The sequence below is a fragment of the Dipteris shenzhenensis genome, chromosome 4, assembly GCF_047967505.1.
Source record: "Dipteris shenzhenensis isolate YYH24624 ecotype China chromosome 4, Dip_SZ_1.0, whole genome shotgun sequence".
In the NCBI taxonomy this organism is placed as follows: Eukaryota; Viridiplantae; Streptophyta; class Polypodiopsida; order Gleicheniales; family Dipteridaceae; genus Dipteris; species Dipteris shenzhenensis.
In genome coordinates, this window is record NC_141599.1 from 55,398,066 (window position 1) to 55,665,736 (window position 267,671).

The following is a 267,671-nucleotide window of genomic DNA, read 5'->3' on the forward strand; positions in this document are numbered from 1 at the left end:
AGTCTTGGCACAATAGAGACAACAAGGGGAAGCATAGGAACTAAGGGGACCATGTAGTACATAAATGAAATCAATTAGTAAGAGGAGGTGCCAACAAGAACTCAGGCTAAGAAAGGAAATTTGAGGCTGAAAGGGAGTTGTGCCAATCGTGAAGAGAAGAAGTCGTAGATTGTAATGAGCTACAAGCAGTTTATAAGAATTAAAATCTTTGAAAGCATTAAGAGAGACATGCAAAACACAAGAGGAGGGACGAGGTGACCAAGAGAAATGTGTAAACCGATGCCAACATAAAGCACAGACTAGAAGTGAAGGTAGGGTAAGGATGATAGGAAACAAATGTGGAATGCAATCAACGTAGGAAATAAAGTGTAGGATGGAGTGTGTGGATTCAAGGATACCAACCAACAAACTACAAGGGCAAGGGAAGGGGATGGAAACCAAACAAACTGCAAGCTAATGTTTGGAGATGGAGCATGGAAGGTTGCAGGAGAGACAAACAACTCTAGAGCGACAAATAAGAACCAATGGAAGGCAAGCGTTGAGTGTACACAGGAGGGTGCAAATGAAAAACATGAAAGGTGACATGCTGAAGAAAACCTGAGACAGAAGGCGAGCCATAAGGAGTATTTCTATAAGAAAAAAGGGCGAAGGAGCTGTAGAGCAAAGGAGCAAGCATGGAAGAGTGAGGAGATAAGGGAGTGGTAACTCAGAGGTGGGAGAATGTGAATCTAGAAGATGTAAGGGTAGGAGAAAGTTAGAAGTAGGAAGCAGACAAGGTGAATGCATTTAAAACAAGCCCATAAAGGCCTTACATGAAGGATGGTCATGGGTATCAAAGAAATGGCGGAACAAGGATTAGTTTCACAGGTGAATTATAGGGGGTTTAGTCATTTAGGTTAATACTAGGGGGTTATTTTCTAAGAAGTTATATATTAAAAAGAAAAGAAACCATGGTACATTTAAATGTGAAAAGTGTCATATTATATATAGTAGTAAATAAATAAATAATAGTAATTAAATAAATAACAAGAGGGGAAATATAAAATTATTATAGTGTGGGCAAAAAACTGGGGGCCATGAACACTTTGCAAAGGGGAAATGGCTTTAGTAACATTTAAAAAACCTAGTAGTTGGTTTTGAATTTGGTTTGTAAGGAGATAATGGTATTGGTACCATTCTCCCATTGTTGATTCAAAATTTTGGATTTAGAAGGGAGGAATACTACAAGTGCCACTCTCCCCATTGCAATGGGGAGAATGGCAATAGTATCATCCTCCACTTGCATAAATCCATGATTTTGGCATTATTATAGGAGAACTAGCACTATTGCAATTATCCTCTTTTACATTGAAGCCAAAGCCATGATTATGGCATTGCATTAGGAGGACTTCCACTAACTCCTATTGCAATGCCTCCTCAATGTGCAAGTTGAGATTATGGCTCCTCAATGCAAAATGAGATGATGTCCACAATGCATTGAGGAGTCTTAACACTTGAAGTGGCACTCAATACATAATGTGTGAGGAAAGAGTTCTCCATGAGATGTTAGTGTAAGTGCTTGAAATAGAAAAAGCCAGCTCTCAAAACAAAACCTTCATGATAGTCTCAAGAGCTCTAGGAACATTGTAGAGGACCCATTCTCTAAATTACTTTTTTAGCTAGAAAGGTCCTCCACAATCCACCAAGGTTTCTTGAAGTACTCTCTCTCTCTCTCTCTCTCTCTCTCTCTCTCTCTCTCTCTCTCTTTATCTACTTATAACAAGAAGGGCCTTGTAGCCTCAAATCCAAGGGTTGGACCATTGACCATTGAAATTTAAACAACACTCAAATCTTGGATGCCTTTTCTACAGTGTTAAAGACTTTAAAGGAAGAAACTGGCAAGAGTACTAAGAGATCAAAGAAACTCAAGAGAATTGAAGAAAAAGGCAAAGAGAGGGCTGAGGAGAAAGAGTCAAGTTCACTATCCAGCATTAGAATGGCTAAAGAGAAGCAGTTAGACACAATTGGAATGGACAAAGATATAATTGGGGATACAAGCACTATTGGGGACAAGCCAAATGTGTCTGGAATAGAAGAAGTAATAGTGCCACAAGATTTGAAGAATATTGATTATAAAGAAATTCAAAAGAAAATTGAAAAATTTGAGAAGAAGGACACTACCTTGTCGAGATTTATGGATTATGCAGAGTACTTCCCATTTGGACTTGATTTCAAGGAGTCGATTTCGGTTGTGAATTGCCATAAAGCACCAAGTCAATATGAGTATAGAACCTTGACTCTTTCCTATGTAAATGAATTTGTCCATAAATTTTGCACTATGTCAAAACACCCAACAACATGTGCATATCTCATGCCATTCCACATGCACTCAAACACTCCAATGTGCAAGGATGAGGTACAAAAGGAAAGATTGCTAGAATATAATTATTGGATTCTTGCTAGTCAGCACTCAATACTTGTAGCAAAATCTTTCATAGAAAGTGAACCATAAGGAGAAGTGTTTGCTGCAAGGAAGAGCTTCTATACAAGGAGGAAGTTGCAGATTGTTGTCAATGCTCTGGTCAGTGTGAACTACAAGGTATCATCGATGGCTAACATGGAGTCTCAAACAGTCGTAAAGAGCCAGCCATACATTGATATCTTGTAGCATTTGAGGTCCCAATGTACTACGTTTGGGCAACCAAATAATGTAGCCCTAGGACTTGTGAAAGGTCATGCAGATTGCCAAAACTGGGATGTAAGTATTCCTACTTTTTTATTGCTATATTTGTTCATGAAATTTTCAAATATATTTTTCATTTCAAGTTTCAAGTTTGTTTCCTCACTTATTTTTGAGAATGGATCTAGTGCCATTCTTCAAAAAAGAGAGGGTCACACTAGTGCCATTCTTACTCTACTCTCTTGCAGGAATAACACAAGGGTCATTTTTCATATAGTGAAGCATGAGAATGGCACTAGTGTCACTTTCTCTTAAGTGAGAATAATCAAAATGTCATCAATTTTGAAAGAATGTTAACCTTTCTATGGATGTTGGACTCGGTCTCATCTATTATATGTGATGATTATTATTTTATTTTCAAATTTTTGTGTCAATGTGCCAACTTCGCTACCAAGGACACCCATATGGTGACCTATGAGGATGGCATATATCAAAAATGGATACACATTTTGAGATCAGTGCAGGAGAGAGGTCATCAACCAACCATAACATATATGAGACACTTCTTGGGATTGGATGATGACAGTGATCCAAGAGGAGATAGAGTCGGGTGATAGTGTACTCATCAAGTCCAAGCAAGACAACAAGGATGTTATCGACATGGCTCAAAGGGCACTAGGAATGAAAGCACTAGAAAGGAGCTTATGAAAGTATTCACCTCACGACATCCAAATCCCTCCTTTGGGACATGGGATAACTTTGCAGGGTATTCTGGTATTACTTCCGCTGCTTTTCAAAGATTTTGTGGAATTTGTGAGACATGCATGGCTAAAGGAACGCTATAGGTTGGCAAACCAATGATTGAATTCCCACTAGCTACAATTAGCTATGTTGAATGGTTAATAGAAGCAAGAAATGATGACAATGTCAAGTCAAAAAAGTTTATTCTATGGGTGGACGGTCTCTCTTATCAATATGGAAATGGAAGGTAACGAGTTTTTATCACGACACTTTCTAGATGGCCTTGCTATTAGCTTGTGTGTGCTTGGCACTACACAAGGGTTTGCAAAAAACATTGATTGGAATAAAGCTACATTTGGGAAGTAAATTAAAGGTGTAATGCGGTCCACACTATCTCCATCACAGTTTGTTCTTTTATCATTTTTGAATATGACAGAGATGGTCAATCTCAAGAATGCCATTGATGAGTGTTCAATTTTTAGTCAAAGATGTGTTTGTTTCATTCACATAGAAGATGAGGCGCTCATGCGTTTGTGACTGAAATAGTTGGCATTTTGACATTCTTGAGCTCAGATGGTGGATATGCCAGATATGATCACCTCTTGCAATTTGCCAAGCCCTAGATAATGGCACTAGTGCCATGGCAAAAAACACTCTCCATGTGGTGATAGGAGATAGTACTTTGTATAGTTCTCTATGTTAGAATTGATATTCTCCTTTACCTCATAGGGAGAATGGCACTAGTCCCATTCCCCATATACTTAGAGGGAGAATGCCACAACAATTATATTGTAAATAATGAATGAATTTCTTGGAATTATACTCCATAGGAATTATTGATGCATGGAAGGAGAGGGGGACAAATACCACAAAAGAAAACATAACACTAGAAATGTGTATGTTGGTGGAAGTGGTATCATGAGAGAGTGACTTTGAGGTCAATAAGGATGTTGGAATGAATGATCCAAGGAAGAAGATGGAGATAATACACAAGAGAATATGCCACTAGAAATGGGGGCAACTGCAAGCAACTTCATTTCCAATATATTTTTGTAAGTGGTGTCAAGGGCTAGTGAGTCTCAGGTCAAATCAGATCTTGGTGATGTTGGAATCAGTGATGCTCAAAGAAAGCGGAGACAAATACTACACAAGAAAAAATGCCATCAGAATTGTGAACAACTACAAGCAACTTGCACTTTTGGAAGTGGTGTCAAGAGCTAGCGACTCTAAGGTAAAATTGGATCTTGGTGATGTGCCAAACATAACTAAACATAGAGCACAAGGGAGCTTGGAGGAGTCAAGGTGTAGCAACTTTGTGTGTAGTTCAGATGTAATCCATCCAACTCCATTGCCCGGGGATAAGCCAAGGATGACTATGATATTGGACTTGAATGGCTTACTATTAACCCATTGCTTGTTCAAGTCTTCAATACACATGTCTATTATGTATGGCCACAATAGTTATATGGTTTTTTGACCTGGGTGCATTGAATTTCTAAGGATTCTACAACAAAAATGTAATGTAGGTATTTGGTCAACATCAATGGAGCATAATGTCATTGAAATGGTAGAAAATCTTCAAATATATGCAAAGGAAAACCTCCCTTTCTTGGTGATATGGACTCAGTAGAGCAGGGATGCTACTCTTATAGTAAGAGAAGGATAAATAGGCTCGACAAGGTTGGTGTTGAGGCTATGTTCAAACCCTTAGCAAAAATATTGAAGGTGTTTGGATGTGATGTTAGGAGGGCAATACTTATTGATGACTCTCCATACAACTCTTGTATCAATCCTCCATCAAATTTCATATTTCCTCTTACATTGAATGTGCAAGACAATGAAGATAACATTCTACTACGAGAGTTAATGCCTCAGAGGCCAATTATGTGCACATCGTGATTGAGAGTAATCAGTATGGACAATTACTAATGGTGGAGGTCCATAAATATTTCAATCTCATCCAGGAAGTTCTTGAAGAGTGGAGTGATCAAAATTATAAATGGTCAATAATGGAATACAATACAGTAAATTTTCCTCCAGCAAACTAACTAAGGGTGAGGGTTAGATGTAATAAGAGAGAATTAGAGGAGGGCGCATCCCATATGCCAAGTCGCAGTGGTGGTGAATTCTTGCCTCAACTTAACATGTCACAAATAAATATGTTGAGGACTACTCCACCCATTGATAGTATGAGTGCTATGCAAGCTTCTCATATGGCTATAGAACTAGGGTACAAAGGTCACTATATCAAGAAGCACATTGCTAAGGCCTTTATAAAGAGACTTCTAAATGCATACTTTCCATGAAGGTACATATGCCAAATTTTCCTTTGATTTTGTCTCAAGTTACTGTAATGTTTAATGGGCTAATTGGGTTGTTGTTTACCATGCAGACAAATATACTTTAAAATCTTGTCTGAGTATGTACATACCAGGACGTGATTCACTTGGAACACCAAAGTTTCCTATCCCCATCAAGGAATTCTTTTGGATTTAAAATGTGTATTTTGAGGTGCATGAGTTAGATTCTATTACAAGTGCTCGCCACAGCTTATTTGTGCATGATTCCATTAAGAGAGGGACTACTATTCTCCATTATGGAGGTGACAAATATGCGTATTGAGATTGGAAAGAATTGTATGAAGTTAAACCAAGGCTAAAGAAGTACTCTATACCCAAGAGGACCCTTATGTTTCTATGGAGGATATGGTGTACATTGTTGGTGATGTTCGGCATGGCAATGTGGCTGAGTTTATCAAAACAGTTGCAGAAATACAAATTCAAAGCCAAATGTTTGTTATCTATTTCCCCTTTGGTCCATGTCCATAAGGAGAGAAAATGTTGCAGAATATGGACACATTTGTGTTGAAACCATAGATGATACATGCGAAAGAGAGGAGCTACTTGTGAGCTATGATTTTTTATAAATGATATTTACTCATTTGAACATTCAATACTAGCCAATCCATTTTTTTCTTACCAGTTGTGGACTTTGGGTCTTAAATGTTATATATGATATTTGTTTAGATAATGTGACAACATAGTTAAGGCAATGCTACATATTTCATGTTAACACTTTGTGAATTGCACTGGTGACATGACAGTCTTCTCTGGATTATAATGTCAAAAAATTTTAAAAGATGTTTGAATTTATGATTTCTAGTTGTACATCCACAAACCCTTAAGTTTTCAACACATCACTTTTTTTATAAAAAAACCTTAATGAGAAAATCGACTCTTAAAATAAAGAAATTTAGTCTTGACATCTGGAAGTGCAGTGCATATTAAATGCTTTGTCATTGCCTCATGTTGTTGTATCTACTATAATCTTGCATACTTCCACTTAGTCCAGGACTTCTTGGGATATGGACACCAATGAGGGTGATGACATGATGGAAGATTCACATGGATTGGTATGGTTAAGGTAAGAGATACTAAGGTGTTTATGAACAACACCAAGGTTCATGAGATGATTCTCACTCCTTAAATTCCATTGGCAAGGTGTTTGTAGACTATGTCCCTAGTACCATTCTCCTTGGCATAGAATTATGGAGGAATGATAGTGGTTTAATTCTTCCCATTAAGTATATACTTTGACACAATGTATCTTTATTACAACATGGTGGGATGGATGAATCATTCACATTGACCACTGAATTAGGGGCGGCTAATATTATAGGTGTATTTTTGTTTAGTAGCTAAATGCTAACTTGGTTTATTTAATAATATATTTGTTGACATTTATAAATATATAAGTCCCAGGTAGTGGTCAGCTCCAGTGACACCACAGCTATTGGTCGACTTGCTGGAAATGGCATCTTACCTTGGGTGAATAAACTATCTTTTTTGTCACTTTATTCTTTTTGTAATAAGTGAGACTTATTTCAGCTATGTATTAGTGCATAAGATCGATATTATTTTTCTTATAAATTCATTCCCGATTCAAGTTTTTTGTTAGAACTCCAAGTTCGCAGCCAGCTATGTTTTTGGGGGATATATGCGCTTATCGTATTGTTCCTCGACGAGTTGCAGGCACCTACGGATCACAAAGGATCTTTGTGTGCTTCTTGGGATACGAAGAGCGTGTACGATGGCATGCATTTTTTCGTGGGCAAAATGGAGATTACATCTATCAGTTTTTACATCTTGTTCGTGCTCCCGTTTGCATGATTTATCTTAAGATGCAATTATCAAGGGAGAACAAAGTTAATATTTCATGATTTTGTGAATGATAATGTAGCTGCTTTCGCCTATTTCTCTAGTTTTTCATGGAGAAAGGCTACAATTTATCAAAATACTACCAAGCTAGGAATTGGGATTTTCCCATTTATCTAATACGGTCTTAACAGCAAAAGAACACCGCATGGTCAACTGGCATTGCTTATTTTTCTTCGTCTTTTTGCTTTGGTTGTTTGCACGTGTAATCGTCACCTCCTATACTTGGTGTAGCAAATCTTCTTTTAATAACACAAACTAGTGGAAAGCCCATGGCAAGCCATGGAGCTTCTTCAAACCCATGATCCCTAGAAGTAAAAATATTAAAAGCCTATTTAGGAAGTCACCATACACTCTTTTTTGTTCTATATTGCAACGATCGTATATGTAAATAATGATGTGATCAAGATGTGATCAGTTTTGATGATAAATGACTCATTTTTGTTGAAGATATCACACTGAATATTTTGTTGTGCCATGAAATGTTTCTAGACATATTTCAACTTGCTCTACAGGAAACTATACAATTCTTAGGGTATGCTGATGAGAACGTCCTTCAGATTGCAGACATAAAATAGTCATAGAAAACATGTTCCAATGCAATGCATCACTAAATGGGAGCAATAAATTATCTCTGACGGTCATTGGCACACACTTGTAATAGATTGCCTCAACTAGCCTGGGCGGATATTCTTCCTTCTAATGTTGAACTAAATCGGGCCGTAGGCTTCCACGCATTTGTCCTGCAAACAATGCTAAGAAAGGTCATTTGAACATGGATAAATGAATGCATATTTCTAGTATTGAAACGTCTGAACTCATTTGAAACCCCTCCGTGAGATTAGAATTGCAAACCACCTTTACTTGAACGTATATTTCTAGTTGTGAAATGTCTGATTAATTCATCAAAAATCCCTCTATAAGATCAGCATTGCAAACCACCTTCACCATACTATTTTGCAAGACGTTGTGGTCCTTGAGCACAATCCTAGGAAATCGACTCAGCATCAAGAAGCAAGTCGATGCTGGTTGAGGCACTCCTAGGCTGGCTAAAGCAATTGTCTTTTGCATCTAAGAACATTTCCAGCAATCGACTCAGCATCAGGAAGCAATTTAGATTTACATAGACAAAGCTAAGGCATCTTCCGCAAAATTAACATTGCAAAATATTCGTCCCAATCATCGCAAGTCAGAAAGAAATGGTCTCTACCCTCTGTCTTGTTCCATCTTCAGTGGCAAGACTACAGCTTAGTACTCTAGGATAGGAGGATTTCTAGCCTAGGATGTGCCTTATTTGCCTGCAATGATGATTGTACCCAGAAGGGCTCCAACTGCCATGTGCACATCAACCTAATCCAATGCTTCAGTGGCGAGGGATGCTGATCCAAAGATTTGCTTCTATGTTTCTTGTAGCGCATGCCACTTACATTGACGTGACCACATGTAGCATTTTGTGAATATCGAAAGAAATAAGATTGTTTCTTAGATCACGGGAGAGATGCGTTGCTGTGGATGAAAGGCTTCAATCTAGTGGTCAATAAGGAGAGACATCCATCAGGTGATAGATGCAAACACAAAAGAAGAGTTTGGGTGGGGGATGCTAAGGGGAGACACATGTACGTTTGATGCATTCTACCTAGAGAATGCATTTTTGTTCGCAACTCTAACCACCCATCCACTCAACGCTTTGATTCTAATAGTAGCTAACTACCAATGGTTCATATTTTACAATTAAAATCCAACTATCCACCACTCTCCAATCGTCATCCCAAACCTCTCGTTAATAGAGAATAGAGAAACTAGGTTGCAGTAGGCAGCCTTTCCATCATGGCTCTAACTCCAAATTGGACCTGAATCCTCACTATTATCCAATTGGAGTCTAATAGGAAGGTCGTGAGATTGTCCAACAATTACACAATCAAGTGATGGCAAGAAAATATGTAATTATCTCCCTCCTTATATAATAGATTTGTGGGAAGAATGAATAAAAAAGTATGTTTTTGGGTCAAATTTAGAAGTAGTGTTTTAGTCCTTTAGATCAATCTAAAGTCAAGGGCCTAAAATCTCGTTTCACACCCTTGGATCTTCATAAAGATCAATGACTATGATCACGACACATGGCTTAATAAGGGCTTAGAAAAGGAAAAATCCCTTCTAGGCTGCCTACTGTAAAGAGATGCTTTTGACGTTTACATGAGGTTGAGATAGGCATGTGCTTGTTTCACATGGTATAATCACTTCTTCTCGCTGCTATGTAGCTCCAATCTACATCTATGGTACTCCTTTGTTGAAGCTATGTGCTCATCCTTTTGGAAGAATGTAAAAGCGATCAACTGCTTCCACACGTTTGTTGAAATTCGATAGCCTTACTCTTGGAAGATTATGACAAAAATCTTCAGCTTACGCTTGGAGTGATCAAATGCAAACTTTAGGTGTATACGGCAATCCTTGTACCATATCTTGGTTTCCCTTTTGAATCTACCCTATTTTGAAAACCTTATAATATTCCGTAACCTGTATAACAACTGCCCTAAGGATAATTTCCATCCTACTTCTTTTGTCGTTCATGAAAGGTGGGGAAGTATGAGTGAGTTGGACATGAATGGGGTCCAATTCATGGACCCTGCCTCCCTCAACAACGGACTTGCATAATGGCGACAATCCCATTCAGAGGGTTCACGTTCAAGTTGAATAACTACTTAGCAGACCATGTCAATGAACTTTGGGATTATTTCCTTTTGGAGTTTGTTATTGGCTTGGTCGAGGGCTCCACCATGAGCGATGACGAAGGAATTCTCCGAGAGCACTATTCTCCTTCCAAGAAGAACCATTCTCCAATTGGAATGGAGCAAATGTTCAAACTTCATTCCACATTGACTGTTGGAGTGGAGAAGATTCTTCAGTGTCAGGCAAGAGCAACCAAGGTAATTGAAAATTATTGACCTTGAGGCATATGAGGATCCGTTGGATTCAAGCGGCCGAGGAGCATGAGAAAAAGGTCCTATGAGATCAAGCTACCCATTTCAAAAATTCTAGTTCAAGAGCTAGAACCAGCATCATCCTTGAAGTGAGAAGTGTAACTCTGCTAGACTCCTCCAATGAAGGAATCATATTGCCCACATGTGGAATCTCTCAAATATACTGATTAGTTGGCCTCCCTAAGCAATGTAGAGCTATTGAAGTTCTTGGTTGGCTCTCTACTTCCCATGAAGAATAATTGAGGGAGCAGGTTTGAGGAGGGATCGAGGGATGGCATTGAGGGTGAGGGAGAGACCAAACCTCTTATGCTCAATTGGAACAACCATGAAGGATTTCCACGATGATGCTTTCTGGTGAATCGATTCTTGCAAAGAAGGTTAAGGAAAGGGGCCTCTGTTGGACACTAGAAATCTTGAATCACCCACAGAGTGAGCAATAGAGATTCGACCCGACATTGTATATCCTAGATATTTGGAAGGTGCTTCTTTCAAAGCATAAGCTAGAATAGAGGACTTGAAGGACTTGAAGCATAGTTGGAGCTAGACGACTTGAAGCTCAGCCTGCTAGCTAGGGAGGTGGCTCTGCCAGGGATGATTTAATTTTTTTGACATGGTCTAATATCGAAAGTGAGAGAGGGAGAGAGAGAGAGAGAGGAGTACACACGATATATCTACCTATACACTAAGTGTATTGAACATGAAACATGAAGATATACATGTCAGAACACCTTAGGGTTAGGGTTAGGGTTTGCCCCTATGCCCTATGTAGATGGTGCAATTTACACCATCCTCAACACCCCCTCTTAAATTGCACTAGGTAAGTAGGGGTGCATGTACAAGACTTGTTTGTGGATTTTGTTTGGTGCATATGATAGCATCCAAAATTGAAAAGAAATTAGAGTAGTATGTACGTATGTGAGCATAGTGACTACATAGTGAAAGCATGTACAATGAGTACAACTTATGTGGTCCTATACATAATGTGCATTGCCTCCTCTCAAGTTGGGGGTCATCCTTCACCTTTGGGAATAAAACCCTAAAGATAGGCCAAAGGGACGAGGAAGGAAAGCTAAAAAGTAAGTTGCCCACCTAGATCAAAGATTGGTCGATCAAAAGATGACTGCATGAAGAACAATGTGTATGGTTGCATGCTGAACATGTCATAAGTCATCATGGACTGTGCAGCTGCTCTGAAGAAGGGGCATCTGGATGTGAGGCTAGTTGATGTAGCTATGGAAAAACAATCCTATAGGTTGTGACATACAAGGGTGTCACCAACCCAAAAGAACTGACAACAATGTGTGAGGTATGCTGCAATTAAATAATATCTGTCGAATGATGCGGGGTCGAAGAAGACCCCATAGGCAATGTGGACAGAGTGATCCAGGGACTGAAAATATGGGATTGAAGGTGCAAGTGTGATACACTATTGTGCTAATGAAGAATAGGCCCATAAAAAGGTCCCTGGAATATGGACAAAACCACAATAAGTCTTCTCTTAGGAGCACGATGACATCTTGGACAAAGAAGAGAGGTAATCCTTCTTTGAGTCAATTTCTTTCCCACTGGAAAAATACCAACAATGCATCTCTCTCTTTCACTCTCTCTCTCTCTCTCTCACACACACACACACACACACACACACAGGGGGGGAGAGAGAGAGAGAGAGAGAGAGAGAGAGAGAGAGAGAGAGAGAGAGAGAGAGAGAGAGAGAGAGAGAAAGAGAGCATGTGTGTCTGTGTATCCCGCCAATCACATACCTACAAACGGCTAGAAACAATCCAAGTGTCCACCCATAACTTTAGTTTGGGTCAAGATGCTACCCGATTTCTTGGGAAATTTTTAAAAACCAAATGGCATAGGGGTTAAGTATTTATAAACCAAGCGTCGAGGTTCTTTATGTTGATAATGACGCTTAAGAATTCCTTATGTAGGAATGTTATAAAACATTTATGAACTTTTGTGGTTAAAGACATTTTGTCTAATCAACTTTTTCAATTGTAGAAAGACACTAAAGAATGGGCATAACTTGTATATTACAAATGATTGAGTCTGTTACTATTGGCCCAAATGTACTAGCACACTTTGTAATTCAAGTGCTATTATTTTTTTGAATTTATTTGTAATAGCTACACCGTTTTCATTGTGAGTGACAATGATAATCGCACTTCTTGCAAAAATCTCACCTTCTTTATCAAATGACATGGAAATGGTGGTAATCCAAAGGGGACTCCATTCATCATAATGTTTGCACTTGGCAAAGACCCCTATTGAAGAAGGGCATCACAAAAGTACATTGGAAAAAGGTTGGTGAATGAAAAATTATAAACAATGCTTATATCAAAGTTTTGGCCTACTATTTTAGCATTCACTTTGACTACTTTTGCTCAATCAACTAAGTCAATAAAAACTATCCATGTACCTTTAGCAAAAGGAGCTAAAAGGTTCACGTCATGCATCATCTCCCACACTTTATGGTCACAAGCTCGTAGCTCTACTTCTAAAACACTAGGACGAAAGAAAGTACTATTATTGTTCCTTGGTGTGACAGAAGCGATCAAGGTAAGATAAGAAAAGATGCTTTCTTGAATCTCCTCAAAGAGTTCGTCTAAATCATAAAAGCTAATGTTGAGTTATTGTAGACTTGAAAGTTATTGTAGCTTTGCATAATGATTATGGACTTTTCTACAAACTCCAAGAGTGCCCTATCATCTTCGTCCCTCTTTTTTCCAAAGCCTATTCTAGTTGTTTTATAATAGATAGAGTTTCCTTTTTTTTTTCCTTGCCCAAAACTAGAATTCTACACCAGTCATTAATAGAGTTGCATGACCAATAACTTATTCAGGTGTTCATGGTACTCGTAGAAGTTGAGGGCGATAATGGCTTCATACTCATTCCAAGAATGGTCATCACGGCTTGGCATGCTAAAGACCTAATGGATCTTCATATCCCAGGTCCTTCGGATCTTCATGCCACGTGGAAAACTAGAAAACCAAGCAACACCATTAGTTGTAAGATCTATCCTACCTACAAGTACTTTGTGCATTTCTCCCAAGTGTTAAGGGTATATTCAACAACTATGCATCCAGCCTCACTATTCATACTAGCCTTTGAAAAATTAGACCCACAATGTGGTGTCGATTCTGGTACATATAGAGGTAAATTTGACAAACCTCATATAAGTCATGACCTCATAATAAAGAGGATCTACCAGAAAAACATTTCCCAATCTAACATCATTACAACAAAAACTTAGATGTCATGCTCCTACATTTTTAACAAAACCTGATGTTACAAAGGTATTAGAGCTCGATAATTCTTCAAAGCATTTTATAAAAATTGCTAACATGTTCTAAAAATTTACAAAGTTTGGGAAGGTGACCACTAAAATGCCCCTAGGTCCTTTTCACCTCCCTATGTTATAACATCCTTAACATCAAACTACGAAATGATCATAGAAATATATGAGCTCACTTGCATCCATCCCAGTAGTACAGAATCATGTTAGAACATGCAGAGTTGTAACTTGGGACTACAGGCTTCAAAACTCATGTATGAGCGTCATCTTTCCCTCTAACTTTGCCTAAATTGGTCTTAAAAGATAAAATTCTAAGGTCTAGAATTAGTATGACTTTGGCATTGTTGTTTTAAAGGGTATAAATAAAGAACTTTTGAAGTATATTCACCTTTATAAAGCCAAAAAAAATCATGCTTTTCTTTTTCTTATTAGGAAAACAAGTATTTTAATGTATCCCTATGCTTAGCTTATTCAACAATAAAGGTAGAGAAAACTTTTTCTTAATTAAGGGTAAGTATCCTCCTACTCATACTCTCAAGTGCAATACCCATACTCTCAAGTGCAGTCAAGGGAATAAGCTTTTCCAACAAGGGCTTTCTCTCCTTTTTCCTTTTTCCCAAAAAATTACTATTGAGTCCATCAAAATCAATCCACATAAAAGGCTGCACAATGCATATTTACGTACAAAAATCTCCTAAATTATGGAGAAAAAAAATCGCATAGAAAGAAAACTGCAAATCTGCGTGAACATAACATTAAGTACTGAAGTCGCCTTTTTTATTCATTAATAAATAATTTCTATGATAATACATCGGGAAGCAAGCAGGAATCACGTACTTGATCTGTCAACAGTCCATGAGAGAACGATGGACTTACAATTCCCATATCGCCTAACACTTTTGGGATAGCCTTGGCTACAAATTAAGAACTCCATAGTTGTAACTCTGATATTGGACATTTCGTACCAATGCAAAATTTTTGAAGCTGCACTGGATCCCCTTTCACTTCCTTTCAATGTGATATACAATGATAATTTATATTGAGAGCATGTTGAAAACAATAGGTGTGTAAATATGGGAAAATTACAATGGCTTTTGTGAACACCTATGGAGATCCTACATATACATGTCTTACAAAAGACACTCAGAGAAAGGAAGATATTATGCAATAATTACAAGATAATATGTAATCTCCGCAGCTCAGCCTGAAATACGGGGCTGGCACTTAGTGTCCGGTGAGCAAGGTTCCGTATATCTTCTCGTGAACACTCTCTAGAGATGCGAACGAGCTCCCATAAAGCACCACCAGCAACCAGATCTTTTGCATTGACATCTAACAAAAGAACCAGGATCGAGGGCTTAGAAGGAGCATTCAACGAGAACTTTGAGACACATATCTGTCAGACACAGTTTTCAAACAAAAGCCACCCTGTGGTGTTGCATTTCTGTTGTTTCCCACTGAAGTTTCCAATGGCTTAAGCCCATCCAGTAACAAGGTTCTCGTCAAAGTACAAAGATCATTTCCGAGTCATGAAGTACCTTGCTGTGCCAAGTGACAAAGTGCCAACTCTATGTGCCGTCTGATGGGTGATGCTTCATTGCTAGCATTCGCAACGATCCATGGCAGGGCACCATCGTCTACGAGTAGTGATCGCCCAGCCTTTACCCCTGTATTCCGAATCAAACCGTTCAGAAACATGGCCCCTCACATAGACCTTTCTAAACTAGAGAGAAACACAGCCCCTCACATAGGTGACTGACTAGAGAGAGGCCTGTATTTTAAAGGGAAAAAAAAAGACCATGCAGGTTATAAAACAAGTCTATAAGAAGTCTAACAACAATCACCCACCTTGTGCAGCACCTCGAGATTCGCACTTAGCAAAATTTGCTATCCCACGGGCAACTTGAGCAAGGACATCTGGATGCCTGGATCTAACCATGCCCAGGAGAGCCTTAATACCACCTTCATCCCTCAACCTTTTCTGCAACTTATCTGAAATAAGAATACAAGCGTTGCAATCAACGATTGTATCTGCTCAAACCTTTAAATAGAAATTCAGGTTCAGCAAACTAAATTTGTATATACCATTGCCACAAAGGTTTGCTATTGCGCCAGCTACCATGCGCAGGGTCTGTGGATCCTCTGCATCATCTGCCGTACTTGACAATAACACAATACCTCCTTGCGACATGATTAGCTCTTGATTTGTCTCTGCGGCAGTTCCAATTTCCCAAATAAGATACGTCTAATTGCATTTTTTGACATGCATTTTACCTCAGAAGTTTCATTCCAATGTGCATGACCAGAGTAGAGTATCTGCTATCCCTGGCAGACGAATACACCCATTGGAAGAAATGAAGCCCAAGTTTCTCAAATAAGAAGCTTCTAGAGAGTGACAAGCAGCACATGACCCTAAATTATCCGGAGTTATAGCCATTCAAAAGCATCTAAGACTTTAAGTCTATACACACCAATTACCATCCACCGACACGACGGGCAATGAGGAAAAATCGTGTACCACATAGGGGTTAAAGTCCTTTTATGTAGACTTTCATATAAGCCCCCCCGGTAAGGAGCCACTTTCATATAAGGTCCCCCGGTAAGGAGCTTGCTTGAGAACATGGAGGAAAGCATGAACATTTACATTAAAAGCAGGTTCACAAAATGGTTGCTATATGTAGTCCTTAGGCTTTTTCCTTTGATGGAGATTCTTTGGACCTGCACCACCAATTGTTACCATTATTTGTTCTTGATGCTGCAGGTTTACAAATGTAATGCACTGAATCAAGCTTGGTAGACATTGCTACGTACAGCAGGTGCACCCAAAAAGTCAATATGTCTAGCACTTTGGGGCTTGTACAGCAGGTGCACCCAAAAAGTCAATATGTCTAGCACTTTCGGGCTTTTCTTGGGTGACATCCCATGGATCTTTATATCTTGTCGTTGTCATTGTCTGGATTGTTTTTATGCCACAAGTTCCCAGAGTGATTGCAGTGGAACCCATGCCAGAAAGAAAAGCGAAGAGGGGCTTGAGTTCACCTTACATCACGCAAGTTAAGATAGATGCAATGTGCAAGAACGATTACAAGAAAGAACCTTGTTGATAAGATTACATTGTTGCTTAAAAGGACAGATTAAAGATTTAGGAAAGTCTTCAATTACAGATACGTGAATAAGAAAAGATCAGCTGTCATATAGGGGCATGCAAAAGTAGTTCATAATTTTGATAAATAGGAAGATGCATTCGATGAAATTCAAAGCATGTAGCAACTTCTCATAATCTCAGGGATTATAAAAACATCCTTGATCTACAAAATATATAGGACTCGACTTTATAGTAGGCGTGCTGGTAAAGTTTTTACAAATAACGATATCCAGGCAAAAGAGTGATTTATAATGACTTGAATCCTTTTCCAAAAACAATAGCATGTTTTCCAAGGATGATGTAACAAACGTGCACGAGATTCAATGTAGACAATGGAAACCAGACCATGTGGACCAGAATCACTTCTTTTAACGTCCTATTAGGAACAAGCTGTAGCTATGTAATGTTGTTATTTTGAGCCTAGCCAGTGTACGGAAGCTTCTGTTTATACATTGAGAGTTAAAAGGCTAAGAAATGTTGAGTTTTATGGTGTCAATTTTCCTCCGCTGCATTAGAAACGGCTAGTGGCAAATGACTCCCCATTTTGCCAGAACTAAATGCCAAATAAGAGAGAGGGCTGGGCATAGACGGGAAGGCAAGTTCTTCCTTTCTGTTTTCTTTTTCTCATTTCCCCTCCCAGGTCGGGGTTGGGGGGGGAGGGGGGGGGGGAGGATGATTTGGAAAAGGAAATTGTATGAATTATGAATTCCCCCTCAACTATCCAAAAAATTGAACAGATCAACCTAGTGACAATTAGGAACAAGCTGTAGCTATGTAATGTTGAGTTATTTTGAGCCTAGCCAGTGTACGGAAGCTTCTGTTTGTACATTGAGAGTTAAAAGGCTAAGAAATGTTGAGTTTTATGGTGTCAATTTTCCTCCGCTGCATTAGAAACGGCTAGTGGCAAATGACTCCCCATTTTGCCAGAACTAAATGCCAAATAAGACAGAGGGCTGGGCATAGACGGGAAGGCAAGTTCTTTCTTTCTGTTTTCTTTTTCTCATTTTCCCTCCCAGGTCGGGGTGGGGGGGGGGAAGGATGATTTGGAAAAGGAAATTGTATGAATTATGAATCCCCCCTCAACTATCCAAAAAATTGAACAGATCAACCTAGTGACAAAACCGATTTTACTTGCTACAAGGAAAAACTCTGTACCATTCATGGCTAAATTGGCTATTGCACCAGCTGCTACACGGCGGATTGTCTCATCTTCTGAATGTTGTAAGAGCAATAGCAGTGAGCTAAGCCCTCCTGCCTCCACAATCTTCTCTTGGTTTGCCTCTGATCATTAAAAAGACAAAAGATCAATTATAAAACAACAGCTTGAAGCAAGCAACTCAGTCAGGATGGTCCGCTTAGAATTTCCAGCAATGCCAATGTATTGTCTCTCCCCGGAAAGCTATTTTTTTAATTTTAAGATGCATGAATCTTGCAAATGGGAATCATGCTGAGAACATCAATTCGGAGATACAATATAAATAATCGTGCCAAGGTCATGATAAAATCAATTCTTTCTGATGTGTGTTGGTAACAAACCTCCAGGGCTTCGGCAGAAGTTCTAGGTTTTTTGCAGAATTACTCAAAAATAAGATAGCAGCAGCTTGCAAACCTATCTTTTGTTTCATGTATAGGAAAATTCCTCTTTTTATATCAAACCCTTTGATGAGGTTAGCACTCGAAATAGATAGATGAGGTCCGATAGTCTACTAAGGTGGAAAATCTAATGGGTCTTTTGCACATGTGAGCAATCCATTTCTATCCAGTATTGATGTGTACATACCCTCGGCTGCAAGGTTCGCTATCACTTTTACAGCATGAACACGAACTTCAACATCCTCTGATTCTAATAAAGACAGGATTTTTTGTAGTCCCACTGCAATAGAGAAAGCTAAGGTTAGGACGCTTTCTGCAACAAAGATTGAATATTTGCAATTCTAAAGGAGATTACTTGGCCCTTCCTTGTTCAAAGAGCTTTCCAATGGTTGATCTTTGACCGTTGATACCATCACTACTTTGATTTGTCCTTTGTGTACTCATGGGACTCTCTGATCCAAAAGAGCTGCTTCCAGAACTCGATTTTTCAGGGGTCTTCTTGGTCTACAACATACCAAATTAAAAAGTAAACATTCAGGTAATCTTTCAACATCAAATCGGCCAAGCTTAAGATTTCCCTAAATTAAAAGAAAAAATCAAAATTAAATATCATACCTCATCAGCTTCAAAGCTGAGCTGTGATAGCTGGTTCTTTAAGTGTTTATTTTCTTCTTCCAATTTCCCCCTTTGCTTTGTCTCTTCTTCCAATTTCTTGCTGAGTGTCAGCAGCTCTGGGCTCTGTTTAGCCTTGCCAGACCACGTTAAAGTTAGAACTAAGGTTTCAAACCATAATTATTCCGCTGAATTTTCCTTGATTTCCATACGTGGAAGGATATATATTTCATGTTCTACCTCCAAAATCCCATTCTTATTTGCAGAATAGTTGGAGCACAATGCCTTGAGTTCCCTTTCAGCTTGCACTCTCAAGTGATTCTCATCCTCCAGCTTCAGTTTCAACTCCAATATTTCATCATCTAGTTGCTTCTTAGAAGGATTAATTGCCTGCAAGGATTCATGCAAATTGTTGACAACTTTGAAAACTATACTGAAGTTGTGACATTGCAACCTGGATCAAGCATGACTACAAATTGCTTGGCCCGAAAAGTGAATCTATGACTCGTTAAATATTTAGTAAAATTTGACTTCAAAATCGTGGCCTCAAGGTTAAAAAATAAATAGATACGATACTTGTTGCCTAACTTATGACCATGTTGGGGAAGCATTTTTTCAGTTGTGGCTTACATCCTTATGAAGCGTAGTAATGGGATTTTGACACTTTACATTTCAACCACTTGAGAGTTATGAAAGTGAAACTAGAATGTAGACTTTTGGTTGTTCCTCGTAATAGAAAACATCTGTAGTAACTTCTTTTTGAAAATAGATCTAGGATGAGTTTCATGAACATGATGTGCAAATTAGCTCTAATATATGCTTTGCAAACAAATTGCTAGTACCTCATAAATCTCATTAATATGTGCTATAGGAAGCTGCATCGAAGGCAAAGAGTCACACCCATTGGTTGCAAAATGAGGTTGCCAACTCAGACTTTGTAGGCTTTTACAGCTTCTTATTCCAACTCTACTGTGGCTGGTGCGTAGAGTAGGCCATTGAATTCAGCTATGTATTGAAGTATATACTACGTTTTTTTGCTCTGCCAAGTTACCCTCAAGTTCAGACTTGTCAGGCATGGAGAAGACAAGTAGGATTCATTGGCCGCACCCCTTATCAACTTTTGGCCTAAGGTCACAAGGCTCTCATTTTTCAGAGTTTCATCCCATGGGGTATGCTTGGGTCCAGGGTGATGCTCTTCTGAATTTGCTTTGGCAGGAATTTGGCAGATTCTTTTCAATGCTCTAAAGTGAGGGCAAGCTGTTAACAGGCTTGAGTTGTGAGACAAGTACTTTGAATTCGAGCTATTGTTTGAGGCTAGGGAAATTTCCAACCCCCGGACTTGTCATGTGCTTGCTAGCTATAGCCTATATAGTAACAAAATTAAAAGTACCCAAGCATACCAAAGCATTGTGCAATAGGGTCTAAAACCCTAGAGCAACCTTGCAGCAAGAGAGCTTCCAGAATGTCAGCAATTTTTTCCATAGGCCGGTTCTAGCCCTTTTGAACTGTAAGCAGATTGCTTCTCACCAGCCCTCTTACTTTTTCTGATTTCTTTTCGTAAATCTAACCTTGCTTATGAGCTCTGTGTGTGTGTGCGCGCGCGTGCTAGAAGACTTGTTGGTTTGTGTTGTGATGTTGTTGTGTGTTCGATCCTCGGATCAACTTCGGATGAGTCATTATTGGCTCCTTGGAATTGTTTCCACGAAGCCAGTAGTCGCCAGCCACCCTAATCTCATCGTCAACAACCACCCCCCCCCCCCCCCCCTTGCCAGTTTCTTCAAACAGCAAATTAACCCTAACCCCGAGTTGGGCTAAACCCCCAACCCAACCCGGGGGTTAGGTTCAGCTCAGGGGTTCTATAGACAACCAATTATGGACTGGCCTACCCTCTCCTCCAAGTCCCCCTCAACTCCTTCAACCTCCATCAGGACTCGGTACTCTACAATTGCAGCCATGACACCCTCTCCGTATGCACGCAATTACCAATGAGAAGGCTCAAAACGAACCATCCTTGGGCAACAGGATCAGATTTTTTATCTGGAGCATGCAGTGAGAGAGATACGATTGGAACTGGCAGAAGTCAAGGCTCAACTTCACATTCTGGAAGGGCCTGGTAAGCAAGAGATTGTAAAATATTGGAAGCATTCCAGCCCTACCCCACAGCTCGTCTATACAGTCAAAGATCTGGTTCACATTGAAGTACAAACTGCTAAGAAGGAAGTGATTGTGGAAGTGGACACCAAAGCAAGCAAGTCTGATATTCAAGCAGAGATTAAAGAACACGAAGCTAGATGTGATAATGCGCTGCAGGTTAGAATAGGGGGACTCCCAGAAGATTGGTACAAAGAGGAGGACACATATAGTGAAATATTGACAAACATCAAAGCAGGCTTGCCCAACATTGAATGGACGGATGATAATGAGCAGGATGATGACGACTCTAGGCCAGCTACTATTACGCGCTACTATTACGCACTATAAAGGTCATGCAATCCTTACATTGAAGTCAAAAGACATGCAGATCAAGCTTCTTGACAATCTTACAAGCTAAAGGGTACCAAAGTATGGATAGTTGAGGAGCTTACACAAGCTCAACTCAAGAATAAGGCAACTGAATTAGCTAAAGTCAGGGCTGCAAGAAAGGATGGACAATGGGCGGTTTACTGTGAAGGCGTAGCCCTATCAGAGAGTTTAAATCAAAACCAAAAGACGGGCTACTCAGAGAGTTTAAATCAAAACCAAAAGACTCTCAGTCTTAAATTGATGTATGGTTACGTAGGTACTCTAAATAAATTGTGGTTGCTTTTGCACTCCTTGGGAGCTGCCATGTCTTACTGTCACAACCGAAAAACATTTCATGCAATCACATGACCGAAAGAATAGCTAAGGCTACCTTACATCCTCAGGAATCCTTACTCCCATCAAGAGTCCTGTCCTCTAATGGAGAAGATAAACTTTTCCCGTTATCCTCATGGGAGGGATCTCCCATAAAGAAGCACCCCGAAAGCTTGTCTTATGTTCCAACTCATAAACCCACCCAAGCTACACGGTTGCAGATGACATCATCCTCATAATAAACATTGAAGCTAGAGACTAGACAATAGAGATGCAAACTCCTTCACCCCGTCCCAATGTTGAAGACCAAATGTCAGGGCCATGCCAAAGAAAGCATCCACACTTGCAAATATCAGCCATAAAAACATATATTCCTAAATCATAAGTAATCCATTAGGCTATCAACCAAAAGCCACTGTCAATCCTATCGAAAAATCAACACTCGAGGTTATTGCCTCACACAGCTGTGAAATCCATGCACATTTGAGCTCACCATGGTTTAATTGACCAAAAGGGAGGGAGTAGTGAACAAAACCTTCCTTGAATTTGAGGCTTTTGTAAATACCTTCGATATAATGGACTTTTAGGGGTGTGCTAAAGGCATGTTACATCCGTGTGGCGGTGTGCTAAAGGCATGTTACCTTGACTTGAGTGCGTGCACGCCTCATCCTTCTTTATTGGAGTTCTAAAGATTCCTAAGCATTACAATGATGAATTGTACTTTGGAAAAATGATTTCCAATTTGATAAGTCTGGCATGTAACCTTTATGTCAAAGTAATCATCAAACTCATCCACGTTGTGATTCACCTATTGTCCATAGCCTTGTTGACAAAGGGCTTTTTATGCTAAACTCAAGTATTTTATCCAAAATGAGGTGGACATGAATATTGATATGATCTATTGTAAGAACAATAACAAGTTCTTTGCTCAACTTTCCAACAGCTTCTACCAGTCTTTCATATAAGTTAGCTCTTTTGAAGGAAAACATATTCTACTTGAATGGACTGGTGCAGAAAAACAAGGATGTATCATTTAACTTGAGTTTTTGAAGGGATTCTACTTGAATGTGATTGGTGCATTTGGAGGCAGAACCACAAGGATGTATCCTTTTACTTGAGTTATTGAAGGGATTCTGACTTTTATCCATTAACAACTTCCATTTACAAGCTGATGTGTGTGTGTGTGTGTGTGTGTGTGTGTCTCAACTTGTTTATGAGGTTATGCATGAAGGGTTTGAAGACACCCGCAAAGGTTGGAAAGATCCACTTCCCACCACTGGCATTATGGTGGAAGTGGATGATATATTTGATCCAGTTAAGGAGTATGTAAAGCATGCCATTATAATTTTCTTCCCAGGACGGATGCCTGCTACAGCAGATGTTGGGAATTGGTTGACTCGAACCTTGGGTGGTTCTTATGTCAAAAAAGTTTATTATGCAGCGAGGGGCTTTTTTGAGATCATCATGGCTGATGAGGAGCACCGTCAGGTTTTGCTGGAGCACTCTCCTCTCTTCTATGGCTAGCAGATTGTCCTGCCCTAGTCTCCCACCCAGGATTATCAAGCATTGATTCGGCATCGTTGCCCTGTTTGGGTAGAAGTTGTGGATTTTCCTCAATGCTTGTCTTCTCTTCTACCTAAAATTGCAGCTTCCCTCGGTAAGGTGGTATGTCTACCGCAACCCAATGGAAATTCAAATCGCTTCTGCATTTTGTGGGATACAGATCATCCCACTCCAGCTTCATATTCGGTTACTGTGAATAATGTTTCCATGGGGAGTGCCTTTTACAAGCTCAAGTGGGGGCTGTTTGCAGGTGCTTGCTTTGAATGCAAGCAATTTGGGAACATGGCTTCACAATGCCCTTCCCGAGCTCCACGGATGCTAGTGCAAGCTGAAATGGTTCAGCCTTTCAATAAGAATGCAAATGCCTCTTCTGTGGTAAAAACAAAGGGGTCAAACAGTTTTTCTTTGTTCAAGACAAAGGCAAAGCCCCGGCTGTCTCAAATGGTAATGCTTCTTTTCTTGTGCCTTTGTCCTCTCCACCTCACGGGAAGGGGGAAATTTTTTTGACTGATGGATGGCAAACTCCTCGCAAAGTGATCTTCCCCAGGCGACCTTTGCCTTCTCGGACTTGGAGTGGTGCATCCTCTCATGGGAAAATACCTGCTGAAAACTTTGGTGTTGGCTTGACCTGGGCTGCTATGACTGCAAATCGGACCTTGTTTCCTGAAGAAGAAGTTGCTGCACTTTTGTCCTCTCCTCAGGCTGATGCTTCATCCCAAGGCAGAGGCTCGGACATTGAGGTGGAAATGCAGATGTAGACAGCCCGTTAGTTGCTGTACATACCTGTCCCATAACTGTAGATATGCTTGATCATCTGAAGTGTGTTACTCTCAATGTACAAGGAATGTGTGGTAAGTATATCAGGCAATTGCAGCCTGATATAGTTGCTTTGCAAGAGCATAATCAGCATATGTATGCTGGTCAGATAGGCCAATTTGCGGGTTATGATATCTTCTATGCTGGAGAGCAGTCCTTTTCTGGTGTGGCTTTTTTGGTAAAGCACGACCTTCAACCTGTTGTGGCTCTCAATGATCACCATGGTAGAGGGATTATTGTTCAATGCCTTGTTCAAGGGAAAATTTTTGAATTTGCATCGGTTTATGCTCCCCAATCTTCTCGTGATAGAGCTTTGATCTGGGTTGCCATGCATACTTATCCATGGCGACAACATGCCTTCATTTGTGGTGACTTTAATAATGCCCCTCAATCGGGTCACAACACCTCAAGCCACACTCATATGTTGGCTTTTGAAACACACGCATGGTTTGATTTTTTGATTTAGTTGCGCCTGGTTGATCTTTGAAAGGAATTACAACCCATGCTTCCGAGCTATACCTTTCAGCATAATGCTCAATCTTCTTATCGAGCACACTTGGACAGATGGTATCAGATTGATCCACAGCATTGTGATGCCTTTAGTTGTCAAATTTGGGTTGATCATGCTTTCACACATTCTGATCATGCTCCTCTTTGGTTGAGGCTTTCCTTACATAAACTTCCCACTGACAGATTGCCTTGCCGAAGGCTTTTGCTGATTAATAATGGTTATCTAGAGCATGCTGACTTTAAAGCCTTGGTCTCTGATGCTATTCAACCTCTCTCTCGTCAGATACACATTGGTTTGGATTATGCTTGGCAGGCTTTTGTTGCTCGGATGCAAGTAGTTATTCGAGATTATGGCAAATCCTATATGCAAGCCAGAAGGGAGACTGTAGCACATGCCAAATTTACTTGTCAGAGTTTGACTGAGCTTGCTCATCTTCACCCTTTGTCTTCAGAGGAAAGCATGCTCTTATGTCAGGCTCAATTCTCTCTTCAATCCAACGATAGCAAAAAGCTTGCTAAATGGGAAACTCGATCCAGACAACGGGCATTTTTGGATAAAGGCTGCTCTTCCAAACAATTTTTTAAGAGTTTACACTACAAAAGACAGGCTGCCAATATCTGTCGGACCCGGATGCCTGATGGCTAATGGTCAACATCTCGTTCAGAGCTTGCTGATTTATGTGTGCAGCACTTCTCCACTCATTTTGGGCATGTGGACACTCTTTCTCCTCAGGTTGTGTCTGCACGTCAGCTTCTTTTACAGCATATTCATCCAATTCTGTCTAATGCTTAGGCTTTGGAACTTGAACATCCCTTCACTGAAAGGGAATTGTCTAATGCACTGAGATCCTATGGCAGATGGAAATCTCCACGATGGGATGGTCTCACTATTGAATTTTTTCTTGCATTCTGGGATCTTCTTAAATTCACCTTGCTGCAAATGGTAAATAGAGCATGGCAAAATCAGCAAATGCCTGTGTCATGGAAAAAGAGTCTTCTCAAGCTGATTCTAAAAAAGCAGCTATGTGATTCACTTGGTGATTGGAGGCCAATCACGCTCATGCCACTCATTTACAAGATTGTTGCCAAAATGGTGGTTGATCGGATTAAAGGTTATTTGCATGATGGGTTGCATCCCTCCCAATATGGCTTTGTTCCACGTTGCCATATCACAGATAACATTGCCAATGTTTATATTGGGATTGAATATGCCAAATACACGCAGCAAGATGTTCTACTCTTGCAGGTAGATATTGCAAAAGCCTTTGATACAGTTCAATGGGATTTCATCTCGCAAACTATGCGAGCTTTAGGGTTTGGACAAAAAATGCAGCAGGTTATTTACTGGCTTTACAGAGATAGCAATGCAGCTTGCATTCTTTCTGGGGATATCTCTAATGAGTGGACTCTTCATTGTTCAGTCAGCCAGGGATGCCCTCTCAGTGCTTTACTGTATGCCATTGCTACTCATCCTATGCTGCAATATATTGATCATCTTGTGGCTACAGGATCACTTCATGGCTTGGAATTGGATGCTAATCGCAGCATGGTTGCTCAAGCTTATGCTGATTATTCTTTCTTTATCCCGAAGAATACGCCCCATGATCTTGGTGCCTTAATGCAGGCCCTCTCTGTTGGAATCGGAGTCCTAGTGTGTGTGGTCCTAGAGTCCTAGGAGTGTCCTATAGTTGTGTGAGTGTGAAGAGTCTTGAGGCCACTTGTGCCACCTCATGTGGTAGATGTGATTTCTCACCTAGATTATAGGATCTAGATTCTCTTGTGTGTGACCTCATCTATGAGGTGTCTGTGTGGGAAGATAAGGCTTGCCTAGCCTATAAAAGAGGCTATGTACTTGATGTGAAGATATCTATCAATCCACATCAGTTCGTGCCTCAGCTCGTCTCCAATCATGTGTCTCTCACCTTCTCCCCATTTTCAACAGTTGGTATCAGAGCCATGCTGAAGCATCCTGCCCATCCTTCGCTGCCACACCTGCGCCACTCTCCTGAAAAGCATCCTGCCCATCCTTTGCTGCCACACCTGCGCCACTCTCCTGCCATGTCTCCACTTTGCTGCGCCACTCTTCTACCGCCTCTGTTCGCCCTTCTACTAGCCCACGCTGCTGCTCCCGCTTCTGCTCTACACTGTGCCATTCTGTCCGCTATCTCCTCCGCTAACTCCTCTGCTTACTACCTTTAGCCTCCCTCGCAACTGCTTCCTTGCTCAACGTTGATGTTGCCTCCACGGAGGATCGAACTCCGGACCTTCAGTTTACACTACCTCCTACGTTGACTGGTGAGCTGTTGGCTGAGAAGATGCCCACAATTGCTTAAGAGCCAACAGCACTGCTGCATGAAGGAGCTGATCTACGTCGACATGTGCTACGTTTACGCACGCTGGACTGTTGCGCCGTACAAACTGGCCTACTGTCCGTACAGCCGGCCCTGAAATGTGTGCTATCTTCTGCAAACAGTCCGTCTGAGATATTCTGCCTACTCTCATGCTCATGCTCACACTTTTCCAGCTCCTTTCTGAGCCCAAAACCCTAAATTGCGATTTTGAATATTTTTGCCCCTTTTTGGGTGAATTTGTTGGGGCTTTTATGGTCTGAAGCTTCCCTAGTATTGCTAGAACACTATGCTCTAGGAAATTTTGAAAAGCCCCAATTTTCTGCAAACCCTAATTTTGCAGCAATCCTAACCCTAAAATTTAGGGCTTTTTTGTTCTGTGTCTTCCTTTGGCATAATTGAAGCTCCTACCATGTAAAATTTGGGCCTTTTTTGAAATCTGAGTAACCATTGTAAGGGATTTAGACACTGGCTGTAATAACAGCTAAGACCTTCCCACCAATGGATAGCATAAAAAACTCCTCGTTCATCGAGAAATTCTCAGGGAGCAAGTTCCCAACTTGGCAGACAAAACTCTGGCTTCTTCTTATGTGAGAAGGCATATGGAATATCACCAATGGCAAGGAGCCAAAACCCCAAGGTGATGATGCTAGAATCAATTGGTGGGAGAACCAAAATGATAAAGCAATGGCTATCATTGGCCTAGCTTTAGCTGACAACCTTATCCACCATGTGGATTTTGATAAGACAACAAACAACGTTTGGGAAAAGTTAGAGAATTTGTTTGGAAATAAGATCAATAATTCCAAAGTATTTCTCAAACAAAAACTCTTCAAGCTCAAGATGAAGGAAACTGAAACCCTCAATGAACACTTAAGCAATCTTGGGTCAATTCTCCAACAATTATCTGCCATCCGAGCCATTGTTGAAGATGATGATCAAGTTGCTGTACTTCTCTCCAGTATTGAAGACATTTCCAAGTACAATGAGATCCTTGCTGTCCGAAGAGTCAGCCGTAATATGAGCTTTAAGGATATGGTAGCTCATCTCATTGATGAGGACCGTAGGCTTACAGAGAAAGCAGAATCTTCCTTCGAATCTGGCAAAGCATTCTTTCTCAAGAATAAGCCCAAGAAGAACGGAAAACCTCTTAAATGTAATTACTGTCAGAAACTTGGCCATCCAGAGGATCGTTGCTTCAAGAAAATGGCAAAGGTACAAGCCAAAGAACATGCCAATCTGGTTGCGGAGCAAAGCGAGGACGAAGACGATGAAGCTACACCTTTTGGACCTGAGGAACAAGCATGCACTGCTGCTATTTATGGTCTATCCCTCCATGAGGTGATAGATGAAGAGTGGGCTTTCTAGAGTCATGTGTGTTAGGTACTCTCCCTTGGGTAGTCCCCCTAAAATGATGTAATAATTTGTCATTTTGTGTGCCTTGTCCTATAAAAGGCTCCACTTATTTCCATGTACCCAGTTAGGAGACAGGGGGGTTGTTGTGTCTTTCCTTTATCAGGCCTGGCCGAGTTCCAGGATGTTGGTGTACTCCCTAGACCTATGAGTTGGTCATGCATCCATGCTCAGATTTGAGTCTCTGATCACGTTGACACCTAAGCCATGAGAGTGCTTGGTTCAACCTCTGAATTATGCTCAGCTGTTAGCCTCTGAGATTGCCTGGGATGCACAGTCTGGATGATGTCATAATTTCTCACCCTAGCTCCAAAGGGGGGTTTGTTGGAATCGGAGTCCTAGTGTGTGTGGTCCTAGAGTCCTAGGAGTGTCCTATAGTTGTGTGAGTGTGAAGAGTCTTGAGGCCACTTGTGCCACCTCATGTGGTAGATGTGATTCCTCACCTAGATTATAGGATCTAGATTCTCTTGTGTGTGACCTCATCTATGAGGTGTCTGTGTGGGAAGATAAGGCTTGCCCAGCCTATAAAAGAGGCTATGTACTTGCTGTGAAGATATCTATCAATCCACATCAGCTCGTGCCTCAGCTTGTCTCCAATCATGTGTCTCTCACCTTCTCCCCATTTTCAACACTCTCTGTTTATAATTTGGCAGCTGGTCTTCATGTTAGTTTTCAAAAGTCTAAGCTGCTCCCTTTGCATTTCAAAGACTAGCATAGTCTATTATGGCCCGGGGATATCATTCCACCCACTCAATTCGAAAAAAGATTGAGTATTGGAAAACTGGCAACCTGGCCTTTGCACGTTCGTCTTCGAAAAAAGATTGAGTATTGGAAGCTAGGAACTTGGCCTTTGCACCTTCGTCTTCGAATAGTGCAGTCCATCCTTGTGGTATATATTCAATTTTACTTGCCATTGATCATGTTCACTGAGGCAGATCTTACATCTTTCATGTCTGTCTTTATGGAAATATTTTGGCGATGCAAACATAGCAGAAGAAGTCTCAGGCTGCTTTCGATGCATCACATTTGTTCTCCCAAGATGCATGGTGGATTGAACATCACGGATATTCATGTGCATATTCTTTCCCACAGGGGGAAAATGTTGCTGCAATTTCTGCAAGGTGATCAGCCTTGGGCTCTTATGATTAGGACTCTGGTCACTCATATTAATATTTCTGCCTTTGTTCATTGGCAACTCGATCACTGGGATTTTTTTTTTGGGTTGCACTGATGGCACTTTGCTTGGCTGCCCTTTTGTCTCCCGCTTGCTTCTTGATTGGAAGCATGTTCTTTCTCATCTGGAATGGAATGGACGGCAATCTTTGCTTGGGAATTCTTTGAGAGCTGAAAGCATTCACTGGTCGAAAGTCTTTCAGCCTCCCTTGGCTTTAGAGGAACCTTGACGTTCCTACTTTGTCTCGTTTAAAGGCATCACCTCGGTTGCTGATGTTATAGATGATGCTGGTACTGTGCTCCCCTTTTCTCTAGCAGCCACTACATATGGATTGGGCTCTCATTATTGTCCTTTGTGGCGACAAATTACTTCTATGCTTTCGCCTTTTGTTCCTTTGGAACTCCAAGACCGGCTGGAAGATTGGACTTTGACTTCTCCAGGGTCCTATTCTCATCCTTTGAGGCTATCTCAAATCACTATACCTGCATTGTATAAAATCCATTTGCCTCAACCTTGGGTTTCAGAGAGACGTGATTCTGTTTGGCGAATGCATCACCTAGCCAAGTGGTGGAGGAAAAGATTACAACAACTTTGGACCTATAAAGTACCGCTTCGGCAACAGTTTTTCTTTTGGCGAGTTCTTTTGGGAGTGTTTCCATCTGAACAGCTATTAGCTCATCGACACATTGCTCCTGCACTTTGCCACAAATGTTCTGTTTCTTCGGAGACTGTGCCTCACTTGTTTTGGCATTGTCCGTGGTCTCGTGAGTTTTTTTATCTGCTTCGGCAGCGCCTGCGAGCGAGATTTCCATCTGTTCCGTTTGGGAAGTTCTTCTGGCTATTTCGGTTTCATCCATCCAAACCGGAGTTTCATCTTTTCTTCATTTGGGTTCACTACTAGGCACTATGGACTTTATGGACATATAGGAATTGTAAAGTCTTTGGTGATCCTACTTTCTCTCTATTTGGCTTTTTTAGGTGTTCTCTGTAGCAATCTTTCTTTGATTGCTTGCAGACTCGCTGCATAGATCATGAGGTCTTTTTGGCATATACTGAAATTTTCAGTTGATGTAATTGTAGCATCTTATTTTGAGGTTACTACTCATATAATATAATCAATCAAAGATTTCACCCAAAAAAAAGTGTGTGTGTGTGTGTGTCTGTGTGTGTGTGTGTGTGTGTGTGTGTGAGAGAGAGAGAGAGAGAGAGAGAGAAGGTAGATATCACTAAGGCATTTGACACTGTACAATGGGATTTTATCTCTCAAACCAAATGCAATTTATTGGCTTTATTCTGGCTCTACTTCCCAGTGCATTCTCGGACGTCATCTATCTCGGTCATGGACACTGGGTAGATCAGTCAGACAGGGCCGCCCCCTTAGTGCTCTTTTCTATGCCATTGCGACTCATCCCCTCCTGATGTATCTTGATCATCTTACAAGCACAGGATAGATGACTGGTCTTAAAATCCCTGGTGCTGCATCTTTTTTGGCACAGGCATATGCTGATGATTCCTTCTTTATGCCACAGAACTCTCCTCGGGAAGTCCGCATGCTTATGACCACATTATCATTGTATGGATTAGCAGCGGGATTGCATATCAACTTTGACAAATCCAAATTGCTTCCCCTGAAACAATGTGATTGGCATTCTATTCTCTGGCCTGGTCAGATAGTGCATTCCAAAGATGTAGTCAGGCATTTGGGATATCCTATAGGATGGCATATCACCAGGAAGCAGCAGCTAAAATGGATCTTCCAAAGACTTCAACATAAATTGGAATATTGGAAAATTTCTACTTGGCCACTTCATGTCAGGCTCAGAATAGTACAGTCTATTGTAATGTCTTATGTTCAGTTCTTCTTGCCTTTACTACATTGGTCCTCTAGAGATATCTCAGCCTTTATGTCTCAAGCTATGGAGCTGTTATGGAAGACAAAAACTGCTGTGAAAGCATTGAGACTGCTGAAGATGGAAATGGTGTGCTCCCCTAGGATGCATGGAGGACTTAATGTTCTAAATATCAGATATCATGTACTTGCAAGGAAGGCGACTATGCTCCATACCTTTTTCCGTCAAAAACAGCCATGGACTTGTATGATAGCATCCATGTGTGTCAACATGAGGACAAATGCTTATGGCCATTGGACTACTGATCATTGGGAGGTTGTCATTGGGAGATTTGTAGGGAAGATTCCTGGATGCCCTTTCTCTATTGCTCTGATACTGGACTGGAAACAAGTGCTTTCTATAGTCAAATGGGCTCCTGATAATCATTCGGGGACAAACTCAATGAGAAAGAAAGTATTCATTGGAGTGCCATCTTTGACATTCCACTTGCTTTACAGGAACCGGTTCGGGCATATAATCTCATGAAATTGGGAATTAGATACATCAATGACGTGGTAGATGATCATGGCCATGTCTTATCTTTTCCTCAGGCCACTGCCTCTTATGCATCGGGAATGCATCACAGATTGATATGGAAGAAAATTGCTGATCTCTTGCATCAATTTCTACCTATTCCCCCTGTGGCTGACACAGACAGGCTTATGGATTGGCAATTGTACCCCTCTGCAACATGCTCTCGTCCTATCCCTCTGCCTGTTTTGACCTCCATCAAAGTCTACAAGCTTCTTCAGCCTACCCCTTGGATTCATCAATATGCTAATACTCTGTGGCATATCAAGCAGCCCCTTTCATGGTGGCGGAAGAATCTCCGACTATTATGGAGGTGTAAAATGCCTTTGAAACAAAGACTTTTTCTTTGGAGATGCATGACCGGCACATTGTCAGTGGAAATCAAACTTGCCAAACGTCACAACAGCTATTATTTGGAGATTTATCAGAGACCTGGACACTTAAATGTTCAGTTCGGCAAGGTTTCCCTCTCAATGCTATTTTGTATGCTATAGCCACGCATCCAATGCTTCAATATATTGATCATTTGGTGGCGACAAATAATATATATTACATTGGGTCAGGCTTATGCAGATGATTCTTTCTTCATGCCAAAAAACACTCCAAGGGATCTTTCTTCACTAATGTAGGCTCTTTCTTTGTATGGACTGGCTGCTGGCCTACACATTAATTTTCAGAAATCCCGTTTGTTGCCATTGCATACCCAAGATTGGCAAAGGATGCTATGGCCGGGGGAAATTGTTCCACCGACTCTATTGATTCGTCATCTTGGATATCCTTTAGGTTGGAGCATTACTCGCCGTCAACTAATTAACTAGGTTCTTGCTAAATTGAAGAAAAAACTGGAATATTGGAAATTGGCTACTTGGCCGCTGCATGTCTGACTTCGCATTGTTCAGTCTATTTTGGTGGCTTATATTCAATTTTATCTGCCATTGATTTTTTTCACTAAGAAGAATTTGTCTTCCTTCATGTCCACCATTATGAAAATTTTATGGCGGTCAAAGCCTGGGAAGAAAAGCTTGCGGATTCTTCCAGTACAGAGATTGTGCTCGCCCAAATTACATGGAGGGTTGAATATTCTTAATATACATGTACATTTTAGCTCATAAAGGCAAAATGATGCCTCGATTTCTTCAAGATGATTAGCCTTGGGCTGCTATGATGCATTCCTTACTGGTTCACATCACCACTCCTGCATTTGGTTTTTGGCAAGCCACGCAATGGGATTTTCTTTTGGGCTGCATTGAAGGAAAAATTAAAGGTTGCCCTATGGTTTCTCATATGTTTTTTGATTGGAAGCATATTCTTTCACACCTGGCATGGAATGGAAGAGACTCTTTACAGGTAACTCTTTGCGAGTTAAGAGCATCCATTAGTCACGGGCTTTCTCTACTCCCTTGGCTTTACAGGAGCCTTGACGCTCTTATTTTCTTAATTTAAAAGGGATTTCAGTTGTTGCAGATATTATCAATGATGATGGCATTCTTCTATCTTTCCCTTTGACTGGTGCAAAATATGGTTTGGGCATGCACCATCGTACAGTATGGCAGGTCATTTCTCTAATGGTTTAGCCATTTCAGCCAGTACCGCCATTAGAGCTTCGAGACAGGCTTCAGGATTGGACTCTTCTTCCTTTATATTCATATATTCGTCCTTTGAAGTTGTCTCTAAGTTTTGTTATCACCACCTTGGGTGTCACACAGAGCTAATTAGATTTGGGCATTGCACCGTCCACTCAAATAGTCCACTCAAATACTGAAGAAAGAGATTAGAGCAAATTTGGCACTCTAAGCTTCATGCCAACAGGTTTTTTTATGGCGTATTCTGTTGGGGGTTGTACCGTCAGGACATCTTTTATCTTGCAGACGTATTGCTCCTGCTATCTATCATCGGTGTTTAGCTCCCCATAAATCTCTATCTCATATCTTTTGGAATTGCTCTGCGACACAGAATTTCTTGGGTATCCTTCGCGACAGATTGAGATTGAGATTCTCTCAGGTTGTCTTTGGTAAGCATTTCTGGTTGTTTGGGATATATCCCAAACGGCCAGATTTTGATACGTTCTTTACTTGGGTTCGCTACTGGGCACTCTGGACTCTCTGGAAAGCTAGGAAGCACAGAGTCTTTGGTGATCCAGTTTTTTCTACTTTTGTCTTTTTCCGTCGTTCCTTGCAACAATCGCTCTTCGATTGTTTGCAAACTCACTGCATAGATCAGGATGTATATTTGTCCTATACGGACATTTTCGCTTGATGTACTATTTCTGCTTCCCAGTTTTCTTCTGGCTAGCTATCTTGTAATATAAAGCAATCAAAGATTTCACTTTAGAGAGAGAGAGAGAGAGAGAGAGACTTTGGACCTCTAGCCATCCCTAGCCAGCCGGTTTTCTGTTCCACAGCCCGTGTGTGTGCTTCTTCTGGCCGTACATGCTACGTACAACCTGTTGTAGCCCCCATCAACCTTTGTGTGCCATCCGTACACCCCCATACGACATCTGTACGGTGTCAGTACCAACTCTGTACTACCCCCATTTACTTTCTGTGCAGGCTCCGTTCTGCTCTCCGTACAGCCATACGACGAACGTACCTAATTGTACCGCTTTCACACATACGTACGACTACTGTAGCGTCTTGCTCCATTTTTGCCCCTACTATGCCTATTTTTCTGTACACATTGTACGAATTTCGTATAGCTTCAGTACGGCCTTTTGTTATGCTCTTTGTTGTTGCTCTTCGTCGAACAACATGCTTTCTGTAGGTTGTCTATACAAGGGACTTCTCTACAGTGACATACGATTTCAAAGCCCTGCACCTGCTCTATTGAGATTTCTGAACATGCTAGTCATCTGCTCTCTTGTTGACTTTCTTTTAACCCTGTGTGGGTTTGTACGAGATGGGTACGTATGAATATGACAAAACATTTTAGAAAGAAAGATCGGGACCCACAAAAAGCAAAAGCAGGTTGAGGGTCAGGATGACCCAGTTCATGATTCGTTTGAAGCCAAGTTGGTTTATGATATCATGCATGAAGGCTTTGAGGACACTCGTAAAGCCTAGAAAGATTCAGTCCCTCCACTTGGAATTATTATTATTTTTTAAAGAAAGAGACTTCTATTAAGTAAGAGAAAAAACCCGCGAGAGCAAGCTCAAAGCGAAATACATCATGAAACCATGAGTCTCAGAGAAGAAAGGAGAATCCTTCCATTTCCTGAAGAAAGAAGCCCTCCTAGCTGAGGCTGCACGGGAGTCTCCCTGCATACTCGTCCATACGGCCATCAAAGTATGTATGGTGTCTGTCCAGATTGTCTGTCCAGATACTAGCCAATGTGTGCGAGGGATGAACATGAGTTTCCTCCAATGCCTCTGTGCATCTGGCTCTCCAGATATGCCTGGCTGCTATGCTCACCAGTATCTCCCAAGAGGTATCCACAGAGGTATGTACAGCTCAGCTGCAAAAGGAAGGTATGGTACCACATCCAAAGAACAACACTCAACCTGATGACGTCGAATCGAAATGGCCCGCGAAGAGTCATGTCTCATAAAAGACCTGAGGCCCAGTAAGAGAGAGCCAAGCCACTGAGCCCCATGTCATAAAGAATGGGGAGTGCACAAAGTGACTGAAAATCCTGGCTACCCCCATCCAAGTCATCCTCGCCTGTATGCAATCCCATAAGCAATGCTGAATCCACTTGGAATTATGGTTGAGGTGGATGGCATAGTTGATCCCGTGTCAGATTATGCAAAGCATATGTTGTCATCATTTTTTTCCCAGGTTGTATGTATGTTGCTGCAGATGTGGAAAATTGATTGACTAGGACACTTGGTGTTTCCTTTGTTCGCAAGGTCCATTAAGCAACCAAGGGCTTTTTTGAGGTTATTATGACAAATGAGGAGCATAAGCAAATGCTTTTGGAGCACTCTCCTCTCTTTTATGGACAGCAAATGGTACATGTTCTTCCCTGGTCACCGACCAAGGATTACCAAGCCCTCATCAGACACCCTCATCAGACACCGTTGTCTGGTTTTGGTAGAAGTGGTGGATTTTCCACAGTGTTTGGCTTCTCTTTTTCCCAAAATTGCAGCCTCTTTGGGCAAAGTGGTTTGTCCTCCGAGACTAAATGGAAATTCCATAACAACTCAGGAGCAGGAAGAGCCACTCTAAGAGAGATGCAAAGGTACACAGCAAGAATGCTGTGCCATCAGAGCTGGGGGAAAAGCAGCAAATACAGGCACTAGAAGAGGTACCTCTATGGAGAGATGTAGAGATATGCAGCGAGAATGCAGTAGTACAGAAGATAAGACCGCTTAGAAGCTTCATAAAATTTTATTTTCCTCTTGTCCAGCTTGTGACATTGGGATCTATGGTGCGCTATAAGAGTTGTGGCCATACGCACAACATAACAACTGTGATTTCTTAGCGATTACCTCTCCTTCTGCTCCTCTAATTGTTTTATGGTTTGAAAAGCATTGCAAGTATGACTTGCTGTAATTTTCATAGCAGTTCTTTTATTGTTTACAAAAGAAGGAAAAGAGAAGGGGAAAAGTATAAGGGAAGCATTAGAGAGGCATTCCCCATTCACCAGGACAGCAGCGGGTGAAACTATATAAGAGGTGATCTTAGTAATGTATAAGATAGAAAACCGGACAGAATTTGTCTTTTTTTGTGCACGGCTAGGAGCCAGGGGTTTTGACCTCAGCTGCTGTTGTGGATGTGTTGCCAGAAAAGAAAAGTCTGAAAGGAGCAGTAAACCAGTAAAATACAGGATCCAATTCAGCCCTACAACACTTTGCACTCAGATCAGAGACGACTTGATAGCTTCCAGGTACCATCAAGTGTCAGATGAAGATTCCAGACATCAGGATCAATACAAATTTTAACCTTTTTGTAGGCGTTCAGATTAGGCAGGCTGTGATCTTATGATCTGCATCTAACTGATTGGACATGCTAAAAGTTGGATCTTATATTGCTTCGATCTTTTCTGGATTTGGGCTTGTCATTCGTCTTTTGTATAAGCCATCGTTTACTAACTTCTCCAGGTTGAGGTACTACACATCACAGACCAGTTCTGCATTTTGTCCCCTACCCACCATCCCCTCAATAAAGCAAAATGAATTCTCATCACATATACAATTCTTGCTATATTCAGTTGCAAAAATTTTGGGAAAGAAAGAGAGCTACAACATCTGACCTTACAAACCTGCACCGTGATTATTAGCACCTATGTCTTGGTTTAACCTTTTTTTTGCAATCAACAAATTTAAGTTTTAGTTCTTTTGGGAGTTTTACAATGGAAGAACAATGTGCATACAGAACCACATCTGCCAGGTTGCACAACTGATTGCACATGAGTTGTTCTCACTCACAACAGCCTGCAGAGCCAGTACTGTACACCAACCTCTTTCTGATGCTGCATGCATTGAATTGTAGCTTTGAGTTCTTTTTCCATTTTTTGCCTTTCTCTTCTTTCAACTTCTAGTTTCTGCATAGCCTCCACATGCTCCTTCTGATGCCTGGCCCTCTCAGCAGCCAAATTCTGTTACTAGCAGTACAACACAGGTCGTTATTTTCTGAGAAGTCTTTAAATACATAATCTTCCAAAACCATTTCCAAAAGATGTTGTGAGAATCCTTGCTCCACAAATAGAATGCATCTTCTACTGGCCCTATTGCCTGAATGCATATATGTTAGCAAGATGCGAGTTCCCCATTGGATTGTTTTATTCCTCTATGAACACAGTAAAAAAACAAAACAAAACTGGGTAAGGCGGAGCGGCAACCACACAGACCCTACTGGATTAAATGAATTCATCAACATGATGCCAGTTCCCCTATTTCTGTTGTCAAGGAAACATAACTTCAAGTTTTTCGCTGAGCAGAGTGAACATGCTGTATAACATTGAGGTGGCCCACCTCTAGAGCAATTGCAAGATTGTTTTCAGCTTCACAAACATAAGTTCGTGCTTCTTCAAGCCTCCTTTGTAGTTTCTCCTCTGCATCTAGCAATATTTTCTCTTGTCTCTCATTCTCTGCTACGAGTCTGTCTAGCTCCATCTCCAAGCGTCGACAGAGGCTTTTGTAATCAAACTCTTCTTTTAGTTTGATCATGTTTTCAACCTTCATTGCCTGCAGTCCATATGAGGGGAAATAAAAGCTGCTTACAGGAAGTCCACTGAGCACAGGATGCATCACATACCAGTTCTCAAACGTCTCTCATGCCTCATGAAGCAATATACAACATTCATCAATTATACATAATGCTTTGACCTTTTGGATCTAAAGTTCAATAACTACTGCTCTCTACGATTAACATCTATAGATTGCAGCTCATGATATTAGAAATCTTTACCAACTCTGTGTGTGTGTGTGTGTGTGTGTGTGTGTGTTTTGTGCAAGTGCACGTTGGTGTCCATACATGGGCAGATGCACACATGCCTGTTATTGCATACAGCTCATACACAACTAGTTTCCTTGATCTGTCATGCTTACTTTGTTTTTCCAGCACTGAACTAATGAGCTGCTAAAACATATTTTTTTCAGCCTGCTTTTGCACACATCTCCTTCCACACTGATCCATAGCCTCAGCCTCAACTTCCAATTGCTGTTGGTGATCATCTTGCCAGATTTTTTATTTGGATTTGATCTTGCAATTACACACTTGGCTCCCTGCCCCTCCCTCAGCTCTTTTAGCCTCTCTCTCCCTCCTCCTGCCCTCCCCTCCCTCCTCCTTGCTGCTTTCACAGCTTTCTAGGCTGCTTCGCAACCCTGTTCTCCCTCTCCCTCAGGCTCCTCTCCCACACCCCACCCTTCCCCCTCCTTCCCCTCATCCTCTCCTACCCCCTCCTCCCGTTTTTTGCTTCTCTGCCCCCTCCTGGCTACCTTGGGCAGCCCTCCCTAGCTATGTGCAGTCTCCTAGTACTGCCACACAGCTCACCTCCCTCTTAGCTGCATTTCGCAGCTTTAGGCTGCCTCACAGCCCCTTGTGCTGCCACTAAGCTCACTCTTCCCTCCTTACTGCATTTCGCAGCAATCTAGGCTGCCTTGCAGCTCCTCCCTTCCCCTTTGCTGCATTACAGGCTACTAGGCAGCTTGTGCTCCAGGTTTTTTCCAGATGGCCTTCGATTATCCAAAGGCTGCGAGCACTGCGCTGAAAGCTAATCCTTTAGCACTCGGTTCCAGGAGGATCTTCCTTACTCCCTTCACCTTGGGGTTTGATACGGTAGAGGAGAACAAGCGGGTCACTAGCTTCCATCAGAGCATTCATCCCCCTCGGGTCGCCCAGTTGCTTCTTCACGATCTGCAGATCAAGAGGACACTTCTCATTCCCAGACCTTGCATAGGTCCCTACTGTTGATATTCCAGCCATAGGTAGGGTACCAAGTCCCACGAGCATGGTCACGCAGTGTTCGTGATGACCCAGCTCCAGTTTTGGATGAAGCCGTTGTTGCAAGTCATTTTATCCTCTCCCAGCCTCTCCTCCTTCCAAGTAGCCCCTTCCCTCTTGTGTTCCAGAGTCCCCCTTCATTGATTGAGGGAGGGGTTCGGTCTTTGCTTCCTCTCCATTGGCACATTCAAGGATTCTTGGCACTCCAATGCCTTATCTGTGGATCAGAGGAAGTCTTTCTCTCCTATGGCTGATCTTGGAGAGACTGAGTTTGGACATTCTAAAGCTGCAGTTTTGGGCATTATCCTAGGCCTTGGGTTAGGAAACCTAAAAGCATGAATGACTAAGAGAAAAGAATGCCAACTAATGAAACAAGCTAAGGTTCAAAAGAAGATCATACTCCCAAACATCCCCCTCAAATACAAGTATGGCCATTTTCCCAAGGCCTCTCCACAACCCATCATATGTGGGATAACTACTCTCTGCCAATCATGGCAACCTTCTACTTCATCCCCAATGTAGGACTCTCCTACTCCATTCTCCACAAGGCCTGGACAGAGGAGGTTCGATATGCATTGCACCAGGTGTTCCACCTCGGATCATTTTCCTAAAGTCATGGCTGCTATCTCTGACCCTCATACTAGCTAGTTTGCATTTGATCTTTCTCTTTCAACACAATTTGTCCCGGCATATGTTGTTCCTTTTTCGGTTCCATGCTATTTAGCTTTGCATAGCTGTCTCTATTTCCTTCTCCATTTCAAGCATTTTCTGATGCATTTCCTTCATCTTTCCTTTTATCTGCCTTGCTTCTTGCATTAGTACTGAATTTTCAATCTGTGATTGTCTCATAGCATCGTATATTTGCCTCTTTTATGACCTGTAGAACTTCGTATACAGTGACATAACACTGCCAGGGGTTTTATTAGGGGTAAACAACATTCTCTGGGGGGGAACATTATCCCTTTCTGCCCTCGCCTACAATTCAGATATGAATGTAGCTTTTGTCAGATGTTTATTTTCCTTCAATCAACTCTGCTTCAGATTTAACAGTAGATGTGGCATCTCCCGAAGTGTTTTGTCTGCATCTGAAATCTGAAATTTTGTATCTGAAAATTGACTGCATATGAAATCTGAGTTTTTGCATCTGTCCCATTAATGATCTATACGTTGATCTAGCTCTGTTGCATTTGTATCTAATTTGAAATCTGAGTTTTTTGCATCTGTCCCATTAATGATTCATACAGTGATCTAACTCTGTTGCATTTGTGTCTAATTTGATTCCAGGTCCTGATTTTGAAGCCAATGATACCTGTCATGTGTGTTAGAAATGCTCAGATCCTGCCACGTGTCGTCACCGGAGTGAATCGGGTGCGAGGGTCCCACTGCCCGCCCCATAGCCATGCATAGTTGTCTCACTCCCCAAAAGTCCTGGAAGGGATATGATGAGGAGGTTCACTCAAATATATATCATCCAGGTGGTTTTTGACATTCCAGAGACTGTGAGCGCTGTGCTCAAATCCATCCCTTTGCACTTGGGCTCCAGGAGGATTTTCTTGGGACACTTCACACTCGGATAGAGGATGAGAGCGAAGTCACTTCTCTCTTGATCAGATCCGCCGGGCTTCCTTGGGTGTATCATCGGCTCCTTGCCTTGATTGGAGCTTCCTTCAGAGTGGTCACAGAGATCCCCCCTCCCTGGTTTATCCTCTTCAACAGCAGCAGCAGCAGCAGAGGCAATCAACTTAGATGGGGTTCCCAGCGTTAGGATTGTCATTGACGACCCTAATATATCCAATGAATATATCATGCTCTAGTGCCCGAAGGTTCTTTCTTTCAACAGTCAAGATCACAAGCTGACAGGATCAATGCAGAAATTGTAGGACCTATGGGCATTTTGCCAAGGATTGCCTAAGAAAGAAGAAGAGGCTCTAAAGCCTTTTGGTACAGCTCCTCGTCCTCGACAGAGTGCTTCTCGCATCGCCTTCAATTTCGACACGTGCCACATGCATGACCAGCACCCGTGGTCTCCCATTGGGTTTCCGGTTAGTGTCCGTGCTCCTCCACACCTGCAGGCGATCGGGGCTTCGGACATTCCAGTTCTGGTTGCAACTAGTGACTTCTTCATCCTCTTCAGTTTTTGCGACCATACCCTTACCTGAGGCTATCCCTTACCTAAGGCTATCCCCTGCTTAGCTCAGCACATGACTATCCTTACCTGAGGCTATCCCTTACCTAAGGCTATCCCCTGCTTAGCTCAGCACATGACTGCTCCAGGTGCTGTCCCGAGTACAGCTTCTCCCATTGATCCGGTTGCAGCTCTCCCCGTGGACCCAATTGCAGCTACCGTCTCCCCAGATTTGTATGCATGGGCTTTTATGTACCCCGACACCAAGCCTGCTCATTAGGAACTCTTTTTCAGCCTTGGCTGACATAGCGGACTATCCTGACGAAGATTTTGTACCCTCCACCTTAAGTGAGGCACTGCTTGGTATCCCTTTTGATAGGGTGTATTTCTCCTCAGGTGGACGAGTTGTTTTACCCCTGGATTTTCCTCCACTTTCTTCTCTCCCTCACTCTTTGAGCAGGAGGCTTACCCCTTGGAGGGGTTTGTTTCCACAAACTCATGCTCCCAGGCCCAACTTGCTACTTGCAAATGTCGAGGGTCGTCCTCAGTCCCAATATTGAGGTACCGCCAATCCCGTGCCTGATCCACCTGGGGAATACTTGTGGATGTGGGGTGGCTGGTTGCTCATTCCCCCAACTCTACATATGCGGGAGTGTCTTCGAAGGCGGAGTCCCCGCTCACTTCCCTCAACCAGGATGGAGGAAAGGATGCTGATGTGATCTCAGGAACTGGTTGAGATGTAGAAGGGGCATTAGTAGAGGACTTCTATTTACCCTTTTGTGCCTGCTTGAGCATCCCACGGCATGGTAAGCCTTTCACTTCATACGTGGTTCCGAGAACATCCTCTGTCTTATTGAGCTCTGCTTTAGAAAGGTATAGGTCAAGCAAGGTAAGGTCCCTAACATCTTCTTCTTCAGGTGCAAGGTGTGTCTGCCTGCTATTCGAGAAAGCCTTGACTCTAGTGTGTATGTGAACTATTCCCCTTAGGTGCTCTCCTTGCTCTTGGTTGTGGCTATGTCCAACATCATGCCTGAAAGCGCTCTGTGTCCTTGGAGGAGGTAGTGGCCACACCATTGATCTCTGGTCAACACTAGTCATGTTGTTGTCAGGCTCGGCTTCTCGATCAAACTAATCTGAATAATCATCCACCCAACAAGTACTCTCCAGGTCATCTGCGTCACTGTCACTGATCTCCATTGTACTATTAGTATCATGATCTTGCTCATCTGCAGTGGTTGTGAAATGGCCTCCTTGATGATAGGTGCTTGCCATGTTGTGTGTCAACATTGGACCTAGCTCTTGAGGGTTGGCGTTGCATATATCGTGTGTCAACCTTTGACCTTCCTACTCATCGGCTCTAGCGGTGATGGTGACTCAGCATCAACCTCCCCTATAGTTGCGCGAACCATCTGTTGATACATGTAAGGATTGTTGCAAAGACCAAAGGGCATTGTGTGATAGGCGAGCTCACATAGACCAGGGGTCGAAGATGGATCAGGGCTTGTTGCTTGCTGATCCCTCTCACTTGGAGGCTGGTCATCATGATCTGGAGAATTGAGATCCACCATGTTAACACACAAAGAGCCCAAGGCACCCATCCAATCCAAGATAACAGCTTCATGCTCATCTGGGTCAGCATGATCCAACAAGTAGGTCAAGCTTTCAAAACCCTCCACCATTTGTGCTTCCTCTCCTCCATCTTGGTCATCTACAATGGGCCAGTCCCTAAGAGCCCAATGCTCCTCTTCCATTCCAACTTGCTCTTCAAAATCCTCTTCACCTAGTTCGATGGGTCGATGCCGTGCTTTTCCCGTAACCATATCTATTTCAAGGGATGTGGATCCTTAGGGCAACCAAACTTCATCTATGGATCAATCTTGAATGGCCTTTGCTGACCGCAACCATGGTCGACCAAGAAGTAAAGGGTAGGTTTGTTCATCCTCGATCATGTCCAAAACACTTAAGTTGGACAAGAATGTCACACCACCAATCTTCATATCAACACCCTTGATTGCCCCCATAGGCTTCACTCTGCGTTGATCAGCCGTGTGGACTTGGAAAGAGACGTCATTGATCAACTTCAAACCCAGTCGTTGTAGTGTACCTTTGGGCATGATCTTCACGGCTGCACCCCCATCCAACAAGACATCCTTCAGCTCCACGCCATTAATATCCACAGTGAGCCTAGGACTTTGTTCACATGTTAGAGCGGCATAAGCCGAGTAGTGATCTCCGTCCTCAACCGGTCCAGTCTCTAGTGCAGGCCCGCGTTGAACAGGTCCCTTGTGTCGACCCCCTGGCATGTGGTTCAGGAATCTGGTCATTGATTTGTGGAGACAACAAACAAAGTTGACGTAGGGTAATGTTGGGCCTGAATTCCATCAAGTCTTGGATCAAGGAGTAGGGCTGGGTAGTTGCCTTTTGTAACCCCATTCTCCTAAATTATGTCCAAGGGTCAAAGCTCACGTGAGGTGGAGAGTCACCATGTCTCAAATGTCCAGCCCGTGACTCATGTAATGTTTCTTCTATCACCTACTTCCCTTTGCTTGTTCCATACCATGTCTCAATGGCCCTCTTTCTTGGAGAATATTGGAAGGCCTTGTTTGCTCCTCCGTACCCTTGTTATGTCCTAGGGTTGTCACCTCCTTTGCAAACTGCACTATTCTGAACTTTCGGGAAGGAAACTCAAGTGTGCTTCCCTCCTCCTCGGAACTACTAGTTTGAAGATCATTGATGACGCTCTTGACCACCGCCTGATACCTTGAAGGCATAGATTGGTCGCCTGAAGGTCTGCCACTTTTGGAGCTATTGACGGGCCTTGATGGGTGTGAGGACTTTGGTGGTTTTTCTGATCGACTTACAAGAGAGGACGAGGGAGATGTATTCGGACGAGGGAGATGTATTCCTTGGCCCATTGTCTATCCCGGAGGGAGGAGATGACCTTAACCTAGAAGGAGGGGGTGACTTCGGAGGGGATGCATTGCCAGGGACGGAGTTGATACTAGTCAGTGATGAGGCCGGTGGTGTTGAGACAAAGTCATGCATACCATCGCCATCCTTTGTTTGTGACCTTGTCACCACTCCCAACACTGCACCAATCAAATGGGGTGTGTCGCCCTCCCCCCCCACTACCACATCAACCGTGTTGACTTCGGATGCTAGTTCACTTCTGGTATTGGGACAGTCTCTACTGTAGTGATCATTTGTGTTGCACTGTGTGCAAGAGGGTCCTCCAAACGGCTGTGAACAATCATCTTGGTAGTGCCCATACTCTCCGCATTGATAACACATGATAGGTCTTCTAAGGTTGGTCCCTCTACCAACGCCTCCCCGGCCTCCTCGAAAACCAGACCGTCGACCTCGTTGATAGTATGGTCCATACCCACCTCCGAGAGTAGGTGGTTGGTACGGTGCATAATAGGGCTGAGGATAAATGTATGGTGCCCCAACCGGATTGGGTGCAGGGGCTTGAAGCAAAGGGGGATTAGGAAGCAATGGGGGTGGAATGATAGGAGGGGAAGGTGGCTGAGATGCTTTTCCAGGAGCAGGAGGTACAAGTGCTGTGGGCTAGAAGCTACAAGTGTAGCTATGTTGATTGCAACCACTAGGGATTCCCTTGAAGAATACTCTGGTAGAAGCTTCCTTAACCCTTTTAGATACCTACACTCGGAAGCATCATGTCCATGGATTTCACAAAATATACAAAAGAAGGTAGAAGTAGGTACCTTGCGCTTAGAGGGACACTCCCACTGACCATGGCCAGAACCCTTGCATTCTGTACATCAAAGACCACTTCTAATCTGAGCCTCATAGGATGATTATCCATCCACCCTTGTTTTGTCTTTCAGACCTTCTTTGATTTCTTCTAATTCCTTCTTGAGTTGCTGCCATGCCGATGATCCCTCCTCTCTCAAAGGCTGGGTGGTCGAAGTCGGCGATGAGGCAAAACTTAACTGTGACCGTTCCATCTTCACTGCCTCCCTCAAGAAATCTTGTAGTGAGGCAAGTGGAGGAGACTCGAATGAAGGCTACAAAATTGACTTGTCAAAATGGAATACACAATTGCATGGTGATGACAAGGGTCAAACGATTGACCTACTTAAACTCAAGATGAGCATTTAGGACAAAGAATGAATTAATAATGCATTTGCATGTAGGATAATGAAGTAATAAATGCATTTGCATGTAGGATCATACACTAGAAATAAAATCAAGAATTGATCACATGCACAATTATTACCTTGGAAATGTACACAATGGTATCGTACAGAGATGTTGGGAAAGTTGGGCTTGAAAAACATCCATGGTGCCAAGAGTCTTGAAGTTGGAGTACTAGAGATGGTTAAGTCATTCTCTTAGGTTGGGTTGATGAGCCAAGGTAGTACTTGGGCTCTTCCCAAGCAAGAGGGTGCCATATATGGCCATAGGTGGTGGATATGTAAGTGCTTAGTAAGGTTTGGTGACCTTAGAGAGATCTCAAGTAATTGGTAAGTCATGGACGCATGACTATGGACGGATCCACAATTAGACTTCGTGGTCTAGAATGAGTACTCAAGCAAGATCTGGTGATCTTGATCTTGTAAGTTAGGCCTATTTTGTAAGTTTTGGGTCTGATCAACCTAAAACTAATGGTTCCAAACTGGTCACTTGGAACTTGGACCAATGCAAGCATATGAGAGAGATAGATTAGGAAATGGTATCTTATTGGAAAAGAAAAGTAGAACAGAAATGGATTCCTACTAACCTTAATGGTGAGAGCCCACATGCGTCATGGATGTAGAAACTAGACTCGACGGAGCGGGGTTATGCATAATAGACGAAATAGTAGCTTGATCACTGGACGTCAAGTCCGGTGCTGAAGGAGGCACTACTCCATTGAAGTGGCTGTTGATGAAGACATCGTTGCAAGAGGAGAAGAGGTGCTGTCTTGACCTTGAAGAGCTCCTGAGAAGCCCTCGTCCTTTGTACTTTCCTCCTTCACCTGCTCTCCGCTTTGTACTTCCTCTTCTCGAGAGTCCCAATCTGACCACTAGGGATCTTGTTGGTCTAGATCGATGAAAGTTTCAATGAAGTTACTTTGTGCTCGCCCTGAGGACTTCGCAAACTTCCGTCTCACATAATGCTTTTTGTATCGAGTCTGGTCGGCAGGAAGTCTTCTCTCAACTCTCTTCAAGTACCTCCTAGTTCTCTCACTAGCTCCTTCAAGGGTATCAGAACTACTCGACATAAGAACTCTCCCCTCTAGGACCCTCAAATGCCACTTCACTCTTGCTACTCAACACCAGCAATGTCCCATCATGATCGCCATAAACTATTTGTGGGGGAGGTTGTTTGGAGGTGTTATCGGAGGCCTAAGGCCACTGATGTGAGGAGCGTGAAGTGGGCGATGCATAGACCTATGACACAACTCTATGTCGACTACACTACACTACGTGATGCGTGAACCTATGACACAACACTAGTCGAAGGTGCTATGGAGTGTTGAGTACTGGAACAAGAAGAGTGCTGAGTGTGGAGTGCGGGAACAGGAAGAACAAACCCAAAAATGAGATAGGAAGGAATAACACTAATGACAGATGACGGAGAAAGCAGTAGACAAGAGCATAGCACAAGCAAGAATGAAGGGATCCTCATACACCAGTCTCTCTGAAGCAGAGATCAGAGATCACTCATCCACGGTAGCAATACACCATAACATTGCAACATGTCGTACCTCTAGCCTCTCTCCTTCTCACTCTCAAACCACGTATAATGCTGAATGAATCCCCATCCCCCTCTTCACCCTCACCTTTCGGATGGGGAATCCCCTCCCTCTCTCCTATTGGTTGTCCCCTCATCGTTAGCCATCCCACAGCTCAGTCTCTTCATGTCTCCAGCAACGGCCAACATGTGCCGAGTCGGTGTATTACAAGCTTCCTTCTACTACAGATCACGGGAGCAGCACCACAGAATATCCTCCCAGCCAACCTTGCTAAAGCGTGAGAGCTCACAGAGAAATCGAAATCCAACAATTCACGTGAAGGTACATTCTCCTTCTCTCACTAACTCCAACAAGCCCCATCTCCCTAGATGGATCTAGAGGCCACATGTCATCATCATAGGGCCTTTCCTAATGCATCTTTTCACCCCTCTCTTGGGATACATTTGATTCCCTTTGCTCCTAGGCACATTGCTTGCATTAGGTCCTTAGCCTTAGATCCACCTAGTCTGGTGCTATCAGCCCTCACCTAGGACCTTGAGATTAATTCCCTCCCGATCATTTACATGAAGCGCAAACAGATATATTACAAACATAGATCCTTTAAGGGAAATGTCGACTAATTCTTCCGAGGTCATGCTACCTCGGCTAGAGCGTAACATTCCTTCCCTCTTGAGACATCAGCGTCCTTGATGATAAAGTCTGGGAATACTCTTCACAACTGGTATACGGATTCCCAGGTAGCTTCTGATAGAGGCTAACCATGCCATGCAACCAACACCATGGGTATCTTCCGATTTCGCACTTGCATATTGTTCCTCCGTCCAGGATTCTTGTTGGTTTGCGCCTTGCATTATCCTCTATCTCCTGAAACAAAACCACACCTTCCATTAGTGAGTCACCAGTATGCAAAAATTTCTTTAAACGAGAAACATGAAAAATGGGTGCACCTTGCAACCCTGTGGCAATTCTAATTTATAGGCTACCTTGCCTATTCTCTTTAGAATTAACCACGGCCCACAGTATCGAGGTGATAACTTAGTACACTCTCCTGAAGTTAACGACTTCGAGTGCGAAGGAACTCTGAGAAAAACTTTTTCTCCTTCCTTAAACTCTCTTATAGACCGGTTTTCATCCACATACGCCTTGGCTCTATCCATAGCCTGGCGGATATTAGCTCTCGCAAGTACTAGCATCTCCCGCATCTGAACCACAAAGTTCGCGGCACTAGGCACTCTCTGAGGTATTCCAACTGTAGTTGGATTTGCTGGTCTATAACCATAATTCAATTCAAACGGACTAAACTCCGTAGAGGAATGTTTTCTATCATTGTAGGCAAACTCTAACAATGGCAACCACTTGTCCCACGTATGTTGCCTCAATGATACATATGCCCTCAGCATATCCTCTAAAATCTGGTTGACTCTCTCCGTTTGACCATCCGTTTCAAGATGATCCCCACTACTCATTCCCAACTCATTTCTTAGTGTCTCAAATACCGTTGTCCAAAAATGACCGGTAAATCTGACATCTCTGTCTGACACTATGGATCTAGGCAATCCATGCAGACGAAATATATGTCTAATAAACAAATCCGCCACTTGTGGGGCACTAACAGACTCTCTAGTCGGAATGAAGTGAGCCATCTTGGTTAGACGATCAACCACCACAAGGATAGAATCATATCCACCTTGTGTCGTAGGCAGCCCCACAATAAAGTCCATGGAAATGCTCTCCCACTTAGTGGTATCTCCAAGGGCTGTAAAAGTCCGGGTGGCTTCACCCGCTCGGCCTTGCTTACCTGACACGAAAAACACCGTGTCACATATTCATGAATATGCTTTTTTATCTTTGGTCAAAAGAAATCCCGCTTCACAAGATCATATGTCTTCTCGACTCCTGGATGTCCCGCACATGGGCTATTATGGCACTGTCGAATGACTCTCTGCCTGAGATCTCATTCTGACTAGGTACTACAACCTTGTCATTTCTTTTCAGCATACCATCCCTTATGGTATATCTTGCATATGTTTGGCCTTTTCTGGATGCCAGGTCATCCTTTTCTTCCCTGGGTCTAAACACATGAGCTTCAGGCCATAAGCTCTGGACAAACTCGTCCACCTTTTTAGTTTCTCTAATCTCGGTCATTAGAGCACTCTCTAATACCGTAAAACTCATATTGTGCATAATGCAAGACAACCCATCAGCAACCTTATTATCCTTCCCTCTTCGGTACCGAATCGTCAAATAAAACTCCTGCATGAGCTCTGCCCACCTAGCTTGGCGGCCCCTCAAGTCAGGTTGTTTACAAAAATGTTTCAGAGTATCATGATCTACATCCACATAAAACTCTGAACCATACAAATAATGCCTCCATGTTTTCAAAGCATGGATAACAGCATACAACTCCAATTCATGAGTTGGCCAATTCCTTTGAGAGGGAGAAAGCTTCTTGCTTTCAAAGGCTACTGGCCTTCCCTCTTGAAGGAGAACTGCTCCTACCGCAATGCCACTTGCATCGGTTTCCAGGAATAACGGTTTCTGGGGATCAACTATTTTTAACACTGGTCCTGTGACCACAGCTTGTTTCATGGTGTTAAAACTTTCTTGTTGATTCTATCCCCATGTAAAAGTTACTTATCTGAGGTCAGATCAGTCAATGGCGATACTATTTCGGAATATCCTTTGATATGCCTTCGATAAAATTGGACAAATCCCAAGAATGATCGCAAAAAGCGGTCAGACTCTGAGGGATTGGCCAAGTCAATATTACAGCCACTTTCTTTGGATCCATTTCTATCCCCTCTGGAGTAATTATGAATCCTAAATATTCAAGCCTAACCACACAAAAATTTAATTTTTATTTACAAAAAGACTCGCTTTCCTCAAAGTACTGAATACTATTCTTAAGTGTTCACGTCGCACGATGCTCAGTAATACTTTTACTGAACACTAGAATATCGTCAATAAAATGTACTACAAACTTTTCGATATACGGACGTAGTAAATCGTTCATAAGCATGACGAATGTAGCTGGAGCATTGGTAACTCCGAAGGGCATTACCAAAAACTCATAATGACCAAACCTGCTTCTGAAAGCGGTTTTATGCACATCCTCGGCTCTAATCCGGATCTGATGGTAGCCACACTTAAGATCTATCTTGCTAAAAATCACGGCTCCATGTAATGCATCTAGCAAATCATCAATCGGAGCCATCGGATACCCATGCTTAACAGTGATATTATTCAATGCTCTGTAATCTATACAGAGGCGAAACGTATCATCCTTTTTCTTCTATTATATCATTGGTGAAGAAAAAGGTAAGAAACTTGGTTGAATCTGTCCCAACTTGAGGTATTCTTCCAATTGTCTACGCACCTCCGTCTCTTCAGTAAAACTCATTCTATAGGGAGGTCTATTTACAGGTTCTACCCCCGAAATAAGTTCAATCTTATGATGAACATTCTACTCTGGAGGTAACCCATAAGGTAACTCATCCCTAAACATTCAGAGAACTCCTCTGCTATAAGATTAGCCAGCTTGGCCATCTCACCACTTTGCGCAACATCAGTGCTAGCCGAAGAATCATTAACCGGCTCTATCGATGCTGTACAAAGAAATAAAAACTCTTCTTGAGCTTTTCGGATTTCCATTACGGAAACCAACGGTCCCCGAGATACATCTTTCTCACCTCATAAGACATAAAGCACATCATTCATCTTGAATTGATATACGTGCTTTTTCCAATCAATGGCTGGATTCTTCCTAGAATGCCATGCCATACCCAGGGCTATATCTGCATAAACAAGCTTAGTCATTTCAAAATCAAGCTTCTCAGCATAGTCCTGAATACGAAGCTCCAACTGGGTAACCCTTTGGTCCCATACTTCAGTTGAACTTCCATCTGCCATCCTGACTGTATACGCATAGTCAGATGGGCTAGTCTTTAACTTCAGCCTCTTCATGAGCTTGGAGTTAATTACATTGTGAGTTGACACCGAGTCAAACACAATGACATCATGATTGGCCACTTGCCCTTTCATCTTAATTAACTTCGTATCATTAAAGGCTGTATACCCCATTGCTGCGGGCCTAGATAGGATGTTATCAGGTGCACCCGTTACTAGCTTAGCAATAGACACACATAACAAACAAGGTACTGACCTCTGAGAAGATCCTGCTAGCTAAATCTGCATCTGTTCCGCTCTTGGACTTCCCTCCATTTCCACGTCGCATTCTGAGACTACCATCTCAGCCATCCGACGATCCTTATTTCGTGGACAATCCTTCCACTGATGAGGCTAAAGGCAACCAAAACACAAGCCTTCTCTCCTCGCTTTTTCTCTTTGCTCTGGGTTTAAGGGAGACTTAGACCAAGCCCGTGCTGCCATTGGTGTTACTTTCCTCTTCACTCCAATGGTGGTACTTGATTTAGGAGTTTCAGCTGGTTTCGCCTGCTTGGCTTGACCACTCGGCTGAGAACCACTCCCTTTACTAATCCACTTCTTCGTAAACCCAGATTTCTTCTCGTACCCATACTGGGCTCCAACCTACGCAAACCCACTTGGCCAGCTGCCCTCGGCATCTTCATAGTTTAGGGCTATGCCTATTGCATCATCCAACGTGTTCGCATACTTAGCTCGAACTTCCATTTTAATCCGATCATTCAATCCAAATATGAAATCTTTCACTTGGATTGATTGAGGTAGGGGTTCATCAATCTTCATTACGCTCTCTCGAAACTTATCAGTGTATTCTGCCACTGACAAATTTCTCTGACGAAGGTTTCTATATTGATCCCAAGCTCGGGATGCTTCGTCAGGAGGTAAGTGTAGGCCATCTTTTGGTGGTTCTAGTGATGCCCTATAGGCCATGGTATGTGCCTTGTAGGCATAAGTGTAGGTACTTATAGTGTTAGTGCCTTCTGTGCCACATAGGACACTTAGTCCTATGTGACACATAGGACACTTAGTCCTATGTGACACCTAGGATACTTAGTCCTAGGCCTAGATACAAGTACTTTGTACTTGTGTTTAGGAACCTTATCTAAATCTTTTGACGTGACTTCTACATCGACTTCGTCCAATACCTGCACTCTCTCTCTCTCTCTTCGTTTCGTACCTACAGTGGTATCAGAGCAGGTTTTGCTTCTAGCTCTCAAGCTCTCCTCAGCCCCCAATCACTAGTACCTTCAGTGCTGTACCGTACTGCCACAATCCATACGTGAGCAGACCTGCATCACCCGTACCTTTTGCGTCATCGCCGTACATCTGTACTCTTCGCCGTACTCTGCAGTCGTACATTGCGCAGTACCTTCCGTACTCTGCGTCATCACTTACCTTCAGTGGTAGTTCGCCGTACGTACGGTGAGCAGTTCGCCGTACGCCATACCTACAGTGCGCCGTCGTACTGTACCGTACGTGAGAAGACCTACATCGTACTCATACTCTACGCAGTACATCCGCCATCGTACTGTACCGTACGTGAGCATACCTGCGACCGTACGCTGTGCTGTACTCCATCCGTACGTCGTACTGTACCGTACGCCATTTCGTACCTTCGCTGTACAAGGTCCTTGGTCTCACTGCAGTCATCTACAGATTTGAGGCTTTTGCAAGACATTGCAAAATTTGGGGCTTTCACACATTTGCCCTCTTTTTGGCCTATTTGCCCTAAATAAATTTGGGGCTTTTGCCAAATTTGCTGTTTTTGCATCAGATTGCAGTACATTGGGTCAGATTGCAGGAGATTCACTTACATTTGCAGGACATTGAGTCAGATTTGCATAGATTGGGTCACATTTGCAAAATTTCAGCAAAATTTGGGGCTTTTCTGAATTTGCCCTCTTTTTGGCCTATTTGTCCTCAATATTTGCTGTTTTTGCAGTGAACATTGCCTGTCACAGTCACATTTGGGTCAAATCTGCATTTGCCCTTTGATTTGGGTCATAGATTTGCAGATATTTGCTGTCATTTTTGGGACAGCCAGCTTTTTTGCAGTGATAGCCTTGAGGCTTTTGGGTTTTCAGGTCTTTTACAGGTTATCACAGTTGCTATGGCTGGGAACAATCAAGATTTATTTGGAGTTGTTCGTGAAGATGATAAGTTGGATGGCACCAACTATCCGATGTGGTCTTATCTCATGAAACATATTCTTGTTGCAAAGCATTTGTGGAATATTGTTTCTGGGGCTGATCTGAGGCCAGCCAATGCGATAGTGGTTGGTTCTACTGCTGCACCTTCTGCAGGTGGTACTCCTTCTGATGCCTCTTCCTCTAGCACTCCTGCTGCTACTCTTCCAACTCAAGAACAGTCAAGATGGGATGCCAGAGATGCAAATGCACATTCCTTCATTGCTTTATCATGCAAGAGAATCATTATTCCACACATCCGGTTCTGCAAGACAGCAAAGGATGCTTGGGATAAATTGGCTTCTCTATATCAGATTCGCAATGAAGCTCGTGTTGCATATTTGAGAAGGCAATTACAGGAAGTGAATATGAATGAAGGTGAGCCAATGGATGCATATTTGACAAAGGTCAAGGACCTCATGGAACAGCTTGCCAACATTGATGAGGTGGTGCCAAATTCACAGCTTGTCAGCACTACATTGAATGGACTACCAGATACATATCAAGGATTTGCTACAGCCCTTCGATTAGTGGCCATGGGTAATCCAGACCACTATTCTTTTGATCAGCTAGTTACTTTGCTTTTGCAGGAAGAGCAAAGTAGAGCTAACAGACAAGCCATTATTCCTGATCATGCATTTGCTTCACAGCAAACAGGAAGAGGCAAGGCTTCCAAGCCTATGGGCAAGCCAAAATCTACGCATAGCAGCTGCAATTCCTCTACGCATAGCAGCTGCAATTCCTCCCATGCATCTAAAAATACAGCAGATAAAGGAAAAAAGAAAAGATGCAACTATTGTCGCAAGCCTGGACATGACATTTCAGAATGCAGGAAGCGCATTGCTTCGGAGAAAAAGAAAGCAGGATTGACAGTTAATGCCTCACATGCCATTGAATCCCATGAGCCAGCAGATGCTTCACATGCACATGCTCTTCAGGATGATTGGGCATGGGCTGTCCATTGCTCATTTGATCCCTCCAAAGCTGATGCACTCTTTACTGCTAATGATGCTCAGTCCTGGTACTTTGATAGTGGTGCTTCCAAGCATGTCACATCTTGCAGACAGTTGTTTCATTCTCTAACTAATGCACCTCGAGGGGGGACTGTTACATGTGCCAATAATGCTTCATATGCTGTAAGAGGAGTTGGAGATGTGCAGCTCACATCCATTTCCAGCCATCCTGTCACTCTGACAAATGTTCTTTTTGTGCCTGGCATTGAAGTCAACTTGATTTCAATTTCAGCAATTGCTACTTCAGGTTTCAGAGTAATTTTTGATGGCTACAAATGCCTAGTATATGATCTTCGTGATGACAATGCCATAGTTCTCCTGGCACTTTTCAAAAAGGGCTTTATCACCTTGATCATCATTCAGCTGCACTTTCTATTGAAGCATTGGCCATTTCAGATTCACAGCTTGCTGAAACTCATCTTTGGCATGAGAGAATGGGCCATCTCAATTATAGAGCTCTTGCAAAGCTACATTCACAGCAAATGGCAAATGATGTACCTCAGACTCACACAGTTACTAAACATGTGTGTGAAGGTTGTCTTTTGGGTAAGATGCATCGATTTCCTTTTCAAAAGAATTGTCTAAAACTCTCACAAAGGAAATTGCAGCTAGTACACAGTGATGTCTGTGGCCCAATGAGGACAAATGCCATGGGAGGATACAAGTATTTCATGACTCTCATTGATGATTTCACAAGGTATTGCTGGGTATATCCTTCAAAGGCCAAATCTGAAGTTTTCTTATGCTTTCACAGATGGCTGAATATGGTTGAGAATGAATCAGGATGCAAGCTTGTCACCCTCAACACAGGGGGGGTGAGTATATGTCAAAGGAGTTTGATGCATTTCTATCCTCACGGGGCATTATTCACTCATGCACTACTCCTTACACTCCTCAGCAGAATCCTGTTTCTGAAAGGAAAAACAGGTCCACAAAGGAGATGGCCAGATGCATGCTTAAGGCCAAGTCTTTGCCCAATAAATTTTGGCTTGATGCAGTAATGTGTGCCAACTATGTGCTGAATAGATCACCTACACGGGCATTAAAGACTATTACACCTTATGAAGCATGGAAAGGCAGGAAGCCTTCACTTTCACACATGAAAGTTTTTGGGTCTCTTGCATATGTTCATGTACCATCTCAGCTGAGACATAAGCTTGATGACAAGGCAATCAAATGCATATTTCATTGGTTACAGCCAGGAGAGCAGAGGGTATCGGTTATATCAACCAAATACTGGGAAGATTATTGTCAGTAGAGATGTGATCTTTGCTGAACATTCAGCTTCTCCTCTTGTGACTGCAAAGCAAAGCCAGATATTGACATGTTTGATGCCTTTGAATCTTGGTTACCTCTACCATCATCAGAAGAGGATTTTGAGCAGCAACATGCGCCTCCTGCAGGCCCTCCACAAAGCAATAATCAGCCTCAACCTCATGCTGATTTGCAGGTTTCTCTTCCGGCACAAAATGATCCCATTACTCATGATGCAGTCATTGAAGAAAGAGCTGTTAATAGACAGCAAAGGCAAGTTCCCAGATGGCTTCTGAATACATTGAGGGACAGCAAACAAGATCAGCCTTTTGCTGCCCGGACAAGATCAGGAAATAGACAGCATGGTCACTTTCTTGAGTTTGCACTCCTTGCTACAGCTTGCAATGAAGAGCCTTTGTGCCATAAAGATGCTTTTGACAGCAAAGAGTGGATTGATGCAATGAAAGCTGAGTTACAATCTATTGCCAAAAATGACACTTGGGAATTAGTAGATCTCCCACCTGGCAAGCATGCCATTGGAACGCGGTGGGTTTACAAATTAAAAAGGAAATCTGATGGCAGCATAGATCGATACAAAGCCCGTCTTGTTGCAAAAGGGTATGCCCAACAACAAGGCATTGACTTTGAGGAGACATTTGCTCCCACATCCAGGATTACTACCATTCGATGTGTCATTGCCATTGCAGCCCATCATCATTGGCAAGTGCACAACTTGACATCAAGACTGCTTTTCTTCATGGGGATTTGCAGGAAGAAGTCTATGTTACACAACCTCCTGGATTTGAGGTTGTTAATTCTGAAAATAAGGTATGCCGGCTTAGAAAAGCTCTTTACGGTTTGAAGCAGGCACCCAGGGTATGGTATGCCAAAATTCATGCACACTTACTATCCCTTGGTTTTCAGAATAGTCCCACAGAACCCACTCTTTATTTCCGTGCTTTATTTCCGTGGGAGTGGATCTGATTTTTTAGTGCTGATTTTATATGTGGATGATATGCTCATCACGGGCCCAGATACTCAGCAAATTGCAGCTTTCAAGGCTGATTTGCAGCAGATTTTTGATATGTCAGACATGGGACAGCTCCATTATTATTTGGACATTAAGTGTGCTCATGTTGAGGGGGGTATCATGATATCTCAGTCCAAGTATATTGGACAACTCCTTGATTGTTTTCAGTTTGAGGATTGCAAGCCAATCTCTACTCCAGTGGACCCTGGCTTCAAATTCTCAGCTCATGATGGGAGCGCACCATGTGATATCACTCTTTATCAGCACGCTGTTGGATGCCTTATTTAGTTATGTCACACCAGACCTGACTTGCAGTATGCAGTATCTCAGCTCAGCAGATTCATGCACATGCCCAGTTCACAGCATTGGCAGGCAGTGAAGAGAGTCTTCAGATATCTCAGAGGCACTCAGGATTTAGCCCTCTTCTATGGTGATCAGGGTTCACTTACCATGCATGCTTACACGGATAGTGACTGGGCAGGATGTTCCGACACCAGAGTGTCACATACTGGCAATTGTTTTTTGCTTGGCAATTCATGTATTTCTTGGCTCAGCAAGAAGCAACCGACAGTTGCCACGTCTAGTTGTGAGGCTGAGTACAGGGCAGCCTTCACCGCTACAGTAGAGTGTGTTTGGCTTCGACAATTACTTACAGATCTTGGTATTTGCCAGACATCCTCCACTATTGTCTACACTGACAGCCAGAGTGCTTTGGCCATTGCGCGTAACCCAGTGTTTCATGCACGTACCAAGCATATTGAGTTCACTATCATTATGTTCGGGAGCGGTTGTCAGCAGGAGACATAGAGTTGTCCTATCTTCCCACAGAGGACAACATCGCAGATATGTTTACAAAGGCACTTACTCATCCCAAGTTCGAAGTCTTCCGATAGGCTTTACACTTGGTTCCCTTTGTTACATGATCTGACATTCCTTGTACATTCATAGGTGGCTATATCCTTTTGGATGAACATGTGCCACCTTGACCAGAAACTACCAAGTATTCTGAGACGTTTCCAGAGTACTTCAGCCCATCCCATGGAGGGGGGTTTGTAGGCCATCTTTTGGTGGTTCTAGTGATGCCCTATAGGCCATGGTATGTGCCTTGTAGGCATAAGTGTAGGCACTTATAGTGTTAGTGCCTTCTATGCCACATAGGACACTTAGTCCTATGTGACACCTAGGACACTTAGTCCTAGGCCTAGATACAAGTACTTTGTACTTGTGTTTAGGAACTGCATTTGCCTGTAACTGTTGCGCTAATAACTGCTGCAAGGCATCCTCAAGTAATGCAATCCTGCCAAATAAGGTGTGAACTACTGGGCGCGACACCTGCTGAGTCGGCCGGACTCCTGACTCTACAGGGTCCATTCTGGAAGCTCCTTCTTCTGCTTCCATTCAGGTCAATGGGTGTTTTGATTTTTTTATTTTTTATTTTTTTTTAAACACCGCTAGAACACTGTACATACAAACTGACAAAATTCAGGGTACTCGCACTCTGACACAATTCCCTACACTAGGGAATACCTGCAATCCCAGATTCACCCTAACTAGGCATTTGACACAAGCATATATCACAATATACCCCAAACCACTTTCCCTATACTAGGGAAATTCCTGCATCAAACTAACTTTATCACAAAGGCGTATGCACAAGCATAATCTCCCAGATTGCCCACAGGAATTTGAAGAAGTCAAAAAAAATCCCAAGTCTGCTATGTACCCTGCTATGGCATCGAACCTTCATGCAGACTAAACATTCACGAGAACCACTTCACACAAGCGGAGCATCAACAAAAACTAAGGTCGGGGAAGAAAAAAAAGACAGAATTGACGAATGTCAAAGAAAGCTCCCTAGTTGATCGCTCCTGCTACACGATTTGATACCCCTGGAGTCCTCACGTAGTGTAGATGTCCCGAAGCCTGCAGCCTCCACGTAACTCCCTGATAGCAGACGATACGACCTTTTGCTTCTTTTGCCAAAGCGTTGCTCTTTGTTTGGAGTCTGTCTCAGCCTATGGCTATCTATGTGATCGGGAAAAAAATTTTGCGTGGCTTAAAACTTGTTGCAGGAGCATAAGTTCCCGTAGGCAGGTGACGGAAGGCGCCGTCGATCCATTTCTGCAGATCAGTCACGACGCTGCCCGTACTAGCCGCCACGTATTCCCAGCTAATTCACAACGAAACGATAGGCTCTATTCCTTCCAAAAGGATCGCACATCATCCAGACTGAAGACACCCACGTCGTTCAACCCCCTGCGCTCCTGCGACAGCTTGTAAGCCTAGAACTTGGCTGTATCGTCAGTCTATCGCCTATTTTCGCAGGCTCCCAGATCCTCTGTAATCTCTGCCTACGCGTTGCCCCTCCACGTATCGCATCGAAGGCCTCCCCATAATACGAGCCACTGTTAAGCCCATGACCAATCACCTAACACACAGCAAATCCTGATAGCCAGTGCGGGAGGACCACCGAATATCAATTCGTCACTCTTTGACACGATCGCTTCAGATTACGCTGCTTTCTGCCAGCTCGTTCTCTTCCAACACAATCCCCTCGTTCAACTTGTAGGCTCTGATACCAAATATTACAAGCTTCCTACTACTACAGATCACGCGAGCAGCACCACAGAATATCCTCCCAGCCAACCTTGCTCAAGCGTGAGAGCTCACAAAGAAATCGAAATCCAACAATTCACGTGAAGGTACATTCTCCTTTTCTCACCAACTCCAACAAGCCCCATCTCCCTAGATGGATCTAGATGCCACATGTCATTTCCTAATGCATCTTTTCACCCCTCTCTTGGGATACATTTGATTCCCTTTGCCCCTAGGCACATTGCTTGCATTAGGCCCTTAGCCTTAGATCCACCTAGTTTGGTGCTATCAGCCCTCACCTAGGACCTTGACATTAATTCCCTCCCAATCATTTACATGAAGCACAAACAGATATATTACAAACATAGATCATTTAAGAGAAATGTCGACTGATTCTTCCGAGGTCATGCTACCTCGGCTAGAGCGTAACACGGTGCATTGTAACTACTCCATGTGCACTGCCTGCAACCACCCTGTATCTGACAAGGCACCGTCGGATGAAACATCTATGCCACCTATGAGTCAGGTCTGCAGAGGTTGGTGTTGGAAAAGAGCAAGCTGAGCAAAATGGAGACAAGAAGATGGACACAAATGAAGAACTGTCTCTAAGAATGAAGAGAAATGAGGGCCATATGTAGGCTACCTCTACATACATACTGACATCATAGATGACCTCATACCAAAGGCCACCAAGCTCCTAGAATCTCTCCCCTATCCTCTAAAAGCATCTAGCTCCACCTAACACACCTAACTGTCCCTCTAGCACACACATAGGATCACAAGTGTGCCTATGGAGAGGCAGGACATTGACAAACCCCAACAAACCCCCCCTCAAGGGACTGCCTCAAGCTATGTCAAGGATACAGCTAGCGCAAGGTGTCACATGCCATCTCATGGTGGTCATGGATCTATCAATGGCTAGGATCTCAAGCTAGCAAGGGTTCCCATGGGTGTAAGGTATACAGAGTGGGGAACACAACCCCCCCCAATGGTTATCTCCCTTGCATGTACAAACAAAATGTCTGCAAGAGGTACCAAGGGGACAACACATACTCACATGGTCTACATCATAGGTGACCAGAGGTGAGGACAAAGAACTCACAGTTTATTACAATCATTTTGGAGGACTGTTTAGGCAGAGTACCTTCACAACTAGGGGAGATATAAGTGGAGCTCAAAAAACATACTCATCATCTCCTGGATGATGTGGGCTTGACAAGAAGCCTCTTCTTGTAGCAAAGCAAAATATCCATGTCAAGGCAAGGTCTTACCACATGGGCAGCTTTACTAGCAAGCCAAGCTAATATGATGAGAGTTTTGAGAAGCTGAAGATCATGGTTTAGATTGCTGTCGTCTCCAAAGATCGAGTCCTTTCCATCTTCCCTCTTGGCATACGACAGTCCTAATCTCGACTTCCCTTCCGTAAGTATACGCACTCCCAAATTCGTATCAGGACCAGAGAAGCCACCCATCACCGGTGCTAGCGGTGGTCCTATCAGCAACCCGTCTGCCCCAAACTGAGGGCCTCCTCTAGCATAATCGAATAACGCAGCTCCACTGCCTCCCACTTTTTTTTAACATCACTGGGTCCGATCCGTCGTCGGCAGCCTAGTAGAAAAGGAATGCCTCAAATGTGTCATAGTAGTCGTCCGTACTTCTGTAACCCTCTGGATTAAAGGCTCCAAACCTGACTCCCTTCTCAATGATGCCCACGATCACGCAAGGACCCTTAAAGTCACATTTCTCGTGAAATGTTGCGGCACTGAAGCCATCGACAGACGCCTTGTAGCAGCATTTCAATTCTCGACCGGCTAAGAAAGTGTCTGCTAGGAGAGCATCGGGAAATGGAACAGCGATGTCGAGGTAGGGAGAAGCTTAAGGGAGTTGGTCTTGTGGTTGTTGCTGCTGCTTTTTCCCGAAGAGGCCTCCGAAAGGCAAGGAGGAGGAGGAGGAAGAGGAGGGGGGAGACGCCATAGCTGAGGGTCGCGAGGCATGATGAGCAAAAGACGATGCAAAGAGTGAGAGTGAGCAACGGGAGAGAGGAGAAGATGATCATGAGGTGGTGGGATCGGGCTCAAGGAGGCTGGTACTGCTCTGATACCATGTTGGAAAAGAGCAAGCTGAGCAAAATGGAGACAAGAAGATGGATACAAATGAAGAACTGTCTCTAAGAATGAAGAGAAATGACGGCCATATGTAGGCTACCTCTACATCCATACTGACATCATAGATGACCTCATACCAAAGGCCACCAAGCTCCTAGAATCTCTCCCCTATCCTCTAGAAGCATCTAGCTCCACCTAACACACCTAACTGCCCCTCTAGCACACACATAGGATCACAAGTGTGCCTTAAGGCAGGACATTGACAAACCCCAATAGTTGGCAAAGCGTGACTATGCGACATGAAGACCCTTGACGCATGATCATGTGCTTGGGTGATACCTACTCTTTTGCATGCCAAGCCATGTGCCTGTGTATGCATCTGCTACAACATTTGCACCATGTCCCAAGGCCTTCTTGCAGGCCTTAGCCTACCTACACACCTCTCCATGAAGGCGCCATTCACCGTGGTCATATTGCTTTGCTGTTGCTAGTTAGATTAGCCTCTTCTAGGATAGATCTATGCCATAAGGGCTTGCCATCTGCTCTCTCCACTAGCTCCATATAATGTAGCCATCTTGTCTACCTCTAGATCTCTAACTATGTCCCTAGAAGTGCTCTCTACATGACAATCTTGCTACTGTTGATGTGGTATAGCCCCTTGTTCACTCTTTTCTTTAATTGATCCCTGCTCCCATGGTAGCCATGATGCTACCAATGTGGCCATCTCCCAAAACCCAAGTTCACCCCCCCCATGCTCTCCTCATATGGGGGTTACAAATGGGGAGGTGACCTCTTAATTTCCAACACTGCCCACGTGGCAACAAATGTGGTGTCCATGTGGTAGCCTTATGTGTTGCCAATGTGGCTACCCACATAGCTCAAAGTTTAGAAGAAGCCCACAACTTGAAGCTATAGTGGGCCAATTCTTTTATGGAGCAGATGTACCCTTAGACACGCCGGTGACGATTGGCTGCTCGCTTCTTCTTTTCCTAGCTTTCGTAGGGGGCTTCCTTCACCTTCTTATAGGCTGCATCCAAAATTTCCACGTACCGATCTACTTCAAAGATCTTTTCTTTCAAGTGCAAAATGGGAGGCACCTTTCTTTCACCCTCTATTATTTCAAAGGGTGATTTCCCTGTTGGGATAAGTATGGTCAAGGGCTTGCTCTATGGTGCATGTGTGCATCTAGGGGAGTCACGTGTGTGTGTGTGTGTGTGTGTGTGTGTGTGTGTGTGTGCTCAGGAGAGCGTCGATCGTGAGGGTCTGAGTGCTTGCTGATCAGCGTCGTCCGTCATTGTTTGGCGCCCGTCTTTTTGTCCGTACCATCGTACGGCCGTCGTACAGTTCCCGTACGGCTTTTGCATCAGGTTACCTTACCATCGCGGCTCCATTCAACCCTGCACGACAGTTCTTACCTGCAGTCTTCCTTCCCAAAGTCCATACAGTCCGTCCGTACTTTTCCCGTTTAATCATTCCATACAGTCGTTAACTCTTTCGTACAGACTGTCTATTGTCCCGTACAGCCTGTCAGTGATCCCGTACAGCTTGTCTCCTTTCCTGCAATCTCTCAACCTGTCCGTACAGTTTCTGTCAGTTTCTTCGTTGCGTCCGTACAGTGCTTCATCCCAGCGTCCGTACAGCCTGCCAGCCTTTCTTTGTGCCCTGTCCGATTCTCCCTGTTTGATATCTGTTCAATCCCTTAGCCTCCATGGCAGAAGCAAACAAGTACTATGTCAAGAGAGCCCTCTCTCCTGAACCCAAAAGACAATTAAGGGAAGCCTCTTCCCCCATAGCTCCTTCTTCTGAAGATGCTTCCTATGTGTTTGATATGCTGAATGATGATTTTCAACAAAGCAGAAGGGAATGGATTCAACCTGCTCCGGAACTCACTTACAAAATGAAGCTGCCATCTCTTGTGCAACCTTTGAAGAAACTGCAGTTATCATCTTTTTCCCAGGCAAAATTCCCTCTGCTAATGATGTGGGACAATGGGTGAATTCTCTCCTAGGTGGATGCTTTGTAGAAGGAGTCTATTTCGCCTCCCGAGGATTTTATGAAGTTCATCTTTTGGATGCTTTGACAAAACAAAAGATGCTGGAAATGTCCCCTTTATTTTTTGGTCGCCAGATGGTGCATATCATGCCCTGGTCCCCCAATAAGGACTATCAGAACCTCATCAAGCATCATTGCCCTGTATGGGTTGAAGTGGTTGATTTTCCAGATTATATGAGAACAGAGCTTCCAGGTTTAGCTATGACATTGGGACAAGTGATATGTCCCCCTCGTCCAACAGGTAATAAAAATCGTTTTTGCATCTTATGGGATACTGATAGACCGACCCCTTCTTCTATTGCAGTTGAGATTGAGGGTGTTAATTTGGGCAAGAAATATTTCACCTTAAAATGGGGCATTTTTGCTGGAGCTTGTTTTTCTTGTCACAAATTTGGGCATCTTGCTTCGGAGTGTCCTTCTATCCTTCATCCACCTCCTCCAGCTGCTATTCCTCTGCCATCTAATAAAGGAGGTCAGAAGACATATGTGGAAAAGATTGAAGCTAAAGGAGCAAAGCCTTCAGTTCATACAGGGAGCCAGGCCAATTCAGCTCAAAATAAGGATAAAGGCAAAAGCAAGTTAGGAGAAAATATTTCATCATCTCATGAGGGATGGCAGACTGCAAAGAAGACGGTGCCTCTCAAACAAAGACCTCTCCAATCTCGTAATTGGGATGCCTCTGCTCCTTCTCCAGGACAATCTTCTACCTCTTCAAGCAGCCCCATCTCAAAGGCTTGGGTCAATGCAGTCAAGAAGGGTCTTCCCCTTTGTGAAGAAGATGATATTATCAGGGAATTGGAAGCTGAGGGTCAGCAAGACCCTGTGGCAATGGCAGAGGCTTGAGGCCTCCCGCTCTTTTGGAGGACCGATCATTCTCTTGTATATATTTTCATGCGTGCTTCTCTTAAATGTTTTTCCTATAATATACAGGGCCTCTACAACCAGAATAAATGGAGGCTTCTCTGGCATTATATAAATACAACTCATCCGGATGTTGTATGTCTCCAAGAGCATAATCAGCATCTTTTTGCTGGACAGCATGGGTTTTTTTCAGGATATGATATATTCTATTCAGGATCGGAACAATTCTCTGGGCTGTGCATTTTAGCCAGACATGATCTGCAACCCTTGATAGCATATAATGATCTAGGTGGACGATGGATGATTATCCAATGTATGATCAATGGAGAGATTTTTGAAATAGGATCTTTGTATGCCTCTCAAAATTCAGCTTCCAGAGCTCAAATGTGGAACTCCATAAAGCAATATCCTTGGTCCTCTAATGCTCTACTTTGTGGTGATTTCAACAATTCTCCTCACTGACCACGCATAAATCACATATGCTGCCCTCTGAAATCCAGCAATGGGAACACATGACATCATCACTTCGATTTGCAAATTTATGGACAGCAACTCATCCTTCAGTTATGGGATTTACATATCATCATAATGCTTTTACAGATTATTGGGCCAGGCTTGATAGATTTTATCTCATTCATGCTCAGCAATATGATGAATATACATGTCAGATGTGGACTGATTATTCACAACAATTATCTGATCACACTCCACTTTGGCTCACCCTTTCTTTTGGTATGCCTCTGGATGACTTGCAGCTCTCTTCAGTCAGAAATTTACAGGTTAATCAATTCTATCTTTCTCACGAAAAATTTCAGCATATGATCAGACTGGCTTGCAGGCCATTGCTATTCCATGCTCAGGAGGATCTGGAATTTGCTTGGATCTCTTTCATACATCGTATTCTAAATGTCATCAAGGAATATGGAAGATGGTACTTGGCAGAAACCAGACAGCATATCCAGTGGTGGGCAAAATCATACAAGCAGTATCTTGTACAGATTAGTCATCAAAGATCTCTATCTGATTCTGAGCAGCAATTATTATCTTGTGCTTCCTCTATAATTGATGCCAATGACAAACGCAAGCTGTCTAAATGGCAGATTAGGGCCAGAGTTAAACCTATGCTAGATAAGGGCTGTTCCTCTAAATCTTTTTTCCGGAACTTACATGCACACAGACAAAGCCAATCTATCATGAGGGTAAGGAAATCAGATGGTCTCTGGACCCAGTCTCTCTCTCAGCTTGAAAAACAATGTCTGGATCATTTTCAGCTCCTTTATTCTCAGCCATCTTCTTCTGCACCTTAGGTCGCATTGGCTCGTAACAGATTTACTGAGCTTGTTTCTCCCATTGTCTCCCCGCAAAAAGCCTCAATGCTGGAAATGTCTTTTTCAGATGATGAATTGGATGAAGCCCTTAAGCATTTGGGTAAACATAAATCCCTTGGCTGGGATGGTCTGACGGTTGAATTTTTCGAAGCCTTTTGGCCAGAAATGAAGGGTCCAATTCTGCAGTTTATTAATGCAGCATGGCAGCACCAACATCTTCCCTCAGCTTGGAAGCATGGTCTGGTTAAGCTTGTGCCCAAAAAGATTCTTTGTGAGACTAGGGATGACTGGAGACCAATTACTTTGATGCCGGTGATATACAAACTGATTGCCAAAATGTTGATACATCGGATAAAGGATATCCTTCATGATGGACTTCATCCCAGGCAATATGGTTTTGTTCCAAGACGGCACATACATGACAATATCACTAACACTCTTATCGCAATGGAATATGCTAAATATTCAGATCAAGATGTGTTGGTCATGCAGGTGGATGTGGCGAAGGCGTTTGATACAGTACAGTGGGATTATGTCTCTCAAATCATGCAAAAACTTGGTTTTGGGCCAAAGCTATCTAATGTCATATATTGGCTTTATTCAAATTCTACTGCACAATGCTTTATAGGGAAACATTTGTCTGAGTCTTGGACTCTCGAACGTTCGGTTCGACAAGGATGTCCTCTCAGTGCCTTGCTTTATGCCATCGCTTCACATCCTTTGCTTCTTTATATGGATCACATGGTTGATACTGGACAGCTAGAGGGGCTTCAGATTTCTGGTTCACGACCCTTCATAGCGCAGGCCTATGCAGATGATTCATTCTTCATGCTAAAGAACAGTCCATTGGAGATTCGCCTCTTGATGGATACCCTTTCAGATTTTGGGTTGGCAGCTGGTCTTAAAATTAATTTTCAGAGATCAAAACTCTTGCCTCTCAAGCTTTGTGATTGGCATGCTATTCTGTGGCCAGGCCAGATTATTCAACCGGAAAATATAGTAAGACATTTGGGTTATCCTATTGGCTGGAAAATCAGTAATAAGCAACAAATGTTGTGGGTGTTCAACAAAATTCAGGACAAATTACAATATTGGAAGATTTCCACATGGCCTCTGCATGTACGGCTTCGAATTGTCCAGTCTATTGTTCTAGCAGCTTATGTCCAGTTCTACCTTCCTCTATTACATTGGTCATCTCGAGATCTCTCATCTTTTATGTCTCAAGCCATGGAGATTTTTTGGAAAACCAAGCTTCATAAAAAAGCTTTACGGTTGCTCAAAATGGACTTGCTTTGCTCACCCAGAATGCATGGTGGTTTGAATATAATAAACATCAAATATCATGTGTTGGCAAGAAAGATCACTATGCTCAAAACATTCTTTCAACAAGAGCAGCCTTGGTCTATTATGCTAGCAATTTTGTGTGGTCAGATGCGCACACATGCTTATGAACATTGGATAGTAGATCCATCGGAAGTAGTACTTGGAAAATTTCAAGGTAAAATCCCTGGTTGTCCATTTTCTAATTCCTTGATTCAGGATTGGAAGCAAGTACTCTCTCACATCAAATGGTCTCCTCATCCTGCTTCTCTAGCATCATCACTCAGATTGGAGAGTATTCATTGGAGTGCTGTGTTTTCCTCTCCCCTTGCTGTTCAACAACCCATCAGAGCTTACAATCTTATGAAAATGGGTATCCGGTTCATTGATGACGTTGTAGATATGCAAGGAAATATTCTCCTTTTTCCAGCAGCATGTAGACAATACAACCTGGCAATGCATCATAGACCTATTTGGAAAGCTATTGCTGATCTCCTACTTCCTCTGGTTCCGATTCCGACATTGAATGGCAGTGACAGGCTTCAAGATTGGCACCTTCAGTCTTCAAGTCCAAGCATTTCTTCTAAGCCTTTGCAGTCATTGACATCTATACAGGCTTATAGATTAATATTACCTCCTCCTTGGATTGCCCATCATGCTAATTCTTTATGGCATCTGAACAAATCATTAGCCTGGTGGAAAGGAAGATTGCAAATGATATGGAAGTTGAAAATGCCATTGAAGCAAAGACTATTCCTATGGAGATGTATTGTTGGTATTCTCCCAGTGGGAGTGAAATTGGCTAAACGACGAATAGCTTCACCTCTCTGTCCAAGATGTCACCTTGCATCGGAGAGTATTCCGCATTTATTGTGGTTTTGTTCATATTCCAGAGACCTTCTAGATAGAATCTCCTGTTTTTTATCTCTCAGATTTCCAGCACACAGGTTCTACAGGTTTCTGGATGTATGGCAAACTATCAGCTTCTTTGTCACAGTATTCTCTCTTCTTCCACTGGATCAGATACTGGGCCTTATGGACCCTCTGGCTGCAGCGCATCCAAGCATATCTGAATTCTCCTCTTCAGCATCCTTATGAGTTTTTCAGAGCCTCATTAAGGCAGTCTTTATATGATGCCTTACATGAGGAAGATTTGGATGTTTCTTGTATTCAACTTTTCTTTTACTGTTTCTGATGGATAGGGCTGTAGCTCTATTTTGAGCACGGCCTGGATGTAAATGAATGTTTTATAATATAAGTATCTTGGTTTTACAAAAAAAAAAAGTGTGTGTGTGTGTGTGTGTGTGTGTGTGTGTGTGTAAGCCAAAGGACATGCCCAGGAATTCTCAAAGTGACCTCTCTCATTTGATGCATACTCTGAATGATTTTGGCATAGCTGCTGGACTGCATATTAACTTTTAGAAATCGAATCTTCTAGCATTGAAAGAAGCTGATTGGCATGCACTTCTCTGGCCAGGCCACATCCTCCCTTCCCATACTCTTGTGAGGCATCGAGGGTATCCCATTGGCTGGAATATTATCCCTCAACAACAGCTCAAATGGGTGCTTCAAAAGATCAACAAGCAGCTGGAATACTGGCATTTGTCCACTTGGCCTCTACATGTTCGACTTCGGATAGTACAGTCTATCATTATGGCATACGTGCAATTTTATTTGCCTTGGACTATTTGGACACAAAGATTGCATTCTAGGATGGTACAACAGTTTCCTCAGGCATATGCTTTCTTCAGAATGTCCCTCAAGCAATCTTTATATGATAGTTATGCTGCGAGGGACTTGGATGCTACTAGCCTTGAAGTGTTTTCTGACTGTTTTTGAGTTCTTCCATTAAGCTCTCTGTTGGAGTCTAATGTCATGTACATTGATCTCATGTTAATAATATAGTTACTGGTTTCACAAAAAAAAAAAAGTGTAAGCCAAAGGCCCCCACATTGGAGGTTCCTTTGATTTAGGCCAGTCCCACTGATGTAGGGGCTGATTGCCACTAATATAGGGGAGGTTCCTACACCATCCTCTCTTTCTATAAAATGGAGGATATTCCTTCATTCTAATACATGGATTTTGCCTCACTTGAGCTCTTTGTGCCATGATGCATCTCTTCTATCCCACACTCTTCTACATTCCCTATGGAAGAATGCACTATATTGTCGTAGGCAAACTCAACTAGTGGCAAAAACAATTCCCATTTTGTTTGTTGGTCTGAAACATAGCATTTCAGAAGATCCAAGGCAGTGGAATTTGCTTTTCTGATTGTGGGTAAAAAGAGGATTCAAATTCAGCGTAGTGCCCATGTTCTCAAAGAGACCTCTCCAGAAAAAGGCTGGTCATACGGGAGTCTCGATCACTGACAATGGATTGAGGCATCCCGTGATGTTTGAAATATGAGACATGAATAGTCTCGCCGTTTGATCTGATATAACTTTCTTCCAAACCGGAATAAAGTGGGCCTATTTGCTGAATCTACAAATTATGATCCAAATACCATCATGACCGTCTGACGGTCTACAAGGTAGATAAAAAATAAAGTCCATGGCAATGCTTTGCCAGGGTCCACCTAGAATAGGCAATGGTTGTAGTAATCCAGCCGGCTTTTGCCCGTCATATATCACCTTTTGACAAGTGATGCATGTCTTCACATATGCATCAACATCTTTCCTCAAAGTTGGCTAGTAGAAGAACTGCTCCACGCCTTTGACTGTGGCTTCAATGCCTCTATGTCCTGCATATGGTGGGACATGACTCTGCATCAAAACCTCTGCTTTGTGACACAAAGTCTACCATGCATCATCAAGAATCCATCCTTAAGCATATAGTGCTCATGTCTTTGGCCCTTAGCCAACTGATCATAAATCCTTGCAAAGTCATCATCATTGGCATACTAATCCTTCATGGCATCAAGTTTACTGTGGTGTGCAATTGTGACAGCTGAAACTTGCAGTTTCTTTGACACTACATCGTTGACGACTTGACATCCTGGAAAGTGCATCTACAACAACACTTTTCTTGCTAGGCACAAGCACAATCTGAAAATGAAACATTGAAAGGAACTTTGCCCACCACATGTGTTTTATGACAGCTTTCTCTAAGTGAGAAAGTACCTCAAGGATTGATGATTTGTCTGCACATAAAAATCAGCACTAAAAGGTAGAAAGAGCATGTATGACAGCTGCCATCTCTTTCTCATAGATCCCAAAATTCATTTCAGCATCACCAAGCACCCTGGTCTCATATGCAACCACTCTCCCGTCCTGCATAAGCCCTCCTATGATGTTCCCACCGGCATCACATTGGACAGCAAAGGGCTCGCATGGAGGTAATACCTAGGGTAGGGAGTCAGAAAAGCAATCTTTACATTGAAAGAGAAAATCTGTCCGCTCTTTTTCCAGCTTAGAAAAATTAGAGCTTTCTTCAGGTGGTTGTTTGTCCTAGGCAAAAATTTAATACACTGAAAGATGCTTTTTCATTACATTAGAAATGGCCGAGGCCGATACAACCGGGATAGACTCCCCTTTGAGTTTTGCATCCAATACATGGGTTTTCCTTGGTGAGTCAAGGTCAGTGTTTTGTTTCAGGCATCCAAAAGACCCCCCTTCTTGTGCTGCCAAGGTATACCCAGCATCCATTTAGTGGCATAATAAATCAGTCCGTACAACAGCAATGATTGCTTCGAGATGCGTGACAGATTAGCCGTACAGCCAATTAATACGTGAATCGCCTCGATTTGCGTGCCAAACTTCATGGGAGAGCAAGCTAGAGAAATTCCGTATGTAATCACATTAGAGAGCATTCCCGCGTCATCCTTGAGTATTGAGCAGCTTTCTCGCAAGTCAAGCCATCTTGGACGCCACTTTGAACGCAAGAGTGTTCCCCCGTGTCTGGATCTTTCCTCCTTGGTTCACGCTCAGGTATACCGGGTGTACTCTTTGCTACCTCCTGATCAGCCGGTATAGCCTCCTCCCAAGATTTGCAATGCAGGGTGGCGAGGAGTCTTCTCCAATTCTTCACTGGTTAACCAGAAAACTGGCTGAGAGGGAGTGAGATTCAAGGGAAGCCTACAATCACGCTTAACATCGGGGTTTGTCCCGATGTTAACGGAGCTACTTCGAGCTCCAACTTCCAAGGCAAGATTTAAGGCTAGTTGCATGGGAACAAGTCGAGATACACGTTCCATTGAAATATGGAGACGTTTTCCCAAGCGTGGGAATGCGCTCTTACAAGCTCCAAGGTGCAATCAAAGTCCAAAGATAGAGAGAGAAAATGAACACCTGGAACCACATGCACACTTCGGGCTGCCACGTGGCTCATTAACGCGTGTTACCCTCCTACCAATGGCACACTTTGGTTTCCCTTCGGACCAACTTTATGGGCCCTCTAAACCTTGCCTTGCCCCTAGCATTTGGGCCTAGTGGGTGCACCTAGGAATTAGTCGGTGCACCTTAGGGATTTTTAGTGTCCGAGGGTTTATTTGTAGAACAAAAATCACGTCCCCGTGACACCATGTTTGTCCAAACGTTCTCTAAAGTATTGACCCAAGGGACTTGCAAACAATTGAGAAGGCTTTGTCACTTGGATGGGTAGGGAGCAAGTCATGTCCCCCTTGTTGTCTTGCTGATGATGGTTTGAGGGGCTCCAAGGATGAGAGGAGGGACCACTCATGAAGCATGTGCATGCCCTAGCCAAGTGGCCCATCTGTCTACAACATAGGCAATGCGCTAGTAGACCTGTAACCTCAATCTGTTGCTTGAAGACACCTCCCACTAAGGTCTCTAGAAGTACCTCCTCTAGTAGGGTATCCACGTTGTCTACAATCAACCACATCTTTGAGAATTCATTGTTTCTTAGGCTATTGTGGTCAATGTCTTGATTGCTATGCCGAAACAAACCCTAATAGAAGACAAGATAGACATGTACCCCTTGGAGAGGCCTAGGAAGTGCAATGTGATGGGCTAATCTAGTAGGTGATGCGTCATCTCCAAATCATCCAATGTTAAACCCTAGTTAGTGCCACGGGATGACGAAGACCAAATGTGATCCAAGATAAATTGGGCCTTGCTCCACGGTCCACCAAGGCTTGAGTGGTGTCCAAGGAGCTACGCTAGATTAGAAAGGGTTGAGTGGTGTCCAAGGAGCTAGGACAAGAATCCAATCTCAAACCTCTTGTCATGGGGCGGTAAGGCTGACGATGCAACCCGTGATTGCTCAATCCCGAAGCAAAAGGATAGCTTTCTACAATTGTTATTTGTCCTCTTGGGAAAAGAAATTTTGATTCCTTGGGGTGTCTCTCTCTAGACCAAAAATGTCACATTCTAAAGCTGAATTCCTTTGGTCAAACAAGAAATGCCTCTTGCTAGACCAAGAAGAGGCAAAAGGAGGAAGTAGACATGGAAAGACAAGGGGGAAGGGGAAAGGATGGTGAAATAAGGGAAAAGAAGAGGCGACAGGGGCGCTCAAATAGACAACCCAAAGGAGTTAACTTTTTCATTTTATTTTTTTACTTTTAAATTTTAATAAAGAATTTTCTTGTAGCTCATAGATTTTCTACTTCATCCAATACGAGTTCACCCTGTACTAGCAGCTCCATCGGGTAATTTCTTAATCTAGTGGGAGCTTTCCAAAAAAATGGCTTAGTGGCCACATCCCAAGGAGGGCTAAGTGCTAGCTGCGAGGCTGGCAATAGGAGCAAGGGCGGCCGTGAGAAAGAGCTAAGGGAAGGGGCAGCGAGGGAGGCGTAGTCGCAGATGCAGTAATGGGAGCTCTTGATGTGGTGTCAAGGCCTAGAGGCAGAGTGTAAGGGGTAAGCTGGCCCTATGTGAGATGAACTGCAAGCAAGGCAATTGGATGACCTTGCTACAGTCCTAGGTACACTGGAAACAATAATTTTCCCTCAAAAGAGTGCCTAAGGCTTCTTGACATAATTCATACATATCTAGATGAACAAGGCTTGTCTACATTTGATGAACGATCATAGGCAATATAAATCCTTACTACAGCAGACATGAGTGATCAGTAGACTTCCAAGCTCATAGTTTCTTATTAAATTTTCACCAGCCACCACTATTTGTTTTAACACCCAACCTCAAGCACATCTTGGGCATAGTTCTAACCAAACAATTGTTTGAATCAAAAGTTCAAGCATGTACGTATATTCATCTTGAGAGTATATATGGGGATCCAATGCATCAAATATGATCCTTCTTTGCCCAGCCAACCTTCGTACTTGGTCAGAGTAGTCAAAGGACTACACACGTAGGAATCCATCAAGCTTGTTGACAATCAGAGAGAGAATCAGCGCTTCGCCCCACTAGTCCTCCCCAAAATTTGTGTGAGATTTGGATCTATTCAAGAGACTCACGGGTGAATATATCATTTTTCATAGAGGCACCATTAGAGGCTTCACAAGCCCCCGTCCCCCCTTCCCTTCACCTCAATGACATCGGATTGATGTCTTGTTCTCTACACACTAATGGGGATAATTATTCATACTTGTCTCATGCATGGTGTATTGCATAGAGATGTAGTTTAGTTGTTTCCTTTTTTGTTGTACTAGTCCCCCATGCTTCATCACATGGTTTTTGTCTCATAGACCATTTTGGCTTCCAATAATGTTTACTAACTATTGAGTTGAAATGTGAATTTTGAAGAGCCTACATTGAGGTGACATGTTGAAGAGTTTACATGACATACATATTAGGAATTTGAATTGGAAGTATAAATATACCCACATCTAAAAATTAATAAAACATTAAGCAATCATTGGAAATGAGTGCCATGCTTGTGTAATTCACATTAGTGCCTTGCAAAACAATGTTTATTAGTAGCCTTGCAAAACAAAACACCGCAAAACAATGTTTAATAGTAGCCTTTAAAAAAATGGAGTTACTTACTCGTTGACCAAACATTATAGTGCTTGATGTTTCTCCGCGATGCCTTGATGAGGGTCCTATTGTTATCACCAAAGATGTCCTTGCGGAGCCTGCAAACCCAAAAAAATGGCATCAAGAGAATTGTGCACAACTAGACATAGATTATATATCACCCAAGCAAAAAGGCTAGCTTTTTTCATGAGAGATACTTAGAAGACAAAACACAACTCAAATGCCACTAACCAAAAGGATGAATCAATTTAATTTTTCCCTGCTTCCATGACCATCTCTCAATTAAACCATAGTCACAAAAGAGTTTCATTGCATCAACAGCATTTGTAATTGTTTCTAAGCATCAAAATATGAGCTTGTCTTTTTGTTTGTTTTTCTATTTGCCTTTCTTTGGTATGTGCATCTATGGATTGAGGTTTATAAGGCATCATGCTTTCACGATCAATTTAAAGGAGAGTCGAACTCTCTATTTGCTTCTACTATCTAGACATTCATATTTAGCATTAACATCTTTCTTGTGTCAAAACTTGACATCATTATCACTTGCCATGGACAATTATTTGACGCTTCAAGCTTTCTTTTATCGATATTGCATAAGTTATAACTTGTATGTTCTAACTATTTGCTTAGTTGTATCCACTTTATTATCATGTATATTGCATAATGTAGCTTGTAAATTGTGACTATCTAGTATCAGCTATATTGTAATGTATTTATCAAGCCTTGTGCTCCAATTCCAACTTGCAAGCCATACCTCTTTACGCTTCCAACTCTATTTTACCATACTCTGTGTGTGTGTGTGTGTGCGTGCGCGCGCGCACGCCTAACCAGGGAGAGGTGCATATGCACATTATGTGACATACAAGAAGTTGACACGGAGGAGCACTTCATCTTCAGTGTCCTATTTACTATGAGATCCGGGGGCGTTTCTACTGCCTCTTCAGAGATAGCTCTGGGGTTTTGTCCCGATTCCTCTCCTATCCAGACTAGAGATGCTTGGATGCTTTCATTCATGAGGCAGTCAGGCACCGCGAGAGGCTACTTCGATCATGGAGACAGAAGCAGACTTTTTCCATGGCAGATCCCTCTCAGAGCTCTATCATGGAGTTCTTCTAGCCATATCACATGGATTCCCACAATATGAGGCCTCGACATGAGTGTGACCCAAAGCTAGTGACCCGGCAGCTCAAACAGAGGGTTGAAGCGCAGATTACACTTGGGGATATCCCCTCTCTGAGCCGGAGCCGGGCCGATAGGGGTTACTATAGCCCTTGCTAGGCACAGAGCTATGACTAGGACAGGTCATAGGGTCACAACCGTGAGCAGCCGACAGCGCTCTATCGCCAATTTCATGCCTCCATTGCCTCATCCACCCTAATGTCCTGATGATGATGATGATGATGATGATGATTATGTAGTCGACCACTGACATGACTATGTTGTACTTAGTACTATCATTTTGCATTTTTTGCATTCTGCATTGGTGTGGATGGTCGTTTAGTAGCTCCACCCTCACAACTTGTTTGTACCAAGATTTTCACAGTCTCATAGACCCATCGATCTTCCGAAGACATTAATAAACTTTCTTTCTTTTTTTTCTCTCTCTTATTAGATGAGAACAAGAGCTGAGCTACTACCAGAAGATCATTTGAACTGTTATGGCAATCTACAAGAGGATTTAGGTAGAGTCCGTACAGGAGTTGGATGGACAGAGGAGATCATGAGCACTATTGAGGTCAACAAGGGTGCCTGCTATATCATCGACCATAACCAGCTCGAGACATTTATGGAGACACTTGGAGGAATTCAATCCTCTGTTGCTAACTCCTTGATTCAAATCTTGTTATACATAGATGACGTGGTGCTATTATCTTCTTCTACAGAGGGCCTCCAGAGACACCTAGATGCGCTACAAGTGTTCTATGAGTCGCATGATTTGAGGGTCAACCTTGGTAAGACTAAGGTCATGGTCTTCACAACACATCCTCAGCACCTATGTGTAGGGAGAGATTCACTTTTGATGGATCACCAGTCTATATTGTTTCATCAAACACTTATTTAAGTTCTCTTCTCTGGCCCTATTTTCACAATGAGACAGGTGATGCAGCCTGTCTTAGCAAGGGATATGCTTAGTTAGCTCGGCAAGAGAGACAATGCCTCCACTCACACTTTCAGGACCCTCAGACTAAGGCTCTCCTTTTCGCCTCCTCCTTGGTCTAGCTGGCAAGCATGTACGACAGCCCTTGTTGGGAACTAGGGTAGAGCGACTCCAGGTGCCCATGTTATCACGGTCCACCGATGATACGCAATAAGCCATCATTTCCCCATCAGATCATGTGCCCAAAAAAAATCTCTGTGATCATATGTCAGATTGGAGGCCTATTACTTTGATGCCTGTAGTTTGCAAACTCATTGCCAAAATGATTGTGTATAGGCTTCATGGGATACTGAATGGGTGATGATTCCTTCTTTATGCCATAGAACTCTCCTCGGGAAGTCAGCATGCTTATGACCACATTATCATTGTATGGATTAGCAGCGGGATTGCATGTCAACTTTGACAAATCCAAATTGCTTCCCCTGAAACAATGTGACTGGCATTCTATTCTCTGGCCTGGTCAGATAGTGCATTCCAAAGATGTAGTCAGGCATTTGGGATATCCTATAGGATGGCATATCACCAGGAAGCAGCAGCTAAAATGGATCTTCCAAAGACTTCAACATAAATTGGAATATTGGAAAATTTCTACTTGGCCACTTCATGTCAGGCTCAGAATAGTACAGTCTATTGTAATGTCTTATGTTCAGTTCTTTTTGCCTTTGCTACATTGGTCCTCCAGAGATATCTCAGCTTTTATGTCTCAAGCTATGGAGCTGTTACGTACGGTCACCATCCCTGTGCAGATCTGCGTGCAGGCTCGTACTGTCTCCCTAATCTCCGTCTTTTTTCGTACAACGCAGAAATAGCCTAGCCTTTCCGTACAGATTTCGTCAGCCTCTCCGTACAGCCTAGTCTCCTTGTCAGCTTCCGTACAGCCCAGCCCTTCGTCAGCTTCCATACGCCCAGCCTCTACTGTACCAATTTCGTTCAGTTTCTCCTCGTCTTCGTCAGTTTCTCTATACAGCCCAGCCTACGTACAAATTTCCTTTAGTATTTCTGTGCAATCCATCATCGTCCGTACAACCCCGTTGGTGGTCCGTACAGCATAACCTGCTCAATCCCTTTCGTACTTCATCCTCGAGCTCCTATTCTTACCAAGTCATGGCAGAGTATTCATATGAAAAAACATTTCAAAAGGAGCGTTCGGCTCCCTGCAAGAAACAAAAGCAGGTTGAGGGTCAGCATGACCCGATGCATGACACGATTGAGGCTCAACTAGTATATGATGTAATGCATGAAGGATTTGCAGATATGAGAAAAGAGTGGAAGACTCGGTTCCTTCAGTTGGCCTCATGGTTGAGGTCGATGAAATTGTGGATCCAGTCAGAGAATATGCCAAGAATGCAGTCATATTATTCTTTCTAGGCCGGATGCCACCTGCTGCAGAAATAGGCAACTGGCTGACACGCACATTGGCTGGCTCTTTTGTTCGTAAAGTACATTATGCAGCCAGGGGCTTTTTTGAGGTTATCATGGTGGATGAGATCCACAGACAAATGCTTTTGGAACATTCACCTCTCTTTTTTGGGCAGCAAATGGTGCATGTCTTGCCATGGTCTCCCACAATGGACTTTCAGGCTTTAATCCGACACAGATGCCCAGTCTGGGTTGAAGTTGTTGATTTTCCCCAATGCATGGCCTCACTTTTGCCTAAAATTGCAGCCTCTTTAGGTAAAGTGGTCTGCCCACCACGGCCAAATGGTAATTCAAACAAATTTTGCATTCTCTGGGATACTGATAATCCCACACCGGACTCTTACTCAGTCACGGTGAATAATGTGAACATGGGGAGTGCATTTTATAAACTCAAATGGGGTTTATTTGCAGGGGCCTGTTTTGAATGCAAAAAGTTTGGACACATGGCTTCACAGTGTCCACTGAACCAACATAAAATGCATCATGTCACCTTGCCAGTCCACATGCCCACTAAAGATGCTCCTACTCCAGTTGCTAACAAAAATAAAAGCAGTAGACAGCATTCTCGGAGTCAGGATAAAGGCAAAGATTCAGTAGCTACCAATGTGAATCTTACTTTACATTCACCTCCTGCTACTCAATCCTTGTCCAAAGGAAAGCAACCTTCAACTGATGGCTGGCAGAGCCCAAGAAAGGTTATTTCTGCTCGAAGAATTCCACCCCCCCGCACTTGGAATGGTGCCTCTTCTAGCGGAAACACCCAGAGATCAATACAGGAATTGGAATTACATGGGCTGCAGTAACAGCCAGCAGAACACTCTTCCCTGAAGAAGAGGTTGCTGCTTTGCTGTCCACTTCTCAGGCGACTACTTCTTCTCAGGGGCGAGACCTCGACCCTGAGATAGAAATGCAAGGTTGACCTCATACATTTTGCTGCTGTACATAGTTGTTACATTACTATAAATATCTGTATATATGACTGCTCACATCACCTCTTTTACACTCAATGTCCAGGGCATGTGTGACAGTAGGAAATGGAAATCTATGTGGCTGTACATCAACAGATTTCAGCCTGACATAGTAGCATTACAAGAGCACAACCAACATATTTATGCAGGCAAGACAGGACACTACTGTGGGTATGACATTTTCTATGCTGGGGAGCACTCTTTCTCAGGGGTTGTCCTTCTGATCAAACATGAGCTTCAACCAGTCATTGCATTAAATGACAACAAAGGCAGATGGCTTGTTCTCCAATGCATTATAAGAGGAGAGGGGTTTGAATTTGCTTCAGTTTATGCACCTCAGTCATCCCGAGACAGAACTGTAATTTGGGATGCTATGCAACAATACCCGTGGAGATCTCATGCCTACATATGTGGGGATTTCAATAATGCTCCACAACAGGGAGACAACACTTCCAACCATGATCATATGTTATCTCCTCAAAGGCATGCCTGGTCTCAACTACTTTTGCATTTGGATCTAGTTGACCTCTGGAAGGAATTGCAGCCTCTGTCACCGGGCTACACTTTTCAACATAATGCTCTTTCCGCTTATAAGGCACGATTGGATCGTTGGTACAGTGTTGCTCCACAACAAAATGGGGATTTCGCATGCAAAATGTGGATTGACTATGCCTTTGTGCATTCAGACCATGCACCACTATGGCTGCGGTTGCCTTTTCATAAGATGCCAGATGATAGATTGCCACAAAGGCGACATCTAATCATCAACAACAGTTATTTGCAACATGCTGAATTCAAGGCAATGGTTACTGAAGCAGCTCATTGTCTTTCATCTAACAACCATTTTCATGTTGATGATGCCTGGGCTTCTTTTATTTCTAAAATGCAAATGGTGATTAGAGCTTATGGCAAGTCTTACATGAAGACTCTGAGGGAAACCATTGCTCAGGCCAAGTCTACTTGTCAAGACCTCACTGAACTCAGTCATCATCGTTCGTTGTCCATGCATGAGCAAACCACATTATGTCAGGCCAGACATTGTCTTAAACTAAATGATCACAAGAAACTGGCAAAATGGGAGACTAGAGCAAGACAAAGAGCCTTCACAGATAAAGGTTGCCCTTCCAAAGAATTTTTCAAGAGTTTGCATCAGAGGAGAATCAAAACAGAAATTTGCAGAGTGCTTATGCCTGATGGATCATGGACTACTTCACGGTCACAGCTTGCCTCCTTTTGTGTGCATCACTTCTCTCAGCAATTTGGCTCTATAGCTCCTCCCTCGCAACAGGTTTTGCTTGCACGAAATTTACTATTGCAAAGTGTTTCTCCAATCATTTCCCCTACTCAAGCTTTGGAATTGGAGGAACCCTTTACTGAGAGGGAACTGTCAGATGCCATCAAATCCTGTGGCAAATGGAAATCCCCTGGATGGGATGGCTTGACCGTCGAGTTTTTTCTCGCATACTGGCCTCTTTTGAAGCATCCATTACTATCTATGGTGAATGCTGCATGGCAACATCAGAAAATACCAGACACATGGAAGAGAAGTCTTGTTAAACTCCTTCCTAAAAAACAAATTTGTGAGTCTTTGGCAGACTGGAGACCTATCACTCTTATGCCCGTAATTTACAAAGTCACTACCAAAATGATTGTTGCTCGGCTAAAGGGGTTTTTACATGATGGGTTGCATCCTGCGCAATATGGCTTTGTCCCGCGTAGGCATATCACCGATAACATTGCTAATGCCTACATTGGAATTGAATATGCCAAATACACACAGCAGGATGTTTTGTTATTGCAAGTTGATATTGCCAAAGCTTTTGATACAGTTCAGTGGGATTTTATTTCATCGACTATGCAGGCTTTGGGTTTTGGCACAAAAATGCAGCAACTCATCAATTGGCTATATCAAGATAGTGAAGCTGCCTGCATACTTTCAGGAGATATTTCTCCATCCTGGACTCTTGCTTGCTCTGTCAGACAAGGATGTCCACTGAGTGCTTTACTTTTTGCCATAGCCACTCATCCACTGCTTCAATATCTGGATCACCTCTTGGACACTTACCAGCTGCACGGTTTGGAGATCCTTGGCAGTCGCAGCATGATTGCTCAAGCATATGCTGATGATTCATTCTTTACTCCAAAAAATACTCGGGCTGATCTGTCCATGATCATGCATGCTCTTTCTACATATGGATTGGCTGCTGGCCTTCGGGTAAATTTTCAAAAATCAAAATTGTTGCCTTTACATGCACAGGACTGGCACAACCTTTTGTGGCCTGGGGAAATTGTCCCTGCTTCTCAATTCATTCGACATCTTGGTTATCCTTTAGGCTGGGGACTCACCCGTTCACAACAAACTGATTGGGTGCTAGTAAAGTTGAGGGCAAAACTTGAATATTGGAAGCTTGCAACTTAGCCATTACATGTTCGTCTGCGAATTACACAATCCATTTTGATAGCTACATACAATTTTATCTGCCTCTTACTATGTTCACTAAGGCAGATTTGGTTTCATTTATGTCAGCTATCATGGAAATTTTCTGGCGTTCAAAACATGGCAAGAAAAGTCTCAGATTACTCTCCATGCATCGTCTCTGTTCTCCAAAGATGCACGGGGGTCTGAACATTCTCAATATTCAAATGCATTTACTTGCTCACAGGGGAAAAATGATGATGCAGTTTCTACAAGGAGATCAGCCTTGGGCTTTTATGATTCGCTCTCTCTTATTACATCTTCATACATCTGCTTTTGGGAATTGGCAGCCTACTCAGTGGGAATTTTTATTTGGCTCTATCCAAGGCAAGATCAGAGGATGCCCTTTTATCTCTTCTCTGCTTCTTGATTGGAAACACATTCTTTCCCACTTGGAATGGAAAGGCAGGGACTCTCTCTCGGGCAACTCTTTAAGGGAAGAGAATCTCTTTTGGTCTAAAGTATTCCACCCACCTTTGGCCATACAAGAACCCCGACGTTCATATTTTCTCTCCTTCAAAGGCATTTCATCTGTGGCGGATGTACTTCAAGATGATGGCACAATTCTATCTTTTTCTTTGGCTGCTCGCAAATATGGCTTGGGAGCTCATTATCGTCCTTTAGCAATGCTCCAACCGTACTTGCCGGTACCTCATTTAGAAATTCAGCATCGGCTTGAGGATTGGATTTTACGCTCTCCTTCCTCATATGTCCGTCCTTTGAAGCTTTCACATATCACAGTGTCATCATTGTATAGAGTGTTATTACCTCCACCTTGGATTTCCGACAGAGCAAATACTGTTTGGCATATGGATCGTCCAATGAAGTGGTGGAGAAAAAGGCTGTGTCTCCTTTGGCATTACAAAGTCCCTCTTCGACAACAGCTTTTCCTATGGCGAGTTCTCCTTGGCATTTTTCCATCAGGACAGTTACTCGCACACAGACATATTGCTTCAGCTGTTTGTCACAGATGCTCGCACTCTACTAAATCAGTGCTCCACATCTTTTGGTCCTGTCTAAATACTTTTGATCTCATTGCTCTCATCAGACAGAGGCTTTGACAGCGATTTCCTACTGTTACTTTTGGCAGATTTTTCTGGTTGTTTGGATTTCATCCCCAGAGACAGGGTTTTGATTTATTTTTTGTATGGGTGCGATATTGGACCCTATGGACTTTATGGATGGATAGAAATCATAGAGTCTTTGGTGATCCACTATTTTCATCCTTCCTTTTTTTCAAACGATCTCTGCAACAATCATTCTACGATTGTTTTCAGACTCGTTTGATTGATCAGGATGTGTATACAGCCTATACTGAGATCTTTTCTTCAGTAGTAGCTACTTCGCTTTTTGAAGCAGCTATGAATGTAATTATTCTATAGAAATAAAGATTTCTTCTCATTAAAAAAAAAGTGTGTGTTTGGGTTTCTCTTTGCTTTTGATTTCCTGTTGAGGCTCTCTGTTTTTTTTTTTGAGACCCTCATGTAAATTTTGCTGATAATATAATCATGGATTTACCCAAAAAAAAAAAAAAAAGTGTGTGTGTGTGTGTTTGGGTTTGCTATTGGGCACTCTAGACTTTATGGACAGATAGGAACTGTTAAGTCTTTAGTGATCCTATATTTTCTTTGTTTGGCTTTTTAAAGTGTTCTCTGCAACAATCCTTCTTTGATTTCTTGCAAACATTCTGCATAGATCATGATGTATATCTAGCATACACTGAGATTTTCAGCTGATGTAATTTTGGCTGCCTCGTTTTGAGGTATCTACTCTTGTAATATAATCAAGCAAAAGTTTTCACTATTTAAAGTGTTCTCTGCAACAATCCTTCTTTGATCTCTTGCAAACATTCTGCATAGATCATGATGTATATCTAGCATACACTGAGATTTTCAGCTGATGTAATTTTGGCTGCCTCATTTTGAGGTATCTACTCTTGTAATATAATCAAGCAAAAGTTTTCACTATTTAAAAAAAGCGTGTGTATACAAGGTTCTACTTCGGCAACAGCTTTTTTTATGGTGAGTGCTTCTGGGAATTTTTCCATCTGGACAATTGTTGGCCCGTAGGCACATTGCTCCTGTTTTATGCCATCGGTGTCTGAGTTCTAAGAAAACTGTGCCTCATTTATTCTGGCATTGCCCGTCTTCTCGGCAGTTTTTGGATTCTCTTCAACACACGCTACGAGTAAGATTCCTGACTATTCTCTTCGAAAAATTTTTCTGGCTCTTTGGTTTTCATCCACACCGATCGGAGTTTCATCTTTTCTTTATTTGGGCTCGCTATTGGGGACTTTGGACTTTATGAACAGACCGCAATTGTAAAATCTTTAGTGATCCCAATTTTTCTTTGTTTGGTTTCTTTAAGCGTTCATTGCAACAATCTTTCTTTGATTGCTCGCCAGATAGATTAGGATGTATATTTGGCTTGTACTGAGATATCCAGTTGAGGTATTTTCTAGCACCTCTTTTCTAAGTTGACTATTCTTGTAATATAATCAATCAAAGCTTTCACTTTTAAAAAAAAAGTGTGTGTGTGCTGCAAATATTTGTCGGGTCTGGACGCCTCATGGTTCTTGGTCTTCATCTCGCTCTGACCTTGCTGATTTTTGTGTGCAACACTCCTTCACCTGAGATTTTGTCTGCATGTCAGCTTCTTTTACAGCATGTCCATCCAATTCTTTCTCAAGCTCAAGCTTTGGAGCTGGAACTTCCCTTCACTGAAAGGGAATTGTCAGATGCAATTAAATCCTGTGGTAGATGGAAATCTTCAGGATGGGATGGCCTCACTGTTGAATTCTTTCTTGCTTTCTTGGATAGTCTCAAAACCCCCTCTGCTGCAAATGCCCCTCTGCTGCAAATGCCCCTCTCATAAAAAAAGGAATTAGTAAAGCTCCTTCCTAAGAAGCAAATTTCTGATTTTATCATTGATTGGAAACCAATCACGCTCATGCCAGTCATTTACAAGATCATAGCTAAAATGCTTGTTGACTGTATCAAAGGCTATTTACATGATGGGCTGCTTCCTTCCGTAGTTTGGTTCGTCAGGGCTGCCTCCTTAGTGCCTTATCGCAGCATGGTTGCTCAGGCCTATGCTGATGATTCTTTCTTTACTCCAAGGAATACTCAGACTGATCTTTCTGCTTTGATGCAAGCCCTTTTAGTTTATGGTTTGGCAGCTGGCCTTCATGTTAACTTTCAAAAGTCTAAGCTGCTCCCATTGCATTTTAAAGACTAGCACAGTCTCTTATGGCCAAGGGCGATCATCCCACCCATTCAGTTAGTTCGACACTTTGCGGAGGAGCGAGAGTGGTTGTGGAGGAGCTATGCAACCTGTACGAGAGAGAAAAGAAAGAAAGAAAGAAATTTTATTAGAGTCTTCGGAAGACCGATGGGTCTATGAGACTGAAAGAAAACCTGATACAAATCACAGGGTGGAGCTACTGAAATGAGCATCATCACCCGTGCTGAACCCTAAGTCTGATCATACATAATCAAATACATCTGGATGTAACAATGAAAAGAAAAGAAAAGGACTGGAGTGGGGCGGAATCCTCCGTATGTCATGTCGCCCTCGCTGGTGCATAGCCGGTGATGGGACGCTGGCACTCGTCAAGGTGTGCCGTGCGTCTCGGTCTCCTGGACGAGGCTCGACACAAGACCAGAGCCACCGTGACTCCCATGGGACGTATCCCGGGTCTAAACAATGAGGGGAGGTCCCCCAGAGTGATCTGTGTCCCCCCTTGATGTCTCGTGTGTCGTGCTACAGTCGTCAGGTCGGGGTCTTTGTCACGTCTGTGGCTAAAGACTAGACGATCAATGTCACTCGATGGGAAGAACTCTGTGATCCTACTTTGAGAGGTGTTTGATGATGTGGGCAAGCCTCGTCGCCTGAGTAAGTACTCTTTGTGTCGGACCCCCTCGTGAATGAAGGCCACTGGGCATCTCTAATCTGGGTAGGCGAGGAATCTGGAAAGGAGCCCGGAGCCGTCTCTGAAGAGGCAGTGGTAGCGACCTCAGATCTCGTAGTACACTGGGCACCTGAAAATAAAATGCTCCTCCAACTCAACCTCCTGACAGTCGCACAATATGCATAAGCGATGCTCCCTAGGAATCCCCTCTGCTCTGCCGCTCTCTATGCGGAGGCGGTGTGATGATATCTGAAACTGTCCAATGGAGATCCGTAGTGAGTGAGGCATATGAGGCTCAGTCTACCCCGGTGGTGTGATGAATCCCTCCTCCGAAATACGAAGACAGTAATCTTTGTAGAAACTCAGCTTCACTGGGAGCTCCCTCTGCTGCCAACCTCATGGAGAAATCGAGAGCCAACCATGGCAACCTCTGTCTCCCTGATGTGCAGTCCCCATATGATCTAACCCGGTGTAGATATGTAATGGTCTGAAAGGCTGCATCTAGCTGGAGTAGAGAAACACCAAACTTGGCCTTAATGATGTGATGTGGTACAGACAGTTTCCCCCGGATCATTTGTGAGAGCATGAGGATCTGCAGGCGTTTCACCCGTGTCCACTCTATCTCTGACATGTTAGGCCCCCAACAAGGGCTGCCATACATACCGGCTGGTCGGACCAAGGAGTCAAAGAGAAGAGCCTTGGTCCGAGGGTCCTGGCAGTGGGCGTGAAAGCATTGTCTCTCTAGCCGAGCCAGTGAGGCGTATCCCCTGCTCAATCTGGCCTGCATCGCTAGTCTCATCATGAAGATCGGGCCGGAGAAGATGACCCCTAAGTAAGTGTATGAGGATACGATCTCAATTGGTGACCCACCGAAAGTAAAAGTAACTTGCTTCCATTGCATGTTTGCTTGAGAGGTGTTAAAGATCATGACCTTGGTCTTGCCAAGGTTGACCTCCAAATCATGGGATAAACAAAAAGCCTGCAGTGCATCTAGGTGTCGCTGGAGCCCCTCGGGTGTGGATGACAAGAGTGCCACGTCATCTGCATAAAGAAGAATCTTGATGATGATCCTGGCAAGTGAGCAACCGGTCCCTCCGAACGCCCCCATGAAAGTCTCAGGCTCATCGATGTAGAGGCAAAACAGGGTGGGTGATAAGGGGCAACCCTGTTTGACTCCTATGGTACTCAAGATCTCATCTGTCTAACCTGCGCTTGTCCAAACTCGGCGTGAGACTCTCTCATACAGTGCCATGACTGCCCAGATGATCTCTTGATCAAATCCCAATGTCTGTAGGTGTGTCATGAGACGAGCTCGAGGTACTGTGTCAAAGGCTTTGCGAAAATCCACAAAGCAACAATACTCTCCTTCCGTGATCTGGGGCCTCCTCAATGACACTCCTGAGTGTGAGTATGTGATCCATAGTCCCATGGTCTCGCCTGAAACCGGCCTGACCCTCTGCTCTGAGCCCTCTCATCTTTGCGAACAGGCTGACCGATGCATCCAATACAGCTGCATAGATCTTGGACATCACATGTCCAATCATGATGGTCCTGTAGTTATTTGGGTCCATGGGATCCCCTGCCTTGTGGATGGGGGTGATGGTGTTGAGTGTCCAGGTGCGGAGGAAGCCAAGGCAAACAGCGTCATTGATAGCTTTGCTAGGATCGGGGCTAACGTGTCGATCCCATATGCGATAAACTCAGTGCATAGTCCCTCATGATCCTTTGCTCGGCCATTGTGCAGTTTCAATGTCGCGTCCTTGACTCCCCCTCTGGTGAACAACGTGCAAGTGGTGGGGCGAGGTGTGTATAGGAGATTTGGAGTGGGCTGGTGTGGGACATCATAAAGATGGTGTGCATATGTGTGCCAGACTCTCGTGTCGGTGAGGGGTGATGGGGACCTACGCTCAAGGAATCTCCGCCAAAAATCCTTAGAGTTGCTGCTATACAAGATGTGCAGCAGCTCCTCATTTCGACGAAGAAATGCCTGCTTCTTCCGACGTACGAGACGTCGGTACTTGCATACCGTGTCTGGTGTGTTTGAGAGGTGACATCTGGTTTCAAATCGGAGCTGTCGGCGACGTGTGGTGTGGGGAAAGATTTGGAGGACAGCCTCGTGGAGTGTGCGACTAATCAGGGCAGCATGGTTCTCTATGAGTGGTATGTGATCGATGTAGATTAGGAGTCTGTTTAGGCATCCAGAGTAGGCCGGTGAGAGGCTGTGATCGAAGTGTATGTCATGGTAGGTGTCGTGCTTCCTATGTGGTGTGTGTGGTGTGGCTAAGCGTGGGGTGGCGATAGTGAAGAATAGGTATGTGTGATCAGCTCCTGGAGGGAGTGGTGCTTTGGAGGGAGTGGTGCTACAGTGAAGTCGGTGATACATGAAGTGAAGGTAGGGGATCCCATGATGTAATCTACTACACTAGTGCCTCCCCCGTGTGGGGAGCAAGTAAAACCACATGAGGAGGGCCATAGGTCGAGCCCGTTGTAGATGATGAGATCATGCATCCTACCCAGATCAAGGAGCGCGTGTCCATATGGTGTAACAGACCCCGTGTCGGTTCGATGAGGTCCTGGTCATACCTGCTCCGTCTAGGTCCATGTCTGGTAGCATGATAGAGCAACCTACCATCTCGGACCACGGCCCATTTCCCCTCCTTGTGGGCAACATCTCACTGTTGCAGAAGAACTCGTCGCTCCTCAATCTATAGTGATGTCAAATCCTCGTCCATGGACAGGGTGGGATGCTCTCATAGAGAGGCTTGGTGTCGGAGTGTCGCTAGTCGAGCATGTGAATCTCTGAAGCGAATGACTAGGGGCTGCTCTCGCTCGGGATCTCTCCCAACATGCCATGCTCCCTCTATGCCATGGTCGGGGACTCCCATGGTGGTGCTCACAAAGGTGATCGCCTCCTCCATGGGCGTCGTAGTGGTGCTAGTGCTGTCTCGCGCGATCCCTCGTACCCGGAATGTTACACGCACACTCACTGGCATATGCACGCTTTTGCACATTCAGGAAGACCTAATCAATTTTTAGGGATGATTGAGTCTTAGTTTCCCTATTAAATCCCACAAATAAGCATATGGTTAGTCCCCACCTAATCGACACATCACGTGCACTCACACGATTTTGCATAGGCACATAATAGATTGCATCAATAATAGTATCACACATTTTCAATCCATACTCTCAAAGCATGCAATGAATTCACAAGCAGGACAAGAAGCTATGCCAAAACTCAAGATGAATTGGCAAAAGAGTCTGTAGCCTCAGCAAAACGAGACCCCCGCCAAACATCACAGCCGTCTCCTAAATGTAAAAATATTACACTTGCATACTCGGTGAACACTACCCCCAAATATGTGTAAGACTGCACTATCTCCACTGGCTCCTCACGGTATGTGAACCTATGGCAACGGGACATTGCTCGTGAGGTGTTGAAGATCATAACCTTGATTTTCCCAGCGTTAACTGTCAATCCTCAACCTTGGTTTCTTTCCATCTCATTCTGAGCTTTTTTTTTTCTCCTCATGCCTACAGCTCGGGTTTCTTTCATACTAAATAGAATTCTTTTTCATGGAAAAAAAAAAGTCTCTCTCTGCAGAACATCTCCAGAGCCTCTAGATGTTTTTGCAATCCCTCTACTGAGGATGATATGAGGACTATGTCATCTGCGTACAACATATCTGCACCATCAGGTTAGCCAGAAGTGAACCCTCTCCACCTAGGGATCTCGTTGATATAGAGCCCGAAAAGAGTCGGTGAGAGGAGGCAGCCTTGTTTCCCTCCGATAGTGCTCTCAACCTAGTCTGATAGGTCTCCTGGGGCACGTACCTTCTCTTTGGCGAACTCATATAGACTCATGACCGCCCAAATCATGATCTCTGGGAGTTGCAACTCCTGTAACCTCCTGATCAGGCGAGAACGTGGGATAGTATCAAATGCCTTATGGAAGTCTACGAAGCAAGTGTAGACTTTCTGATGCCTTGACTTTGCCTCCTCAATAATAGCACTCAAGGTCAAAATGTGGTCCAAGATGGAGTGTTGTCTCCGTAAACCTTCTTGCCCAAGAGCCCATTGCCCATGACCCTCTGTGTGGCTGCTGATCTCCCTCACTAGCCATATATCTTAGCCAGAGTGTGGCCAATGATAAGAGTGCGGTAGTTCCCACTGTCCATGGGATCACCTGCCTTGTGTATCTGTACTATGGTGGTGGTGCTCCAGGTAGTTGGGAAGCCATGGCATACGGCATGGTTGAACAGCTGTGCTAGGATCGGGGTCAAGATCTCCTGTCCATGTGCAAAGTGCTCAGTACGTAGTCCATCATGATCTGGTGATCTCCGGTTATGAAGCTGGAGAAGGGCAGCCCTTACATTCTACGAGACTTTATAATTGCGGTCTGTCCATAAGTCCAAAGTGCCCAATAACGAGCCCAAACAAAGAAAAGATGAAACTCCGGTTGTTGTGGATGAAAACCAAAGAGCTAGAAAAATTTCCCAAAGAGAAGAGCCGGGAATGTCGTTCGTAGCCTCTGTCGAAGAGAATCCAGAAACTGTCAAGAAGACGGGCAATGCCAGAATAAATGAGGCACAGTCTCCTGAGAAATGAGACACCAATGACATAGAGCAGGAGCAATGTGCCTACGGGCCAACAACTGTCCAGATGGAAAAGCACTTGCCATAAAAAAACCTGCCGAAGCGGAACCTTGTATGCCCAAAGTTGCCGTAGTCTTTTTCTCCACCACTTAACTGGCCGATGCATTCGCCAAATAGAATTACCCCTTTCTAAAACCCAGGCTTGAGCAAAAGGATTTTGTATAATGCAGGCAGAGTGATCTGAGATAGCCTCAAAGGACGAGAGGAGGACCCAAGGGAAGTCAAAGTCCAATCCTCTAATTGATTTTGGAGTTCCAAAGGGAGAATCGGAACCATAGGGGAAAGCATACAAGCGATTTGCTGCCACAATGTACGATAATGAGAACCCAAACCATACTGTGTGGTTGCCAGAGAAAAGGGAAGCATAGAGCCATCATCATGAATAACATCACCAACAGTATTGATCCCTTTAAAAGAAATAAAGTAGGCACGGCGAGGTTCCTGTAAAGCAAACGGAGGCTGGAAAACTTTTGACCAGTGAATGCTTTCAGCCTGCAAAGAGTTACCCATCAGAGATTGTTGACCATGCCATTCAAGGTGAGACAGAATATGCTTCTAGTCAAGAAGCAAGTTCGAGACCATAGGTAAGCCATGCAAAGTGCCATCAATGCACCCAAACAAGAAATCCCAATGAGTGGGTTGCCAATGACCAAAAGCAGGAGTACTAATATGTGTGACCAGAGATTGAATCATGAGAACCTAAGGCTGATCATCTTTCAGTAATTGTAGCAACATTTTCCCCCTGTGAGCTAGGATGTGCACTTGGATTAGTCATTGCCCTAGGCGGGGGCAGAAGCAAGCTCCAAAGTGACAGGGGGCATTTCATGTTTCACTTCTTCTCCAGATCACGTCACTATTACAGCTTTGGGCCTTTCCCTTTCAGTTTGTTTCATTTCGCAGCTCTCTCTTCAAGTCACATTTCAAAGCACAACTCCATTGCAGTTTGCAGGTCCTTTTTTTTGCTGAGTTAGGGCTGACCCCCCTGCCTTGCTCAGGGGTTACATAGCTAAGGGGGGAGCTACGATACAGTTTAGGCCACCACGGATAGAAACCCACCACCTTGACTCCAGCAACAAAGATGACTCCCAAGAAACTCTTCTACTCTACCATCACTTCAGCCTCAACACTCTTCCCCTATGCCTTGACCTGCCACAGGTTTCAGAGCAAGCTTGACCCACATGAGCAAATCTATTCTTGTAGCGAAAATTCAAAGATGCAAAGCCCCAAGTTGCCTCTCTGGAGTGGAATCCTTAGACACGATGAATAACAAGGGAAAACAGGAAGTATATATCGTGAAGGTATAGCACTCATCAAAGAGTTTAAATATAAACTAAAAGACTCGCAGTATTCAAGTGGTGTATGGCTGATTAAGTTTTTCTGATTATTGTACAGGTACTCTAAATAACGGAGTTGTTTTTAACACTCCCTAGGAGCTGCCATGTGCCCTCCCTAAGGAGATGTATTGATTAGGGTTTTGGTTGTCCCATAGAACTATTCGTCGCTCTTCCCTGTACAGGGTTACTTCCATGGACATTAATAGAGACTCTCTCTCTCTCTCTCTCTCTCTCTCTCTCTCTCTAGGAACACGCGGCCTATGGAACCCAAAAGAAGTTGAAGATCATGTTTTGGAATTGTAGAGGTTTCCCTTGGCATAAAGGGGCTGGATTGAATGAAGTTATGCATGATGCAGACATTATTTTTCTCGCAGAGACTTGGGAAAGGGACATATGCAGAATTCCTAAAATTAATGGATACGTGGTGCACTCCATCTGGCAAAAGCAAGTTGGCCTACGAGGGCAAGGAGGGGTAGCATGCATATACAAGGAGCATATACAAGACATGATTTCCATAGCCAAAGATGACATCCACAAACGCTTCATATGGATCATGGTAAAAGGAATGCACTCACCACTTTACATTGCAGGGTGCTACATTCCTCATAGAGAATCTCCCTTCTACCAAAGACATGAGGTTGACCCAACCTAGCCACTTGGAGACCTGTGCTTGGATATAGCTATGTTCAACAAAAAAGGAAATGTTTTGCTCATTGGTGATTTCAATGCACGGATAGGAGATCTACAGTTTCACTATCCCACTCAGCAAGAATACATCAAGGAACATGAGATAGACATTGACCCCATTTGGTGTAGATGCTCGAAGGATAAGGAAGTGAATGCACATGGTAGGGCATTGGAGCAATTGATGAATGGAATGCACATGTTGGTGGTGAATGGCACAGCCCTTTTCCCAAAATCAAATACCCCTACTTGTTTCCCTGCCAGTGGAGGGGCTAGTGTGATCGACTATGCATTGATTGGTTTGGAAGCTTGCCATCTCATTCACAATTTCTCACTTGGCTCAAAGTCCCCTGATTCAGATCACACACCACTATATGTGGAGCTTAATATATTACTTGCCAAGGCAACTTTAGAAGAGCGCAAAACAGTTGAAGGCAACTATCATATAAATGAGGCAAAGAAGGTGGAGTACGCTGAAACTCTAGAGACGTGTCTGCTGGGAAAACAGAAAATTGGGTGGACAGAATTGAAAAATGCTATTCTCACTACAGCCAAGTCAGTTTTGGGGTACAAAAAGAGCAATAAAGAATGCAAGAAAGGGCTACCATACAATGTTTGGTTTGATGCTGAGTGCAAGGCAGCTAGGAATGCACTAAAGGGGATCCCAATGGGGGATGAGAAAAGAGCAGCTGAGAAACAGCTCCATGCACTTACACGTAAAAAAAGACGTGCACTATTGTGAACAAGGAATGGACTGATGCAATTGATTTTATCAAGCATCCTAGAAGAGCATGGAAAGGAATTAAACAAAGGTCAAATGACATTATGGGAGATTTTACAGAAACACAGATGCTGGAATATGCTCAACAGCTCTACACACATCCCAAGGCTCGGCCCATGGTGAGCATACCTGTCAGCAGTAATACTCAGGGTCTTTTCTCATTGAAAGATGTACAAGATGGCCTCAAGAAAATGGTAAATGGAAAGGCAGCAAACACTCTACACCTAGTGGCTGAACTCATTAAGTGGACCAATGAGCACACGCAAAGGCACATAGCAATGGCACTAAATCAGGCTTTGATGCATGGTTTCCCAACAGAATGGCAAGAGAATTGGATCAAACCAATCTACAAAGGGGGTGACCGCAATCAATTAACAAATTACAGAACAATTATGGTATGTTCCACTCTAGCCAAACTATATAGCACAATAGTAGAGGCAAAATTGAGTGCTTGGGCAGAGAAAGAAAATAAAAGAGCAATGGGACAAGCTGGTTTCAGACCAAAACACTGTACAGTGGATCACCTAGTCACTCTTCGAGTTTTGATGGAGGAAAGCCGCCTCAAGGGGAAGCCACTCTTCTGTTGTTTCATTGACTTTAAGAAGGCATTTGATACAGTGCCTAGGGATGTGCTATGGGAGAGAATGGAATGCATAGGGGTGCCCGAGGAAATAAGGTTTGCTGTCTTTAGACTTTATGAGAAAGTAAAATGTCAACTAAAATGTAAGGATGGGATGTCACAAGAGTTCTATAGTAATATGGGGGTAAAACAGGGATGTCCGCTCTCACCCACTTTGTTCGGCCTATGCATTGATAGACTTGAGGAGTTGGTGAATGAAGAAGCATGTAAAGATGAGTTATACAGCCCTCATCTAGCAGGTCTCGTGATTTGGTTGCTTCTTTACGCAGATGATGTGGTTGTTTTCACTGATAGTGAAAGTAAGATGCAAAAAATGATGGATATCTTCAGCATATTTTGTGCAGAGAGTGGGATGGCTATTAATGTCAACAAAACTAAACTCATGATAGTCAAGACTATACAGCCAAGCAGCCCCCTCCAAATCTTATATAAAGGACAACCCATTGAGACAGTGCACTCATTCAAATACTTGGGTATTGAAATCCCCGCCAATAATAGATGGAACAGCTGTGTGCAACGGAGACTTAATGCAGGATGGGCAAAATACTTCCAATTTGAAAATGAGTGCAACAATAGCAATACGAGAAGGTGGCAAGTACGAAATATGATCTTTGGGGCATATGTGATACAGACAGTACTCTACGGAGTAGAGGTATGGGGTGGGAGTATATCTCCATCAACGTGGAATGAGATAGAGAAAATGCAAAAGTCTTTCATCAGGAGGCACCTGGGCATCAAGGCTACTACACCATACTCTTTGTTACTCCTAGAGACAGGATGTATACCCATAGAGCTACATGCTCTGAAGAGAGTACTCAGATACATCACAAAGGTCAAGTGCATGGATAATGAAAGGCTACCAAAGAGAGCATGGAATGAAAGTCAGAAGCTTCAAAAGACAAACAAGGGCAAGATTTTGACATCCGGATGGGCACAGGACCTAAAAAAATGGTTCAAGAAGTGGGAAGTAGAAGAGTATTTAAACTACTCTTCAGAGGAGATTGATGAAGAGGCTTTTCATTATGACCTGCTGAATGCACTACACAGGAAATGGCAAACAGCAGAAAACAAAGATAAATTTGAGTACTATCGCACATATATCAACCCCGAATATTGGTCAATTTATACAGGAAGGGAGACAACAACGCAGAAGTACATATGTACACCTATAGCAGTGCATAAACGGAGGGCTTTAGCCTCACTTCGCACCCGATCACACCAGCTGCAAATAGAAACAGGGGGATGGAAAAAGATGCCAAGGGAGAGTAGAATATGCCAACTATGTGATCAAGGTATGGTTGAAACAGAAGAACACATGGTAATGATATGCCCTCACTATGCACACATTAGGGAAGAGTTCAATCACCTCCTTGAGGGACATAACAAACTGGCTGATTTGCTGCATAAAGGGTCACCTTCAGCTTTAGGAACATTTGTGTATAAGCTCTTCAAGCATAGGAATCCACCTGAATCCTAGAAGGTGGTTTCTCTTTCCACCCTCCCATCTTCGGGAGGAGCTTTCATGTACTTGTGATATTGTATTGCCCAGGTCCCATAGGCCGGTTTTGGTCTTCAGAGGACGATAATATATTCTTCTTCTTCTTCTTCTTCTTCTCTCTCCCCCCCCCCCCCCAACTCGCCTTAGGTCCCATCTCAACCCCTGTTTACTCAGCTCCTGCCTCAGCCCCCTCTACTAGCCACCTAGCTCTCGCTGCCTCAACTCGCCTCAGCTTCCACTTGCTCATCGTCGCGTTCTAGCCCCCCATCATTGCCAAGAGTCAAGTCGGCAGTTCCTAGGTCATGGGTATAGCTCTAGGCCGCAGTTTGACTTCGGATAAACTTGGCACACCAATTCAACCCCCCAAGTTGTTCGAACAAAAGCTCTTGCTCCAGTCTTTGGTTGTTCGATCAGAAGCTCCAGCTCTAGAGGTTAATAGGTCACACCAACAATCAACTGAACCCCTAGCCCAGGCCGGGAGTTAGTCTTAGCGAGGGGGTACACTTAGTTTTGGAAACATGGAGCAGCCAGGCTCCTCGAAATCACCCTCTGCTCCCTCCCCCTTGTAACTCTAGCCAAAAAAACTCCCTACTCTACAGTTGCAGCCTTGACACATTCTCCTTATGCGAAGACATACCAATGAGGAGGTCTTAACTGAACCATCGTTGGCCAACGATAACATATTTTCTATCCACAGCAAAGGTGTGACAGTAAAAGTTGTAGCTGCTGCAACTGTGACAGTCCAAGTCTAGGTTCTTGAAGGGCTGTTCTTGAAGGGCCTGGTAAGCAAGCTCAAATAGATTAGGTAATGCAGACTTGCAAAGCTTCCCCTCCTACCACTTAACTAGTCTCTACAATCAAGCACACTCAAGTGCAAACAATCAAGAAGGAAGCGACTATAGATATGGATGCAAAAGTAAATGAAACTGATATTCAAGATGAGATTGAGGAATATGAAGGTAGGTGCAGCAATGCATTGAAGATAGAAATAGTTCCTGAAGGCTGAAACATAGCGGAGGACACATATAGTGAGACTTCAGCACACATCAAAGCAGTCACTCCTAACACTGAATGGCCAAAAGATGAAGACAAAGACAAGAAAGATACTACAACTAATATTCGACACTCTAAAGGAATGCTATAATTACATTTGGCACATGGGATCTATGAATCAATCTTCTTCGCGAATCTGGTAAGCTGAAAGGGATCAAGATATGGATAGCCAAGGAGCTTAGCTCAAGTCAAACAAAAGGCAACAGAATTAGTCAAAGTCCACGCTTCTAGGAAGAATGGAAAATGCGCAGTATACCGTAAGGGTGTAGCCCTCATTAGAGTTTAAATCCAAACCAAAAGACCCTTAATCTTACAATGAATGTATGTTTTCACTTTTAGACTACAATGTAGATACCTTAGTTGCTCCTTTGCACTCCTTGGGAGCTGCTCTGTGCCCTCCCCAAGCAGCTGTATTACTAGTTTTTTGGCTACCTAGGAACATATTGGTCTCCCGCGGACATTCAAAAATTACATGGCAGCAAACCCCAAAGAAGGAAGGCATGATGGGAGAACATGATACGATTTGTCAAAAGCCTATACAAAAGAGACGGAGAAGAGAAGAAGATAAATCACAAAATATACAATCAAAGCAACAGATGGAATCATAACAGAGTAAGACACAGAAAAGGCCTAAAAAAGCTTGCTAATGGAAAGGTCCCTGAATGGCTGGTAGCAGAAATTTTGAAATTGGGAGGCAAAAAAACAAAGAAAATGCTTACTAGGCTTATGAATATGGCGTTAGAAAAAGGTCTCCCACCAGATTGGCACCATAGTAGGATTGTACCGATGCATAAGGGGGGAGATAGCAAGATGGCGAAGAATTAGCAGACAATCCTGGTGAGCAGACTGATGGCAAAGCTATATGGCACTATTCTTGAGCCAAAAATCAGCACATGGGCGGAGGAACAAGGAGTCATAGCACCATCCCAAGCATGGTTTCATCCCAAACACTCAATAGTGATCATATGGTGGCCACAAGGGCTGCAATTGAAGTGGCCAAGCATAAGAAAGAGGTTGTCTAATGTTGCTTTGTAGACTTCAAGAAAGCTTTCGATACAGCCCCACATAAGAAATTATGGGAAACACTCGAAAAGCTCAAAGTCCCTCAAGAACTCAGAGAAGCCACATACCGACTCTATGAGAAAGTTTTAGCAGAGCTAGGGAAACCACTAATAGATGGATCATGCCCCACAGGAAAAGCTGTAATAAGCAGTGACATAGGGGTTGAGCAAGGGGCTGCCCCCTCTCACCAACCTTTTTTAGTCTCTTTATCAATGATTTGGAAGGATGGATGAGAATACACAGCAAGGAAGGTGTTCAGATTGCAGGCTTTTCTTTGCTAATGCTTATCTACATAGACGATGTGGTATTCTTTGCAAATAGCAAGGAGAATTTGCAAGCACATTTGGATGCATTAAGAGAGTTCTACAAACAATCAAGAATGTAGGTCAACATAGATATGACAAAGGTATTGGTAATCGGAACACGTGATAGGCAAGTAGATGTCACCTTGGAAGGGGAGAGCCCCTGGAAACAGTCAACAAATATAAATATCTAGGATTAAATTTCACCGTCAACTATAAGTGGAATGCATGCATAAAAAAGGAGGATTCTAGGGGGTTTGAAAGCCTTATATATCTTTAAAACAAATGCAGGAAGACTCATCTGTGGAATTGGGAGATGAGAAAGTTTTTGTACCTCATGCTTGTACAGATAGTAATACTCTACGGATGCCCAACTTGGGCACCAGGGCTCTTCAGGATGTATTGGGAAAGGATAGAAACTCTACACAAACACCCATCCTACTAGCTGAAACAGGAATGATACCTCTAGAAGGGGACGCACTATGTCAATTCATGGCTTGCCTCAACAACGTTGAGAAGATGGATGCCAGTAGTATACCACAGAAGGCAATGGAAGCTACACAAGTCAAAGGTGGTACAAAGAGGAAATGAAGTGGATGGAACCATGGGGTACAGCAGCTGCTAATATACTAGAAGATGCATGTGAAATCAGAGAAATAATGATGGAAACAATGATACAGAAGCTATGGCAAGATGCAGTTCTACAAACAGGGAATCAAGTCAATGGACAGCTATCGAATGCAAAAATACCTCAGGAAAGACATCTCAATATTTAAAAGACATTTGGTTTGCAAAATCGGAACTAGTTCGCATGATCTTCAGGTGGAGAGAGGGAGGTGGGCAAGACCCTGGACCCTCAAAGAGGAAAGGACCTGTAAAATCTGCCCCACAGGAGACGTAGAAAATGAGTAGCATGTACTCCTAAGATATAGAGACTACGCTCACATCAAGGAAAGATATAGATTTGAAAAAGCTGTTGGTGCAGCCATCCAATCATGGAGACCTTACCGCAAAATTACTGTCAGCAAGCAGCATCTCGTGTGAGACAATCGGTAGCCAGCAAGCAATCTCCAAATACATGAAAGGCATTGTGTATGGTCCAAGTGGCAGGTAGCTTCAGCCTGTAAGCTACATCATTAATGCGTTCAAAAACCTGAAAAGGACCATAATACCTCATCTTCAGCTTTGTGTACACTTTGGTCTTGCCTTTCATTTTCTTGAGTCATGCTTTCTGAAAATGCAGCAGCACCCAATCGCCCTCTTTCAAGAGTAACTCATGGCGATGCTTATCTGCTGCCCGTTTGTGCTTCTCATGGATTTTCTGGAGGGCTGTTTTCACCTTCTGGTAAGCAACATGGAAACTTTGCACAAATCTGTCCGCACAAAAAACCTTCTCTTTTGTATGCAGAATGGGAGGTACCTTCCGTTCTCCTGCCACAATTTCAAAGAGGGATTTGTCAAGTTGTCTCTCGCCGTTGGCGAGGGACGTGGTCTCCATGTTTTGTGTATCCGATGAGCCACAGCAAGAGTGACACCTTGGCTCGGATGGTCTCCTCTTAGGAGAGCTGAGATAGGCTGGACCCATCGTGCATGCTCTGGTCATCCTCTGCATTGTGTATGGTCTCTATGTCTCTTGCTTTGCCACTCGGCAGCCACTCGGTGTCGTCTCTTCTCGTGATCCACTTTTCTCTCATATCATCTATCTCCTCCTCCTCTACTCCACTATGTCCTAGGGCTGACTCAACTTGTGACATGCCGTTGTGCTCGATCTATCTAGACCCCACGTGGCATTGTCTCCTCATGCTATCTGGTTTGTCTCAATTGGGTCTCTCAAAGTCGCCACATCTCAATTACGTAGAGACCAACCCAGACCTCGTCATGAAAGTGGACCAAGCCCATCTTGAAGACAATGGTATCGTCCACAGGTCCACAGGAGACTGGGCAAGTGCATAGTGAAATGCTTATATGTCTCCACCTGCTCCACTGTGCATAACCTCCAGATCCGTTGCTCTCTAAATGTGCTTGCAGCTCTCTCTGTCTCAACACTTGGAGACTTGAATCTACCCAATGGCTATCCTCAATGCATGTGAGACTCGTCTATGCCTCCTAATACTGGGGCCTGATAATCACTCCATCCTCTTATACTCTCAAGGGGTGATCGTGATGGAATTGGACCTCTTGGTCCCCACCCCCAAGTCCGTGACGTATAGAGTTGGTGTAAATTCAGCCGTATGACATGATTGATGTCATCTCGTGGAAGCAGAGGGGATGGGGCATCCAAGCTATCTTGGAAGGGGAGTCGGTCAATCTAAATATCCTGACCTACAAACCATCTGGATATGCCTGCATACCATGACGTGCTAACCTCTCCTCAGCTAGTAGTTTGGATGACTCTAATACCAACCTCGATAGTCTCCCACTAGGCAAAACCCAAACCCTATGAAGATATGGCACTGTCTGGAATATGGCATTAATCTAGAGTGGTGTCATAACAAATTCTGTTAGTAATATCTGGTGAGGAATAGAGGGCTTACTCCAAATCATCTTGGACTCCCTGATCACCTATAGACTTTCAAATCTCCGCCAATCAATCACCAAGAGATCACTGCCCAAGAAGGGTGCTTCATACATGGTTGTCGGCCTCACCAGTGTATCAAACAGCAATCCCTTCGTCCAAGGGTCCAAGGAGTGTACCTGAAAGCACTCTAATCGTGCTAAATATCCCTACCCTCATGTAAGCCATGCCCGGGCTGCATGAATAGAAATGGTCCCATGAAGAGGAGATAAGTATATGACTGCACAATCTCCATCGGCTCTTCTCACTAAGTGAAGTTGCGCTGATGAGGTACTACTTGTGAGATCTTGGAAATCATAACCTTGGTCTTGTCAAGGTTGACTGTCAAGTCTCTCTCCCTACAAACCACCTCTCGGGCCTTTAGATGTCTCTGTAGCCCTACTCCTAAGGAGGATAAGAGAACTATGTCATCTACATACAAAAGTATCTGTATATCAAGTCAGCAAGCAACCATCCCTCACCTCCTAGGCGATTAATGAAAGTCGTGGTCCCATGAGTATAGAGCACAAATAGTGTCAATGAGAGGTGGCACCCCTACTTCACTCCAATCGTGCTCTCAATCCAATCTGATAGGCCTCCAAAGATGCATACTCTCCCTGTGATTGACTCATACAGACTCATCATCCCCCAAATCATGTCTCTTAGGATCTAGATCTCTTGAAGTCACCTAATCATGTGGGATCGTGGGACTGTGTCAAATGCCTTCTAAAAGTCTATAGTGGGGTCTCCTCCTCGAAAGGAACGGACCACCTCATCCATCCTATGGGAGAGGAAAGCACAGCTCTTATGGCATGTCAGGCGGCATGAGATCCATTGTGCCTTGGGTTTCGTTAGGCGCCCCAAAGTCCGCTCACGTATGAAGTGAGATCTCATCTCTCAGCACTCATTGTCAAACCATGGGTTCTAGGGCATCTTCCCAGTTAAGGAGTATGATGTGGATCGAGTCATGAAAATGTGAGAGAGCAAGACCAAGAGCTTATCCAGCTACAAAGATTGGACTTCATTCCACACCATACCACACACCACACAGATTGGCACTCATTGTCAAACCATCTTCATCCCGTACTCCATACAGTCGATCCTCATTGTCTCGTTTCATCGCGTGCTTAGCGACACCCTTACATATCTTGCTTCCATTACATAGAGATACTCTAACATCCCCTCTCAACGCCAACATGTGGTGCACATGATGAGCCGTCCATGCATCTTCAATTATTACAACAATACATTGCATGTCAGTGGAGCACATGTGTTCACACAAAGCCAAAAATTTAATGCTTACATTCTTCTCTTGCCTCTTAGAGACGGATCTGGTGGCAGCATCTTGAACCACTGATACAAGAGTGTCTAAGGCATGGGCGACGTTTGCATCATCTCCAAGGAGGATCAGCAGCTCATGAGCCAAGTGGCTCATTTAGTAAAAGTGTATCTGGACAAGGGTGGGGCCTGGAGGATCCCGTCCTATGGCTGACATGGTAGTCGAAACATTGAACGACAGATAGGAGTGGTCAGTGCTGAGTGGGCAAGGAGGGACCGTAAGGTCATGTACTCACAACTTAAAGGCTAGGGAGCCCATCAAGTAGTCCGTTGTGCTCGTCCCCCCTCCATATGGAAAGCGAGTCCTCCGGATAACGGCCATCTCTAGATACCCTTATATATGATCAAGTCATGTATTGCTTCCATCTCCAATAAGTGTCGCCCGTACCTTCACCTCTTGAGCATCCTCCAAGTGTCTCACTATCCCAAGCTAACTGGGTCTCTCTCTTATACACTAAGGTGATCTGATCCAAAGTCAAGTTAGCCCACTTGTACGCTCCTCGAAAGCGCATTGGGATTACCTAAGAGGAGAATCTACCCCCCTACCTAGAGAGCTCTGTGATATCATCATATATCATCTCATAAGCACTGTGACCCTTTATGGTGACTTCATGTGAATAGGATGATGTATCAAGGAGAAGTAGTAGATTGCAATGAAAATCGGACGTGTCAAGCCACTGAACATGTATCCACACATGTCGTGCGTGCTCCTCCTTCCGGATCACATAAATATGTCGACTCAGATGTTGAAACAAACTACCATGCCTCTGGAGCCTCATATCATGTTGTCTCCCCTCATCTTCTTCCTATGAGCCAACTCCCATATGCATCCTATCAATGTGGGTAGTCCTCTCCCAAACTCTCATGTGCCTCAGTGTCGAAGATCATATCTCTATCAATGTAGGTCTCTAAGAAACCCCTTAAAGTTGACCAAAGTGTCATGCTCAATCTATACTTTGTCCACATCCCGTAGGCCTGACACACCATAATATGCTGTCCATCTCCACCTCTTCATTTTCTTCCCTTTCTGATCTCTCTCAAATAATCACCTTTCCGTCTCTATAGGCAGCCCATTTCTCCTTGTCTTGCGAACTCATCACCCGTTTTGCTGCAAGAGTGTGAGATCATCATCCAAACATGTCCTAGTGCCCTTCAAAAATGGAGAGAGAGAGAGAGAGAGAGAGGGACCCCGATGTTATCTTAAAATTTCTGAGAAAACTTCTTAAGAAGAACTTATCCAGCAAGGAAGAGACGAAGTAATGTCTGTGTCCAGTATTCAGCTTTCAGCAGCTGCAGAACATTCTCGCATTGAGTCTTAGTGTATCACTTTATATGGATATCGAACAAGCTCCAAAAATGTAAGCAAAGATCTCAACAAAGGAATGATGGATCTGCCCACATAAATAAAGAATGAAAGTCCAAACCTTCCAAAGATTCACATAACCTAGTGTACCACTTCATGTGATATTGAAAAGCTTATGACAAGCAAGGTCAAGATGCAAGTAAAGGAAATACAGATCTAGCCACATAAATAAAGGATGAAAATCACAACCTCCAAAAGAATCACGAAGAAGCCTTGTAAGCTTTGAGTCTCTGATAGGCACATGAGAGCTTCCCTCTGCCAGAGCATTAATGCATTTTCCAAGTGCAGTGAGTGAAAGATTTATTGATTTAGCTTCTTCAAGAGCATGTCCCTCACTACCTGCAATAATAAAAACAAAGCATCTTAATCCTTAACAATCTCCCTCACTATCTGTAATAATGCAAACAAAGCTTCCTTAAACATTATTTTGGAAATCAGACAGATCACATGAGATTCAAATCTCATTCAGGCAATCTGAATGAATCAAATTTATTGTGCATGCACTTCTGTTGAAAGGGGTGTGAAAGCAAAGCTACAGTTGTTTATAAGGGTCGCCTTTGCTGCCATTGTGTCTGAAATCCGACATACCAGATTTATCCAGCCGTTCAGATCCAGCAAGATCAACCACTACCAGCTTGCTCTTTCTGACTGTAGGAGCACAGAGCCCTTTCGCCATATGTACACTGGTTCCACTTTCATCCAAAACAATCAAATCTCTTTCTGGCTTTCCCTTCACATGTTTCTTGACAGTTACCTATATCATATATAGTGTATCACAACAAACCAAATCATATATATCATGCAAAAAAAGTTATATAGCTGAAGCCTGAATGATAAACAAATTGCAGGTTCATTTTCAAGTGCGAGGGGATAAATTTTCCCACCACAAAGCAAAGGAAAACACTATCCAACTGCCCATTTTAGTTTCTTGAGGAATATTTGTGATCACTCGATGCAAAAACAATATTCACATGTTTCATGTACTTGAATGCGCATAATTCTGATAATTCTTACCATTAATATCGCATGGCTGCGAGAAGACTCTGTGTTTAGCTTTGTATTTGCTGCAAACCGATTAGCCTCCCCTGTTCGAAGCAGTTCTACAAAACTTATTTGGTCTCGGATTTGGACGATAGTAGCTCCTGGTACAGACACATCCCCCGTCTTTGGATCTTCAACAATTGGAATGTTATCTTTACCTGGTGCAAGGAGATCTTGCACAGTCTCCATGTATAACTGATCAAGGATCAAGTGAGCCACAACACAATATCACTGTCTTAGTCATGTAGGCGCATTCCATTATGTTTATCAAAACACATAGATGCAAAGACATACAAATGTACACACATGTACAGACCTATGTATGTATGTATATAATATACATACTTTTTTTTTTTTGGTAAATCCATGATTATATTATCAGAAAAGTTTACATGAGGGTCTCAAAAAAAAAAAACAGAGAGCCTCAACAGGAAATCAAAAGCAAAGAGAAACTATTATATATGTATATATAATATATTATATATACATATATACATATGTATATTATATATGTATATATGTATATTATATATGTATACATATAATATACATATATACATATATACATATATATGTATATATGTATATAATATACATATATACATATATAATATACATATGTATATATGTATATAATATACATATATACATATGTATATTATATACATACATATGTATATAATATACATATGTATGTATATTATATACATACATATGTATATATGTATGTATATAATATACATACATATATGCATATAAGTATACATGTATATTTGTGTGTCTATTGATGTATATACATATATAAGATTTACATAAGGATACACATCCGTACATGTACTTACATATATATGTATGCATGTATCTATGTATATTACATACATACATACATAAAAGTATATGTATGTATGTAATGTATCTATTGATGTATATATATACATACATAAATACGAGCATACATATATGTATGTATATATGCAAATATATATGTTTTTTTTTTTTTTTTTTTGGGGGGGGGGGGGGGGGGGGTATATGTATGCACATATATATGTCTTGTGATGGATGTTATTGCTCCCCTCTGGACACAATGTCACATTGACGCTGATTATGCCTGAACAGCTTTTGCTACCCATATGCAACTTGTTATTTGAGATTATGGCAGAAATTTCATGCATGCTCTGAGAGAAGATGTTGCTAAAGCCAAAGTTACCCGTCAAGAATTAACAGAAATTAGTCATTTTCGGGAATTAACCTAGGATGAGGCTGCTTCCTTCTGTGAGGCCACACACTTTCTTCGCTGTAATGACCACAAGAAGGTAAGAGGCAATCTGCCATTCAAGCATGTGGGAAATGGAAAAGCTTGGGAGGGATGATTTCATGGTGGAGTTTTATTTGCAGTATTGGGATTCTCTTTCCCCTGCATTATTTTTTATTGTTAATCATGCGTGGGACACTCAGCAGATGCCAGCCAGCTAGAAGAAAGGCTTGGTGAAATCATTCCCCAAAAAGCATTTATCTGATTTTTTTCCAGATTGGAGACCCATTACTCTTATGTATGTCATCTATAAGCTAGTTACTTAGATGATTGTCGCTCAACTCAAAGGCTTTTTGCATGATGGGTTGCATCCAAATCAATATGGTTTTATTCCCCGTAGACATATTACGGACAATCTTGCAAATGCCTATGTGGAGGATCGCTATTGGGCAATTCCGGGTCTCCTTGCATCAACTCCTCATCGAGGGTGGTCAAGCTGAGGGAGTACCTAGGGAGAGGTGCATATGCACCTTGTGTGATCTACAGGACATCAAGTCGGAGGAGCATTTCATTTTTAGATGCCCAATGTACTATGAGATCCAAGGGTGGTTCTTCTATCTCTTCAAAGAAAGCTCTGGGATGCTGTCTCGCTTTCTCTCTTTTTCGGACTAAAGATGTTTGGCCCCTTACATTCATGAGACAGTCAGACACGAAGAGCCCTTACTTAGATCACAGAGATAGGGATGGGGCACACTAGCAGACTCTTCTCGAAGCATGATCAATGAGTTGCTCCAACTCACGGCCTCCTATCATTCAAGATCCTCCATACTGTAATCACTTGATCTATCAATTATTCTCTGGTGCACAGGATAGACATCTCCCCCTAACCTGGTTGTCTTATCACAGTGAGGCTGATATGTTCCCACTCCCCACAATTCCAGCATTGGACATTGCTGATATATCCTCGTCCTCTCCCTGCACCAGCTAAACTTCTTTCTCCTCCATCCATAGCTTCTCTCCTGTTATTCTGACCTCTGCCTCTTCCTGCAGTCTCCATCCAATTTAGGCCGAGTGACTTCATCAACTCTACAGCATCATGCAAGTCCTTCTTCAAGGAGTCATCCTGCATAGGAACAGACACTGGCTCTTCCTCTACATAAGCCTTTATTATTTCTGGACTTCCAATTAGATTCTTAGGCTCTTCTTGCATCCCAAGGTGCCTCAATCTCGACTTTCCATTCCTTCTCCCTGGCCACTCTAACAGCATCTTCAAAACTATCCAGATTCTTCAGCTCCACCTTCAAACACAGTGAAGGCTGAATTCAGGCCTGAAATGAAGCGGTCTCTCAAAATCATTTGAGGAGACACCTCCGGCACAAGAGCTTCACACCAGAGACTCTATAATCTCCCAAACTGAATCAGGTACTGGTCAACCTCCTGCTCCTCCTCCTGTCTCACTTTGCACAGCTCTTTCCAAACTTCATTCAGGCTGCTGGATTGTGTAAACCGTGCAAGAAAGGCTGCTCTCACCACTGTATACTCCATATTTTGTTGCTGAGGATGAGCAATCTTGAAGGTAGACACTTGAGTCTACAGCCATGCTTTTGCATCTCCCTGCAAGCAATAATTCATGATCTGAAACAAAATCATGCCCTATCTTTCATAAGTGCTCTAAATTCCATCTTTTCCAAGAACCTCACTGCATTCTCATATGGCAGTCCCTAAAACTCTGGAAAGTCCTGTGCCGTCTCTCAGCTCTTCAACACTACAACTGACTGCACAGCTTCACACTTGTAAACTGAAGTGCATAGTCCTCCGTGGAGGCACCAAAACGAGGATGGACAAAAGCAGTAGAGCCTCAACCACCTTCACAACCACCCTCATCCACATTTAAATCAAGTGAACAACACCCTCCTATCATTCAAGATCCTCTAGACTAGCAATGCTCCAACTAAGTCCTTCAACTCCCACACAAGCAATCGTCCCTCTTCTCGATTCACGGAGCTCCCGTTGCATGTGGTCAGTGCGCAGTAGCCCCGCTCTCCTAATTCAAGAACTCCCTGCAGAGAGCCATCGTCCCTCCCTGCATAGTAAAAGATACTTTCTTCGTTTACTCCTTGTCGCTCCCAAGCCTTTTGAACCTTCAAGCAATTGCCCCCTCCCTGAGCTCATGTACTTTCATCTCCCCCACATAGTAGCGTTGTTCATCCTTTTTCCATTAGCTCACGGCTTGAGCAATAGTCCACCTCCCCATCTCGAACTGAGAAGCTCCCCAAAACTCATTGACCACCTCGTGAAGATACCGCCTCCGATCAAGCTGCTCTCCCCTTCAGCAGAGCTGCAGCCTCTCTATCGTCCACCAACTCCAACACTCCATAATAGAGACCCTCATCAAATCGAGCTACGCCCCCCCTTGCTCATGGAGCTTCCCCGTGCCCATCTTTCCACCACGAGCTCATGTCCTCCCTGCGTTCCAGCCCACGATCTTCTTCCCCAGCTCACTGTTGCGCCCCCACATCCCAAGCTCTCCCTCTGTCCTCCCTTCACCACAAGCGTGATTCCCTTCTATATCAGAAGCTCCCTCCTCTCCATCGATCCTTCCAGCAATCACCTTCACGTAGCATGCCAGCTCATCGACAAGAAGCATCCTTTCTTTCCTTACGTAGCATGCATGCATGCTTTTCTTAATACAAGCCACGTCATGCTTTCCTTTTTTGCCACTCTACCACTCTCCTTTCAACCTTAGACCAAAGTCATCAATCCCCAACCTTAGACTCAAAGCACACCCTTTCACATAACCTTCCAGCAGAGCCTTTATTGCTTGACTGCCACATATAACCGCACGTCCATGAAGCCCATAGACCATGACATGGATGCACACACAACTTGCAACAAATCGAAAATTACTCATGGCAAGATAAACACAAGACACAGGACGGCGATGAAAAGCATGTCATCCCACACCAATTGCTCTGGAGTGTCTGATGCACCCACACTACTTTTCATCATCTCCCAGAAGTCCCTGTATAAGTATCTACCATCTATACATCAGTGTAGAGTCTTTTATGAGATTGTCCATAACTCAAAGCCATCACCCATGAGCTATGTACATAGCTATGCACCTACCCATCAGCATGCAACAAGTGAAAAACATTTTTAACATTTTTATCCACACAATGGTTGGATCTACTCTAGCTCTATACGTCAAGCGGGGGGGAGACCACGAGTTTCCCACCAAGATCCAGCTCTATCGCAACCACTTTCTGAGAGTATCAAGGGATGAGATGATTATCATGCCCAATACCTGGAGGACAGACAAGAGTCACATACAATGAGGGTTGCCATAAGACAAATGCGGGTCTCATCCCATCAACTAAGGTGTGAAGCAGGGAGAGCCACAGGTACACGTAGAGAACAACATGTCTATAGATTATGCACATGTTATCTCTCCCCAGGCAGAAGACCCTCATGGGGGAGTAAGGTTTGGAGGGCTAACATTGTCTAGAGTCCTATTGGTCAACACGATGTAGCCACAAGAGAACCATTGGCTGCATGCCTTGGTCCAATCGGTTGGTTCAGCCTGCCATTTATTGGGTGAAACAGTTACGTGGCCCATCCCGACGGTGGAAAGCTCCTACGAAATAGGGTGGAAGGCGGTTGTGTTTCTTTTCTTTGAGGCCACGGGCCTGGTGTGTGTGATCTTTACAGAGGTTTGGAGGGCTAACATTGTCTAGAGTCCTATTGGTCAGCACGACGTAGCCACAAGAGAACCATTGGCTGCATGCCTTGGTCCAATTGGTTAGTTCAGCCTGCCATTTGTCGCATGCATGGGCTAAATAGTTATGTGGCGCATCCGGACGGTGGAAAGCTCCTACGAAATAGGGTGGAAGGCGGTTGTGTGTCTTCTCTTTGAGGCCATGGACCTGGTGTTTGTGATCTCCACACAGGTGGGGGTAGACAGTATGAGCATCATCACAAAAATTTGGGCCCTACCTCAGTGGAGATTACTGAGACTGGCACTAGAGTTATCCCGACGCTTGGCAGACAGAGGCTTTGATACAGCATGGTATGCGCGGGTGTCCACATGGTTTGATAGCCACGATATCCAGATGGATAGGCTCCCCCCCTTTCAGCACAGCATGGATGCACCACCGGAGCTCCTTCCACATGATGAGATTAACCGTATCATACAGTTAGACCTTCTCCATCTTCACACATATTGGGCTTTGGGGGGGGGGGGATCAGGAGTTCCCCACCAAGACCCAATTCTATCATGACCACTTTCTGAGGATATCGGAGCATGGTCTCATCATCAAGCCCCAGTACCTCGAGGATATGAGAGTCTCACACGCCTTGTGGATTGCTATCGAACAGATACGAGTCTCGTCCCACCAGCTGCGGATTGAGGCTGGGAGAGTGGCAAGCATACCTAGAGAGCAGCAGGTCTGCACACTATGCACGATGGGGGAGGTTGAGACAGAGGAGCATTTTCTATGTGTTTGTCTAGCGTACTCTGAGATCCGAGGGCAATACCACTGTCTCTTTCAAGAGGGGCTCGGATTCGGACCACTCACTTGACTGATACATTTCCCCGACCAGGTTTGCATTGGGCTCTACCTGATTGAGAAGAGACACTGAGATTCCCTTGTGCGGCAGGCCAGGGATCAGCTACAGTTGATGCCTCAGGACACTGAGCTAGACCGAGCACAGATACACGTCACTGATTTTTACACATCCGAGCCAACACCAGATGAGATCGAGGGGGAGGAGTTCGAGGAGACGAGAGCATTATGGATCAGCAGTGAGGCCCGTCACCACGATGTGGTTGGACGAGAGACACGGAGCCCACACACAACACGTGGGATGACTAGAGCACGCATGATTGAGGTTCGACCTATCTCAGCTCTCCTTAGAGGCGACCACCGGCGGAGACGAGGCCTTACTCTCGATGTAGCCCATCGGATACAGAGATCCAGAAGAGCACACCCCCCACCACTGCGGGAGACAGCCTGACGAATACATGAGCTCTTTGCATCACATCAGTGGACCATCAAGGAGCCCGGTTATATAAAGCCTCCACATGTACTTGGAGTTCTTGTTGTTAGCAGTTGATTGCTCCTTTTTTTCCTACTATATTTTGTACTGGCTTTTTACATTTTTAGCACTTAGTACTCAGCAAGGGCCTTAGTGAGCCCTTTGCTTCAGCCCACAGTGGCTTGTATGGGTTACATATATCTTGTATCTTGTCTCATACACCCGCAAGGTCTCGCGAAGACGTTAATACACGTCTCTCTCTCTCTCTCTCTCTCTCTCTCTCTCTCTCTCTCTCTCTATCTTGTGCAGAGAGTGGACTCATGGTAAATGCCACCAAAACTAAAATGATGATAGTAAAAACAAAGCAGCCTGCAAACACCCCAAGTATTATGTTCAATGAGCAGGAAATTGAGAGGGTAAACACATTCAAATACTTGGGAATAGATGTGCCAGCAAATCATAGATGGAATGATTGTGTCCATAGAAGGATAGATGCTGGGTGGGGAAAGTATTATCATTTTGAAAATGACTGCAGAAATAGTGACACTAAGAGATGGAGCATCAAACGGATTCTATTTGATGCATATGTGGTGCAAACAGTGCTATATGCAGTAGAAGTATGGGGAGGAAGCATCTCAGCATCAAAATGGAATGATATTGAAAAAATACAGAAATCATTTCTAAGACGGCATCTAGGAGTCAAAATTACTACACCGTACTCAATCATGCTTATTGAGACTGGTACAAGGTCCATTGAACTGAGAGCACTACGAAGGGTTTTCAAATATGTGAAGAAGGTCAAGAACATGGGGTGGCAGAGATTACCAATGAAAGCATGGGAAGCAAGTAAAAGGCCTCAAAAGACAAACAAAAGCAAGATGTTATCATCTGGTTGGTGGCAAGACATTCAAAGATGGTTCCAAAGATGGAGAGTAACATCCTACCTTGAGATGTCATCCGGGGAAATGGATGAGAAGGCATTTCATAAAGCTTTGTTGGGAATATTGCAACAAAAATGGCAATCAGCTGAGAAAAGGGCTAAGTATGAGTACTATTGTACACATATCAATCCCATCTATTGGGACACCTACTCCAAGGAGGAAGATAATGCACAAAAGTACATAACTATACCCATACCTGCAAATGCAAGAAGAAGTATTGCACTCATCCGCACCCGATCACACACTTTGGAGGTAGAGAAAGGTGCTTGGGGAGATGTCTCAAGGGAACAAAGATTTTGCAAGTTATGTGACCAAGAACAAGTAGAGACAGAGGCACATGTCCTCCTTACATGCCCACGATATGCATGCATAAGGAGGGACTTTAACAACATTACAAAGGAACACGACACCCTCGCAAGCTTGCTTTCACATACCCATATAGCCACTCTGGGCAATTTTATTGCCAAGATTCTTCAATATCGGGAATGTTGTATTACTCAATGTATTTCAGAATAGTTGTTTTCCTACCCCTTCCATAAAAGAAGGGAGACACTTGTATTGTGATTTTCATGGGTCCCATGGGTCGGTTTCTCGGCCCCCAGAGGACGGTAATACATTCTTCTTCTTCTTCTTCTCTCTCTCTCTCGTTGTAGCTTCTCCCGTCACCCATCGTGACCCCCCCTCTCCCATCGCCGCATAGCCTCTCCATCTCCCACCTATAGCAATTGCTTGTAGCATCACCGCCAACAACCAACAACACCAGCAACAGCGCTAACCACCACCATCGCCACCAAAAGCACAGACAACCTCCTTGTTTCTAGGTCACATGCAACAGCACAAGCCCTAATAGCACTGCCACAGGGATCACACAACTAAACGAAGTTCGTAGCAGGGTTTAGGTTAGCTAACTCCAAGGTTTGGGCTGAACCCTAACCCAACCCTGGGGTTTAGTCATAGCCGGGGGTGCCAAAAATACATGCAGGCCACTATGGATGGGGATGCCAAGACCTTTATCCCGACTCCAACCAAAGCTTCATATTCCTCCATCACAGCCCTCCCTTCGCCCCACCCTTACATGTTTGCAAAGATGCCTTTCCCGTATGCAAAGATTTATCTATAGGATAAGAGAATGGCGAGCATGATAGACCCACAAGAGCATATTTATTATTTACAGCAAGAAATCCATGAGCTCAAGCTCAGACTTGCAGCTCTAAAGAGGAAAACAAATGCTTGGGAAGGACAAGGAAGGCAGGAAATCATTCACAAAGTATTACACATACACATTACGGCAGCACCCATACCACAACTGGTGACTACAGTCCAGGATTTGGTTACAACTCAGCTCCGGTCAATGAGACAGGAAATTACAGCAACATTGGACACTAAAATCAACACATCGGATGTACATGGAGGAGTACAAGAGCAGGAAAAGAGAGTGGTTAATACAAGATTCATACGCATAGGGGTGATACCAGAGGGCTGGTTTGAAGGAAGTTAAAAGTAAAAGTTGGAAAATATCATGAAAAGAATCCCACAAATAGAGTGGGAAGCTGAAGATGTAATAGCTGTGATCCAAGATGGGACACAAGCCAAAGTATGCTTCCAGGACAAGATAAAAAGAAGCAAGATTCTCAAGCAAACTAATAAGTTGAAAGGTACTAAAATATAGATAGCGGAGGAGCTCACCCCAACTCAGCTCAAACTAAATGGACCAATGTCTATTCCACGTGGGTAGCTCTAAGAGACCATCTAATTCGCAGGCTTAGATTTTGAAGATCGACATTGTAGACTCGAGACCATCTAATTTGCAGGATCAGATTTTCAAGATCTACATTCCAGCTTAAAATGTCCTTGAAATGGAAATTGAAGGATGCTCGAAAGGAAGGAAAATGGGCTGTTTACAAGGATGGAAAAGCTCTAATCAGAGATTCAAATCCAAACCTAAAAACTCTTAGTCTTAAACTGATGTTATTCAGGCCACCTTTAAGATAGTATTTGAATGTAGCTATGCTATCATAATTCGGGCTGAGCTGCAATAGGCACTCCCTCGATTCTTTTCTGGGTTTTTCCAGATGATGTAAGTCTTTTTGACATTTTGTACTTTGTCCCATATGCCCGCGAGGTCTCTTGCGGACGTTAATCTCTCTCTCTCTCTCTCTCTCTCTCTTGATGGATTGCAAGCGGAGTATGTAATCCATGGGATTGATGCCTTAGATTTTGTTCTTTCCCATCTCTTCAATGAGTCTGTTTGTACAGGCCTACCACAGTCCTGGTTAGGCAATACCATAGTACCTATCCACAAGTCGGGGGACCCTATGGAGCCGTCGAATTACAGGACTATCATGATCGGCCACGTTATGGCCAAGATCTTTGCATCAGTTTTGGAAAGCCGTATAAATGACCATGCCGAGACGACAGGACTCAGAGCCAGAGGGCAGGCTGGATTCCGTAGGGATCATTCGACACTTGACCACATCCTCACACTTAGGGCACTGGTGGAGGAGGCGAAGTCACGAAGGCAATGGCTTTATTGTTGCTTCGTGGACTTCAGGAAGGCATTTGACACAGTTCCGCGATTCAGATTGTTTCAGAGGATTCGCCAGATGGGCTTTAGTGGAGAGATACAGTGGGCTATCATGGCTTTGTATGAGAGGGTTACTGGTCGGGCTCGGACACGTGAGGGGCTCTCAGAGGAGGTATGGAGCACGATTGGGGTGAAGCAGGGCTGCCCGCTCTCTCCCACTCTCTTTGGATTATACATTGATGAGCTAGAGATGTTTGTACAGATGACAGATGGTGTGGGCTCTACTCTCTCAGGATCCTCCATTCCTATCCTCCTATATGCGGACGATGTGGTTCTCATTTCCTCTACTGCTCAGGGCCTTCAGGCACATATTGAGGCACTCCACAGGTTTTGCCATGACAGGGGGTTGACCGTAAACCTTGGCAAGACCAAGGTTATGGTTTTCAACACCTCTGATCGTATTTACAGCATGGATGAGTTTCACTTCACTTATGACGGACAGCCCATTGAGCTTGTTAGAGAGTACACTTATTTGGGGGCAGTTTTCAGGGGACCGGTCTTCACCATGACATATGCAGCACGAGATAGGATTAGTAAAGGGTATGCTTCGTTGGCTCATCTTGAGCGTCAGTGTTTTCAGTCCCACTTTCAGCATCCCGATACGAAATCCTTGCTTTTTGATACATTGGTGAGACCAGCTGCGATGTATGCAGCTCCTTTCTGGGCAGGAGACCTCGGCGCTGCAGATTGGAGACGAGTAGAGAGGTTACAGATCATCATGTTCTCTCGGCTCATTAGGGCCAAGGCTACAGTTCCGCACGAGATCATACTAGCAGAGTTTGGAGCTACTCCCCTTGCATTGGATGCAGCGTTTCAGTCGGTCATGTATCTGCACAGGGTCAGGGAGTTTGGAGACTCAGCAGCAGGCAGAGCTCGGTTGCCATGGCTAGCACTTGCATCTTCTATGGAGTTGGCACGATCAGGGACCCGATACTGCTGGTACTTCAGACTCACTAGGTGGCTCACATCCCTTGGACTAGACATGGATAGACTGCCTCCGTTCCGATACAGCATAGATGCCCCTCATCTTGAGTTGACTCGCCACGAGCTTAGCCAGGTCACGAGAGCAGACTTGCTGCAGCTTCATACGTATCGCACTTGGGTTTATCCCACGCAGCTTCCGGTGAAGATGGCCACATATCGTGACCACTTCCTTCGGATCTCAGAGGATGGATTTGTCATCCCACCAGGCTATACAGGTACCCACATGTCCCACTCACTGAGGATTGCCCTCGGCCAGCTTAGAGTCTCTTCGCATCAGCTCGAGATAGAGGCTGGTAGGATGCGACGCATGGAGGATGGACGGCGACCAGGCCGAGAGACCAGGATCTGCCCTTGTTGCACCATGGGAGAGGTGGAGTCAGAGGAGCACTTCATTTGCAGATGCCCGCTATATTATGAGATCAGAGGTAGATTCCACTGTCTCTTCACGGATGGCTTTGGACCTCTCTCACGAGTGATGGACTATGAGGATCAGCATTGCCTAGCCCTTTATGTCAGGGAGGCCACTATGCTTCGGCGAGACTACCTCAGAGAGCACAGACCGGAGCGTGATAGAGCCCAGCCTCATAGAGCTCAGACACACGCCATACCAGAGGACAGAGACCAGGAGGAGCACGAGGACGGCAGAGCCCACACAGATCACATGCCTCCACCATGTGGATGTACATATGAGATGGTTTGTAGACGCCGCAGGATCTTGTTACATAGGGGACGTACTCGCCGCTTCATCTCCAGACGATCCAGGATGATGGCAGCATTTCAGAGGAGACTTACTCATGGAGATCTCGCCCCACCAGCCGCTCACCTCACCTTTGCCCAGATTTGTACTCTCATAGCAGGAGGCAGAGTCGATGGACAGGATTTCCAGTATTATTTTGGTTCTCAGACTCATTGACACCTGGACTTGTATCTTTGCATTGGCATATTGTGCTCATCCCCCCCATTTTGCATCCGGGGGCGGTTTCCGTGCATCTAGTTTACTCTGTATTTAGGCTCAGATTTGACATTATGTGCTTTCACTAGCATTATATTGCGTAGCACTTAGATGATATTCGACGATGCCTCTTCTTTGGGGCACGTTGATTTTGTGCTATCTTGTATGCAGAGTTCTTGATGTCCCATGGGCCCATTTTGGCCTCTAGTGGACAATAATACACTTTCTTTCTTTCTTTCTTTCTCTCTCATCTTCATCCACTGTTATTTCACGAGCAATGAGGAGGATGCCGATCGTAAGGCTGTCAAGAGCAAGGCCTAGTACCAGGACAATGGGTTGAGCCTGTGACTAAAAGTGAGTATAGATATTGGGTTCCAAGTCCTTGGTGTAGGCCTAAAAGAGGCTACAAGAGAGAATCTTAGAATGGGTATTCCGAGAGGCATGCATCCTTGAAAGTACAACATATCCAAACCCAAGGAAAGACTAATGGGATTGAGGGAGCTGAAAGTCGCTACATGGTGTTGTAAATTGAAGGTTTTTTGACACAGCTTGTCACAATTATCACAACTGTTACATTCATCAGCTTGGAAAAACTAGTGCAAATCGTCAAGCTCTCCTCTATCTCATACAATCGTGTCTAGCTAGAGGAGTCCACATTTGATGCATCTAAGATATTAGCAACAGCTATTCATCAATGAGATGGAGGACAACAGGGGCGTCGAGCCAGTAGCAACGGATCACGGGAATTCTCTAGAGCCACGCAAACCCATAGGATACTAGTGCTGGAAGATGCACACTCACTTCTAGCATTGCAAGCATTGTTTTGTACTTTCTCTCATAGACCATTCTGGTCTCCTGAAATTTCCTTCCTTATTTATTTCTTCCTTCCTCCTCTCTCCATCAATGTCTATATCTGTTTTCAGCCAATTTATGTGCCTTTCTATCTACCTATAACTACACGTGTGTACGCTTCTATGTGTAGTTACATATAAATATCGACCTATGTTATGATACATATGCGCCTGCACAGACAGCCTTTTTTTTTGTGGTGAAATCTATTTGCACTTATATTACAAGAAACAGTTCCCAAGAAAGGGACAGCCAGCTATAATCTCAAAAGATCTCATTATATGACAAGAAAAAAAGATAATCAAGATCCCGCGTATGCCGTAAAGATGTCTTGAAGACATGATATTTCGCCAAGGTGGGATCACCAAAGACCCTATGGCTGTGGCCTTTCTAATAGTGAACCCAATGAAAAGAGATCGTATCTTTGCTTTATAGAATGAACACCAAATATCCAGAGTAGCTTGCCAAAATAGGCACTACGGCAACAAGCCTAAAGGTGTTGCTGTAGCAGAAATGAGATTTTGGGCAACGCCAAAATAAATAAGGCATACATTTCACGAGGACAAACATGTATGACAAGTGGTAGGGGCAATGTATCGACGTGCCAAAATCTGCTCAAGTGGGAGAACTCCAAGTACGCCAAAAGAAAAAAGGGTGCCAAAGTGGAAGTTTGCAAACCAAAATTTGCTACAACCTTTTCCACCACTAGCAAGACGTACGTGTCATAGACCAAATGCGATTTGCATGAAGTTAAACCCAAGGAGGAGGCAACAAAACCTTATATAATGATTCAATCGGGATGCAACATCATCAGGGGCAAATAAAACTGTATGTAGGCAACTACGATTGATAGAACTATGCAAAGACAAACATGTAGTGGCCAAGTAGCCAACTTCCAGGGTTCTAATTTCTTCTTTACCTTGTCAAGCACCTAACCCATTTGCTGCTGGCGACAAATGACTATCCACCCCAAAGAGTAACCAAGGTGAAGCACAAGATACATGGGTGAAAAAATATCTTACGGCCATAAAATATGATGCCAACCTTTCATATGGAGAGGAAGAAGCTTGGACTTTTAAAATTTTACATGTAAAACGGCTCCCAAGCCATTTAGAGATAAAGCGTGCATAAGGCATGAAAGATCCCTTTCAGTGTTCTGGGGCATGAAGAAGGCATACACTTGCGTAATCAGCGGCCTTCTTACTTGAATCTCCAATCCATGTAAAGCACCTGTAGCTACTAAATGATCGATATATCAAAGCATAGAATAAGTAGCTATTTCATAAAATAAAGCATTGAGAAGGCAGCCTTGGTGTACGGAGCAAGAAAGAGTCCATGCATCAATATATCACCCACCAGAATATCCGCACCTTTACTGTCTTGATATAACCAATAATGACAAGCTGCATTTTTTTCCCAAATCCCAAAGAGCACATAGTCTGCGACATGAAATTCCATCGTACGATATCAACAGCTCTAACAATATCCACTTGCAATAAAAGAACATCATGTTTAGTGTATTTTGCATATTCAATCCCCACATAGGCATTGAAATGTTCCTTGGGGAATAATTTAATCTAGCCTTTCTTCCAACTAGCTGGCATTTGTTGAGTCTCCAAGGCATGATTAACCATAACAAAAGTGCAGGTGAAATAGTGCAAAAAGAACTCCACTGTAAGACCACCCCAACCCGGGAATTTCTCTTTGCCACATGATCTGATGGCATCTCTCAATTCTCGATCCTCGAAAGGAAATTCAAGTTGCATAGCCTATTGAGGGGACTGAATTGGATTGACATGTTGCAGAAGCTTCTGCCGTGTGGACATTACAGCATGTGACGGAAAAGCAACAGCCCCAAAATGTTTTAGCACAGTGAGCAACACATGCGGTAGCAAGTTGTGCCCGTGAATTGGTCCAGTTACCATCCCCAACTTTAACCCGGCAAACATAATGCCGTTTGCATCTTATAATACAAGCCTTTTAAAAAATCCTTGGAGGAGCAGCCCTTACCAATAAATGCCATCTACCTGGCACTGGTTCCTGCTTCTCAACCTTTCTACAGTCATTACATTGAAGGAAATGTCTAGCCTGACAGAGGCAAGCAGTCTCAGCATGAGATAATTATAGGAGTTGACTGATTTCCATCAAGTCTTGATAGGTGCTTTTAGCTTTGGCAACATCTTCCCTAAGAGTATGCATGTAATGCTTGCCATACTCACGAGTTGCATGCTGCATACAGGTGACAAAGGCAATCCATGCAAAGTCAATATCTATGCAACAGTGTGCCCAAATAGAAGCAATAACATCATACACCTCATCTTTGTATGCCTCAATCGGAATAGAATAGGTTACTGCCCCATTTGTGAGCCACCATATGAGGAGTGCATTGGATGGGTGGACCATAGGTTGATAGGTTTAAGCATGGGGCTGCCACCTGGGCAGCACATGAGTTGCTATGTGGACAGCAAGAGAGAAAGGACAGGTACCTAGCAGAGGAGATCCACCATGGATTACGCAGAGCACGCATAGATCTATCCTTTGGACAGAGAGTCTACATACACTCAGTGTAGCATGTGGGCTCAAAGGTCTAGAGGTGCCAAGGATATAATAGGAGAACCTTTTTTGATATTGTATCTTGTCCAATTTGTGGACGGACGGAAAAGTATATGAGAGTTGCTTCTATATTGTCTTTGAGCACAGTCTATTTGCTAGTCTACACACACATGTATGGTTGTGAAGTACACACACTTGATGAAGCTTGATTCCATAGCGAAACACTTCCGTGTGTAATTCTTGCGCTAATCTATCAATCTTCCACCTACGGGATACCCTCTGGTGGGATTTCATTTTTTAACATGGTATCAAAGCCCTGACTAAAGTTCTCGCGAAGTGGAGCTTGAAGGCAAGGGCCTTGCTAAAGGACGACCTTGATTCATTGTTCGGAGGAATTAGCCTCGATGTCTGAAGAATTGTACCCAAGCGGGAGGCTCAGGTTCAATAAGCGCCTGAAGGGTTATACCCAGGGTGGGAGGTTCAGGTTCAGACAGGTGTACGACACTCTTTACCTCTTTTAGTTCATTATCATGGCCAATAGATACCAGATTCCAAATTTTGGTGAGACAAGCACACTCGACGGGACCAATTATCCATTGTGGAAAATAAAGGTTCTGAGCCAATTGGTGTTGAGGGAGTCATGGTGGGGGATTACAACAGGGACAGAGCTGTTGCCTCAGGCTACTCTAGCCAGCAACTTCGATGGCAGATGCGGTGCTTCCACAAATACAGATGGTGAACTCCTCTTTCGAGGCCTGGATGACATTGAGGGATACGTATGAGCTCGACAATGAGGTAAGAATCTTGGGCCTCGAGACAAATCTGTTTGGCATGAGGATGGATAAAGGGGAACTAATACAAGAACACATCACCAAGATGAAGGTGGTGTGGGACCAGCTGGCGGCAGTTGGTCAAAGGACGAGCTCGACCAGGATGGCAAGGCTGTTGTTGGGAATGCTGGCAAATGCTCCCCCGGAGCTATAGTAGTTTTGTAACTACGATGACTGAATGGCCTAGGGCGGCGCCGATGACTTTCAAGGAGCTGGTTCCATTGCTACTAAAGGAAGATTGGGAAAACAAGTACGATGGTACGGATAAGGATGACAAGGCCCTAACAGCTCATGATAGGAGCAAAGGCAAGGAGAAGGGTAAGCTTGGTAAAGGAAAGCCCAAATCTGATACGGAGCGGACTCTTCAGATGAAGAGCTCTTCAGATGAAGAGAACAAGAACAAGAGAAAGAAAGAGAGGAAGTGCTTCTATTGTGATGCACCAGGACATTTTGTGACAGATTGCAAAAAGAAGAAGGTTGATCAGAAGAAGAAGGGTGCCAGCTCGGAGTCAGAGGAGTCAGTTTAGGTGACGTTCTTGGTGGCAACTCCGAAAGCCGTTGAGATTACATATGTGGACCCCGATGTGACTGTCAGAATCACCTATCATGAGGGGGACAACTCGAGGATACTGGTACCTGGAGAGCTCAAGTTCAAAGGCGAGTTCGTGACTGAAGGTGGTGGTGCCATCAGGTGTTGCCAAAGATGGACCTGGGTACCAGACTGGTGTGCGAAATGGAACCGGACCTAGCAGAGCAGGAGCCACTAGTTGAATAGCCAAGAGAAGACTATCACGATGCCAACGTGTTCCAGAGGGCTACGATACGGGAGCTACTGGAGCATCTTCATCGATGGATTGGGATCGGGCAAATGTGGGTCGATGAGAGGGGGTGTTGGAATAGAATAGGTCACCTCCTCACTTGCCCCCATAGGAGGAGTGCATCAGGGGGGTGGACCATAGGTTGATAGATTTAGGCATGGGGCTGCCACATGGGCAGCACATGACCTGCCATGTTGGCAGCAGAGAGAAAGGACAGGTACTTGGCAGAGGAGATCCCCACCATGGAGGGAAGATCTAGATCCAAATGCTGTCCACACATGGTAAGGACAGAAATGCATAGGTCAGCAAATGTTTTGGGCCCTAGGTGTTACACTCTAGCCGAGGTAGCATGACCTCGGAAGAATCAGTCGACATTTCCCTTAAAGGATCTATCTTTGTAATATATGTGTTTGCGCTTCATGTAAATGATCGGGAGGGATTTAATGTCAAGGTCCTAGGTGAGGGCTGATAGCACCAGACTAGGTAGATCTAAGGCCAAGGGCCTAGTGCAATGATTGTGCCTAGGGGCAAAGGAATTAATGCATCCCAAGAGAGGGGTGGAATGTTACATTAGCAAGGCCCTATATGGATGACATGTGGCATCTAGATCTATCTAGGGAATTGGGGCTTGCTGAGGCTAGAGAGAGAAGAGAAGGGAATTATTCACGTTGATTTTAACTAACGAAGATCACTGTCTACTCGTTAGCCTTAGCGAGATATGGCTGGGAGGTGATTAATGGTGCTACTCCCGTGATCGAAGTAGAGAGCAAGTCGAGAGAGTGCTTTTACATTTGGTATCAGAGCCTGTGGAGAGATCAAGGGATACGTGACGAAGAAAGGTCGTGTTCATGGGCTTGGTGGCTGGTCGTCCAACGATGGTCTACGCAAGCTAGATAGGGAATAAGAAGACCTTCACGTGAACGATAGAGAGCTGGATCATCGAACGATCTGAGAAGGATTGACTGGGTGATGCTGCGACGTGACGAACGGAGGCTTGCTGACAGAGGCTTCTGAATTGTGGCGGACAGCGGGTCTGGAGCCTGGATGGAACGGCTAGTAATCAGTGACGTCCACGAATTAGGGAACGAAGGATTGGTGGCGCTCTCGCAGCTACAACGAAATCCGACAGAAGTGTGCTAGTCGTTCAACGGTAGCCTACGCAAACGGGTCGTCGAACGTAGGAGCGGTGACATGTGCAGGCGTTGAAGCGGTTGTTGGAGCGAAAGGTTCCTCGATGGTCTTTCGACGTCGGGATTCTGTGGGTGAGTAGATCAATAGAAAGCCCAGGGGAAGGAGTGGAACGGAGTGCAGCAGTTTGTGAGCGGGGGACCAATTGGTCCGACTAATTCAACGAACAAATTGGTCGAACGGCGTGGCAGAACAGGCTAGTGGCCCGTAGCCTGTACATCAACTGTAACTGAAGACTGATTGCAGGAGTACGACAGGTTGTTGACTGGAATTGCATGGAACAAAAGGGGAGTGTAGCTGTTCGTTAACGACCAGGGAGCTCTCTTCGACCTCCATTATTTTCGTGTTGTTTTTTTTTCCTTCTCGATTTAGTAGGGTGATGCGCTACTTCCATAGATAGGATAATGTGAATGATCAGCATGCATGAGGCTTCAATGTTATAGCAAGGACAGATTATGTCTGTGCATATGGCTGTGTGCTTCATTCGGAGTCAGTTTGCAGGAAATTCCCTAGTATAGGGAAAAGCGCCATCTGAGATATATGCCTGTGTTAAATGCCTGATTGGTGTGAATGTGGATTGCAGGGATTCCCTAGTATAGGGATTTGTGTCAGACTGTTAGTACACTGAACTGTGTCAGCTTGTAAATACAGTTTTCCAGTGGTGTTTTTATTTTATTTATTTATTTTTTTTTAACAAACAAACAAACAAAACAAAACACCCATTGAACAGAATGGAAGCAGAAGAAGGGGCTTCCAGGAGGGACCCTGGTGAATCAGGAGTCCGGCCGACCCAGCAGGGATCGCGCCCAGTAGCTCATACTTTAGCTGGCAGGATTGCATTGCTGGAGGATGCCTTGCAACAGTTGTTAGCGCAGCAATCACAGGCCAATGCAGGGCAGTCCGAACTTAGGAGAGTGATACAGAGTATGTCTACCAGACCTTCTCGAGAAGAGAAGGGAAAGGCTTCAATGGAACTGGAGTCTAGTGTCCATACGGTCGAGCCTAGGAAGGCTAAAGTGCCAAATATTCGGAAAAGTATTCTGGTCGGATGAATGACCGTAGCTCCGATGTCATTGAGACCTGGTTACACAAATGGGACGAGGCGTTCGCCATTTGTGAAATCAGAAATGACATCAAGAAGATCTGCGAGGCCACCCACATGTTTAGTGAGGCAGCGGATCGGTGGTGGATTAAACAACAAAAAGATGGTATAGCATCCACTACCTGGGAGGGGTTTAAAAGAGAGTTCAGGAAACACTTCTTACCTCCTGACGAAGCATCCCGAGCTTGGGATCAATATAGGAACCTTCGTCAGAGAAATTTATCAATGGCAAAATACACTGATAAGTTTCGAGAGAGTGTAATGAAGGTTGACGAACCCCTGCCTCAATCAATCCAAATGAAAGATTTCATATTTGGATTGAATGATCGAATAAAAATGGAAGTTCGGGCTAAGTACGTGAACACGTTAGATGATGCAATAGCTATAGCCCTAAACTACGAGGATGCCAAGGGCAGCAAGCCAAGTGGGTTTGCACAGGTCGGAACCCAGTATGGGTATCCAAAAAAATCTGGGTTTAAGAAGAAGTGGGCCAGTAGAGGGAGTGGTTCGCAGCCGAGTGGTCAAGCCAAGCAGGCGAGACCGGCTGAAACTCCTAAACCAAGTAAGAGGAAAGTAACCCCAATGGCAGCCCGGGCTTGGTCTAAGTCTCCCTTGAACCCAGAACAAAGGGAAAAAGCAAGGAGAGAAGGCTTATGTATTGGTTGCCTTCAACCTCACTAGTGGAAGGATTGTCCACGTAACAAGATCGTTGGATGGCTGAGATGGTGATCTCAGAGTACGACGTGGAGATGCAGGGAAGTCCCAGAGCGGAAGAGATGCAGATTCAGCTAGCAGGATCTTCTTAGAGGTTAGTACCTTGTTTGTTATGTATGTCTGTTGCTAAGTTAGTGACGAGTGCACCTGATAACATCCTATCTAAGCCCGCAACAACGGGGGCATACAGCCTTTAATGATACGGAGTTAATTAAAATGAAAGGGCAAGTGGCCAATCCCTCAGGGACCGTTGGTTTCCGTGATGGAAATCCGAAAAGCTCAAGTAGAGTTTTTATTCCTTTGCACAGCCTCGGTAGAGCCGGTTGATGATTCTTCGGCTAACACTGATGTTGCGCAAAGTGATGACATGACCAAGCTGGCTAATCTTATAACAGAGGAGTTCTCTGAATGTTTTAGGGATGAACTACCTTATGGGTTACCTCCAGAGCGAAAAGTTCAACATAAGATTGAACTGATCCTGGGGGCAGAACCTGTAAATAGACCTCCCTATAGAATGAGTTTTACTAAAGAGGCGGAGGTGCATAGACAACTGGAAGAATACCTCAAGTTGGGGCAGATTCAACCAAGTTTCTCACCTTTTGCTTCGCCATTTGCTTCGCCAGTGATATTAAAGAAGAAAAAGGATGATACGTTTCGCCTCTGTATAGATTACAGAGCATTGAATAATATCACTGTTAAGCACAGGTATCTGATGGCTCGGATTGATGATTTGCTAGATGCATTACATGGAGCCGTGAAGATTGATCTTAAATGTGGCTACCATCAAATCCGGATTAGAGCCGAGGATGTGCATAAAACCGCTTTCAGAAGCAGGTTTGGTCATTATGAGTTTTTAGTAATGCCCTTCGGACTTACCAATGCTCCAGCGACCTTCGTCATGCTTATGAACGATTTACTACGTCCGTATATCGGAAAGTTCGTAGTACATTTTATTGATGATATCCTGATATTCAGTAAAAGTATTACTGAGCATCGTGAACACTTAAGAGTAGTGTTTAGTACTTTGAGGAAAGCCAGTCTTTATGTAAATAAAAAGAAAACTATACTGTGTATGGTTAGGCTTGAATACCTAGGGTTCATAATTACTCCACAGGGGGTAGAAATGGATCCGAAGAAAGTGGCTGCGATACTAACTTGGCCAATCCCTCAGAGTCTGACCGCGTTGCGATCATTCTTGGGATTTGTCCAATTTTATAGAAGGCATATCAAAGGATATTCCGAAATAGTATCGCCATTGACTGATCTGACCTCAGATAAAGTACCTCATCGAGGACGCTGATGTCTGAAGAGGGAAGGATTGTTACACTCTAGGCGAGGTAGCATGACCTCGGAAGAATCAGTCGACATTTCCCTTAAAGGATCTATCTTTGTAATATATGTGTTTGCGCTTCATGTAAATGATCGAGAGGGATTTAATGTCAAGGTCCTAGGTGAGGGCTGATAGCACCAGACTAGGTAGATCTAAGGCCAAGGGCCTAGTGCAATGATTGTGCCTAGGGGCAAAGGAATTCATGCATCCCAAGAGAGGGGTGGAATGTTACATTAGCAAGGCCCTATATGGATGACATGTGGCATCTAGATCTATCTAGGGAATTGGGGCTTGCTGAGGCTAGAGAGAGAAGAGAAGGGAATTATTCACGTTGATTTTAACTAACGAAGATCACTGTCTGCTCGTTAGCCTTAGCGAGATATGGCTGGGAGGTGATTAATGGTGCTACTCCCGTGATCGAAGTAGAGAGCAAGTAGAGAGAGTGCTTTTACACTAGGGGCATGGAAATGAAGCAGGTTTATAGGCAGGCCTGCCTGGGCCAGTGGCAGCCAGCCATGTGGACAGGCAGGGCCAGCAAAAGCCCTGCAAATGAGACCCCAAAAAGGTTTTGTAGGTTGCAGCAGGGAATCGGTCTGTTTGGGTCGGCTACCACAGGTCCTGGAGCAGTCGGCTATTTTGTGAGAGCCTTGTGCCCCATAAAAGGGAGGCCTTTGGGCCACATAACATATCACTTGGAGCAGCCTTCAGAAAGCAGCAAGGAGCAGCAGACCAGCGATCTTTTGGGCCTACACAGGAAGACCAACGTAGGCTGGAGAGCTGCAGACTAAGCTCAGAGAAGGTGCCCACCTAGGCTGGCTTTCCGGACAGCAAGGTGGAAGAGATCCTTTGGATAGAGAGCCTACATATGCTCAGTGGAGCACGTGAGCTCAGAGGTCTAGAGGTGCCATGCACGTACTAGGAGAACCATTTCTGGTATTGTTATCTTGTCCAGTTTGTGGACGGAAGGAAATATGTAAGAGTTGCTTCTATAATGTCTTTGAGCACAGTCTATGTGCTAGTCTGCACACACATGAATGGTTGTGAAGTACACACACTTCATGAAGCTTGATTCCATATTGAAACACTTCCACGTGTAATTCTTGGGATAATCTATCAATCTTCCGCTTGCGGGATACCCTCTGTTGGGATTTTGTATTCTAGCAGCTTGATGCTACAGATAACTATTATTTATAATAAGCACCCTTTTATTTGGTAATCTGTCATTCTGCATATCATAAAACGACAGTTGCAACCATAGAGGAGCATGACCTGAATGCAGGAAAGCGTAATCAGCCTACATATTACAAGTGAATACACCATATTCACGTGCATTTAGCATATACCAGCACTCCAATCGGGCTTGATATGCAGACTGCACATTATGTTGAAAAGTATAGCCAGGAAGCAAAGGCCGTGTCTCTTTCCAGAGGTCAGCAAGACCAAACTAGAGGAGAGTTAAGTCCATTGCCTTCGCTCACACGTAAGCATATGCATATGACTGGATGTATTATCTCTTGGCTGCGGCGCATTATTGAAATCCCCACAAAGAAAAGCATTTTGCCTCCAAGAAAACTTGCAGCATAGCCTATCAAATTGATACTCTACTATGTAATGATTAGAAGCATAGACTCAGGCAAACTCAAAAATCTCACCTTGCATAAGACATTGCATAACAATCAAATGACCTTCCCAGTCATTAGAAGCCACAATATGCTGAAGGGCATGTTTCACAAGAACAACCAATCTAGAAAGAGAGTGTCACCTGCATAGAAAATGTCATAGCCCACAAAATGCTCTATCCGGCCTGCATAACCATGCTGATTATGCTCTTGTAAGGCTAGTACACCAGGCTGCAATCTCTTGAGATATGTCCATACTATTTTCTATTTGAGCAAGTCACATAACTGCTGTACATTGTAGGTCAAACATTTTATTTGTTGCAGCATATTTACGTATTTACAGACATATACTACTGTATCACACCAAAAAGTGAATCAAGGCTGTATGTCAATCTCATGATCCAAGTCATGATCCTGAGGGCTAGGCAACTATGAAGAAACTTGGTCTTCTGGGAACAGAGTATGACTCGTAGTCACCACAGCCCAAGTAATGCCCATGCCAAAATTATCAGCAGGGACATGCCTATTGGAGGATGCACACATCCATGTACGAGGTGGAAGAGGCCTCCTAAAAAAAACGCCTCAAACTGAACTATGAAACTCACTCCGAGAACTATGAGCATTGAGGCAGGGAAAGCCTATAAACTCAGAGATTTGAAGCGGTAAAAAGCCCGTAAAAAACAGCAATGCATAACAGCAAGATGAGAGATGGGAGAAAAGTGTAATCAGGGCCCTGGATTATGAACAAGAAGGTGGAAAACCCTAAAGCAGGGAAGCTGTATAAGGCAACGAAAATGAGACACTGAGGGCAAAGGAAAGAGCACACAAAACTGAGCAGAGCTTGCAGCAAACACAGCCCAAACATATCAAGGGCTGCAGAAAATCTGATGACAATGCAAAAGTCAGCACCCTTTCTATATTCATTTTCTTAAATTGTACCTTTACAGAAGTAAATCCATGAGCAATAATTAATAGTACTACAATGTGTCCTATACTTAAGGACTACATAAGGGTATGCACACCAGTAAAAGACTAAGCCTAAAGCAAGACAATTGTATTTCACTTGGGCCTGATGAGAACTGTTGTTAAGGCATTCCACCTGCAAGTATGAAACAGTGACGGAATCATGCTCTGGAGTGATGTCGGCTAGGATGTCCTCCATAGCTCGCACCATTATTCCCCGATCAGAGGTGTCTTCATCGCCTAATCGTCCAAGTGTAAACGTTTTACCCGTTCCAGTCTGCCCATAAGCCATCACCGTTCCATTGTACCCGCCCAAAACACTCTGCAAAACATTGTGAAGAAAGCATTGACATGTTAACATCGGAGAACTGTTCCAAACTAACAGAGTATATCATCCTATTGTGCCTTAGATGACTTGAAACATAGCTACAATCAAATATATGGTACAAAATGCTTGCAGTTAGCCAATGTTTGCATGCAGATTGATTAAAAATACATGATCCCTAAATATTTGGGACAAAGAGAGAAAATTTCCAGCTACTTCTATTATATCATATACATGTCAACCAATGTGAAGCTTACGGCAAACATCAATAGTCCTACATTGATCTGCCTCTTTGCAGATCCACCACTCCAAGTTGCCTATTATGCATGCATCGAGGAGGATTATACTGACTATTCTTAGTTCAAGACTGCAAGGAAGCTTGGAGGCCGTTTAATAAATACCGGCCACCCACACCCATTACTAATCCCGATTCTTGGCACACATATGCTCATGCCCTCTATAAAACATCCCCAACCAGCCACTCCTTCCACACGCACCCATCCCTCAACCTTCCACGTCTACTTTCTTCACCGCAGCCATGGTATCAACAGCTACTCCAAAACGGTCGAGTATCTCATCCTTAGGGTTTACGAGCTCAGCACCTTACACATAGCACCTCTTCGTACACATGTTTAACAGTGTCTTATGTGAGGGTTTCCCACCGAAAACACCACTTTCCCTATCCTGAAAGTAGGTGACCCCATGGAGCTGGGCAGCTACCATAGTATCATGATTGGTCACACTATGGCCAAGCTGTTTGGGTCTGTATTGGATGCAGAGTTGAACCTTTTGGCCGAAACATGAGGATGCAGAGCCTATGGTCAGGCTGGTTTCAGGAGGGGCTTCTCCACACATTAGACTACATCGTCATCCCACGATCCATCATTGAGAAGGGGAAGGCCGGCCGGGAAGATTTATTGTCGCTTTGTGGATTTCCACAAAGCCTTCGACACCATACCCCAAGCATGCCTTCTCCAAAGACTCTTATGACATGGACCCACTTGGAGTATCACGATTCATTACATTGTACGAGTCTCTAAGTATGAGCACCCAAAGGTTTATCCCATGACATATCCAGCACCATTGGGGTGAAGCAAGGCTGCTCCCTTGCACACGCACTCTTTGGCCTCTACATCAATGCGCTCTTGGACTTCATCGACAGGATAGGTGGGATTGCTGCCCCGTTAACCCGCACACTGATTCCAATCGTGTTATACACTACTCATATTGTGCCTATTTCAGATTCTCCCGAGGGGTTGCAGCGACATCTAGAGACCCTTCAAACAATCTGTGATCAGAGGGATCTCACTGTGAACCTCGACAAGACCAAGGTCATGATATTTAACACTTCCCATAGTTGGTTCAGTTCCTTTGCAGCTCACATATCGTGATGCAGATATCAGAGCCTACACATACATTGGCCTCGTCTTTTCGGGACCGAAGTTCACCAAGCAGCCAAGGCTAGATTGACCCGGATGAAGCATTGGCTGTTCAAGACCCTTGCGACACCAGTGGCACTGATGTATGGGGCTTCTTTCTAGACACCCAATCTTTTTGAGGCCGGATGGAGGAGAATAGAGTGGTCTCACATGCCATTATCCAGGCAGAGACTGCTGCCCCCCTAATGGTTATCAATGCCCAGTTCAAGACAGTTAGCATACCTTCACCGCATCCAGATGATGGGTCCACAGGAGGTACCCAATAGTCTTCACAACAGCTAGGTGGCACAAAGATGCAGCACTATAGGGAGCACTTCTTGGTACCCAAGAGCACGGCTACATCAGGAGGCCTGTTTACATGCCATGAGATGAGCAATTGGCTAGATTAGGATCTCCTCCCATCAGCTTGAGATTGATAATGGCCAAGTAGCCCATGTCAACAAAGAGGAGCGGATATGCAGACTATGCCATGCAGAGGTTGAGCCTTAGGAGCACTACATTTGCAGATGCCCAGAATCTTATGATATCTGAGGGAGGTTCCTCTACCTCTTCTCTTCAGAATTGATTTTGGACCCCTTTCTCAAGTCATTGGTTACCCACATCAGATATGCCTCAGGCTCTTTCTGATGGAGATCCACCGACATAGAGCGAGGCTCCTCCAAGTGCCCACACCCCCCTACCCTCATCATGACAACCGACTGTTACTACCTTCTTCCAGATGCAGAGGTCCAGCACAGCATTCCCTATTCAACCACCCCAAGGGCTCATAGATGCATCTGCTAGGCAAGCTAAAGCTGAGATATCAGGGACCATACCAGATTGTCGAGGATTTGAAACAGAGAGCATTATGAATTGCGGACTTACACGGCACCATATTTCCAACACCAGTTAACAAAATTCTACATGAAGCCTTTTATAGGATTACGAGAGCCCACAGCCCAATCGGAGGATCCGGACTCAAGGACAGTATTCGAATATTATACGGTGGTGGCGGAGGCTCATATTGAGTTGATTGATAGTCTACACGTGCATCACTTCGAAGAGATGGTTTAAAATATAGACGTCTAATTCCAGTATTCATTTTGGTAGCATCCTTCTCCTTGAGATCAGTTGTAGTGTGTGGGAGGTCCCCAAACCAGCTGGGCCATGGATACAACCAATGGATTAGCAGCAGATCCTTAGATTACTTTCCCAGGATTCTAACAATCTTTGATTTAACAGTCCTTAAATTTTATCTTAACCTGGAAGGAGCCCTTCAAAAAGTAATATTTTCATTGTAATTTTGTTTTGCCACTTAACAATTGCTGCAAAGCTGATAACAACCTCGAGTACAGGCTTTGCCACAATTTCATAAACACGCTTTTGAGAAGAGAAGTCTGTCAGAATTTCATCAAATTGATATGTCTCACAATCCCAGTTGTTCTTGCGCAGCTTCAACCTTTTCAACTGTCAGCAAAGAAGAAAACAATGAGAAAATATCAGTAACTAGAAATGACACATCAATTCAGCATTTTGTGGTTTATCTTGGCACACATACTCAAATTACTTATGACTCCAATTCCAAAGTATTATGAAAGCTACTCAGAAAGAGTTCAAACGTGCTTCAGCTATACCAATGTGAAAATTTGAGATCCAAAGAGCATACAGCTCAGGTTGCATTCTTATAAAATTTGAAATAGTAAATATCCAAGTCTTGCACGTATCCACCGACCAATGGGAAGCAAGACAAACAATGTTCGTCCATGACATTCTTTGCCTAATCATTAAAACATACGATTTCTACAGAAATCTGACATAGAATCCAAAATGGGCAAAGTTGATAAGAATCAAAATAACATTGCTCATAACAAGTATTACACTATACATGTTGATTATGCTGAAGTACAATCTCAGGAACATGATTATTCCTTCTATGATAGCGGTTGGTCAACCTGCCTGCTAGCACAAATAAATATGGTTACTGGGGATTTATACTTTCCGCTTGCCATGAAACGAGGTCCTGATCTCACCAAGCTCCTGCAGTTGCTCTTCCCCTTGTCCTGCCGCATCCTCTCCCTATCATCTTGCTTCTCCACCTATCCCTCTGGCTTGCATTCATCGTCTCCATTCCCATTTGATTAGCCCAAACATGGGCTGTTCTTGGGCACCCACAGCCATGCTCAGCAGTAGGCTGTCTTCCTTGCCATCAGCAAACCCTCCCTCCCATAGGTCTCTCCTCTCCATCTGCTTGTGTCTGCTTCTTCCACCTCAAGGTACAGCAGCCCACATTGGGCTGCTGCTACTTGTCAATCCCCCCCCCCCTCTCTCTGTCTTCAACCCCACCCCTGCTGCCTCACCATCTGATTGCCACCTCTCTAATTGTCTCCCTCCTTGCTCTACCGTGTTGCCTCGCCTGCCTTGCAGCTTCTCATTTGTAACCTCCCCCGACTCTAGCAACCCACGTTTGTGCTGGGTGTTCCCCTCAATTGCACACTCACATCCACATAGGCACCCATACATGTTTACACACTCGTATGCATGCACCTTTTCAATCCTCTCCTCACGCACACATTCCCACAAATAAACCCAAAATGACGTGCGCACACTCCCCTAGCTCCCTCTGCCACTCTGCTTAGCCTCTAGCCCCACTGCTCAGCTTCTCCTTGTCACCCCAACTCAGTAAACAGCCCCTCAGCTCATCATCCTTGTCACTCCACTCAACTCCCAGCTCCTCTGCTAAGAAGCCCTCTACCACCCCGCTCAGCCTGCCACCCTTTTGCTCCTTCACCCCCAGCCCCTCTGCTTAGCCTCACCACCCCTAGCCTCCCCACCCCTACTGTTGCCACCCTCAGCCTCCCTAGCTCAGCCCCTTTCTTCAAGAAAGAGAAGAAAACACAAGGCAAGGCAAACAGGCACCATAAGAAAGAGAAAAAAGAGAAGGAGAAATTTCTTCTCCTCACTGATAGTACGAAGAAGAAATTCAACAATAGAGTGACCTGAAGCGGGAATCAGACTCATAATACCACCCTGTGCAAGAATGGCACTACATTAGCCCCCCTTGGAGGTGCTGCATCACAACCCCAAATACTAATTTGATCCTCCAGTCTAGGTGCTCCATCGTGTTGAATAAAACTCGAAGACTATTTGCATAAAATAATAGAAAACAACTTAGAAAGTAGGAACTGTAGTACAAGAATGTAGTTGGAAGTTGACATAGAAACTTCTACTGGTCTATATTGCAGATAAGGACTGAGACAAAGGCTACGTGACTAGCCCTTTGCCTTCTCCTCCTCAACAAAGAACTCCCATGGGACCTCCTACACGTCCAACACTTGCCACATAATCTGCTCGCCCTACACCGACTGCCCCTTGATGGGTAGCAATTAGAGTTGTTGCTCCTCCTCCACGTGCAGATCAAGAAGGGACACTTCTCTTGCCTCGAACCCTACACCTATCAAGGCTACTGATATCCTTCTTTTGAATGCAGCCAGTGATGCCCATGTGTCTAATCATGTCGTAACTAGCAGTGCCCCAGGCCCAGCCTTGGATGAGGCCATTGATGCAGCTCCTTCAAATCCTCTCCTAGGTCCTTGTCCTCAATTCAAGAAGCCCTCTTCCCCTTTAGCTATTCCATCTCCCTTCGTTGACCGAGGGAAGGGTGTGGCTCCGATTCTTCTTCGTGATGCAGACAGGGATCTTAGGCACTCCGAAACTCTTCTTGGCCAAAAGAAACTCCTCTCCTCTGGCTGATCTTGGAGAGATGGAGTTTGTACCCTCTACCTTTTGAGACGCAGTTCTTGGTATCTAGATTGGGGATTTTTGGAGGGTGGGTCTCCTCTTTGTACAGATCAGCCCATACTCATGTGCAGTCACGTGCTTATCAGAGGAGAAAGGGTAGAGAAGTTTGAGATCTCTAGATCAATTCGCCAAGGATGTATCTATTTTGTGGCTGAAGCAATGAGCATATTTTACATTATTGCGCTGAAACTCCACCTCAGACAAGACGAGGAGCTTATGGCTAGTGGGCTGGCTGATCATCTTTATTTTTGATGCCTTTTCACAGAGCCTCAATTCTTTTAGGGAAGCCTTGGGTTTATTTTTTTATGCAGCAGGTACAGACATCAATTGGATTAAATCCAATGGCTTTTGGAGTTAGTGACAAGAATGCAGGATCATTTCGGGTTTATTCGGATATAGAGGGGTGTTTCTTTCAGATACTTGGGCTGCCAGTTCTTTCCTTCGCGACAAGTTGCACCGGTGTTGGCTTATCAAAAGAAAACTTTTTTTTGGGAGCTCAGCCAAAATTGACCTTGCTTCTAGGGTATTGGTGGTCAATCAAGCCTTGCTAGCCACGAGATTACTCTTGTTGGTGCCATTCTAGGGATTTTATCTCTTAGCTCAAAATGCCCATAAGGAAGTTTCTTACGGTCAATAATGCCATCAAGTTCAGCTCAGCCTAAGACGTTGGAGGCCCACCAAACTCCTCATTGGGGAAGTTTTCAGTTTTCTGCTGACTTGCAGAAATCCTTCTGGACGTGACTCTCGAAATCCCTCAGGAATAGAAAATTCACTCTTTTTTTTTTTCTTTCTATTCATGAAGGGATTGCAGTGAACCAATGCTTGGGGCAGATTCTACTTGTATTCATTGTCTTTCTACTGAGAAGACCATTTAGCATTGTTTATAGGATTGCAGATAGGCAATGATCATCTAGAAGAAGATTGTGGGGTTATTGAGTAACTTTATGTATTATTCTTTCTTCATGACCCGGGGCTCAGTAGCTTGGCTTTCTCTTTCAAGGCCTCAAGTGTTCAATGAGAGACATCACTCTTCTTGGGTGATTTCAATTCGACGTCATTTGGTCAAGCCTTGCTCTCTAGATGTTGTTCCTAGCTCCCCTTATAGACTTGCACATGCCTCTATGGATACTTATGGGAAATTCTAGTGAGCATATCAGTGTGGCATATTTGGAGATCCAAATGCACAGAGGCACTCACGTCCACCCTGCACCCACATTGACCAGTACTGGACAAATACTGTACACACCTTGGTGGCCATTTGGGGGAGCATGTAGAGGCCTTCTCAACAGCCTCTATCATGAGGACTGTCTTTCTTAGGGAATAGAGTGGCTTCCATTTTTTCTAGGGGGGTTTCCATTTTCCGAGCAAAAACCCCCGAGCAACGAGCGGACAAAATGTGGGAGGGGTCAAAATATATAGGCTCAAGTAATTTTTGGGGAGCACAAAATTTCAAATTATTTCAAGGAATATGTAAGTAAACATGAAATATTGATGAACAGAGATAGATATAAATATACCTTTATATAATATGCATATATAATGTCCAAATGGCGACTTATTTTATGACTTTTATATATCCTTTCTTTTCCTTTCACCATTGGTTGAATCATGAAATTTTGAGCAAATATCCTCTTTAAAGCTCCTCAGGATGAGCTAAGAAAAATATATAGTGTTTTTTTTAATGACCTTCTCAGTGTATTCTACTAGAGGAATATGGTTTGAAGAGCTTGCCCCAACACTATTCCGCAGGCGGAATACCCTTGGAGAGCCTACAAAGAATGGGTCATAACTTTTGCTCCTTATCTTAGATTGAGGAGCTGTAAAAAGGAAAAATATTCGAAATTTCATGATCCATGCAATGGTAGGCTTAAAATTTTTAATTCTTATAGGTATAGAATATATAAATTGAAAATTTCAAGATGTATATGAGAGTTACAACTTTTTCCTAATTCATATTATGATAGGAAGGAGTTCAGTAGGGACCACATTTCCTTAAAAGTACTTAGATTTGGAGAATTGGGAATATTTTGAAAATACCTCCCTTGCCTTCTCATATTTGATAACGTATTAGAGATTAATTTATGATCGATAATAATGGCTTCAATTATGAGATTTTCAATATCCTTTTCCTACTCATCCAAGGAATATGGTATACATTGTTACATGAGAGCTTCTCAATATTTCAAATATGGGATTGCTAAAGCTAAGGGAAACCCTTTTAAATCGATTGAATTACCATAATCCTCAAAAGAGAGTATGGTAGTGAGGGATTTATAGGAGTTTCTAAAGTGTTCACTATTTGTTCATATACAGATGATGTTCTCTAAAATGAGGGTTATAATGATAAATAAGTATGTATATGGTTCCATAAATGAGAAATTAAGAAAGAATTTTATATTCCTTTGAGAAATATACTAGCATGGTTGGTGTCAAACATTATCGCTCGGACTTTTCTGCTCATAGGTTTTTGCTCGGAAAATGTGCATATCCGTTTTTCTAGGAGTCCTTGTAGGGTTGAGGTGCAACTTTTGGCCTCAACCATGAATTTTCTCTAGCTCTTTTACAGGAGCTTAATTATGCCCTATTGGAGTGTTTGTTTTCTTATGTCTTACGATGTATTCCTCCCTTGAGATTTGCTCTTGGAGTTTCTTTCATACTTAATAGAAGTATTTTCTTTGGGGGGGAAAAACATGCAGCCCTAGAGTTACACAATGGTCGAGCCAAAGATCAAGTCCATTGGAGTGCAAAGCCTGATCCGGATGAGCAGACGACTTTAATATTAAAAAATTAGTATCGATTCACCTCGGGTTTCTTCTATTGTTTGTGCTTTATTTTGGTGTTAATTCAAAAACAAAGGCATGGTTATTTCAGAGAGAGCTTTGTGTTTAATTCAGATTGTGAGTATAAAGTCAAGTTACATTCTTTAAACACCAAAGGGGTACCAAAGGTAGCCAGAATCTGATCAATGGTCGTCAAAAAGCTTGAGAATAGTCTATGAGGATATCGAATAGTGTCAATCTCTTAAAGTTTGTAAGGAGTCGACAGTTTTGAGAGACTTTGGTAGCTCATGGAGTCGACCCAAATTACAACAGGCACGATTTTCTCTCCTGGCAACTGTTAGCCCGGTCATTCTCTATGGAGAAGTATCACCTTCTTTCATCTTAAGATTGAAAAGCTTTTGTTTGAGAAAGACTTTCGAATTGTTGATCTTATTTCCAAACAGATTTTCAAGCTTTCCCACACTTCACCTGTTGTCTTGTCAAAATCCATGTGTGGATTAAATTGTCAGTAAGTGCAAGGCCTTATCATTTTGGTTTTCCCAAGTCAACACTTTTAGGGTATTTCCTTCTGGCTTTTCTTCCTTGCCCTTTACAATGCTCTGAATCCCTAGTCTGGATTTTGTCTGCCAGGTTGGAACGCGTATTCCCAAATACTTTCGACCAACAGATTAATCTTTAGTGCATCCAGATAAAATAAAGTACGGAAGGAAATGGAATACAAAGATCAGCCAGTCAATGACTGAGTACAAAAGAAATCCTCAGAAACAGAGGGCAGACCCAAAGAATGTCTGCATAAGAGCACAACGACCTAGTTGGTGCCGTCTTGGAGTCATTTTTGGAGTCAATTCAGCAACCATGAACAGCAGGAGCACCCACCAATATTGACCTCGGCATAAAATGGCAATAGTAGCACATGTAGTGATCAAGGGCAGGAATCACCAAAGAATGAGGATGACTCCTTTAAAGAAAAACGACAGCGGAGCACAACTCACAGCAGTACAGAAGAAGGGAAAAAGTGACAGCAGGTTTAGTTTGACGGCATCTTTGCAAGCTTAGTGGCTCCTGCAAAACAAACCGGTCAATAGGAGATTGAAGTCGTTAACTGCTACATTCCTTGCCTTCTGCTCGATTCGCCCAGTTAATCCAGCATGTCCTTAACATCTATGCAGCAATTTTCAACACCTGTCAAATTGGAAAGAACTGTGTGTAGGTGCTTGGGATGAGAAGGTGCTGTAACAAGGGAGTTTGGTCGATGGCATATTCTGCAGGAATATAGCAATTGAAGCAGAAAATAGAACCTCTCTCAAAAGCATGGCTTGAACTTGAGGACACACCTTAAGAGAGAGGCAAAATCAGAAACATAGGAATTCTCATGGTGGCGACATTCTCAGGATAGATAGGCACTGATCCTGTCGTTCCTTTCAACGATGGTGAAACTCAGACGACAGCAAGCCTTTATGTACACGATACCAAGCAGATACCTCCACTCATATGGCGACCATTCTTCAAAACAGGGTTGAGATGTAGGTTTTGTGTGCTGGAGCAAGTGGCCATGGGGCAGCAGAACAATTACATTTTCTTTTTCTGCTTGTAAGCGACTTCATAAAGGAAGGCTACAACAGCAGCCTAGAGATGAAAATCCATTGCCTTTCCCGATGTATGATAGGAACGCCCTGAACAAAGCAGTGTCTGGACTCCAGCACATCGAACTGAAAGGTATGGTGATTTGTGAAAAAGGGATGACCAATGCTTCAGCACTGACCGATGGCGAAAAGAAACGTGGGCAGGGAGATTTGATGTGGAAACAACTTCTGCCAGTCGGTGAAACAAAAGAAAGAACTCCAAGAAATTGGGGCAGCGTTGAGTAAGGACGGCTTGAAATGAAGCGGTGCTTCCTTCACATTTTGGTGGTGAAGAAATAAGAAACTAATCCTAATAATGAAAGCAATGGAGTTTCAATGCTTCCTCCATTCTTTGCTCTGATACCATGTCAAAATCCATGGTGAGACTGAAAGAAAGGCAATCATTCCATGATGGAGACAACAGATGGAGGCAAACACCAATGTGCTAGCCTCAACATTGAAGTACAATGAGTGGTCTCCTTTTCTAGGCAAGGGATGTCTTCTATTCCACACACCTAGTAGGAGTCTGGTTAAGTTTGTGTTCATCAGTCGCCAGGGATTGCTCGCAAAGCTCGCTTGCAAAGGGTGATTACACGATTTCCCATCGTGCTCCTTCGACCACCATTCAGTCAAGAAAGGTAGGGAAGGGGTCTTTTTTCGAGAGCTACGTGAGCTCGCCTGAAACCGCCCAGTGGGCAGGGAATGCCCGGTCATTTGTTGGCCAGATCCCCTGGCAGTTGGCTTCGAGCCCTTGAAACTCTTTACCTTACTAAGGTGTCATGGCGGTGCGGTGTTCTGGTAGCTACAATGTCAGTGGAGGGAATCTCCCGACATCATACGTAATGTGACACAACAAATCAAATCTAGATAAGGTTCTCCTACCACACAAGTGGCCTAAGGACTGCACACCCACACAATGAGGGACCCTCACTCAAGCACACTGCACTCTCACACATGTCAAGACTCTGATTTCCAACACTCCAACCTTCCAGGAGATTTGGGACAAGAGTATTGTGCCTCACTATCCCTCAGAGGGGCTCATACATCTCATCATCAAAAGGAGGGATCGGACTGCCATTTCCCAGCAGGAGAGGGGCATGACCATTAGATACCTTGGATGCCATGCCTACCCAACAGCACACTCTAAAGGAGGAAGCCACTCTTGTTTTTTATTTTTTTGCTTTGCTTTTTTTGTTTTTTTGGAACATGAAAGGGGGAGTAACACAAAAGTGAACTTCTATTAAGTATGACCAAATACATGAAACAAGAAGAATACTATGAAAAAAATCCTCTAATAAAACCTTGCATTCCACCCAAGAGACAGCCCCGCCTTTGTCTGAGTTTCTGCTTCATTTTCTCCTTCACCCTGTCAAACCTCTGCCTCAACAAGACACCCAAGCCAAGAGGAGCGCCAAGGTATCTGATGATCTCCCCTTTCCTTACCCATTAAACTGGTATATCCTCCTCCCAATCAAACTGGGGACCAGAATCCACCCATATAGCAAAAGTCTTCGCCCAACTGCACTGCGAACCTGAAACACCACAGAGCAATTGCGTAATTTGCATCAAGGCATCGACATACTCTTTCCGCTCTTGCAAGATGGTCACCATGTCATCTGCAAATAGCTGTAAGCATAACTGCTTCCCCAAAGGCAGCACCATCCCTTTCCGACTCCCAATCTCACAAGCTCTCTTAACAAAGCAAATAAGAGCGGTGCCAAGGGGCAGCCCTGTCTCACAGACCGTTTCAGGTCATATCTCCCAACCACCCCTCCATTCATACATAGAATAGCAGAGGCATTACCCAGCAAAGACTCTACCATCCTGCAAAATGCATCACCAAAACCCAACCGACTCAACACAGCCAGCATAAAATCCCATCTTACTCCATCATACACCTTGTCTTGGACGGCAAGCTTGGCTTTTGTAGTTTGCATTGGAGGGGTATCTACATGCTGTTACTCACAGGTAATGGTCTGCTTTGATGCCCTAGACTTCTTGGTGGACCAAATGGACCATTCCAATTTAGCTTTTCCAATTTAGCTTAGAAGCTAAATTGGAATGCTGTCAAATCTGTTTTCTTTTATATATATCACTTTCCATGGCTCAGCCCTGAGGTGCCCATCCAAGAGCATATGATATGGAGGCTAGAGGTGAGTTGTCGCACAAGATAGGAGTAAATTATTATGAGGGGAATCAGACCATTAGTTAGAGTTTAAGGGAAGGGTGGGGAAAGTAGAGGGGGTCCCATTTAAAAGAAAAGGGGGCTTAAAGAGCCTAAATTATGGCAAAAAAAGTTCTTCATACAAAATTGCATCAAACTGATGAAAGACAAATCCTACACGGATTTACAAGGTAAATCAAAGGGTGCCATTAAGGTCAAAAAATTCATGCAAGCACAAATTATGGGCGAAATCAAGATTTTGTGTGTGTGTGTGTGTGTGTGTGTGTGTGTGTGTGTGTGTGTGTGTGTTAGGGGATAACCCATGACACAAAGGGGGTTATTTATACTAAAAAGGCCATTAAGGGCTTCTAGATTACATAAATACTTAAAATGAGGTTGAAAAACTTATGTACACCAAACATTAGAATCAGTCAAGTGGACAAAGAGTAATGTGTGATTATGTGTGTGTGTGTGTGTGTGAGAGATCAGCAATTCTCTTCCATATCAACCTGTGGTGCATTCCCAATGCATAAATGGCAGAGGCCTGAGGAAAAGATAAAATATGGCCATTATCATCTACCACGTCATTGATGTATCTGATTCCCAATTTCATGAGATTATATGCCCTAACCGGTTCCTGTAAAGCAAGTGGAGTGTCAAAGATGGCACTCCAATGAATACTTTCTTTCCGCATTGAGTTTGTCCCCGAATGATTATCAGGAGTCCATTTGACTTTAGAAAGCACTTGTTTCCAGTCCAGTATCAGAGCAGTAGAGAAAGGGCATCTAGGAATCTTCCCTACAAATCTCCCAATGACAACCTCCCAATGATCAGTAGTCCAATGGCCATAAGCATTTGTCCTCATGTTGACACACATGGATGCTATCATACAAGTCCATGGCTGTTTTTGACAGAAAAAGGTATTGAGCATAGTCGCCTTCCTTGCAAGTACATGATATCTGATATTTAGAACATTAAGTCCTCCATGCATCTTAGGGGAGCACACCATTTCCATCTTCAGCAATCTCAATGCTTTCACAGCAGTTTTTGTCTTCCATAACAGCTCCATCGCTTGAGACATAAAAGCTGAGATATCTCTAGAGGACCAATGAGATAGCTCCTTCAGAGACTGTCCTTCATCTACTTTGGCAATGTTAGTCTACTCGGAACCTCCTAGGGAAAATTTCAGATCATCTTCGCCTCCGTTTCCCGAGTCACATATTTGGGAAACTTTTTTGGTTATTTGGCAGATTTAGGACGTCTTTATCTCAATACTCACTCTTTTTCTCATGGGTGAGATATTGGGCTCTTTGGACAATTTGGGAAGAACATAATTTGGCATATTTGGGCCGTCAGTTTCAAAAGTCATATGAATCCTTTAGAGCCTCATTGCGGCAATCTTTATATGATGCCTGCCATGAGGGTGATATACATGCATCTTGCATTGAGCTTTTCTTTTTATGCTTCTGATCTGTGGAATACTCTCCATCTTGGAGACTTTCCCTCTTGTAAAGTTTTGATATTATAAATACACAGCACTGGATATACTAAAAAAAAAAGTGTGTGTGTGTGTGTGGACCCTATGGACCCTATGGACTTTATGGATGGACAGAAATCATAGAGTCTTTGGTGATCCACTATTTTCATCTTTTCTTTTTTTCAAACGATCTCTGCAACAATCATTCTATGATTGTCTTCAGACTCGTTTGATTGATCAAGATGTATATACAGCTTATACTGAGATCTTCAGTTGAGTAGTAGCTACTTCGTTTTTTGAAGTAACTATGAATGTAATTATTCTACAGCAATAAAAGATTTCTTCCCACAAAAAAAAGTGTGTGTGTGTGTGGTCGTATGGCCAAGGGGGTATAGGTGTGTGTACACTAGGAGCATTTTATATAGTGGTAATGTGTGTGTGTGTGTGTGTGTGTTTATATTATATATTAATGTATTCATAACACACACACACATCTCTCTCTCTCTCTCTCTCTCTCTCTCTCCCACACACACACAAACACATCTCTCTCTCTCTCTCTCTCTCTCTCTCTCTCTCTCTCTCTCATGCCATTACCAGCATCTAAGGCACATGAGCATCCATCTATTCATGCCTCGCCCATGGCTTCGGGCCTGTTTTAAGTTTCTTCTAATTGTCTACATAAAGCCAGGCTAGCAAACATTCGGGACCTGTGACTTCTCTTCAGCACAGATTTATTGGCATTGCCACTTGGGAGAGATTCAGTCAAAGGAGCACTTTACTTCTAGATGTTTGACATGTTTTGCACTCAGAGGTCAGAGGTACCATTTATATTCTTTTTTTACGTGAAAAAGACTTCTCGTAAGTATGAAAGTAATGGCCAAGAGCAAAGTACTCAGGGTGCAAACACATCATGTATAGCATGAAAAAAAAGGATGAAGTCCCACTCCAAATATGTAAAACATAAGCAAAACCTGAAAGAAACCAAGATTGTGGCTGAAAACACTCTAGTGAGAGACTCGGAGAAGAAGTGACTTCTCTCCACTCTCTAAGCCGATGCAGACCTTGAAATCCCTCGCATCTTAGACCAAATGACGCCCCCGTGTGTACAATATATGTCCAGATGCAGACCATGGTAATGAGCCGGTTGGACCTGTGTGTCATCTATAGCCTTCATTCATTTGGACCTGCGTGCCATCTATAGCCTCGTACATCAAGATCTCCATATGTGCCAGTAGTGATACTAGCAATAATCTCCATATGTGCCAGGCCGTGATACTAGCAATAATCTCCCAATTCATGTCCCACCGATGCGGATGGAGATCTATACTGAGAGTCAAGAGCACTGTCAAGTCGACACAACTCTATAAGAAGTCATTGGACTGTAAAATCCCAAGAGGAAAGCCAACTCTCACAGAAAACTTGAGGCCCTTTAAAGAGAGCCAAGCCACTGTGCACCAAGTAATGTACAAAGTGAAGGAAGAGAACCTGCCCCAACTACAACGAAGCACCAAGGGCAAGAAACGTCAGCTCCAAAAGTTTCCTCCCTTGATTTACTAGAATTTTTCAATGAATGAAGCTAGAAGAAAAGACTGACTTTCTTGTTCTTGAGAGATTTCCAAAGCCTTCTCCAAAAAGACCTCTACAAGTCTAGAATGATGTGGAAGCTCTCCCAATGATGAGTCTAAAAGGTCTCCATCCTTTGACTCTAATCTGAAATTTCATGATATTACTAACAATAAAGTCAAAGAAAGGGAGTCTCTTTTGGAGTGATTACCTACATCAATCCATTCTCATTCAGGGTCCCATGGCAGAAACTTAATGGGAAAACCCCCAACAAACCGTAGCCTTTTAGAGTGATTACCTACATCAATCCATTCTCATGCAGTCTCCCATGGCAGAAACTTAATGGGAAAACCCCCAACAAGCCATTGCCTCTAGATACCAAGGGGAATGTCCTTTGAACGGTGGTCAATGTAACACCTAGTAGCATAAAACCATTGCTCCACATGATCCACTACTTTGATTGGGTCAAGGTGTGCACTCAAAATAACATCCTCGTCAAAAGATCTTACCAATTTGTCCTCGGATTGCATTGTGAACACCATGGTGTCCCCAGCTATGTCCACATGAGGCCCATGACCTGCAATGGAATACCTATACTAGGAAAAACCCATCCACATAATGTGTCTATGCTATCCCCAACATCTAGTGACCCATTCCAAAGCAATAATCGCATCTATATGAGCCGTTCTTTTGAGACGACTAACCAAATGATTTCTTTGTTCTTCAAGGTCCTTAAAGCTTTCTAGGCTCCCACAAAAGAGGCACAGCCTCCCTCCCATTTGGATCACTGCATATAACCCGAGGCACCCAAAGGTCTACCAAGGTCATCCAAGACCAACTCATTACTCGTCCTGCAAAACCATGAGAATCCTCCTCAAAGAACCCTTCAAGCTGCACCAAGCTTGTTATGTCAATTGTAATCGTGGAATCCTTAGGATCGGTTACGGTAAGGTCGAGAACCATGAAATCTCGCAAATGCTTGTACTAGTGGGGTTTAGAGGGCTTGGGTCTAAGTTCATCCTAGTGTTAGGCATTAGGAAAGAGGTGCGCACATAAGGAGCCCATGAGAGGGATTGATAGAAAGGTCCCTTGTGGGCACAAAGAGGCGATGATGGGTTCAAAATGGTTCTAGAGGGATCTAGCATGTTAGAGGTTCCTAGGGAGATTACTAAATGTGATGGAGACCACATCAAATTTGATGGAGACCACATCGGACAGCTAGCTCTCAATAGATTTTGCTGTAGTTTGTGGTTCATCTTTTGACTTGGATTGTACAAAGCTATTGTTATGTCAAGACTCAACTGTACATTGGGAAGGTCACCTCCCCATCTATAAGCCCCCATATGAGGAGAGCGTGGGGGAGGGAGACCTAGGGCAGGATGTGCCCAAGAGAAAAGAAAGAGAGGGGGCTGCCACATGGGCAGAACTTCACATCAAAGAAGAGAGAGCCATGGGACCCAGGAGGCAAAGACTGTGGGCAGATGTGTGCCCTACAGCAGGTGGCAGGGCAGCACAAGAGCCTGGCAGAGGCACAAAACATGGCGGCTGTCTACAAGCAGGGACACAAGCAGTACAGCAGCATGGCGGATCCATGGGCAAGGATACGACCTGCAAGAAGGTCCTTAAGGTGGCCTGGCAGCAGCACAGGAGTTGCAGGGAGGGACGGGCTCCAGTGGGCAGCACCCTGCCCTTATATAGGGCCAGGAAACTGGTGGGCCACATAGGCCAGCCCACAGCCCCATCCATAGAGGGGAGTGGGAGGGGACTGGCACACAAAGCAAGGGGGGCTGGGCCCCCACTTCAAGGCAAGGAGCCCACAGCCCTAGAGATGTGCCCACAGCCCAATAAACAGGGGCCTGTGGGGTCGGTTTTATGGCAGACTGGTCGGCCATATTGGGGCAGGCCAGTCGGTCACTTCAAGGGGCCCTTTGGGCCTATAAAAGGAGGCATCCAGCCCCATTCTTCACATCCAGCAGGTCAGCCAGCCATCAGAGGAGCAGATAGGAGCAGCTGACCCTCATCCTTTGGCCTACAACCAGGAGGTAAAGGAGTGCTGGAGGTGCTGCTGCAGACTTAGCTCACAAGGCTGAACCCTAGGCTGCCTAGCAGGGTAGCAGGGTGCTGAGATCTGGACAGAGAGTCTACATACGCTCGAGGTGGAGCACGCGGGCTCAAGTCTAGAGATAGGAGGAGGACCTTGTGGTAAGATCAGAGGACCACACCATTGGTGGGACTCTGGATCTATCTCTTTTGTATTGTGTCCATAGCTTTGGACGGAAATATATTATTTTGGTGTCTTCTATACTTTGTTGGTTCATTGTCTATTGATGAGTCTGCACATCTATGCTATGCACATAAGTTTAAGAAGTTTGTGATTCCACACCCCACACACACTGTGTGAGCTCTTCGACTATTCTATCAGTCTTCCGCTGATTTCTAACATGGTATCAAAGCCCAAGTAGGAGGCTCACAGGTGTGAAAGCCTGAAGGCATGGACCTTGCTGAAGGACGATCCTGATTCAGAAGCTCTTGGGAATCGACTTCCATGACTGGAGGACAGTGCACTTGCGAGATGGAGGGTGACTCACGTTCAGTCAGGTGCGTTTAGAGTTATGGACTACTAAAGGTTGAGTTTGTTCGACTTTGCTGTTGTGTGGTTTAGCAGCAGAGATGTCGATTTCTTCATCCTCTTCAGCCCCTGCTCTCCCTTCCTCCTCCCCTAGATTTCTTTCTTTCACCATCCCTAACTTTGGAGAGTCTAGGAAACTGGATGGGTCAAATGACTTGATCTAGAAGGTGAAGATCCGGAGTCATTTAGTGGCTCGGAAGCTATGGAAATTGACAATGGGAGTGGAGGCGAAGCCGGAGGATATGGTGAACAAGGAGGGAAAGATACTCATGCCAGTAGACGGAGAGGAGCTTGAATCTTGGGAAGACAAAGATGACCATGCCCTTGCATTGATCATAGGGACTACGGCAGACTCTAAGCTTCCTCACATCCAGATGGCCGAGATGTCAGTAGAGGCGTGGGTCATTTTGAAGGATCTGTAGAGACAGACAACACATCCCGGATCTTGCTTCTTTAGCATCAGCTCTGCAACCTTGATATCGATGAGGGAGATTCGGTACATGACCACTTGATGGAAATCAAGGTGGTGAGGGATCAACTAGCATCAGTTGGTCAGAAGGTGGACTTGTGCCATTTGGCCTTGATGGTATTGAGAAGGCTACCTCAGAGTTTCAAAAGCTCTGTAACGACTGTGATAGCAGGACAGAGGACCAAACCTCTGACTTTTGAGAAGTTAGGTCCATTACTGCTACATGAAGAAGCTAGGGAGAAGCTCTACAACAACGACAAACATGACAAGGCATTGCTGGCGAAGGATTATGCTGGCAAAGGGAAGGGCAAGCCTAACGATGGCAAGTCAAAGAAGGATGACTCTGATGACGAGGACACTTCCAAGAGGAAGCAGAAGAAGTGCTTCTATTGTGACACGCCAGGACATTTTGTGAAGGATTGCAGAAAGAAGGCGACGGATCATAAAAACAAAAGGAAGGAATTCGACACAAAAGCCAAAGCTAACGTGGTAATCAAAGAGCTGTTCTTGGTGACATCTCCATGTGTTATTAAGGATAGATATGCCGACCTAGAGAAACCACAGTGATGATGTCTGACATTCAGATGTGGGTTGACGAGGAGTCAGATGTCTCTGTGAAGGTGAAGGATTACCCACTGACAGCCACTTTTCCTTCTGCACATGCTGCCATAACTGCGCCTCTGCCAGGCCCTCTCCCAGTTCCGTGTAGAGCCATACGCTGCTGATGTCATCGCGCCCTGCCAGGTCAGATCTAGGGCTTGCTGTCCCCGCCTTCTGCTCCTTCCGGTTCCGTCCTTTCCAGCTTTCTTCTCTTGTGAGGTGCTGCCCATGTGGCAGCCCCCTCTCTCTTTCTTCTCTGGGCATCTTCTACCCTAGGTCTCCCTCCCCCACGCTCTCCTCATTTGGGGGCTTACGGATGGGGAGGTGACCTTTCCAACACCCCCTCTCACCGACACATCTCAGCCCAATGCCAACACGTCGATGAAGATGCTCCAGTAACTTCCTGGTCGTAGTCCTCTGGAACCTTTCGGTGTCGAAATCTTTTCTTGGCTTTTCATCCAGTGGCTCCTGCTCCACCAGGTCCGGTTCCGCTTCCGCTTCCGCACATCATCCTGGTACACAGGTCCATCTTTGGTAGCACCTCCTGGTAGCACCTCCTGGCACCACCTCCTTTAGTCACGTTCCCGCCTCTGAACTCGAGCAATCCAGCCGTCACGATCTTCCAGTCGTCCCCCTCATAATGAGTGAACAACCTGGAGTCTTCCAGGCACCATGCTCTGAGGGTCTGTTTCAACCCGTCCTTCCTTTGGCAAGGTCTGCAACCAATGAATATTTCCAGATAACCTAGACCATAAACTCTCGCTGAGTTCTCAAGCAGGTACTCCTCTGGCTTCAGTATTCTTTGTCCATCACCTTCTAGCAATCTGCGTCCAAGATTTGAAGAAGCACCAATACTTCCCCTTCTGCCTTCGAAGAAGGCCAATTCCTTCCAATCTCCTATCACCTGAGACATATGAAGAGCAAAGTCTCTCCACCACAGCATGCTATAAAGGCTCAAATGCAGAATATCAAATACATACCAGACTGTTGTACTGCCTGAATGTTCGCTCTGAAAGCAAACTCTCATTAAGGCACCCACCAAGCGCTTGTGTAATCCTGTACTGTCCCCTTCTGAACTCCAGCATCCATCTGACCATGAGACCCCAGGGCCTTCCATGGAATCCACCCTCGTGTCAGTGTCAACATCCACATACCTGGAAGGTACCAAGTGCTCCATGTTGTCCTTCACCTTCACAAAGGCATCTGACTCCTCGTCGACCCACATCTCTATGTCAGACATCCTTACTGTGATTTCTGGATCAACATATCTGACCTCGGTAACACTCAATGATGTCACCAGGAACAACTCTTCGATTACCACATTTGCTTTGGTCTTTCCCTCTGAATCTGAGTCAGACTCCTGTTTGTTTTTCTGATCCGCCTTTTTCTATCTGCAGTCCTTTGCAAAATGTCCGAGCGTATCACAATAGAAACACTTCTTCTTGTGCTTCCTCTTCGAAGTCCCCTCATCGTCAGATTCGTTTTTATTGGACTTGCCACTGTTAGGCTTGCCCTTTCCTTTGCCAGCATCGCCTTGTCGTCTTTGTCCTCGTCGTAGAGCTTCTCCCGAGCTTTCTCCTGTAGCAGTAATGGACACAACTCCTCAAACGTTAGAGGTTTGGTCCTCTGTCCTGCTGTCACAGCCGTAACAAAGCTTTTGAAACTCCGAGGCAATCTCCTCAGTACCATCAAGGCCAGATGGCATGAGTCTGTCTTGTGACCAATTGTTGCCAGCTAATCCCGCACCACCTTGACCTTCGTCAAATGGCTATGTACCGTATCTCCTTCTTCCATATCAAGATTGTAGAGTTGATGCTGAAGAAGCAAGATCCGGGAGGTATTGTCTATCTCGTACAGATCTTTCAGGGTGGCCCACGCCTCTACTGACGTCTCGGCCAGTTGGATATGTGAAAGAACAGAGTCCGCCGTAGTCCCTATGATTATTGCCAAGGCATGGGCATCTCTTTCTTCCCAGGCTTCAAGCTCCTCTCTGTCTACTGCCATGAGTACCTCCCCTTTACTGTCCACCATGTCCTCCGGCTTCGACTCCTCTCCCGTGGTCAGCTTCCACAACTTCCGAGCCACTAAATGACTCCGGATCTTCACTTTCCAAATCGGGTAATTAGTCCTGTCCAGGTTCCCAGACTCTCCAAAATTAGGGATAGTGAAAGAGAGAAAACTAGGGGAGGAGGAAGGGAAAGCAGGGGCTGAAGAGGCTGTAGAGGTCGACATCTCTGCTGTATATACCACACAGCAAAGTCAACCAAACTCAAATTCAGTAAACCAGAACTCTGAACGCACCTGACTGAACCTGAGTCACCCTCCTTCTCGCAAGGGCACAATCCTCCAGTCGTGGAAGTCGATTCCCTAGAGCTTCTGAATCAGGGTCGTCCTTCAGCAAGGTACCTGCCTTCAAGCTCCCACACCTGTGAGCCTCCTACTTGGGCTCTGATACCATGTTAGAAAATACCCAACAGAGGGTACACGTAGCGGAAGACTTATAGTAATGCCCAGGAGCTCACACAGTGGCGGTGTGGGTGTGGAATCACAGACTTCTTTACTTATGTGCATACAATAGGTGTGCAAACTCATCAATAGACAATGAACCAACCAGATAGAGAAACCACCAAAATATATATTTCCGTCCACAACTATGGACATAATACAAAAGAGACAGATCCAGAGTCCCACCAATGGTGTGGTCCTCTGATCTCACCACAAAGTCCTTCTCCTATCTGCTGGCTATCTCTAGACTTGAGTCCGCGTGCTCCACCTCGAGCTTCTGTAGACTTTCCGTCCAGATCCCTTCCACCTTGCTGTCTTTGCACCAGCCTAGGTGGGCAGCACTCTTTGCTAAGTCTGCAGCTCCTATGTGCTCCCTTTACCTCCAGTGATGAGGCCTAAGGCAAGCTCCCTGCTGCTCCTTTCTGCTGGTACTTGTGCTGCTCCAAGTGATGATTGAGTGAGGCTCAATGGCCTCTTTATATAGGCCCCAAGGGGGCTGGTAAAAAAACCGACCAGCCTGTTACAGACTGGCCGACCAGTCTGTGGCTGGTCCAGCCCTAAAAGGGCACACCCCCCAAGGCTTTTGGCCCACACTTTCAGGGTCCTTTGGCCCTCCATTCAAGGCAGATATCCAGCCTATAAATGGCCTGCCTCCTGCCCACTGACAGCCACTTTTCCTTCTGCACATGCTGCCATACTGCGCCTCTGCCAGGCCCTCTCCCAGTTCCATGCAGAGCCGTACGCTGCTGATGTCATCGTGCCCTGCCAGGTCAGATCTAGGGCTTGCTGTCCCCGCCTTCTACTCCTTCCACAGGTTCCGTCCTTTGCAGCTTTCTTCTCTTGTGAGGTGCTGCCCATGTGGCAGCCCCCTCTCTCTTTCTTCTCTGGGCATCTTCTACCCTAGGTCTCCCTCCCCCACGCTCTCCTCATTTGGGGGCTTACAGATGGGGAGGTGACCTTTCCAACACACGAGCCATCCTTCTTTCTTAAGAGGATAAGTGCTCCCCAAGATGATTTACTTGGGCAAATATAGCCCATATTCAGATAATCTTGTAGCTGTGAAGCTAACTCATCCTCCTCAAGCTAGCTCATCCTATAAGGTGGAATACTAATAGGTTGAGCCCCAGGTACTAAATCTATGCAATTCTACTGCCCGTTCTAGAGGTAAACCTTCTAGCAGTTGAGCAGGAAATACATCCATGAAATTATCCAACAACATTCTCAATTCATGGTGTTCAAACACGCTTGAATCATTTTTGTTATTAACAGAGACAACAAATGAAGAAAGTAGAATCAAAACACACTGATACACATCATAATGAGAAGTCTTTATTATATTTCGAAGCTGCATCGTAGATACAATAGGTCCCTGAGAAGAGGAAATATTATCACATTGAATACAAAATTGGGTGTCGCGATGATCTGCTACCCGTTCTGGAGGTAAACCTTCTGGCAGTTGAGCAGGGAATACATCCATGAAATCATCCAACAACCTTCTCAATTAACGGTGTTCAAACACGCTTAAATCATTTTTGTTATTAACAGAGACAACAAATGAAGAAAGCGGAATCAAAACACACTGATACACATCATAATGAGAAGTATTTATTAATATTCCGAAGCTGCATCATAGATACAATAGGTCCCTGAGAAGAGGGAATATTATCACATTGAATACAAAATTGGGTGTCCTTATCCAAAAAAGAGAGTGTATGCTCTTTCCTCCAATCTTTCCTCCAATCCGAATATCGTGGGATTTAAACCACTCTATTCCAATTAACAAGTACATGTTCCAAGTGCATGCCTGTCATCGAAACTTGGTTAGCTCCCTTAGCTTTGGTACCTTGTCCCGCATGGAGCTTCGGTCCCGGTGCTTACATCTGGTTCTTGTGCTTAGGACAATCATTCCGAGTGTGGCCCCGCTCATTGCATATGAAGCAACGTCCTTCTTTCTTTAACTTCAAGGTGCGTAGGAAACGGGCACGACCATTCTTCGTCTGAGTCGAATTCTTCTTGGAGGCATTGTACCAGTTGTAGACTGGAACTTCCTCTTGTTCTTCCCACTCGTGTCGGCAATAGTGGTTCCCTTTGTGCTGGCCATGGTATCATCATAGATGCGCGCATAGTTCATGGCCTCTTGCAAAGTGGTACACTTGTTATTCTTGATCTGTAGCTTGTACGAGTTAGGCAAACAATCCACAAAGAAACCGAACAAGGTAACTAGATCCATCTTTGTAGCTCTGGTCTACAAATCACGAAACCTTTGAAGATAAACCTCAAAAGTCAAATTCAGCTTGGACATATCGAGTGCCTTGAGCTTGCCTGCGATATAATAATCTTCCTCCTTCTTCAGAAACTCTTTCCTGAAGACCTCTTCGAATTCTATCCATGTTGCAAGCTTGGGTCGAAGTTCCTTCCACCACAATTAAGCCTTCCCTGACATATACCCTGTTGCAAGCTGCATTTTCTTTCCATCTGGGTAAGGGTCAAACTGGAAGTGTACTTGCCACTTGTGCAACCAAGTGTCAACCACCTCCTTGGTTCGGGATTTCTAATCTCCGAGATAAGGATCTGGAGTGATATTCGGATCTAACACTGAAGCCAAAGCATCCACATGCGTGAGCGCTTGAATAGTGCTAGTCAAAAGTGACAGTGAAGTCTGAATCCCTTGGAGTTGCTGTGTCAACCCCGTTTGATTCGCATTAACGCGCTCAAACTTTTCATCGAGAGTAGTGGTGAATTCACTGCAATCTTCGTAATCAGATCATCGTAGAGCTTTGGTCATCATCTGCTTGATAATTCATATCTTGGTCTCCCATCACAAGCCTAGGGTCTGCGGAATCAGCCATGACTGAAATCTGATCTGATAAAGAAGGTAGACTAGAGAAGAGAAGCAATCAAGTGGGTTCGGAGCTAGGAGGCAGGAACGAAGTCAGAGCTGGCCAGATAGGAGATGACGAAAGAAGGTAAAGGCTGGTCTATGAAGAAAGTAGGCTGGTACGAGCTGACAATCAACTCGGATCTCTTGACCCGGAACTCCTGCTCTTGGTTGTGCCGTACGGACGTCTGCAGCAGGGCGTACTATGTAACTGGCTCTCGAACTTGATGGCGTAGAGTAGCTTGGAGCATGCGCACTCCACAAGCTGGAGTAGGAGATGAAATGGCCGAGTTTATAGGTGGGTAAATGAGCTTTTAGGAAAGCCCTGCTTTTCAAAATCCCACCCTTTAAACTGTTGGAAAGGTCACCTCCCCATCTGTAAGCCCCCAAATGAGGAGTGCGTGGGGGAGGGAGACCTAGGGCAGGATATGCCCAAGAGAGAAGAAAGAGAGGGGGCTGCCACATGGGCAGCACCTCACAGGATTGGAACCTGCAGATGGTGTCAGCATGGCGAGGGTAGTGGGCAGGTGAACGGCCTGCAACAGACCCTGATGATGGCGCAGTACAGGCGGGTCAGGACAGCAGGAAGTACAGGAGTACGGCGCAGGACATGTGGCTGGAAAGAGGGCCTGGCAGAGGCACAGATATGGCAGGATGTGCAGGCCCAGATATGCAGCAGGAAATGTGGCTGTCAGTGGGCAGGAGGCAGGCCTTATATAGGCTGGATACCTGCCTTGAATGGAGGGCCAAAGGACCCTGGAAGTTTGGGCCAAAAGCCCTGGGGAGTGTGCCCTTTTAGGGCTGGACCAGCCACAGACTGGTCGGCCAGTCTGGTCGGCCAGTCTGTAGCAGGCTGGTCGGTATTTTGCCAGCCCCCTTGGGGCCTATATAAAGAGGCCATTGGGCCTCATTCAATCATCACTTGGTGCAGCAGTTCAGGGAGCAGAAGGAGCAGCAGATCAGCCACTTGTGGGTCTCTATCCAGAAGGTGACAAGAGAGCTGTAGAGCTGCAGACCTAGCTCAGAGTGCTGCCCACCTAGGCTGGTGCAAAGACAGCAAGGTGGAAGGGATCTGGACGGAAAGTCTACAGAAGCTCCAGGTGGAGCATGCGGGCTCGAGTCTAGAGATAGCCGGCAGATAGGAGAAGGACCTTGTGGTTAGATCAGAGGACCACACCATTGGTGGGACTCTAGATCTATCTCTTTTATATTGTGTCCATAGTTTTGGACGGAAATATATATTTTGGTGGTTTCTCTATCTGGTTGGTTCATTGTCTATTGATGAGTCTGCACATCTATTTTATACACATTAAGTAAAGAAGTTTGTAATTCCACACCCCACATCCACACTGTGTGAGCTCCAGGGCATTACTATAAGTCTTCCGCTGCGTGTACGTTTAACATGGTATCAGAGCCCAAGTAGGAGGCTCACAAGTGTGGGAGCCTGAAGGCAAGGACCTTGCTGAAGGACGACCCTGATTCAGAAGCTCTAAGGAATCGACTTCCACGACTGGAGGATTGTGCCCTTGCGAGGAGGAGGGTGACTCAGGTTCAGTCAGGTGCGTTCAGAGTTCTGGTTTACTGAAATCGAGTTTGGTTGACTTTGCTGTGTGGTATAAACAGCAGAGATGTCGACCTCTACAGCCTCTTCAGACCCTGCTTTCCCTTCCTCCTCCTCCTGTTTTCTCTCTTTCACTATCCCTAACTTTGGAGAGTCTGGGAACCTGGACGGGACTAATTACCCGATCTGGAAAGTGAAGATCCAGAGTCATTTAGTATCTCGGAAGTTGTGGAAGCTGACCACGGGAGAGGAGTCGAAGCCGGAGGACATGGTGGACAGTAAAGGGGAGGTACTCATGGCAGTAGACAGAGAGGAGCTTGAAGCTTGGGAAGAAAGAGATGCCCATGCCCTGGCAATAATCATAGGGACTACGGCGGACTCCGTTCTTCCGCATATCCAGCTGGCCGAAATGTCAGTAGAGGCGTGGGCCACCCTGAAGGATCTGTACGAGACAAACAATACCTCCCGGATTGTGCTTCTTCAGCATCAACTCTACAATCTTGATATGGAAGAAGGAGATACGGTACATAGCCATTTGACGAAGGTCAAGGTGGTGAGGGATCAGCTGGCAGCAATTGGTCAGAAGACAGACTCATGCCATTTGGCCTTGATGGTACTGAGGAGACTGCCTCGGAGTTTCAAGAGCTTTGTTACGGCTGTGACAGCAGGACAGAGGACCAAACCTCTGACGTTTGAGGAGTTGTGTCCATTACTGCTACAGGAGGAAGCTCGGGAGAAGCTCTACAACGAGGATAAAGATGACAAGGCGATGCTGGTGAAGGATTCTACTGGCAAAGGAAAGGGCAAGCCTAACAGTGGCAAGTCCAATAAAGACGACTCTGACGACAAGGGGACTTCAAAGAGAAAGCACAAGAAGAAGTGTTTCTATTGTGATACGCCCGGACATTTTGCAAAGGACTGCAGAAAGAAAAAGGCGGATCTGAAAAACAACAAGGAGTCTGACTCAGATTCAGAGGGAAAGGCCAAAGAAAATGTGGTAATCGAAGAGTTGTTCCTGGTGACATCACCGAGTGTTACCGAGGTCAGATATGTTGATCCAGAAATCACAGTGAGGATGTCTGACAGAGAGATGTGGTAGAAGGTGATGGACAAAGAATACTGAAGGCAGAAGAGTACTTGCTTGAGAACTCAGCGCGAGTTCATGGTCCAGGTTATCTGGAAATATTCATTGGTTGCAGACCTTGCCAAAGGAAGGACAGGTTGAAACAGACCCTCAGAGCATGGTGCCTGGAAGACTCCAGGTTGTTCACTCATTATGAGGGGGACGACTGGAAGATCATGACGGCTGGATTGCTCGAGTTCGGAGGCGAGAACGTGACTGAAGGAGGTGGTACCAGGAGGTGGTAGGCGATAGAGGGCAGCCTTGCTTCACTCCCATATTGCTCTCAAATACATCAGACATACCTTGTGTTTGTTTGAGTCGGCATAATACCTTTTCATAGATGAGAGAGAGAGAGAGAGGTGGAAAGGCTGAGCGGGTGAGGGGGGGTTGAGGCGGAGAGGCTGAGTGGGTGAGGGGCGGCTAAGGTCCACCGACCAACACAAAACTTCAGAGAGAGAGAGAGAGTAAGAAGGGTGAATTCGTTGCAAGATGTGAAGGGCTGAGAGAGAGAGAGAGGTGTAGTTAGGAGGAGGTAGTGAGGTCCGGGTAGAGAAGTGCTAAGGGAGTCGTGATGAGAGCGTAGAGATGAGGTGAACCAAGAGGATTCCACGTACGGTTGGCTACTCAAGGAACGCGTTGGCATAGAAGAGGAGTGCAGGAAGGTGCGCAACAGGCTGGGGCCAGATCGCGATCTGGGCTGGGTGCTTTCCGGGGGGGCTTGGAGGCTAAGAACTTTCCGGGGGGGCCTGGAGGCTTCAAAAAGTACCATCCTCTCCAAGTTTATGTTAGAAAATACCCAACAGAGGGTATACGCAGCAGAAGACTTATAGTAATGCCATCTTTGATACCTTGTTCAGAATATGCATTGACCAACTGGAGGAACTCATCAATGAATTTGCAGTAGAGAAAGGGTTGCAAGGACCGCAATTGGGGCTTTGGACAGTGCTATTGTTGTTATACACAGATGATGTCGTTCTTTTTGCATACGATCCGGAATCTATGCACAAACTTTTACAAGTGCTTAAGACTTTTTGTAGGGAAAGAGGGCTGCAAGTAAATGTCAGAAAAACAAAGATGATGGAAGTCTGTACCAATCAGCCAGAACATCCCCCTGAGATCACCTTTGATGGACAGATCATTGAGAATGTCAGCACCTTCAAATACTTAGGGGTTGATATCCCGGCAGATCACAGATGGTGGCAATGTATAAATAGAAGGATGGACACTGGTTGGGGGAAGTACTACCAGCTTGAGAATGATTGCAGGCACACCGACACTAGGAACTGGAAAATTCGAAATGTATTGTTTGATGCATATGTAGTGCAGACAGTATTATATGGAGTGGAAGTATGGGGAGGCAACATTTCAGCCTCTACATGGAATGATATTGAGAAAGTGCGAAAAGCTTTCTTAAGGAGACACCTTGGTGTCAAACCCACTACTCCATACTCAATACTTCTGTTGGAAACGGGAAGGAGACCGATTGAATTTCATGCATTGATCAGAGTTATGCAATACCTAATAGAGGTGCAGCAAATGCAACCTGATAGGCTACCTCATAAAGCATGGAATGCCAGCACAAAGCTTCAAAAGAACTACAAAAGTAAGGTCATCTGCACAGGATGGGCAACCGACATAAGAAAATGGTTCAGCAGATGGAAAGTGGAAGCATATTTGACCATGCTGCCTGAAAAGGTCAACATGCAAGAGTTTCAATTGCCTTTACTGAGCACTTTGCAGAATCACTGGTTGACAAGTGAAAAGACAGTAAAGCTGGAATATTACCAAGACAACATAAATCCCACATGGTGGTCTACATACATGTCCAAAGAGACTCATGCTCAATCTTATATTAGCACACCTATCCCCCTTCTATATCGCAGAAACATCGCCAGGTTCCGTACCAGATCTCATACATTTGCCATTGAGCAGGGAGCTTGGATACACCAGCCCAGACATGCTAGAGTCTGTACCCTTTGTGACATGCAGACAGTTGAGACAGAGGCACATGTAGCTCTACACTGCCCCCGATATGCACATATCAGGGAGGACTACTAGCAGATACTGGGGGACTCCGCTCAGTTGACATCACTTCCCCTCACTGCCTCTCCGGCAGCATTGGGATCTTCTGTCACTCGTCTTTTTACCTGTCGTCAGGAACTCATAGACTCCTGACCCCTCTCCTTGAGGAGACTCTTTTTACATTGTATCGAGACGGGTCCCATGGGTCATTTTTTGGCCCCCCGAGGACGCTAATAAATTCTACTTCTCTCTCTCTCTCTCTCTCTCTCTCTCTCTCTCTCTCTCTCTCTCTCTCTCTCTCTCCCGCTCCGTACCGTACACCCGCTCAGCCTCTCCGCACCGTATCGTACACCCGCTCAGCCTCTCCGTACCGTACAGCCGCTCCCGTACAGCTCTTCGTACCGTACAACCGCTCCCGTACAGTTTGTATGTTTCTTCATCGTACCTCTCCCCATACCACAGCCTGGAGCCGTACGTCCGTACCTCCCCCATCAACAGCTATCCGTACCTCTCGTCCGTACCTAGTCGTAGTCCTCCCGTCCGTTCAACCATTAGTACCAGCCCATACAGTCTGTCAGTAGTAGCAACATGTACCTCTCCCTTTGTACCCGTTAGAAGCAACCAAACTAACCCTAACCCCGAGTTGGGCTAAACCCCCGACCCAACCCGGAGGTTAGGTTAAGCTAGGGGGTTCAACAGACAGCCAATTATGGATTGGCCTACCCTCTCCTCCAAGTCCCCTCAACTCCCTCAACTCCTTCAACATCCATCAGGACTCGGTACTATACAGTTGTAGCCATGACACCCTCTCCATATGCACGGACAAGAAGGCTCGAAACGACCCATCCTCGAGCAACAAGATCAGATTTTTTATCTGCAACAGGCAGTGAGAGAGCTACGATTGGAACTGGCAGAAGTCAAGGCCCGACTTCACATTTTGGAAGGGCCTGGTAAGCAGGCAGTAATTAATGAGGCTGTAAAATCTTGTAAGGATTCCCCCCCTACCCCGCAGCTAGTCTCTATAGTCAAAGCTCTTGTTCACACTGAAGTACAAACTGCTAAGAAGGAAGTGATTGTGGAAGTGGACAACAAAGCAAGTAAGTCTAATATTCAAGCAGAGATTAAAAAACACGAAGCTAGATGTGATAATGCGCTGAAGATTAGAATAGGGGGACTACCAGAAGATTGGTACAAAGAGGACACATATAGTGAAATATTGACAAAGATCAAAGCAAGCTTGCCCAACATTGATTGGGTGGATGATGATGAGCAGGATGATGACGACTCCAGGCCAGCTTCTATTTTGCACTATAAAGGTCATGCAATCCTTACACTGAAGTCAAAAGATATGCGGATCAAGCTTCTTCGACAATCTTACAAGTTGAAGGGCACCAAAGTATGGATAGCAGAGGAGCTTACACAAGCTCAACTCAAGATTAAGGCAACTGAATTAGCTAAAGTCAGGGCTGCCAGAAAGGATGGAAAATGGGCAGTTTACCGTGAAGGTGTAGCACTAATCAGAGAGTTTAAATCAAAACTAAAAGACTCTCAGTCTTAAACTGATGAATGGCTGTTTACTCTTCCAGAGTATCATGTAGGTACTCTAAATAATATGGGTTGCTTTTTACACTCCTTGGGAGCTGCCATGTGTCTGTTAGAAAACAGAAGGAAAGAATCACTCTAGCCTCCAGCCAAGACCTCTCCCACTCTAGCAACACTCAACTCAGATAACTGATCACAGATACAATACTCACTCAGAGAAAACTTAGGCAGAGAGAGAATATATTCATCCACCGGATGGTGGGCAGAAAACTGGCTCCAGGAGAGCAATACAAAACTCAGCCAAGTGCTGAGACAAACTGCAGAAATTCTCTCTGTCAGAAGATGCCAAGTCTGAGTGCACAGCACAGCCCAAATCAGAGGCTTTCTGTCTTGCACTGGATGACTGAAATGAAGGGAAGTGAGGGCCTTTTATAGGCACTGCCCAGGCCTGTTGGTCTGACCGACCAGCAGGGTCGGTTCCCTGACTGGGGACCGACCAGGTCAGTCAGTAAAACCGACCAGGGTCGGCCCTGGTCGGTGGCCCTGGTTGGACCGACTGGTCCTGCAACAGGGCCCTATAAAAGGGCGCCCTGTGCAGCCAGTCCTTTGCCTCTAGGTAGGCGTGGAGCCCCCCCAAAATGCTGCTGTTTGCTGAGTCTCTCTTTTCCCATCCCATCTTACCCTCACTGCCCCTTGTCCCCACAAAACGGGGGCTCACAGGTGGGAACAGTGAGTCTCTAACAGTGTCCTCCCTAAAGCAAATGTACTAGAGGGTTTCTTGCTGTCCCATAGACCTTTTGGTCTCTAGTGGACGTTAATAGACTTTCTTTCTTTCTCTCCTTCCTTCTTTCCCAATCCAGAACCACTACCCTTAAAGGATGAACCAGGTGACACTTGCAGAGCATGAACATGAATTTCGAAATTGAGGCATACCTGGAGAAAATCACATCTAGAATTACTTGTAACAAAGATTCCTACCTCAGGAGTTGGCTCTAATTCCAACTGACACGTCCCCAGCACTCCTGAAACCTCTGATCTGCAAGCAAACACAAGAACACACCAACGTGAGGAATTTGAGCAAGCTGCTCACCACCCAACCATGACATCTATGGGATGCGATCCCAAATCCGGAGATGTCCCCTCCGAGCCACGAACTGAGCTACTGGTACAAACTCCCAACCAGATCCTAACCAGCCTGGTGTCCCATACCACCAAGTGGCGCCTAGAGGACTGGGATCTGCTGCTAGGCCTTGGGCTACACTAAGATACAGGCGCGCATCCGCGACTCAATCCAGGATCAGACCTAGCACCTGGGAACGAGACTTGCCCCCATCGGCTCTTCTGAGAACTAAACCTCTAGGCCCCTTTTATAGACTCGGGCCCAATGCGCCAAAAATAGCAAAGATCTATAACTAGTTCGTACCCTTGCCACTCGACCTGAGAATCAAGCCTACCTAGCCCTAAGCCCCCCCAGGCTACCTGAGCTAGTCTTGTGTATCCCAATACACGTCAGATACCAATCCGTGCACATGATAGAGGGGCTGCAATGGGCAGCACCCTGCCCTTATATAGGGCCAGGAAACTGGTGGACCACATAGGCCAGCCCACAGCCCCATGCATAGAGGGGAGTGGGAGGGGGCTGGCACACAAAGCAAGGGGGGCTGTGTTAAGCCAGGCGATCTCCAATTCTCCAGGACCAGATAAACAGGTACAAACACCACTGGTGCCTCTCCAAATCCTGTCAAAGAAACCCCGAATCGGAGGCAAAAACCACAACCAAAGACATGTCAAAAGCCCCGGTGCAGAGGAGAAACAAAATAAAAAATTATTTAAAAAATGTTTTTTTTCTGGTCTGACCAGATCTGGCCGACCAGATTGACCTGGTCGGTCAAATCTGACCAGGTCCGTCAACCTGCTGGTTGACCGACTTAAAGCCCCTTCCTATTTAAAGGGGGGGGGGCTAGGTATTCAGACACAATCTCTCCTCCAGCTCCAGAGGTTCCTGCACACCCTGAGCCACTTCTGCCTCCTGGCTGCCTCCTCTGCTGCCTCAACTTCTGCCTCCTGGCTGCCTCCTCTGCTGTCCTCTTTTCTGCTCCAGATTTGCCCTCTTTTCTCCCCAGATCTGCCCCTCCTTTCTGCTCAGATCTGTCCTCCTTTCTGCTCCAGATCTGTCCCCTTTTTTCAGCTCCAGATCTGCCCTCTTTTCTGCTCCAGAACAGCCTTCCTTTCTGCTTCAGTTCTGCTCTCCTTTCTGCATCAGATCAGCTCCAATTTCTGCTCCAGATCTGCCTTCGTTTAGCTTCAGATCTGTCCCAACTTCTCCTCCAAGATCTGCCCTCAACTTCTGCTCCAGATCTACCTCCAACTTTCGCTCCAGATTCTGTTCTTTCTATTCCAAATCTGCAGCAACCCCTGCATCAGTTTGCTGTCTCAGATTTGGTTCAGTTCCAACTTGTGGAGCTAGTGCAGAAGTCCACTACAGTTGTCAGGACTGAAGTTTGTCTCCTCCAGAGCTTCTCTCATATCTTCACTTGTACTAAGTTCCGTTTGTGATATATATATCTTCTTCAGCCATTGATTGTCTTCAGTATTGTTTTATTTGTCTCCAAGTATTTTCTTTATATGGTATCAGAGCCAGGTGTGCCAATCGACACCTGAGCCTTGATCTGGAAAGCTTGGAAGATAAATCATCACCTGAAGATGTCTTCTCCCTCTTCTCCGAAGCGATCTCAGCCTGAATCAACCTCTATTCAACCATCACCTTCGACATATGTCGAGAGAGAGTCTGCTAGGATTGAAGGTGATGAATACCTCTCCAAACTCTTTTAAAGAATTTGCTGAATTCCAGAAATGGAAGGAACTTGAAGCAGGTACCCGCACACCTCGTGCCTCTACCTCTCCACGGTTCTCTCCAATACGTCAACAAGGACCTCTATTCAACTCAGAAGAAGCTGAGCAACATCTCAAGTTCGGTGCCAACGAAGAACAAGTATCCCCTGACGAAAGAGGACAGGCCGGCATGAGAACATTGGATTATTCGACAGTGCCTATTCCACAAGAATCAGTGCAAGGTATGATGCCCTATTCCCTTAGTGCAACTCCTTCTGTTATGCAAGGCATAGGAACAAGTAATCACGAGGACACAGATCCATACATGCATGTGAACACTCGCAGACGAGAAAGGAGAAATGCGTCTGACAATGAGTGAGCTTGGGTTCATTAAAATACTGACTGAGAATAGAGACTGAGTAAGCAAGATCAGGACGAGTGTGAAGGAGCCAGAGGAGTTTGCCAACAACCTGGCGATAGAGATGTTCATCAAAGGGAGGAGACTCCAAGTCTTTTGAGAGCTTTACGGTGGGATCTAAGGGAGTGGCAGCCAGCTTAGGTTCATGAGGAATGATTTGATCAAGGAGTTGAAGAGCATATTTCTGTTGAGAAACAAAAGTACCACCAGAATGTTGTACAACTTCCATGCCTAAGAAATAGGAGAGCCGACCAAGATCAGTCATTTCAAAAGTGATGCTGAGTTGAGTTTTAATGTACTGAAGTGTAGTGGGAGTGGAGCCTAAAAGCAAAAGATCATCGACATAGAGTAAAATAAAGCAGACCCCCTCTGACGAATGATGGATATATAAATTTGGATCAAAGGGAGTAGAATGAAAACCATTAGTTTTGAGGAAGGTGTCTATCCGGTGGAACCATGATCGAGGTGCTTGTTTGAGACCATAAAGAGCTTTGCGGAGACGGAAAACCTTATTTTCATGGCCATTGCTCTCGCAGGCAATCCCACGATCCTCTACGTCGACAACAAAAGTGCCATTGCTCTCGCAGGCAATCCCATTTTTTCCAACCGCACCAAACATGTCGGTGTTCACTTTCATTTTACTCGCGAGCAAGTGGAATTAGGTACTATTCGGTTGATCTATGTTCCAGCTGCCGATAATCATGCTGATATTCTTACCAAGCCGGTTAATCGCCCTACTCTTGAGCATCTTTGCCCACGGTTGGGGATTGGTTTACCTCCTCCTCTTTAACAGTTTTTTTCTCTTTGTGTACTTAAGGAAGTGAACAAATCCCCTGCGAGGGCACTCCTTCAAGTCTTTCTTTTTTGTACCATCATCTGGGCATTTAGTGAAGATGAAAACCTACTCTGTAGGCATCTCCATCTAAATGAAAACCCCCCCCACAAAAAAAAAAAAAAAAAAAAAAAGCTGATGAAGATGATAGATCACTCATGGAACACCTCTTTGCTTCTCCTGTCTGCATTGGACATTGAGAGGGGGTGTTAAGCCAGGCAATCTCCAATTCTCCAGGACCTGATAAACAGGTACAAACACCACTGGTGCCTCTCCAAATCCTGTCAAAGAAACCCCGAATCGGAGGCAAAAACCACAACCAAAGACATGTCAAAAGCCCCGGTGCACAGGAGAAACAAAATAAAAATTATTTAAAAAATGTTTTTTTTCTGGTCTGACCAGATCTGGCCGACCAGATTGACCTGGTCGGTCAAATCTGACCAGGTCCGTCAACCTGCTGGTTGACCGACTTAAAGCCCCTTCCTATTTAAAGGGGGGGGGGCTAGGTATTCAGACACAATCTCTCCTCCAGCTCCAGAGGTTCCTGCACACCCTGAGCCACTTCTGCCTCCTGGCTGCCTCCTCTGCTGCCTCAACTTCTGCCTCCTGGCTGCCTCCTCTGCTGTCCTCTTTTCTGCTCCAGATTTGCCCTCTTTTCTCCCCAGATCTGCCCCTCCTTTCTGCTCAGATCTGTCCTCCTTTCTGCTCCAGATCTGTCCCCTTTTTTCAGCTCCAGATCTGCCCTCTTTTCTGCTCCAGAACAGCCTTCCTTTCTGCTTCAGTTCTGCTCTCCTTTCTGCATCAGATCAGCTCCAATTTCTGCTCCAGATCTGCCTTCGTTTAGCTTCAGATCTGTCCCAACTTCTCCTCCAAGATCTGCCCTCAACTTCTGCTCCAGATCTACCTCCAACTTTCGCTCCAGATTCTGTTCTTTCTATTCCAAATCTGCAGCAACCCCTGCATCAATTTGCTGTCTCAGATTTGGTTCAGTTCCAACTTGTGGAGCTAGTGCAGAAGTCCACTACAGTTGTCAGGACTGAAGTTTGTTTCCTCCAGAGCTTCTCTCATATCTTCACTTGTACTAAGTTCCGTTTGTGATATATATATCTTCTTCAGCCATTGATTGTCTTCAGTATTGTTTTATTTGTCTCCAAGTATTTTCTTTATAGGCTGGGCCCCCACTTCAAAGCAAGGAGCACACAACCCTAGAAATGTGCCCACAGCCCAATAAATAGGGGCCTGTGGGGTCACTTTTATGGCAGACTGACTGGTCAGCCATATTAGGGCAGGCCATTCGGTCACTTCAAGGGGCCCTTTGGGCCTATAAAAGGAGGCATCTAGCCTCATTCTTCACATCCAGCAGGTCAGCCATCAGAGGAGCAGATAGGAGCAGCTTACCCTCATCCTTTGGCCTACAACCAGGAGGTAAAGGAGTGCTGGAGTTGCTGCTGCAGACTTAGCTCACAAGGCTGAACCCTAGGCTGCCTAGCAGGGTAGCAAGGTGCTGAGATCTGGATAGAGAGTGTACATACGCTCGAGGTGGAGCATGCAGGCTCAAGTCTAGAGATAGCCGGCAGATAGGAGAAGGGCCTTGTGGTAAGATCAGAGGACCACACCATTGGTGGGACTCTGGATCTATCTCTTTTGTATTGTGTCCATAGCTTTGGACGAAAATATATTATTTTGGTGTCTTCTATATCCGGATGGTTCATTGTCTATTGAAGAGTTTGCACATCTATGCTATGCACATAAGTTTAAGAAGTTTGTGATTCCACACCCACACATACTATGTGACCTCCTAGGCTATTCTATCAGTCTTCCGTTGTGCGTACCCTCTGTTGTCTGATTTCTAACACTGTGATTGTGGAATCCAAAGGATCAGTTATGGTAAGGTGGGGAATCATGAAGTCTCTCACTAGTGCTTGCATATGGAGTGGGTTCAAAATGATTCTAGAGGGATCTAGCCTGTGAGAGGTTCTTAGGGAGATTAGTTGACCACACCGGACAGCTAGCTCTCAATAGAGTCTGTGGCTTGGTGGAAAAAGTTTGTGGTTCATCTTTTGACGTGGATTGTAACATTGGTGTCAAAGCTACATGAACAATTGTTTTTCTACTTATTAAGTTGTTTGATTCATGGTGAGAGAAGAAAGAAAGACGTTGGTTCTAGTGTACACTGCTGGCTCGCTACCCCACATATTTCAGCCTTCTATTCCTGTCTGCGGGTTTGAAGGCTGATTGGTCTTTCCCATAAGCTCCACGCTTTCAATCAAGGACTGCTCCAGGTGGTGGTTGGAGATTTTTTTTCAACCCTTTTATAACACCACAGCTATAACTCATGCAGGAGATTGAATAGGAGAAGAATTCAAAAAGAGGCACCCAAAACGAGATCTATATGGGAAAGAGAAGGAAGGGGAAGGGGAAGGGGAAGGGGAAAGGGAAGAACACACAGGAAAAACTATCGTTGGGGCTCTACTTCATATTCCAAGGAGTGGTTTTCTTTGCACTCTGCCAGGCAAGAGGGAAAGGAGAAACAGCAGGCAATGGATTCCAGGCATCACAACAACAGAACAGTAGCTCACTGTGCCATCTCATTCAGTGACCCTTGTTGCTCTTCCTCCTTACCTCTGTTATCTCGCGACCCTCGCTGCAAACTGAAATTGTATGACCGAGGTAGCATGCACTGGTGACTAAGACGGCAGGCATTGGTATCCTCAGCAAATTAATTTTTTGTCTACTTCCTTTATCTCCCCAAACCTTGCATAATGGCAATGCAGCGTCTGCTTTCTAGTTGGGTTGCCGTGGGCAAAATCACGCAGCAACTCAACTCGCTAAACTACAACATATACACAAAGGAGTCAGTAAGAGAAGAACAAAAGCCAAGTCATTCCAAAGTTCAAAACTTTGGAATGAAGCCACCTCACTAATGCTTTTATACCCCCCTTTCTCTCTTTTGTAAAAAGCATGTAATTCCTAACTTTTTCAACCTCTTCAGCTTTAAAGAAAAGCATCATTACGAGGGAGATCAAGATTGAGAGGACCAAATATCAAGATTCAGCAAATTGATATTGGAAAGTGGGATCGAAAAGGAGTTTATATACCAAGAGGAGACACAATCAACTCCAAATTGAACTCCAAGGCCTCGAACAAATGACTAGTAAGTGGATTTCGCATTGTACTTTCTTAGTTAAAGCTTTTTGCTTTATTGTTTCTGGAAAAAACTCATTCCATGAAGAGTCCAAAGCGAGAAAGGTGAATCATTGAACATGAAGAGAGGGCACCGAAAGGAAAAGTGGTTGTTGAAGAGGATACACACGGGGGATCTATGGATTTGGAGGAAGTACACCATGGCAAATATGGAATTCCTTACTCGGAAGTCACAAAATTAGAAAATCAAACTCTTAATATAGTAACCCTATTGGCGTCCATTAATGATTCATTAAAAACTTTTACTGAAGCCAAGATTCTCAATCTGTAACTCCCTTTGGAAAATTGCCAACTCCTCCACGTCAAATTGAGGCATCTACCTCTCGACTTAGAGAAACCTCAAATATTTTAAAGACCCAAAGCCACCAATTTACAATGGGGAAGAAAAAGAAAGAAACAAGGACACTATCAATACGTTTTTGCCAAAATGGCAAGATTTCCATTGACTTACGAATAGTCCTCCTGAAAATCAAGTCATGGAAGCCAATCTTTCCCTTGCCAACAAAGCATATAAATTGGTAGATGAGCCTTAGAGAGACTCATAAAATTCCAAAGTATTGGGTAGAGTTTGAACAAGCTCTCTAAAAGAATTTTTACTTGAAAACAAGCTTGAACAGGCATCGGTAGCTTGGTGAAATAAAGAGTCTCCTAGAGTTATGGACAGATTATCTAGAAGCAAGTTTAACCAACAAAGAACATCTTCAGCATCTACAACTTTTGTGCACATTTTCTTTTTCAAATTAAGGTCTTGCTTTTTAGATTTCATCCCAAAAATATCAAAATTTCTTATGGATGTTGTTTTTCAACCTATCAAGGTTTTAGGTCATGTGCAGCAGCATTTCTTGGCTTCAGGATGGTATCTAGACCCTAACCCAGATCACATTCCTTTTGAGCACGTGGAGGATTAGGCTCTATGGAGGTATCCCTGTAAAGTATTTGCAATGGGATCCCAGGGAACGGGAGTGGATTGATGCAAGATCCCGAGAGAAGAGCCACCCCTTGTTTCATTACATGTCGGTAATGCCAGGAGATTTCAGCTCAGCCAGAGAGATTGGAAGCCCTCAGAGCTCCTCATGGGGAGAATTTTCAGATTTCTGTTGATTTGCAGAAATCTTTTTTGGTAGACACTCTAGAAATCCCTCAGGAATAGAAAAATCACTCTTTTCTATTGGCTTTCTATTCATGGAGGGATTGCCACAAACCAGTGGAGGCCCAAGTTAGGGGCACGCTCTACTTATCCTCGTTGCCCTTCTGCTAAGGAGTCTATTCACCATTTTCTTTGGGATTGCAGACAAGCGAGGATGATCTCGAAGAGGATTGCTAATCTTTTGAACACCTTTGTACCTTCTCCCTTCTTCATGGCCAGGGGTTCCGTGACTTGGATTTTCTCTTTTAGGGCCCCAAGTCTTCTATGAGAAGCACGACTGTTCTTGGACTTTTTCAGTTTGACAATACTTAGTTGAGTCAGGCTCTTAGATGTTGTTCAGAGCTTGCCTTATAGACCTACACATGCTGCGGTGGATACCTGGTGGGAGATTATGGCGAACATTTTAGCACATCTAGAGATCCAAATGCACAAAGGATTTGGATTTCCTAGATCCACCCCTTACACACATTTCGACAAATATCGTGCATACTTTGATGGCCACTTGGGTGAGCATGCAGGGTCTTCCGGGGAGGCTTTTGCTAGGAGGACAGTTTTCCTCCAGGGGTTGAGTGGCTCCGCATTTTTCTCGAAATCCATTGTAGGGTTGAGGTGGCACTTTCAGCCTCAACCTGGGTTTTTTTCTAGATTGATCTGATGAGCACGTTTTAGTCCACTTTGAATGTTTTCTTCTTGTGCTTTGCATGATGTATTTCAGCCTTGAGCTTTGCTCTTGCGGTCTCTTTCATACTTGATAGAAGTCTTTTCACTGGAAAATAAACAAACTTGTGAAACAAGCTTTCTGATTCTTGACTTCAAATCTATTTTAGTCTAGAGTGTAGTAAAATCACATGTTTCAAGCGAGTTGGAGCGAGTTGGAGCACACTTCTCTTCTAGACTCTCAAAGGAGTTTAAAACTTTATGACCAATCATTCAAAATCCAACTTAAATCTACTCGGACATCAGCCTCTCTCAATAAGTTTGAAGTCTCTAGAGTTCATGGACAGTTGGTAATATGGCCTTGAAGGAATAACTTAACCACTTTGAGACATCAATTAGAGAAGTCTTACAAGCCATTGCAATGAATCTAGGTTTCTTAGGATTTTTATGAAACCTCCAAGCTGCACAGAGATAAGGAAGACTTGGGTTGCAAATGAACCCAAAAGACTCACAAAAGTTTTGATGTTTCAAAATCAAATCTTTTGAGATAGGACAACTAGCATACATCTTTGCTGTAGAGTTAACCTTTCCCAGTAGAGATTGCAAAATAAAACTTTTTAAAGGTGAAGACAAAATTAAGAAATCACAAATTTCACTTGAATTTACACAATGGTATCTCATCCTCTGAAGAGATAGAGCTACGGCTATCAAAGATGCGAACCAAAGTAGCTTCTCTTAATTTTGAAGCAATTAGATTCAAAACTGTAGATTTTTGATGTGATAAGAGATATTGAATCCCTAGAGATTCTTCTACTTGGATAGCGAAGTTATATTGCGAAGTGTGGTAGCCTTGTTTTCTATCTTTTGAAGACTCAATTCCCCATTTTTCTATATAACGTCTAGTGAACACTCTAAGGCATTCTCCTGGTCAGTTTCCACTTCCAGCACATCTGCTTGCAATGCTGTGCAGACCTGCAAATTTAGGGCTTCATTCTGTGCCTATAGGTGTTTGAAACAAAAGAAAAAAATCAGTGGCCTCCAGCTATCACCTTGGCTCTCCCTCATAGTTTACCTGAAATTACTAACAGCAAATAGTACCTAGCAGTTTTTTTTTTTTGGGCAAACGTTTGCAAATTTGGCAACATTTTGGCACCCCAAGGATTTTTGGGGAAAAATATGGCTCCAAATTTATAAAATATCACCAGACATTCGACTAAAATATGAATTTATAGCTTTTTTTGACAAGAAGTTGCCAAAAACTGACCTTCAGTGCATTATACGAGGCACGAGTATATGGAAAATAGTGTAAACCATCATGATACTTCCTCCAAAATGCATACGGGTCTCATCAAATGTTTTGACACTTTTCCAAGGAGGGGCCTTGAAAAAAATACACTGAGACCTAGTTGTCTACTTGTTTCTATGCTATGCCAAACCAACGCACACATCCTGTCTAAACACATCTGAGATGCTTTCTAATATGTTGCTCCGTGGAATTTATATCAAGATGATAATTATGCACATGGTTTCTAACCACTAACTCAAAATGATGCAGATTGGAAATTATGTACTAGTTTTCACACAACAGAGCGTCCATATATACAAAAGCCTTTGTATTTTGGGTCTTGCAAAAGCTTCAGCGATGACTCAGCCATGCTGAAGGATAGCATTTGGGGAATATTCTTTGCCTCAGCATTTGTATGGAACAGGTGCGCACCTTGCCTCCAGCTTCACATTATGCCAAGCATGGTATGACAGCTTTGGTGATCGCTCACACAAATCATGATCTGATCCTGCTTTTAAGAAACTCAATAATGACAAACATAAACTCCCATTATTGAAGCCTCCTTGTACCATCAACTAATTGATAGTCCAATGTTTGTTTTGTCACAGAATGAGTCGAGTGAAATCCTTTTGCCCTCATTTATAAACTCTAAATGGAAAACCAAGCTACAAGCTAATCAAATATTAAAAGTTTTACAATCAAACCTCATAAAGCATAAGGTTGTCATATTCGCTCTATGGAATATAACAGTATTGCGCTCAGCATCGGATACATTCCAAAATACGCACAAATATACAATACCAGACAAAGAAAGGATGATGAAGATGCATTGGCATGCGTGGCTGCTTGCATGTAGGGCATGGGGACGAGAGAGAGAGAGAGAGAGAGAGAGAGGTGGAAAGGGGACGTGTGCAGCCATGTATGCATATAGTAGAGAGGGTGAAGACCTCTGGTTGTAGTTCCACACAATCCGCAAAGTCAGCATCTGCGATCAGTTCTTCTGCATTTCTAGGCCGCAACCTCACAGCTACTCGTACTCTGCCTGACACTGCCCACAAGCACCAGGGAATGTGAATACCAGGTTAGCCTTATACTTTTTATTTTCAGAATCAATACAAAAGGAAGGCAAATATCTGTCAGACCTGATGTACTAAGCAAATATTTCATGGAGAAACTGCTATCAACCACAAAACCTTGTGTTACCAGTTCCGTACTTCCTTCCATACGTTTTGGAAAAATAAAACGCAGCCTTCGGATACTACTTTTCTAGCAATGTCTACAAGCACTTGAAATATCCGTCTTCTAGTGGCAACACACATTGTCGTAGCAGTCATAATGACACGCGATCGATTTGGATAGAATCTGCAGCTTGATTGGGCTCAACGTAAGTGTTTCACTTGTGCAAGATGACTGGCAAATCAAAAAGGAATTTTGAACGTAAATAAAACGGCAGAGAGGTCCCATACAAGCTCTTCGAGTAGCAGATTGAGATTGGAAGTTGAATCAGAATTCAACATTTAGAATGCTTCTACACTTGTAGAAGTACAATGCATTCACCGCAATTCGCAGGCAATAGCAGAACGGACAATATAACTGAGCAATTTTCCAGATTCAAAACATGATCACGTTTTGGAAGAGGCTACGGCCGTGCCAACCGCAATACGCGGGAGCAAGAATATGAGCAGATCTGTTCCTTCTAGGCGACGCAAGACCAATGCGCAAAAACCAAAAGGTCTGAAGCAACCGCCACCGGGTTAAAATTTTCTTGCAAAGAACAAATTGGCCTTCTGTCACGGAGTTTTATTTTCAGAACTATGTGAGATGCTGTATATCAAAATAGAGCACCAACCTCCAGAATCATTCTTCGTATTTTTTAGCGAACCTATGCTGTGGCGCCTCCCCGTAGCCGCGGGGTGCGATGGAGAAGCGGACTTTGGACGCGCAGGAGCTGAGGGAGGGGGAGAAGGGACTGGGGACTTGGTGGAGTTAACGGAAAGTGGCCTGTCCATCCTTGGCATTGCGCGAGAGGCCATGCTAGAACCATTTCTGTAACCTGTTGGAGCCATCCTTTAGCAGAATCCTCAGAAGAACCTAATCGCAATGTGTAGCAAGCGCCGGCCCCGTCGTGTCGACGTAGAGGGACGATCCGAGGAAGCCATCGAAAAGATCTCCGCTACAAGCGGATTGACCAGGACAACAAGGTCTAAATGGTGTTGAGGCTCGGAAGAGCAGAGGCAAATGCTCAAGGCTCTGCGATAAAATCAATCACCTCGAGATGTACAGCTTCTTGCATTGATTGCATTGGTGGAGAAGGAGATTTCAGAACTGTATGCCGCTATCCCATCGCATGCTCCGCATGTAGATGGAGTGGAACGTCTGCAGCGAGGTGGCGTTAGACGAGTTGAAAGCATTGCAATTACGATGATGGGCAGGCGATGAGGAGGAGGAGCAAGGGGGAGTGAGGCTTGCTCTCTTCTGCGGACACACTCACTCACTCGACACAGAACAGAGTAGTTGTTCAAGACAAAGAAAATTATTAGTATATAAATTATTATTTAATTATTTTAATTCCACTCTCCACGTGTCACACTCCAATTGCTCCTTTCTCTGACCGGGTCCACTCGATCCACGTTGATTGCCACGTCCCCCGTGCCGGCCGCTTTTTATTTACGCCGGCTTACTAATTATAAGCTTGATTTCCTTCCCTCTCTAAACAACCGTTTTTTGTTTCCCTATATATATTTGGCTGCCCTCCAAGCCTCCCCTTTTCACTTCTTGATTATTTCGGTTTCTCGTTGGGGGCATCTCTCTCTCCCAATCATCCTCCCGCGCCCGTGCTCCCCTCTTTCCATCCACCATAATCTAATGACCATTCCACAACAAATCTTGCACCTTATTTCCAACTTCCAGCCCCGAGGAGTGTCGGAGGATTGAGCATGCAACATTTGAACCGATATGCAAAAAACCAAAGGAAATTTCCTCCAGGCATACAATTAGATTTCCTATGTTCATAATAATATTCCATTGCATCTCTTTCAATGTTAAAACATCACCTATGCTCGAATATGCATGCACCTCTCAAGAATGATCTTTGATGAATGTTGTTGTAGACATTCGAAAGCCATAGGGAATCTTCAAGGGGGCGTTAGTCAATAGCAAAGGGTTCACTGGTTATAGTCAAAACAAGGTCCACTCTTGCTAAATATTTTATTGCCTTTTGCAGTTAATGTAAAATACATACACAATACACGCATCGCCTTATACGAGACTTAATGAGGGCTAGAGGAAGTAGTATATTATTTTATGGGTAAATTCCATAAATGAAACATTCTCAAGATTCTTCAAGCGGAGTCCTTTTTACAATAACACTAAATGTAGCAACTCATGAATATCACATTTATACTGGCTAATGAGCTTAGACAATGCTAAAAAGGCTTTAGTTGCCACCGATAACTTGCTAAAAAATGTTCATAGCACATCTCTTCAACATGTGTGGTTCTACTACTAAGCGTTGAGGCATACAATAATGAGAATTTCAAGGGTACAAATGTTGACCTCTTCCATTCCAAGGTTAGGATATGCAATCTTCACTATTAAAGCAAATGTAATTAACCTAATTGAGAAATAAGTAAGATAGTAGGCGTACAATATGTATTCCTTTAACCAACATTTTTGCCTAAGCACAAATGAAGAAAAAGTTTCATAAAATGTCACTTGATCTAATGTAATAGTTAATTCATGGAGATCCAAGATTGAGATTTAAGATTGAGCAAATGCCATGCCTATCAAGTTATGAAAAATGTGGTCTCATGCAAACTTAATTGCAAGTAAATAATAGTATGTATGGTATAATTTAAAGAAGGTCAAAGGTAAAGAAGCATATCATGTCTAATAAACGTTGTCTACTTTGTCACGTGCATCGTTGATGTGTTTATATCATTGTACATTATTTCAGAAATAATCACATCCCACAAAGCTTTAAAAATACATATACCATTTTCTCACACAAAAGTCATATGTACGGTCTTGCATTCAAGTCCCATTCTCAACACATTCTTTTAGATTACATCTTGTCACTTATCATACCTAAAGATGGGTACATTGACTCAAATAAGACATGAAAAAGTGTACCAAAGGGTGAAAAGCCCTAATATTGATAAGGGAGCAACTCTCATGGACAAAAACATTTCAACCATAGTACTTGGAAGCAACGTTAAAGTGTCTTCCAAACATTGTCTACTTTGTCATGTGCATCGTTGATGTGTTTATCTCATTGTACATTATTTCTAAAATAATCACATCCCACAAATCAAAGCTTAAAAAATACATATACCATTTTCTCACAAAAGTCATATGTACAGTCTTGCATTCAAGTCCCATTCTCAACACATTCTTTTATATTACAATATCATCCCTAAAGATGGGTACATTGACTCAAAGAAGACATGAAAAAGTGTACCAAAGGGTGAAAAGCCCTAATATTGATAAGGGAGCAACTCTCATGGACAAAAACATTTCAACCATAGTACTTGGAAGCAATGTTAAAGACCAAGAACCTAACCTTTTGGCAACTAACTTTATAATGCACATGGGGAAAAGAGAGCCCATGCTACCAATAAAAGGCAATCCTGTGGACAAACGTCACATTCCATGTCTGTTTTATTGCATAATTATGTAAGTTGAATACTAAGGGTGCATAAGGCCTTATAACATCATGGTAATTCTTGAATCCTTTAACTTTGCTAGCCTTCCTGTGTGATTCTATTCTATGCACTTGTTAGTCCTTTCATTTGAGCGTAACTCAAAGGGCGCATGTAAGTGTGTTGGGTGCATGGGCATGGGCAACAACATGGATGTTCATGTCATCCTTGCGCATATGCTCATTCAATGCTCAAAAGTACTAGTAAGAGCCAAATTGCCAATTGGGACAAAAATCAATGGCCAAATATATTTAAACCCATGAGACAATAAATGAAACTATATATACATATGACATTTCCAAGTTTGGAATTACAATCAACACATTCCCAAAGCACTCCATGGCACCAAATTTGAAAATGAAAGGGTTGTACTCAACAATGGGTATGCAACTCATGAGGTATATTACTTAGTCAACTATTTAAGCCATCCACATTAGAAGTAAAGGCAATAGAATGAACCTATAACAAAGTAGAGCAGTACACATTTTAAGGCTAGTAGCATATGATATAGCTGCACATTACTCATTACTACAAAAGACTAACACCCACTAACTTCTACACAAAAAAACTTAAACATGCTTTTATAGCTACATCATAGGCCATAAGGGTATGCAACCCAGGAATAAGTCACTAATGGGGTTTGAAGCACTATCAAAATGTCACTAAGATAAGCAAATCATCATTGCTAAACCTACCCCACCATTATTTCTACTTAGCACAAAGCAAGCCTTGTAGTAAGTAGTTATAAAGGGACAAAAGTAACATTAGCAGCACCACATCAACAATCTTGGCATTTGAAATCAAATTAGAAAGAATACATATATTCCGTGATCATGGATACCAATCTCTTTGGTAATCAAAGTTTGTCTTAGACAATGCACAATTGATTAGATATAATATCATGTACAAGATATAAACTAATATTAATCATGCAAACTTGGAAGTTTATATAATTCTCACTAGCATGTAACATGCCAAATAATTTTTCAAAAAGAAAAACTTATAATGACATGCAAAATTCTCCAAATTATTGACTTCTTTTCCATTGCCAAAAGAAAATAGTACAGATAAACCATTTAGCTATCAAACTATCGCATAGCAAGAAATTGTAAAAATCTAGCCAAAATGTCCCTAATAGCTAAAATTACCTTCAAATTCTCATATCAAGTATTATCACAATTTTGAACCGTGTCTCCACATCATCGAAAATACTTATTCATATCGAAGGGCCCCCAACAACTTCAACCAAAGAGGCCGTCACGAATTAATACCCTTATAATAGCCAAAACTTAGAAGGTTGCCTACATGTCTCAAAGATGGGTCTGCACACTCTCCAAGTTATACTTAAAATATGTCAATTACCTAGTAGCATCACACCATATGAGACTAGTATTGTCTAACACTCTATTAATCTCAATATCAAATCTAAGCACATGGAGTCAAAGTAACAACAATCTTTTTTTTTCAAAAAATAATAACCCACTGGTCTTTAGATTATAAGCGCTTACAGGCTACTCAAATTTTCACTCATTTACACAATTGTTCCAATAACACAACTAATTTATGGAACTACTCAACCACCCAAAGTAACAACTTTTCTATAAATAAATAATATCACACTAGTCATTAAGACTTGTCAGTGGTTATAGGCTACTAGAACTTTCACTCATTTACACAAACTAAACAATTAATGTATAGGATCAATCAAGCATGCTCAATCTTAACAAAAGAGAAATTAGTGTGGTACAATGAGCAAATAGGGATGAAACAATGAGAATTGAAATGACAAAGAAGTCATTATGGGCAAAGTGATGGGCCACAACATGAGAAGTTCCCAAATATAAGAGACTATAACATGGAGCTTGATTTTTGTTTGAGAAACTATTAAATCCTCTTAAAGAGAATGCAGATCCAATTGGTTATCAAAAACCCATCTAAAATTTTGAGTACTTGAAGGACCACAAATATATGTAGTTGAAGGACCACAAATATATGAAAAGTCTCTATGCAAAATGCAAAATAAGTTGAGATTACCTACTGATCACATAATCATATCCCAAAGGACGGAACCCTCTAGATGTTATCTAACTATGTCATAATAAGCATACTTGAGCCCTCAAACCCTCATGCCCAAAGACCACACAAAGCCAAAATAGCAATTAGGAAACATTAAAAAAACTATTTCGATTTTGGTTAATATTGTTATGGCTAGCAAATCAAATTCCAAGCCTACTCACCAAAAATTTATATCTCTGTTTTTTTATTGTTTCCTAGAGGATTTACCACCTGAATTACCATGTTCTAGACTTGAAGATCATAGGATAGAAATCCTACCGAGTAATACTCCACCTTGCCAAGACACTATACAGAGTCAATCAAATAGAACAAACAAATATTCAAAGACAAGTGGAGGAATTAATAGAAAGAGGATTGATAAGACTTTGTAGCTCACCTTATGGAGCACTTGTCTTGTTGGTGAAAAAGAATAGAACTTATCGAATGAGTATTGATTATCATGCAGTAGACAAGATTACTGTGAAAAACAAGTATCAAATCCCTAAAGTTGATGACCTTTTAGATAAACTGAGAGGACCCAAGGTCTTTAGTAAAAACCATCTTAAACCCGATTATCATCAAGTTCATATGGTAGAAGAGGACATATACAAGATTGCCTTTCAAGCTCAAATTGGGCATTGCGAATTCTTAGTTATGCCTTTTGGGCTAACTAATGCTCCAGCTACTTTTAGTAGAATGATGTATTGGATCTTCCTTAAACACCAAGGTTGTGAAGTGATATTTTTTAATGATATTTTGCTATTTAGTAAAGACATCAAGGAACACACTTAATGTTTAGACTTAGTTCTTACACTCATAAAAGAAAATCAATTATTTATAAATCCTTAGAAGAGTAGTTTCTTTGAAGATCAAATAGAGTATTTAGGTCATGTAGTATCAACAAATGAAATTCGAGTAGACCCACAAAAGGTCAAATGTAACCTCATGACATACATGAGTTAAGATCATTCTTAGGATTATGCAACTTTTATATAAAGCTTCTCAAGGATTTTGCATTTATTACACATCCCTTGATAGAACTTCTTAGAAAAGATAAACATTTTCATTGGAGCAAGCGATAAGATAAATCCTTTACAGCTTTGAAAGAAGCTCTTACAAAAGTTCATGTATTGCAACTACACAATTTTTATAAACCATTCTTCATAGTTGTGATAGATGCTAGTGGTTATGGAATTGGAGTATTTTTAGCTTATGAGAGCCGCAAGTTAAAACCAACAAAATGTAATTATAGTACATATGATAAAATACTGATGGCCACCATTGTTTATGCCTTAAGGATATGGAAACATTATCTAGTGGGATCTGACTTTCTCATCAAGACAGGTCAACAAAGTATAAAACACTTGTTGACCCAGCCATTGATATCCGATAGACACATCAAGTAGGCATCATTTATACAAAGTTTTTAGCCCATGAGTTCAATATCATCCCGACAAAGAAAATGTAGTTGTTGATGCTCTCAAACTAAAACCAAGTATTAATCACATTATTACTGATATACAAATTCAGCCTTTCGAAGGTATGAAGAACTCTTATTAAGGACATCCAAGATTCTCTGATATATGGACCAAAGTTGAGAATAAAAATTGGAATCCTATGTCAGAATACTCCTACAATGATGGATACCTCTTTTATCAAAAGAAATTATGCACCACTCAAACCTTTAGACAAATTGTGATGGAAGAAATGCACCAACCACCATATATGGGGCACAGGGGAGTGATTGCCACTTTCCAATTGATAGTGAGGGAATTTTATTGGCATAATATAAGGACACATGTGGCAAAGTTCATTGTAGAATGCATCACTTATCAGAAGATAAAAATGTTATAAAGGAAAGACTTCTGGATTGCTAATGCATTGCCTATTCCTATGCAATCCTAGAAACAAATATCCATGGACTTCATAACAATTATGCCTACACTTGCGAGTCGAAATGATATGATATGGACTATGGTGGACCAATTTAGTAAGCAAGCCTAGTTTTATCCCATGTAAGAAGACTTTAATAGCCCAACAAGTTGCATATATATTTATCAAGCACAGCTTTGTCCATCATGACTTGCTAAAAATCATAGTGTCTGACTGAGATTCTAAGTTTTGCAGTAATTTTTGCACTATTTCATAATCGAGGCACTAAGTTAGACGTCTCCTTAGCTTTTCATCCGGAATGAAATGGACAAACTAAAGTCACAATTAGTACTATTTTAGACATTTTAAAAGATTATGTGGGAAGTCAATATAAGACTTGGGACAAGTATATTCATCTCCCATAGTTTGCCTATAATAAACACCTCATTTAGCAACTGGAAGAGCACACTTTGAAATAATATATGGGAAAGTCCTACCTATACCTATCACTCGATTGACCCATAGAGTTGAAGCAATTGATAAATTTACTCATTCTTATTAAGATATTCTCAAGGAGGTAAAAGAAGCAAATACACTTGCTCAAGAGAAGTACACCAGACAAGTCGATAAGAAGAGAAAGCATATCATTTTTAAAGAAGGTGATTACATTCTTTTGCAACTTGAGAAAGAAGATTAAAAAGTGTTGAAAAATGGCTAGTTATTAAAATGGCTCCACATTTGTATGGACCATTGAAAGTCAAGAAAATCAATGATCTTGCATATAGGCTTCAAGTACTTGATCATTGGAAAATCCATAATGCCTTTCATATTAGCCTCTTGAAGCCATTCAAGGGACCTCTACCTACACATCCAGCTTATGAAGAGGGGCCCCATTGATTGTTGATGAAGAAGAAATACTTGAACCTGAATGCATTGTTGATCAGATTCAGCAAATCACAACCTAAAAAGGGAATTTTTATGTCAATTATTTGCTCAAGTCCAAAAACCATCATAGAGATGATGCTCAATGGATGCTTGAGGGATTCTTTCAAGATTTTCCAGACCTCATCAGTTCCCATAATTAAACACGCAACTGAGGTCAATTGAAATCCAAGTAAGAGGGATGTTACAAAATTCTATTTCTAATATTTCTTGCTATGGATATTATTTTATTTTAATCATATTGACTATGGCAAAGTATTCCATAAGAATGCACTCGACGCGGTGGGGTCCCAACAATGCTTTGCATGGTTTACTTGAGGATGGCTAACCAAACTATGTTTTGCCATGCTAGATAGTTGGTATTGTGGGTGATTCCATGTTAATATTGATATCTCTAATGTTATTGGTGTTATATTTGATTATTATACTTTGAGTGCAATTATATTTGGATTGATTGATTTGGTAGTTCATTCAATTGATTGTTAAACACTAATGTAATTGGTGGCTTGAGTACACGTGATGAATTGACGATGAGGTTTTAGAGTTAGTGCGAGGGTATCAAGATTAAGCTATCACATGGTGCATATCATATGGCCATGGGCTAATTTTGTATCTCATTGATATTGTAAAACCTTGGACAATATTTTTGGTAGAAGACATAAACCATTTTTGGATAAAGTAAGCGCAAAGTGGCTTTGTAAAAGTAAGGGGTGTAAATCATTTTGGATAAAGTGAGCCCAAAGTAGTTTGTAAAAAGACAATCAAAGCAATCCCTTACTTTTGAAAAAGAGGGATAATTTTTTGCTCCTTGTTCTTTTCATGAAATATTATAAATACTCTAAATGAGGAAGCATAAGCCACTCATCTAGGGGGGAAGATTATACCCAGTTAGTTGTCATTGTATCTTTGTTCTTTGGTTATTTTATTCAATTTATCAAGTGGTGTTTTATAAATGGTGAAATGAATACATATATCTTAGGGAAAAATATAATCAATGGTGGAATAGATCAATAGTTCTATGAAATTGTGATGAAAACTCATGATCCTTTGTTGCAAGTTATGCATATAAATATAATATATGTATGCCTAGAATGATAGGACTCAGTAGATCATAATGTTGTTGAGAATTACGAATACAACCATCAAATGAGTGATAATTGATTGTAGGTTTAGATTGAACATGATTCATGGTAACATTTTGAAGTTCACATAATATGATTAAATGTTGAGTTCTAGTTGCCCATGTCTCGAGGCTTATGTTTCTAAATGTGAGATTGTGCTAGGCAACAAGAATAGATGTTCAGTGAACATACTTGTGCTAGCATTTTATGCACCCTTTATTTACTTGTGAAGGGAGATATGTTAATGATAGGGGTTCCTAGGGGTGGCAATTTGAGATGTACAATGAAAAGCGGGATGCAAAGATGGATGTGAGTACCTAAGATAAATGGATCTCCAAGAAGTTATTGGTGAAGGAAGTGAACATCCCACAACCTAGTAAATTGGACACTGGTTTCCAACCAAGCACCACCATAGGGGTGACAAGGTAACGGATAGTGGTTCCCGACCAAGTGCCACCATAGGGGTGAAAAGAACTTTAGCTCTGGCAATGGGTTTAGTAAAATCCCTCTATTACTCATGAACCATAAATGAAGGTATGAAGAAAAGGCTTTTGTTTTGGGAGTTTCAACCGTATGAGTAAAAGTCCTCATCCTCTTTTATTCATGAACAAGGAGAGAATGTAAGAAGACAATGCTCATGAACAAGAAGAGAGGGCTTATGTTTTGGGAGTTTTCAACCACATCTATGGGAATGTTGTCCAAAGAATAAGGACAGATGCATGGCTAGATGGTAACCTCATGGTAAAGATGGAAGTCCATCTTGTTATGCACATATATTTAGATGGAAGATGGAAAATGGAAGTCCATCTTGCTATGCATATATATTTGATTTGGAAGATGGAAGTCCAAGAAAAGTGTGGGACAAAAGGGTCACATAATGTGAACTCTAGACTAGTGGAAGCACCTTTATTGATTTAATAATGTGTTATATGTTCTTTGAGGTGAAAATAAATTTCCTCAGGTTCATTGAATTTCAACTATGGAACTTTGGAAATTTGTAGATGAGGTTTTAATTCTTTGTACTATGTCAGTAGAGTCATTTGAGGATACATCCTCTAGCTCTTTGGCTACCCAAGATCTGAAGATGGCCTTATCTATTTATCAAATCTCTATGGAGTTTTTGATTGTTTGAAGGATGGGTTACCTTATGGATTATGCCTAGAACGAGATGTTCATCACAAATTTGAACTTATCCCGAGGATAGAATGTCAAAGAGCATTTTGGACCAATTTCTTTTTGAATTGTCCCCACCTCTTCCTCTCATTTTTAAAAAACAAGGGAACATGTATTTGTCAAAGAAAATGCATTTGTCAAAAGATTCAGTCTCATATAACATCCTATTATTGTTTTTTGTTTCAACTATTGAGTGATTTGGTGCAAATAAGAGTAGACTAGATACCACATTTCAATTTTCACAATTCACTCAATGCTTTGAAACTAGTTAAGCTTTTGACATCAACATATTCAGCATTTGAAGATCTTTTCAACGGGATAGAACAACCCACAAAGAGATGACCACATTTGGTTCACTATTTTCTTCATCTATAATGAAATGAAATTCGTTCCTTGCAATTCACATTCAATCATTGTAGAGACATTGCATAATTCTATGATAGGATCATTGTAGAGACATTGCATAATTCTATGATAGGATCATTGTAGAGACATTGCATAATTCTATGATAGGATCATTACATAATTCTATGAAATGAAATTCCTTCCTTGCAGTTCACATTCAATCATTATAGAGACATTGCATAATTCTATGATAGGAGCATGCAATTGCTGTTACGCATAGGGTTGAAAGGAAAGGATCATGAGGGTCGAGGGAGTCATTGGTGGGGTTTAAATAAAATAAAATAAATTAAACAAGCCAACTTTTATTATATAGAGAGAGCAGGGGGAGGTCAGACCCCAACAAACACGTCCAAAAATTGGCCCATAGAGGGGTAGAGCCCTAGGCCTATGCTCCAAGAGTAGGTAGGAGACACCAGACAGAGGTCAACTGATCAAACTCACACTATAGAACCCACCTTAACCAAACTTTGGCTCACCACAAGTGATAGCATCTAAATTGACCATGATCATGGTGGGAAAGGTCACTCAGGTAAGATTTCCCTAACCCCATGATTTGTGACTCTGTGTAACCTATAGTCGATTTCTCTTCAAACACTGTTTGATTACAAACTAACTAGATGGCGTAACACACAACCCCCCGAATCATCAGCCAACATGCAATAACACTCAAAGAGCAACCAGAGGAATCTCCCAGCAAGATGAGCTTCTAGTTAGGCCCGATAGTAAACCTTGACATCAAGCCTGAGTCCCAGATTTCCTTCTCAATTCTAATCCAAACACCTTTAGCGAATGTGCATTTCCACATTAGATGGTGCAAATACTCAAAATATTTCCCACACAATGGACAGATTGGATTTACCATAAACTTTTTAGCCTAACACGGAGCCATTGATGCAATATCTTCTACAAGATAAAGGAGAATTTTTGAACCAGACAACCCCTCTAGATCTAATTCAGCCTCTTATCCCAATAGTTATGCAATCCCCAGTTTCTATTGAGATCCATCGACACCCTCAAATCCTCAATCAGGCATCTATAAATTATTTTCACATATTTTTTTTCCAGTTGAGAATTACACAAGTACTAGTGAAGCATTCTTCTCCCCATAGCCAGGATGCAGTTGGAAGGCCAAACTTCTGCGCACATACTCAATAACCTATGTAAAAGAGTAGTCTTCTCCACAATAAGAAGGGATTGGCAACATCAAAGTTGATGTCTCCCATATGCATCCAGCCACCCTTGTGCGGATCCCATATCTACTGCCAAGTTCTGAGCCCCTTTCTAAACATGCTCCGAGCACAAGATATGTTCAACCAAGCCAAGGATTGGCCGTTGCACTTGACAATTTTACTCCACCATATGCTCACCCAATCTTGCATCTCCCATTAGACCACCCAGGCCTTTCCAGGAGCATTTGCTGATAACCAATTTCTAGGCATTATCAAGATCATGAATCAACTCACTATGATTGTAAAGTCATAAAAGATTCTCTCATACCAAGACAATGCTTTCCATACACCAACTTTATGGCTTGAACCATTCTCAAGAAACCAATGGGGTACCTTAGCCCATGACAACCCTACACTAAAAAACTTGGGGAGCCATTTGCTTTAGCGATATGTTTTTGAGCAAGGCATCGGGAATGCCCCAGCCCACCTTTCAGCTTAGGGAGCTTGAGAGCACCCCAGGGGACATAATGCACTCATTTTCTCCTCCATCTTCCACCCAAAGAAAGGCACAGAGACATCTCTCAACCTGAATCCAGTGATTTCAATAAAAAAGGCACATTATGACTACTATGTCATCATTGAAGATAAAATATGCTTAATTACAAGAGCCCTAGCATTCCATCCAAGGCATAGGCCATGCCAGGCTTTGATCTTAGATTTGATTCTCTCCCTGAACCATTTAAACCTTTGATTCTGAGTCATCCCCAAACCCAGCGGGGCTCAAGATATTTGATTACCTCCCCTCGAGGGATCGACTTTATTGGCATTGTAGAAACCCCATCAGGCATGTCCTTAGAGGACGTCCTTATGGCAAAGGACTTTTGCCAACTAGATATGGATACAAATGACCTGCAAAAGTAGGACATAATCTCCATCAACCTGTTAATACAATCGGCATTCTCTTTATAGAATGAGAGCTAGTCGTCAACAAACATTTGAATACTAAGATGACTACCAGAGGGGAGCAGCACACCCTCCATTTGACCAGTGATTATTGGCAATTTCAATTTATGAATATTGGAATTGGGGACAATGCAAACAAGAGTGAGACAATTGGACATGAAACACCAAACTATCCCCTCATTGAGACACAATGTGTAGAGGCATTACCAAACAATGTCATGATTTTTTTAACAAAGGCATCATCGAAACCGAGCTTAAGCATGATTGCTTCAATAAAATCCTAACGTATCCTTCACATGCCTTATCAAGATCGATCCCAAACAATATACTCCAGTGGTTCATAGCACACTCGTAGTATCCTGATTGTTTGGAGCACCGATACTACTCAGTCGATCTTGGAAATTTTAAGCAATATGCCAGTACTCTGTAACAATCTCTTCATCAAGCCCTTGCACCCTATCCATAGTATCCTGCTACCTCTTACTCTTCAAGGCTAGGAAGAAGGGGCAATCACCCATCTTTAGCCATGATTGCCTGTTGTAAACCATGGCTAAAAACCCTGGCTTACTCAACCCATTCCAAATCACGAGCCTGCAATTCATGATCTAGCTCAAAAAACAGAGTTGAGACAATAGAGTCATGAGGGGAACACAAGACAATGGCCCTTAAGGAGTCTTTAACAACAATTAAGTCTTTGAAAATCCATTCTTGGCCCAAGCCTTACCTACCTGGACCACCGCCCTAATAGAGGCATCCCAATGATCACAAGGATCATCATAAAGGCATCTAGTTTGCACCCAAGTAGCTTGATCCATCTGCATGATGCTTTGGCTGTGAGGAACTTGTTGTTAAGCTTGAAAGGGATGTCATACGACCTGCCTGAAGCCTAGGAATGCTAAAAAACTAGAGAAATGCCCCTTCATAGGGGCACACATCCACCATCCTTCTCCTGAAGCATATAGCTTGTCCAGCTTGCCAACTCTAAAATCCATGCCCTTCCTCTTATTGGACCATGAAAAACCCATGAGGCTAGGTCCACGTAGTCCAATAGACAAATTATAGGCTTAACTCCTTCCAAGCCTCCATTTCCTGGCTCGATTCGGTGTAGGAACAATTAGAATGGTCCTCAAGCACCTCAGTAAAATTCCAGTCCCCCCCCATTAGCCGGTTATCTCCACGGACACTTGATTTCAGAGAATGCCAATAGTTGAATCGATCCCCCGGCAAATTGGGAGCATAAAAACTCAGCACATTGAAAAAAAAACCCTCTGGCTGAACCGTGGCAGCTATATACCCAACCATCATTGTGACGAAATATTTCCTTACCTCCCAAAGAAGCTTTATCAAGAATTGCACAGCCACCCTTACCTTTGACAGGGAAATTTATTGAGGCATCATAACCTAACTTCTTCACACCGAACCAAAAAGAATCCTTCTCCCCACATTTCAATTCTTGAATCAAACTTATATGTGCATTAATCTTTCTCAGGACAGAAATACAAGCATGCTGCACTGCAACAACCACGAACATTCCATGAAAGCACAAACACTGACCTGACACTCTCTCGCTTTGGCTCACAACTCCGATTGTTGATTGGCTAGGACCTTATAGGTACCATGACCCGTAGCTCTAGCCGCATCCTTGAGCTTCTTCGAAAACGAACGAGTGGCTGGGGAACCTGCAGCGCTTTCTTTTTGGCCTGAGAGTCTTCCAACAATCGTTTCTTATGATACGCTTTCGGCATGTCTTCCTCCACCAACTCCACCGTGCTACTAAAAGTAGCTCTAGCTTTGCCCAATGCACTCTTACCCTTTTGATCACATCACGAAGGACAGTTGGGTCGAAACAAGAGTGCCCGAGAGATCCGCAGACTCCATTGTGGTCGTCGCAAGCTTGGACTTACCTTTACACACAACCACCTTCTACACCACAAGGTCTTTCATAGCCTCTTGTATCTGAGGCATAACTTGATGCTCCCCCCTCTCCTACATGTTAGTCGGCTGACCTAGAGGCGCTTTAGGGGCTTCAGCAAGGGCGGACCTCTCCTTTTCTCTCTTGGCCAAACCGCTCCTCTCCTGGGGTTAATGGTTAAGAAGAAAAGCTATGCTATTTTATTTTGGCATGCAGCTTCATCTGAAAAATGTGTGAGCACGAAAAGCAAAGTTCGAGCGTGCCTCCTAGAGGGAGGAGGGCGATCGCGAAAGATCTGTCTCGATAGCGAAAGTCGGGGTAAAAAGGAAATGAGACATGGTTACTATTAACGTTGAAACTCGAGGCGGACGCAAGAAAGTTCAGGCAATATCCGGGCCCCGCTCAACAGTGGGGACGTCCCTCTTTGCACAACTGCAACACGCCGAAGACGACAACAATGGTGACTTTTCAGTAAAAGGCATCTGGGGCCGGGGCGACGTTGGATTCCATAGCGGTTCGAGTTCGCGAACGAGGCCCCCGAAACAGGGCGCAACCTCACAGCCCCCTAAATTCCTTGCACATTCATTGTGTCGTAACCTCCTCCCGCTCGCTCCGATGATCCATCAATCAGCATCTCAACTGCACGCGACGTAACAACGGCAAAGGGCAACCAAGATGAACCAGAACACATCTCAGTGCACCAGAGTCGATCCCAGGCAAGACGTTAATATGCCTGGAGGTTGCCCTCTCAATCACTGTCCAGCCGTTTTCGCCGTGTTCCTCTTCCATGGATTCTGTAATATACTTTATAGAATGTACGTCCAACTTCCTACATCTTTTTCTAGTTCTTTTAAAAGGCTGCACACTAGAGAGGTGCCTCGTTGGATGCTAAGAGCCAGTGCACACGGGGCGAAAAATGCTCAATCTGTGCGCAGTTGGTGCGAGGTTGAATTTGGAGTCTAATTGCCCGCGTGACCCAATATTGACGAACGTTAACCTGTTTGTACCTTGCAGTCTGTGTTGAACGGCAGAGTCAACTCTGAAGTGGCCATTCTTCATTGGCTGGGCAGAGAAAGGAAAAGCATTGAATGCGATTGGAAGGCCTCCCGAGGGGAAATGGCGCACCAGAGACCGTCCTAAATCGAGGTGCGAATTCGAGCATTGGTGTCGCACAGGAGTCGCATAGCCAAAAATTAATTCAAGCGCGTGAAACAATTGAAGGGCAGCCAGCCGTGCTCCTTTGGGAACGTGTGCACTGGCTCTAAGAGTCCCGTCTTCCGCTAGCCCAGCAAAAAATGCCCACGCAAAGGTTTTCTATGGCAGTGGCTGGGAGATGTTCCCATGAATGCACCACTAAGCTGAATGCTCACTCACTTGACAATTCTGACAGTGCAGGAGGAAAGATTGGCGTTTGGATTGGCATGATATAAGGTAGCACCGAAATGTCCGAGGAGAATGCAAAAAAACCCGTCTCCAACGGGGTGGTGCACTGCTACCTTGTGGCATGGCGATTTTGGTGAGAACAAGGTGGACTTTGAAGATTTCGGGCAGTTTTGGGTATTCCTGACGTAGGAATGCGCTCTAAGGCTTAGCAAATAGTGCCACTGGTTGTGTGAAATTTTGTTCCCACATTTGAATGTCGTTCAGTCAATGTGCCTCCAGTGTGTGCTCAAATTCGCACCTCGATTTTGGATTGCAGATTTGAGCACCAAAGCACGATTTCTCTTTTATCCAATAGTAGCTTGCCATCTGTCTCTGACCTTAGGTTCCAAAGCTTCCAATGTTCCTCCAACACTCAAGCTGTTCTGCCCAGCCAATAAGAAATGGGCATGGAGAACTCGGTGCCTGAGACAGAGCTCTATTGCAGGTCATCAAATGGCCAACAAAGCTCCAGTGATGGTTTTGTGATGCATTACATGCTTAGCCTTTTTGTTCACATGACAATGCAATTCAGGCTTCAAGGTCGCACCAGTTGCCCACTTTTGACGTCGTGTGCACAGGCTCTTGATGCGCACACGCACATGCACGCATGCATGCAAGAGTGGCACTAATGGTGAGTTGCATGAAAAAACGAGACAAAAAGCACGTTTGATTGTGCAAAATTGGCACCTCACTTTTGGAGGTTGCATTTTTTAGCACCAGCACTGGAATTCAGCTCTAGCCAAAATCAAGAGTTGGCATGTGGCGCTTAGAGTGGTTTCAAGAGCCTTCAATGCACCCAGAGAAGTATAGAGCTCGATGGGTAAACCAATAAAAAATAGCCAGCTCTCACGTGAAGAGCTCCCTCTGCAAATAGTCAGCGATGTAATAATAAATGCTTGAAGCTCTTTTAGCTATTGCAGCGTGTGAACAAAATCAGCATACGGCACTAGTTGCACAGAGTCTAAGATGAGGCTCTCTTTGAAATCTACTTATGAAAAGGAGGTGGAAAGGCATATTTGTGTGCTTAAATGAAAGCTTTTGCCTTAAACAAGGACTCCATGACATCTTTCTAACTCAAAACATCTCCCAATTCCAAGTGGCAATACTTTGCCTTTCTTCCTATTCTCTCTCATGGTTATGGTGATCTTAATTCTTTCACTATATCGAGCATAAAGCCGCTATGCATTGTGCACCGTACACTAGTTTCCAATGTGGTAAGAGCCAACACGCACACACTCCTTGTAACACGTATTCAATCTCACTTTGGTTGCCCTTCATTTTGACATTATATGTACATAGGAATGGCCTTCCCCAAGTCACGTTTTTAAAATATACAATCCTACATTAGGTCTTTTATTAAAGGTAGATAGCCCTTGAGAAAAAATATATAATCCTACATGTAGGTCTTATTAAAAGCTAAATAGACCTTGAACGCCTTAGGGGTGTAAGGATGGCTTCCATAGTTACAAGTAGAGTTCACTCTAAGAAAGAGCTTGTATTGAAGGAGTCCACATATGACTTGCCAACTTTTCACTGGTGGGTTTGGAAATGAAGCATTAAAGATATTTTGAGCACTATCGAAAAATCAGACTTTTTACCACCAATGGCACTCCACAGTCGCACAAAACTATAAATATTAAGTAGTCTCACTTTGTTGGCCCCTTATCCTCTAGCTTAATGAAAATGAGAACCCAAGATATGTCATACCTCTACAAGATGTCACTCTCCAAGGCTTAGCATGAATTAAGTGCATGCACAAATGATCTTAGTCACGATATCTTCTTTTCAATGGAAATCATGTCCATGTTTTTCAAAGCTTAAGAATTGCAAAGTGCACGCCTCATTGATAAACATGGCATGTAATATTCCTTGACTTCCTAATGGCAAGGTCACTATATATATTATTTTTGATACACCCAGGGTCTATGTTATAAAAGTTGACATGTTGAAAAGCATATGGTAAAACTCAATTAGTCATAAAAATTTGCGCCTCAAAGTGACATAACTACTGGGGAAGCATGATTGCCTTCTGATTTGATCCAACGTTAAGCCTAGTAAAAGCAACTATTGTGACATCAACTTCAACCCAATACCAAATGCTTTTGAAAAGCCCTGCATAGTCTGAATCTGTGTACCCAAGTACACGCATGTCTCCTTTACCAAAGCAGATGCACATCTCCTTATGTATTTTAACAGTAGAGTGCAACAAAGATAAGCAATCTATATATTGGTGCTTATTTTGTTATTTCATTTAGCATCTCAAAGAGCCTTTCAAAAGAAGACACAAGGAGGTACTTGTGTCTCAAGAACAACTACTCCAATCCTTCATTGTTCTGTGTATTTGTTCACACTCTCTATCCCCTCCAAGTTGGCTCCTGCATTAATTGTCTTCCATGGCATCTCTTTTGGTCCTGACTGGGGGCTCCAAACTTTGAGTTGTTGTAGGCCAATAGAGTTTAAGGTAACATTACAGTTATTGGCTTGCTCGCATCCAAGTGATCTTTTAACCACTCATTCCAATACCCAAATATCATTGGATACTTCTCATCCATGATATCGTAAAACTCTGTAAGTACTAAAGCACTTACCTGCACTAGCATGTGACTTTGCCTGGAGGAAAGCAACAATCTTTGGCTGAAGGACCTTATCACTTTTCATTTCCTAGCACCTGTCCTTCATTGTTTTGATGCTCATTAATTTGGATCCTAATAGAATCAGTTTTCTCTCTAGGATTTCATGCTGCAAATCTGAGATCATAGAGTCTTCCATGCCCAACAAATAGTGGAACATCATTGGCCCCAATCTTTTAGTGCCCTTTGATTGAGTAATGTATCCCAATTTAGCGAACATGAGGACCTGTGTTGTGCTCATCTCTTAGGCTAAAACCTCAGCCTTTTGATTAGGCAAATTTCCCTTAATGTATCTGTGCATGATATCCATCCATCCTTGAAAGAGTTCATCCGAATAGATAATTATGTGGACATCTCCCTAGCTGAAGCTCTCCCCCAACTTCTTCACAACAACATTGATATAGTATGACACACTGATCTCAAGATAGGTTTTAAAACCGAGCTTATATAAATAAGTTCATGCAAAAAAAAAAAACATTGAATGACACTTTTTTTCAAGATTGATTTTAAAATTGAGCTTGTATCAACAACAAAAAATTACACCATGAACAATAAATTCAAAATAATCACAAAGCAAAATTCAAAAAAGAATAATCAAAGAAATGCTTACATCCCATCCTGTTCATGATATGTGTCCCCTACCGGCTTCGACTTTAGGCTCCTCTGGTCTCCCAAAAGCAACCCACTAACTCCAAAGATGCTTCAGCTGCATTGCGGAAGGCAAATCCTTCATGACGTTGATGGGATTTCTTGTGAGGCCAATAAATATTTTTTACAAAATGAAAATTCCATGTAAATCACGTATAGGAGCACCAATGCATGGGTTTGAATAGCCATGATTATCGTATAGATGGTGGACAAGTGTTGCTAAAACAAGCTATGAGAAAGCACGATGGATTGGTGCATGTGATTTGAAGGGTGGCTTTAAGAGAAGGGCGAGCATAGGTGGAAGCTAAAAGACAACTACTTGCTCATTATAGTGAGCACTTTGTATCTTGTGAAATATTTGCATGTTGTGTTGTAGAGCATAGATAGTTTTTCTCAAGGGTTGTTAAGAAGCTTTGATGTACTGGCTACGTATGGTTCAATGACAGTTGTCTCCCAAGCTGTAGGGAAGTTTTCACTTTGACACTCGGGGGCAATCTTATGAATCCATGATTATATATTGTTTAGTGATTATTGTAATTTTTAAAGTGGTTATTATATAGCATTGGCATTTGTTGGTTCATGGTGTTCACATTAGTGGTTGCTCAAGGTGTTGTCAGAGTGTCATCTCTTTTGATCTTATATGAATGTGACATGAACTAGTGGCTATAATTGCATTGGTTTAGTTTGCTCTAGTGTCTCATGACGTTTTTGGTGCCTCCATGGAGGATTGTGGTCTCTGGATAGACGTTCACTTTACAAGGCTAAGCTTGTTGGTTTGGTTTGTGGCAATTCATGAGAACCATGGCCCAAGATTTCCTCCTATTTCATGGAACACCAGAAAAGGATGTTGAGAAATTTATGGAGTAGCTGGAGATCACATGTTTGATTAAGAACCATTAGGATCCCACTTTCACGTTGCAAATTCTCACTTATTGAGGGCCTCTTCGGATGAAAATTCAATTTAAGCCAGTAGCAACTTTTCAGGAAGAACAATTGAGTTGGAAAAAGGAAAGTATGGAAGATGGCTCGGATGGAGTAGTTGGGAATGTTGAGATATCAAGCTCTATCCCCGACATATCTCCTGGATGACTATCATTTATGTCACCGTCTATGTTAGTTGTACTAGTGGTGTAGTTAGACTACCACGTATGTTTTGGTTTGGGTTCACATATGAACCACGTATTCTAGGTTTTGACATATAGGGTATTTCCCTCTTCTATTGTATTGTTGTTGTGTGCAAAAGTGAAGAAAGGCTTCACCCTCCAACCTTGTGTCCTCTCTCTTTTGTGTGTTGTGAAGAAAGCTGAACTTGAGTCTCCTATCTCTCTCCCTCTTTCTTTACATGGTATCAGAGCCTTGTTCGTGGTAAGGAGCTCAAGAAAGAAAGCCAAGTTTGTGGTGTCCTGGTAAGAGGACCAGTGTTGCTTTCCTACTTCGAGTTTGGGAGCAAATCTTTGCAGGTAGCACAGCCAGAAGTGCAGGAGTGCACTGCTTCAGATTGAGAGGCCCTTCGCGGTGCGGCGAGAGCGCAGTATATGCCGCGGGAGAAGGGCGAAGCCCTCGGCGACTATATTTTTTTGATTTGAGGCCGTTTCGGGGCCCGTTTTGAGGGCGGAAGTTCTTCGCAGGCACTCAGAAAAAGGCCCTGTTTTTGCTGTGCGACCACTGCGCGCGGCCAGTCGGTGGAAAGGTGCCACAGAAACTGCGTCGTATGCCTGTGTGCAGAGATATTGGGAGTTGCAGATACATGCCTGTTGCCTGTTGATGCAAAATCGTCACTAGGAAGTGACTGTGTGGTGAAATACCACTTTCGTCAGTGTTGCAGATCTGCCCCTGTGAGGCTCTTTGCAGAAGTTTTGCTATTTGCCCTTCTGAGGCATTTGCTGTGTTTACAGGTTGCTATTGCAATTCGTGATTTGTAAAATGTCTGAGAATCTGTCTACCATTGTCAGTGAGAAGCTAGACAAGAACAACTTCCAAGCATGGAAGTTCAGGATGACAAACTTCTTTATGGGAAAGGGAGTTTGGGATTACATCAGTGGTGAAACTGCAGAACCAGTTTTGGGTGCTGCTCCCACTCCTGCTGAATTGAAGGCCTTTAAAGAATGGCATGAAAAAGCCAGAAAATGCCTGTATTGGCTGTCCGTTAGCATTTCAGATTCTATGATTGTGCATATACAGGATCTAGAGACGCCTAAGGAGGCATGGGATACATTGGTGAAGCTGTATAGCACAAATACCAAAGCACGAAAGATGCAGCTAAAGCAGGAGTTGCACAATGTGCAAAGGAAAAATCTGAATATAAATGAGTATTCCTTGAAGGTGAAAGGCCTTGCAGATTCTCTTGCCTCCATTGGAGCACCTGTTGATGATGAGGACTTAGTGTCCGTGACCTTGAATGGTCTTGGGAAAGATTATGCACAGTTTCGGACATCCATTGGAGTCCGTGAAACATTTCCTGATTTTCAGGAACTTATTGCTCTCTTGCTGAGTGAAGAGCAAAGGAATGGTGGTTCAGCCACCTCAGCTTCTCAAGAGACTGCTTTCTACTCAAATACAGGTAGAGGCAGGGGTAGAGGAAGAGGCCGTTTTGGTGGCCGTGCAGGAAATCAGAACCAGCAGCAACAACAGGAAAACCAGTCCTATGGAGGAGGACGTGGTAGTTCTAGAGGCAGGGGGAGCCAAAGAGGCCGTGGTTCATGGCAAAGGAACCAGCAAGTAAATAGCAGCACAGAATGCTATTATTGTGGAAAGCCTGGACACAAGGAGAATACATGCTATAAAAAACAGAATGACATCAAAAGTGGGAAGTTGCAGCAAAGCAACTATGCATCATCAAGTGGGCATGGTGACGACAGAAATGAGCACCTTTTTGTGATGCAGCATATGGTTAACTCCATGTCAGGAGATGCTGCAGCTTGCAATGATGTTTGGTATGTTGATTCAGGTGCCTCTAATCACATGACCAGTCATGGTGAGTGGTTTCATGATGTTAGAAATTTGGATAAGCCAGGTTATGTTGAAACAGGTGATGATACTGCACACCCAATTACGCAGGTTGGTAAAGTGCCATTGGCTATGCAGGATGGCAAAACAAAGTACTTGACAGATGTACTTCATGTTCCAAAAATCACTAAGAACCTGGTTTCAGTTGGCCAAATGGTTGAGCAAGGTCTGCAGGTTAGATTTAATCCTGATGGATGCTTCGTTGAAGACCTGAAAAATAAATGCCGCTTGGTTGCGAAAGGCAACAAAAATGGAAGAATGTTCACCTTGGATGTTGATATGCCTGAGGTGAAAGCTGCTATGTTTGCGCATGGGAGAGGTGTCATTGCAGATATTGAGATATGGCACAAGCGCATTGGGCATGTGAATATACAAAGGCTGAAATCTATGCAAACGAAAAACATTGTTGCAGGTTTGCCTAAATTCAGAGTTGAGGGAATGCAAAAGGTATGTGAAGCATGCCAAATGGGTAAGCAGGCCAGACATGCATTTCCCAAAAATGCTAAGGTGAGCAAAAGACCTTTGGAAGTGATCCATTCAGATGTTTGGACAACCAAAGCTGCTTCTATTGGTGGATGCCATTATTATGTGACGTTTATTGATGACTACACTAGGAAGGTGTGGATTTATTTTATGAAGCACAAAAGTGAAGTGTTCAGCCACTTCAAGGCTTTTAAGGCCATGGTTGAAAAAGAGAAAGGTGTGCATATTAAAGTGCTAAGATCTGATGGAGGGGGAGAGTACTTTTCAGAAGAATTTTGTGAATATCTGAAAGAACAGGGAATTCAAAGGAAGTACTCATGCAGGTCTACCCCTCAGCAGAATGGGGTTGCAGAAAGGAAGAACAGGCATATTGCAGAAGTAGGACGGGCGATCCTAAATGAGAAAAACATGCCTGATTATTTTTGGGCTGAAGCAGTAGCAACTGCTGTTTATATTATGAACAGAACCCCCACTGCAGCTGTCCATGGCATGACGCCTGAAGAAATGTATACAGGCCAAAAACCAGATATTTCTCACTTGAAGGTATTTGGTTGCATAGCTTATGTTCATGTTCCTGATGAGAAGAGAACAAAGCTGGATCCAAAGGCAGAAAAATGCATCTTTATTGGATATGCTCAGCACCAGAAAGGGTATCGCTGTTATAACCCTTCCACCCGCAAAATGCAAGTGAGCAGAGATGTTGTTTTTGATGAAATGAGCAGCTGGTATGCACCAACTGTTATGGTAGGAGATGCAGATGCAGGAAATGGGAATGCTACAATAAATGCAGAGAGCAGCAATCTCAAGCCTTGAGTGGACCCAGAGAGTCCTCTACTAGTGGATCTAATGCATGGACAGGGAGATTGAGATCTAGTGAATCGTCACATGGTAGCCCTGATAGTGTTGTGCAGGTATCACATAAGGGAAAAGAAAAAGTGGACCATGCTCCAGTGTTTGATGTGTCTGCTGGTAGCTCTCATGTTGATGGAGAGTCAAGCGGCTCTGAAATGAGCCTTGATGAGGAACTTGGGATTCCTTCTGTTGTTACACCTGGTGCAAGGAAAAGTAGGCATGATTTAAAGACTCCTGCAACTGATCCAGTTGTACGGAGGTCCACTCGTATTAAGTATCCAGTTGACAGGCTGAGATATGATGGGTATACAGCACATCACTATGCTTATATGGTCAAGGTTCTAGAGGAGCCAGAGCCCACATGTTTTGAGGATGCAGTAGGGCATAAAAATTGGGAAGCAGCTATGGATGAAGAGATGGCTGCCTTGGATGCAAACCACACTTGGGATTTGATGCCTTTGCCTCATGATAAGAAGGCTATTGGCTGCAAGTGGGTTTACAAAGTAAAGCACAATGCTGATGGGTCTGTTAGCAGGTACAAGGCAAGACTGGTTGCCAAAGGTTTTGCACAGACATATGGAATTGACTATGAGGAAACTTTCAGCCCAGTTGCAAGGATGGCAACCGTGAGAGCAGTAATTGCTATGGCTGCTGCAAAGGGATGGTCTTTGCATCAGATGGATGTGAAAAATGCCTTCTTGCATGGTGACTTGCAGGAAGCGGTTTATATGATGCAGCCAGAAGGTTATGAGGATAATGCACACCCCGATTTTGTATGCAGGTTGCGCAAAGCCTTGTATGGCTTAAAACAGGCGCCGAGGGCATGGTCAGACAAGATAGGGCAATATCTTGTCACTATTGGATTTCAGATTTCCAATTCAGATTTTTCACTTTATGTGAAAAGGACAAACAGAGGGATTGTGCTTATAGTCATCTATGTTGATGACTTGATTATTACAGGTGATAGTGATGCAGACATTAATGAAGTGAAGCTGCTGTTGAAGCAGAAATTTGAGATGAAGGATTTGGGAGAGCTGCGTTACTTCTTGGGCATTGAGGTTATTAGATCCCCGAGTGGGATATGGCTGTTGCAAAGGCAATACGGTTTGGACATGCTGTCCAAATATGGGATGACAGGCTGTAAGCCTATTTCTGTTCCATTGGAGCAGAATGTGAAGCTCAATGCAGAAACAGGTGAGCTTCTTGAAGATATTACTATGTACAGGTGCATAGTAGGTAGCTTGATTTACATGACTATAACCAGACCAGATTTGAGCTATGCTGTGGGGCTGGTGAGTCAGTTTATGCAGGCACCGAGGAAGCCACATTTGGATGCGGCTAGGCGCATACTGCGGTATGTGAAGTCCACATTGCATTATGGACTGTTTTATGAAGCTGGCTGTGCATTACAGGTACATGGATACACAGATGCTGACTGGGCTGGTAGTGTCTCAGACAGGAGATCTACTAGTGGTTTTATGTTTTCCCTTGGGAGTGGTGCCATCAGTTGGAGCAGCAAGAAGCAGCCAACAGTTGCCTTGTCGAGCACAGAGGCTGAGTACAGGGGTGCAGCAATGGCTGCATGTGAGGTAGCTTGGTTACGGAAGCTACTTGCAGATATGGGACAGTCAGTTCATGCAGCAGTTGTCATTCATTGTGACAACATTAGCAGCATCATGCTTGCTAATAACCCAGTTTATCATGCTAGAACGAAGCACATTGAGGTGCATTATCACTTTGTGAGAGAGAAGGTTCTAGCTGGTGAGATTGATCTTGTCTATGTCAGCACTGAGGAGCAGGTGGCTGATATCTTTACGAAGGCATTGGGTACCGAGAAGCTTCGCAGATTTAGGAGCTTGCTTGGTGTACGTGAGATGGATTTGAGCTTGAGGGGGAGTGTTGAGATATCAAGCTCTATCCCCGACATATCTCCTGGATGACTATCATTTATGTCACCGTCTATGTTAGTTGTACTAGTGGTGTAGTTAGACTACCACGTATGTTTTGGTTTGGGTTCACATATGAACCACGTATTCTAGGTTTTGACATATAGGGTATTTCCCTCTTCTATTGTATTGTTGTTGTGTGCAAAAGTGAAGAAAGGCTTCACCCTCCAACCTTGTGTCGTCTCTCTTTTGTGTGTTGTGAAGAAAGCTGAACTTGAGTCTCCTATCTCTCTCCCTCTTTCTTTACAGGGAAAGGGGGTACAACAAGGACCTAAGGAGCATAAGCAGCCTACTAGTTCTCTAGCCCCACAAGTAGTGGTAAGAAGTGCAAAGGATGATGGATTATGCAAGGAGATGCATGAAGTGGGTGGATATGTTCAAGAATCTCAAGCTTAATCTTTTGGCAAGAGTAGGAAGGGGACAAGGGAGAGGATTTAGATAACCATACCAGAATCAGGAACATGCTATGTAGAGGTAGGGTGAGGGGCAAAAGTATGTTGAGGTGTGGGCTAGCAAGAGGACCAAAAATCCAAGAAGGTGTGAGCCATATTAGTGTTTTAATTGTGGAGAATGAGGTCATACTCGTCCCAACTATGACAGGCCACTTTGGAGAGGAAGAGATATATGTTTCCACTGCCACATAATTTGAATAAAAAGGCCAATGATTTTGGCATAGAGATCACAAAAAGTCTTGGTATAAGTAGCCAAACACTTGGAGAGAAAGGGAAGCAGGAGGTGGGTGCAGGGCAGCTTGTAGTCTCACCTATCTATTTGGAGGAGTATGAAGTTATGCAATAAAGAGAGTTAAGGAGAAGAAGCCAAAGAACGGGCCTAGTGCTCAACAAAGAAAGGGAAACAATAGGCAGACTCTACACCCAATAAGAAGAAATCAAGGCCTTGGAGATACCTTCAAACAAGTGGTTTGCCACTAGGAGGAATTCGAGAATTATTCTCTTCAAAAGAAAGGTGGACATCTCATAAAATATTGGTTAATCCACCTAAGTAGGAAAAGAACAAGACCGTGAAGACCCATGCAATAGAAGAGCTACCAGATATCTGTCATGTGATCGATGCTTGGCATAAAGCACAATCCATGGGAGAGACATACAGTGATGGTGGAGCTCAGGTATGTGTGATTACTCAGTCATGTGTTGAGAGGTTAGGTCTTCAGGTGAATGGTGTTTTGTGCTATAAGATTAGGTTAGCTAATCATGCAAAGGTGAAGTGTTTGGGGGTTTTGGAGGGATTGGATGTAAGAGTCTTTGGGGTTGATGCACTATAAATTGTCATGGGAAGGCCATGGTTGAGGTCAGTGAGGGTTGTGCAAGATTGGGGACAGACGACTCCTACTCTCCTAGATAAGATTTGGATAATCCAAAGCAAATAACCACACGGGAGTTCAATAAGGATACATATAGGATTCCAATGCCTGATAATCCCATAGGTGAATTTTGGAGGCAATACCCAAACATACAGTCAAGAGGTGGATGGGATCTCTTCGAGATATCCATGCACTTTTTCCAAGTGTAAATCACTCTAGACATAAGCGACGAATTGGAGCCACAACTTGCATGGTGTAGACCAAAGTTGCTCAAAGAAAAGTACCTCCTTGTGTATTTACAAGTTCCATCTCTTTCAAACGTACCCCACAATCAATGTGGTACCCCATCACTACAAGTGGGATGCCAATCGACACGATCTAGACATAGAAGGTACATTGAGGATGGTGTAAATTGCACCATACCTCTATGGCAATAGGGGCAAACCCTAGCCCTAACCCTAAGGGATTCACATGTATATCTTCATTTTCATGTTCATGTTCATGTTCAATACAACTTAGTGTACAGGTAGCTATATCGTGTGCACTCCTCTCTGTCTCTCCCTCTATCACTTTTGCTATCATGGTATCAGAGCCAATGGTGCTCCCACTCCCTTCATGAGTGTCAAGCCCTCCTTCTATGAGACATCTTCCATTGAGAGAGAGTGAAGCCCTTGCTTCATCAAGGCATTAAGCCCTTGCTTTTGTCAAGGCACAAGCCCTCTCTTTGAGGCACCACCATCTTCTTCATTTTCAGTAGCTCAGCTTGTAGAGCTCCTTCTCCTCTCCATTTTGGATAAAAAATCTTTCCATTCTGCTTCATGGAGCTCAATCTACGATGTTTTGAATTTTTGCTGAGTTTCATTCATTCATCTTCACAAAGCTCATAGATTTTCATAGTTCTTCATTCCTTTTGAGTGTTGGTGAGTGAACATTTTCTTGAGAGACTTGGTTCATTTTATTCGAGTCATAGGTGTCATATTCACACTCAAATTACAGAGAGCTTCCAAAGCTCTAAGGAGACTAAGGAGCAAAGCCAACAACCTCAACCTAGCAAGAGCTTAGCACCTGAGCTTTAGTAGCTCTGCGACTCGACGAGAACTCTTCTAACACGACTCAGAGACTAGCTATGGCCATACAAATAACTTCCAAAGCTTCCACGACCTAGAGTAGATAGACCTCAACTCCAAAGCCTAGATGAGTCATGGAACCTCTTCAACAATGCACCTCAGAAATGCCTCATGAAATCATCAATGAACGTTAAAGCCCTGCACTTTCATTAAGACTATCAATGGGCTCTGCCTACTGGCTCCATAGCATCTTAGCCCACCTTGCCAACAAACCATCCAACAGCCATCTCCTACAACCAAATTAGACTTGGCCCTCAACAAAATGGTCCTCCAGTGCCACAACACCATTGTAGAGCCAAAATAAGCCCATGAAGCCCCATCAAAAAACGATGCCCTCCGTTGATGAAATCCTAAGATTTTGTCAGAATCTCAAGAGATTCCCAAAGACCCTATCCTCATCAGGGTGGCCCAATATTTGCCATGTGGCAGTCATCTCCACATCATCACGCTTAGCTTAGCTACACCATGTCATCATATTTGGAGGTCTGCCACATCACCTCCCTATCCATCCACATCAACTCTACCAGCTCACTGGCCACATCAACGTTATCTACCACATCAACAATCGAGCTCAGTGCCACATCAGCACCCCAAAAGCCTTTACCACATCAGTAGCCAACCCAGATACCACATCATTGCTGATGTCATCATCCCAGTCATCATGACATGTGGACTACCATGACGATAGTGCCACATCAGCATTAGCAGTGCCCAATCATTGTCCAAGTCATCCACTAGCACTACCACATTAACAAGTCCACCTCAACAGCCTACCACCTTAGCCTGGCCACCTCATCAGTGCCATGTGGCATAGCCTCTTGCTAGGCATTATTCCCTCCACATAGGAATAGTTATAAACAGCATGTGACTTCCCACTGCCATGTCACCACATGTGCCACATCATCATTTTGGCACTCCCTTGGACAAAGATTTGGTACATTTTCCATATGGTTGTATCTTTTAATCCAAAATGAATTTTGTAGCACTGCAAAAAGAAAAATTGCTCGGTAGCTCATGCCTTATGCACTTGTCACTTTAGATTTCACATTTGGCATTTCTATAGGTCAACATCATTAAAACCTCATCATCGACCCCCTCTTGATCCACTATAGCACACCAACACATAAAATGAACGAACTAAAATTAATTTTGCTACATTTTATGCTTCGACGCGTAGTCTAGCTATAGACTAGCTCAGCCATAGAGAAGATCCAACTCCACCAAGTCAAGTAAGCCATTGCCACATTACTCGATTAGCTCCCATTGGTGTTAGTCCATGCGGTTCTATCATCAGTGTACACACTCACACATCTGACACTAGTTTAGTTATCTTGGCATTCAGGATTTCATCACATAGTGTGACACTTGGCAGAGTTCTCCTTCTCGATTCAGGATTGTTGCATTCTTCTTGCATGCACATATGCCACCCATGTACAATCATATTTATTGACTATTTTTGGCATTGGTTCCTGCACACATACATGAGCCTTGTACAACCTCTTGGCTATCTTGACATGCAGTTGTCATCACCTTATTACAGGCTTGATCCTTGGAACACATGCAGTTATTCCACCATGACTTGGTTTTAATAGTTTAGCATAAACCCCCTAGTGGCAACTCTCACACAATGTTCGCATGGATAGACACTCTCGCTGGTACACGGGTAAGCCTCTTGCACAGAGCATTGACTGCCTCTAGCATGGTGTTATCCACATCATTGAGTTGGTGATACACTAGTCATGACTCCGGATGAGATCCGTGAGTGGAAATAGAACCTTCTTCAACCATTTATTGCCATAGGATATGTACTAGTTTATGATGTAGTCTCGAGTCTCATTGGTCTTGAGAGATCAGATGCAGATGCTTTAGATGTTAGCATAGATCAGCCCATAGTTTTTGATCATGTACATTTCTTGGTAAGCCCTTAGCATGAGGCGCATTTGATGGTAAGCCCTCAACACAAGGAACATTCTGTAGTAAGCCCTCAACACGAGGCAAATTTGAAAATAAGTCCTTAGTACGAGGCAGTCTACATCAACACAGTCTGATTCTTATGATGTACAGCCATCATTCTCATGCATGGATCTGACTCCATCTTTTGCCATAGATGCTATAGGTACTCAACAAGAGTTCATGCAATTATTCAATAGGTAAGTCCTCAGTATGAGGCACTCACATCTCCAACCACATGCGGAGATATATGCCAGAGTGCATTCAGCTCCTCATGTGATTTCATTCTAGCATCGATCCCTGATGCTTTCACCTCTGACATAGAGCATCCTATGGACACAATTTTCATGAGCAATACAAATTAGTAGATCAATCTTTAGGACATTCCAGCATTGGTGTAGTCATGCCACTTTGCACCACCCTTGGATTCAGTGATCACCACCTCTTTTGATCAACAGATCATTCCTTAGCATGAGGATATTTATGCATCAGTGCAGTCCTGCCCCAGTGCAGTTGCCCCAGTGCAGTAGACATCATTAAGTTTAGCCATAGTGCAACCTAGGGAGACTCAATGTTTTAGCATGCACTTATGGCTATAGTATACAGTCCTTGATGCAAATTAGTGGTTGGATCCACAACTTCAGATCAGTCCCTTCATCAGCATTTGGCACCTCATATGCTTGAGGGACATCTTATGCATTCTCAGTTGTATTTTGGGCTTCTAGGCCTTTATACTGTTAGCTCCACCTTGGTCCTATGATAGATGCTACATCCCATGCCGATGGATGTTTAGCCATGCACACATTAGACGACCTTCAACTCATGACAATTGAGCATACATGTTTGATAGGTTGTCATACCTTGTCAGTTTTACAGGTCTCTTATTTAGTAGAGCAATGTATCATATCTGCACCTTCGGCCCCAGAATTTTAGCCCCTAAATCACTCTGTCCACTCCAACTATGTGGTCTTCTATGATCTCGCACCATATGACAAAGATTACTCTACTGCAACATACCTCCACCATTGTTGTCAGTTCTTTTGTCTTGGTGACATCCTTGTATGTCACAACCTACTAGATTCTTTCTCCATGGCTACATCGACTAGCCTCAGATCTAGATGCCTCAGATCATGTGCATAGTCCATGGCGTCTTATGACATGTTCAGCTTTGACATGGTCAGCATGCAGTCATTCACGTAGTCATCTTTCCTTTCTGCATATTTCCTTCCACTTCCCTTTGGCCTATTTTTTGGGTTTCATTCCCAAAGGCCAATGATGGCCCACAACTAAAGAGGGAAAAATACACGACGTTATGTATAGGATCGTAAGTTGTACTCATTGTATAGGCTTTCGCTATGTAGTCACTATGCTCACACATGCACATACTACTCTGATTTCTTTTTAGTTTTATTTTCAATTTGGATGCTATCTGTGATGCCAGAATTTGGCATTGGTATTGTTTTTCTCTATGTTTGATAAGAGTTTTAGTATCAAGTGATAGCCTAGCAGCTCTCACTTATTTCTATTTTCTATGATATTGTATGGGATTGAGAGGATGAGTGGAATGGCTCATTGTAAATACCATAGGTATGAATTATAAATACCTTGGTATGGGGTGAGAGTTATTTGTATATGGGATATTATGAGTTTTTTAGAAAATAGGAGGAGTGAGTCATATAAAGAGGTGGGCTCATGTCCATGTGTTCCAATAATATAAGAGAGGCCACATGCCAAGCGTGTGGAAGGCATGTGGAGGAGTGTGAAGTTAAGAGGAATCCTTTTAGAACTCCTATGTGGAATAAGGAGGATGTGGACATGTGGAAAAGAGAGGGTCCCTATGGGCTCCATGTGAGGAGACTCTTGACTTTCTCAATATTTTAAGAGTCTTGAGCATCTTTTGATGGGACACATGGCAAGAGTAGCCAAAAAGGACATGGATGGTGACATACGTGCTTATGTGATTGATGGGGAAAGGAATCTACAGGCAACAATTGTAAATGGGTAAAGGAGGGTAATAAAATCTCTATAAAAGGAGCCCTCCTCTCCCTTGTTCATCAATCTCTTCCACCATTAGGCCCCATGTTGCTGTAGCTCTAGTCTCTCCAAGCCTCTTTCATGAGCCTTCTCTCCCTTTTGTAGATATTCTCTTATGTAGACTCTTGAGTCCTTCTCTCTCTAGTTTATTCTCTCTCTATGAGTAGTCTTGGAGCTTCCGCTCCCTCTTGTATGTATGAAACCTCTTCTTCTCCCTTGTGTTTGTAGTGTTGAAGTGGATTCTCACTCTATTTGTAATGAAGGTCACTTCAGGTTCTCTCTCTCTTGAGTGTCTCTTTCCTTTTCTTTCTTTTAAAGCCTTGAAAGTTCTTTCTATTCGGCCGCTCACTGTTTATACATGGTCCCTCTGTTTCCTGAGCCACCATGCAAGCTTTTTTCCCTCTTCTAGGCAAAATCTATGAGGGGTGGATCGTTGATGAAGGTGGAGTCTGAGGGAGCATCCTGCTCAGGCGAAATTAGCCTGGTGGAGGGTAGTTTTCATGACAGTTTGACCCCCTGTTAGTGTTTTGCTCATAACTTTCTGCTCGGTAGTCCGATTATAATGAAATTTATATCAGCGCAAGGCGCATGTTTTTGTGTGATCAGATCTTGAATCAGATATTGTTGCAAAAAGTTATGAGTCTCTGTGTTTGACAGTTTGTTTTCATGATAGTTTTTACCCCTGTCTAGTAAACTATCCATAACTTTTTAGCCACTTCTCTATTTCTTACGAAGCATATATCAACACGAAGCTCTCTTTAAGATGCATGTCTCTATGTACTTAGATCTTGAATCGGATACTATTGCAAAGTGTTATGAGTCTCTGTGTTTGACAGTCTGTTTTCATGATAGTTTTTACCCCCTTCCAGTAAACTATCCATATCTCTTCAACCGTCTGTCTATTTTCAATGAAACTTATATCAACGCGAACCCATCTCAAGGCGCACCTCTGTGTGTACTTGAATCTCTGATATCATGTGTCTACTGAAAGTTATAGGCCTCTGTGTCTAATGACAGTTTGTAGAGTGTTTTGAGCTAAGTATAAAGGTGTCTATGAAGGAGGTGCAATGTTTCCTCGGAATCTACCCATCCGACCTAATCAGCCCCTTCAAACTCCTCGATATATATCAGTTCATGTTATGTTGAGCCGCAAGATCTTCTTTCAACAACGTATCGCTCTTCTCTTTGGCGCAGATCGGCTCGCTGAGATTATGGCCTCTGCTGATCCTTTTCTTCTCCCTATGCTTGATTACAACATCACTTGGGATGTTACTATCTTCATTCTCATCTGAGGGAGAAAAGCATGGTGTGGTATCTTGGCATAAAAGCTTCTTTCTCATGTCCCATTCTCAATGATAAATATCTTTGGCAGTCAGTTCGAAAGCAGCAGGAAGTGAAGAGGTGTGTGAAGTTTATTACCCCCAACTTCATGTCACATCTTTTGGTGGAGACGCCGGGTACGTTTGGTATTGGATTCATCCCACCTTACTAAACGGTCTCGGGTGTACTTGATTGCATGTTATGCCTAGAAGAGGCATGTGTTTTGATGAGATAAAGAAGATGCCTAGAAGAACTCTGTTAGAAGAGATTGCAACTCGTTTAAGAGAACTTGAAGATTGTGAAGGTGATGCTCAAGCTATTCACACAGTCACCATGATCATATCCTTTATGTTTGCACTATTGAATATGTTGGTGAATCGACAATGCCGGCAGCAGGCACAATGATAGATTGGGGATTGTTCCATGCATTGGCAGCTTGGTGTGAAGAAAAGTTGAGTCTTTGGGTAGTTTTCGACTATAACAGTGGAGTGGTGATTCTTAATGCTTTCAACTTCTTTTGCTATGCAAATGATGAAGAGTACAATATCTTGAAGCTTTTATGTGCACTTCCTATTGTGAGAAGGGTGATTCTAGAATGCATGTATACACAATGTTTTCATGGTGCTGGTTGGTTACTTATTTTTGAAGATTTTGTTGAGGATCACATTGTGGAGGGTTTTCAACAAGTGGTTATGCATAATAAGTTGGTCTTGGTGTACTAAGGCTCTGTGGGATCTTGTTCGGATCTTGTTTGGGATATTATTTGGATCTTGGTGTTTCCTTTTTGTGTTTCATCATGGTGAAGATTCCAGTGTTTTGAGGGACCCAAGGGGAAGACCCAGAGTCTTATCTTCGGGATTTTCTTCGAGGATGCCGGCTTTCTGGATGGTCCATGAAGGATTGGGCGGAGATTTTTCCTGATTTTCTTGAAGGTGTAGCTTTGAGTTGGCATGAGACCTTGTCGGACTCTACCAAGGAGGACTGGGACCAAGTGGTGGTAGCAATGAAGCAGAGATTTGGGGCAGTGGAGTCGCCAAATGCTTTGATGTTGCAGTTGGACCGGTTCTATCAAGGAGAGGGTCAGTTGGTCTCTACATTGGCAATCCGATATGAAACTTTATGGACAAAGTATGAAAGGCCAGCTTTGCGAGCAGTGGCATCTACATCATCGGCCCCTCAAAGTCTCTCAGGGATGGAGCACTTGAAGATGAGCAAATTTGTTATGGATTTGGAGCCTCGTCTTCGCTCAAAAGTAATGAGTAAAGATCCAACAACATACATGGAGGCACTTCGCATTGCGACCAAGAAAGAAGCTTCTCTAAAGATCGAATCCTCTTTTGTGTCTTCAACAGCTTCAACTTCTAAGATGGAGGTAATGGGAACTCCTTAGGTACCAAAGTCCTCTGAGTTAGATCATAATATCTCCCAATTGATGGCAGAGTTTGCTGATTTGAAATTGCATTTGGTTCATGCACGACAACCTAGAGCACCAAAGAATGAAGATAGGCCTCGAGATAGGAGTGGGGTCACTTGCTATGAATGTAATGAAAAAGGTCACTATCGCCCTGAGTGTCCTAGATTGAGAAAGAAAGAAGAAAAACAAGTATCCTTGTTTCAGGGGATGAGGAAAGAGAGGTAATGATGGCTAAACGGGGGCGTGGTAAAGCAAAAGAAGAAGAAGAAAGCAAGGAAGAAGTAGATGAGGAACATCAGGAAGAGGAACACCGTAGTAAGAAAAAGAAGGCATCTAGAAGGAGAATTAGCCAGTCAGACTTTCCTTTAGGACAAGGAATTGGAAGCTATGACTTGTTGTCTGACCTTAAAAAAAAGGAAGCTCATATCACCTTTGGTCAATTACTTGCTTTGTCTCCAAAACTACGAAAGGAATGGGGAAAACTAGCAAGCACAAGAGTGTCAAAGAAGAAAAAGAAGAAAAGTGCCATTCCAGTTGTTCAAAAGGTAGATGTAGATGTGATGATGTACCTGTGGTTGATGTGATCATTGATGGTCAAGTGATTTCTAATGTGTACATTGATGGAGGTGCATCGATTAATGCCATGAGTGAGAAGACCATGATAGATGCTGATTTAAAATACTCTAGTACTACCTCTCCTTATCGCATCAAATTGGCTGACAACACTAGGGTTAAGACCTTGGGAGTTGTGAAGAATCTAGAAGTGGATGTATGTGGAATTTCTGTGTCGACTACTTTTCAGGTGATCCCTACCAAGCCAGATGCACGTGCCTATCCATTGATTTTGGGAAGGCCTTGGCTATGCAAGGTGAAGGCTGTTCAAAAGTGGGATACTAGAGAATTGATTTTGCAGGGAAATGATAAGAAGGTGCACTACAACATCAGAAGCCGCAAAAAGGAAGTTGTCAAGGAGGAGTCTTCAACATCAGAGAGTTCAAGCTCTGACTTAACCGATGAAGAAGAAGAGACAGGGTGTAGCTCCGAGGAGTCCAACTCAGAGGGTGAGGTGGAAGGAGTGGCCTTTGGTCTTTGTCTTGGTGCTGATCGGGATGAGTCAGGAAGGAACAAGGTGGTGGTGCAAGAAGATCCTGTAGAGAGACTTCATGTGGAGGATGTGGAGCACACTAAACGACGCCATTCACAAGTTCGACCAGTCTCTCTTGTGGAGCACAAGATCGAGTTGAAGCCAGAAAGCAAGACAGTTGTGCAACGCTTAAGGCGATTGGGGTTGATCCAAGCTGAGGCACTAAAGAAAGAGGTAACACAACTACTTGAGGTGGGATTCATCTTTTTAGTTGATGATTCAGAATGGATGTCTCCTATAGTTGTCACACTAAAGAAAGGAAATAAGTGGCGAGTTTTTGTGGACTTTCGTCCTTTGAATGCATGCACTAAGAGGGATCATTTTCCTTTGCCATTCCAAGATGAAATACTAGACCAAGTAGCAGGGCATGAGATGTATTCTGTATATGATGGGTATCTGGGTACTTTCAAATTCGTATTCGGAAGGAAGATTTAAAAAAAACATCATTTGTCACACCTTGGGGAGCTTTTGCTTACAGAGTGATGCCTTTTGGGTTGACCAATGCACCAGCTACATTTCAAAGGTTCATGAGTCAAGTTCTTGAGCCTTACTTGGGAAAGTTCATAAGGGTGTTTTTGGATGATTTTTGCATTTATTCTCGGCGCATAGATCACATGGAGAAGTTAAAGATGGCCTTAGCTAGGATTGATGAAGCAAAAGGGTGTCTAAATCCTAGCAAGTGTCATTTGGGTCAAACAAAAGTAGTCTTGTTGGGGCATATTGTGTCTGAAGAAGGCTTGCAAATGGATCTTGACAATGTTCAAGCAATCATGGCATTGCCAAGTCCTGAGAGTGTCACTGGTGTTCGCAGAATTCTAGGAAAGAGCAAGTATTATCAATGCTTTTATGATGATTTCATAGAGATAGTGCATCCCATGAACTTGTTGACAAGAAAAGGAGTTTCTTTCCAATGGGGTGTGCAGCAACAAGAGTCTTTCCAGCTACTTAAGGAGGCCATGAGTAAGGGCCCGATATTGAAGCCCCCTGATTGGTCTCAAGACTTTTATGTAAATCTAAGTGTATCTTTGCATTCAGTTGGTGCTGTATTGCTACAAAAAGGAGAGGCCGGTAGAATGCAACCCATCTATTATGCCAGCCGACAGCTTACAGATGTGGAAACAAGGTATGAAGAAATGGAGTAGCAAGCTCTCTCTTTGGTGTTTTCCGTCAGAAAGTTTCGCTCCTATTTATTACCTCGACCATTTTTCTTCCTTACCTCTCAGTCTGTATTAGCATATCTAGTTCGCAAGCCTAATCTTGGGGGGAGATTTGCAAAATGGTTGTCAGAGCTTCAAGAGTTCTCTTTCTCTTTTGTCACTGAAAATACCAGTAGGTCCACTATGGCAAATTTGCTCACAGGACGGGAGGATCTAGGAGAAGAAAAGAAATGTAAGGAGAACATTAAAGATGAAAGGGATACACCACCAACAGCTTTTGTTTTGTATTTTTATGGGGCTTTTAGTCCTTCATGCCAACAAGGAGCCGGGGGGATAGTCTTGATGAATCCTGAAGGTCAAGAGGTATGGGCAAGAGGACAAGAGCTTCCAGGTATCACAACTAACAATGCAGCTGAGTATAATGCTTTGATTCTTGGTTTGGAGGGTTGTCTTCAAAGTCAAGTTAAAGAATTGGAAGTAAGAGGAGATTCTCAGCTTATTATAAAGCAAATGCAAGGGCATTACAAGACAAGGAGTCCTCATTTGAAGGAGCTTAATCAAAAGGCTATGGCACTATGTAGTCAGTTTGATTTTTGCAAGTTTGTTGATATAAACAGAAAAGAAAATCAAAGGGCAGATGAGTTAGCTACTCAAGCCATTATAGTACAAGACCGGGGGGTGGTTTCTTGGGTAGACACTGGATGGCCAAAACTAAAATATGTTCAATAATATGTGGAAGAAGGCATCTTTCCTCGAGGGTTAACTCCACAACAGAAGCAGAGATTGGTTACTTTTGGCCACGCCTCCATAAGGATGTACATGAATGTGACGAATGGAACCTTTCAGCTTGAGGATGTTGATGGCATGGTGATACCCGGATGCACCAATGAGTATCGCCTTAAATTCTTCTATGCTCGACCACCTTGAGGGCCAGTAGACCCTCTCTGTACTAGAGAGGATCCGCTGGGGGGGGAAAGATGTGACGCCAAAAATTGATATTTTGAATTTGGCATTGGTATTGTTTTTCTCTATGTTTGATAAGAGTTTTAGTATCAAGTGATAGGCTAGCAGCTCTCACTTATTTCTATTTTCTATGATATTGTATGGGATTGAGAGAATGAGTGGAATGGCTCATTGTAAATACCATAGGTATGAATTATAAATACCTTGGTATGGGGTGAGAGTTATTTGTATATGGGATATTATGAGTTTTTTAGAAAATAGGAAGAGTGAGTCATATAAAGAGGTGGGCTCATGTCCATGTGTCCCAATAATATAAGAGAGGCCACATGCCAAGCGTGTGGAAGGCGTGTGGAGGAGTGTGAACTCAAGAGGAATCCTTTTAGAACTCCTATGTGGAATAAGGAGGATGTGGACATGTGGAAAAGAGAGGGTCCCTATGGGCTCCATGTGAGGAGACTCTTGACTTTCTCAATATTTTAAGAGTCTTGAGCATCTTTTGATGGGACACATGGCAAGAGTAGCCAAAAAGGACATGGATGGTGACATACGTGCTTATGTGATTGATGGGGAAAGGAATCTACAGGCAGCAATTGTAAATGGGTGAAGGAGGGTAACAAAATCTCTATAAAAGGAGCCCTCCTCTCCCTTGTTCATCAATCTCTTCCACCATTAGGCTTCATGTTGCTGTAGCTCTAGTCTCTCCAAGCCTCTTTCATGAGCCTTCTCTCCCTCTTGTAGATATTCTCTTATGTAGGCTCTTCAGTCCTTCTCTCTCTAGTTTATTCTCTCTCTATGAGTAGTCTTGGAGCTTCCGCTCCCTCTTGTATGTATGAAACCTCTTCTTCTCCCTTGTGTTTATAGTGTTGAAGTGGATTCTCACTCTATTTGTAATGAAGGTCACTTCAGGTTCTCTCTCTCTTGAGTGTCTCTTTCCTTTTCTTTCTTTTAAAGCCTTGAAAGTTCTTTCTATTCGGCCGCTCACTGTGCATACATGGTCCCTCTGTTTCCCGAGCCACCATGCAAGCTTCTTCCCCTCTTCTAGGCAAAATCTATGAGGGGTGGATCGTTGATGAAGGTGGAGTTTGAGGGAACATCCTGCTCAGGCGAAATTAGCCTGGTGGAGGGTAGTTTTCATGACAGTTTAACCCTCTGTTAGTGTTTCACTCATAACTTTCTGCTTGGTAGTCCGATTGTAATGAAATTTATATCAACACGAATCTCTCTTCAAGGCCCATTTTTTATGTGATCAGATCTTGAATCAGATATTGTTGCAAAAAGTTATGAGTCTCTGTGTTTGACAGTCTGTTTTCAAGACAGTTTTTACCCCCGTCTAGTAAACTATCCATAACTTTTTGGCTGCTTCTCTGTTTCTTACGAAACATATATCAGCACGAAGCTCTCTTTAAGGTGCATGTCTCTATGTACTTAGATATTGAATCAGATACTGCTACAAAATGTTATGAGTCTCTGTGTTTGACAGTCTATTTTCATGATAGTTTTTACCCCCTTCCAGTAAACTGTCCATATCTCTTCAACCATCTTCTTTTTTCTATGAAACTTATATCAGCGCGAAGCCCATCTGAAGGCACCTCTGTGTGTACTTGAATCTCTGATATCATGTTTCTATTGAAAGTTATAGGCCTCTGTGTCTAATGACAGTTTGTAGAGTGTTTTGAGCTAAGTATAAAGGTGTCTATGAAGGAGGTGCAATGTTTCCTCGGAATCTACCCATCTGACCTAATCAGCCCCTTCAAACTCCTCGATATATATTAGTTCATATTATGTTGAGCCACAAGATCTTCTTTCAACAACGTATCGCTCTTCTCTTTGGCACAGATCGACTCGCTGAGATTATGGCCTCTGCTGATCCTTTCCTTCTCCCTATGCTTGATTACAACATCACTTGGGATGTTACTATCTTCATTCTCATATGAGGGAGGAAAGCATGGTGTGGTATCTTGGCATAAAAGCTTCTTTCTAATGTCCCATTCTCAATGATAAATATCTTTGGCAGTCAATTCGAAAGTAGCAGGAAGTGAAGAGGTACGTGAAGTTTATTACCCCCAACTTCATGTCACACTATCGTATGCACCAAACAAAACACAAAAAGGTTTTCTACATGCACCCTCTACTTACCTAGTGCAATTTAAGAGGGGGTGTTGAGGATGGTGTAAATTGCACCATACTTATAGGGCCATAGGGGGCTTCATGTTCATGTTCAATATAACTTAGTGTATAGGTAGCTATTTCATATGCAGTCCTCTCTCTCTCCCTCTCTCACTTTTGCTATCAAGAAGCACCTTGCAATTGGCCCCTAATAAATAGATACTCCAAGGTCAAATGGACAACCCAAGAAACACTTATGAGAGCCTTGGGTAAACATGCATCGTAGATGTGAGGTAGCTATGACAAAACACTCAAGGAAAGCACTAAATATAGTGAATCTCTAGCTGTCCCTCACCATTGATGACCAAGATACCCATGCTCAATTTCAACCCGAATGACTAAATAGATACTGAAACCACTAGTTGCCTCTTTTAAAGAGCCATATCGCTTAAAGGGTAGTATGTGTGTCTGTTTGAAGAAATGGTTGATAATGGCTTCTTAAAAATTGAGCAAATAATCTATGGTGTTCATGGATTACAAGGCAAATATAGACAACAACAAGCTCGATCCATCTATCATCATTGATGCCATCTTTGCCATATTCACTAGGTAAAAACAACCTCATTAAAACATCATCTTTACACTCAACCATAACTCAAGCATAGGTAATCAAATTGGTCTAGGAGAGTTGTTAACCCTATGGCAAGAAGGGCTAGAAGTATAGTTTAAAGCAATGAAGATGAGACCATCGTATATGTAGAGTAGTGGCAAAGTTCTACTTGTAATATCTTGATTGAAATCTAGATGGTATGATGGATCTAAAAGGAGGAGGATAGCCAAAATACTCTCTAGAAAAGATCCAATCATACCTACAAAATCAGGGTCTAGAAAGAGAAATACTAAAATCCCACACTTTTTGAGGTCCCCCAAAAAGTGTAGAGACCCACCAAGAGGTCCCCACACAAACGGTAGAGACCCAAGATATTCCTCCACAAAGTGGAGAGGGGGTCCCTCCCAAAAGTGGAGGGACTCTTATTGGTCTCCTACAAAAGATGTCCTACCCTTGAGATTCTTACAAAAAGCAGAGGGACTCTTACCCAAGAGGTCTCCTACAAAAGAGGTCCCACCCTTGAGGTTCTTACAAGTTGTGTAGAGAACATGTATAAATCTCTCTCAAAATAATGAAGCTCCCAATATTTGGGGTTCAAGTTTATTATTGTGTTCATGTGATTGATATCCATTGCATCCATGCTCCCTTACACTACTGTGTTCTAGCATGCCCTTACTCTTGCACTTCCTACCCTTGAACTCCCACCTCCCATCTCCTCTCCCTCCTCCTCCTCCTCCTCCTCCTCCTCCCTTCTACTTTTTCATCCTCCCTCCTCCTCCCTCCCTTGACCCTCCTCCTCAACACTTTATCCCCTAAAGTCATGGAGAGTTGCTCTCCACTGCTCAACCTTGAACTCCTATTAACCATGCAACCCTCTCTGAACCCTAGAACTCCTAGTGAGCTCTCAACCTTATCTTTTGAACCTTGCAAACACCTAAACCCTTGAACTCTCATGGAGGTGAGAGCCTTTATCCATCATTCTGATCAATCATTTTCGGTGTTCATGGGGTCTTATTAAGGATCTCAAGGCTCTCTAGCTTAGGGCACACCAGCCTAGTAAAGTCTCCTCGGGTAAAGATACATCATTTGAATTTATTAATTTTCAGGTGTTCACGGGGTGTGAAAGATTTGAGGCTCAAGATTAGTTCTAGCTTAGGGTAGAATGGCCTAGCAAAGTCACCTCGGCTAAGAATAACATTCCAATTTTTTAATTTTCAGGTGTTCAGGGGGTCTTAAGGACCTTAGGCTCAAGCTCAACTCTAGCTTGGGGTACACGGCCAATAACGTCACCTAGGTAAGGATACAACATTCCAATTTATTAAATTTCAGGTTCGTAGGGGGTGGTAAGGAAGGATACATTGGCCTAGTAAAGTCTCTCCAAGTAAGGACACAACATTCCACTCCATCTTGATTATCTACCCATTCTCTCGCATTTTCCAATGTTGAAGGCCAAGGATTTTTGCAACATGTCAATACTTATCAGATGCTTCAATTTCCTAATTTTGTTTTGAATACTCTTTTAGTTGTCTTCTTTTGAAAAAATTAAATGTAACACCATTTTTAACACCATTTCATGGATTTGGAAGATAAGTGGACAAGTTTGTCTCTTGCATGAGCTTGTAATAGTTTGAGGCATTCCAATGGGCCATTCAATCTTGCTAAACATACAACTGTTCCTCTCCTTTGAGGTCCATTTGTTAGGCTGCTTTGTAGTGGAGAGGAGATGCCTCATAGTGAGGTATTGTCAGTTGGGAGACAACGTCATCATAGAGAGGATGTTGTGACGGGAGCAAGGATGATGTGAGGCAACATCATTATAGAGAGGATGTTGTGATGGTAGCAAGGATGATGTGGTAGAATGTGGGGATTAAAGGTCACTGTGCCTTTACCCCGGTTATGTACAATACTCAAACACATATATAAATGAATGAAAAAGAAGATTAGGGTGGTTCTGCACCCACCAAAACTTGTGTGGCTCTCTGTTTCTCTCTCTCCCTCTTCTGTTCTTACTTCCGTTAAGAGCACTCTCAACTGGTATCAGAGCCTGGCTGATCTAGCTGAGCATGCGTGAATGCTTGAAGCTCAGTAGCTCTGTGGGAGGAAGGAGAAGCTCTGTGGGAAGCTTTGTGGGTGACTTTACTTGCATCCGAGTGTGCAGAGACCTTGGAGGAACCTTTGGAAAAGTCACTTTGGTTTTGCGAAGTGGTTTTGAGAGCCTGTTAAGTGTTTTCAAAGAAAAAGTCGTTTTTGAGCTTTTCCCTGTTCCGTTCGATGACAGAGACTCCGTATTGACTTGTAGAGGCAACTATTGCTTGCTTTTGTGCATTTTTCTACCCGGGTGTTAGAACTCAATTTTGGAGTCACCATTTGCAGATCTGTCAGTTTCGATGGATTTAGGAGGTCCTAAAACTTCTATTTGCTCATCATTCGCACTCCGGTGGAGTTTACAAACAGCTCTGTTTCCAAAAACGTTTTTCAGTCCATGTGTTGGACCCAGTGATTAAGACCACGGTTTCCAAAACTGTCTGTCCCATTGCGTTCCGGATGCCCCAAAACCCCTACCTATCAGTTCTTATGCAATTTGGTGGAGGATTTTCAGAGTTATAGATCTCTGTGTATTCGATTTTGTCTCTTTGTTATGCATTTTTCATTCTAAGCTTTTGAAACCTTAGATTTATGCCACATGGCAGTGGATAAGTGTTGACTCCCATTTCTCACTCATCGGTTGGAATTTTGGAGTTCCGACAAAAGAGAGATATTTGCAAATTTTCTTGTTGAGTCCGATTACGCAATGGCGCCCATGTTTTGAGGCATCTCAGGTTCTATTTTCAATAGCGGTCATTACCGTGGAACTATGATTTCTTGAGCATACCTTATGCAGATCACTTTGGTTGCAGTTTGAGTAGTGTGCGCTCATTCGTGGTGTGCATTGGGTTGCAGTGGATGATTTTTAAGCCATTTGGATGCATTGCGGTCCTTATTGGATGCACTGATAGGCCCAAATTGCCTTGTGGGATGCTATTTTTATGGACGCTTTGCACATGGATGCTATTTTATGCTGAGGGACAGCTTTGACACATTGCAGGTGATGCACTGATAGTGTTATGCTCTCTTGGATGAGATATTATTGATGCATATGCCCATGGACGGTGTTTATGCTTGAGCCATTGGACACCTATTGGCATTTTGGATTGCCATTACGGTTGGCATTTTCTTTTGGGCCAGATTTGCTCATATGGATGCATAGTACATGCACATGAGTCAGCTCCATCTTTTTTTGATGGTTTGAGCTTTGAGTTTTGGTGATATTTCAGTCTATTGTGGCATACACATTTGGGTGCACCTGGTATTTGGTGTGATTCTCTCTTGTAGGCACTAGCATTTGGGATTTTTACTTCATTTGCATCATGGCATCCTCTTCCATGTTTGAAAAGCAGTTTTTTAGCATTAAAAATTTTGATGGGACAAACTTTTCTTTGTGGAAAGAACAAATAAGGGATGTGCTTATTCAAAAGAAGCAGATTAAACCCTTGGCAGGGATTGAAGCTAAGCCTGCAAATATGTCTGAGGATGATTGGAATGAGTTGGATGCATTAGCAAAATCTACTATTAGACTTCATCTTGCAGAGTCAGTTTATTTCACAGTAGTAAATGAGCAGACTATGGAAGATTTGTGGAAGAAACTGTGTGCCACTTATGAAAAGGAAACTGCCTCTAATAAAGTTTAACTCATGAAGAGGTTGTTTGAGTTGCAGATGAAGGAAGGGGTCTCCATTGCTTCTCACTTGAATGAATTCAATATTATTTTCAGCCAGCTTCAGGCTCAGAAGATGAATTTTGATGCGGAGACTAAGGCAATATTTCTCTTATGTTCATTGCCATCCTCATGGGATATCTTCCGTACAGCTGTCAGTAACTCTACACCTGGTGGAGTACTGAAATTTGATGATGTTGTGGGTAGCTTGTTGGCCAAGGAGATTAGACGGAAGTCTATGGATGAAATTTGATGATGTTGTGGGTAGCTTGTTCAAGGGGAAGTCCCAAGAAAGAGGAAAGTCTCGTAGCAAATCCAGGGCATGGAACATTGAGTATTACCACTGTGGCAAGAAGGGCCATATGAAAAAGGATTGCTACAAGCTGAAAAGAGAGCAAAAGGATAAGCAAAAGAATGCAAATTGGGGTGCAAATCAAAAGGAAGAGAGTCCAAGGGAGGACAAAGGAAAAGTGAAGATTGAGGAGATCAATTGCAATCACACATAATAGTGACAATGATGTTCTCTTCATGTCTAGTTTATCTACATAGTTGCTTACCACTTTAGATGATGCATATTCCCAGGATTGGATTTTGGATTCTGGTGCTTCATTCCATGTTATGGGAATGGTTCTCCACTTATGACAATGGAAAGACAGGTTGTGTGCATCTTGGAAATGACTATGCATGTGACATAGTGGGAGTAGGTGACATAAAGTTTTCTTTTTGAAACATGTGAGACATGTGCCTAAGTTGACCAAGAGTCTTATTTCAGTGGGTCAGCTAGATGATCCTGGTTTTCACACCACTTTTGTCTTTCAGAGTTGGAAAATTCAGAAGGGCTCTATGCTTTTGGCTAGGGGTGCCAAGTGTGGGACTTTGTATCCCTTACATGTATCAGGGGTATTTGATCATGTTGTTGCAATAACCGAGCAACCAAGCACTTCTTTGTGGCATTGCAGGTTGGGGCACATGAGCTAGAATGGAATGAAACTCTTATGCCATTTGGGTTATGTACCGCATTTGAGTTTCTTTGATTTTGAATTTTATGAGCACTATCTCTATGGGAAGCACACTAAATCAGAAAAGAAGGGGAAAGAAAGGGTTTGAAAAGCTTGATTTGGTGCATTCAGGCATATGTGGTCCCATGCCTACACAGTCATTAGGCGGGGCTGAATACTATGTGGCATTCATTGATGATGCAACTAGGAAAGTGTGGGTTTATGCTATAGCTCGGAAGAGTGATGTGTTCCAGGTATTTCAGAAATGGCTGGCATTGGTTCAGAATTAGTCAGGTAGAATGCTTAAATGCCTATGGACTGACAATGGTGGAGAGTATCTCTCTCATGACTTTCAGCATTTCTGTGATACACATGGGATTAAGAGGGAGCTCACATCCCCTCGTACTCCAGAGCAAAATCCAGTTGTAGAAAAGATGAACCGTACCATTCAAGAAAGGTTGCAATGCATGCTTTCCAATGCAAGTCTTTCTGGTGGTTTTTGGGCTGAGGCAATGAAGACTGCAGTGCATGTGATCAATAGATCACCTAGTAAGAGTTTGGATGGTGGTATTCCTAAAGAGGCATGGAGTGGTAAGAAGCCCTCTTACTCTCATTTGCGTATATTTGGGTGTGAGGCATATGCACATGTGCCAAAAGAGCTTCGAAAGAAGCTAGATCCTAAGTCTAGGAAATGCATCTTTCTGGGTTATGGTGAAAGTGGAGAGATGGGCTATCGTCTCTGGGATCCAGAAGCAAAGAAGATCATACACAGCCATGATGTAGTCTTCAATGAGAAGAAGATGCATAAGGCACCCATAAGGGATGTGGAAATGAGGAGAATCACTTTCTAGGATGTGAATCCACCTGCATATGTTGATAGATAGCAAGCTATCCATGCACCAAATGTGCAAGAAATGGTACCACCAAGTACTCCCACAGGTATACAATCAAGGGTAGATGATGGATCATCTATTAGTGGAAATGATGAGCCAAATGTGGCTGATATGCAGGTGGGACAGCAAGCTGAAATGCCCTTGAGAAGATCATCTAGAGTGTCTAGACCCCCTGATAGGTTTGTTCCAGGGGTAGACTATGTGATGCTTACTGATTGCAAGGAGCCGGACTATGATGCGCGAGGATCAACGCAAGTGGGAGTATGCTATGCAATCATAGATGAGTTTACTTATGAAGAATAAGACTTAGGACTTGGTTTCTTTGCCACATGGAAAGAAAGCATTGCCATGTAAATGGGTCTACAAAATGAAGGCCACAGTTGATGATGTGCCTAGGCACAAGGCCCGTTTGGTCACTAAAGGGTTCAAGCAAGAGAAGGGTGTGGACTTTGATGAGATATTCTCTCCGGTTGTGAAGATGACCACACTTAGATGCATGCTTGGACTAGTGGCATCAGAGGATATGGAGCTTATGCAGATGGATGTCAAGATAGCTTTCTTGCATGGGGATTTGCATGAGGAAATTTACATGGTGTAGCCGAAAGGCTTTGAAGAAAAGGGCAAAGAGCATTTAGTTTGCAAGCTGAAGAAGAGTCTCTATGGTCTTAAGCAAGTGCCTAGAGAATGGTATCAGAAGTTTGATGCTTTCATTCGGTCGCAGGGTTTTAGAAGGAGTGAAATTGATCACTGCACTAAAAGGGCTAAGGATAATAGCCTGATAATCTTGGCACTATATGTGGATGATATGCTATTGGCAAGCAAGAATACTTATGAGCTAGATGCATTAAAGGCCAAGTTGCATGAGGCCTTTGATATGAAGGATTTGGGACTTGTAGGTCATATTCTTGGTATGCGCATCACACGTGATCGGAGTAGGAAACTCCTTTAGCTTTCACAAACAGAGTATGTTACAAAAGTATTGTAGCATTTCAATATGGAGGGGGGGAAGGCAGTGAGTACTCCATTGCCTCCATATGTGAAAATGAGTCATACAGATAGTCCTAAATCAGATGAGGAAAGGGCCATGATGGCCAAGGTTCCTTATGCATTAGTAGTTGGAAGTCTTATGTATGCTATGATAGCTACTAGATTAGACATTGCATTTGCAGTGGGAGTTGTTAGCCGGTATATGGCTAATCTAGGAAAGAGGCATTGGGAGGCTGTTAAGTGCATCATGAGGTACATGAAGGGTACCAAGGAAATGTGCATCTGCTTTGGTAAAGAAGACATGCATGTACTTGGGTACACAGATTCAGACTATGCAGGGCATGTGGATAGTAGGAGATCCACTTCTGGTTATGTGTTCACCTTTGAAGGTGGTGCAGTGTCATGGATATCTCATGCACAGAAATGCATTGCTTTGTCTACCACAGAGGCTGAGTATGTTGCAGCCATAGAGGGTTGCAAGGAGGCTATATGGCTTGATCGGCTAGTGGGAGTTCATACAGGTGTACCGACATTGCATAGTGATTCCATGAGTGCTATTCAGCTAGCACAGAATCCGATCTTTCATGCAAAGACCAAACACATTAAGGTCAGGTACCATTTCATCAGGGTGGTACTTGAGGACAAGCGCATAGAGCTTTGTCAAGGTTCATACAGATGATAACCCTATAGATATAATGACGAAGAGTCTACCTAGTCAGCGGTTTGAGTATTGTCATGTATTGATGGGCATTGGATAGTATGCTCACTGGTTGTTCTCCCTTAAAGGCACATTGTCCTTTAAGTGGGAGGTTGTGGGGGTTAAAGGTCACTGTGCCTTTACCTCGGTTATGTACAATACTCAAACACATATATAAATGAATGAAAAAGAAGATAAGGGTGGTTCTGCACCCACCAAAACTTGTGTGGCTCTCTGTTTCTCTCTCTCCCTCTTCCGTTCTTGCTTCTGTTGAGAGCACTCTCATAGAATTCACACATCAGATCCAAGATGTTGTTCCTCCTAATGCATGGCCCACTAGTGGAGCCCCATGCATACCACTACCATGCCATCTGGTACCCATCCTACTACAAGAACCACCACACCTTCTAGTATCCCATCTGCCATACCTAAGTCCCTCTGCCACCCTAGGACCATCCACACCCTTCTAACAACCCTCTCCAAATGATCTAGCATTGCAAAAGCAAGGCTGCTAGGGGTCATTAGAGTAATAGATAAGAGTGTAAATTGAGCTACTATAATAGTTCAATGGTTGTAAGGCATTGTTGTCATTAAAATTTGGTTATTAAGTAATTCAACTCATTATCTTTTTATTTATAATGTGTTTGAATGTGTAACACTTGACATTATTTTAATCAATGACAAGCTCACTTCTTGATGATGACATTGTAATTGCTATCTTACTTAAAAGTCTAACTGAGGAATATGGCACTATTGTCACTACTCTCACCAATATACAAGAGATTAGTTTGGTGGAAATTGAGGCATCCCTCTTGGAAGAGGAAAGGAAAATCAAACAGAGGAATGACTACAAAGAACATGGGGCATATTTGTCCAAAAACAACTTCAAGGGATACACCAAATGAAGTGCAACTTTTGCGGAAAACTTGGACATTTTGAGAAAGATTGCTATGCAAAGAAGAAATGTTCAGCAAGCCTTGTGGAAGAAGAAGAAGAAGAACTAGAGGATGTTAAAGCTCTCACTGCTTTCACCACCCAAGTCAATCTTGACAAGGGTGATGACCCATATGTTTTCTAAGTTGTTTGTGTGTGTGGTCAATAATGGTTCTCTGCCATGGATAGTCCATCCTTAAATGATTGTTAGTTCTTTATTTGGGTTTTTACCTTGTTGGACCCATGGGTATTTCCATACATAGTCATTGTCCAATCCTCAAGTTGTAAACCAAGAGTCCTAAGAGTGAGTCACAAGTTGGGACCATGTGTGTTGCCACATGATGGTGGGAAAGCCATGGAGCATCCCATGTACTACTACTGAGGGATGAGGTCATCAATTTGTGGGGAGGAATGAAGAAAAAATTGATGTATGGGTGTGTGCCTAAGGGCTACTAGTCCTATGCTAGGAGTGCGTGAGAGTAGGTGTGCTAGAGTGGTTGTGATTGAGAGAATCAGGGAGTGATTATAGGATCTAAGGATTCCATCCTGAGATAATTGATGATGTCAAAGATGTATACTCTCTTGCCTATATATTGGGCATTCTCCATGAATTAAGTGTTCAGTTGATGATCCATTGATGCTCCAACAAGATAGACATCCAAAGATAAAGAAATAAAGCACATAGTAGCCATTTGATGCACAAAACCTACACCTTCATGCTCAATGCAGATTATCTTTAATGCAATTAGAAAACTAAACAATCAATAATGACTACTTCATGAAAACATAATGCTTCAAAAAATATTAGAGCCTAAGAATCCTATCAACCTATTTATTCTTGACTCTTGGCACTAGCACAAGGAAGATATTCACATTGCATATTCTAGTCCAAGGGTTATTTGCTACTACTTATAGAAAATTGAGGCTAGTTGTCTTTTGATGAAGCATTAATAATAAGACAAAACATGCAGAATGTAATTGATACTCACCTTTTCTCAATCAAGAAGAACGACACAAAACCATTTGGTGCATTAGATATTCTATGGTGGAAATTTTTGCCAAGCAAGCCTTGTTAGAGAAACTAGATCTTCAAGCCATTGGCACACCCAAATAGCACGCTCGACAAACCAAATTGGCAAACACAAGTTTGATGCTATGAGTTAACCCACAACAATGCATCAAAAAGATTAGAAATTCATAAAAGTGCTAAATAGAATCATAGTTAGTCAACAAACTATCAAAGACCTAGCTTACATGAATGCCACATTTCATAGGAAACCAAATTCAAAAACCGAGATCACGCATCTCTTCTTGACCAATGCCCAAATTGAAAGCCAAAAACATGTTTTGAATAAACTACTAGGGGAGCCTCATATACTACAATAAATCTATTTCAAACATTAAACATGCAACATATGGGCAAGGAATACAAATATTGCTGATGGAGTCATCAATCAAGCTGATGATGTCTTCCAACTTGCTACCACAAAACAAGAATATCCAATTCTTTGGATTCACTCTGCCAATGCTAGCATTGGCTATATAAAAATTTCCATCTATACAATGAAGCCATATCATCAACATGGATGCCACAACAACAAATCACTAAGGACTTCCAAATTGGAAAAATATCACTAAAAACTATCATGCAGATTCCATTCCCAGTGTAGCTTGCAATTGAAGAACCATGCATAGGTCTCAAGGATTGATAATGGTGAGTGTAGCATTTGGCCTACAAAATGTTCAAGGCCATGGTCTCACATATACAACTCTTTCTCAAGTCACATTTATAGATCACATATTCTTACTCAACAAGCTGGAAAAATGGCACATAAAGATTGATAGTATTATTCTTGCAAAGATCTCACACCTCTAGACAAGAACAAAAAGGACATGCCTCCAAAAGAAAATCTCTTCATGCACTAATTCCCACATCATAATCAAATTGTTCAATATTGTCTTGTTCAATGTACATAAAGAAAACATACTAGGAAGTGAGAGCCTTATGGCTACTAACATTTTGGGTTTGCAAGAGACAAGAAATAACTAGGTAGTGTAGCCTCTCTTGCCTGGCTTCCAAAAAATTTCTTCCTTTAGTAACTATGGGCTATCACTAACTATATAGGTAAACACAATGCCTAATAGCAAACATGACAATAGTGAGGAAAGCCTATAGAACTAATAAGCACCAACTTCAAAGACCAAACAATGAAGAAAATGCATGTGCTCAGATTATACACATTACCCAAAATGAGCATCAATGACTTCATTGCAAATCTAAGCAATGCACTTATAATGATAGATATGAGCAACCCATTCTTCATCATCGGAGACTTCAATATCAATGGCCAAACCATGGTGCATCCCTATGTCACACACTCTAATGCTCTACAATGACACTCCCTACATGGGGGTATTAAGGAGTTTCTATTTATAGACTCTCCAAAGTAAATAATTCATGAATTTACAAAATTTCTATAATAAAATTCAACTATAATATTGTCTTGAACATGACCATAAAACCATCATAAATATTTGCATAGGAAACAAATTTGGGATTTGGAACATACCTACTCCATCACTATGTCATTGTTCAAGTCTTGCATTTGAAACTTGAGAGAGAAGGTATTTATAAACATAGTGGATGTTAAGGGCCAGAGGACAAAACCCCTTCAAGGATCCACAATAAGGGCACGAATTGAATGACATTATTAGCATGAAAATGTATTATCATCAATGGGTGCATTTTCCATCATCATAATATCCACTTTCACATAGTTATTTCTTTTTTGAGCTAAATACATCTATTTCCATCAACAATTCACTAAGATCATCACCGCACATAACTTTGCACATCCATTTTTCCATGAAAATCGAAGAATTCAATCGAGTCATAGAAGGGAAAGTTGTTCCCCATGACATATTGCTCCTAAAAATAGGCTTCCCACTACTATGCAAATTTAGATTCATGGAGGTGCTCCTAGAGTCTAAATTCACACTATAGTGAGAAAGCATGTTTTTGGTGTGGTAAAATATCTTGGGGAACAAATTTTTCATTAGTGGTCCAAGGGAAAATGAAGGTGCAAAGTCTGTTTCTCCTTGAAAATGGAAGAATTCAATAGGGTAATAGAAGAGAAAGTTGTTCCCCACATTGGTTGACCTTCAAATCTATGGTACGAATTTGATTTTGGGGGGCCAAATTTGCACCATATTGAGAAAATTGGTTTTAAAGGTAAAATGTGGGGAAACAACTTTGAATTTTAGTAGAGGATAAGGCTTAGCCTTTCATTTTGAGCTTCCACCATGATTGGATTTAAAATTGATCTTGATAGAGGTTGCATGGCTAAGTCTCTTTCATCCTCCTTAGCCTCTTATCCTCCAACAAGATCAAGTGGTTTTGTTGGAGGATGAGAGGCTAAGGAGGATGAAGGGGCCTTAGCCATTCATTCTCCACCAAAATCAGTTTCAAAACTAATCTTGGATGGGGGGGATGATAGGAAAAGCCTTAGCCTTTCATCTCTAAACCAAGATCAGTTTTTAAACTGATCTTGGATGTGGGGATAAAATGAAATATGCTTAGCCTTTCATCCCCCAGCCAAAATTGGTCTTTCGAAGACTTTAATGAACTCTCTCTCTCTCTCTCTCTCTCTCTCTCTCTCTCTCTTTCTTTCTCTCTCTCTCTCTATTTATCTATAAGTGTGTGGGCAGAGAAAAATTGATTATATTTATCTCACAATGATATTTACAACTTCAGCTTTCATAATCTTAGAGTTCTAGTGGTCCACATCAAGACATACATCCTCACAAAAAAGATAGCACAATTCTCTTTGTTTTTAAGACATCCTAGGTCCCTTACTCTCCATTCAAGTAAAGAAAACATAGTAGACCTTACTTGCCAAGAAAACAACTTCAAAAATTCTTGTGAACATATGAAGAAACTTGGAAAGAGAAGCTCTTTTCAGCTTCATCCCTAGCATCATTTCTCCATGAAGAAGAATTAGTAGTACCCTATATAGCAACTCCCTACATAGGATCTAGGGAAATGTCCTGAGAAAAATCCTTAACCTCTGTCTATGGAGCAGGGTACTGTTCATCAACAGATCCATGTCTAACTCTAGTCTGAGAATCTGAGTGACTAGCTCCATCATGCGATGGAGGTCTTTTGAGAAGATAGGGTGGTAGCTTAACCTATTCATCAACAATGTCATACCTACTCTCATGGACAGCCAACTCAACACACAAACTAGAATGTTCAACATTGGAAGCACTTGTTTGGAAGTCAAGCCTCCTTTTTTCTTGTTCCACCATTCAGCAAAAAGGGCATCAGTATACATTTCAAATTCATTAAACTAAAAGCTATTCCTAGAGATCCATATAGACCATAATGCATGTGCCTTATGAGAAACCAAAGCTCCTTTTTATTTTTGCAAGCATTACCTAAAAGTATGGCCTTCCAATTGAATGATCCCCACACTCAATTTGAATATACTTCCAAACCTTCCCATCATCTAGACAGCAACAAACAAATGAAAAATGTCTCCAACACTCATGGGCATCTTCTACACTTTCCATCCCCCTTGCCAATTTTGAATCCTCTTCATTCATCCAAACTACTTTGTGAAAGATAAGCCATGCAAGGTAGGACATTTTTTCAAGAACTTGTTTAATCAAAAGCCTACCAAATCTCTCAGACCATTTTTCCCTGCTGTCCTACAATGACCATCTGGCATTTAGGGCCCTGAATATCTCTTCTATGTCCTTAGTTGGTATGGGAATAGGGAAGATAGATGAACTACCTATCCAACTAAACTCTTTGTGAAACTGTATCACTGAACCACCCTTCCAACTGGCATTTCCTTGCCAAATCTCCAATCTACTCATAATAAATACTTGACTTTGGTTGTTTAAAGCAAACTCCCTCCTAATTGTGGGGGTTAAAGGCCATTGTACCTTAACCCTGGTTATGTACAATACTTAAACACACACATATATATGGATGAAATAGAAGATTAGGGTGTTATGCACCCTCCAAAAAACTTGTGTCTCTCAAGCTCCCTCTCACCCACTCAGCGTCTGTTGTATCCTCACAACTAGTATCAGAGCTTGGCAGTAGAGCCTGGTGGTAGTGTGAGTAGCCCGATATAGTCTCTAGCCTAGAGAGAGAGTGGTGCATCCCAAAGATCCTTGTTTAGCAGGAGGAGCTACAGATTTTGAAGCTACTATAGTAGTTGGAGAGAAAGGGGCAAAATCCTCTTGGGCATTTGTTTTGTTGGGTTGGAAAGTTGAAGGCGCAGGATAGAAGCAAATCTTCTCGACACACATATGTAGTGGTGCAAATATCTGGAGTTCAGGATAGAATTTTGACTTGAAGTCTTCAAAGAAGTTGTAAATTAGATTGAGAGCTACATTTTCACTTTTAACATTTTTGTCATTCGAGTTTTCAATGAAAAGTTACAGCTCCTGCAAAAAGTGACGAAATTCATTTCTTGCGAGGATTTTGTTTGTTGGATCTCCATATCCAGGCCACCATTTGTAGTTCTGACACTCCCAATGAATCTAGAGTGGTCCAAAACTTCTACTTGAGAAGTTGCTTCCGGTTCCGTGAACTTTTGAAGCTATGTTTGTCTACTCCGACGTCTTTATTTTGCCATTTCCTATGTGAGTGGGATCTTAACATACATGCCTCCATTTGCAGAGTTGTTTGTCTCATTGGATCCGAAACTACCTAAAACATATGTGTACAAAGCTGCTTGCTATTCCGTGAAGAATCGAGGGAGTTGTGATTCTCTGTGTTTTTCTGTCATCTCTTTGAAGGAAATTTCTCAAAGTTTCCAAGACCTTCTCATTGATTGCCATGTGGCATTTTGGCTAAGGTTAAGTTTCCTAAAGTTCATTTTTTACAAGTAAATGAAAGGGTTGACTAGCTCTTACTCCATCCTTCGATGAGATTTAGAGTTGTGGCAAAAGAGAGATATTTGCAGATTGTCTTGTTGAGTTCGATTATGTAGTGACACCCATGTTTTAAGACATCCTAGGTTCTACTTTCACTAGTGGTCATTGCTGCTGTAAGGCCGTGATTTCTTGGATATACCTTATGTAGATCACTCTGGTTACAGTATGAGCTATGTCTACTCATTTGTGGTTTGCATTGGGTTATAGTGGGGATGCTTTACAGGCCATTTAGATGCATTGCAATCCTTGTTGGATGCGCTGATAGGCCCAGATTGCCTTGTGGGATGCTTTATTGATGGATGTTTGGCACACATATGCTATTTTATGCTGAGGGATAGCTTTGACATATTGTAGTGGCATAGGTTGTGCTATGATCTTTTGGATGAGACATTATTGATGCTTATGCCCATGGATGGTGTTTATGCTTGAGGCATTTGGCTCTTATTGGCATTATATTTGCCATTGTTTTGTCATTGTGGGTTGACATTTTCTTTTGGGCCAAATTTGCTCATATGGATGCATAGTATATGCACATGAGTTAGATGCATTTTGGTGCTTTGAGCCTTGAGTTTTAGTGACACTATCCTTCATTAAAGCATACATATTGGGTACACTTGGTATTTGGTGTGATTTCTCTTTTGTAGGTACTAGCATTTGGGATTTTGTTTCATTGGCATCATGGCATCCTCTTCCATGTTTGAAAAGGAGTTTTTCAGCATTAAACAGTTAGATGGGGCAAACTTTTCTTTGTGGAAAGAATAGATAAGGGATGTGCTTATTCAAAAGAAGCAGATTAAACCCTTGGTAGGGATTGAAGCTAAGCCTATAGATATGTTTGAGGATGATTGGAATGAGTTGGATGCATTAGCAAAGTCTACTATTAGACTTCATCTTACAGAGTCAGTTTATTTCATAGTAATAACTGAGCAGACTATGGAAGATTTATGGAAGAAATTGTGTGCCACTTATGAGAAGGAAAGTGCCTCTAATAAAGTTTACCTCATGAAGAGGTTGTTTGAGCTGCAAATGAAGGAAGGGGTCTTCATTGCTTCTCACTTGAATGAATTCAATATTATTTTTAGCCAGCTTTAGGCTCAAAAGATGAATTTTAATGCGAAGACTAAGGCAATATCTCTTATGTTCATTGCCATCCTCATAGGATACCTTTAGTAACTCTGCACCTGGTGGAGTACTAAAGTTTGATGATGTTGTGGGTAGATTGTTGGCCGAGGAGATTAGATGGAAGTCTATGGATGACAACAAGTAGGATGTAGCCTTAAATGCGCAAAGGGGCAGATCATAGTTCAGGGGGAAGTTCCAAGAAAGAGAGAAGTCTCGTAGCAAATCCAAGGCACAAAATATTAACTGTTACCAACACTGTGGCGAGAAGGGCCATGTAAAAGGATTGCTACAAGTTGAAAAGAGAGCAAAAGGATAAGAAAAAGAATGAAAATTGGGGTGCAAATAAGAAGGAAGAGAGTCCAAGGGAGGACAAAGGAAAAATGAAGATCGAGGAGATTAATGCAGTCACTGATGATAGTGACAATGACATTCTCTTCTTGTCTAGCTGTAGACTTGCTCACCACTTTAGATGATGCATATTCCCAGGATTGAATTTTGGATTCTGGTGCTTCATTCCATGTTACTCCCCATAGGGAATGGTTCTCCACTTAGGACAATGGAAAGACAGGTTGTGTGCATCTTGGAAATAACTATGCATGTGACATAGTGGGAGTAGGTGACATAAAGTTTTCTTTTGCAAATGAGTCTGCATTTTTTTTGAAAAATGTGACACATGTGCCTAAGTTGACTAAGAGTCTTATTTCAATAGGTCAGCTAGATGATGCTAGTTTTTAGATCACTTATGGCTTTCGGAGTTGGAAAATTCAAAAGGGCTCTATGGTTTTGGCCAGGGGTGCCAAGTGTGGGACTTTGTATCCCTGACATGTATTAGGGGTGTTTGATCATGTTGTTGCAATAACCAAGAAGCCAAGTACTTATTTGTGGCATTGTAGGTTGGGGCACATGAGCCAGAATGGAATGAAACTCTTCTGCCATTTGGGTTATGTACTGCATTTGAGTTTTTCTGATTTTAAATTTTGTGAGCACTATCTCTATGGGAAGCAGACTAAACCAAACCATAAAAGAAGGGGAAAGAAAGAGCTTGAAAGGCTCAATTTGGTGCATTTAGACGTATGTGGTCCCATGCCTACACAGTCATTAGGTGGGGCTGAATACTATGTGGCATTCATTGATGATGCAACTAGGAAAATGTGGGCTTATGCTATAGCTCAGAAGAGCAATGTGTTCCAAGTATTTCAAAAATGGTTGGCTTTGGCTGAAAATCACAGTTAGGTAGAATGCTTAAATGCCTACATACTGATAATGGTGGAGAGTATATCTCTCATGACTTTCGGCATTTCTGTGATACACATGGGATTAAGAGATCCCTCGTACTCCAGAGCACAATCCAATTGCAAAATAGATGAACTGCACCATTTAGAAAAGGTTGCAATGTATGCTTTCCAATGCAAGCTGGCTACTATAAGTTGTTCCTCAATGAGTTGGGCCTTATTGTGAATAAAGGACACCCAGATGGAGTCTTTGGCCATAAAAGCACCTTTACCAAAAAAATGTACAAAAGTCTTGATCTCCTCAAAGGCCTTCCAGATACACTACCAGAGGGGACTTCCCTTAGTTTTACAGAGCTTAATATTGAAAAAAGCAGAGAGAAGAGGGTAGATTTTCCATTTGAGGGCTCTCACTGGCCTGACATGTTAAAATACATAACAAAAATTCCTTCAAATATATGCAAATATTTTCTTCTTGAAATCACCTAATCTCCTCATATAAATAAAGAATTTAGGAAATTGTGCCAGCACCTTCTTAGAATGTTCTTGCTCATCACAAGTCAAGTTCATTCTTAGCATTTGTGAAAATCTTCACTATGGTCCCTTTTTTGTTCTAGAAAAGAATCTGTATCCTCCATACTTCTCTTTCCTTCTGCCTCCACTTGTCCCAAAACCCTTACCTTCATCCTCTTTTTCTAGCAACAACATTCCCACTTATCCCCACTTGAATCAGTGATCCCAGTCTCACTTAAACTATAACTTGAGAAACTGGATACGCAAGAGTTTTTGGGCATGAATTGTACGTGGTATTGCTTAACCTTAGCTTTTACTTTGAGATATATGGCTTTATGCCATGCATGCATTTTAAACCATAGTACTTTGACTAAGTTGATTAATTGACTAGTCATATGAATTGCCAATGTAGTCAAATTGGTTCTATATCACTTACCGACTAGGTCAACTAGCCTCAATGAAGCTATAAAAGGGTTGCCTATCACAATAACTCCTACATCCACCGTGATAACCTGAGTAATTTACATAAGTGTCACGATGTTAGATGCTATGAGAACAATATTTGAAGAGTGGCTGCATATTTTTGATGCTAGTTTAGACTTCATTACTCTTAAAGATTATCTAGCACGGTACTATATACTTGGTGTAGTGACGGGTGTCAAATTTTTATCCTCTACTACTTTTCCAAAGATCCTTTGCATGTAATTGGATTGCACATAGTCTGTCTGATTCAAGGCCAACATTGTGCAGATTTGGACTTTAAAAACTCCACCGTGAAGACTAGAACAAGGGTCGATGGTTGATCTCACAACCGGTGGATGTGCTTGAGCTTAGAGGTGAGTACGTATTCCTGTAGTCATCTCGACTCCGTTCACAGGCAGTTGACTTCGAGCAAGACCACGTACCATTGCATATACAACCCAGTAATACTATGTCTTCTACTATTAGGGCGGCTTATGTGCAAACTAGCATAGGTGAGTGTTTACAATTGCAATGCATTATCCTCACATGTTTTCACATAGTTAAAAGGTTTGAGGTTCTTCCTTTAAGCATGTTCACATTTGCAACATTGTAGGACATATTTTTATGTGTATAAGGGGCCTTTCTTTACATAGAGTTCAACTAAGTCTCCCCTATAAGGGAGTGATATTGAACACTTAATTAGATGGCACTCTCCAAGACAATACAAAATAGCACTTGGGTAGACTCATAACCCCTCTAATATGTTGTGAGTGGGGATAGACTCACATTAAGTTTGATAGCTTGCGGGTGTGAAGATAGTGGGAGAGAAGGAAGGAGTCTCACTTGCGGCTTTCTCACATACACAATGGGGGAATACACACAGAGGTGGAGGCTGAAAACAATTTTCCTCTTCTTAGTTATGAAAGCCAAAAGAACTCTAGTACAAAGAAATAGAAGAACCCTATACGTGGGTCTCAAACCAAACTCAGCTAACTAAGGTGGCATACTAACTAAGCCACAAACTAGAGTACATAAGGATAGCTATCATCCAGCTATTATTCATGGGTGGTGTACCAACCGCATCTACAACTAACAAGTCGGTGACATAAATGCACAATGGTCACCCTGGCATATCATGAGTAGAGCTTGATATCTCAATGCTCCCCCTCAAGCTCAATCCCAATTCCTACACACCAAGTAGGTCTCTGAACTTGCGTAGCTTTTGTGCGCCTAGAACAAGAGCCATATCCCACTTGGTGATCTAATCACCTCAATGCCCAAGAAATAATGCAACTGTCCCAAATCCGTCATCTCAAACTTATGCTTGAATAGCATTTTCACATGAAGGATATCTTCATCACTATCACCTGTGATGATCAAATCATCAACATAAATGAAAAGCAGCATAATACCTTTCTCTGTTTTTCTCACATAAAGTGAGAAATCTTCCTTGGAAATCTGAAAGCCAATAGTGACAAGATAATGTCCTATCTTGTCAGACCATGCTCTAGGTGCTTGCTTCAAGCCATACAAGGCTTTTTTCAACCTGCAAATAAACTCAGGATGAACAGCATGAACATAACTTGGTGGCTACTCCATAAAGACCTCTTCTTGCAAATCACCATGCAAGAAGGCATTCTTTACATCCATTTGATGTAAAGACCATCCCTTTAATGCAGCCATAGCAATGACTGTTCTTACGGTTGCCATCCTTGCAAGCGGACTAAATGTTTCTTCATAATCAATGCCATATGTCTGTGCATACCCCTTGACAACTAGTCTTGCCTTGTATCTATTCACAGAACCAGCATTGTGTTTCACCTTATAAACCCACTTATAGCCAATTGCATTCTTGTATTTAGGCAAAGGCACCAATTCCCATGTAGCATTTGCTTCCAAGGCATCCATTTCTTCATCCATGTCTTTCTCCCATTTTTCTTTTCCCATGGCTTGCTCAAAAGAAGTGGGTTCTGGTTCCTGTATCACTTTGACCATATAGGCATAGTGAATGGCTATAAATCCATCATATTTCAGCCTATCCATAGGATACCTAGCTCTGGTAGAGCTGTGTAGAATAGGCTCACTTTTGCGCTCTCAAAACATCCCTGGTCTTCCTTACTTCAGGTGTAACAATAGAAGGAATACCCAACTCATCGTCAATGCTCTGTTCTGAGCCACTGGATTCACCATCCACATAAGAGTGACCTACATTCACATCAACCATGGGCTGATCTACCTTCTCTTTTCCTTTTTGTGATACCTGCATACCACTACCTACATTGCTTTGAGGAGATTCTCCTGATCTCAATCTGCCTGTCCATGGCAAAGTATGTGAACCACTGCTAGAGGATACTGCAGGTCCACTAATATTTTGTGATTGCTGTTGTGAATTCTGTGCAGCATTTTGTGCATCTACATCATCAATCACATTTACTAGTTTATACCAGCTGCTCATCTCATCAAAAACAACATCTTTGCTTACTATAAACTTACGAGTAGAAGGGTTATAGCATCTATACCCTTTCTGCTACAGAGAATAACCAATAAAGATGCACTTCTCAGCTTTTGGATCCAACTTGGACCTCAACTCATCTGGCACATGAACGTAGGCAATGCAACCAAAAATTTTCAAATGAGAAATTTTTGGTTTCCTATCAATATACATCTCCTCTGGCATCATGCCATGTATTACTGCAGTGGGAGTCCTATTCATTATGTAAACTGCTATAGCAACTGCTTCAGCCCAATAATAATCTGGTAGGTCTTTTTCATTTAGCATGGCCCAAGATACCTCTCCAATATGCCTATTTTTCCTTTCTGCAAGTCCATTTTGCTATGGGGTATGACTGCATGAATATAGTTGCTTTATGCCATGCTCCTGCAGAAACCTTGCAAACTCATTTGAGAGGTACTCTCCCCCTCCATCTGACCTTAGGCATTTTATTTGCAGGCCTGTTTCTTTTTCAACCATAGCTTTAAAAGCTTTGAAATGCCCAAACACTTCACTTTTCTTTTTCATAAAATACACCCAAACTTTTCTGCTGTAGTCATCAATAAAAGTGACAAAATAATGACAGCCTCCAATAGATGCAGCTTTAGTAGTCCACACATCAGAGTGGATTAATTCCAATGGCTTCTTACTCTCTTGAACATGTCTAGGAAATGGTTTCCTTGCCTATTTTCCAAATTGATAGGCTTCACATAACTTATGCATTTCTGCAACCTTGAATTTAGGCAATCCTGCAACAATATTTTGGGCCTACATTGATTTAAGTTGATGTACATTAACATGACCAATGCGTTTATGCCAGATATCAAACTCTGCAACTACACTGGTCCAATGTGCAAACATTGCTACAATCAATTCAGGCATGTCCTCATCCAACGTAAACATCCAGCCCTTCTTCTTTCCTTTTGCTATCAAGCGACCATTTTTTTTTTAATATCCTCAACAAAGCATCCATGAGGATTAAATCTGACCTGCAAGCCCTGCTCAACCATTTGACCAACAGAAACTAGGTTCTTGGTGATATTTGGGACATGAAATACATCAGACAGGTATTTCTTTTTCCCATCCTGCATAGACAAAGGAATTTTACCAATCTGCCCAATAGGATGTGCAGTATCATCACCAGTCTCCACAAATCCTAGTCTTTCCATTTTCCTTGCATCCTGCATCCATTCTGCATGACCTGTCATGTGGTTTGATGCACCTGAGTCAACATACCACACATCATTGCTTTCTTCTGCACTTGTCACAGAATTGGTCATGTGCTGCACCATGAACAGATGCTCATTTCTGTCATCACCCTATCTACTAGAAGATGCATAATTCCCTTGCTGCAATTTTCCATTCATGATGTCATTCTGATTTTTATAGTAGTCTTTAGCCATATGACCCATTTTACCATAGTAGTAGCATCCAACATTGCTGTGTGCATTTTGGCCTCTCTGCCATCCACCACGACCTCTTTGGCTCCCCCTGCCTCTAGAGTTACCATGTCCTCCTCTATAGGACTGGTTTTCTTGAGTTTGCTACATATTTTGATTTCTACCATGGCCTCCAGATCGTCCTGCTCTACCTCTACCTCTACCTCTTCCAGCATTTGAGTAGAAGACAATTTCTTTTGAAGTTCCTCCTGAAGAAGATGCACCACCATTTCTCTACTCTTCAGAAATTAGAAGAGCAAACAACTCCTCAAAATTAGGAAATTTTTCACAGATGGCAATGGATGTCTGGAATTGTGCATAATCCTTTGCTAAACCATTCAAGGTCACAGAAACTAAATCATCATCTTCCACTGGCAACCCAATGGAGGCAAGTGCATCTGCGATTTTCTTCACCTTCATGTGGTAGTCATTGATGCTCATATTTTCTCTCTGCACATTATGCAACTCCTGCTTGAGCTGCATTTTCCTGGTTTGTGTATTTGTGCTTTACATTTTTGCCAAAGTATCCCATGCCTCATAAGCCTTCCCATTATCCTCCCTCTAAAAATGTACCTCCATTCCTTGCCTCCCTTAGCTTTTCCCATCATCCTCCATCTCAAGAAGTACCTCCTTTCCTTGCCTCCCTTAGCTTTCCCATCATCCTCCATCTCAAGATGCACCTCCTTTCCTTGGACTCCTTCACTTTCCCATCACCCTCCATCTCAAGCTGTACCTCCTTTCCTTTCCTCCCTTAGCTTTCCCATCGTTCTCCATCTATCCACATACCTCCTTTCCTGTACTTTGATGAACCCATGCATTCACACATGCCTTCGGATCTCTATGAAAATCTCCTTTCAGTGGGGTTTGGCATCCACATAATGAAAATAAGTGTACCTTATTGTAGATGTGGTGGCAAAAATTTATGAATCAACAATTCTAGGCTCCTCACATTAAATTTAGTATGAATACATGCCATGTACATGCCATTTTTTAGAATTAAACTAGAATGCTCATGTAAATCTAATCTTTTAAGACAAGGGAAAGTACAACTTCTTCAACTAAGACCAAGGAGAGTATAATTTCTCTAACTAACATAAGGGAGAAGGGTAAAGCAAGATAATTGCACACAATTTGAGTATGAGCTTCATTAATGTATTGGATTTAACGAGATGTCAACATTAAACATTGTCATAGGCACTAGTTGCCCTTATTTCTCCAGTCGAGATCTCCAACTCTTTCTCCCAATCTATCTGTCACTCTCTATCTCCCAAGCAATTGATCTCCAACTCTCTCTTCCAATCTATCTGTCGCTCTTTACTCTCGCTATTTCTCTAACTCTCTAACTTTCACTATGTACCAGTCAGTCACTCTGTCTCTCAGTAAAGTCTTGCTCCCTCTCACACTCAATCTATAACTCTCACAATCACTCACTCTCTAACTATCACTTTGACTCTCTCTCTAGCTCTTACTTTTTCTCTCTTGTTCTCTAAGTCTCTCCCTCGTTCTCACTCTCTAACTTTGTCCCCCTCAACACTCAAACTCCCCTCAGTCGAACTCTCTCCAGCATACTTCAGCTGCAAAATGAAGATCTGTTTTGGCTCTTGCCAAACTTCAATCCCCAAACAAAAATGCATCAGTCCGAGGTCTGTCATTTCAAACTCTCTTCCTAGCAAATGCTTTGTCTGCAAGGTCTTCTCTTCATGGTTTCCTGTTATGACAAGGTCATCCACATAAAGGACCATGGTCATACCCTTGCCTCCTTCTCTAAAGATATACAAATTTTCATCAGATGGGCTCCTCCTGAACCTATTTTATAGAAAGTAGGCATCGATTCACTGGTATCATGCTCGTGGGGCCTGTTTTAGCCCGTAAAGTGCCTTCTTTACTTTATAGACTTTACCTTCTGAACTAGGGATCTCAAAACCTAGTGGTTGTTCCACGTATACCTCCTCCTTGAGATCTCCATTCAAAAAGGCAGATTTTACATCCATCTGAAACACGGGCCAACTTCCTTGGGTAGCTAAAGCCAAAACACTGCAAATTGTGGTTAGTTGAGTTATGGGAGCAAAAGTATTCTGATAATCAAAACCATGTACCTGTGCGAATCCTTTTGCCATGAGCCGACCAGTCGTAGTCGGTTAGACCCAATATGATGACTGACCCAGTCTACCCAAAACGATCGACTAGGGGTCGTAGGCCACCAACCACACAATAGAACTGGTGTGCAAAATAGAGCAACTTACCTACAGTCTCCGTTTGGCCCACAGCCATCCGGAATCATCTAGGACTCCAAACGAGCCTCGCAACCCGAGAGTGAGCTGCCTCGAGAAATGCTCCATCTACCCTCAATGCGGTCAGTCATGGGATGCCTTCCCGCACTTGCATGTAGCCTAGTTGGTAGTGTGCCAACTCTGTCCAGCCATCAGGCCATACATGGCCCCCATCTGGTGTCCAAACCAGGACCTACCAGATAACCGAGCTACTCAAATGCCTTCTCCTCATATGGGGGGCTTATAAGTAGAGTTAGCTGGTTCTTGCATAGTTACACGAGAGTGGAGCATTGATATCTAACAAGAATAACTAACTTGGAAGGAACATGGTGAGAGTGGAGGGTGAAAATTATGGGTTTAAGTTTAAAGAAGAAAAAAAGTACAAACTCCTTGGAACTCAAAAAACTTCTTGAACCTCCTTGCAAATAGCTTCTAGCAAGGTGGAGAGGGTTGGAAAGAGTAGAGAAAGGGTATGAAAAATTTGGGAAATAATGACAAACAATTTGGGAAAATATTTGAGGGTGAACCATAAAAATCATGTGGAAGAATGAGGCCAAAAAGCAATTTGAATTTTTTTGGAGCACCCACAACATAAGTATACCTGTTGTTAGTTAAATAAAAAATATATATAGCGTACTGATGCATTTACTGATGACTATATCAATGGCAATATAGTATTGGATAGTTTTGGTTAAATTTTGGTCCGTTTGGTATGCTTGTGAATGTGCACATACGGATAAAAGGTGTGGAAGCTCACTAGATGAAGGCCCAATGCCTGAGAGCTTGGAGTAGCTTTTTGAGATATTGGCATGAATGCACACATATGGATAGAAGGGGTGGAAGCTCACCAGATGAAGGCCCAATGCCCATAGCTTGGAGTAGCTTTGCGAGAGATTGGCATGTCCTTGCACCACTACAAGTATACAATTCGAGATTGTGGAGAGGTTCAATGAGGTATCTTATTGAATAAGAATCTTGATGTTAATGATGCTCGTTCATCAATGATGAGTCAAAGGTGTTCAAGTTAGTGACTACATGCATATTGCACACACTAGCATTATTTACATGAAACCATTATAAAGGATGAGAAGAGAGAAAGAGCAACAAATGCTCCCATACTTGCACCCAATTTGGCCATGCAATCAAATAGATTTAGGCAAGCTTCAGGGAGCACTAGAGAGATACATAGATCACTCTTTGAGCTTGAGGATAGCTATCTTGATGTCAGAGATGAGGATAGACTCCTTGATATATCTAAGATGTGGGTATGGATGACATATGGATGAGATTTTTAGATGCACCACATCACATGTACATATGATGTCTGAGTCTAAGAACATCATGTAGGAGTTGCAATCAACACCCTTGTATGATGGTGCTCCAATGTCAAAACTATGTCCTTACCTTTCAATCCTAAATTTGCTAGCAACATATGGTTGGTTAGGCACCAATGTCATGGCTTTATTGAGGTTAGTACATTTATATCATTTGATGTGTGGAACTTATTTAGATAATTATTAATATCATGTTCTTAATGTTTCTTACATATACGAATTGCAATTCGTTGCTCCAAAAGATGTTGCCTAAACAAAATGCCATGCCTGCATCAAGACATGAAGAAAAAAAGATGTTGACAAGTGTTGGGATGGATTTTACCACTATATATGCTTGTCTTAATGATTGTATTCTCTTTCTTCATGAGAATGAGGATTTGATTAGTTATCCAAAGTATGGGCACATCGTTATAGATAGGACTTGTAAGGTGAGACCATCCCAATAAAGGCTTTGTGACACTTTTTGATCATCACAAGAATACAACATATGTTTAGGTGCAAGTCCATAGCAAAGTTGATGACATGGCATGCTACACATTGCTCCACTCAAGATACTTTGAGGATTCCTCAAGTTTGTGCTTCTTGGAATCACAAAGATAACATGTGGCCAGACTTTGCAAACACTAATGCCTTGGGCTCGTAATGTACATGAGAGAGAGAGAGAGAGAGAGAGAGAGAGAGAGAGAGAGAGAGAGAGAGAGAGAGAGAGAGAGAGAGAGAGAGAGAGAGGAAGCTTGGCCTACTCTAGTCTAAAACACAATAGCAAGGCTTCACAACATCTTTAGAGACTCAACCCTCCTACAACCACCACTACGAAGCTATAGCAAATAACGCGGGCAAGGAAAGCATCTATAAGGCAAGAAACGACTATCCAACGAGCCCTCTAGCAACTAAAGCTAAGTGGCTTCTACAAGTACAAGCCCAAATGACTACAACATTCATGTAAGCTTATAAAAAAGACAAGCCACAACAATAACGACAAGCTACAACAAGCTTTGGGCAACAAAGCAAGGTTGGTTCTAGCAACTCCAAGCTTCACCATAACAACGTACGCACTATTGAAGAGGGTGAAGAGAATCAAGTATTAGGTAGTATAAACCTAATGACATTATTGAAGAGTTGAAGAGGATCAAGTCTCAGGTAATATAGACCTTCATGATATAGGTGAGTTGAGAATATAACTAGAGATAGACTTATTTGGCATGAAAGACTTGGCTAAAGATGCATCATTTGACGTAAATGCTACTAATTGATTCTTTTTCCATGGAAAGGGGTTCTTATGCTTGGCCCTTTCACTTCTATACTTTTATCTCAATTCATATATTAAGTTCATCATGAATATATGAGTATTTTAATCCCAAACTTGGTATAAATGTTCTTAAATTTTGATCTTCAAAATGATAAAAATTGAGGTCAAAATGCTTTTGAGTCCTACTCAAACTACTTTCTGTAATTTCATTGAGAATGCTAGCGTCGATACATGCAGGTCAGTATAGGCATCGGTATAGATGCCGGTATACCCATTTGGTGACACTGACAATTATATCAATGAATATACTAGCATTAATACCAACTTACAAAATACATCCTAAGGCCTATAAGTTTATCGATGCCAGCTGCACTACAAAACATATAAATTCAAAATTCGAAAAAAATATATAGGTATACTACTGTCTATCAATGTTATGAAACTAGAAAAAGAAAGCTCAATAAACTTTTGCCAAAAGCTCCCCTTCATCTTTTTAAATGTTTTCTACTTTCCAAATGTGGCATTTTTTGCATTCTATAAACTCCTCCTGTATTACCTCTTTATAACTTCAACTTTACTTGTAAATCTTTAGAGTTTTTTAATCCTATATGCTTTATTTTTATATTTAATTATTTTTTACTAGTAATAACAAGAAGACCTATATGCTATATATTTATATTTAATTAATTTTACTAGGGACAAGAAGACCTATATGCTATATATATCTTAATTAAATTTACTAATGATAAGAAGACCTCGTACTTTAAATATCCTTTTACTTTTTTTCCCTTTCACTCCCAATTCAATTTAAAGATTAACTCTTTTTTATTCACTTATTGTCCATTAACCTTCCCCCTTTTTTTGGTTTCAAATAATTAAAATGCTACTAGTTATTGTGTTTACTTAACCTTAATTTACCCCTTATTTTGGTCTAAACTTACCAACCCCTTAACATTACCAACCCCTAACCTAATTCATTCTACTCTAATAACCCAAACCTTAAAAACTGCCAACCCTCAAGTGGCATTCTTGTAACTATCGCTACCTTTCACCGCCACCCTAATGTGGTCTCTCTTTATGGCACAACGTGCTTACTTATTTGTTTCTTCTCTCTTGCATTGCTTGTAGCATGTGGTGCATCTCTACTTCAAAGCTTCTAGCTACCTTGCAAACTATTCCTTCGCATCTGCTTAGATCCACTTCTCAACCTCTTGTACCTCCACTTAGTTGCAAACTTGCTTGCTTGATCTACACTCTCAGTGATGGTTCTTTGTGTTGTCTTAGGTGTTCAAACCTTCTTTATCCTCCTTCACCCAGCTTACATTCATCCCCTTATGCTCGTCATCGTTGTCTTTTTTTCTGGCTACAGAGCTCTAGTTCTTTAGCTACTTCTCTAGTTGTTGTTTGGCTTTGTCGCTTAGCTATGTCTGTCTCTTCTTTTCATTCTGGCTCGCCTCCTTTTGGTTGCATGAACTGTATACAAGCTCTTACTGCTACGCTAGCTATCCGTTTGATCCCCCTCAACACTTTGGTGATTATCTATTGTGGCGTCTCCACAGGAAGCTGGTTCTTCGTGCACTGTTCCTCTTTATTGTACCTTAAGTAGACTTGCTCTCTTTTTTGGTGTGTTTCATGTGTACATACTTGGCCGCTTCACTTTGATTGGTGGTGTTTGCACTCTCACTAGTACTTTGCCAACCTTACCTTTTCAGACCTGCATGACTTCATGGCTTGTTATTTCTCTATCTTCGGTGCAAGCTTTTTGACCAATGTCTTGGTGTATCTTTTCCGTTCTAGCTTTTTGACCTCCCATGCACTTATCCATCTCTGGAACTCAACTAGTACATACTCCATAGTTTCCTTGAAGCTCAGTGCTCGCTTTCCTTCACTTGCTGTCGGCAACACCTCTGTGCCAACCTTTCTATTTCTTATTTCTCTAGTTTCGCTCAAGGTATCGCTCCTCTTTCAACTCTTCCTGGGCAATGTCTCCATTGCTTTTAGTCTTGTTAACTCTTTAGTAAAGCCTCTCTTCCTTGCATTGTATCTCGTCCTTGTGGTTCAGAGGTTCTTGCCTTGACCTTGCTTGTGCTCAAGAAAAACAACCTCTTCATTCCCTTGCTCTTTAGTGGTGCCACTCGTAAGTTTGCTTGGTTTCATGAACTACATGGCGGTGTCTTTGTCACCTCTTCCTTCATTCTTCACTGCCTTTGAGTTTAGGTGGCCTCCCTTGCTGTCAGTCGGTTGCATGGGTTCGCACACATGCTTATAGATGATTGAGTCACTTCTTGCCTATGTCTTTTATATATATAGACTTACAAACATTTATTCGTGATTTATGGCTTATGCTACAGGTTAATGATGCTTGTTTTTCATTTATACTTAAAGTTTATGCTTATTTTCAACATATTTATGTAATTCTTCTTAATTTATATGCCTAATTTTAGTATATATACTAGGCTCTCCATATGAAGCCATTCTTATGGAGTCCCTTTTTTTTCTTTCTTTATGTTTTAATGTCTTTTAATACTAAGCCTTGATAGAATTTTATGTTCCTTTATCAGTTCATTTGCCTTATTGTATGTAACTATCTTGCTTGTATATATATATATATCCCTTTGTCTTACCAATTGATTCTTTATTCACGTCTTTCACATGCTCTTCTATATATTTATGAACATTAATAATGGATTTAAAAAAAATTCTTAGTTTCCTTCTTTTCTTCTTTTAATTTAATCATTGGTTTCTTTTATTAAAATAAATGGCCTTAGTTAAGAGTTTGGTAGCTAAACATTGGTTTACCTCGTTTTCATTTTGTTAGTAGTTTTAAAGTCTAGATAGCTAGGGGTGGCCTTGGAATTTACCCCTTGGCATTTTGTGTCCCTTGTATTTTCCTTTTGACCCTCATTATTCACATGTGATTAGTTAACCTCTTTATTTTAAAGTTTCTATACTTAGTCATTTTTTCTTAATTTTACTAGTGCTCTTTTTTATAGTTGTTCCTTTTATTTAATTGTGGTTAATATTTCAAAGATGAGAAGAGAGAGAGAGAGAGCAACAATGTACACTAGTTGCATTTCCCTTGTCAAGCTTGTCTTGTTAAGCAAGAAACTCCAAGGAAGGTGAGCACATGGCATTGCTCTTTGAGGACCAGCAAGCTCCCCCTCCAATCCAGCTCCTCCTACCATTTGGTGCAAACTCCCTTTAAAAAATATAGTGCAAAATCTACACATTTCTATGGCATCCATTGCTTGCTACCTCTATAAAATTTCTCTCTAATCCTTTGGTGTACATATGTGTGCATGCAAGTGTATGTGAATGCGTGGTTTATAAGATTACATATGGGTACATGTTATGGCATGTGAATCTACATAAAACTCTACATTCATTTAATTGTCCCTCTTTCAATAAGAGAGAGAGAGAGAGAGAGAGAGAGAGAGAGAGAGAGAGAGAGAGAGAGAGAGAGAGAGAGAGCAAAAAAGAGAGATATTTTGTCGAAAGCATCTTTCAAATTGGATTATCTATAAGAGATTCACAGTATCTAGAAAACAACATTTGCTAATGAAAATGCATAAGATGGCCTTTTGAGGCATTAGATGTCAAAATGCTAGCCTTGAGTTGCAAACTTTAACTCATGCACAAGGAGGATGCATCATACAATTTCAACCCTTGGAAATTGTATAAATTTCATGAAGTATGAATTTCAAATTAATTAATCTTGTGATTTATCTCAATCAATGAGATCTATGGTAAACACATATATATGCAAATGCCAATTCACAAGCTTTTATGTGAATAAATGATTTATTGGATTACATATGTGTACATGTTAATGATTATATATATATATTGAAAGAGGGATGGTCAAATATGTGTAGAGTTGGAATTCTTAGGTGTTGTAGAGTTTTAGGTAGATTCAAATCCATTAACATGTACACACACACACACACACACACACACACACACATATATATATATAGAGAGAGAGAGAGAGAGGAATTTCATTAGGCATCCTATGATTTTAACTCTATGAAATCATATAAATTTCATGTGCTAAGGAGGTATAAATTTCAAATTAATTAAGTCTACAATTTATCTCAATCAATGAGGTCTATGGTAAATGTATATATGCAAATGCAAATGCATAAACATTTATGTAAATGTGTGATTTATTAGATTACATATGTGTACATGTTAATGTATGTGAATCTACTTAAGACTCTACAAAAGCTAAGAATTCCAACTCTACAAAGAGAGAGAGAGAGAGAGAGAGACAGAGGCAAAAGAGAGAGAGAAATTCCATTTTATATATAGATTTATGTGGGTGTCAGTGTGGGTGTGTATGTATGTGTGTGTGTTTGTGTGTCTTGCTACATTCCCAGAGATTCTTAGGCATGTGTTGAAAATGTCAAATATAAAGTGAAGAGAAGTTCTATATGTAGTTTAAAGTTTTCTAATATTAAATATATTTTAATATTAAAGATTTAAAATAAATTTTTTTCTAATATTATATATTCTCTCTCTCTCTCTCTCTCTATATATATATATATATATGTATGTATGTATGTATGTATGTATGTATGTAGACAAAATATGAAGAGGAGAGAAGAGAAGAGTGGAGATGAGGAGAGAGGGCACAGCTAGAGAGCACACCACAAATGACTAACTGTACACTAGATTTAGTTGAAAATGTAGAATATATACAAACCCATTTATGGTTAGGGTTAGTGAATCTAACCCTTTCCTTTATAGCACTCTATATGTGTTAGAGCTATGCACATGTAATCACATGATGTTGAGTGAGATCTCTCAACACCTTCCCTCAAGATCAAGATCATGAAGTAGGCCTTCCCTCAAGATGATGATTTTGGGGAATCGAAGAACTAAGCATTAATTCCATCACACCCCTTTAATGGGAATGTCCTTCCTCTGTGTCAAACCAAGAGCTTATCAGTGTTTCTCAAAAAGCTCTTTATCGAGTGGTTTGGTAAAGATGTATGCAACATTCTCTTTGCTATCACAATGTTGCAGTGTGATGTCACCAAGTAACACTCTTTCTCTGATGAAGTGGTTGCTGACATCAATGTGCTTGGTCTTGGACTGATATACTAGATTCTTGGACTGATATACTGGATTCTTGGCCAATGCTTGAAGGTGCTGTCTGAATCTCTCCAAGACTTAATTCTAAGACAATAGTGCATAAGTCCAAGATCTTTCATGTTGAACTCTGCAGATAAGTCTTGTTTTAGCTTTTTGATGAAGCTATCCTTGCTTCCAATCACAATAAAATCATCTACGTACAAAAGTGCAATAGTAATGTATTCCTCTTGAACTTTGTAGTAGAGAGTATGATCTACATTGCATTTCATGTATCCCAGATCAGCAAAATACTTGTCGATTCTGCTATACCAACTTATGAGTGCTTGCATTAAGCCATAGAGACTTTTCTTGAGATGGCAAACCTGATTCTCCTTTCCTAGTTTAATATAACCTATTGGTTGTTGCATGTAGACTTCCTCGTCTAGGTAACCATTGAGAAATGCATTCTTGACATCAAGCTGGTACACATTCCATCTACTAAGTGTCACTAGTGATATCAAAAACCATATGGAATCCATCTTCACTACTACTGGAGCATAAGTCTCATCATAATCGTGACCATATTGCTATGCAAATCCTTTTTTGGCTTTATATCTTTCAATACTTCCATCTGGATTATACTTCACTTTGTATACCCATTTGTTTGCTATGGCCTTCTTTCCTGGTGGAAGGTTGCATAATTCCTAAGTATTATTCTTGTACAAAGCTTCCATTTCTTCATTCATAGCAGTTTGCCATTCTGGCTTGTCAACTGCATCCTCAAAGTACATTGGCTCTTCTATAGCCATGATGGTAGTCGTAATAGCATAGTTGGTGGTTTCAACCTGAATTGCTTTGCCTTTCTAAGCATATGTCAATCGAGCTGGAGGTATGCTTTCCCTAGTAGACCGTCTAAGTTGCTATGGATCTTCTTAGGGTGCTTTTGGTAATTCTTGCTCTTCTTCATCAGCTTTTTCTATAGATGACTAAGTAATCGATGCATTTATCTCCTGTATATTTGAAGTTTTACATTTTGATTCCTCATCCAAGATTACATCTTTGGAGATAATGACCTTGCAATTGATGGGATCATACAACTCGTATGCTTTGCTGTCTTCACTGTAGTAGCCAACCATGATGCATTTGTGTGACTTTGCATCCAATTCATACCTTGAATCGGTTCGATTGGAAGCCGGTTAAGCAAGTAGTTTACAATGGCTATTGCTTCTGCCCAATATGAATTCAGAAGATGCTTCTTACTAAGCATTGCTCACTGTTTGCTAAAGTACCATTCTTCCTTTCAGCTCTTGTATTCTGTTGAGGAGTATCTTAGACATGTGCATTGTCTTTGAATGCCATGACTTTTGCAAAAGTTTATGAATGCTAAAGACATGTATTCACCTTCTCTGTCTGATCTCATGACTTTGATCTTTCTGCCTATTTGGTTTTCTACCATGGCTTTGAATTATTGAAATGTGGAAAAGACTTCATATTTCTCTTTCAAAAAGTAGACCCAACAATATCTATTGTAGTCGTCGATGAAAGTCAAGTAGTAAAGTGAACCATTGATGTTGCGGGTCTAGGCATACGAGTTTGGGCATAACCCCATACATCTGTATGAATCAACTCAAGAATACCTCATGCTCGAGAGGTGCTTCTGTTGGAATTGGTTCTCTTTTTTTTGCCAAAGCAGCATGCTTCGCAAATGTTTCCAAGAAAATATAGCTTAGGAATACCAATTGCCATATTTTGATTCCTGAGCTCTATTAAGCTTTTGAAATTGACATGTCCATATCTCTTGTGCCATTTTGTGGATAGTGGCATCTCTTGCGATTGAGCTGACATGGCATGCATATCTGGTACTATGGCTAGCATTTTGAACAAGCATCCTTCCTTGATTGCTTTTCTTACTAGTTGAAATCCTATGGAATTGTCTCTGATAGTGCATTCATCTCCATCGAAGATGACTCAGTAGTTGTGTCCCATCATTTGACCTACTGTGATAAGAGGTTCTTGTTGAGCTTTAGAATGTAAAGTACATCTTTCACCAATTCTTTCGTATCAGTGAAATTTTTCATAGGGACAATGCCGGTCCCTTGAACTAGATTTGGTGTATTATCTACTGTGTAGATGACATTCTTATGACCTTCTAATGGTTTCATATCTGTGAACCATTCTTGATGCTTTGTCATATGAGATGATGCACCGCTGTTGATGTACCAAGTATCATGATCTGCTTGGTCAACTTGATAATTGAAATCCTCTTTTAAATTGCAATTAGTGTCTAGATACGCTATATCAATCTTTTGCATTTCCTTGTTTGCAAGGAACATATTCCCATGTTCATTTGCATAATGACTGTGACTAGAATGTCCACCACGATGATTTCCTCTTCCGCAAAAATTCCCTCGATTGTTGTTGGATTGACCACCTTGGTCATACTGCTTCTTGCAGCAATCTCTTTCATAGTGTCCAAACTTATGACAGTAGTTGCACTGAATGTTTTAACACATTGATGGATGCATTCCCTCGTCCTTGGAATCTTCCTCGGTTGGAATGATTTCCTTTTTGCTGATGCTGATGTTGCTGAGGATGATGTTGATGCTGATTTTGTTGCTGATGATGACCACTTTGCTTGAATGATCTACCTCTACCTCTGCTTATATCTCAAGCTGTGAATGCTTGATCATTGGAATGACTTGGCGAGTGTGAATGGCATGCGTTTTGAGTTTTTCACCAAGTAAAACTGATTACGTTCTTCCAGTGTCGAAATTTGTCGTTGAATGTCAATACTCTAGACTAGATTCTCATATCCCTCTCCTAGTCCATTTAAAATGACTTGAACCATTTCTGCTAGATTGATGGTCTTTCCTATTACTATTGCGAGTTGATTGTTATAATCCTTGATTCTGAGTACGTAAGCATGATCAGTTTCACTGCTGTTGCAAAAACTCTAGTTTATCTAGTTTCTCAGTGTGAGAATCCTGGAAGTGTTCTTGGACTCGTAGAGAGCTGCAAACATACCCATGCTTCTTTTGATGTCTTGACGGTGTTGAGCTATCCTAGCATGACATCTTGCACTTGTTGAGCTATCCTAGCATGACATCTTGCACTTTCTACTTGATCAGATGATATGCATACTTGTTTTTCTTATCCCATTTTGCCTGTGCTTGGGCAATGGAAGGATTTGCTCTACAAGTGCGAAAACTATTTGTGTAGGTGGGTATCCCATTGTAGATCCTGCTGCTGCTGATGCTGTGACAACAAATGGAGTAGAGCTTCTGTTGGTTGGATCATCCAATGGTCTAGGTGTAGATCCATCAACATACTCCCATTTGTCCTAAAGTACAAGAATGGTCTCCACATGGTATTTCCATGTGGCGTAATTGGAGTTGTCTAGCTTAGCAGATGCCTACAGATTGAGGTTGCTAGTCGTAGACATGTTGCAAGAAATGTAACAACCAGGACCAGGATATCCATCCAGTACAACCACCAACAATAGACTGAACTCCCCCAATGGTGCTTGGGAGGATTCAAGATAAAGAAGAGGAAGAAGAGCCTACAGAACCACAATGGCAATGGCCATTCTTGAAGTGGGTAAAATAGCTTTTGGATGGTAGAGAACCTCCAGCCATTGAGGAGGAACCATCCGAACACTGCCGGTCTAAGAGATTAGAGGAGCAAAGAAGGGCACAGGAACACTTGGTCAACTATGCTTTAATGACAGAGGTGATCCATGCCGAAGAACCCAAGTGTCTTGAAGAGGCACAGGGTGATGATAGGTGGATGGAGGCTATGCAATCGGAGTATGGCTCCATAATGAAGAACAACACTTGGGACCTTGTGGATTAACCACCAAAATGCAAGGTAATCGGCACCAAGTGGGTGTACAAGACCAAGTACAAGTCCGACAGCACGTTGGATAAGTACAAGGCTTGGCTCATGGCAAAAGGATTCGCACAGGTACATGGTTTCGATTATCAAGATACTTTTGCTCCCACAGCTCGACTAACCATAATTCACAGTGTTTTGGTCTTAGCAGCATAGGAAAGTTGGCCCGTGTTTCAGATGGATGTAAAATTCGCCTTTTTGAATAGAGATCTCAAGGCAGAGGTATACATGGAACAACCACCAGGTTTTGTGATCCCCGGTTCAGAAGGTAAAGTCTGTAAACTAAAGAAGGCACTTTACGGGCTGAAACAGGCCCCACAAGCGTGGTACTAGCAGATTGATGCCTACTTTCTGCAAAATGGGTTCAGGAGGAGCCCATCTGATGCAAATTTATATATCTACAGAGAAGGAGGTAGGTGTATGATTGTGATCCTTTATGTGGACGACCTTGTCATAACAGGGAACCATGAAGAAAAGATATCGCAGACAAAGTTGTTCCTAGGAAGAGAGTTTGAGATGACAGACTGATGCAATTTTGTTTGGGGATTGAAGTTTGGCAAAAGCCAAAATAGATCTTCATCTCACAGTTGAAGTATGCGGAGAGATACTGAACGCATTTGGCATGGCTGAGTGCAAGACACTTGGCACCCCTATGGAGGCTGACATGAAGCTCTCAAATGAGGATTCATCACCATTGGTGGATGAAGCAAAATACAGAAGGCTTGTGGGTAGTTTGATTTACTCGTGCAATACATGGCCGGACATCAGCTTTGCAACTGGTGTACTAAGTAGGTTTTCCAATAAGCCCCAGGAGAACCATTCGAGGGCAGGGATGCAGGTGCTGAAATACATCAAAGGCACACTTGATTATGGCATCAACTATACCAAGGGCAACATCTTGACCAGATTCTGTGACTAAGATTGGGCAGGAGACGTGGACAGTGTTGGGATATCTCAAGGTGTATGCCTCAGGCACACCTTATGTTTCTATGTGTGAGTGCTAGAGGCACAGTTAGGTGCCCACAAGCACAGTTAGGTGGTGGAGAGCCACATAGGATGATTGAGAGAATCTAGGAGCAGATTGAGGAGATGATTGTGGAGCTTTGAGGTCATCAGTGATGTCAGTGAGCTTGTATGAGGTGCCTACTTAAGGACCTCACTCTTCTTCATTCCATAAGCAAGTATTTTGAGTTTGTGTCCACTCTACTCTTTCCTTTCAGTGTTCCAACATGGTATCAGAGCCCTTTGATCCCCCTTGAGCCCATTTCTGCCACATCATCTTCTTCTTCTCCATTTTCCTCTTTCTTCCAAAATCTTTGAGAGCTTGGTTCTCCACCTACAAATGACCATTGCCCAAACCCTCTGAGTTGGAAACTCCTCTAGTATGGGCGAACTTCCACCTGCAAGCAATTGAAGAAAAAACGTCTGTGGTGGCTGCCATTCTCCAAATAGCGAATTTCTTCTGTTGCTCAATACTCCCTACTTGCTCCGCCATTGCTTGAGCCCTCTTAGGAGTAGATGGGCGACCTCAAGACGAATATTTTGAGCCATTTTTCAAGTCATTTGGTTCAGTAACGAGGGAGAAATTGTCAAAACTCAGTTTCAGCCTGTAGCAACTCTCCCGGGTAAAAGTGCGCACCATTTCGTCCAACCTCTGTGCTGGACCCTCTCTGATATATGAGCTTTCTTTTGCTTCAAAAAGCCCTCTTTTCCTTGCTTTGAAGAGTGATCTACAAGCCCTCCAAGTTCAGCCTTTTGGTTTTGACAGTTTTGGACAAGTTTTTGAAGATGATGCTACATAAAATGCTACTCTAGCATTTCTGGTTTTTTGAAACTTTCAATAACTTCAGTACAAGTGTGGCTTCAGTTTTGTTTTGAATTGCTAGACCTGGTTTTGATTGGAAAGTATTCATTTTAGCCACTTCTATGAAGCATGTAAGCAGAAGCATCATTAATTAAATATTAGTCACTAGTCTTTGCTACATCAAGTGCTCATATTTTGGAAGTCTTTCAGTTATTTTTTACCTTGTAAGAGAGATAGACACTGCCCAATATCTGGGTTAGACCCTCTCATGGCTACCCTATTGAATCTAGAGAAGTTCAATGGAAAGGGCTTCCACACATGGCAGATGAAGGTGAAATTTGCATTGATGAGGGAGAACTTATGGGGACTTGTCAAACCTACTCCTACCGCTACTTCTACAGCCTCCAATGCTGGAGAATCCTCAACTCTGACACGACCAGCAAGGGATCTAGCTAGAGAAGAAAAAGCATACGGTATCATTGCTCTTGCTTTAGGAGATGATTATGTTCACCATATCTCTGACTTGGAGTCTCCTTCGGAAGCTTGGCAGAAGCTTGACTTAATTTTTGGTGCTAGCTCTCACATCTCTAAACTATCACTTAAAATCTCTTTCTTTGAATTGAAGATGGCTAGTGGTACTACTTTGGCAGCTCATGTCAACTATATGCGGAGTCTTATAGTTGACACGACCAGCAAGGGATCTAGCTAGAGAAGAAAAAGCATACGGTATCATTGCTCTTGCTTTAGGAGATGATTATGTTCACCATATCTCTGACTTGGAGTCTCCTTCGGAAGCTTGGCAGAAGCTTGACTTAATTTTTGGTGCTAGCTCTCACATCTCTAAACTATCACTTAAAATCTCTTTCTTTGAATTGAAGATGGCTAGTGGTACTACTTTGGCAGCTCATGTCAACTATATGCGGAGTCTTATGACTCAATTAGCTTCTATCAACTCTCCAATTCTCCAGATGATGCTATGGCAGTGTTACTTAAGAGTATGCCTGAAGATTATGATCACATTGTTACTACTTTGAAAAATCTTCCTAATCCTAATCTTGAAGGTATTATCTCTGCTCTCCAAGAAGAAGAAAGGCATATGGAGCTCAGGAAAGGCAATGACACTAGGACAGGCAATGACACTGTTTATGCTGTAAAATTCCAGAAGGGCAAGTATACCCCTTGCAATCACTGTGGAAAGACAAATCACCTTTCAAAGGACTGCTTCAAAATTAATCCATGCAAGCACTGTGGCAAGAACAACCATAATGAGAAGTTTTGCAGAAACAAAGCAAAGACAGAAAATGCACTTACAGTTCATGAGCCTCCACAAGATGAGGCATCCTTTGAAGATTATGCATTTTAAACATCTCTATGTATGCTCCAGATCTCTCTTTTTATGTCAAGGTACTCAGCCTGGATAGTCCTCCAAAATGAATGAAAATAAACTATTGTGTTTTGTGTGTTTTGTAAACACCTCTGGTCACCTTATGATGTAGACCATGTGTATGTTTTTGTTCCATGGTACCTCCTGCAAACATTGTGTGCATGTACATGCAGGGGTGATAACCATTGGAAGGTCTTTTTGTATCCCTTTCTATTTACCTTACACCCAAGGGAACCCTTGCTAGCATGAGAACTTAGCCATAGATTTATCCTTGACCACCATGAGATGGCATGAGAAACTATGAGACTAGATGTATCCTTGACATAGCCTGAGGCATTTCCTTGAGGGGGGGTTTGTTGGGATATCTCAAGGTGTATGCCTCAGGCACACCTTATGTTTCTATGTGTGAGTGCTAGAGGCACAGTTAGGTGCCCACAAGCACAGTTAGGTGGTGGAGAGCCACATAGGATGATTGAGAGAATCTAGGAGCAGATTGAGGAGATGATTGTGGAGCTCTGAGGACATCAGTGATGTCAGTGAGCTTGTATGAGGTGCCTACTTAAGGACCTCACTCTTCTTCATTCCATAAGCAAGTATTCTGAGTTTGTGTCCACTCTACTCTTTCCTTTCAGTGTTCCAATAGACAGTAGGAGATCAGTGACACCAGCTTTGCAAGTGGTGTACTAAGCAGGTTTTCCAATAAGCCTCGGGAGAACCATTCGAGGGCAGGGATGCGGGTGCTAAAATACATCAAAGGCACACTTGATTATGGCATCAACTATACCAAGGGCAACATCTTGACCAGATTTTGTGACTAAGATTGGGCAGGAGACATGGACAGCAGGAGATTAGTGACAGGTTACTGTTTCTCACTTGGATCTAGAGCTGTGTCATGGGTAAGCCAGAAGCAACCTATAGTTGCTCTTTCTTCTACTGAGGCTAAGTACAAATCAGCATGTTTTGCTTCTTGTGAGGCAATGTGGTTGAGGAGGATTTTAGTGGACATGGCTGCGGTGCAAAATAAGCCTACGTAGTTATCATGTGACAATCAGAGTTGCATGGCAATTGCAAAGAACCCTGTGTTCCACGATTGCACAAAACATATTGAGATTCAATATCACTTTATATGCAATCTCATCATGGATGGAAAGGTCAACTTAGTGTACTGTCTGACTATAGAGAATGCGACAGACATCTTCACGACTTGGCATTGGGCCGAAAAAGTAAGTTCACTTGCGGGTGGACATTGAGGGGGGGTGTTAGATATCGATGCTCCACTCTCATGTAACTATGCGGGAACCAGCTAACTCTACTTGTAAGTTCCCCATATGAGGAGAAGGCATTTGAGTAGCTCAGTTATCCGATAGGTCCTAGTTTGGACACCAGATGGGGGCCATGTGTGGCCTGATGGCTATATGGCTTCAGATAGAGTTGGCACACTGCCAACTAGGCTACATGCAAGTGTGGGAAGGCATCCCATGATTGATCGCACTGAGGGTAGATGGAGCATTTCTCGAGGCAGTCCACTCTCGGGTTGCGGGGCCCATTTGGAGCCCCAAATGATCCCGGATTGCTTTGGATCGAACGGACAGCGTAGGTGAGTTGCTCTATTCTGCGCCACGGTTCTATCATGTGGTCGGTAACCTATTTCGGGACCGCCGACCTCCAGTCGATCGTTTTGGGCAGACTGGGTCGGTCTCCCAATTGGGTCTAACCGACTATGATTGGTGGCTATATAAGAGCAAGCCCATGAAGTCCATACTCATCACTGGCTATAGCAACCCTGATTCCTTAGCATTCAGCCTCCGTCCTCTACTATTTCCAGCATGCTATTGAAGCTTCTCACACAGGAGCGCATGGTTGGGAGGCAGCGCCATCTATTGTATCAGTTTTACAGTAAGCAAATTTTTTGATTCTCCATACTATCTGCTTTTCTCTCTTGCATACGAGATCCTGTTATCTGTTGAGCACAGATGTTGTATTGTTTTCTTACAAAAAGGGTCCCCATGACCATGGGACTACATAGGTGGTCAACAAATAATCTGAGCGGTTTAATATAATATGCCTAATCTTCCTAGAGGGTATAAGAAGTCAACAGGTATTTCTTTCAGTGACACGGGGTCAAAGCGAGTAATGTTTGCATGGGTTATCTAAATTTCAATAACTCCATGATCACAAGCATCCTAAAGGGGATGTGTGTGTGTGTGTGTGTGTATGTGTGGTTTTAGAGAGATATGTCAGAGAGAGAGAGAGAGAGAGAGAGAGAGAGAGAGAGAGAGAGAGTCATGGGAATGGATGATTGTGGAAACTCTCGATCACTTTTGTCTTTCATCTATTATACAACAATCTGTAGGCTCGAGTTGACACACCTCTAGTAAAACAATCATGAGGGAGATGAGCAGAACTATGGAGCAAAGGAGGATGCTCACTAAATCGAACTAGAGGTGACGAACCCAAACCTATCACAAATCTTGAGGCTCAAATCAACATGCCTTATCAAACACTGATCATATAAGGAATGAGCATTAACATTAGAAAATGTGTGACAAGGTGATGGTACCCATAGCTACCGCAAATCTCGAGGCTCAAATCAACACACCTCTACCAAAACACCGACCATGAGGGGGATGAGAAATAATGTCAATGTGACCAAGTGATGAGCAATAATGTTAAAAATGTATATTTATGTATAAATGAAACCCATTGTGCCTAAGGAAGTCTAAGATTAAGAAAGGTTGTCAAGAAGTTGATACAAACCCCTAAAATTTATGGTGTGGTGACATGACACATCACTAAGTTTACATACTTTTAATTGCTTGAGTCAATATCCCCCCGAGGTGTGTTTAATATTTCATTCAAAGACATCACAACAAAGAAGCCACAACCAATGGAGGCTATATGGATTTGAGCTTAGAATTTCCCTTCCCCAAGGATAAGCGAAGGTTGATAAGTCGTGCTAAATCAAGCATGGTAAGGGAGTGAATATACAAAATCTATATCAATATTTATGGAAACATAATGTGCCAGATGATGAAGGCACCTACAATTGGGGATGTGCTGTTGGTGTAGGAGATCAAAATATACGCTTGCCAACAACATGAGCTCTGACCATGACACATTTGATTCATGAATCTGGTGATGTGGGTAGAATTTCACTCCTTACCATTGAGCAAAACAAATCTCTCTCTCTCTCTCTCTCTCTCTCTCTCTCTCTCTCTCTCTCTCTCCCCCAAATCTGGTTGGCATATTTATAGACTAGGTCGGCCATTATGATTGACCAGGTCAGAGAAACATTTTGGTGGATATTACGTAAAAAGTGCAAGTGTGGATGATGCATGATGTGTCTTTGACAAGCTAACTCATGGGTTGTGGCTACATGAAATGCCATGATCTTAAGGTATGCTAAGCAAGAAGAAAATTCAATAGTAAACCGTAGCATGAAGCAAAAAATTATTTATTGATATGTCGTGTCAACTAGGATTTATGTTCATTTATCTTAGTTGGATAGTCATATATTTTCAAGTTTAAGTTTATAGATAATTCTTCATTGTAGACTTCTCCTAGTGTTGGATTCAATTACTAATTAAATTCTTCGGTTTAGAATAAAAATGTGACATTATTTCATTTTTTCTCATTCTTAGGTCGTCGGTTGAGCATCTGTTTGACAATGCTTGATTGTAGGTCTTCTTGGAAGAGCGGCTCACTGAGGTGATTTTCTACTGAAGATTCTTTGGGACATTCCACCCATGGACTAGGTGTTGGGTTTTTGCTCTCTATCAAGCTTTTGGCAATTTTAGGTTGGTATAACGAAGATGAGTCTTCTTCGACATGGTCTCATTAGCCTATTTTACATATTTGGCTCTCACTATTAGTTTTGATTAGTATTGCTTATCTTATTCTTCTTATATGTACTACTAGACTTTATTTATATAACTTTAGATAGATGTTTATCTAGTTGGATGTGTCACTTATATACTACGGCATCAGGTTCAATGTAGCAAATCTAGGCACAAATCTTTTAGCGTGATGTTTTATGTAGTGTCATATTTTAAAATAATATGTCAATGTTGTATGACGTGTCTTTTTGTTTTTTATATGATATGACAATTCGGTATCAACATAGTGTTATATTTGGCCTTTCGGTACAATACATTGATCGCTTGATTTATCATGTAATATTTGAGTTGTCTTTTGGGCCATGCATTTCTATGGTGCTTCTCTCTCTGCACTAGGTCATACTGCTTGGCTGTAGGTGGTGTTAGATAAGTAAGTTTGCATTTTGGCACTTGGTCATAATACTTGACTTTCGATGTCGTTATATTCCTCTTGTTTTGAAACTATCTCAACACTTGATCGTACCATTCGGTTGCATGTGTTGTTCACCAATCTTAGAAGGGTAATAGGATTTAAAATTTGCTTGTTTATTCGGCTTATGGTGTTTTTCTCTTAGGTACATATTTTACAAAATAACTACTCTTCGATACTTGGTCATTCATTTGGTTTCAGGGTCATTATATACATCATACAATAATTGTTTAGACTTCGACACATGGTCATTTATTTGGATTGCAGTGTTGTTGTAGCTTGTCACAAAATATAATAGTATAATCTACAACACTTGGTCGTTTACTCGACTTTAGGTTTTGTACTTTAAATTCTTAATTGTAATTATCTAGGTTTTGACACTTAGTCGTTTAATCAGCTCTCAGTGTCATTATCACTTGGATATGAAAAGGTTGTATACAAAAATGCTTGTGTAGTATGATGAGTTATGTTTTTTATATTTCAATCATAAAGTAATTGCAGTAAGATATAACACATGATTCTTTGGATTGGCTACCAAAAATTCCTCATTGTTGTAAGCAAGAGGATTTGGTAGAGTAAGAGAAGCAAGTAAAATTTGTAAAAGGGAGAGAAAGGGAAGGAAAAAAGAAAAGAGGAGTGAAAGGAAGGGGTGACAGAGAGAGAGAGAGAGAGAGAGAGAGAGAGAGAGAGAGAATCAATTTTACCAGAGACAAATAGATGATTCTGATCAGGAGGTGATGTCTTCTTTGTCCTACTTTTCTTGAGGGTTTTGTTAGGAGGTGTTGGCTCAAGAGAGAAAAGAAAAGGGTCAGCGTCCCCTTTCCCATCTCTTGGCTGCTTAATTTTGAGCTTCAACTTCCTGCAACAGAATACACAGCAAAGTAGCATGTGAGTCACAAAAGTTTGGCAAAAATATTTAAGAATGACAAAAAAGTAAGATTTTGTGGACAAAAGCATATTTTTAATGCTAAAAGCAATTATAAAAACTACAAAAAAATGTCTCTTTTTCCCAAGAAAATTCACCAAAAGATACCCTAAAATAACTCTGAAACACACAGTTTTTTGAAAAAAAAAAACTAAGGGTCAAAAACACAAAGACTCTATCAAAGTTGATCCTAGGGATCAAATTTGAGTTACAAATGCCCAAGACAAGTAAAACAATAGGTCCAACCAATCCCATTGTTTGGATTTGCCTACAGATAAGTGAAAACCTGATCTTGGGGATTGGGATCGGATTTAGATGCAACCATGGGTAGGGCTTCATCCAAATTTGATACCCAAGATTGAATTTCCATTGAAAAGAGAAGATCTGATCCTCGATATCGGATTTTCATGGAGATGTGTGCTAATCTGATCCCAGGGATTGGATTAGCATGCAACCCTTCGTAGACTGCATGCTAATATGATCCCCAAATAGGATTAGCACACATCTTCATGCAAATCCGATCCTGGGGATCGCAATTGTTTGCAGCCTATGAAGGGCACAATTGTTTGCAGCCTGTGAAGGTCTACACACAAATTCGATTCTGGGGATCCGATTTGGGTAGTGATTTTCAAAATAAAAAAAATCATATATCCTATATTATGAAATTTTTTGAAACTGAAATTCATTTGATTTGAGAAAGAATAATAAAAGAATCTTAAGATTCCACTCACTTTATGGGTTTTCCTACCATTCTGGATGCTAGCTTGGATTCGGCTAGGTGCCAAAGCTGGCAGGACGGGGATTAGCTTCTGGGGAATAGTGAACAATGATGGATTAGGGTTTAGGATTTGGATTTTATAGTCTAAGATAATCAGATCCACCTAAATTACTGTTTGAAGTCCACGGTTTGAGAAAATAAGAAAATAAGCATTTTTCTAATAAAAGGGTAAAAAAGAAGTTTTTATTTTTGGGCTCAAAAATGGATAACTTTTCATGTCCAAGGTTTTTCAAAATATGTATTTTCCAAAATGTGGACCTAAAAACAAAAATGTTTCATCATTTAAATCCTTTTTTGGCTCCATTTTTAAGGGTTGGTTCATGGTGTCAATTTTTAGGTTTGTTCACGGTTTTGTCCAAATAAATCTGGATGACATTTGTCTCTATATAATGCTAGGTTTTTGTTTAGGAATTTCCTCATTGTGATTTTGCACGATCTTCAAGATGCTTGTCTCTGTCTCAAGCTATGTTCTAAGCTCCTCAAAGACATCTCAAAATACAAGCTTCATCAACCCTCATGAACCTTCACTCTCCTCATACAACCCAGAATGTAGTCTTGAGAGTCTCCTCGTTTGAATATGTTGGTGAGTTAATGAATATTTCAATGTCCTCATATGAGCCGAGTCTTTGACAAGGATTGAACTAAAAGAAGTATTGCAACAACTCTAAAGTCGCTAGCGCCTGCCTAAAGCTCATTCAACTATACCACACAAGATATGGATGCATAGTTGACGCCTATGATAACTCCAGTCTTAGTTGTGCCTTCACATTCACAAGCTAAACAAAGTGCATCTACCTCTCCAAAGAACCTAAGAAAAAAGGGAAGGATGCACATTGACAAAAGATTCACCAGTTATGGTAGGAGAAGAATGCAACTCCTAACATCTGAGGCTCAATTAAAGGATACATGCACTACTTTATTATGTGAAAAAGTTGAAAGCTGTCAGGGCACAATACTTTGGTTTGAATCATGAGGAACAAGATTATTACTTGAATGCAGCAATCACCCCCCTGAAGAATGAGTAGGTGGAGTATCATTTAGGGAGTATGCAAATTTGTAGATCATCTTTTAAAAACATTCATAGCTTGGGGAATGCAAAGCTTGCATGCTTACAAAAGAGAATAAGGTGTTTTAGGAATACATGTCTGATTGGGCCTGTTGGACATATGTCCCTATCATAGATGGAAAGCTATTTTGCTTTGAATGTAGAAGTACATCCTACAACAAGAAAATTGCACTTGATGGATAATTACACAAGATTTGAGGTTTTCACGATCTACAAGGAGGAGATGTCAAAGGGAAATGAACTATTTGCTAGCTATAGTCATTTCAGTAGATTGTGAAAGAACTTCAATAATGTGAAGATCCCCAAAAAAGTGAGAATGGGGTATGTAGTGTATGTGCAAACCTCAAGAGTTGATGACAAAGGGCAACGACCTCAAGTGAACGAGGTACCAAGGTATTTTATATGTATAGTTTGATTTTCTAAAATATTTAGGGTGTCTATTATTAATAGTATTATGGTATGGATCAAAAGAAGACCTGTTTGCCTCACTTTATGAGAGTTCCAAAAGATGTGAAGGAAGAGACATATGTGCAAATGCATCTCATGGGATGTCTTGTGTATCACAAAAGGCTCCAAGCTAAGATGTTTTTCACCTATCCAAATCTGCATAGTGATGCAAATTTGTCAATCATAATAGATCATCACATTCTCACATCATGGGAAGGCCCCCTTCCAAGAACCCTATATATCCAACTTGACCATACAGTAAGAGAAAACAAAAACTAGACATTTACTGCGTGCTTGTGCATGCTTGTGGATAAGGGACTTGTTGATATGATCAAAGTTGGATTTCTCTTGGTTGGTCATACTCACGATCAAATAGATCAAATGTTTAGTACATTCTCCAAGAAGCTTGGAAGAAATAATGCATTCACTTTGTGAATAAAGTTGCAGGTTACTTTTTAGTGATACAAATGATGTCATTTGCATCCCATACAACTTGTAGTATCCCATTCCTAAGATGTGTAATTTTTCATCTTCTATGTATCCCTCATCATCACCAAGATAACCAAGGTAATCTTGTGGCAGCCCCCCAATGTCCAGTATTTTCTTATTCTATACTATGGCTTCTTGCTCTTTTACTTATGCATAAAGATATGCTATTTTTGTTGCCACAATGGTCATCTCTTTCTTGGCTGAGCTTACTTGAGTGGTGATCATCTCTTTGACTGTGGAGACCAGTGTTGGTATGTGCTGCACCTCTATATGGCCTTTGCAATGTTTTCTTGCTTGCCATTACTCTCCATCTCTTTCACTTTCCTACAGAGAACTGCAACCACAAGTATGAGCTCTCTCACTTCCTATTGTAGATAATGAATTTCTCTTGGGTCAGAACCAATCTTTCGCTTGACATACAATGCATAAGGATTGGGCATTAATAATGAGGCTGCAATATCGGCTTACTGATTTGTGTAATGGTGAACATCTTTGTCTTAGGGAATTCCATATTAGTAGCCTGAGCAAATATGTGAACCCCTCTGCTAAATCTACCCCCCCAAGCTGGGGGCCAGGGGTTCGTGATCTGGAATTTCTTGAAACTGCCCTTGACCTACTGGTGGATATGCCCGCGGGACGATGGCAATAGACTGGAGCGAATTGTTGCAGATGTTGTGCACCCCTAGTTTATTGCTCGAGAGTGCCATGTACGGTGCCGATATGATGTGCACATCGGTGCCACACGGGCTATTTAGACCGCATGCGCTACCTACTCGGTTGTGGCCTATTAGGCTACACGGCCTACTAGCTTGGCTGAGAAGGAAAGAAAGATATATTAACGTCCTCGGAAGGCCTCATCATCCTATAGAACAAAGTACATCAAGAGAAGAAACTCATACAAGCCTCTGTGAAATGAAGTAAAAGGCACGCTAGGGCCCTTGCTGATTGCCATGCTAAGCTAAAGAGCTCAAGGGCTCAAACTCAAAACTCCAAAACTAAAAATTGAGACTCAAAATCCGAAACTGATGTTGTGGTAGCTCTCCGGCGAGCTGCAAAGATGTCCTGGATCTGAGTCTGTCGAACTGTCTCTCGCTGTGTGGCGGGGGATCTGGTCTCCTCAAATTCACAGTAGAGGATCAAGATAAACTTGACCATGAATTGTCGACAATCGTTTGCGGCTGTGTAACTTATTTGATTAGCAAGATTTGCAGATGCACCAAGAAAATGGTACTTGGAGTAGCAATGCAGTAAAGGACACGGAGAAAGATGACCTGATCTCCCAACTTGAGGATGTTTTTCAAAGCTCATAGAAAAGGTTAGTAGCATGCTTTCTTTGACTGCATCCAGCCTAGACAATAGTAGCAACAGTGGAGACATTGAAGTCAACATAACACAAAAGTTGGAGACATTGAAGTATGGGGGCATTGACTTCATCCACAAATTTATTTGCCAAGTTTGGCATTGGCTTGGACAATGTGGCTTCTTGTTCACGCTAACCATGGGATGCTTTAAACTTTCCCTAACTGAGAATTCACACATTGCCTAGGGAATGCTCCCCCGTTCCATTTACTGCTCCTCCTCATACTAGATAGCATGACATCACATATTCCATATTCTATGGATGTCTACAATTTTGCAACTATGACATGGTCAACCACCTGTTTGTATGCTCTTCCATTTCATAACCATGATGGCAAGTAGTTTTCTTTACTTTCTCGTCAACACCGCATTGGGGGAAGAAAACATTCTATGAGTTGCAAGATTGTACAGCTTATGTTAGACTTGTCAGACATGTTCTTGGTCTATATCATGCTCCATCTATCACTGTGCATGAAACGAGACCAGCTTTTTGTCGTCAAAGAGAAACAAATCTTTTGATCAATACTATGTGAAATGGATAGTGATTCATGGTAGGTCTGGCACATAAAGCACATCACAAATGGATTTGATCTAACCGTTTGAAAGCTGAATTGTTGTCACCTATGCCTTTGATTGGAAGTGGATGATTGTCTCCAAAATAAATATATGGAGCTCTCTTCATAACAGGTGTCTTACACTAATCACCACGTCTATAAACAGTGTTGCAATGTAATATTTATTTAATGCAATCGAAGCTGTGCATATCTTGATATTCTTCAGATAAGTTAAAGCTATGCAAATCTTGATGCAATCAAAACTGTGCATACTTGATGTCCTTGAGATGTCCAAGATCTAGACAACTGGCCCTCTTGCCATTGCACAACACATGGTATGTGAGGATTCACCTCTAACTAATGCCTCTAAAGCATACTCTCCTGCTGCTGCATGTGCCCTGAACTGTTCTTGCCGTTGTTGCCTTAAGTAGCCTTAGGCTTGTTGGTGCAACCTCCGATAGGTGATTTTTGCTTGACATAAGACTTGTCTTTGTTGACCTTGATTGTTCTTGTTCTGTCCAAGCTTGGACCAGGAACTCCCACTATGCTATGCATTGTTTGAGGCTTCAAACCATGTAATAAAACAAAACAACCCTACACAAAATGAAATACAAACTAACTCTTTCTTCAAAGTTACATCATAAACAAACAAATCTGGTCATAATCACTGTGTTGCATTGTTCCAAAGATTATCTCACTTGAACCTCCATAAAAGCTATTTGGATGGACCCCAAACCTTCACAAATGGTTCGAAATCATGCACCCTTAGAGATTATAGCAGGGAAAGTAACTAGTATTGAGAGATGGGCAAAAGAAAGATTGATTTTCATGCATTAGCAACTGCAATGCCTGAAAGTCAATGTTCTTTGATCCTTTCTCAAAGAATCTCATCCAGTAGCTCCTTCTAAGCTCCAAACACCATCATCATTCATGGCTCACTTAGACCATTAATTGCCTTATCTTTCTGAATGAAATGATTTTAGATCATGGGAGAATCTCAAATGAGAGAGGAAGTGGCAAGATTTGAAGGAGAAGCACCCAAAATAGAGAAATGAGAAGGTAGGTTGAATCTCATTCAAAAATCTTGAAAGTTTTGAAAGAATGAGAGTGTAGAGAAGAGAAGTAACAAGATTTTGGCATAAGATTCCATCCCATGAGAGGGAGAATAAAGAAAGAATTTTTTGGCTCAAGAGCCATCAGGAAATTTGAAAAGAGGGCTAAAGCAAAGAAAAATTCAAAATGGTGCTCAGAAATGAGGGGGAAGCAAGAGGCATGAGAGAGAATGAAAGGAGTGTGGTAGTTGGATGGGAGGATTTGGTTTCAAGTCAAATGGTATAAGTTTGGTTGAGAAACTAAGTTTCTCAATTTGGTTATAGTTGAAAAACGTGATGGGAGAGTTGAGGTAGCAAGTGGGTGATCCACATCATTGTTTGGGCCATTGAATAAACAAATAGAGAAGTCAAGCCACTTTCAGTATTCTATTGCCCTCACCAGCCAATATTCTATTGGATTTTATTTTATCTTATTCTTCCATGTCACCAACCTAAGGGCTCCCTTATAGAGCCCTTTTTGAGTCCAAACTTTTTGTAATATATTTCACTATCCTTTACCACCAATGACCAAAACAGTCATTCTTGCACCATTAAAGAAACTCTGCAAAGCAATAATAGAAAAGCTACAAGAAATATACAAGGTGATAAACTTTGCTACTAGTTCTGACGATCGAACTATTGCATAATTTTTGGAAGACTTGAACAATATGTGAGATGCCTCCAAAGTGGCTTTCAAAGGCCCAATATGTGAGATGCCTCCAAAGTGGCTTGCAAAGGCCCACTTTTTTCTTAGATGAAGAAAAATATATGAGGTGCCTCTAAAGTGGCTTGCAAAGGCCCACTTTTTTCTTGAAAAGGCCTTTACACATCATATGGATGAGCTGCTATAGTAACATGCAGCACCTCTATGGGGTAAGAAAACATAGATGCACAATTCACACTGGATCCTTAAACAGCTCTGTAAGTTATTGCACATCATACATCACTAAAGTTGGCAACATAATTACAAAAGGCTTACATCAAATAATGACACAGTGTCATCAAGAACAAAGAGATGCAACAACTCAAATCCAAAAGCTAGGAATTGCTTTCGTGAACATGCAACAAATGTGAGCATAACAAGCATTGTACATGTCAATCCTCTTGGTGCCGATGCATCATTCATCTAGACCATGTCAATTTGTAAATATGTCACCACCAAAAGACTGTGAGCCATCTAATATGAATGCAATCTGCAACATAGAATTCAAAATTAGATTCAATGCAAGCATTTGGCCATGTATACAACACAAGCAACAAACAGGAAACTAGTCGTACAATGCACATCTATCAAGGGAGTCAAGTGCTACACTAGAAGTTTGTGAAAATGTCTCTATATCATAAACGCAAATTGCATCATGAGTATCACTAGGGGAGTAGGGACAGAGAAAGGCACTGCCCTAAACTTGTTAGCAAAACAATTGACTAGAGCATACAACAAGCAACTAGGTGCTAATCTACCAAAAGTGAAAGTGTTGAAAGTTGCATACAATGGTAAAGCTACATGCTACATAGATGGCACCATGATTCATTTGCCTCAATCTATTCCTCTTAAGTGCAAGAACCTTCGTCATCGGCACATGCAAAATAATCCTGAGCAAAGAGCTTATAGATAGTAACAGTAAACTCAATATGTTGACTAAAGATTACAATGAGTTCAAAGTAATAGTAATCGATGAAATTTCTCTTGTACATAGACTAAGTAGAATGTTCAAGTTTATTAACCAAAGTCTTTGTGACATTATGCACATTAAACATTTATTGTTTGGTGGTTCTGATGTTACTTTATAAGAGAAGTGGATATTCCAAGAAACATCATCACACCAACCTGCACATTTCTAGCAACATTACATACACCAATATGAGCTAATAAAGCCAATGCAACAAGAGGATCTAGAGTTTGTTAGTATGCTAACTAGATTCAAAATAGTAACACAAACTGATGATGATATTAGCAACATAAATGTTGTTTGTTGTAAGCCTCCTCTACTTGACTCAACGATCTCGCATTTGTTCTACTTTTCAAAATCAATCACAACGACCTCATTTGTTCTACTTTTCAAAATCAATCAAACATCACAACAACCTCATTGTCAACAAAATAGCAGGTGAACCTTTCACATTTCATGAAGCTAATGTACATAGCAACACATGCCCTAAGCATTTTTTCCTACCTAATGATCCACAGAAAATAACTGGGCTACATAAGAGCCTTCAATTCACAATTGAAACGGTGGTTAAACTATGTGTTGGTAACTATGACATTAATGACAATAGACTTGTAAATGCTACTTATGGTATTTTCAAAGGAACACATACAAGTAAGAAGGGGCCTATTATTTGAATCCAATTATACAATATAAAAGTAGGTACATGACATGTTCAAAACACAAGCACATGTACATAGACAATGTACAGAAAGAGTGGAGATCGATTTATCCCAATAACAAAAGATTTTCAAATTGGGCAAAACCAGCTACATACAATAAAAAGAATGCAATTCCCAATACAACCTGTGATTGATATAACAATATTGATAGAGTGGGCACGCACACACACACACATAGAGAGAGAGAGAGAGAGAGAGAGAGAGAGAGAGAGAGAGAGAGAGAGGAGTGCACACAATATAGCTACTTGTATACTATGTTGTATTGAACATGAACATGACTATATATACATGAGTACCCCTTGGGGTTAGGTTTTAGGGTTTGCCCCTAGTGCCCTATCTAGATCGTGCAATTTACACCATCCTTAACACCCTGTGTAGCTGCTTTGAAGAAGAGGCATTCAGATTTGAGGCTAGTTGATGTAGTTATGGAGAAATAATCTAGTAGGTTGTGACATACAAGGGTGTCATCAACCTAAAAGAACTGACAGCGATGTTGGAGGTATGCTGCAGTAGAGTAACCTTTGTCATATGATATGGTGTCAAAGAAGACCACATAGTTGATGTGGAGAGAGTGATCTAGGGGCTATAAAAAAGCTGGGGCCAAAGGTGCAAGTGTGATACACTACTCGTCCTATGATGTGCATGCCCAAACATCCATTGGCATAGGATGCAGTATCCGTCATAGGCTTGTCAAGAAGGAGCTAACAGTAAGAAGGCCTAGAAGCCTAGAATATCATTGAGAAAGCATATGATGTACTTGAGTTATATGAGGTGCCGAATGATGATGTAGCGAGTAATCTGTAGTCCTAGATCCAAACATTAATATGTATTTCTCGATCCAACCATTAATCTGCATCAAGTATGGATTTCATATGATAGCCTTAAGTGCCTACTCAAACACTAAGGTTTCTAAGGTTATGCTATGGCTGAACTTGATGATGTCTAATGCACTGGGGTAGGACTACATTGATGCATAAATATTCTTATGCTGAGGAATGATCCGCTGATCAAAAGAGGTGGTGATCACTGGATCCAAGGGTGGTGCAATGCAGCATGACTGAGCCAATGCTGTAATGTCATGAAGACTGATGTGCTAATCTACACTACTCGTGGAACCTATGTCTGAGGATGTAATATGCTTCATATAAGAGGTGAAAGCATCAATGATGGATGTTGGAATGGAACTACTTGAAGAGTTGAATACACTGTGGCATGTATCTCTGCGTGCGGCTAGAGATGTGAGTGCCTCATACTGAGGACTTACCTGCTGAACAATTGCATGATTAGAACTGAACTCTGGCTATGTATCTAAATCTAATGTGATAGTGAATGGAGTTGGATCCATGCATGAATGTGATGAGTGTTGTGCATCACTGGAATCAGACTGTGCTTATGTACATGGGATTGCCTCATACTAAGGGCTTACTATCGAATGTGCCTCATGCTGAGGGCTTACTGAGAAATGTGCATGATCAGAATGTGAGGGCTGATCCAAGCTAACATGTGGAACATCTGTGTCCAATCACTCAAGACCAATGAGGCTCGAGTCTGCATCATAGACTAGTACATGCCTTGTGGCAATGAATGGTCGAAGAAGGTTCTCTTTCCACTCACGAATCTTGTTCGGAGCCATGAATGGTGTATCATAAATTGTGTGATATAAATACCTCCATGTTGGAGGCGGTCTCGTGCTCTATGCAAGAGGCTTACCCATGTACCAGCAAGACTGTCTACTCAACCATGAGAACACTGTAAAAGAGCTGCCACTGGGGGCTTATGCTGAACGGTCAAAATCAAGTCATGTGAGAACAAATGTGTGCCAAGGATCAAGGCTTGTAATCAAATGATGACAACTTAGTGTCGAGAGTAGCCAAGAGTTGTACAAGGCTGATGGATGTGTGTAGGAACCAATGCCAAAAAATAGCCAATAAGAATGACTATACACGGGTGGCATACGTGTGCAACAATCCTGAGTTCAAGAAAGGGATAACTCTACCAAGTGGAGACCAAGTGTTACTAATAATGATGAATGCCAAGATAACTAAGCTGGTGTCAAATGTGTGAATGTGTACACTGATGATAGAACTAAATGGGATTGACACCACTGGGAACTAATCAAGTCATGTGGCAATGGCTTACTTGGCTTGGTGGAGTTGGATATACTCTATGGCAGTACTGGTCTACAAATAGAATACACGTCGAAGTGCAAAATGCAGCAAAAGAATTTTATCTCAATTCATTTTATGTGCTAGGTATGCTGGAAAGGATCAGGAGGTGGTTTTGATGATGAAGATTCAATGATGCTGACTTGTGAAAATGTTAGATAGCAAATCTAGGTGCTCAGTGCATAGAGCATGATCTGTGGTCATTTTTTCTTTTTGGATCAGTGCAAAATTCCACTCGGATCAAAAGTTATGGCTCTCGGAAGGATGGCCAGAATTTGATCTCAAGAGGGTGATAAAAAATGATGATATGGCATGGAGGGCAATGTGGTAGACTGAGGGTCACATGATGTCTGCAGTGTGTGCCTATGGGGAAAGAACAATGCCTAGCAGGGGTAGAGCCACGTGGCATTGATGAGGTGGAAAGCTTGATAATATGGTAGAGCTTATGTGTCACTGTTGATGTGGCAGTCATGTGATGTGGAACTTAGGACTAATGTGGCATTGAGTTGGTAATTGATGATGTATCAGATGCATGCATGTGCTGACATGGCAATATGATTGGTGCGCTGATGATGGAGAAGAGTGGAGATGAGGAGAGAGGGCACAGCTAGAGAGCACACCACAAATGACTAACTATACACTAGATTTAGTTAAAAATGTAGAATATATACAAACGCATTTAGGGTTAGGGTTAGGGCATCTAACCCTTTCCTTTATAGCATTCTATCGGGTTAGTGCTATGCACATGTAATCACATGATGTTGAGCATGGTCTCTCAACACCTTCCCTCAAGATCAACATCATGAAGTAGACCTTCTGTCAAGATGATGAATCTGGGGAATCGAAGAAGGACTGAGCATTACATTCCATCACACCCCTTTAATGGGAATGTCCTTTTTCTGTTTCAAACTAAGATCTTGTCGGTATTTCTCAAAAATCTCTTTACCGAATGGTTTGGTAAAAATGTCTGCAACATTCTCTTTCCTATCACAATGCTGCAGTGTGATGTCACCAAGTAACACTCTTTTTCTAATGAAGTACTCTCTGATATCAATGTGCTTTGTCCTGGAGTGATATATTGGATTCTTGGCCAATGCTTGAGCCGATTGATTATCACAATATATTGTTGTTGTCTTTGATTCATCAAAGTAATCTATTTCTGACAATAGTCTTTTGAGCCATATAGCCTCACATGCACCTATAGTAAGTGCCCTATAGTTCAGTTGAAGACAAAGAAACAGTTGGTTATTTGTTTGACAACCATGATATAGCGACTTGACCAAGGAAAAATGCATATCCCTATGTGGATCTCCTGGTCTCATGGTCTCCGACATAGTCACTATCACAGTATCCATGCAACCTTGGATGACTTCCTCTGTATTCTATCCCAAAATGTCTTGTACCTCTGATGTATCTCAAGACTCTTTTGGTTGCATTCCAATGAGATTGTTTTGGATTTGCCATAAACTGTGCAAGTGAGCTTACTGCATAACAAATATCTGGCCATGTGATAGTCATATATATAAGAGATCCAATGAGCTGCGTGTAGTACTATCATTGACTGTAGGTTTTTCTGAATCTTTTATAAGTTTCAAACTATGTTTCATGGGAGTGGCTGCAATCTTGCAATCTTCCATATGAAACTTCTTTAGGAGACTGTCAACATATTTAAGAATGCTTCCATATGAAACTTCTTCAGGAGACTCTTTGTATAGCCATTTGTTTGCTATGGCCTTCTTTCCTAGTGGAAGGTCGCCTAATTCCCAAGTATTATTCTTATATAAAGCATCCATTTCTTCATTCATAGCAGTTTGCCATTCTGGCTTGTCTACTTCATCTTTAAAGTACACTCTTCTATAGCTATGATGATAGTCATAAGAGCATAGTTGGTGGTTTCAACCTAAATTGCTTTGCCTTTTTGAGCATATGTCAATCTAGCTGGAGGTATGCTTTTCCTAGTAGATTGTCTGAGTTGCTGTGATTCTTCTCGGGGTGTTTCTGGCAATTCTCTTCTTTATCAACCGTAGATGACTGAGTGTATTTGAGGTCTTCCATTTTAATTCCTCATCAAAGATTCTCTCTCTCAAGATAATGACCTTGTGGTTGATGGGATAATACAACTTATATGCTTTGCTTTCTTCACTGTAGCCAACCATGATGCATTTGGGTAACTTCGCATCCAATTTCTTGCGATGGTCGTCATGTATGTGGGCATATGCTATGCAACCAAATATGCAGATATGCCCAATGCATGGCTTGTGTTCAATGAATGCTTCATAAGGTGTCATACCCTGTATCGATTCGGTCGAAAGTCAATTAATCAAGTAGTTTGCAATGGCTATTACTTCTACCCAATACTGATTCGAAAGATACTTCTCACTAAGCATTGCTCTAGTACTATCTGCTAAAGTACCATTCTTCCTTTCAGCTCTTGCATTCTGTTGAGAAGTATCTACACAAGTGAATTGTCTTTGAATGCCGTGACTTCTGTAAAAGTTCATGAATGCTAAAGACATGTATTCACCTCCTCTATCAAATCTCATGACTTTGATCTTTCTACCTATCTAGATTTCTACCATGGCTTTGAATTCTTGAAATTTGAAAAAGACTTCAGATTTCTCTTTCAGAAAGTAGACCCAATAATATCTGTAGTAGTCATCGATAAAAGTCAAGTAAAAAGGTGAACCATTGATGTTGTGGGTCTCGGCATAACCCCATATATTTGTATGTATCAAATCAAGAATACCTCTTGCTCAAGAGGTGCTTCTACCGAAGGTTCGCTTTTGTTTACCGAAGCAGCATGCTTCACCAACTTTTCCAATAAATTGTAGCTTAGGTATCCCAATTGCCATATTCTAATTCCTGAGATCTATCAAGCACTTGAAATTGACATGTCCATATCTTTTGTGCCATTTTGCGATAGTGGCATCTGTTGTGGTTGAGCTAAGATGGCATGCAAATTTGATACTATAGCTAGATTCTAAACAAGCGTCCTCCCTTGACTCCTTTTCCTCCTAGCTGAAATCCTTTGGATTTGTCTCTGATAGTGCATTCATCTCTGTCGAAGATGACTCAATAGTTTTATTCCGCCATTTGACCTACTGACAAGAGGTTCTTGATGAGCTTCAAAACATAGAGTACATCTTTCACCAATCCTTTCGTACTAGTGAAATTGTTCATAGATAAGGATAATGCATGTCCTTTGACGTGGATTTGGTGTATTATCTATTGTATAGATGACATTCTTATGACCTTCTAATAGTTTCATCT

The 267,671-nt window shown here is 42.6% G+C and overlaps 1 protein-coding gene and 1 pseudogene across 4 annotated transcripts; both read right to left on the reverse strand.

The window, feature by feature from the left end:
• Window positions 1-14,663: 14,663 nt before the first annotated feature.
• On the reverse strand, window positions 14,664-170,366 carry LOC147903073 (kinesin-like protein KIN-UB). Of its 4 annotated transcripts, none has more exons than XM_087374169.1 (19): window positions 169,760-170,363; window positions 168,858-168,958; window positions 130,147-130,269; window positions 127,196-127,381; window positions 103,320-103,541; window positions 102,894-103,059; window positions 102,495-102,644; window positions 74,120-74,208; window positions 38,232-38,444; window positions 37,718-37,855; window positions 19,481-19,630; window positions 19,244-19,366; window positions 18,994-19,132; window positions 18,816-18,908; window positions 18,191-18,316; window positions 15,976-16,101; window positions 15,739-15,882; window positions 15,429-15,557; window positions 14,664-15,222 (listed from the first exon to the last, which is right to left on the reverse strand). In XM_087374169.1, exons 1-19 carry the CDS (start codon window positions 169,974-169,976, stop codon window positions 15,062-15,064), a joined length of 2,796 nt encoding a protein of 931 aa, XP_087230295.1. In that variant the 5' UTR covers window positions 169,977-170,363; the 3' UTR covers window positions 14,664-15,061. The 4 variants fall into 4 exon arrangements, with proteins under 4 accessions (XP_087230295.1, XP_087230294.1, XP_087230296.1 ...); XM_087374168.1 differs by having other exon boundaries at window positions 19,244-19,375; XM_087374170.1 differs by lacking the exon at window positions 37,718-37,855 and having other exon boundaries at window positions 19,244-19,375; window positions 169,760-170,366.
• On the reverse strand, window positions 43,699-71,406 carry LOC147903074 (uncharacterized; annotated as a pseudogene).
• Window positions 170,367-267,671: the final 97,305 nt, after the last annotated feature.

What these genes read in the sequence shown, in the direction of transcription:
- LOC147903073 (XM_087374168.1), bottom strand. Translation starts at nt 169,976, where the DNA reads ATGGCTCCAACAGGTTACAGAAATGGTTCTAGCATGGCCTCTCGCGCA. An exon ending in GTGTGGAACTACAACCAGAG is followed by an intron (nt 130,270 to 168,857) that starts GTCTTCACCCTC and finishes CTTTGCTGACAG; the next exon opens with TTGAAAAGGTTGAAGCTGCG. An exon ending in AGCCAATTTAGCCATGAATG is followed by an intron (nt 16,102 to 18,190) that starts GTACAGAGTTTT and finishes GAACTGCCGCAG; the next exon opens with AGACAAATCAAGAGCTAATC.